The sequence below is a fragment of the Loxodonta africana genome, chromosome 21, assembly GCF_030014295.1.
Source record: "Loxodonta africana isolate mLoxAfr1 chromosome 21, mLoxAfr1.hap2, whole genome shotgun sequence".
NCBI lineage: Eukaryota > Metazoa > Chordata > Mammalia > Proboscidea > Elephantidae > Loxodonta > Loxodonta africana.
Window position 1 is genome coordinate 48015890 of NC_087362.1, and position 225014 is coordinate 48240903.

At 38.0% G+C, this 225014-nt stretch overlaps 2 protein-coding genes across 16 annotated transcripts; one reads left to right on the top strand and one right to left on the bottom strand.

Annotated features, from left to right (window-relative positions):
* Positions 1-292: 292 nt before the first annotated feature.
* NQO1 (NAD(P)H quinone dehydrogenase 1) lies at positions 293-32699 on the top strand. 3 transcript variants are annotated; one of them, XM_064273846.1, is made up of 7 exons: positions 293-488; positions 15642-15806; positions 15915-16045; positions 18434-18547; positions 19130-19231; positions 20457-20802; positions 27554-32699. In XM_064273846.1, exons 1-6 carry the CDS (start codon positions 482-484, stop codon positions 20760-20762), a joined length of 825 nt encoding a protein of 274 aa, XP_064129916.1. In that variant the 5' UTR covers positions 293-481; the 3' UTR covers positions 20763-20802; positions 27554-32699. The 3 variants fall into 3 exon arrangements, with proteins under 3 accessions (XP_064129916.1, XP_010595079.1, XP_010595080.1); XM_010596777.3 differs by having other exon boundaries at positions 294-488; positions 20457-32699; XM_010596778.3 differs by having other exon boundaries at positions 295-488; positions 15597-15806; positions 20457-32699.
* NFAT5 (nuclear factor of activated T cells 5) lies at positions 26417-168469 on the bottom strand. Of its 13 annotated transcripts, none has more exons than XM_064273844.1 (16): positions 168052-168468; positions 133391-133513; positions 130157-130239; positions 98392-98517; positions 86218-86776; positions 81240-81432; positions 78702-78892; positions 77069-77241; positions 67581-67715; positions 67402-67454; positions 62755-62887; positions 60762-60845; positions 38505-38653; positions 35300-37787; positions 33826-34071; positions 26417-33178 (listed from the first exon to the last, which is right to left on the bottom strand). In XM_064273844.1, the coding sequence occupies exons 4-15, from the start codon at positions 98447-98449 to the stop codon at positions 33836-33838; spliced, it is 4452 nt and encodes a 1483-aa protein (XP_064129914.1). In that variant the 5' UTR covers positions 98450-98517; positions 130157-130239; positions 133391-133513; positions 168052-168468; the 3' UTR covers positions 26417-33178; positions 33826-33835. The 13 variants fall into 13 exon arrangements, with proteins under 13 accessions (XP_064129914.1, XP_064129915.1, XP_064129910.1 ...); XM_064273845.1 differs by having other exon boundaries at positions 130157-130242; XM_064273840.1 differs by having other exon boundaries at positions 130157-132501.
* Between the last annotated feature and the right edge of the window lie 56545 nt (positions 168470-225014).

The following is a 225014-nucleotide window of genomic DNA, read 5'->3' on the forward strand; positions in this document are numbered from 1 at the left end:
CGAGGCGACTTCCGGGGCGGGGGAGAGGCACGAAGGGCGCGCCCAGAAAACCCCGGTCTCCATGGAAAATTTTCTTCTTGCAGCCCCGGCTGTTCCCAGGGCAGGGTCCAGAGGGGCATTCCTCCCACCCCTACGCAGAACCCCCGAGTCTCCGCTCACCACCCCCCCGGGAACTTTCTTGAGTACCACGTACCCTACTCCACCCCCCCCCCCCCGACCCGCCACGACTGCTGAAGTCAAGGCCCCGCGACTCAGGGCCTGACCACCTGGTCCCGCCCTTTCTGGCAGCCCAGCACGACTTGGCCGGGCCGGGTCGGGCAGGGTATAAAATAGCGGGCGCTCAGGCGGCAACGCCAGCCACGCGTTCCCAGCAGCAGCCTGTGCCGCAGCGCTTGGACTTAGCCCCGCCAGGTCGCCCCGGCAACCAGCAGCTCGGTCAGTCAGCGCTCGGGGACTGGGCCTCCGCCGCGCGCCAAGAGCCATGGCTGGTGAGTGCAGGGTCCTGTTGCAGTCAGTCCACGCGCACGGTGCACGGCTTCTGCCAGCCTTGGAGGATGCCAGCGCCAGGCCCTTTTTCGTCTGAAGAAGTGCTCCCTTAAGAGAGGCTGTACCTGTAGGAAAGGAGGCTGAACCTGTAGGAAAGGAGACCTGGCGGCGCAGCAGTTAAGCGCTCGGTCGCGAATCTGGTGGTTTGAGCCCACCGTCTTTCCTGGGTAGAAAGGGGGCAATCATCTTCGGTAAAGATTTACAGCCTTGGAAACTTTATAGGGCGGTCTATTCTAGTCTATATGTAGGCTCACTATCGGGTGGAATCGATTGGAGGGCAGTGGGTTTGATTTTTTTTTGGCACCTGTAGGGTCGCTATGAGTCGGAATCGACTCGACGGCACTGGGTACTGGGTAGGCGCTTGGCCCTGGTTTTTGTTCGTAGATTTAAAGTGGAAAAAGTGAAGGGATTAGGGCCCTGGAATGAGCCCTGACCACACTCCGGGAGAGGGGACGCTTCTGTTTCCACCCCAGAGTCACGGATCCGCCACCACCGCACACGCATAAATCCTGGAAGGGGGTTTAGGAGAGATATGAAACCTCTGAAGCAAAAATCCCGCCCTAAACATAGGTCGGAAATTGACCTCAAAGGCCAAATCTGGCCCACCGTCACGTCTTGTTTGGTCTCATAGTATTTAAAAACTTTTCCAAGTAAGTTGCTGGTATTTAAAATAAATTTTGGTAATTTCACTTAAAAACGTGCATTCCAAGCTTCTGGGGGAAAATTGGAAGATCTGGCGTTTGGTGGGCTGAAGCTACAGAGGCTGCCCCCTTTGGTTTGATAGAGACCCACCCCCAGGTTGCCTGGCCCAGGAGGTATTCCAGTTGGTGAATCTGATCTGGTATAGGGTCCATTTCTTCTCTAAGGAGGGACTGAGGCTCCCATACATCATCCTGCAGGAAGCTTAGTGGTCCCCACAACGTTATCTGATGCATAAGCATCCTTGCAGTTTCAACACCTGCAAGGGCAGGGAGCTCCGTTTCTGGGAGGGCCTCACTTTCGAGTTTGGATAGCAATAGGGTTTAGAAAACTATTTCTTCAACTGAGGTAGAACTCTCCTTCCATAATTTCCTTCCCTCTAATCCTAATTCTGACTTTTGGAAACATATACACAGTCTGATCTTGCTAAAATTGGGGGAAGAGATTGCTGTTGCACTTGACAAGTTACAGTTGTTAGAATGTCTGAGAAAAGGGCTGAGCTGGGGATTGCTTGGCCTAGAACAGAAGCATCTGGGAGAGACTGCAGTGAAGGAGGTTTTGACAGCTGATAAGGCTTCCCCAATGCATGCTAGCTGTTCTCTCTGCTTGCTTTGTTGTTCAGCTGCCTTGAGAGGCACCAGCAGCCCCTACTCCAGAAACTATTTCCTGATTCTCCAGTCCTACAGAAGTTTCTCTAAGTGTAACTTAAGGTGTAGAGTTAATGAGGGAGAGTGGGTAGATTTGGAGTTTTTTTTTTTTATACCTAGTTTTAGCTCTACCCAGCTAAACAAATCTAGAGGTTAACTGAAACGTTCAGAGCATTTTTTTGCAACACATAGATGTATCTGGCTCTCACGAATACTCCCTTGAAGATTCAAATGAGACCAGAGGGCAGAGGCAGAATGCATGAAACTGATTTGACGGTCCGGCTTTATTACATTTCTTACAGGTTTTCCTTTATTGTTGCTCTTCCTGCCAAAAAGATTGCATGATTACTGCTAAAGATATCTAAGCATACTTTCCAGTAAAATGATGTACTACATGCTACAGTTTTATCTTCTTTTGTCACTAGGTTCTACTCTGTTTGCCATCAATGAAACTATGCAGCTTGACCCAAGTACAGTTTAATTTAGAAGGTTGTTTGGTTTTAGATTGGCCTGTGGTTGAAGATTGAGAATAGTAGGAATGTTGGAGCAATAGATGAGGGCAGAGGTCAGCTCCCAGGAAACTGTTAGGATGCTTGGGCCATCAGAATTTACATTCCACAAAGACAGAGATTTGTGTCTCTTTCGTATACTGATGTAGCCAAGAACGGTGTCTGGCATATAGCAGGTGCTCAGTAAACAGTATGGGATGAATGGCAGAAAGACTAAAGCTGGAGCAAAAGGAGTAAGCCAAGACTAGCATTTCAGTAGGTTAAAGAAGAGTTGAATGATGTAGACATAGAATGGTGGGGGAAGGAAGGCAAGCGGGCACAGAGAAGTGAGGATGAACTGGGAGCATATTTCATAGAGCCTAAGATCGGTTTATATGTCCCTAAGTGGTGCAAACAGTTGGTACTCAACTGATAACCTTAAAGCTGGCAGTCTGAACCCACCCAGCAGTACCATGGAAGAAGAGTCCTGGTGATCTGCTTCCATTAAGAAGATTATAGCCAAGAAAACTCTGTGGAGGAGTTCTGCTCTGTAACATACAGGGTCGCCACAAAGTGAAATTGACTCGATAGCAGGAAAAAGGAAGATCTGACAGCAAACCAGTGCTGGAGAGAGATGCATTAACAAAGATGTGCTGAGCCTCTGTGAGCAGCAGCAGTGCACTCAGCTGTAAAGAAGACAAAGCTATGTTAAATATGGTAGCTTCCAATAGACAGGTCAGTGACATAAAGCAGAAATGAAAAACTAGTGGTACTTTAATAATCCCATTTGTTTTTCAAGACGCAGCTCAAATAGCAGCTCCTTCTGAAGTCATTCCCTAAGCTGTCTGCCGTGAAGCCAGCCATTTCCCTGTGAATTCTGTTCCCTTACCTATTAATTTAATATCATTCCACTCTGGGTAGTTAGCTGGGTATGTGCCTTATCTCCAATCTTAGTGTAAGTTCTCTGAAAATCTAACTTGTCCCAGGTCATGTAGCTGGTCAAATAGTAGGGCAGGGAACCCAGGCCTATTTGGCTCCAAGTCCAGAAAACTCAGGTTTGTCATGAAAAATGATCTCAACTAGTGACACAGGATTATTAAGTTTGAGTAGTAGAATTTCTCCTGATTTACCCTTTACCTCAGGCAAATAAGCTTGAATGTTGTTAATTGTCTGTCCATAGCCTTTCCTCATTTTTCTATTGGGTGGTTTTCAGGAATCTGTTTTGGAGGAGTACCTGAGTGGTGCAAATGGTTAATGCCCTTGCACTGCAGAAGAAAGGCCTGGCAGTCCACTTCCAATAAATCAGCTATTGAAAATATATGGAGCACAGTTCTAGTCTGACACAGATGAGGTTACCATGATTTGGAATCAACTCACTAGCAACTTTTTTTTTATTCCAGATATGGCAGTTTCTTGGTTATATTCATTGCAAATATATTCTTCCCGTTTGTCCCTTGCCTTACTTTTTTTGTTTTTAATGTTAATAGGCATGCCTATAGTTAACTCAGATGGTAAGCTTGTTGAAAGCAGGGGACGGGTTTCCTGTCTTTCTAATTTTCTGAAGTGCCTTTATGGTTTTACTACTTAAGAAATACTTACTGAGTAAATCAAGAGAATAAAAAATGACAAAGCAGTAGTCAGCAACCACTAACATGAATAATGTAAAGGAAAGTCACAAAGAAAATGCATGTCACTCCTCTGTCTCTCAAAAGTGTTAAACCCATGAGTTAGTAAGAAAGGGGGCAGGAATTTGTTGAGGCAGCCTCAGGAGTCTCTTTCCGTTTTCCCAGGCCCTCCAAAGCAGATAAATCACTTCCATAGCATTTATAACTTTGTCAAACTCATATTCCACTGAATCTTAGTTTTAAGAGTCCTGTATCCCAGAACAAGGAGCCCTGGTGGTGCAGTGGTTAAAGCACTCGGCTGCTAACCAGAAGGCTGGCAGTTTGAACCCGTTAGCCGTTCTGCTGGAGAAAGATGAGACAGTTTGTTTCTGTAAAGATTTACAGCCTTGGAAAACTTCAGGGGCAGTGCTACTCTGACCTTATTAGAGGGTTGCTGTGAGTTGGAACTGATGATGGCAATGTGGTTTTTTTTCTGATAGCCCAGAACCAAGCTTGGAAATTCCTGACACTGTTTTTTGGTGTGCTGGGCTGAAGTTTTATACTTCACTTAACCCAAGAGGAGGTACCTAAGCCAGGCGTGGTTAAGAACAAAAGCAGAAAGAGAACTAAAGGCTTAAATGTGCCTTTCTAGCTGTTTTACTTCAAGCCGTACAAAAAAGTTGCAGGTGCTTTCTGTCCAAGATCTGCCCATAGTCATCACTGTTAATAGTCAGAGGGATGACATAGTGGGATAAATTATTAGGAGAAACTCCCCTTGCTACCTCTTTCACCCACATTGCTGCATGTTTATTTCTATGTCTATATATTTTAAATTATTCCAGCTCCACCACTTACTGTGTAAACTTGGGCAAGCTGTTTAACTTTTCTGTGCCTCAGTTTTTTCATTCATAATATAGGGATAATAATTGCATCTACCTTACAGGGTTGTGACAACTGAGAATAAATGCAAAGCACTTAGAAAAATCTAGAACACAGTAAGCACTCATTAAATACTATTATAGCAGAAGTAAAGGATGGGGTGGGGCCAAGATGGCGGACTAGGTGGACGCTACCGCGGATCCCTCTTGCAACAAAGACTCGGAAAAACAAGGGAATCGATTACATACATAACAATCTACGAACTCTGAACAACAAGCACAGACTTAGAGACGGAAAACGAACAAATACGGGCAGACAGCGACCGTTTTCAGAACCAGGAGCCAGCGTACCAGGCAGGCGGCCCCATTAACATCCGAATACCCGGAGCCAGAGGGAGAATTCAGATAGGGATCTGACTGCATTTTCTTTTAGCCGACTACCTGGAAAATCTAGTTTCCCAGTGATGGCTCGGAGACAGCAGTCCATATCAAACCACGTAAAGAAACAGACCATGACAGCTTTTCCAACCCCCCAAACAAAAGAATCAAAATCTTTCCCAAATGAAGATACAATCCTGGAATTATCAGATACAGAATATAAAAAACTAATTTACAGAATGCTTAAAGATATCACAAATGAAATTAGGATAAATGCAGAAAAAGCCAAGGAACACACTGATAAAACTGTTGAAGAACTCAAAAAGATTATTCAAGAACATAGTGGAAAAATTAACAAGTTGCAAGAATCCATAGAGAGACAGCATGTACAAATCCAAAAGATTAACAATAAAATTACAGAATTTGACAACGCAGTAGAAAGTCAGAGGAGCAGACTCGAGCAATTAGAATGTAGACTGGGACTTCTGGAGGACCAGAGAAACAACACCAATATAGCTGAAAAAAAATCAGATAAAAGAATTTAAAAAAATGAAGAAACCCTAAGAATCATGTGGGACTCTATCAAGAAGGATAACTTGCGAGTGATTGGAGTCCCAGAACAGGGAGGGAGGACAGAAAACACAGAGAAAATAGTTGAAGAAATCCTGACACAAAACTTCCCTGACATGAAAGACGAAAGGATATCTATCCAAGATGCTTATCGAACCCCATTTAAGATTGATCCAAAAAGAAAAACACCAAGACATATTATCATCAAACTTGCCAAAACCAAAGACAAACAGAAAATTTTAAAAGCAGCCAGGGAGAAAAGAAAGGTTTCCTTCAAGGGAGAATCAATAAGAATAAGTTCAGACTACTCAGCAGAAACCATGCAGGCAAGAAGGGAATGGGACGACGTATACAGAGCACTGAACGAGAAAAACTGCCAACCAAGGATCATATATCCAGCAAAACTCTCTCTGAAATATGAAGGAGAAATTAAGATATTTACAGATAAACACAAGTTTAGAGAATTTGCAAAAACTAAACCAAGACTGCAAGAAATGCTAAAGGAGATTGTTTGGCCGGATGACCAATAATATCAGGTACGAGCACAATACAAGGTCACAAAACAGAACGTCCTGATATCAACGCAACTCAAATAGGGAAAGCACAAAAACAAACAAATTGACTAATTCTAAAAAATAAATAAATAAACAAAATAATACACACAACAGGAAATCATGGAAATCAATAGATAAACGATCACAATAATCAAAAAGAGGGACTAAATATAGGAGGCATTGAACTGCCAGATGGAGAGTGATACAAGGCGATATAGAAGGATACAAGTTAGGTTTTTACTTAGAAAAATAGGGGTAAATAAAAAGGTAACCACAAAAAGGAATATCAATTCCATAACTCAAGAAAAAAGCCAAGAAAAACGTAACGACTCAATAAACACAAAGTTAAACATTATGAAAACGAGGATCTCACAAGCTACTAAGAAAAACGTCTCAGCACAAAAAAGCATGTGGAAAAATGAAATGGCCAACAACACACATGAAAAGGCATCAAAATGACAGCACTAAAAACTTACTTATCTATAATTACGCTGAATGTAAATGGACTAAATGCACCAATAAAGAGACAGAGAGTCACGGACTGGATAAAAAAACACGATCCATCTATATGCTGCCTACAAGAGACACACCTTAGACTTAGAGACACAAACAAACGAAAACTCAAAGGATGGAAAAAATATATCAAGCAAACAATAAGCAAAAAAGAAGAGTAGCAATATTAATTTCTGACAAAATAGACTTTAGACTTAAATCCGCCACAAAGGATAAAGAAGGACACTATATAATGATAAAAGGGGCAATTGATCAGGAAGACATAACCACATTAAATATTTACGCACCTAATGACAGGGCTGCAAGATACGTAAATCAAATTTTAACAGAATTGAAAAGTGAGATAGACACCTCCACATGTATAGTAGGAGACTTCAACACACCACTTTCGGAGAAGGACAGGACATCCAGTAAGAAGCTCAATAGAGACACGGAAGACCTACTTACAACAATCAACCAACTTGACCTCATTGACTTATACAGAACTCTCCACCCAACTGCTGCAAAATATACTTTTTTTTCTAGTGCACATGGAACATTCTCTAGAATAGACCACATATTAGGTCATAAAACAAATCTTTCCAGAATCCAAAACATCGAAATATTACAAAGCATCTTCTCAGACCACAAGGCAATGAAGCTAGAAATCAATAACAGAAAAACTTGGGAAAAGAAATCAAATACTTGGAAAATGAACAATACCCTCCTGAAAAAAGACTGGGTTATAGAAGACATCAAGGAGGGAATAAGGAAATTCTTAGAAAGCAACGAGAATGAAAATACTTCCTATCAAAACCTCTGGGACACAGCAAAAGCAGTGCTCAGAGGCCAATTTATATCGATAAATGCACACATACAAAAAGAAGAAAGAGCCAAAATCAGAGAACTGTCCCGACAACTTGAACAAATAGAAAATGAGCAACAAAAGAACCCATCAGCCACCAGAAGAAAACAAGTAATAAAAATTAGAGCTGAACTAAATGAATTAGAGAACAGAAAAACAATTGAAAGAATTAACAAAGCCAAAAGCTGGTTCTTTGAAAAAATTAACAAAATTGATAAACCACTGGCCAGACTGACTAAAGAAAAACAGGAAAGGAAACAAATAACCCGAATAAGAAACGAGAAGGACCACATCACAACAGAACCAAATGAAATCAAAAGAATCATATCAGATTACTACATAAAATTGTACTCTAACAAATTTGAAAACCTAGAAGAAATGGATAAATTCTTGGAACAATACTACCTACCTAAACTAACACATTCAGAAGTAGAACAACTAAATAGACCCATAACAAAAAAAGAGGTTGAAACGGTAATCAAAAAACTTCCAACAAAAAAAAGTCCTGGCCCAGATGGCTTCACTGCAGAGTTCTACCAAACCTTCAGAGAAGACTTAACACCATTACTATTGAAGGTATTTCAAAGTATAGAAAAAGACGGAATACTACCCAACTCATTCTATGAAGCTACCATCTCCCTGATACCAAAACCAGGTAAAGACATTACAAAAAAAGAAAATTTTAGACCTATATCCCTCATGAACATAGATGCAAAAATCCTCAACAAAATTCTAGCCAATAGAATCCAACAACACATCAAAAAAATAATACACCCTGATCAAGTGGGATTTATACCAGGTATGCAAGGCTGGTTTAATATCAGAAAAACCATTAATGTAATCCATCACATAAATAAAACAAAAGATAAAAACCACATGATCTTATCAATAGATGCAGAAAAGGCATTTGACAAAGTTCAACACCCATTTATGATAAAAACTCTAACCAAAATAGGAATTGAAGGAAAATTCCTCAACATAATAAAGGGCATATATGCAAAGCCCACGGCCAATATCACTCTAAATGGAGAGAACCTGAAAGCATTTCCCTTGAGAACGGGAACCAGACAAGGATGCCCTTTATCACCGCTCTCATTCAACATCGTACTTGAAGTCCTAGCCAGGGCAATTAGGCTAGACAAAGAAATAAAGGGTATCCAGATTGGTAAGGAGGAAGTAAAGCTATCACTGTTTGCAGATGACATGATCGTATACATGGAAAACCCAAAGGAATCCTCCAGAAAACTACTGAAACTAATAGAAGAGTTTGGAAGAGTCTCAGGATATAAAATAAACATACAAAAATCACTTGGATTCCTCTACATCAACAAAAAGAACACCGAAGAGGAAATAACCAAATCAATACCATTCACAGTAGCCCCCAAGAAGATAAAATACTTAGGAATAAATCTTACCAAGGATGTAAAAGACCTATACAAAGAAAACTATAAAACTCTGCTACAAGAAATTCAAAAGGACATACTTAAGTGGAAAAACATACCCTGCTCATGGATAGGAAGACTTAACATAGTAAAAATGTCTATTCTACCAAAAGCCATTTATACATATAACGCACTTCCAATCCAAATACCAATGTCATACTTTAAGGGGATAGAGAAACAAATCACTAATTTCATATGGAAAGGAAAGAACCCCCGGATAAGCAAAACAATACTGAAAAAGAAGAAGAAAGTGGGAGGCCTCACCTTACCTGATTTCAGAACCTATTATATAGCTACAGTAGTCAAAACAGCCTGGTACTGGTACAACAACAGGCACATAGACCAATGGAACAGAATTGAGAACCCAGATATAAATCCATCCACGTATGAGCAGCTGATATTTGACAAAGGACCAGTGTCAGTCAATTGGGGAAATAATAGTCTTTTTAACAAATGGTGCTGGCATACCTGGATATCCATTTGCAAAAGAATGAAACAAGACCCATACCTCACACCATGCACAAAAACTAACTCCAAGTGGATCAAAGACCTAAACATAAAGACTAAAACGATAAAAATCATGGAAGAAAAAATAGGATCTACCCTAGGAGCCCTAATACAGGGCATAAACAGAATACAAAACATTACCAAAAATGATGAAGAGAAACCAGATAACTGGGAGCTCCTAAAAATCAAACACCTATGCTCATCTAAAGACTTCACCAAAAGAGTAAAAAGACCACCTACAGACTGGGAAAGAATATTCAGCTATGACATCTCAGACCAGCACCTGATCTCTAAAATCTACATGATTCTGTCAAAACTCAACCACAAAAAGACAAACAACCCAATCAAGAAGTGGGCAAAGGATATGAACACACATTTCACTAAGGAAGATATTCAGGCAGCCAACAGATACATGAGAAAATGCTCTCGATCATTAGCCATTAGAGAAATGCAAATTAAAACTACGATGAGATTCCATCTCACACCAACTAGACTGGCATTAATTCAAAAAACACAAAATAATAAATGTTGGAGAGGCTACGGAGAGACTGGAACTCTCATACACTGCTGGTGGGATTGTAAAATGGTACAACCACTTTGGAAATCCATCTGGCGTTATCTTAAACAGCTAGAAATAGAACTACCATACAACCTAGAAATCCCACTCCTCGGAATATACCCTAAAAATACAAGAGCCTTCACACAAACAGATATATGCACACCCATGTTTATTGCAGCTCTGTTTACAATAGCAAAAAGCTGGAAGCAACCAAGATGTCCATCAACGGACGAATGGGTAAATAAATTGTGGTATATTCACACAATGGAATACTACGCATCGATAAAGAACAGTGACGAATCTCTGAAACATTTCATAACATGGAGGAATCTGGAAGGCATTATGCTGAGCGAAATGAGTCAGTTGCAAAAGGACAAATATTGTATAAGACCACTATTATAAGATCTTGAGAAATAGAAAAAACGGAGAAGAACACAGACTTATGTGGTTACAAAGCGGGGAGGGAGGGAGGGAGGGAGGGAGAGGGCTTTTTATTGATCAGTCTGTAGATAAGAACTGCTTTGGGTGAAGGGAAAGACAACACTCAATACAAGGAAGGTCAGCCTAATTGGACTGGATTAAAAGTAAAGAGGTTTCCGGGATAAAATGAAAGCTTCAAAGGTCAGCGAAGCAGGGGCTGGGGTCTGGGGAACTTGGTTTGAGGGGACTTCTAAGTCAATGGGCAAAACAATTCTATTATGAAAACACTCTGCATCCCACTTTGAATTGTGGCGCCTGGGGTCCTAAATGCCAACAAGCGGCCATCTAAAATACATTAATTGGTCTCAACCCACCTGGAGCAAAGGCAAAGGAAGAACACCAAGGTCACACGACAACTAAGAACCCAAGAGACAGAAAGGGCCACATGAACCAGAGACCTACATTATCCTGAGACCAGAAGAACTAGTTGGTGCCCAGCCACAATCGATGTCTGTCCTGTCAGGGAGCACAACAGACAACTCCTGAGGGAGCAGGAGACCAATGGGATACAGACCCCAAATTCTCATTAAAAGACCACACCTAATGGTATGATTGCGACTAGAGGAATCCCAGAGACAATGCTCCCCAGAACCTCTGATGGCACAGGACAGGAACCATCCCCGAAGACAAACCATCAGGCATGAAAAGGACTGGTCAGTGGGGGGGAGAGAGATGCTGATGAAGAGTGAGCTAATTAAATCAGGTGGACACGGGGGAAAAAAAAAAAAGTTTTCCTGTACCAATATGGCATGAGACCATGGTGATAATTGGGACATTTTTAATTGAGATAAAATATTATTAACCAAGGAGGCAAAATGCAAGAGGCCCAGTGGCAGCTCCTATAAATGGTAGGGTGTGAATGACTCTTTATGCTATTATTACTAATCACCCAGGCACAGCAGCACCAAGTTCTTACAGTCAGCAGAACAAGAAAGGTTGCTGAGCATAGGGCAGTGGTTAGGAGCAGAGGTGAAATAAGAGGAAGTGCTACCATGGAAGTAAAAATATAGCCCAGTGTCCTTAGACAAGTCATTTAAAATGTATGGACCTCAATTACTTAAAAGCTTAGGCTTAAAATTTACCAGTATCTTTTGCCACTTTAACAGTAAATTAGCCTGGCTAGTGACTCAATAAGACTACTTCTATAAATCTGTGTTAAGTAGGTAATTAGAAATGAAGAAATTATGTGTGAAATAAAATATTTAGTGCTAGCATTATTTATAAAAGAATAAATATTCAAACAGTGGAAATGTGCAACAGCAGAATGATTCAATTATAATAAATTCCTCTTATTTCATCATAATGAAAAAAAAAAAAAGTAAAGGATGTCTGTTCTCACAATTTTATTAACACAGAAGAGGACCTATACCCCCTTGCCACCCCTTATAATGTAATCAAATATTTCTCCCTCATAACAACATACTGTGTATATATATAGATATATATACACACACCAAACCAAACCTGTCATGTCACCGTCAAGTCAATTCTGATTCATAGCGACCCTATAGGACAGAGTAGAACTGCCCTATAGAATTTCCAAGGAGCGCCTGGTAGATCTGAACTGCTGACCTTTTGGTTAGCAGCTGTACCATTAACTACTACGCCACCAGGGTTTCCGTATGTATATATAAAGAGAGAGAGATTTTTTCCATTTTTAAATAAAAATGGATTCGCATTCACTTGTTTATCAGTTAACAATATATTGTGGATATCTTTCTGGGTCACTATATATATTTACCATTCTTGTTAACAGCATAATATTCTATAGTGTGGATGTAATTTTATTCAAATGCTCCCCGTTAACAATCAGGTCATGCCTAATTTTTGCCAATAAAGAGCATGCATCCTTGCCAATATATCTTTATGTCCTGATGCTTTTAGTCTGTAGAAAAGATTACCCAAGGTTGGAGTGGTATAGCAAAAATACATGTGCCTTTAAAATTTTAACAGATTCAGCCTGGTTACTTTCCCAGAAGTTTGAAGCAATTCATAATCCCACCAGCAATGTGCCAGTTTTCTTGTTATCTAAATAGCCTGCAGTGTTACTGATCATAAAATTCGTGACTAATCTGATGGGCAAATGATATTTCTATTTGCTTTTCTTGAGAGGCCAGGCAGAGCATTTGTTTATTGTCATTTACATTTCTTCCTCAGTGAATTGTGTTTATATCCTGGACCCATTTTTCTACTGCATTGCCTGTCTTTTCTAATGATTTTAGGCATTCTTTTATTCTTTGAGAGATTTTAACTCTGTGGATAAGAATTACAGGTATCTTCTCCTAGTTAACTGTCCTCCAACTTTATTATGGTGCTATAAGTGAAAGTTTATAGTTCAAGTTAGTTTCTCATACAAAAATTTATACATTTTATAATGTGACCGTAGGTGCTCTCCCTGTAACGTGACAGCACACTCATCCTTTCCACCCTGGATTTTCCGTGTCCATTCAGGCAGCTCCTGTCCCTTTCTGCCTTTTCATCTAGCCTCTGGACAGGAGCTGCCCATTTAATCTCATGGATCTATTTGAGCTAAGAAGTGTGCTCTTCACAAGTATCATTTTATGTCTTATAGTCCAGTTAACCTTTGTCTGAAGAGTTAGCTTTGGGAATGGTTTCAGTTTTGGGCTAACACAGAGCCTGAGGGCCGTGCTTTCCGGGGTCCCTCCAGTCTCAGTCAAACCATTAAGTCTAGTCTTTCTACTAGAATTTGAGTTCTGCACCCTACTTTTCTCCTGTTCCATGAGGGACTCTCTGTTGTGTTCCCTGTCAGGGAGACCTTTGACTGTTTATATGGTGCTGTTAACAAAAATTCTTGTGTTTATGTGGCTTTATCTGTCAGGCTTTTCCTTCATTACTTCAGAATCTCTCATCTTTCTTAAAAGGTCTTCTCCACCCTGAGGTTTACAAATTCTCCCTTGACTCCTCTACTATTTAAATAGTTTCATTTCTAAAAATGTAGATATTTTATCTACCTGCAAATTATTGGCGTTTATGTGGTGTGTTAGTGGGATAATTAAAGACAAAAACTTTTTTATTGAATAGACACACAGAAAAGTGCGCAAGTTCTAAAGTGTAGCACTCAATGAAATGGCACAAACTGAAGCAGCACCCAATGTAATCAGCACCCAGATGAAGAAATAGAACATTGTCAGCACCTCCAAAAGGCCCTTTTTGTGTCCTTCTAGTCACTATCCCTGAGAGAGCAGAGTGCCTTTGCATAGGGAGGCTTCCTGGAGGAGTGGTGGGTCTCCAGGCACTTAGCAGTGGAGCTAGGCTTGCCAAGTCACAGAGCAAGAGGGCTGAGTGCTTTCTGGCTGAAGTTTACTGGCGGAATGGGGTGCCTCCAGGCACCTATTGGTGGAGCTAAAGAGCTTTGGAACACTTGCCCCAGCAGGGCAGACGTGGGGCAGCAAAGCCCAAGGGGCCAAGAGGCCAAGGAACCAGGAAGCAGAAGCTGAAGAGACAACGCAGGAAGCAGCAGAGCTGCCTCAGTCTCAAAGGTCAGGGCCGTGACCTCTGGGGTCTGAAAGGCTGGAGCCACAGCCTCCCAGGTTTCAAAGAGTCAGATCTTCACCAACTCGGTTGTGGAGTGCAGGGCTGCCATTCAAGAGTGCCAGCAGGATATGGCTGGATTCGCTGCCCAAAGCTGAGGGGGCAGGGCTGCCAGGCCCAAGGAGCAGAAAAACGGGGCCTGCTGACTTGGATGAACTAGGAGAATGTGGTTGCCAGAGCCGAGGGCGTAGAGTTGCCATTCCATAGGGCTGGAGGGCAAAGCTGGAGCCCAGGCCCAGGGGCCTCTACCCAGAATCGAGGGCAGGGCCATTGTCTAAATGATCTCAGAGAACAAGATTATTTTCAAGCCTTTAGAGGTAATATAATGTGTTCTGCTGACTTGCTTGGTGCCTGTTATTCCTTCTTTTCCTCTAGTTTCTCCTATTTGTAATGGAAATGTCTAGCTTGTGCCTGTTTCACCATCGTACTTTGGAAGCGAGTAATTCACACTCTGGATTTCACAGATGAAGAGGAATTTTTGCCCCAGGATGGAATTTGGACTTAGAGTTGATTGAAAGATTTTTGAAATGATATGATGGGGTGAAAGTGTTTTATATGGCAAGGGCATGAGTTTTGGGGGGCCAAAGGATAGAATGTTATAGATTGAATTGGGTCCTTCCAAAATGTGTGTCAACTTGGCTAGGCCATGATTCCCAGTGCTGTGTAGTTGTCCTCCATTTTGTGATTTGATGTATTTTTCCTATGTGTTGTAAATCCTAACCTCTATGATGACAATGAGGCAGGATCAGAGGCAGTTATGTTAATGAGGCATGACTCAAGCTACAGGATTAGGTTACATCTTCAGTCAGTCACTTTTGAAATATAAAAGAGAGACGCCAGCAGAGAGGAGAGGAACCTACCACCAAGAATGAAGAACCATGAGGGGAGTGTGTCCTTTGGATCCAGGGTCCCTGTGCTGAGAAGCTCCCAGACCAGGAGAATACTGCAGACAAGGATCTGCCCCCCAGAGCTGACAAAGCAAGCCTTTCCTTGGAGCTGGCACCCTGAATTCAGACTTCTAGCTTCCTAGACTGTGAGAGAATAAATTTCTCTTTGTTATGGACTTCCAGTTGTGGTATTTCTGTTATGGTAGCACCAGTTAACCAAGACAAGGGACAATTTTATTTCTATGGAGATGGCTAATTAAGTATGTCACCACCATTTATTTAATTAGCCATTGTTTTCCCACTGAATCAAAATGCCTACTTTCTGCGTTGGTACCTTTCAGGAGAAAACAGATTTTTGTCTGCAGGGGACAGATTGCATAACCTAATGTCTAACCACATTACCTCTTCCATTATGGATCCTGACTGCCCTGTATCTGAAATTTTGCAGACAGGTAACTGATTTTCTCCATATGCCCTGTGTGTGTCTAAATAGTCAGAAAAGCACTGATCGTACTGGCTCACTCAGAGAGGACGTCCTTCAACTATGCCATGAAGGAGGCTGCTGTAGAGACTTTGAAGAGGAAAGGATGGGAGGTCACTGAGTCAGACCTCTATGCCATGAAGTTCAACCCCATCATTTCCAAAAACGACATCAAGGGTAAGACTGGCTCTTCTCTTAAATTAGGGTTTTGTGAAACTTCTTGGCTGGAAGTTCTCTGGCTCAGCCTCAACCCCCCTGGCCTCAGCCTCTTTTTCTTCTCTGCAGGTAAACTAAAGGACCCAGAGAACTTTCAGTATCCTGCTGAGTCTGTTCTAGCTTACAAAGAAGGCCGTTTGAGCCAGGATATTGTGGCTGAACAAAAGAAGCTGGAGGCTGCAGACCTTGTGATATTTCAAGTATGGTAGGGGGTGTTGGGACATCTGAGTTCGTATTGTCCTAGACCTATTACTCTTACGGTATGTGATCTCAGAAAAGTCATTTAGTCATTTTACCACATTCTGTATAAATCAGGGTGAGTACTTCAAAGGTGCAGTATTACACCGATCTATAGATGTGTTCTGGCTCTGTTACTCTTTGGGTACATGAATGTGACTGCAAAGATGACATATATACCTTGAGCTTTTTTTCCCCCTTGTGCCTGATCTTCCCTTCACTTGGTCATTCCTGGTTTATTTTTTCTGAGTTTGCAGTTTTCTCTCTTTCTTCTTAAGGATCCTGAATAGTTTCTAGAGTGATGCGTGAGAGATTGATCTGTTTGCCATTGTATCTTCCCAGTCAGAGTATGCATTGCTCTGCTTAATGTGTTCCAGCAGCACATCATGGCCTTTCTTTTCCCTGAAGCTGCCTCTCCCCTGAACAGCCAATACTGGAACTTTCTGGGCGTTTGCCAGTCAGTCTTCCTTAAAGCATCTGGCTGTATTCAACAACGTCCCTTGTATTAATTCCAGTTAGCCTTTTGATAGTGTAGGACAGAAGCCTCACAAGGAGGGCGATGTTCTCTGTGGCTCTTGTAGTTATTCAGGCAGTTGCAGAGAATGCAGCCTTTGAAGTCCTTTATTCCACCCCCGCCCCAAGCTTGTTGATATGAGTCAATGCCACATGCCCCAAAAGGTGCCTTCTAGATCGAGGCTTCCTACCTCATCTTAGCCTAGTGCAGTTAAGGCAGTGGCAGTAGCAGCTTTCAGTTCTGTGTCTCCGAATCAGTGTACTTTAGAATTGGAAAGGACCTTGGTGGTCTTTGCATTTAGCTTCTATCTGATGCATAAATTTTGTTCATTATCAATACAGTTGTGCAGGTTATACACTGTAAAATAGCATCACATCTAAGGCAATGTAAACACTGTAGATTGGAATATTTATTATATCAGTTTTCCAACAGATGACAGGAAAATATCTTATTCTAGCAAAATGAGGTGTACTAAGGCAGACTTTCAACATAAAGTATGCCTAGGAAGGAATGCCTTAATTCATGTCAAGGTGCCACCTAGACTAGAACTCGGCTCAGTTTTCTTACTTCTCTAAGAACAGCTTGAGGGAGACTGAATTTTTTTTTTTTTGGCTTAAAACAACAGAAATTTATTCTCCCACAGTTCTGGAGGCCAGAAGTTCAAAATGAAGGTCTCAGCTGGGCCACACTCCCTCTGAAAGTTATAGAGAAGAACCTTTCTTGCCTCTCCCAGCACTTGGTGACTCCAGGTGTTTCTTGGCTTGTGGCAGCATAATTCCAGTCTCTACCTTCATCTTCACATGTGTGTCTTTTCCCTCTGCCTTTTTAAAAAAAAATTTTTATTGTGCTTTAAGTGAAAGTTTACAAATCAGTTCAGTCTCTTATACAAAAATTTATACACATCTTGCTCTGCACTCCTAATTGCTCTTCGCCTAATTAAAAAGCACACTCCTTCCCTCCACTCTCTCTCCTCGTGTCCATTCGGGCAGCTTCTGGCCCCCTCTGCCCTCTCATCTCCCCTCCAGACAGAAGATGCCAACATAGTCTTGTGCGTCTACTTGATCCAAGAAGCTCGTTCTTCACCAGTATCATTTTCCATCCCATATTCCAGTCTAATCCCTGTCTGAAGAGTTGGCTTTGGGAATGGTTCCTGTCTTGGGCTAACAGAAGGTCTGGGGACCATGGCCTCTGGGGTCCTTCTAGTCTCAGTCTGACCATTAAGTCTGGTCTTTTTATGAGAATTTGAGGTCTGCATGCTACTGCTCTCCTGCTCCCTCAGGGGCTCTTTATTGTGTTCCCTGTTAGGACAGTCATCAGTTGTGGCAGGGCACCATCTAGTTCTTCTGGTCTCAGGCTGATGTAGTCTCTGATTTATGTGGTCCTTTCTGTCTCTTAGGCTCATAATTACCTTGTGTCTTTGGTGTTCTTCATTCTTCCTTGATCCAGGTGGGTTGAGATTAGTTGATATATCTTAGATGGCCGCTTGCTAGTGTTTTAAGACCCCAGGTGCCATGGCGAGTGAACTTTTAATAACCCCAAGGCAACCAATTCCATTTTCAGCTCTGACTGTGGCTGTATTTATTATTTATTATCCGACTTGCATGTGGCTTTATTCAGACCTAGTCAGTATTTGTAGACAGAAGCAGGAGTGTCAAGTTGGACTGACCAAGGATAATACTTTACTCTTTATGTATTAACTCCTACAGAAGGAATGAAAAGGGCCTGAAGAAGGGCACATCCCTACAGTGACATGATAGGCAGCAGCTGAGCACCCTGAGCTGCCCTCTGTGCTGGGGGTGTCCCTGACCTGACCTTTTTGGTGTCTTCTGTCCCACAGTTCCCACTGCAGTGGTTTGGAGTCCCTGCCATTCTGAAAGGCTGGTTTGAGCGAGTGCTCATAGGGGAGTTTGCTTACACATATGCTGCCATGTATGACAAGGGACCTTTCCGGGTAGGTGGATGGTTCTAATTTTTCTAACAGCTGGATTCTGTCCTGAGGCAACTTTTGAGCACGATTAGATATTACGATTAGGATCTAGGTCTTTCGGAAGAGATGCATAACCAAGTTTTTATAGCTAAAATGACATGTTAAAGATTTGCTTTAAAATACTTTTCCATAATAATAAAAAGTCTGTCTTAGTTTTTTGGAGACCCAAATACTGTACAAGAAACACTTTGAGACCTTCTGTGTTAAAGCTCCTATTGTACAACATGCCTAGCACCGTGGGGAGACTGAGATAAAAATGACAAGTAACTCTACCAAGGTAGCCAGCACTGATTTTAAATAATTGTGACAGCCTTGCCACACTCAGGAGTATGGGATCCTTTGGCTTGCCCCTGGCTACCTGTCCGTGTGCAACCTTCTAGGCTGGTACTTCTGCAGAGTCAGACTGGGTGGCTCAGAGGAGTCAAAGTGTGAAATAATATAAGCAGCAAGTAGGGCGGACTTGTGTGTTCTTTTCCCTGGGGTTGTTTCATTAACTTCCTGTCACCAAGGAGATGTGGAGAGTAATTTTTTTTTTCCCTTTTACAGAATAAGAAGACAGTGCTTTCCATCACCACTGGTGGCAGTGGCTCCATGTACTCTCTGGAGGGTGTCCATGGGGACATGAATATCATTCTCTGGCCAATTCAGGTACCTTGTTTTCAGTGAACCTTTAGGGGCATTAGTTAATTGAGGGTCCAAACTCTCAAGACAGCAACTGAAAACAGATCTGGGTTGGGAGGATGAAAGAACAGTAATGATTCAGAACTACAGGAGGCCCCCGTGGTTACTGAATACACCCATGTGCGCACATACTCAAACATCATTGTCTCCCAACCAAGGACTAGAAAGCAGGTGGCCCTTGATTTCTATAACCATGTGCCCTGATTCTCTTCAGATGACTGACATCCCTCTCCAATCTTCCTGTCCTCCTCCAAACTGCTGCTATAGTCTCAGACTGTTAGAGTCCATGAACATATAAGAAATGATCTGGTCCAGCCAGTTTTAGAAATGAGTCAAACTGAAGTCTGAGGTAGGCTTTTTGGTGGTCATGGGGTTCTCAAATAATCTCTCACAAGGAAAGGGGCTGGAAAGAACAGCAAATGAGGTGGCCACCCAGAAGAATCATTTGTTAAGAATCATCTAGTTATCTGGAGCAAGAGGCAGAGAAATGCACATCTGTGTGCTTGGCAAGAGTCAGCTGCCAAGAAGCTGAAACTCTCCCTTATGTAATAGAATTTCCGGCAGTTTTGGCAGACGATCCCAGGCTGGCATGGTTTCAAGGTTTTATTCATTTAAAGAAGAGTACAGCTGAATAGGCTTAAAATAGGTAGCAGGTAGGTATAGAGAAGGTGAGAGAATATATTTTTGAACTGATTCTCCAGGTTACCTCAGACCTCCCTACTGAGGTGCAGGCCGTCCCAGGGTTCTGAATGTCTGACTTACGTACAACCTGTAGTTACAAACCAACCCCATAAAGCCTATTATATTAAAAAGTCGAGGCATATACAATGGTTTGTAATAACAAACGGGTACTACTTGGCGACAGGCATCAAAACATTATTATTACTGTATTATGTTAAAGATGTTTTAGTGTACCTGGAAGTGTTTCTTGAATGTTCTTTATGCATAGAAAGGTACACTGTATACTAAGACAAACATTTGACTGACATTAGGTACTAATTAGATACTAGACTAACTGTTCCTGTTTTAGTATAAATTCAACTTAAAGACAGATTTAGGAACCCAGCACTTGATAATCCAGGGACTGCCTGTATCTTATTGAGAAGCCCAGACCAACTTCTGTTGTTTGTATTCAATACAAACAATATGGGGTTTGTTCTGTCACTCACCTCTGTGCTTTGTGTATCCCCAGAGTGGTACTCTGCATTTCTGTGGTTTCCAAGTCTTGGAACCTCAGCTGACGTATAGCATTGGGCACACTCCACCGGATGTCCGGATCCAGATCCTCGAAGGATGGAAGAAACGCCTGGAGAATATTTGGGATGAGACTCCACTGTATTTTGCTCCAAGCAGCCTCTTTGACCTAAACTTTGAGGCAGGGTTCTTAATGAAAAAAGAGGTACAGGATGAACAGAAAAAGAAGAAATTTGGCCTTTCTGTGGGCCATCACTTGGGCAAATCCATCCCAAATGACAACCAGATCAAAGCCAGAAAATGAGATGCACAAGACTTAGATTTCCTTCTAAATATAGCCAAATGTAGGTATCCTTTTCAGGATTCTTTGACTTGCTTTGGTTTTCAAGGTTAAACCTTTTGTTTTTCATAAGGAATGAATAGAAGGGAGAGAATAGACTATACTCATATATTCTTGGATAGTTTTATTCTTAAATTTAACTGATTCTTTTGATTGTTACCATGGCATATGACCAAAATCTGATTAGAGTTAAGATGCCACTTAGGTTATAAAGCAGGGAAGGACACAGAAAGATGATAGAGAATATTCCTTAAGGTCATCTACACAATTTAATCTCTTTTTTATAGCTAAATTTTTGTGGATGCTGTTGACTAAACAGCATCTAGGAGCCCTGGTGGTGCAGTGATTCAGAGCTGTGGCTACTAACCAAAAGGTCGGCAGTTCGAGTCCACCAGTTGCTCCTTGAAAACTCTATGGGGGTGGTTCTACTCTGTCCTGTAGGGTCGCTATGAGTTGGAATCGACTCACTGGCAATGGGGTTTTGTCTTTTTTAATGGGTAAACAGCACCTAACTCTTCAGTTATCTGTTTTTCTTTTAATCATCTCTCTGTGGTTTATGTCAGAGGGGAATTGCTCAGAGAAAGAAATGACTGAATCTGTCTGACCTAAGGGACTTAATTTGTTTAGGAATTAGTAATCTAATGCTTGTTGATGATACCTTTTGGTTTTAATGACTACACAGTGACTTACATGCCTAACGTGAGTGTGATTCTTCAGCCTTTGTTGTTTGTATACAGTGCACACAGATACCTTGAAATGAAAAGCTAATATAAGTTTCTTCTTTACCTCAATCTTCCAATTTAATATTTGCAGAAATAAACCAACACATGTACGTCCTAGGTCTGCTACACTGAATGAAATCAAGAAAGGAAAGAGTACCTCCAATACTTAAAAATTTTTTATAGTGCTTAGGATATACAGCTTGGAAAAGGAAGATGAAAAGAAAATGATAAAATTCTTATCAATAATCCATAATTGCCTTACAACAATTTCTCTTAAACTTGAAATTATATTGGAGTTGTGAAGGACCATAGAAATCATTTCATTTACTAGCACCCCTCTTCCCACCACTAAATAACAACTTTACAAACAAGTGAGTGCTTGTAGTCAGCCTTGTGATCTAAAATCCTGGAAGGTTACCCTCTATCTTCTGTACCACTGCTAAATTGACAACCGACCTTTTAATGTTTTGGTTCCATGACTTTTGGAGTAAAATTGCATGCCTAGATGTTTGTTAACTTTGGTGAACAATTTTAGCATAATATTCTAATTTCCCATTTAAATTGTTGAAGTTTATCTTTTCCCACTATTGGTGTAATTCAAGTAGAATATGATAAAAGATCGCCCTCTTGTGGTACACTGAAAGAAAATGAGAGAAATGAAGCCAACTTACCTGCCAAGGAAATGATGACTATAGGCTGGAGAACCTCCTTTACCGGATACTGACTAGTGTTGGATATTTTTTCCCTCTACAGTACACACAATGGCAGAAGGATGGGTGTTTCATTTTGAAAGTATTTTTTGTTGCCTTCAGTGTCACTGCAATTTTGTGTAAACTTTAGAAAATTTCAAATCAAATAAAATTAATTTCTGTAAAACACCCACATTCATTGGTTTCAGTGAATTTAGTGGTAAGAGGCATTCAGGCAAAAGTGGATTCTACTGTGGAAGACAGGATCAGAGATTTGAATAATAAATCATGGTGACTTTGCGTGAAAGCCCACCCAACAAGGCTGCTTCATACTGAATGGAAATGGAATAATGGACTCTGACCCTCTCATGGAATTTGAAAGAGAAAAGTTACTTTGGCCTAAGCAATAGAGAACTGATATGATGGAGCTTTGAAAACTGAGCTGAACCTGTTATTGTTGAGTCACTTCCTACTCACAACGACCCAAGAAAATGAGAGTGAAAGGAGTGGCTAGTGAAGCAGAAGAGCCAAGAAAGTGTGGTGTCCCGAAAGCCAAGTGAAGAAAGTGCTTCAAGTGGGGAGTGATTAAGTATATTAAGTACTGATAAGCTGAGTAAGATGAGGACTGAGAACTGACCATTGGACTTGGCAGTGTGGAGGCCATTGGTGACTTTGACAGGAGCCACTTCAGTTGAGTGATTCGATGAAAGCCTGATTGGAATGGGTTCAAGAGAGAGTGGGAAGAGAGGAAGTGGAGGGGGATGTGTGGTCAAAGTTTTTTTTTTTTTTTTTAAAGAAGAGACACTGCAGCAAATTTGTATGGCAGTGGGAATGACTCTTAGAGAAAAAGTTTTGATGCTGGAGAGTAAAAACAATAAAAAGAACATGTCCTTGAAAAAGCAAAAAGATATGGGGATACAGTGTACAAGAGACAAGCAGAGACAATTACTATCAGGAGAACTAATATTAATACAAAGTAACATTTATTAGGTACTTACCTTTGCCTCAGGAACTAAGTAATTTTACATGAATTAATACCATTTAACTCTTACAAGAACCCCATTGAATTCTATGGTTCCACTATAAAAACCAAACTGGTTGCCGTTGATTCCAACTCGTAGCGACCCTATGGGACAGAGTAGAACTGCCCCATAGGGTTTCCAAGGAGCACCTGGTGGATTTGAACTGCTGACCTTTTGGTTAGCAGCCACAGCTCTTAACCAGTATGCCACCAGGGTTTCTGTCTCCATCGTATGGATAAGGAAATTGAGAAATGGAAGGTTAAATAGTAAGTGCTGGAGCCAGAACTCACCCAGGCAGGTGACCTCCAAAGTCCATGTTTTTAACTGTTATATTGTCTTCGTAGAAGCTGAGATGATGGCATCATGAAGTGTAGAGTACTAGGGTGGCAATACCTATTTCTGAAAGTAAGACTATTAGTGTTGCTGGTGAGAAACTATAGCTGCTTTTTTATTTCTAGAGCCCTTGTATCCTGAGCAGGGATAAATGATGTTCCAGTTCTCTGCTAGGTCTGATTTGAGAATTTGTTCCTTTAAAAGATGACAGAGTAGTGTTCTTACCAGCTTGAAATAAATCAGGGCAATTACATTTCTTGTTCTGGACATAGATACTGTACTTAAAATTATGTAACTCAACATTGCATCAGTTTTTCTGGCAGCCACTTCCCATTGTCCCATCTTCACAGCAGACTTTTGTCCACATATGCTGTTTTTTGGACTAAATGAAAATTTGATGTTTATACTAAATTTCATTTGATTATTGCTCCTTTTCAGTGCTGATGAAGTCCATAAATGCTAAAAGAGAACAATGGCAGCATTGTTGAAATAAATACATGACTTCTCAAAATGACAACTCATTAAGATGTATACATTTGGATATGTTAACTACACTCTGGTAACCACTCATTTACATATGTAGAAGTAACTACCAAGAATAAAAAGATTATGTCTAGGTGTGGGACTGCGGGATGGGAAGACTTGGTTTTCATGCAAAGCATCTGCGTGCTACGTGATCTGGTACCATGTGTATGTGTTACTTTACTAAAAATGAAACATTTAAGTAAAACAAAAATTCTCTCATGCCATCTCATCTGTACTATGCCTGAAAAAATAGTAGAAACAAAGTACTCAGAAATATTTCCATATTTCATACCTCTTTCATAATGATTTTATAATTTCATGTTGGTCAAAACTGACATACAAAAATGCAAATTCATTCACAAAGTGAAGAGAAAAGACAGCTACTCACTGCAAAATAAAAACTTTCAATGTTTTATTTTTGACTGCAGCTGTTTACAGAAATATAGTTGCGAGTATACAAATGTTCCAATAGAAGCAAAATATCTTTTTAATATTTAACAAGTTATCACGGATAGCTAAAAACATAGATAGATGCAAATAAAATTCCCCCAGAGAACAAACTGAAAACATCTGGTATCAGTGCTCTGAAATCCCAACTATGAAAGCCATATACACGAAAATGTAATTCTTACATCATTGTAGGACAATGGAGGAAGGTAGTTCAGTGGTTGATCAATGTGCCCAAGCAAATAAAATTAAAAAACTTTAATGGCAGAATTGTAGCTAAACCACTTGAGGAAAGGTTAATGAAATATCTGTAGTATACTTATTAAATGACTGAGTGAAAGAAAGTGGATGAAGTGCAGTAAAAGCCGTCAAAAGAGTAGCAACTACTTGGAGCTTATCGGCTAGGATTAAGGGAATAAGGTGAACAGATACATTCATTAGATGAAAGGAAATTACTCAAGTTCATTGAAATCAGTCTGTAGCTACTAAAGTCACAAATACTTTAGTGCAGGACAGTTCTTTGTTAGACACAGAAATCTGATTCCAAACCTACTCTCAAACATCTGAGATTATGTGCGTGTGTGTGTACATGTCTGTGTATGTTGTCCTGAGGTTCATTAGCTAAAATCATAAGAAGCAGTCCTTAGAAAATATTTCCAACCAGGCAAGTGACTTCTGGAAAAGAAATGAGAGTGCTGGGATGATGAAGATTTATGGTTAAACATTGGGTTTTTAAAGGTGGTGGCATTACAAGTTAGAGTTGAATAAAGTGGTTGGATGCTGTGGGTACAGGAATACATTATGCAGTAAAGTGGGTAAGGGGAGAAATGGGATAAGAAAGGAGGAATGTAACCAGAGCATCTCCCAACAGTTTGTCTATGTATTTGCCAGCACCAAAGGTTGTAGAGTAAGCCACTTACATTTCTACTGCTACTAGTAAGTAAAGACAGCAGTGATTTTTATAAAGTGAGTATATATTTAAGATAACCTCCATTCTGAAATGTGAATTTTTTTTTTTTTTTTTTATGAGTTAACTGGTGATTTGTAAACAGTGGAAGATTAGAACAACGATGGAGGTATTGTGATCACACAGGGAGACTAAAATGATTGAACAAATTGACTTGTGGTTTACATTTATTGTGATGCGTACAATTGAGAAGGGAGAAATGCCCAAATTATATAATGCATTATCTCGTTTATCGTTTAATTTAGTAAAAAATTTTGTCTGAAGCTCCCAAGGATAGCTATATCTCTACTGCATCAGTTCATAAACAAAGCAAGCTACCTTTAAAGAAGTTTTATGTATTAAAAAAAATTTTTTAAAAGGTGCTATGATGACCTGGCCAGCCATCTTGCTACCTCAGATACAAACATAAATATGGGAAATGACAAAGAATTTTGTTCTGAGAGTTGGTCTAGCCAGAGCAAAACTGTCTGCTGGTAAAGTAAGGGGCAATGAAATGAAAGCCCACAATGTACTCATTTTATGGATAAACAGGAGACTTTAGCACCCACCAATTACATTAGCTACTTAAATGTCGGAAGAAAAGAAATACAGAACATTGCACCTATATATTTAAATCAGTCATTTAATGTAAACTTTTTAGTAAGTGGTAGGAAAATGCCAAACTGAGTTAACCAAATATCAATAGACTAATTGTCCATGTACATAAACTATACTGTATTTCTACAGGCAGTACGGAGAATAAATTATCATTGCCAATAAATGATAATAGAAAGTGTATCTATCTGAGTGGAAAAAAAAAAAAACCTTCTACATCTTACTATATATAGTTTACACCAGTGGCTCGCAAACTTTAGCATGCAGCAGAATCACCTGGAGGGTTTGTTAAAACAGATTTCTTGGGCCCCACCCCAGAATTTCTGATTCAGTATGACTAGGATAAGGCCAAACATCTACAATTCTGACTAGTTCCTGGGTGATACTGATGCTGGCTGGTGGGCTGAGAACCATACTCTGAGAACCACTGGTTTATATATATGTAGAAAACTATACACTATAATGTTCTTATATACATGACACAGAAAATATATAGGAAGAGGGCTGGTTTTAATTAATTAACTCAAACATATAGATGAGCAAGCTGACATTTTAATTTTTCTAAAATGATTTGCTGAAATGTAATAATTTTTTTTTATATAGTCATTACATGGGATTGCCATGAGTTGGAATCCACTCGACAGCAACGAAAAACGTTCTAAAGGCTTAGGTCCTACTATACAGTCATTTTAGAAAACATCTACATAATACTTATACCAAGTTGACTATCCAAAATAAAAATGGACATAAGTATTCTAAGTAATTAAGATGTATTCATTAAGAAGGAATCATCACTATATAGCATTCTTGGCTTCTTTGGAATGATTAAAGTGCATGTCAATAGAGTACTAAGAATATTGCATAAAGGTTTGCTAACTTCAGTGCCACTACAGTCATGGAAATACATGGGAAAAGCTGCTCTATCCCAAAGGTACTACCATCCTGACCTGTTCTGATGGCCTTTTCTTCAGGCACTACCACAACAACAACAACAACAAAAAACCAGAGGGACACTCAATACAACTGCATCTGGTAGAAAGAAATTATTAATTCTGGAGGGCTTCAGATAAAGCTCCTTTCTCATTTCCTTTAACATTATTTTTCCTAGGCAGATTAACTGAGGTTCTGGTGGGCAAAGATACACTATCATGAATTACCTGGCCCTGTCTTGTTAGAAAAATTGATTTTACCAGGCTTTTTACCTAAACTATGTTTTAGTGATTTATTTCATCCATCTAAGATCAGAGCAGATGGTTTAAACACTTTATTGCTGAAATTTCACTATACACATTTTTTTTATACGGAGTCTCACAATTTCATTAGCACTAACATAGATCTATCATTAGTGAAGCTAAAGGAAAAATTTATAGTTAATTTATATAAAGCCTAAACAGTATAATCCTATAATTTTTTACTTACCCTCCTTCTAACACTGCATCTTTTCTGCTATTCTTAGGTCAAAGGGGGTTAGACTTAATGATGTTGTTTCCTATTGTGATTAAGAAATGGAGGAAAATATGTTCTACATCCTACTTTGGTGAGTAGCATCTGGGCTCTTAAAAGCTTGCAAGTGGCCATCTAAGATACATCTATTGGTCCCATCCTGTCCAGAGCAAAGGGGAATGAAGAAAACCAAAGAAACAAGGAAAATATTAGTCCAAGGGACTAAGGGACCACATGAACCACAGCCTCCACCAGCCTGAGCCCAGAAGAACTAGATGGTGCACGGCTAATACCACCAACAGCTCTGACTGGGATCACAACTGAGGATCCCGGACAGAGCAGGAGAAAAATGTAGAACAAAGTTCAAATGCACAAAAAAGATCAGACTTACTGGTCTGACAGAGACTGGAGGAACCCCTGAGACTATGGCCCCTGGACACCCTTCTAACTCAGAACTGAAACCACTCCCGAAGTTCACCTTTCAGCCAAGGATCAGACAGGCCTATAAAACAAATAATAATGCACATGAGGAACGTGCTTCTTAGACAAATCAAGTACATGAGACCAAATGGGCAACACTCGCCCGAAAGCAAAGATGAAACGGCAGGAAGGGACAGGAAAACTGGACGAATAGACACAAGGGAACCTGGGGTGGAAAGTGGGAAAGTGATGACACACTGCAGGGATTGCAACCAATGTCAGGAAACAATTTGTATATAAATTTTTGAATGAGAAAACTAATTTACTCTGTAAACTTTCACCTAACGCATAATTTAAAAAAAAAAAAAAATGGAGGAAAGAATGGCTAAATGGAAAAATTTAGAGTTGGGACCTATTAAAACCTTTTGTTCATGTGTTTTGGCAATAGTGAAAAATGAAATTATAAGAAGGGGGCACTATCAAGGTAAAAAGACACTTTTCCATAAGTATTTAATGTATATATGAAATATTAAAAAAATTTCCAGAAAAAGTGGAATAAAAACAGAATTTTATTAATAAGGCTAGTATGATGTTAAAATAAATGGTGATTAAAGATGTAGAGCACTGGGACAATTGACAAGTGATATTTTAGCTATTATTCTGATATTTACTCCATTATGAACATTATCTCCACCATTTAGCTCTAGTGATACAAATAGGCAGAGGAGAAAATCTGTTCTAAGTACATGTTATAAGACTCTACTCACCCACATGACTAGGGTATACCCTTGTACCACTTCTCTAGGACATCTACTGAACTATCCAGTCTCTCTTTTTCCATTAAGTCCCTCCAGGTAACCAAAGGTATGCAGGTTAGGGATGAAGCTTCTGGTCACAAAGCAGAGTAAAGCTAAAAGGACTCATATAATTTTCAATTAAATAGACAAAAATCAATTAAGAAAGAGACACTAGAACAGAAATTTTCACCAGGAAAATGAAAAAAATTCTCATGTTTCTCATTGTGAGTATTTATAAACCACGTTGATGGACTGGACTGGACAATGGGTTGGAGAGGGATGCTGGTGAGGAGTGAGCTTCTTGGATCAGGTGGATACTTGAGACTATGTTGGCATCTCCTGCCTGAAGGGGAGATGAGAGGGTAGAGGGGGTTAGACGCTGGCGAAATGGACATGAAGAGAGAGAGAGAGTGGAGGGAGGGAGCAGGCTGTCTTATTAGGGGGAGAGCAACTGGGAGTATGTAGCAAGGTATATTTAAGTTCCTGTGTGAGAGATTGACTTGATTTGTAAACTTTCACTTAAAGCACGAAAAAAAAAAAAAAAACATGTTGAATTTGAGACTTTAACTATTAAAGCAGTTTTTTCTGGTCTTTATTTGTTGATGCTTTTCAGATTTCACTTTTCCAAAACAAATATTTATAATGGCTTAAATGTTCCGAACTACATCATACACAAGATTATAAGAGAGGGAGTAAGGAAGGGAGGAAGAAAGGAAAGAAAACCCTTCATTTATACTGTTTCTATAATAAACAAAGCCCTTTAAAAAACCTGTTCTAGGGAGACTGGCTGCAACAGATTTGCACTGGCTAAATAACAACATGATACTCTAATTACACAGGTAAGATGATAAAGCTCAAAAGCAAAATCTGACTTCTAGTTATCTTCTACCACGTTGGTGTGGATACATAATGGAATGACAATAAGGAATAAAACACACTCTCTCACACACACAGATAAGCTCCAAGCATTAATGTAAGTTGCTGAAAGTAAGAACTGAATATAACAATTTAAAGAAATAAAATGTGGTTCACAGTTTATTTAGGTCCTTCTGCCATAAAATAAATCTAATAAACTGTGTCTCTCCCATACGTAGCTATAACTTGTGACAGTAATCTGGATATTGTATTTTTAGCACAAGTATCAACCACTGAGCTAAATCTTCAATAAGGAGACAAATACTTTTTGTGACCAAATCATATACTCAGAATTCTGTACTTAACATTGACCTTTGGGGTAAGGAACAATTAACAATGTTAAAAAAAAAAAAAAAAAAAAATCTGTCTTATTGAATAAGAATATGGTAGCATAGCACAGCCCTTGTATAAATAACCACAAAATTTGTGAAAATAAAACCTGGTTTTTCTGCCTTCATCCAACCAAACCACTACAGTTCAGGTGTATGTTCTGTTCTAAACTTAGATATCATAAAACAGAAAATTGGTCCCTGGTGACTTGGTATTGGCAATCAACATTTCACCGCAATAAACTTCTTGCTAAACAACAGGATAGAAGTCAGCACACAAGCCAGTCTTCTTGCCACCACTTCATCCATAGCACAGTGTTAACATTCTAAGTGGAAGTTGGTGAACAAATAGACTTTCTGAGTCTCCTATGTAATCTGTTAAAAAAAATTCAGAAAACTCAGAAATAACCTTATGGCATTTTATTTCTTATTTATATACCTGCTGGGAAGGCTTTCTCCGACATTACAGTCAACCCTCTAAAGTCAGAATTTTGTATTTTAAAACTGAAGTACTGGATTATGTGGCTGATCCTTCTCATAACCTGAACTATATTGGGTAATTTTCTTCAGATGGGGTGGGGGAAGAAGAAATGTATTGAGGAAAATGCTTTTGGTTCAGAGAATTTATATAAAATAGCTCTGGATATTACAAGATGGGAAAGATGTTATTAAAATTACAAACATGGCTTTTTTTTAGTGTCTTTATAAATAAAAGGCATAGAATACAGAAAGCCAATTAATAATAACAATAACAACAATAATAAAATATTAAATATATAGTGAGCAAAGACTGAATGGCTCATTCTTGTGAAACACCATTTGACAAAACTGCTTACATGGGTTTCCTTACGCTAACATTTTGCTGAGTGAAGACCCAGCAAACATACAGTAAGCTGCCTTTAACCCACTAATAACACCAAGGTACTGCCTGATGGAATGGCCACAGATGAACAGGTCATTTGTTTCAAAAGATACTTAAATACTCAATAAAGACATAATAACCCCCCCACCCCCATCACTGTTATCAGACGCCACGTTGTGGTAGAACATCAGACAAACTCACAAATTTACCACAAAAATGTGTGGCAAAAAAAGAATAGTTTATATATATGTGTATATATATATATATAAATTTCTATATTTATGCCAATGTACTCACTCAGTACAAATAGCAAAATAGTATACCATTTCCTAAATACAAAATATAGCTTTCCAAAAAAATGAAACACACAGATATAAACCATCCAAAACTTGAACGATTGAAAACTGTATTCAAAATTAAATGACCCAGAGTAGGTCTCTTTCTGAAAAGTTCCCTTCATATCGGCAAGAAGCCTGTACTACTGAAAACGTAATTCAATGCCTCTCAATCAGAGAGAGAAAGGAAGAAAGGGTTGGGGAGGAGGAAGAATATATGAGAATAAAGATAAAAAAACAAATTAGAAGAAGAGCTCAAAGAACCAAGGAAGGCCATCACAAAAAGGGGGGAAAAATCTGGCTGTATATAAACAAAACCAACACCACAATTTCACACAGTTCAACTAAACAGAAAAAAACAGAAAAGTAGCCTTCAACGAACAATTAACAGGCTATTTTTTGTACACTTAAAAAAAATTAAATGGACAAGGATACCAAAAACATTTTATCAACATATAGAAGCCATACACAGTTTGGCCTTAAACTGTATTAACAGCTTTCTACACACCAAAAGGAAAATAAGAAATAAGCACATGTCCAGACAACAGGTTGTAGTGAGAAGCAGGCATCCCATGGGTGGCAAGAACACCCCAAACTGTATAACTAGTGCTGCAACTGCAGGTTCTGGAGTGTGTTATTTTCCTCTTTATAGATGTAACAAAAGTTAATTCTTCATTTTAAGTCAACTGATATGACCCTGTAAAAGCCTAAGGCTTGTGGGAACCATCACAGAAGTGACCACTTCAAACTATAAAGCACTGAGGTGACAAGTGAAGTTACACTCACTGCAGCTCAGGGAGAAGTGATATTTCAAGAAATTTTAGTTTTTGTTTTGTTTTTAATTAAATTTTACACTGTTTCCTGTTAGAGGGGAAAATCTGAAGATTTTAGAACAGCACCGTTCATGGGGGGAAAAAATGCATTTTTTTCTCAGGAATCAACTCCCAATCAATTCCTGAAAGGGTACTCACTCCCCTGCCCTGTACTGCAGGAGCTGGGTCATCCTAGATGAAAGCGGCCTTTTTTCTTTAAGTTGCTACAGGGTCATAAAGCCAGTAAGTATATGAATAATTATCTAAAATGAGAATGAGAGGAAGAATAATATGGATGAATATAAAAGGAACGCCGGTCTTAGACTGAGTTAAGAGGAAAACAGACTCAAATTACTGTCGGTTTAAACTACTGTAGAAGATATCAAAACAGAATTTGCCATATGTTATCCCCTTCATTTTTTATACAGCATGATAGGTACTTTTCTATGCACAGTTATGGCTAAACCTCTTAGTAGAAACACAGAGAATTAACAACTCTCTGAAAAATAAAACCAAGAGCATTCCAGCTGTCCCCAGTTTTGTAACTGTATTGTCTGCCTTTGTGTTAAATAAAGAGTTCTCTCATCTGTGTAGAGTTCTTAATACAGCTTACTTATCAGAATGTTACCCCTTCAGTTTCCCCATAAAAACTGAAAAAAAAAAAAAAAAAATTCCTTCACTTTGGCCCACAGCTGTGCTTTTTTATACTGAAAATCACAGCTTCAGTTATTATTTGAACATTACTTTTTCAAAAGCCATTAATTGACTAAAACAATACAGGAAAGAAAATAACAAAGAACAAAAGTAAACATGGTATATGAATTATTTTCTAATAGCAATAATGACTGATGGTCCAGCCTTAAATTTAAACTGCACTTTCACAGAAATAGTGCCTAGGAAAATAGCAACAATGAATTCTGCCAGCTGGAAACTCAAATAGATTTTCAGTCACCACTGTTATTAGGAATATAAAATATGAAGATGTTAACATTGGTGGCTAATCACTGCAACAGGCTGCAGATGTGTGCTCTTTTGCAGTCAGAGTAAAATCTATTCATTTACTCAAACACAGTTTTTCATATTTTGTTTTGAAAGTAACAGTTCAGTAATCCTCATCAAACCGCAAAATCTCAGGACATCTTGGAATCAGGTTTTCTTCATGGAATTTCTAAAAAAGAAAAAAATTAACACAATTCACTAGGGAGGAAAAGCATTTATAAAGTCTCTATCACCCTGAATAATCCCAAAGTATATTACAGTTCTATAAATGATACCTTATCATATTTACTCTTCCATAGACTTTTCTAAGTATTTGTTTCTTGAGGAAGGGAAAAATGAGACATAATCATACCCAATACAGAGGACAAGGGAAACCTATTTTGCACATTCATCATAAGCTCTGTCATTCCAAAGCAGAGTCTTAGAGCCAGAGGAATCCCAGTATTAACAAAGAAACCATAGCTATCACTCAGAGTAATTTGTAAAAAAGTGTTTTTAGAGAAAGCCATATTTTAAGGCATCGGAGTCTAAAGAGTGCTTTTAACCCACTGCTGTCGAGTCCATTCCGACTCACAGCAACTCTGTAAGAACAGAACTACTGCCCAAAGGGTTTCCAAGGCTGTAACCTTTACAGAAACAGGCTGCTACATCTTTCTCTCTCAGAGCAGCTGCTGGGTTTGAACTAGCAACCTTTCAGTTAGCAGCTGAGTGCTTAACCAAGGTTCCTAAATAATGCTAACTTAACCCAAATATGTTAAGAAGAATAAAAGTTGTCAATGCCTTTCAATAAAAAAGAAGGCAAAATGCAACACTTACATATATCCAGTTAAAAGGAGCCAGTCAAATTGTTCCCTTGATTTTGCAATGAAACGAGCAAATCCATCTTTTCCATGTTCTGGTTGGTGTTTATAGAAGATGCCAGTGGAGAGTTCTCTGCCATTTGCTGAGACAGAAGTGTTGTTACAGGTGGCTGGCCCTCATTTTGTGGCTGCCCTGCCTGGCTTATAGCCATCAATTGATCCGGCAAAGCAGCTGGTCCAGAGGTTAAAAGCTGACTACAGTCTGCAGAGACATTTAAAATAGAGAAGCACCCAATTACTTTCTGCTAAAATTCATGAAAAAAACATTTATTAGTTGCTGAGGGACATTCGTTACTGTGTTCACCCAGTATATGACGAAAAACAAGGCACCTAAAGCCCAAGAAAAAGATTTTCACAGAACAGTACAGGAATTCATTGAGAGCTTCCTCTAAGCAGTATAAAAACACAACTTTGCTTAGTTATCATCATCAGTCCTATATCATTTCTTTGGCATATACATATTAAAGACACGTTTCTATCTATATAAACTGCTTACTTTAACTGGCAGAGATAGTTTCTTACTTCATTTCTCTTTGAAGCTTATAGCTTAAAATGGCAAATACATATATTTGTATATATGACAACATTTGTTGTTATTGTTGTGTACCATCAAGTTGGTTCTGACTTATAGTGACTCTGTATGACAGAGTAGAACCTCCCCGTAAGCACTCGGCTACAAGCCAAAAGGGTCCGTGACTCAAACACACCAGCCGCTCTGCATGAGAAAGATGTGGCAATCTCCTTCTGTAAAGATTAAACCTAAAAAGCCAAACCCATTGCCACTGAGTTGATTCCAACTCATAGCAACCCTATAGGGCAGTCAGAGAAGAACTGTCTCATAGGGTTTCCAAGGCTATACATTTTTATGGAAACAGACTGACACATCTTTCTCCTGTGAAGTGGATGGTGGGTTTGAACCAATAACCTTTTGGTTAACAGCTGAGTGCTTAACCACTGCACCACCAGGGTTCCTTCCTGTAAAGATGACAGCATTGGAAACCCTATGGGGCAGCTCTACTCTGTCCTATGGGATCACTATGAGTCAGAATCGACTCAACGGCGATAGATAATTACAGGAGCAGATCACCAGGCTTTTTTCTCCTGAAGAGCCCACTAGTGGGTTCAAACTGGTGACCTTTCAGTTAGCAGCCTAGCAGCACTTAACTATTGCTCTACCAGGGCTCCACATTTAATTTTCCCAATACCCTTGTCAAGTATATACTATTATCAACATTTGAGACATGGAAATTGAGGCTCTTGAGGATCAAAAACTTGTCCTGCATCTTTCACTGTTTCTAAGGGGTAGAGCTGAGATTTTAAACCCAGTTCTAACTCCCATCTGTGCTCTTAAAACCACTGTGTTTTGCTTCCTTTTAATAACCACCTGACCATTTCGACCAAGTAATGAAAAGTTAAGAAAATTTTCTTACTATTCTGAATGCCAAATAAGAACATTCCTGATGTCTGCTGAGATGAACCAGGAGAATTTTGTAGTTGGTTCATTGTGCCTCCTGCAGTGTTGTGAAATAACGTAGCCTGTGGTTGAGGTGAAGATGTGGCTCCTTGTATTCCAGGCATGCTGTTCTGAGGGGAATAAAGAGGAGACTGTTGCATGTCTTGTTGGTTTATACTGGTCTGCAATGCAGACATGGATGCTGGAGAGAGGAAGAGTGTTACTTGCTGCTCTTGAGAACTAGGTGACCCTTGGACCAACTGAATCTGAGGAGAGGTGTGGAATAGGGAGGTCTGTGGTGATTCAGACTGGGTAGAACCTGGGTTTTGAAGTGAGGAAACTGTGGGCTGATTCTGAAATTGCATGGGCTGCTGCTCTTGATTCATTGGTGCCATATTATTTTGTTGGTGAAAAATTGACTGGTTCTGTTGCTCCTGATTAGCCATTGGATTTTGATTTGGGTTGAATATCATGTTAGGTGGTGGTTGCTTCTGAGATGCCATTGTAGCCATGGTATTCTGATTACTGAATAAAAGGCTCTGCTGCTGTTGCTGCTGCTGTTGCTGCTGCTGTTGCTGCTGCTGCTGCTCCTGGGATGGAGAGCTACTCTGGATGGCAACCATTGAGTGCTGTGACTGGAAGATTGTTCCTTGTTGGTTTTGAGGCATTGGATTAGGTGGAAGGGAACCCAGGGACACCTGAGGCTGAAATAAACCTTGCTGAGATGGTTGTGCCTGTTCTTGGGAAAGCATAGGGGTCTGGATGTGTGATATTGAAGCTTGCTGTGAGAAAGCAGCTTGTTGCTCAGTGCTTGATGTTGACTGAAGTGGAGAAATTGAGTTCTGTGCGGCAAAAAATGAAATCTGTTCTTCTTGAGCCACTGTGTTAGTTTGGAGATTATTCAGAGGACTCTGGGAAAGAAATATGTTGGTTGGTTGCTGGTCTTGAGAAGAGCCCTGTAGCACAGTGATGGTGCTTTGAGAGTGAAACATTGGAGGCTGCATTTGTTCAGAGGAGGTTGTAGAAGTCTGACTGCGGACAATAGGGCTTGGACTATGAAAAAGAGAACCTTGAGTTTCCTGGGAAAGGTTCTGGGCATCAGCAATTGGATTTTGAGGATGAAAAAGTTGAGCCTGAGAATGAGCAGACTGCTGCAAAAAACTCCCAGATTGAAGTGACATCATCTCATTACCTTGCTGGAATAAACCATTGCCTTGTTGCTGGGTACCACTATTCTGAACACTCATCATACTTTTTGTAGATGAAAAAAGGGTAACTTGAGGTTGACTGTCCCCACTATGTTGCATTTGGACCATGGTCTGAAAGACACTGTTCTGAATCTGTTTTGCTTGTGCTCCAGTTTCTTCTCCATCGCCTGAACTTGATGTCTGAAACATGGTAGTGCCAGGGGTTGCAACCTGCTGAGTGGTGGTTGCAGAAGTTTCCTTTCCAGAAACTGCCGGAGGAGAAGAAAACAATTCACATTGTATTTGCATGTCCTCATTGGTAGATAACGCACTCATCATGTGAGAAGTCTGTTGGTAAACTGGAGATTGTTGAAGGTTTCCATTTGCTGAAGCAGTTGAAGGAAATAACTCTGACTGAATTTGGGCAGCTGCCTGGCAGATACTCTGCTGCATCTCCATCACCATTGCTGCTGATGATTCCATCACTTGCTGTTGCTGTTGCTGCTGCTGCTGATTAGATAGTGTGTTTTCAGACTGTGGATGAACGTTTTCAGCTCTTCCAGGCATTAAATTATCTGGCCTGGTATGGACGGCTGGCTCTGTTGAGGAAAACATCCCTGGGCTTACGCTATTTTGAATTTGACTGACTTGTTGAAAAATGTCTGCACTAAGCTGTTCTTGAACATTCTCATTACCATCTGGAGCAGAAAATAAAACTGAAGATAACTGTTGTTGTGCCTCTAAAACTTGTTGGACCAAGTCAACATTTCCACCGCTGCCACTAGTAGTACTGCCTGTAAAGCTTCCTGCTTGCAACTGCTGAATAGTATTCTGTAGCTGACTCACACTGTTTGGTGATGGAAAAATATTTGATGACATCTGCCGCTGTAAAGTCTGTGCTTGTTCTTGTAGTGGTGACTGCTGTTGTTGCTGTGATGCCTCAGTCAGTTGTGACAAATTAACCACTGTACCATCGGACTGTAATACCTCTCTAGATTGAGTTTCTCTTGTCTGAAACTGTGTAGCTTGCTGTAGTAGTGCATCACTATTAGGCAGCTGACTAGAAGCAGAAACTGCTGGGAAGGTACCAGGCTGGGAAATGTCCTGTGTTTGGATAGTTGTTAGGGTCTCTGGGTTGTATGCCTTGGGCTGAATCTGTTGCTGCTTTTCATTTTCAGACGGTAAGTGGGAAGATGATGATGATGAAAAAGACCCATTTCCTGCTATGTTAGAGATAGTTTCTAATGTTTGCTGAGTTGATCCAACTGGCTTTGTATTCTAAAAAGAAAAAAAATCCCCAAATGATATGTATATATAAATATGCTCATATAGATATTTCAAAAGTCATTATTGTTATAACATCACATGCAGGACCAGTTTTCCACTTGATATTATTTGGAAAATAGGTGCAAGACCATGATTCTCGGTGATAATAAGATGTCTGACTGTCATCAGGGTATTTTTAAAAGACAGTATAAGCAAAGATAAATAAGTAGAATAATCAGCTACTAATATGCTTTTTTTTTTTTTAAGGGTAATAAGAATATATTACTTCCATGGTTCATGAATTAATAAAAAATTTCAAAATATCTCCATTTTGTGGATCATCAATAACATCATGGAGGGGGGCACATGAAAAAGGGAGGGGAGTTCACAGGAAAAGACTAGGGGAAAAAAGTAATAAAAATGTCCCCAACTTTGAAAATGCTAAACCAGTATTTTTATCAATACCCTACATCCCACAGGTCTAGCTAACATATTAATTTCTCCCTTGTCAAAAATGTATATTGGAAGTCACTTTCTGGGCAATTTTGTCGGAGTATAAGGCATTCACCCTGAATAGCAAAATTCATTAAGTGCATCCAAAGCAAAACAAATGTGAAAAATTAGTAAAAGTAAAAAGTATAAACACAGGGAAAACAAATCAAACCATTCGAGATAGAGCAATTTTTATACTTGAGGGTAAGATTTGGGGCACTAGTCATTGTGGCTCACCTTAAAAATAGGGGAAGATCTTTTTTCTGCTGTTACTTCCATTGGAGTAACATCTTCACTCTTAATCATGCTGCTTGATATGAGCGGAGGGATCAGAGCATTAGGAAGAATATTTACCTTATCCAAGTTACATCCAGTAGTTTTCATTGCTGCACACAAAAACATAAACGTTTAAAATCACAAAAGTAACCAACTACTGCATTCTATAGTGTGTTGACTATTAGTCATGATTTAAATGTCTATTTTCTGACGCTATGATGGTAGGACAAGATACACAATTGGTGCATCAAAATATGCCCTCCCTTTCTTGGAAGCAGCAATGCCCTGAGGACTCCTGGTATAGGCCAGAGAGTGCAGGTTAAATATTAACAAGCTTAAGCCATTCAATTATCAAGCTATTGGGTTTTTTTTTTTTACCCTTCAGGACCCTCCCGAGGCTCCTTAAATTATACTGGTCATCATGACCAGGGTATATTATAGGATACAGTTTAGAAATCTTCAGGAGGTTAAAGTTACTTAGTTAAAACTGTTACACTCTCCTCTTACCATATGGCTGCCCGGAAAATACAAAGTCTCAAAACCTCTTAAGGGGCATGGGATTGCCTGAGTATTTCCGTTCTCAACAATACTCAAGCCTCCTTTAGAAAATGCGCCAAGTATTCAAATAAACTTTGGTTTTCTAAATTGACATCTTAGAAAACTTGAATTTCCCAAGTTAATGCATAAACATATTTCTTTTTTAGACAGGACTTAAAATTTTTCCTTTTCAGAAATTTAAGGACCATTTTAGGCTTACCAATTAAATTTCTAAAAGAAAACAGCCAAGTGTTTCCTACCCACTTCCACTAGAGAGTAGTTATGGATTTTCATCAAGGAGGGGCATCATATAGCATATAAGGCAGATCCTACTACTCTACTACATATACTCCCCTCCCTCCTCACAGATTCCTTTTCTTTTTGTCTCCTTGAGTCTGCCATTGGCAGTTCGTAGAGCCTACTTATATCGCTAATGACAGTCTTCTGAATTGAACACATAGCTAAATACTCATCTAAAAGTTTACCACTACTTTGAGACTCTGTGGAGAAAAATACAATCTGATACGAAGAAGAAATTCTGGCTATAAAGAGGATTTTCAAATGGCACATAGTATATGAGTAGGATGGCTACCTTTGTAAATATTTTGGTCTAAAAATATTTGAAACTTGCCTTACAGCCAACTGTAGAAACTATTTTTGAGGATATACTGATGGAGGGAAAGTACTCACTCAACTTTTTTTTTATTACTCTACCTGAATAATTTGAGAAAGAAATCATTTACCCACGAGTTCTCTGGATGTGTTTTCACCTAGATTCCACCAACATTAGTACCATTCAACCGACAATCCAATTTTGGCTGAAACAAAACTTTAGCTCATGCATGGGCAGGCGTTTAAAAGGTTCGTATCACAGGACACTCTGAAAGACCATTAATGTTGGTTCTTTTACATGAAATACAGTTGATTTCAGTGTTTCAATTGCTATTCTTTTGAATTCTATTTGAATGTGAGCTCCATGAAGGCAGAAATTTTGTTGTTTCTATTATTTACTTCAGAGCCCCTGGTGACACAGTGGTTAATAGCTTAGCTGCTAACCAAAAGGCTGGCTGTTGGAATCCACCAGCTGCTCCCTGGAAACCCTACGGGGCAGTTCTACTGTCTTATATGGTCACTATGAGTAGGAATTGACTCAATAGCAACAGGTTTGGTTTTGGTTTATTATTTACTTCATGTTGTATATTTTTTGTAGGTGATCAACAAATATTTGTTAACTGAAGAAATGAATGAATTAATCTTACTTTAGCTTTATCAGTAAATTTAGTTTGTTCTGTATTGGTTAATTCTATTGTGCAATGCTGCATATTTTCAATAATAGTATTTCTGAGGTAAAATTTTGTTATCTAAAGATATGTTTATATTATAGTTCAATTAAAAACTGCAGATAAATATCTATTGACTAAATAAATGCATCATTTATAGTTACTGCTTCACAGATCTATATACCATTTCCCCCAAAATGTATTTACAGAGTAATGTTTATTATCATAGCTTTTTTTCCTATTCTGGAAAGAGAATAGGTTGAACATGAGTCTTATACCCATCCTAAGTAGAACACTGACAAATAAGTATACGTCTATCAGAGTGGATGAATAGGTAAAGGACATTTTGTCTAATACACACTCATAGTGACGCCATAAGACAGGGTAGAACTGCCTTACAGAATTTCCAAGGAGTGGATGGTGGACTCAAACTGTCGACCTTTTGGTTACCAGCCAAGCTCTTAACCACTACACCATCAGGGCTCCCCGCTAGGAAACCCTATGGGGCAGTTCTGCTCTGTCCTATGGGGTCACCAAGTCAGAACTGACTTGACGGCACGCGCATGCACACACACACACACACACACACACACATACAAAACAAAGATATGAGTCTTTCTAAGGCCGTATGCCCACGGGTTCATTTTCTTATATTCCAATCCTAAATCTAGTCCCACCACCAAAAATACAAAGTATCTCTAGGTCAGACTGTACGTTTGTCAAATGTGCTCCATTTTCTTAATTTTTGTAATAATCCTCCAGCAGATTTCAATTTAGTAGTATTTTATAAATGAAAATATATTTTTCTCCTTTTTTAAAATTATGCTTTAAGTGAAAGTTTATAATTCAAATCAGTTTCTCATATAAAAACTTTTACACATATTGTTACGTGACCGTAGTTACTCTCCCTATAATGTGACAGCACACTCTTCCTCTCCACCTTCTATTTCCCATGTCCATTCAACTAGCTCCTGTCCTCCTTTGCCTTCTCATCTCGCCTCTGGACAGGAGCTGCCCACTTAGTCTTAGGTATCTACCTGAGCTAAGAAGCACACTCCTCACCAGGATCAATTTATGTCTTATAGTCCAGTCTAATCTCTGTCTGAAGAGTTGGCTTCGGAAATGGCTTTAGTTTTGGGCTCACAGAGAATCCGGGGGCGATGTCCTCTGGGGTCCCTCCAGTCTCAGTCAAACCACTGAGTCTGGTCTTTTGACCAGAATTTGAGTTCTGCGCCCCGCTTTTCTCCTGCTCTATCAGGAACTCTGTTGCGTTCACTTGTCCAGGTCTTTATTAAAAGTAACAACATCAAGGAGCTGTCACTGCACTACAATCCAAGGCATATTTTTTTCTCAAATTACCTCTATTTATCAGACTATTTCTTTTATGTGATTTTTTTTTGAAAATTAAGTATAACAAACCCCCAAAGGCAACCCTAAAAAATTCTCACTTAACCACATTCTTTATTTCTAAATAGTAACTTTGTATAGCTATAAAAACACCTAAAATGAAGAAAAGAAAACTGTTGAACTTGAAAGATTACTAGAAAATTTAATTATTAATCTAATCCAGAGCTTTAAATACTGGTAAAATGAGAATATTATAGCAGACAAAAAAGAATTCTTCCTATGGACTAATTTGCATACACAATTTTGAAAAGTATGATGCTTTCTTGTAATATCTTAGGTAACTATGACATGCATCCCAATGTATGGCCTAAATGTTTCTGGTTACTTTGGATGGCATTTCCCCCAACCAATAAACAGAAAATGACACTTGGAACATGATCATTCTTCATAAGTATTATGGATTGAACTGTTTCCCTCAAAAATGTATATCAATCTGGCTAGGCCATGATTTCCAGTACTGTGTGATTGTCCATCATTTTGTCATCTGATGTGATCTTCCTATGTGTTGTAAATCCTACCTCTATGATGTTAATGAGGCAGGATTAGAGGCAGTTATGTAAATGAGGGAGGACTTAATCTGCAAGATTAGGGTGTGTCTTAAATCAATCCTTTTGAGATATAAAAGAGAGAAATAAGGGGAGGGTAGTGACAGGGACAGACCTCATACCACAAAGAAAGCAGCATTGGGTGCAGAATGCATCCTCTGGAACTGGGGTCCATGCGCAGACAAGCTCCTAGTCCAGGGAAAGACTGATGACAAGGATCTTCCTCCAGAATCGACAGAGAGAGAAAGCCTTTCCCCAGGGCTGAGACCCTGAATTCGGACTTCTAGCCTACTACACTGAGTGAATAAACTTCTCTTTGTTAAAGCCACTACTTGTGGTATTTCTGTTACAGCAGCTATGATGACTAAGACAATATGTAACTATAATTTTTACTGTTTTATTTTAAATTTTAGAAAATTTAACCCTTTTATTTTCAGATTATTTTACATTCATATGCAGTTGTAAGAAATACAGAGAACTAAATGTGGTGCATTATACTGGTGGCACAATGGATAAGCATTCAGCCGCTAACCAAAAGGTTGGTGGTTCAAAACCACCAGCCGCTGCTCAGGAGAAAAGACCTGGCCATCTGCTCCCATAGATTATAGCCTAGGAAACCCTATGGGGCAATTCTACTCTGCCTATAGGGCTTCTAGGAGTCAGAATTGTTGGCACACAACAACATACAATGGAATATTACTTGATGATCCAAAGAAGAGGAAGTACTGATATGTTATAACATGGATGAGCCTTAAAAACATTATGCTAAGTGAAAGAAGACAATAACAAAGGACCAGATATTGTATGATTCCAGTTATATGAAATATCCAGAATAGGAAAATCTATAGAAACTAAGTAGACTGGCTATGGCTGGGGTGGATAGGGAGGTTGAGGGGTGAAAGCTAAGGGGTACAGGGTTTCTTTTTTCGTGTAATGCAAATGTTCTAAGATTGTAGTGATGAATGCACAGATTCTGTAAATACACTAAAAGCCATCGAATTGTATGCTTTAAATGGGTGAGCTGTATGGTATGTGAATTATACCTCAATAAAACTGTTAAAAATAAAAAGAGGGGGCCATACTTACTGTAAAACATTTGGAGAATACAGAAAAGTAAAAAAAAAAATTATCTACACTACACAAGACAGCCAATATGTTAACATTTCATTATATTTCTTTTCTCCATGACTTTTTAAAATACTCTTAACATATATATAGTCTACACACAATTTTAGAGGCCGTTTTGTTCCCAGTACGTAATAACATGACCTTTTCCTAGTTTATTAAAAACTCATTGCAAATATCATTTTGAAGCTGCATAATTTTCTATGATGAAGATGTACCCTTGGACTCTAAATTGTTTACTTTTGATACTACAGATGATTATTAACATAAACATCTTTTGAGAATAAAATAATTTTCACATTAAAGGTTACTTTTTTTATGATAGTTACCAAGAAGCAGGATTGGTTCTAGGTATGTTCATTTTAAGGCTTTTGATGTATTTTTGCCCAACTGCTAGTTTATTTCTTTGTATTTCCTGTTTTATCAAATCTTCATAAACACTGAATATTAACATTTAAAAAAACTTTCCAAATTTGATAAATGAAAACCCGTATATCAAAAATCTTTGCAAAAAAAATAAACAATACAGAGGTCCAATATACCCTTTACCCAGTTTCCCTCAATGATAATATCTAGCAAAACTATAGTATAACATCACAATTAGGATATTCATTTATACAATCCACCTATCTTGTTCTGATTTTCCTAATTTTACTGTACTCAGGTGTGTCTGTGTTTTTAGTTCCATGCCATTTTAATATATGTAGGCTTGTGTATCCATCACCACAAGGATCCCTTATGCTGCCCTTTTATAACCACATCCACTTAACTCCCCACCCCTCTGTTCACGTCCTAACCCCTGGCAACAACTAATCTGATCTACATTTGTATAATCCTGTCATTTCAAGAATGTTATATAAATGAAGTCATATAGAGTGCAACTTTTTGGCATTGACTTTTATCACTCAGCATAATTCTCTGGAGATTCATTCAAGCTGCTCCAAGTATCAATAGTTCAATCCTTTTTAGCACTGAACAGTATTCCACAGTGTTGACATACCACAATTTGTTTAACCATTCACCCAATGAAGAACATTGGAACTATTTACAGTTATTGGCTATTAAAAATAAAGCTACTATGTACATTCATGTACAGGATTTTTGTGAACATAAATTTCCATTTATCTGGGATAAAACACCAAGAGTACAATTACTGGGGTCATATGGTAGTCATATGCTTAGTTTTACAACAAACTGCCCAACTGTTGACCAATATACCTGTACCATTTTACATTCCTACCAGAAATGTATGAGTGAGTGAGTTTCTTTACATCCTCACTTACATTTGGTACTGTCACTATTTTTCATTTTAATGACATTTCATTTAGCGACATTTAGTGATGGTCATTTAATTTGCATTTCCCTAGTGGTTAATGAAGTTGAATATCTTTTGATGTGCTTATTGCCATCTGTATATCTCCTTTGTGAAATATTTCTCATTTTGCTAATTTTCTAATTGGATCAGTTGTTGCTTTTTTGTTTTTACTGTTGAATTTTGAGAGTTCTTTATATATTCTAGATACTTGCCTTTTGTTGGCTATGGGTTGCAAATATTTTCTCCTAGTCTGTACCTTGTCTTTTCATCCTCTTCAAAGGGTCTTTCAAGTGGCAAAAGTTTTTTTTTTTTTTTTGATGAGGTTAAATTTATCAATTTTCCCTCTTATGGACTAGGCGTTTGGTATCAAGTCTAAGCTTAAGTACTGTTTGCCTAGCTCTAGATCCCAAAGATTTCCTCCTTTCTGACGTTCCAAGCTTTCTGTTATTATACTCTTTCTGTTTGGAACGCTTCCTCTAGCCATTCTTTAAGGGTAGGTGTGCCAGCAATAGTTCTTTTAGTTTTTCTTCATCTGAAAATGTCTTTACTGAAAGATAATTTTTGCAAGATATACAATTTGTGGTTGACAGTTATTTTTTTTCAACAGAACTTTCTTCTGTCTTTAGTTTTTATAAGTTTAATTGTGAATGCCTTGATGTGGATTTCTTTGGTTTTATCCTATTTGGGGCTTGTTCACCTTCTTGAATCTGTAGGTTTATGTCTTTCACCAAATTTGGGAAGTTTTTGGCCATTATTTCTCAGAATACTTTTTCAACCTCTTGCCTCTCTTCTGGGACTTTTATGACATAATTGTCACACAGATCCCTGAGGCTCTGTTCTTATTTTTTCTTTTCTTTTTAATCTGTTTTTCTTTGTTGTTCAGATAGAGTAAATTCTCTTAATCTGCCTTCAAGTTCACTGATTTTATCCTCAGTCATCTCCACTGTACTACTGAGTCTTTACTACACTAAGTCTCCCCACCACGCCCCAGTTAGTATATTTTTCAGTTTTTTAACATCCATTTGGTTCTTTAACTTCTATTTCTTTGCTGACGTTTTCTGCTTTTTCATTTGTTTCAAGGGAAATCACAATCACTTATGGAAGAAATTTTATGGCGGCTTCTTTAAAACTTCTGTCAGGTAGTTCCAACATATGATTCATCTCAGTGCTGACATCGGTTGTCTTTTCTCATTCATGTTGTTATTTTCCTGGTTCTTGTTATGATAAGTCGTTTTCAGGTGTATCCTGGATATTTGGCATATTTTGTTAGATGACTCTTGATCCTATTTTAGTACTCTGTTTAATCTATGCAGGTTCTATTCTACCTTTTTTGCAGGGTGGGAGGGGACATTTTATTGTGCTTTAGGTGAAACTTTACACACCAAATGAGTTTCCTGTTCAATAATTCATATACAAATTGATCTGTGATATTGGTCGCAATCCCCATAATGTGTCAGCACTCTCCCCATTTCCACCCTAGGTTCCTCTTTTTCATTTGTCCGGTTTCCCCATCCCTCCCTGCCCTCTCAACTTTGCTTTTGGACAAATATTGCACTTTTGGTCTCATATAGTTGACTGTTCTAAGGCACACATGCTTCAAGGGTGTTAATGTTTATTTTATAGGTCAGTCTACTCTTATGTGCTGTGGTTGCAATGGCAATTTAATTTTCTGAGCCCTTGCAATGTTATTCTGGTCTGCTTCATTGTTCTGGCTCTGCTTCAACTCCAGCTGGATCCCTTCTGGTGTAGCCTGCAGAAGTAAAAGGCATTTCTCTGGGCTGCCTAGTGTCATTAGGTAGGGTTCAAGGATGCCAGACCTGTAGGACAGAAGTTTCTCCTGACACGTTCTCTCGTTTCCTGGTGCCAGTGGGCTTCCTACTCTAACTCTGCCAGTACTGTTGAGGAAGAAGGGTCGGGAGATCCCAAGCCTGATTTACCTTCCGCCATTGGGTAGAGGGCTGCAAGACACTTGGCCTGAATCTTCTGTTCCTGGATGCACAATCATGAGCTGCCAGGTCTGGATCTCTCTCTGCTGTTGGTGGACAGGGCCTCCTGGCACCACCAATGCAGGTAGAAGGGCCTGACTACTGCTGTCTAGTGTGGGGCACAGGATCGCTGCCCTCCTGGCTTTCTGCTGTTGCCACTCCTACAGACTGACCAACTGCTGTTGCTGGCATAAGTAGGGCCTAGTGTGCTGGCCCTCACAGGTACCACTGTGGATAGATTGGGCTCAATACTGCTGGCAGATATGGGGCATAGGGTGGGCTGGCCTGCCTAGGTTCTAACTGTTGCTGCTGTGGGCAGACTGAGCTTGCTGTTACTGGCAGGTGTGGTGCGGGGGGGTGGGGGGGTGGGTAGGTTGGCCCCCAAAGTCTGCTGGCAGGCCACCTGCTGCCACTAGGTATGAGTCTTCTCACTAAGTCTCTATTGGGCTTTCCCTTTCCCACTACTTTGGCCAAAGTGAACAGGCTTCTCTTGTTTATTTATTGATTTATTTTTTTGTCTATGCCTTTTTGGTAGTTCCGGGTTGCAGGCCTCTCTGGCACCCAGTTCAAGATAAATGGAAGATAAAAAAGAAAACTCAGGAAACTCACTGTGCTGTTCTTCAAGTTCTAAGATCCCCAGACAATCCATGTTCTTCTTTCCATATTTCAAAGTCCTTTTATGATTATCTGCTGAACTATTTCCAAAGTATTTAGTTGTATTTAGAGAGGAAGAACTGGGAAAACTGAGTCTACACCATCTTGTCCCAGAATCCACAACTGTATTTTAATGGACCTTTAAACAGTATTAAATGGCTTGAGACATATCACTGTATCTTTCCCCCCTACGTTTTCAAGTATGTATTTACTGAGCTCTTACAATGTAAAGACACTAATCTAGGCTCTGGGGATCCAGTGATGAATAAGATGGGTAACACCTGGAAATTATATTTCATTGAGGGAGGAAATAATTACAAATGAGTAAAGTCTACGTATTGCCTAGAGGTTGTGGGGGATCTTTTAAGCCAGTTAAGGAAATCCAGGAGTTAAATAAGAAAAGACAGGCTTATTTAATCAACCCAATATCTACTAGAATTTGTGAAAAATATTGGTATTGATAGCTTATGGCACAAAACTTTAAAACAGTCATTTCTTCTACCCATGCCAAATAATGACTTTTGAAACTAAGATAACAATAAACTTTATTAAAACTTTGTTGTCAGCCAAGTAGCATTTAGGCCAAAAATAATTATGTACGGTCATATAAACATAAAATAGAATTTATAAGGGAAGAAACAGAATGGTAAGAATATGGACTTTTGAGGGAAAACCAGGCTGCAACCACTATCGTTTACTAGCTGTGTGACCTTGAAAAACTCACTTAACCTCTCTAAGCCTTGGTCTATTTACCTATAAAATGAGACTGAACTAGATTATCTCTACGGTTCCTTCAAATCCTAAACCTTTCTACACAGCTGCAACCAATTTGAGAAAAGAATATGTTCTCAACTATTTTTCATGCTCATCCAATTAACCACTCCTTACAGAAGCTGACACCCTGGGTGGTACAACGGCTAAGCACTCAACTACTAACCAAAAGGCTGGTGTTTGAACCCACCCAGAGGCATCTTGGAAGAAACACCTGGCAATTTGCTTCCAAAAGGTCACAGCCTCGAAAACCCTATGCAGTGCAGTTCTACTCTACACACATGGGGTCGCCATGATTTGGATTCGACTTAATGACAACAGTATTTTTCCCCCTCTGAAACCAGAGAAGAACGCCGCTCTCGGCAAAAGCTAAGTACTTGTGTATATTTTACCATGCCCTCCCACCCCCAAGCCTGCTTCAGTGGCTGAATTCCCTGGGCCTGAGATAGGCACTGTTGGTGCATAGAGCCATCCTGCCGGCCTTGGAGAAGGAAAAAATTTGCATTTGGGGGAAACGATAATTTGCCTGCTCCACTGACCAGGGGAGCTCAGGACAGAAGCGGCTCCTGTCCAGGCATAAACAGTCTGTGGACTTTGAGCACCTTTCCCCTCTGCATGGACCTGTGTGAGGCTATTTTAGGAGAAAAGGTCCTTGTTGACAGACTCCAACTGCTTCAGCTGTGCGGTGAAGAGGTGGGTGTTTGATGTTTGACATTGCTTTGCCTGTTAAACAGGGTCTTCACCTACCCACATCTGGGGCCTAAGGACTGGTAGCTCCACTCAGCCTCCTGTGACAGGGTCCAAAGATAACTAGTACCTCCCAGTCCTTACAGCCAAAAACACTGGGTGCCCATGGTCCGTCTGCAGAACCCACCCACCTGCACACTCTAGGGAACTGGGGCGCTCTTTCCTCAGAGACACTCGGGGGTCAGTTCTCAATGCCCTGCCTTGTTCATAGCGTGATCCCCTGCTGCAACCAGATACTGGTACCTACACCAATCACCCCTGCCCCTCTAAGACTATAGGGTAGAGCCTGTGCCACATACTTGATGATCAGCTACCTGGACACCTGAGCTGAATTCATACAAGAAAAGTGAATGGACTCCTAGACTGATATAGCTGATAACAGCTCTAGCCATCTGGGCATAGGACATCAGAGCTCCAAAGGTGAAAATAATCAAGCTGGGTCACTCAAACAACCCACTTGGGCATATCAAAACAAAACAAAGCAAGCAGCTACAACATAGTAAGCAAACACAAACTAATACAATAACTTACAGATGGCTCGGAGACAACAGTCAATATCAAGTCACATAAAGAAACAGACCATGATCACCTCAACAACCTCTCAAAACAAAGAATCCAGGGATCTTCTAGATGAAAGTGCATTGCTGGAATTACCAGAGGCAGAACACAAAAGTTTAATATACAGAACCCTTCAAGAGATCATGAAGGAAATGAGGTAATATGCAGAACAAGCCAAGGAACACGAAGATTAAGCAACTGACGAAATTAGATTATTCAGGAACATAATGAAAAGTTTAATAACCTGGAAAAATCCATAGACAGACAGCAATCAGAAATTCAGAAGATTAACAATAAAATTACAGAATTAGACAACTCAATAGAAAGTCAGAGGAGCAGAATTGAGCAAGTACAAGCCAGAATTTCTGAACATGAAGATAAATCACTTGGCACTAGTATATTTGAAGAAAAATCAGATAAAAGAATTTAAAAAAATGAAGAAATCCTTAAGAATCATGTGGGACTCTATCAAGAGAAATAACCTACGAGTGACTGGAGTACCAGAACAGGGAGGGATAACAGAAAATACAGAGAGAATTCTTGAAGATTTGTTGGCAGAAAACTTCCCTGATATTGTGAAAGATGAGAAGATGTCTAACCAAGATGCTCATCAAACTCCACATAAGGTAGATATTAAAAGATTATAATCAAACTTGCCAAAACCAAAGGTAAAGAGAGAATTTTAAGAGCAGCTAGGGATAAATGAAAAGTCACCTACAAAAGAGAGCCAATAAGAATAAGCTTGGACTACTTGCCATAAACCATGGAGGCAAGAAGGCAATGGGATGACTTATTTAAAAAATTGAAGGAAAAAGACGGCCAGCCAAGAATCATATATACAGGAAAACTGTTTCTTAAATATGAAAGTAAAATTAGGACATTTCCAGATAAATAGAAGTTTAGGGAATTCGTAAAAACCAAACCAAAACTACAAGAACTGTTAAAGGGAGTTCTTTGGTTGGAAAATCAATAATATCAGGTATCAACCCAAGACTAGAACACTGACCAGAGCAATCAGAAGTCAACCCACACAGGGAAATCAAACAAAGCAAGATTAGAAAAAAAAAAGCTCAAAATAGGGTAATAGTGATGTTATTATATAAAAGAAGACAACATTAAAACAACAAAGAAGGCTTAAGAAATGTAATCACAGACTTCCATACGGAGAGGAAGATACGGCCATACAAAGAAATAAAAGTTAAGTTTAAATTTAGAAACATAGGGGTAAATCATAAGGTAATCACAAAGGAGACAAGCTATCCTACTCATCAAAATAAAATACAAGAAAAAAATAGAGACTCAGTAGAAACAAAATCAATAACAACCAATATGAGGAAAGGACAATATATAAAGATAATCTACTCAGCACATAAAATTAAGCAGGAAAAAGAAACTGTCAACACACACAAAAAGACATCAAAATGATAGCACTAAATTCATACCTATCCATAATTACCCTGAATGTAAATGGACTAAATGCACCAATAAAGAGATGGAGAGTGGCAGAATGGATTAAAACACACAACCCATCTATATGCTGCCTATAAGACACACCTTAGACTTAAACAAACAGACAAACTAAAACTCAAAGGATGGAAAAAAATATATCAAGCAAACAACAATCAAAAAGAGCAGGAGTGGCAATATTAATTTCTGACAAAATAGACTTTAAAGTTAAATCTATCATAAAGGATAAGGAAGGGCACTATGTAATGATTAAAGGAACAATATACCAAGAAGATTTAACCATATTAAGTGTTTATGCACTCAGTGAGAGGGCTGCAATATAGCTGAAAAAAAAAAACAGATAAAAGAATTTAAAAAAATGAAGAAACCCTAAGAATCATGTGGGACTCTATCAAGAATAACTTGCATGTGACTGGAGTCCCAGAACAGGGAGGGATAACAGAAAACACAGAGAGAATAGTTGAAGATCTTCAGACAGAAAACTTCCCTGACATCATGAAAGACGAAAGGATATCTATCCAAGATGCTCATCAAACCCCATTTAAGATTGACCCAAAAAGAAAATCACCAAGACATATTATCATCAAACTTGCCAAAACCAAAGATAAAGAGAAAATTTTAAAAGCAGCCAGGGATAAAAGAAAGGTCTCCTACAAGGGAGAATCAATAAGTTCAGACTACTCAGCAGAAACCATGCAGTCAAGAAGGCAATGGGATGACATATATAGAGCACTGAAGGAGAAAAGGATCACATATCCAGCAAAACTCTCTCTCAAATATGAAGGCAAAATTAAAACATTTACCGATACACAAGCTGAGAGAATTTGCAAAAACCAAACCAAAGCTACAAGAAATACTAAAGGAAACTGGTCAGAAAACCAATCATATCAGATACCAGCACAACACAAGGTCACAAAACAGAACATCCTGGTATCAACCCAAATAGGGAAATCACAAAAACAAATTAAGATTAATTTTAAAAACAAAAAAACGCTCAAAACAGGGAATCATTGAAGTCAATATGTAAAAGATCACAATAATCAAAAAGAGGGACTAAATACAGGGGGCATAGAACTGCCATATGGAGAGGGATACAAGGCGATATAGGACAATACAAGTTAGGTTTTTACTCAGAAAAATAGGGGTAAATATTAAGGTAACCACAAAGAGGTGTAACAACTCCATAACTCAAAATAAAAACCAAGAAAAACATAACGACTCAGCAAACATAAAGTCAAATACTATGAAAATGAGGAACACACAATTTACAAAGGAAAACGTCTCAGCACAAAAAAGTGGAAAAATGAAATTGTCAGAACACACATAAAAAGGCATCAAAATGACAGCACTAAACACATACTTATCTATAGTTACGCTGAATGTAAATGGACTAAATGCACCAATAAAGAGACAGAGAGTCTCAGACTGGATAAACACGATCCGTCTATATGCTGCCTACAAGAGACACACCTTACACTTAGAGACACAAACAAACTAAAATTCAAAGGATGGAAAAAAATATATCAAGCAAACAATAAGCAAAAAAGAACACGAGTAGCAATATTAATTTCTGACAAAAGAGACTTTAAAGTTAAATCCACAACAAAATTCTAGCCAATAGAATTCAACAACATATCAAAAAAATAATCCACCACAACCAAGTGGGATTTATACCAGGTATGCAAGGCTGGTTTAATATTAGAAAAACCATTAATGTAATCCACCATATAAATAAAACAAAAGACAAAAACCACATGCTCTTATCAATTGATGCAAAAAGGCATTTGACAAAGTCCGACACCCATTCATGATAAAAACTCTCAGCAAAATAGGAATTGAAGGAAAATTCCTCAACATAATAAAGGGCATTTATACAAAGCCAACAGCCAACATCACTCTAAATGCAGAGAGCCTGAAAGCATTTCCCTTGAGAATGGGAACCAGACAAGGATGCCCTTTATCACCGCTCTTATTCAACATTGTGCTAGAGGTCCTAGCCAGAGAAATTAGGCTAGACAAAGAAATAAAAGGCATCCGGATTGGCAAGGAGGAAGTAAAATTATCTCTATTTGCAGATGACATGATCTTATACACAGAAAACCCTAAGGCATCCTCCAGAAAACTACTGAAACTAATAGAAGAGTTTGGCAGAGTCTCAGGTTATAAGATAAACATACAAAAATCACTTGGATTCCTCTACATCAACAAAAAGAACATCCAAGAGGAAATCACCAAATCAATACCATTCACAGTAGCCCCCAAGAAGATAAAATACTTAGTAATAAATCTTACCAAAGATGTAAAAGACCTATACAAAGAAATACTGCAAGAAACTAAAAAGGACCTACTTAAGTGGAAAAACATACCTTGCACATGGATAGGAAGACTTTAACATAGTAAAAATGTCTATTCTACCAAAAGCCACCTATACATACAATGCACTTCCGATCCAAATTCCAATGACATTTTTTGATGTGATGGAGAAACAAATCATCAACTTCATATGGAAGGGAAAGAAGCCTCGGATAAGTAAAGCATTACTAAAAAAGAAGAAGAAAGTGGGAGGCCTCACTCTACCTGATTTTAGAACCTATTATACAGCCACAGTAGTCAAAACAGCCTGGTACTCGTACAACAACAGGCACATAGACCAATGGAACAGAATTGAGAACCCAGATATAAATCTATCCATATATGAGCAGCTGATATTTGACAAAGGCCCAGGGTCAGTTAATTAGGGAAAAGATAGTCTTTTTAACAAATGGTGCTGGCATAACTGGATATCCATTTGCAAAAAATGAAACAGGACCCATACCTCACACCATGCACAAAAACTAACTCCAAGTGGATCAAAGACCTAAACATAAAGACTAAAACGATAAAGATCATTGAAGAAAAAATAGGGACAACGTTAGGAGCCCTAATACAAGGCATAAACAGAATACAAAACATTACCAAAAATGACGAAGAGAAACCAGATAACTGGGAGCTCCTAAAAATCAAACACCTATGCTCATCTAAAGACTTCACCAAAAGAGTAAAAAGACCACCTACAGACTGGGAAAGAATTTTCAGCTATGACATCTCTGACCAGTGCCTGATCTCTAAAATCTATATGATTCTGTTAACACTCAACCACAAAAAGACAAACAACCCAATCAAAAAGTGGGTAAAAGATATGAACGCACTTCACTAAACAAGATAGTCAGGCAGCTAACAGATACGTGAGGAAATGCTCTCGATCATTAGCCATTAGAGAAATGCAAATTAAAACTACAATGAGATTCCATCTCACTCCAACAAGGCTGGCATTAATCCAAAAAACACAAAATAATAAATGTTGGAGAGGCTGTGGAGAGATTGGAACTCTTATACACTGCTGGTGGGAATGTAAAATGGTACAACCACTTTGGAAATCTATCTGGCGTTATCTTAAAAAGTTAGAAATAGAACTACCATGCAACCCAGAAATTCCACTCCTCGGAATATACCCTAGAGAAATAAGAGCCTTCACACGAACAGATATATGCACACCCATGTTTACTGCAGCTCTGTTTACAATAGCATAAAGCTGGAAGCAACCAAGGTGTCCATCAACGGATGAATGGTTAAATAAATTGTGGTATATTCACACAATGGAATACTATGCATCGATAAAGAACAGTGACGAATCTGTGAAACATTTCATAACATGGAGGAACCTGGAAGGCATTATGCTGAGCGAAATTAGTCAGAGGCAAAAGGACAAATATTGTATAAGACAACTATTATAAGATCTTGAGAAATAGTACAAACTGAGAAGAACACCACATACTTTTGTGGTTACGAGGAGGGGAGGGAGGGAGGGTGGGAGAGGGTTTTTTACTGATTAGTTAGTAGATAAGAACTACTTTAAGTGAAGGGAAGGACAATACTCAATACATGGAAGGTCAGCTCAACTGGACTGGACCAAAAGCAAAGAAGTTTCCGGGATAAACTGAATGCTTCAAAGGTCAGTGGAGCAAGGGCGGGGGTTTGGGGACCATGGTTTAAGGGGACTTCTAAGTCAATTGGCAAAATAATTCTATTATGAAAACATTCTGCATCCCACTTTGAAATGTGGCGTCTGGGGTCTTAAATGCTAATAAGCGGCCATCTAAGATGCATCAATTGGTCTCAACCCACCTGGATCAAAGGAGAATGAAGAACACCAAGGTCACACGATAACTAAGAGCCCAAGAGACAGAAAGGGCCACATGAACCAGAGACCTACATCATCCTGAGACCAGAAGAACTAGTTGGTGCCCGGCCACAATCGATGACTGCCCTGACAGGGAGCACAACAGAGAACCCCTGAGGGAGCAGGAGATCAGTGGGATGCAGACCCCAAATTCTCATAAAAAGACCAGACTTAATGGTCTGACTGAGATTAGAGGAATCCCGGCGGTCATGGTTCCCAAACCTTCTGTTGGCCCAGGACAGGAACCATTCCTGAAGACAACTCATCAGACATGAAAGGGACTGGACCATGGGTTGGAGAGAGATGCTGATGAAGAGTGAGCTACTTGTATCAGGTGGACACTTGAGACTGTGTTGGCATCTCCTGTCTGGAGGAGAGATAGGAGGGTAGAGAGGGTTGGAAGCTGGCAAAATTGTCACGAAAGGAGAGACTGGAAGGGCTGACTCATTAGAGGGAGAGTAAGTGGGAGTATGCAGTAAGGTGTATATAAGCTTATATGTGACAGACTGACTTGATTTGTAAACGTTCACTCAGAGCTCAATAAAAATTATTATAAATAAATAAATAAAGGGCACCTGGATTGGCAAGGAAGAAGTTAAATTATCTCTATTTGCAGAGGACATGATCTTATACACAGAAAACCCTAAGGAATCCTCCAGAAAACTACCGAAACTAATAGGAGAGTTCAGCGGAATATCGGGATACAAGATAAACATGGAAAAATCAGTTGGATTCCTCTACACCAACAAAGAGAACATCGAGGAGTAAATCACCAAATCAATACCATTTACAGTTGCCCCCAAGAAGATAAAATACTTAGGAATAAATCTTACCAGAGATGTAAAAGACTTTTACAAAGAAAACTACAATATACTTCTGCAAGAAACCAAAAGAGACCTACGTAAGTGGAAAAACATACCTTGCACATGGATAGGAAGACATAACATTATAAAAATGTCTATTTTACCAAAACCGATCTATACATTTAATGCAACTCCAATCCAAATTCCAACGACATTCTTTAATGAGATGGAGAAACAAATCACCAACTTCACATGGCAGGGAAAGAGGCCCCAGATAAGTAAAGCATTACTGAAAAAGAAGAACAAAGCGGGAGGCCTTACTCTACCTGATTTTAGAACCTATTATACTGCTACAGTAGTCAAAGCAGCCTGGTATGGTACAACAACAGATACATAGACCAATGGAACAGAACTGAGAATCCGGACATAAATCCATCCACATATGCACAGTTGATATTTGACAAATGGGGAAAAGATGGTCTTTTTAACAAATGGTGCTGGCATAACTGGATATCCATCTGCAAAAAAATGAAACAAGACCCATATCTCAGTCTATGCACAAAAACGAGCTCAAAATGGATCAAAGACCTAAATATAAAATCTAAAATGATAAAGATCATGGAAGAATAAATAGGGACAACATTAGCAGCCCTAATACATGGCATAAACAGAATACAAAACATTACTAACAATACAGAAAAGAATCTAGGTAACTGGGAGCTCCTATAAAATGAAACACCTATGCTGATCCAAAAGACTTCACCAAAGGAGTAAAAAGACTACCTACAGACTGTGAAAAAGTTCTTAGCTATGACATTTCTGATCAGCGCCTGATCTCTAAAATCTACATGATTCTGCAAAAACGCAACTACAAAAAGACAAAGAACCCAATTAAAAAATGGGCAAAAGATATGAACAGACACTTCACTAAAGAAGACATTCAGGTAGCTAACAGATACATTAGGAAATGCGCACGATCATTAGCCGTTAGAGAAATGCAAATCAAAACTACAATAAGATTCCACCTCACTCCAACAAGGCTTGCATTAATCCAAAAAACAAAACAATAAATGTTGGAGAGGCTGTGGTGAGACTGGAACACTTATACACTGCTGGTGGGAATGTAAAATGGTACAACCACTTTGGAAATCGATTTGGCGCTTCCTTAAAAAGCTAGAAATAGAACTACCATACGATCCAGCAGTCCCACTCCTTGGAATATATGTATAATATATTCTAGAGAAATAAGAGCCTTTACATGAATGGATATATGCACACCCATGTTCACTGCAGCAGTGTTTACAATAGCAAAAAGATGGAAGCAACCAAGGTGCCCATCAATGGATGAATGCATAAATAAATTATGGTATATTCACACAATGGAATACTATGCATCGATAAAAAAGTGAGGAATCTGTGAAACATTTCACAACGTGGAGGAACCTGGACAGTATTATGCTGAGTATAATTAGTCAGTTGCAAAAGGACAAATATTGTATAAGACCACTATTATAAGAACTCAAAAAATAGTTTAAACAGAGAAGAAAATATTCTTTGATGGTTACGAGAGAGGGGAGGGAAGGAGAGTGGGAGAATGCTATTCACTAATTAGACAGTAGATAAGAACTACTTTAGGTGATGGGAAAGACAACACACAATACAGGCGAGGTCAGCAAAACTGGGCTAAACGAAAAGCAAAGAAGTTTACGGAATAAACTGAATGCTTCGAAGGCCAGTGTAGCAGGGGTGGGGGTTTGGGGACCATGGTTTCAGGGGACATCTAAGTCAACTGGCATAACAAAATCTATTAAGAAAACATTCTGCATCCCACCTCGGAGAGAGGCGTCTGGGGTCTTAAACGCTAGCAAGCGGCCATCTAAGATGCATCAATTGGTCTCAACATACCTGGATCAAAGGAGAACACCACCAAGGACACAAGGTAATTACGAGCCCAAGAGACAGAAAGGGCCACATGAACCAGAGACTACACCAGCCTGAGACCAGAAGAGGTAGATGGTGCCTGGCTACAACTGATGACAGCCCTGACAGGGAATGCAACAGAGAATCCCTGAGGGAGCAGGAGAGCAGTGGGATGCAGAGCCCAAATTCTTGTAAAAAGACCAGACTTAATGGTCTGACTTAGACTAGAAGGACCCCCGTGGTCATGGTCCCCAGACCTTCTGTTGGCGCAGTACGGAAACCATTTCCAAAGCCAACTCTTCAGACAGAGATTGGCATGGACAATGGGCTGGAGAGGGATGCTGGTGAGGAGCGAGCTTCTTGGGTCAGGTGGACACTTGAGATTGTGTTGGCACCTCCTCCCTGGAGGAGAGATGAGAGGGTAGAGGGGCTTAGAAGCTGGCGAAATGGACATGAAAAGAGAGTGGAGGGAGGCAGCAGGCTGTCTCATTAGGGAGAGAGCAATTGGGAGTGTGTAGCTCAGTCTTCGTCATTAAAGTACATCTGATTAAATCTCCCACAGAATACCCTGGCATTATACTAAAGTTCTGATTTTCAGAAATCATAAAAATAAGCTATTTGTCAAGGAGAATTTCTAGTTGTAAAAGCTACTGCTTTTTTTAATCAACCAGGAATCCCCAATATTATGTATAAAATGACCAAAAAAAAAAAAAAATTAAACTAGTAAGATAGTTTAGCATTCAAATTAATTTTATTTTATATCTTCAGAAAAATATTTTTACCATATTTTTAGTTATAAAGTAACTGTCAGTTCAAAATAACAAAGTCTGAATTGTGAAAAAGAGTAACATGTCTGGATGTATTTTTTTTACTTCTTATCCATTTCTTAGGCTAGTCAGATTTTGATCAAAAGACAATCTTCTTCTTATCAAAAATCAAACACAGCATTTAATTTTAAATTTAAAACTTTCTAACCTTGAATTTATAATTTTGTATGAGAAATTTCACATCGATTAGATTCTACCCAGCGTAATGTTCTATGAAAGCAGCATCAAGAGATTTTTGAAGGAAAGCATGGATGCCCCGACATTGAAAGGACAGGCCACAAACATCCCTTTCTTTAAAAATGAATTATAAAATTATTCATCTTATAAACATGATTTGAATTATTTTTGCTTAGAGGTATTACCTTACATACTGAAACTCAACCGATCCTTTTTAAATCCTAGCTAAGTGACATTCGGCCAATTATTTAACCTCTCTGGAGCCTCAGCTTCCTCATCTATGAAATGAGAATTATAGAATCAGGAAGATTAAATGAGATAATACCTATAAGGGCTTGGCATATTGTCTAGCACTTAGTGTATGTTCGATAAACGTCAGTTGTGACTAAACATTTGTAAATTTTCCTGCAGTTCAACCTGATAATGTTGGCAGTTTATTTACACCCATAATTCCTTCCTGGGAGTAGTGGTGATTCAGAATTCTCATTCCTTCAAGGGACCTGGGTTTGATCCCCCAGCCAATGCACTTCATGCACAGCTACCATAATCAGTGGAGGCTTGTGTGCTGCTATCATGCTGAACAGGTTTTCAGTGGAGCTTCCAGACTAAAACAGACTAGGAAGAAAGGCCTGGTGATCTATTTCCAAAAATCAGCCAATGAAAACCCTATGGATCACACAGTCTGATCTGAAATCAGTCATGGGGACGGCACAGTACTGGCAGCATTTAGTTCCATTGTGCATGCAGTTGTCAGGAGTCAGGGGCTGACTAGATGGCAGCTAAACAAATTCCTCCCTAATCTACTCTGGAAAGTGTTCACGGTCAGAAATTATAATGGCAAACTACACTGAATATGTTTATATGTGAATGCTGAATTTTACTACTGATAATAAAAAAATTTCTAACTGTATTTGATAAAGTTTACTAAGCATGTTATGTCCTTTGAAAACATAAATGAGTATTTTTTTAAAAACTATTAACTCATGGATTTCAGGGCAGAAAAATATAAACATCAGAAGTATAGGCATAAATCACTGATTATCATGTAAGCAGAATCTTCATATAACAAAGGTGCAAAAGCATCATCACCGTATGCCACAGTAATATTAGAAATCTGGTAACAAGAGTCTACTACGCCACATTATAACATCCTGAGGATACGAGTATACTATCTTCACTGTCTTTTGGGACTGGCAGGGAAGTAAAAAGAATGTCAATAAAAACAATGACAATGAAAGAACCTAAAGTAAGTTTTTCAAATGTCTGCAGTTCATTTTTTGGTCTCTTTAGTCTCAGTGTCAAGTACTAATCTTATTTGTAGCAAGAACCTTTATAAACGCTATCTTATATATGTTATTGTACTTTATATATTCTTTTAAGATTTTTTAATGCATGAGGAATTTTAAAATAAATAAGAGTTCCTCTACTCCAACATATATTATGAAAAAATATGTTTATATGGTGAACATCAATCTGGAAAAACAAGTCTCTGCGTTCAGCAAACTTAAAGAAATATTTATTTTATAATATGATAATCTGCTAACTGTTGTGAGTACACAAGAGTAAACAAAAAGCTAAGGTTTGTTAGACAGAACACATCCAAGAAAAAAAAAAAAAAAAACCCCAAACCTGTTGCCGTCAAGTCGACTGCAACTCATAGTGACCCTTTAGGACAGAGTACGATGGTCCCATAGGGTTTCCAAGGCTGTAAATCGTTACAGAAGCAGACTGCCTTGTCTTTCTCCTGTGGAGCAGCTGGTGGGTTTGAACCAATAACCTTTTGGTTAATAGCTGAGTGCTTAACCATTATACCATCAGTCCTCCTTTAAAAAACATATAGGATCACATATTTATAATGTTTGAGAAGAATCAATTTGTTACCTTTCATAGCCTCTTCGAAAGAACAAGGTCTTGCCGGACTGGATATTTCCTTCTTCACATTTACATTCAAAGCACTAGCTGTTGCTATTAAAAAAGAATAAAGATAAATTGTATTTATTTTAACTTATTCATCCTAACAAATTCTAAAAATTAGAATATTTTCTCATAAAACATCATTAAATTATTTGTTTAGCAGAAATTCTAGGCTGAGATGAGTTTTTGTAAGCAGCAGTCTACCCTCCAGTGGCCAAGTGGGCAGAAGCATATGCTCACTTACAAAAAAGCCAAAAACCAACTTAGAAAAATCATTCTTGCAACAGTACACATGTTAATGGTATCAGGTAAATAGAAGATTGATATTAAACATTTATAACTTATTGAACATAGTGGAATATTAGCAAAAAAAAAATCATCATTCACCTATATAAATGATTTATGAAAAGATACCTATTCAGAAACATTAGTCAATGTTCAAACCGAATTAAAATAACTGTGATGAATACATTGAATGTATAAAATTATGATTACTCCTTTGGTAAAGTTTTAAACAAAACTTTGCCAATATTAATGGAAAATTGCTAGGCTACTATATATAATCATATCAACTACATCTATAATGACAACTTTAAATTTGATGAGCCTAAGAATAGAGATCAGCTCTAAATGAAAAAATTAAATAAATTCCAATTAAGCAGGTCCTTGCTTAAAATATTATTTTTATTTAAATAAATTTTAATTTATATTTCTGAATGTATGTATTTTTTATTCTGTAGCTTAGTTCAAAATGGGATTTGAGTCAGCTTACTTTCAATGTCTTATTCTCGACATGACAATGTCAAATGAGTTAAACCTCACTGAGTAAACAAATAAAATTGTACACAAGTCCTGAGAATTAAGTTAAATAATTTATCTTAGTAAGCACAGTGGGTCTAACAAATGATTTACAGGGAACTAAATGGAAAACAAATCCATACACGATTTAAGTATAACAACATTAATTCTAATAATTACAGATTATAGAATCTAATCCTTGAGAAAATTTTAAATTTCTACTTTTAAATCAAGTTATTAGCAGTTTGTTTTTAGAGTAGCAAAAAATGATAAAAATATACATCCCTATTTCTTACAATTACCACTGTGGAGTCACTGAAAATAATGTTTAACATTATTTCTGCATCTTAATATGGTAGAGTGCTGGTGGCACAGTGGTTAAGTGCTTGGCTGCTAACCAAAATGCCAACAGTTCAAATCCACCAGCGGCTCCCTGGACACCTTACAGGGCAGCTCTAGTCTATCGTATAGGGTCGCTATGAGTTGGAATCAAATGGATGGGTCGGGTTTTGATTTCTTAATATGGTAAAGTAAAAAAATTAAAGGTGCTTTAATAGTTTAAAGCTTCAGGGACCAACTGGCAAGGAAACAAAGGTTTTAACAGTCTGCAAGAACTAAGAGCCTCTGAGCATGCACATAATATGCATGGGTTTTGGTGGTACAGGCCTAGAGTGGCTTGTGTCTGGCAGAGCATGCTCAGGATATGTTCACTTGAGCCCTCCCCCTCCCCTACCTTTAGACCATGTATCAAGTACTCCGTATCCCAGAATTCCCTGTACAAATACCCAGGTTGTGTGTGCACTCTTAGGCCTATAAAAAAAAAAAAAAAAAACAGGGTAGACAAAATTTGGAAGCACGGTCTGAGGCATCAAGGCCCTTTAGGTTCAGAATGGAGCCAGGAGTGGAAGAAGAAGGGTGGCAGGCCGAGGGTCCCCCGTTCCCATGATGCCAACTTTCAGCTTGGAAATGATTCCCCTAACATAAGAGTAAGAGCAGTATTTGGCGGCTGTCTTGTTAGGAAATAATGCCTTATCCAAAACAAACTAATATGGACTCATTTTTGGTGAATAAATTTTTCTTTTGGTTGGCTAGTCTTCATATCCTTTCAAAGAACTAGAAATTAATTATTCATTCTAGTTCACAACTTTTTATTTTGACATACCTGGGTCTGGAGTGTAGGTAAATGGCTGAACATCATGAGATCTCCCAGCATTGGTCACTACATATATTCCCACTGATACAGGCAAAGTTATATGTTGGTCATGATATGGGGGAACCTTCACAATAAGATGATTCTAATTTAAAGAAAAGTACAAGAGTCAAAAAAAGAAGCAATATTTAAGTTAAATTTCTGAAACAAAACAATTTTTATTTAAGTACTCTTCCTATTAGTTACAAAGTTTAAAAAATCTAAGAAAAAAACATGTATTTTAAAGCTCAGGTTCACAGAAATCAGAACATTCATTGTATGGCCACTTTTAAGGTAAAATTCAACTGATTTTTTTAATGGTCTACAAAGCCCCCTGCCCTGTCATCTCCAACTCATTACCCACTCTATTCCTTATTCACTCTATTCCTCTCTAGCCATACTGACCTTTTCAGTCCATTCTTAACAAACTAAATTCATTTTCACCTAAGAGCCTTTATACTTGTTCTGACTGGAATATCCTTCTTCACCTTTTCAAAAGGCTTCTTCCTTTACGCATTTTCAGGTCTAATTCAAACGTCACCTCCTCAGAGTAGCACCCCTCCCTGACCTTATCATACAAATCTTGTTTATTTCCATAATAGCACTTATTACCACCTGAAATTACTAGGACTATCTGCTTGTTTTTTTGTCTCTCTCCAACTGCAAGAATGTAAACTCCCTGAGGACACTTATATTTAAAATTCCAACTTCCCCTAAGCTATTCTTTTTTGTTACTTTTTATAATATATAAAACATCCAAAATTTTTTTTCTATTTGCCCACAAATAACTACGAATTCCTTATTTTTTATTCTTATAACTCTAAGAAGTACCAGAGAACTCAGAAGACTAAAGAATGAGAAATGATAATCTATACAATTCTCTATTTTTGAAACACTAATGCCTGTTTCCTGTTTTCAAAAACAAGTTTTTGTCAAATCAAATTGTATAGTTCTTCCTAGCTTCTTATATACCTGTTTCTAGCTTCTAATTTCTTTTAAGCTACCTTCACATTTCAAGCTGCTACACTCTTGCCTTCTTAAAGATACATACACACACACACACACACACACACACACACACATATATATTTTGTACTTTTGGTTTACAGAACTAGTTTCTATAACTTATCTTAAAGACATATGTATATATATATATATTTTATACTTTAGGTTTACAGAACTAGTTTCTCATTAAACAGTTAGTGTACATACTATTTTATGACATTGGAAGATACATATTTTAATACACAATTAGGCCATACAGAACTCATCTAAAGTTGTTAAAACGAGAGTAGATATAATGACCATGTGCCCATCACATTTGGTATACATGAGCATGGGATATATTTGGCCTTGACTAGAGGAGCCAGATATTAAACAAAGAACTTTTTTCCTAGACTTCATTAATCTCAACTGTTATATAACAGAAAAAGTTTAATACCTGATGAGCTGATTTAGAGGTTGCAAATAAATGACTACTACAATTATTCACACCTGCAATTTACAGTTATCTTTAAATGGTCTTTTCCACTTACACCATCTTCTGGGGATTTTTAAAAATATTCTAGATGCCCTTTCAACTTTCATGTGTAGGCCTGATATTTCTTATCGACCACACCCAAAGACTCTTTTCTTTCAAAATATGTTCTCATCACCTTTCCCTCTAAATGTCTGTTTCATTTCCTTAATATCTAGAATTGATTCTTTATATGGCAGTTCTGATTTCACTCTAAGAAAATACTTCCCAGAAAACCCCTTAGGAAAAAATAAAAGAAAAAGCCCTCTATGAAAAAGATAAAAAATTTAAAATGAAAAGCAGAATCACAGAATTAATGAAAGATCCTATTATGATTTAGGTTTTTTTTTTTAATTTTATTCTTGGCTTGTAAAAACCCTAGGACCTCTAAATGTAGTCATCAAATAAGGACATGATTCCTCTCTACTGCACCATGGCTTATTTTTATGATTATTCACCTTTAATAGTTGGTGTCATAACTGCCCTGAAAAAGTGTTTTTAAAAATGCAACTAGCCCATGCCTCAAAGGTAAAGTAAGTAAAGGAGAAAAGGGAAGGAGGTAATGAGTTCTTAATATTAAGTTCTAAATGAAACAGCAAGTTAAGACTATAATTCGTTGGGGCTATTTCATTACTACTTTGTATAATTTATAAGATTAAGTCTCTCAGTCTCCAGCACTAGTTTTTTTAAAAACTGCAGCATAAGATAAAGTAAGAAATACCAATTTTAATGGAATACAGGCAGTCCCTGGGGTTATGAATGAGATCCATTTCTAAGCCTGTCTTTAAGTTGAATTTGCAGGTAGGTCGGGAGAGGTACATATGGTTCTTATTCAGTGTCAGTCAAATGTTTGTCTTAGTATATAGTATATATTTTACCTTTCTAAGCATACAGAACACTTAGAAAACACTTCCAATCATGCAATGTTTTCATAAACATCAAAAAGTAGTGTGTGTGTTCATTACTATGAATCACTGTATTTAAATCAAAATTTTAATATAATAGGTATCATGGCAGTGAGTTCTTAAGTACGAGTTGTCCCTTAGTTGGACGTTCGTATCACAATTAATGCATCAAAAAAGAAAATTTTTTCATGCCAAACAAAAGTATTGCATAGATAAATTAAGCTTCAGTCAGGATCAAACTATAGGCATATAAAATCTGGATGAAACTAGGGTTTGGAAGTACCCTCAGAAAGAAGAACAAAGGACCTTAGGCCATAGAGAAATCTTTTCTTCAGTGATGAATAAAATGAACTAACAAGCTTTTCATGAGTATATATTATGTGCTTGGTATTATGAGAAACACAGAGAGGTACCATACATTGTCCCTAACCTTCAGGAGTCCTCCAGAGGAAGCCACTGTTGATCTCTGGGGAACGGAATGGTCTGACGAATAAGTCATATGTGAAATCATAAAACGTCAGGGTTAGAAGGTGTCTCACACCATCTAGTGAAAGAGCTTATTTTAAACATTAGAAAACTGAGGCACAAAAGTGACTTGTCTTACACAGATAACACAGATTATTAAAGACAAAACAGGCACTAGAACTTCAGTTAAGACTAGTCTGGCAATGAACCCTAGCAGAGGCTGTCCAACAGTGTATGTAATAAAGGAATGACTTGACTCCCACTATCTCTTTTCCACAGCATGTAGTAACATGAGGCTAGAGGAAAATTTTCTACACAGCATTTGTCTAGGTATACATGAAGTTCCATTTTATATTATTGTTTTTAAATTTTTATTAGTTTTTTTAATATACAAGGGAATAAAGAAATAAATTTAAAAACAAATTACAAAGTTTTTTACAAATTGGCTATAGATTCTTCCAATTTTTACTTCTTCTACCTCTCCACTTGCTTTCATATGATCTTTTCTATCATCCTCTGGTCTTTACCTAAATTTTTAAAATTTTTTATTGTGCTTTAAGTGAAAGTTTACAAATCAAGTCAGTCTCTCACACAAAAACTTACATACACCTTGCTACATACCCCCAATTGCTCTCCCCCTAATGAGACAGCCCGCTCCCTCCCTCCACTCTCTCTTTTCGTATCCACTTCACCAGCTTCTAACCCCCTCTCTATCCTTTCATCTCCCGTCCAGGGAGGAGATGCCAACATAGTCTCAAGTGTCCACCTGATCCAAGAAGCTCACTCCTCACCAGCATCCCTCTCCAAGCCATTGTCCAGTCCAATCCCTGTCTGAAGAGTTGGCTTTGGGAACGGTTCCTGTCCTGAGCCAAAATAAGGTCTGGGGGCCATGACCACAGGGCTCCTTCTAGTCTCAGTCAGACCATTTGGGGTCTGCATCCTATTGCTCTCCTGCTCTCTCAGGGGTTCTCTGTTACGTTCCCTGTCAGGGCTAACCTAAATTTTTGCTTTGGATATTTTATACATTAGCTTGTCCGGCTTTTCTAGTCTCTCTCTACCTCTGTGATCTACACTTGTACACATTATTCTTCTGCATGTGCAATTCAACCTTGCCTTCTATTTGCACTGGCTCATAAATTTGGCCATCTTGTCTGTTAGTCTTAACCTCTATGAATTCGGTCCTATCTGTTCTACATCCACATTCTTAATTAAGTCAGGCCTTCATCCTTGTTTTCAAGCTCTTTTTCCTTGAACATATGATGCAGTCCTACAAATACAGAATTTTTTAATGTAAGTGTAACAAATAGTGCTTCTGAATGCAAAAAAGTTTAACTATAACAGAGATAAAGCACCTGGCACATAGCAGGTACTCAATAACTATTAGTTTCTGTTTGATTTAACTAAATAGTATGGTTAAATAATCTAAATTCGCAGAGCAAATAAATATTAGGAAAAAATGTTTCATTTATAAACAATGATAACTGTTCTTTGTGGCAGGATTAAAAGTTGATAAAATTTATGTTCTTAAAATTTTCAAGCAAAGGATTGGTCACATTTCTAGCATCAGTGGAATAATTCTATTTCAGTTTAAGAAATTGAAGAAAGAAACTTTAAATGATTCACATCAGTCTTGTATAAAAAGGAAATTTAATCTGTCGGTTCAGGAAAAATTCAGAACAAAATCGAATTTCTCAGAGAGTAAACAACCAAATCATAAAATAGCTTAAATTATACCTGATGAAATAATTCCATGTCGATTTCAGCTTCTGATTTCCAAGAGTTTTCATCTGATTGAAATAAAAACAGTGACTTACAAAAGTTCTGAAAAATGTTTTTACTCTGTTACTATGACTGTACCTTTATTACAAAGTGAAACATGCAACAATCCCTATACCAATATTATGCCTACTTACCAGAAACATTTTCTTGGAAAATAACCTTAGTTCCTTTCAGAAAGTTCTTGCCAATTAAAAACACTTCTTCTTCTCCTTTCACTGAACAGCTATGCAAGCTTTTCTTTAAGATTTCTGGCACTCCTGCTGGCTGAGCTGTGGGTATATAAAAGCATTCAATAAAAAGAAAACCACTAACACTTACTTCTTATAAAATCAACTTTCAATTATCCAGAACTATGAGCTGTCTTTGTTGACCACTGCATTTAACTTCCCTTATTCTGCAACTTAACTTTTATCTTAACAAAGAAAACACCAAAAACCAAACCTAGTGCCATCGAGTCGATTCCAACTGATAGCGATCCTACAGGACAGAGTAGCACTGCCCCATAGAGTTTCCAAGGAGCGCCTGATGGATTTGAACTGCTGACCTTTGGTCAGCAGCCGTAGCACTTAGCCACTATGACACCAGGGTTTCCTCTTAACAAAAGGGCAGAGAAAAAAAGGGCACAGAAAAAAACAGGAAAGTCTACATTAATTTTTAAATAGCCCTTTGAAGATCATATATAGAAAAACTAAGATTAGGTTTCAATTTAATATATATCATCTTTGTTTTCTGATTAGATGAATCATAAAAAAAAAAAAAACCAAACAAACAAAACCCATTGCCACAGAGTCGATTCTGACTCATAGCGATCCTATAAAACATAGTAAAAGGGCCCCATAGCATTCCCAAGGAGTGCCTGGTGGATTTGAACTGCCGACCCTTTGGTTAGCAGCCATAGCTCTTAACTACTATGCCACCAGGGTTTCCAGATGAATCATAATAAGGTTAAAAAATATGAATTTGGTCATATTTTTGTCTTAACAATATTTTTTAAAAATTAAAAAACAAGCTTGTTCCACACACCTAATCTTTTTTATTTTTTATTGTGCTTTAAGTGAAAGTTTACAGCTCAAGTTAGTTTCTCATACAAAATTTATATATACATTGTTGTGTGACCCTAGTTGCTCTCTCTATAATGTGATGGGCACACTCATGCTTTCCACCCTGGACTTCCCGTGTCCATTCAACCGGCTCCTGTCCCTTTCTGCCTTCTCATCTTTTAGCCTTGGCTGATTGATACAAACAAATATCCTATCCTTGTTAAATATTTAAATAACACGACATTTGCAACAATTCCTGGGAGTTAAAAAGAAATTTTGACTACTGTTTATACATATACTCTGTCTTGAACCTACAGGGTTATGAACCAAGTAGAAAGAATTATTGGCCATATTACATACCGTTTTAAACTAAGAAGTAATTAACAACCAATTTATTTAATTGTAAGGTAAATTTTGGGGGAAACATAGGAACTAGATATTTGTGTCTAAAAGACATTCAAGAAAAATATGGTAAATATCATTTTGATTAGAAAACAACAGGAAGTGCCAAACTGTATGAACACTGCATCAAACAAAATGGAATGGAAAGTCTATAACCTTTCCTCCATTTTCAAATACTATGTGGAAACTGCACTTTACTGACGACGATTAAAACTTTTTTTCTATGTTATTTTTTCCTTTTATGTATTTAAGACGTAAGACTGCCAAATGAGGCCCTCTGGAGGTACACTGTGTATTTATCTCCTACATATTTGTATTTATACTATACAAAGAACTAGTCTGTTACTATTCAAGATAACTTTTAACTTTTGTCCTTTTAAAAGGTCTTTTCTATTAAAAAGTTTAATGGTTACCTAACAGGACTAATTCCACACTAAACGGAACTAAACTCAGGATTATTTAAGCATTAACTGCTTTATTTTTATCCTTAAGTAATTTGTAAGCTGACTCTTGAAATCGATCATATTACTTAAAAAAATTATCACACGCCAAAAAAGCAGCCAGCTTTCTGCTATAAAAGGAATGCGTTTTTATACGCTTTTCATATAACCCACCCATCACCTTTGAGTAGATTTCGACTTATAGTGACCCTACAGGACAGAGTAGAATTGTCCCACAGGGTTTCCAAGGCTGTAATTTTTACGGAAGCAGACTGTCAGATGTTTCAGTTAGCAACCAAGCGCTTTAACCACTGCCCAAGGCTGTGATCTTTAAGGAAGCAGACTGCCACATCTTTCTCCCTTAGAGCAGACGGTGGGTTCAAACTGCCAACCTTTCGGTTAGCAGCCGAGCAATTAACCACTAATGGCACCAAAACCAAAACTAAACCCACTGCTGTCAGGTCGATTCCGACTCATAGCGACCCTACAGGGCAGAACAGAACTGCCCCACAGAGTTTTCACGGAGCGCCTGGCAGATTCGAACTGCTGACCTTTTTGTTAGCAGCCGTAGCACTTAACCACTACACCACCAGGGTTTCCTATGGCACCAGGGTTCCTTAAATCATTAAATTACTAATTGTGCCCAAAATTTTAAGAGAAGGGAAGTTCAATTTCTGTTATTATCCTTTTTCCAAAGTTGTGGGGTAGACAGAAATAAGAGGGAAAAAAAATGTTAAATTCAGTCATCATCAAAAATTTTAAGATAAAATCAGGTAATATCTAAGAAAGCTATGATTAATTAATTTTGCCCTACTAAACAAAATTATTATTATAGTAGGGGGGATACTGAAAAATTATGAAAATTGATATTCTTTATTTAATATAGTAGAATCACAGAATATATACACCTATACTGTCTGGAGAGCTATGAAGTTGTCAATAGTGTACCAAACGATGATTCTTCCATGCCCTTAAAATCGAACAAACAAAAAGACAGCCAATGGGTTCAATGGCCATTTTTAAACCAACATTAATTTGAAGAGAAGTAGGATTTTTTTGTAAGGCCACAAGCATGAATTCTGCAATTCATGCCTTCTTTCCACTGAGCATCTCCAGATGAAAGATCACGTTGTTTCCTCTCCTCCCTTCCACCTTTATCACCTTTTGGACCCTCTTCTTTTTCTACCTCCCTCTCATCATCCGGTTTCCTTCTATCTCCCATTCTAATTCCAACTCTTCTTAGTGACTTCCTTTCCACCTCTCATTATACTCCAACTGCTCAAACCTGCCAAAAAGGTTATATTCACGGAAATAAGCACAAACCAGAAGCTCACGGTGGAACATTCTTATTTTTAATACTTTAAATGAAAACATCTTTTGGGTCTTTGCTTCACAGTGTATTATTTATATGTTTATTCTTCCTCTCCTTCTCACCCCTCAGGACTAAATTCAATCCTCTAGCTCCTTAAAATAGCCAGGATAAAATTCAAATTCCCTAGCCCAACACAAAAGTCTCTTTATAAAAGAAATCTTGCCTAGCTCTTTAGCCTCAAGTCTTACCTCTTCTTTATGTATACCTTTTTGCTCTAATCACATTAAGCTATTTTTAATTCCCCCTAAATAATCATGCCCTTTCAAGAAGTATATTTATACAATGTTCCCTCTGTCCAGAATAATCTTCTAAATCCTACTTTGCCTGGCTTACTCTATTTGTCCTTTAGGACATAACACAAGTTATACCATCTCCAACCTGTCTAAATTAGAAGTTCTTCTCTCCTATGTTTGTACTGCAACCTATTTATGCATCTACTGTAGCCCTTACATCGTATTACAATTATATGTTTACTGATTTGTTTCTCCCCCTAGCCTGCTAGACTGTAAGGTCCTTAAAATTCCAGCTATTTATTTCCACAGCATGGCACACTGTAACTACTCATTAACTATGAGCTTTCTAAAACAAACATGCCTAAAACCTACCTTTAGAGATATAAAACGGCGTGTCTTTTCTTAAGCATCACAGATAACTCTAACATACAGGCAGGATTGAGAACCATTGCATGTTACATTGAATAAATGACTGAATAAATGGGCAATGACATACTATTTTGTCATTAGAATACACAACTGTTTTTCTGAAGTGTTGTAGCCCCCAATAACACCAACTGTTAAAAAGAAATCACCTGAACAATTTTACCACCTGCCAAAATACTTTGACTGATCCCAAGAATATGAAAATTTTAGTAGTATATTTCATTTTTTTTATATAGATAGATTTAGAAAAGAACAACTAAAGAACGGACACAAAACAATGATCAAGTTGAGGAAAGAACTCATTTGCTTTCAATATTTTTAGGAAATAATATTAAAGTATGGAGAAATGTTAAAAAAAAAAAAAACTGTCATCTGTAGGTCAGAAGATGGAAATTCAGAGAAATGTTAAACAAGAAATTATCTACCATATGATCCAGCAATTCTACTCTTTTGATATATACCCAAGAGAAATGAAAACATGTCCACACAAAAATTTGTCAATGTTTAAAACAATATTATTCATAATAGCAAAAAATGGAAACAACCCAAAGGTCCATCAACTGATGAATGGATAAACAAAATATGGTATATTCATATTATGGAATATATTCAGCCATTAAAAAAAAAGTGAAGTACTGATAACATTTCGAAAGCATTTTGTTACATGAAAGAAAGCAGGCACAAAAGGCCATATTGCATCATTCCATTATACAGAATGTCCAAAATAGGAAAATCCATAGAGACAGAAAGTAGATTAGAGGCTACCAGGAACTGGAGTGACACGGAAATGGAGAGTGACTGCTAATGGGCGTGTGGTTTCTTTTTGGGATGATGAGGAAAATCGTCTAACATTATGTAATGTTGACAGTTACACAGCTCTGCAAATATACCAAAAACCAAAGATTAGTAACTTTAAAAGGGTGAATATGTGAATTATATTTCAATAAACTTGTTATAAAAGAAACTATCTTCCATGGGACAGCAAATATGAGTCTGATTGTATCTAAATTTAAAATAAGCAATTAAATGCCTATATGCCAATACTCTGTCAGGGATTAAACTGTGTCCCCCCAAAGTATGTGTCAACTTGGTTAGGCCATCATTCCTAGTATTGCGTGGTTGTCTTCCATTTTGTGATTGATACACTTTTTCTATGCGTTGTAAATCCTATCACTATGATGTTAATGAGACGGATTATCGGCAGTTATACTGATGAGATCTACGAGATCAGATTGTCTCTCAAGCCACTCTCTTTTGAGATATAAAAGACAGAAGCGAGCAGAGACACATGGGGACCTCATGCCAGCAAGAAAGCAGGGCCAGGAGCAGAGCACGTCCTTTGGACCCCGGATCCCTGTGCCTTGAGACGCTCCTAGATCAGGGGAAGGTTGATGACAAGGACCTTCCTCCAGAGCTGGCAGAGAGAAAGCCTTCCCCTGGAGCTGAAGCCCTTAATTTGGACTTCTAGCCTACTAGACCGTGAGGGAATAAGTTGCTGTTTGTTGAGCCCATCCACTTCTGGTATTTCTGTTAGAGTAGCACTAGATGATTGAGATACTCTCCTAATAAATTGTAAGCTGTATGACTTATGAGGTATACCCTATTATGTTTCATTCGATCAAAATAAAATCCTTCCTATATTCTACAGTAGACACCAGCTCAAAACAATGGACAAATAAAAGCAGGGATCTTTTTATTTTTTTTTAATTGTGCTTTAAGTGAAAGTTTACAAATCAAGTCAGTCTCTTATACAAAAATTTGTATGTACCTTGCTATGTACTCCTAGTTGCTCTCTCACTAATGAGACAGCACACTCCTTCTCTCCACCCTGTATTCCCTATATCCATTCAGCCAGCTTCTATCCCCCTCTGCCTTCTCATCTCCCCTCCAGATAGGAACTGCCCACATACTCTCTTGTGTCTACGTGAGCCAAGAAGCTCGTCGTCACTAGTATCATTACCTATATTATAGTCCAGTCCAATCCCTCTCTGAAGAGTTGGCTTTGGGAATGGTTCCAGTCTTGGGCTAACAGAAGGTCTGGGGACCATGACCTCTGGAGTCCTTCTAGTCTCATTCAGACCATTAAGTCTGGTCTTTTTACAAGATTTTGAGGTCTGCAACCCACTGCTCTCCTGCTCCATCAGGGATTCTCTGTTGCATTCCCTGTTAGGGCAGTCATCGGCTGTAGCTGGGCACCATCCAGTTCTGGTCTCAGGCTGATGTAGTCTCTGGTTTATGTGGCCCTTTCTGTCTCTTGGGCTCATAATTACCTTGTGTCTTTGGTGTTCTTCATTCTCCTTTGCTCCAGGCAGGTTGAGACCAATTGATGCATCTTAGATGGCTGCTTGCTAGCATTTAAGACCCCAAACACCACTCACCAAAGTGGGATGCAGAATATTTTCTTAATAGATTTTATTATGCCAATTGACCTAGATGTCCCCTGAAACCATGGTCCCCAGGCCCCTGCCCGTAAAAGCAGGTATCTTGAATAAAAACGGTTTCTTCCCTCTCCCACTATATAAACAGTGAAAATAATCATCTCTATTCTACTAACATTACATAGTTGTCGGGACCAAATGGGATAATTTTTGCATTATTAGTGGGAAACTCCATTACAGCAATATTCACTAGACAGAAGGAGGAACATATATAATGTGGAGTTGGGAGGAAGGCCAGGACATGATTAGTCTAGCATTCTTTCCCACCTCCCACCCCCATACAGGTTTTCATTCAGGTGGTAAGATCAACAGGTGCATCTAGTTCAGGACTGAAGAAGTCAGCCCTATTCTCTAACAATTTTATTAGTAGTAAAGTTGGTATTTTCATCTCAATTTCTCTAATTCCTATGTGTCTAACTCCAATTTCAAGGGGAACATTTATTTATTAACTTTCTAAACCCTCAACAAATATGAAAACACCTCATAAACTACAGAGTATAATATAAAGCATTACTATTAAGCTAATATTAAAATTAACATATTTTCCTGTTCATCTAGTTGAACATTTAAGGAAAAAAAATTTTAATGTACAAAAAACACTTCAAAATTTTTCATTTGTTTGTTGCCAGTTAAGCAATAAATAAAATTATCTGAACAAGCTACAGATCTCTGAACAGTACACACCCATTCTTCACTTATCAGCATGGTTAAATTACAAAGACCAGATCATTATGTGAAAATCAGTCTTATGTAAAAATGGAAGACCACATCAGATCACAAACAGAGCATGACTATACATCATTACATAAGTGCCAAATTACATCATCACATAACTGCCAATTACATCATCACATAACTGCCAAATTACATCATTACATAACTGCCAAACCACTGGGAATCATGACCCAGACAAGCTGACACAAAATCTTAACCATCACAGCCAGCGTTACTCTCACATCTCATACCTCAACATTTATTACTGCTAAACATACATTGGCAATGTGCAAAATAGATAACAGATTTTTTACTATTGTTATAAATGCAAAATGTCAGATAATGAGAGTAGATAAGTGAGGATTAGGTGTATTTACTGAAAACTCATGAAGATCAAGTATAATTACATTTCAAATATGGAATGATGGATTTAAAAAAATCAAATCACTAACCCATTAGGAGTGTGCAGATCAAGAGGCTCAGACTCCTTTCTAAATGAAGGATTAGATCTAACTGATATTCATGGAAATTACTATTAAAAAATACTTTAAGCTAGTTATACAGTATGTTAAGAAAAATTCATTTTACATGAAAATAAGTAACAATAAGACACAAATATGAAAATTCTTTACCATATAAACTTATTTACAAATTAATTCTTACTCTAGCATTTTCTCTTCTAAAAGAGGCCTAGGAACCATCACTGCAAAGGTGTCCCTTTCTTTAAAAGCAGGTACTGTCCATGTGTATTTGATCCAGTTTCTCTAAGCAAATGGCAAGGTAAATGTCAACTAGTCAAATAAAGGAGTAAAAATATACACACCTCCAAGATAAATAGCCTATACATAAGAAAATGCAAGGGACGACCTAGGTATTCAGTAAAATCCCCTAATACAAATTAAGAGCTACTTTTTAAATTTATGAAAAGTTTAAATTACAGAAAATAAATCTCCTGGGTAAATCTCTAAATATGACTTCTGCTGCTTCGTAGGGCTACCACATCCATCCCAGGTAATCTTTTGCAGTGTAGACATATATTATCGATAATGATAATAATTAACAAATTATAATTATTACAGATGAAAATTTTCAGAAAATCATACTTTCTATTTCTTTTGTATTTTCCACCATTCTCAGTTCCGTATATGCATACTTTAACAATACATCAACGAAATAGGAAAGGAAGAAACGGATGAACAAACTAATGAAGGAAGAAACAAACCATTAAATAAAGTTGGTAACTATTTCCCAGTCCCTGGCTCTGGCCTTCAGCAAGTGGCTGTGGTTATGCTTTAAGTATTAGATTATGTAAAAGAAGAACTGTATATGCTCCACTAAAGCTATATCTATCCTAATAATATTCAAGTTGGGCATATCATGAGTTACAGCAAATTTAGAAATAGTGTACCCCAATTCAAAAAGCTTTACAATTCAGTAAACTACTTACGGATTATTTATTCTGTCCCTATCTGAATGCAAATAGAATGGACTCTACAGACTTTAAGAATAGCCTATTTATAATTAAATATGACCAGGAAGTATAGCAAGGAAATACCAGCATTGAGACATACTTCACACAATAATTAAAAAGTAAGAAATTCAATCGAGGTCTCCTAAGATTGGAAAGATATTTCTAATACTTTCTTTTTAAAATTAAGGTGTTTGCTGAGCTAAAGTATGGTTGTGGTAATTTCTGAACTGCATCAAAAGAAAGGGAAAAATAAGACTTAAAAAGGATGAATACTCCGACAAAATACAATTCTTTGACAAGTGAGTAACAAAAGGCTCTGTAACTATCCTAGAGGTAGAAAGGTCATAAAACCCGTAGCAACCCAACAGAAAATTCAACTGAGTGAGTATTTCTCTTTTGCTTGTTTGAATTAGGCATAAAATTACAAAGAAGCAATGCCAAAGAAAATAATCCTTAATGAAAATTTTCTTAAGTGATATATAAAAGAAAACTTTTCCCTATTTATTACTTGTAATAATAATCATTAGAAGCTAGACTATATGGTGAAGCACATATAACATGACTGAATTAAAAAAAGAAAGCTAGTTATTTTCGTTCTATGACAAAGTTAGCAATGAAAATTTCATTTCTGACTTTGCAACTATACTATAATACCATAATTTATAAACAGAACTCCAACTTCTAACATACTATGTATTTACAAAGTTCTGCTTACCTTATTCTATCTCTACGTCCTAGACAACAAAGAGGATGACAGCAACTTACCACTTGATGCAGATGTTGGGAAAATTCTTTGGCTTTGCAATTTACTTCTGTAATCTATTCAAATTATCTTTTAAGTAAATATTTGATGGTAATAGGAAACACAAAATGTTATACATCTTCTGCATTTTATGCCAATTACCCACCTCTAATTTTTTTTTTTTAATTAGTATAGAAAATCTGACCCCAGCTTTTAAAATACTTCAAATTTTGTATGATCAGATCTGGAGAATGTAAAACATATGAAATTTAAAATTTCTAAAAGATTAATAGAAAATTTTTAAAATACCCATATATTTAATATCTTCCTATTTTCTTACTTACTACACAAAATCGGAGAAGAGGGAGTTTGCAGTGTCAAAGTGGAGCCATCTTTCCTTGTGATATTAACTCGGAAAACCAGTCTGGCACGAGTACTTTTTTTCTTGGAACCAGCAATTCCTATTCGAGCTTCAACATCAGCATTCCTCAATTTCAATATCCCTACACAGTCCACCCTAACAAAGAAATGAATGTATTTATTAACTGATATTTTGTGTTGTATGAATAATATAACATTCCCAAATTTATTTTTTAATTTGCTTATTTATTAATTTTTTAAATATGTAATATGGTCATAAGGTTCTAAATTCAAAAGGTACAAAAGGATAAATTCTTGTCAACTTCTCCTTATAATAATGGGAGAAATAGTAAAGAAGTAAAACTATTATTTTAAAATCTGAACATAAGTAACAGCTTACAGAAGATACTTTTTCCCAGTTAAAAAAAAAATTTAGACTCTGTTTACAGCTAATTCAAATACTAAAATAGAGGGAATGAATTTCGCTTTGTAAAAAAATTAGCAACTGTTCGAAAAGGATGGACTACTAGTCATTAAAAAGTATAATATTTAATGATATGGGAAAATGCTCATGATATGTTAAGTTAAAAGCAGGTTACAGTGCATACAGTACTATCTTAATTTTGATAGAAAAAAGGTTTGAAAGATAAACATCAAAATAATGGTTATTTCTGGGAAGTTGGATTTTGAGGGATGTATTTTATTTTTTATTATTCTGTATTTTCAAATTTCTTACAATAGATAAGGTACTATTTGTACCCGGGGCAGCAATCCAGGGTTTTTACCTGTTGGAATCTATTCAATCGAACAGTTTTGTTTGGTTTTCATGCTCCTCTTCCAACATATACATTTATTTTTACAACTTTCAAAAGTTACAAGCTAAGTCTAAAAAAAAAAAACTTTTACTAAATAGTTTTCAAAATTTCTCTTTTCCAATTACCCTTTTACCAATATATTCAAAAAGGTTTTCAAAAGGAAACTGAAAATCGAGTAGGGAAAAGTTTTTTAGCAGCTATCCACTATAAATAATTACAACATAGGTCTACCCTGTATCAGTATATTTGCTGTTATTACAGTACAACTTTAGAATTAAAGATCTTTCCAAAAGACTTAAGAGAAATAATTTTAAAAGTTTAAATCATTAACACTTCTAATATCTTTTAGGCAGTGAAAATGCATAAGATGGAAAATACATAGTCCCAGGATATATTTTTTTAAATGTAGGAAAATAAAAACAGGAGGTGAATTTAGACCAGCAACATGCTTTTCACGTCAGCATAAGACAAACCACTTCATGGTCTCTGCTGAGAAAGAGGAATTCAGGAAAGCAAATCTCATTGGTCATAATTTTTAGTTTCAACGTTAATGCAAATCTTGATAAATGAGTATATAATTTTCCATAAAGCTAGCATTCCATCCTACAGAAATTCCCTAACAAAAGGCTATAAGAGATAATTTTAACCCATTACTATTCTTCAGAAAAATTTTTTTTATTTGTAATGTTTAAAACATTTTAATAGAATGCTCAAAACCTTCTTTCATATACTAGAAACAAATTTTTTTCTGCCTACTGCAAAAGTGTAATATATAATGAAAAAAACCTCACTAAATACTTACGCCAGTGTCATGTTGTTGCTAGGATCAAGGCCAACTTCTATAACAGTAGTGCCTTCAATGTCCACTTCTTTGCAGGGAGTTGTATTTCGTCCAGTTACCCTGCAGGCCTGATAAAACCCATGTGGTTTCACTCGACCAGAGTCATTACCCACAAATACTTGCAACACTACTGGTTCATTATGGCCTTCCAACTGTAACCAGATAACATGTGGCAGAAATACTAATTAGTCTTTCAAATAATCTACTTGTAAAAGAAGATATTTAAGACCAAGTTATATATTTGTAACTAGCATTACAATACTAAAATAATTTTAAATTTTCAAGAAAAATAGAGGTAAAACAGTTTCATAAAGGAGAGTTAAGTTTCTACAGAAAACTCTAAGTTTTAATTCTGTAATAATCATATTTTAATTAAAAATTTAGGTGTTAGATGACAAATACCATTTGTAATTTATTTGTACAACCAGATTAGAATGAGTACAGTGTCCTTTAGGTATTTATAAATTTATGACACCAAACATGCTTGCTCTAATCCATGTATATGTATTTACTATGATGCTAAGGATAATGAGTAGTCTTGATTTCCATGATGCATTTCTAATCCTGATCATTATGAAATGTGCAAACTACTGGGCCACGTGAAGGAGCATATGAGTGACTCCAGATCTACTGCCACCACTAATGGGAAAACTCACTGAACTGTGTTAGTGGCATCTTCTTCATCAAATCAGAGTACAAATACTAAATTTGCACTCTATTAAAACTAAGTAGAAAAGTGTTTGAGGTGCAGTTATTAAATAATGGGGAAATGGAGCTCACTTTCACAGACTAGACACATATATAGAACATCATGAAATCCTGGGCCAACCATTATGGTCTGAAAACCTGCTAGTGCAAACCAGGATTTATGAATCATTACAGATCTCTAACAATTCTTCATAAACTAAATTATAATTTATATGCTGTAGAATAAATAAATATTTAAATAGCATTTGGGGAAAAATGTTTCCAATGCTTACTTTTGATAAGGATTATAGTTAAAACAAACATTGAAGCTGCTAATGCAGAATGCAGAAAGTCACAAAATAACTTGTACAAAGAACACCAAAGTGCTTGAAAAAACTCACACACCTTTTATATCCCAGTATAACTGTATCTGTGTGAAATGAGATCATAATGAGGAAAAGAGGCCCAGAAAAATTAGCCAACTACCCAGAGGATAGCTCTTTTAACAACTGTAAACCAGCAATACCTAGAACAGTGCCTGGCCCACAGAAGGGTGCAGTATTTGTTGAATGAATGAATAAAAAACTTTTAAGGTCAGTCAGTTCATCCTCTATCATAGTTAGGCAATTAATCTAAAAATATTTCTGACCAGGCAGGTACAAAGCACAGCTTAAAGGCAGGGCAATCAGTTAAAAATACTGACCAAACTATTAAAATGTTTGGCCAGATAAATATTTATGCGAAGTAGAAATTAAATTTCTCACTTGCTTGTTACTTATCCTGGGTTTGGAGGATTGGGGATGGGTAGGGATGATGGGTAGTAAAGTGGGGGTAAGAATGGTATGGTATACGTGACTCTCAACCAATCTTATAAACGGTCATGGGCAAGTTTCTTGATTCCAAGTTTGAACCATTCTTTCATTCAAGCATAAAATGAAAGGCAATCCAACTCTAAATTTAAAATACTGTTCAACTAAAACATTGACAGGAACTTAATCACATTTAATAAGAATCTACCATGCGGCTAGCCAAAATTCTTCTCTGTTTAGTGTTTTGTAAAAGGCAGGGAAACTTGTTAAATATCCCATTCCCTCATTTTTTTTTTTATATTGAAAAAAAATTTTTTATAACAACATATCCTAGGTGTTGAAACTTAAGACCCTTTTTCTTTTAGTCTGAGTTCTGAAAAGATAAAAACTAAATATCCTATTTCTTAAACTAAAGACTTAAGTTATCTGAATTGAATAATTCTGATTACTTTAAACCAAGCCAAACCAAACTCATTGCCATGGAGTCGACTGATTATTTTAGTCATCTCAAAAACCTTATCTTCCAAGTCCTTAATAAATTCTACTATATTTCTTTGAATTCATTTTAAATTTCTTCTTAAATATAAAGTTTGAGAAGAATCTAGTATGGTCGCCACAAATGTCAAATAAAGGAGAAGACAATTCATTATTTCCAGATATTTTACTTAACACAACACATTTTCATCTCTCCTTCCATTTAAACTAAAATTTTAATGATATAAAAGCAACAGTATTTGGCTTATGGTCCATTCTGACTTTTACTTTACTTTCTGACATATATTGTTGTTAGGTGCCACCGAGTCAGTTTAGACTCATAGCGACCCTATTGTACAACAGAACAAAACACTGCCTGGTCCTGTGCCATCCTCACCATCGCTGTCCTGATATATAGTTAGTAATTATATCCTCCTGTTTTAGGCAGCTTCTGCTGATTAAAGACAAAATAACTAATAAGTAAAACTGGAGAAAACTCTCCATATACTGCTAAATACGTAAGTCTTACCTTTACTGTAGGAAAACCTTGCTGTGTTCTATCTTTTACAGAGCCACGGCTACCCTCAGTTAGGTACCGGGCTCGGTGCTGGGTCTCAGGCTGTACAACTATTTTCAGCTCCTTTCCCTCGCTTTTAACAGGATATTGTCCACACAACATAGGGCTCTTCTTTACTCCAGCTCCTTTTTGGTTTTCTAATGTTCTGAGAAGCCAAAGTACAACATGGAAAAAGTTATCAAAAAGTTTTCTGCAAAAGTCATCTAAGAAAAAAAGAAACAGAATAGGCAATAACATTAAGAATAACTGCTTAGCTTCTGACATAATAAAATACAGTCTGAGAAAAAACACATTCTAAGCAAAGCATCTTTTAAAATTTTGTAACAAAATTTATATGATGTAAAAATAAAAGAAAGTTGGATAGGGAAGTGAAGGGATGCATATCTGTAGGTGGAGGAAGAGAGGAAGACTGAGTACAACAAACTGGGAATAACAGGAAAGAGAATAGCTAATGTTACTATAACTTTTCATATCGTACCTCAGTCAAAATAAACTTTAAAAATCCCATGTATATTTAAGTCTTATACAAAGTTACAGGATTAATTACTACTATTTTCTAACTAGACTGACAAAGCAAAAGAAAAGCCGGAATAACAAAAACAAACAAAAAAGCCTATTTAACAAAACTATCTAAAGGTGTATATAGCATGTTCTTTTGGACATCAGTCTATTTAGTAAATCAAACTAAGAAAATTATGATAAAAATCATTCACTCATTTTTATTGGGAAGTTAGCTTTAAACAATCTTTCACAGAAGTGTTATTTTTTTCAGAGTATTTTTATTTGTGATTAAATAATTCTGAACTAAAGAAGCAATTATACTTAAGTTCTCAGCATATAAAAATTCTAAAATATGGGCTTTACAGTATAGGCAATCTAACTTATTTTTTAAAACTGTGTTTGTAAAGTTGATTTATCATGTGTTTGCTATGTGGAATGCATGTTCAAAGAAAAGCAATATTTCAAATGGTGGTTAGGACTTTAGGTCAGTACGTCTAACCTGTAAATAGCTGAAACATTGAAAATATGTGATAAAATAAGTAGAAAACAACACTGTCAATTATTTTTTTTCATTTGAACAACATGAAATAGGTTTAAAACTATTTATGTAAATTTAAAAACAGAGTCAGGATCAATGACGCTTTCTGTATGACTATCCTGGTCCCATGTTTTGACCCACACTGAAGACCCAGGAGCCAAGAGATGACTATGGACAAAATCTTCAAAAGCAACCAGGTATCAAGAGGAATATTATGAATCAAACACAGAGGAGCAATGGTGGCTATGCAGCCTTAAACCTGGCTCCAATGTTTACTTCTCCACCTCTAACCAAGTTATTGCCTCAATCATCAAGAACAAAGAGAGGGAAGGCAGCGTCCTCAGTGGAACTAAGGACTTGGGCTGAACTCCGTGGCTAGATACATAGCCAGCCAGAAAAATCTAGATTCCCTAGGATAATAACTCAGGAAAGGGGCAGAAGAGGAAAGAGGGGATGGAACTAGCACTGGACTATTGTTAAGACTGACCAGATTAGAGGACGTGTTCTAGGGGCAAATAATATGTTTAATCATTTTCATGTTCCTGAACCTTATACAGTTACTAAAACATAACAGGTGCTGAAAAAACGTTTGTTGATAAAGGCAAATAAGAGGAACAAAGACAGAAGGAAAATCAGAGGTAAGAAAGAAAAAAGGAGCTTCTACAATATTAAGATGAGAGAGACCTGGTCCTTACTCAGCAAGAAATGCCATTTATGTAAAATGGACATAATTAAGTCAAGGATTACCTGTGTAAATCATTTAAAAGGCCCTGGAAGAATAAATTCTACAAACAAAAGTATCATGTTGAAGCTGGAACACTGGGCAATAAGCCCTATATTTATTTTCGTCAATCTGGGTGGGAATTCATACATTTGGACTGAATACAGTGTCAGTTCCTACAGATGAGATTCTATAACAATATCGATTGATGCTCATTTTAAAATCAAAACAAAAATACTTGTTTTTTGAAACTATGTAAAAGCATCCCACAAACATGCACAGAAAGAGACTAAAATATAGCAAAAAACTAATAGCAGTTGTACTGAATGACTAAATTATGAGTTTTTATTTTCCTCTATTTCTATATTTTCCACATCTGTAATTAATATGTATTAATTTTATAATTGGAAGGGAAAACTTTAGTTTGAAATATAAGGAAAATTTCTACAGCGTATCAATTAAATTGGCAAGATATGGTTTTTATATTTATGAGGGTAAATAAATGAAAATGAGTTTTACTTATTCTGGTAAAATATCTCACTTGGGATGAAGACTGAATTCACAAAGTATAGGCTAATATTATGGCTTAAAGAAGAACAGTACATAATACTAATGGTATTTTCAAAAGCCCTTAAGATTATTTTTATTCTCCAAGTTTAGGTGTAAAAATGGAATACACACAGATTTAGGTATACAGACATGTAAAACAATGAAAACATCAACAAATTCTCTGAAAAGCTGTCATTCAAATGACTAATTTTTAAGGCATGATGGCTCACAAAAAACAAGAAAGTTGCAGTAATTGTACGGGATTATACTTTGAATGCCACCTAAAAAGAAAACTCTACTATCTTTTGGCATATTCAGAAGTCTAAAAAGGACATTCTAATTCCTTTGTGTTGCATAATTCCTTTGGTTGTGTATGTCACAAAATAATTCTCACTATAAAATGCCTATAATAGGTTTCACATCCAGATGACATATCCTTGCTTCTAGGATTCTGTAGAAGACACGGAACTGCTGATTCCCAGGACATTTAGTTGAAAAATTTAAGAATGATATGTCTAGGAATGTTTAAATACTGAGCAATTTTTTAAAAAAATAGCTTTATTTTCTTAATAAACTCTAACATTCTGGTCACATAAAAATGCTATGCCACCCACGGGCTGGCTTAATTTCTACATGGTATCTTTAATATCAATAAACTACTATACACCATATTTGAAAATACAACTTCTAAATAATTAGTATTATATAAATGATAAATTTATGGAACATCAGACCCAAGGCTATATACTTTATCTCTCAAAGTATATTTAAATTTCTTTCATGTTTCTAACATCTTTCTCATTGTTGAAGAGTATAGGATTTTAGCTTGAGATGCTCTGAATAATTGTTTTCAAGATCTGTTCTTCTGTATGTTTACATATGGTTTCACCCTTTCCTTGATATATATACTTCTTATAAAATTAAAAATTTAAACCTCTTCCACGATTTTCATATACTAGTGTCAAATATTTTTCTATTACCTAAAAAGTTAGGCTTTTTTCCTGCTCCTTAATGGAATTTTTGCTCCGTGAATTCTTCCAAGAGAGATTTTACCTTCATAAATGTCATTATACTTTCCCCAAGTAATCTCACATATTTCTTATATATTTGTGTGTGTATGACATATGTCATGCAAAAGCAGAAGCAGAAATCTCTAATTAGTAACTCTAGATATCTCATATCCTTAAGCAAAATTTCATTTGCTCTTCATTTGACCCTTTAACACCTACTTCAATACAAAAACAAAAATCTCTCTTCTGAAACGTTATAAAAGACTTTGCTCTTCTACTGAAGTTCAAGTAAACACATACATGTATTTAATGACATATCAAAAACTGAGCCTTTTTAATCGGTTCTACTAGTCACAATTACTTGAGTATTCACCTTATGTTTTCCCTGTGGTGTTCATTACATTTCAGAACCTTATTCTAGTGCATTTGTATTTAATTACATCACCCTAAAGGCATTTTAAATGACAGTATGTAAGAAAGTACTATGGAATAAGTATTGCTTACACAGTTGATACTACTTTCAAAATGTAATGAGAGAATATTTAGAAACAAATTTAATCTATATTAAGAATATTCTCCAAGATTACTCAACCAGATTTTTAATTTAAAAAGATATCAATGATGTCATCAAGTAGTAAACCAGTATGAAGCTTCTCAATCACCTTTCACGACAACCTGAAATTGTAGGAGATCCTGGGATCAACCAAAGGACCATACCCTGCTTCCCAAAAAAGTAATCTCTCAAAATCTAGTGAGTTAAATTTTACTAAACTATGTTGAATATACTGTAGGAAGAATCTAACCAAAAAAAAAGTCTAACAATTAAATATTAAAAGCACTAATGGAATTACAAGTTAAAAATAAGCCATATTATACTATAATATAGCAGTAAATATTCTCTAATACAGCTATTGAGATATGTTTAGTGAGTAGTGTGGCAAAGATAAAATACTCAAATGTGTTATTTGATTCTGTTCCATTACCCTCTAAATAAGTAATTCAGGATCACAGAAGGAAAAAAAATAGCAATATATTTGTTATTTTTTTTAAACCCTAATTCAGCACAATCAATATATCAGGAAAAAAAAGCTAAAAACATGTGAATTCATAAAGACCAAACCACCAAATTAGTTTTCTCTTGTTGTTATCAAATAAAGAGAAAAAATAAAGTCTAAAATCCTCACTAAAATGAAAATAAACTGAGCAAGACAGTGACACAAATAATATGAAAGAACACAATCTAGCTCTGTATGAACATTTTGAGTGTTTTAACTGGAACTATATACACTGCTAGTTATTTCTATGAGTAAAAATATTTTTAAATTCTTTTAAAATAGAAATCCATTTGAAATTAAAAATTATTTCAAAACAGATTTTCATTTTCTACTACCTAACCATACTCATAAGATACCTATTGCTAAAATCTATTGATAGTTTTTCTCTAATAAAATGTGTTAATCTTAAGTCAAAATTTTTCAGGTATTCTCATTGAAAATTAGCAGCTTTGCTTTATATTGAAAACTTGAGCTGAGCAATTAAGAAAAGTTGGGAATGATTTATTTTTTTGCTTTGCATACTGGTGATAGAACTTCAAAAAATGTGAATACCAACCCATTTCCTGCTTTTGAGTTGCCTTTGCTGTCCGTGGTAAGTTGAGAAAGCACATAGTGAGGTGCTTTGGCACTGTCGGCATCAAATATATCCATATTAGATTCTTCACAATCTCGTCGTTTGACCCCCGGCCTCTGCTTTGGATTTCGTTTTCGTGATTTACGAGGTACCTCAGTGTTATCATTGTAGGAACTGGTGCTCATATTACTGAAGTTGGAGGGGGACTCCTCCATCCACATACTGCAGCTCTGCTCAGATTCCAATCCACACCCCTCATCCTGGCAGGACATCCGACTGTTATCCAACAAGTCCTCGGGTGGTGGTGAGATGTACAAGACTGTGTGCCTCTTCGGTGTTGAAGGATGCTGCTGGACTGTGTTACTGGTTAACTGCTTTTCACTTACCCCTCTGTTACTTACCCCCACAGCTGAGGAGCAGCTCTCTACTTGCATAGCCTTGCTGTCGGTGACTGAGGTAGAATAAATGGTAGGGCTGGAAGAGGTGGTAAAGGAGCTGCAAGCACCGCCCATGGAGGAAGAGGAGGGAGCTGAAGAAGCATCTGCAGTGTATAATTCGAGAGTAAATACACTATACATGTTTTTACCTATGCTGGCTAGCAGTCCCATTGAAAATGTGATTTGTGAACTGATTGTTTTTCCCCAAAATGAATAGTTGGAATTTGGTTAAGTTTTAGAATATAAATGCTTTAAGTAATAAATACAAGGCCTAAGAAATGCAATTTTTTAAATGCCCAAATAGCATTATTTTATTTGCGTTATAATTGATGGATTTTAAAAAATCTAATTTAATGTCTTAAGTTGTAAAGCAAGAATAAAGCTTTTATTGCCTCAGCTGGATGATCTGTTGAATTTTAATCACTTAAAATAATACAGAAAACCCCAATATGAAATATACGCTTGTGGTCCACATCCAATGCCAATTAAACAATTCATTACATAGAATTTGAAAAAGTGGGACTGTGCTTAGCCACAAAATATTAAAATAAGTTTCTAACCTATGAAGCAGAGAACTACAGGTCATTTTTAATGCAGACACTCCCTGCTTCAGAGGCAAATCCTGGAATAAAAATATGAGAAAATAAATGAGAAAAGAGCTGCTGATTATTCCAGATATCAATTATAAAATGAAAAATAAGTAGAAAAAAATATAATCAACTGAATTGGAGGCAAAATGGAACTGGTACCATCACTATGATTGGCTGTAAAATCTAGGAAACTAAGGTGAAAAAGATTCATTTTGGAACATGCTGGGCTATAGAAGATAAGCAAGTTAACCACTGAGGGTCTCCAGAAGTTGGAAGTGACAGTTTAAAGCCATGAGCTCTGAAATAAATAAATCCATCTTTTATGGGAGAGTAAAGGGCTAATTCCTGGATGGACTTCTCTTTAAAAAATACTTGATTACATACTCATCAATTGGTAACCACTGTCTACTTCCTCTCTCTTTAAAGGGCCTACTTGATTTTGACTATTAAGGAAATTTCCTAATAAAGAATAACAGTAAAATTTATTAGCTGAAATCAAACAAAAATAAGTAAGGAAATCTCTGGAGAGCACCAGAACTAGTTCCTATAAAATGGATTTTTATAAAACAATTTATCAAATCTATTATGCCTAGCAAAAAGACATAAGTAGATCTTTTCAAAATGTGTGGCAACTGGCAGAATAGAGCATTGAAAATACTACTACTTTGGATCTTAACAGCATAACTTCAGAGGCACACTACTCTTGCTATGGCTGGAAGTTGCTGTTCCTAAAATTTTAGAAATACCATTATATCTTGTATATAAGAGATGGAAAGGTTTATAATCACACACACACAAAATAAAAATAAGTAACATGACAGACTAAAAGATCTGAAACTAAATTTTATCCATAGCCAAGTATGCCACTGTTTTAAGGTAGTATGAAAAAAACTTTAAATTGATTTGCAATTACTGGAATTAAAACATTCAAATCAATAATAATGTAAAGAGTAAAATGTTAGAATGTCAATATTTACATAATCAAAAGGCAAGTGCCAAAGATCTGTTTTTTAATAGAAAAAAATGTATCAAAACATTAAAATTATTTGAAAGAATTACATCCACTCATAATTTTTAGTTGCTGTCATGGTTGAAGAGGACAGTAATTAACACTAGGCATCACTAAGGTGACCGACATAACGCCACATGAAGATTTTTCCAACTACTGTAAGTCAAAGAACCTAGAGCAATTAGATGATACCAGTTCCATTTTCCAGTTTGGATCCTTCTCAAATGCAGTAGCTGAAATTGGAAAATTCAGTCACTTTAAACTGCATTCCAATTTAAAGAAAAATTTATCAATTTTGTGTCATGCATTAATGCAATGTTTTCTTAGTAAATAATATTTTAAAAGATTTATAAAAACTATAAAATCTATATGCTAACGTCAGTGACAGTTTAGGAGCTGATTTGTAGCCACTTTGGGTTTAAACATAAAGTTTTTTCCTTGTTTTTTAAAAAATACTACAGAATTTTAGGAAAAAATAGGTATTATGTCTAACATTTCTCCATCTGTTCCAACTATTGGAAAAAATAAAAGTAAATTTTTGTGTGTATGAGTCTATGGTCTTCATTTTCAGAGAAATGCAAGTATGCAGCACGCAATATTTGCAGTGTAACACACAAGGCATGCGGCATGAATGCTGTCAACTTGTATTTCTACAAAGCAATTTCCTCCCACTTGAATCTAAGTATCATGCACATGAGAATGCAGAATATGAACATCTCAGGTATCCCTGTCCATGACAGATGAAAAATACAAGTGGAAAGCAACCACAAACTCAAAAGCAAGTTATGTGGTATTTATAAATTTAATATGGAAGATACAACCTAGCATTGCTCGTTGAAGTAAATATAAATTTTACCTTGCAAATCTTATCAAAAACATTCATATTATAAAACCCGATTGATACAATCATCATAAATAAATGTCTGTTCTGGGACAGGTATGCCAAACTGTGATATCATACCCTACATAAATTAAGATACTCTATATACATTCTTTTTGGACACCTAACATAAAATTATTGTATTTTACCTGCAGTTTCCTGGATATAATTATTAAATAAAAAAGTTCATTAGCATAATACTATGAAACTGAAACACAAACTGTCAGAAGACAGCAGTAAGCATCCTTTAACTGAGACATAATATTTTTTAAGACTATCTCCATTTGTCCTTAAGTTACAAAGACTCTACTCATTTTAAAACTGAAACAACTGAGACAATCTTTTTTAAACTATAAAATTCTTTACAATGGCATCATTGTTGCTCTGATGATAATGGTGTATAAAATCTTTCACATAAAGATGCTACATTCTGGTTAGCAAGAGCTCACCTAAGTGCATTAATAATGCCAGGTGAGGTGTGGAGTGGCACATAAAAACTGTGGGCCCCTTGAGAACATAGACTGTACATCTTTGTCATCTTGGGCCCTTCCAGCACCTACCATAGTGCCTTGTATGTACTAAAAATTCAATTTTTTAAATTAAATTGATTTATGAGAAGCCAAAATTTGATATGCATATTAAAATTATATTGACAAATAAATGTATTAATGTGACCATAATGGACATATCAGTTTAAAAAAAACAAAACAATTTACTATTCAAAATGCTTAAAATATATATTACCATGATAGCATATTCTACTATGGAAAAATTACGAAGGGTTTAGATATAACTATTTGGTATTTCTACAAAGAGTGCTCTAATAACTTTCTTTCTTGAAATTATAAATAAGTCAAATTACTTGTACATTAAAATCCATAAGTGTATTGAGAATAAAAAATCTTAATATTTTTCCATTAAACTATGTAAAAATAATATCAAGAACATTTTAGATTTCTGAATACTAATTTGTCATTTCCAAGCATTCCTACAAAAGCACTAAAGGGTATTTTTGGGAATAATTTAAATGTATTTAATATATCTACAAACACCTTTCAGTCACTATATCATTAAATAAAATATCATGAAACAACTTAACTGACATTCTATAGAAGTGCTAATACAATTCTGCCCCACCTATACTTTTTATTTGTATGTACTTAAAAACAAAGTGTTAACAACCTCCCCTTTTTCTTTGGTTCTGAGTTTCCATTTTTATTTGTTAGAAATGTAGGGACTATAATTGCTGCATGTTAAAAATAAATAAACTCCAACACAAAAATTTTAATAACTGCTTTTATTTTCTCACTGGCAGAATAGTTATAATGTATTTATATAATTTTATTTATTCCTTAAATCCCTCACCAATCCTTTATAAAGTTGAAAGTTAATCATTTTTCTTAAAATTATCCCCTTATCTAAGTAACATGCAAATAAATATTTTTCTTATCTTTGAAATGAGTCAAATTTGCATGAAGACTTTTATTTTTCCATAGCATATTCTCTGACTACAGAGAACAGAACGATCCAAAGTGAAAATTGACAGAGAATTCTACAATTCACTAATGGAAATGTATAATCTCAAAAGAATGAATTCTAAAATTGATAAGTAAAGGGAAGCATCATCATCTATAGTGTCCTATATCCAAATCTAATAATTCCGCTATTGGCAGTAGCCAATTACTGAACCAAATGCTAACAGTGGTTGAGAACTTGAATTGCATACATGACTTCTTCTAAAAACTGATCAAATTACTAATGTCTACAATAAATATCCAAAGTAGTTGGGATAAAATGAGTGGCAAATAATATCTACATGGAGTATGTGGATATGCCAGAATTTGCAAGTATTATTCATTTGATGAAAAGGTTGAAAATGGATTTTATATGATATTACATATAAAACCATTTTATATACCCCTTGTTTAAACTATATTTTAAAGAACTACTAGTTCCAGACTTGTCAACTAGAAATTATTTTAACTACCATAACATTTTAGTATGTAAAATGTCACTAAAAAGGAACCTACTATGTATGGAACTAACTAAGCTTTTTATAGAAAGCTTCCTTTAAAGTCCTCAAAATAAACAAGTACCTTTCACTGATTTAAAATTTATGACAGAAATGACATTTACTAGGCTTCCAAAATCAAAATCTAATCGCTCGCATTTAAATATGCACATATAATTTATAATTTTTCAACATCAGTGCAAGATTAGCTGTTTCCTAAAAACTCCATTAAAACAAAAACCATAAAATTTTGCAAGTGTGCTAAGTGAACCAATAGTGGAACGGACACGGAGTAAACTACTGACTATTCAGAAAATAATCATAAAAAAACACAAGATGTTTGGAAACACTTTCTGGTCTAAAACACATATTGTTCAACTTTAATGATTCTTTTTATGTATTACTTTTTTTTTTATTGGCAATGATGACTTCAAATCTAAACATCTTGTCTGATAAAAGTCACCAGATACAAGGACATATTTCAGATCAAAGAGGAAAGATATTCAAAGAAAAAAATTATAAGGCCAACATTCATGTTGCCAAGGGATTGAAATATCTAGGACACACAAAGTGGCTGCAAACCTGCTTTGTCAACACCTTACATGCCAACCTTGGTTTTCTACTTCTCTTCTTTTTCTTCTTATAATATTAACGTAAAGTATAAAACTTTACAAAAGGGTTTACTTTCAATCAGTATCATTCCACTATTTAGAAACAAAAAAAAAAAAAAAAAGGAAAGAAAGATAAAGAATGAAAGAAAGAGATTTATGAAGAAGTCTGAAAACGAGACCGACCTATACCCTGGGTGAGATTGGATGGGTTAAGTGTCTCTGGCACTATTTGTCTTCACTATTGACAGACACTGTCACACAACCCACCACACGATGCCTGTCTCTGAATGGCGAAGCTAGAATGCAAGTTAAGTGTATTAATAGAAAAAACAACTAGCATCCCAGCATATAAAATAAGCATTCCAGATTACTTTACAAAAAACAAAACAAAACAAAACAAAAATTGTAGGGTTGATCATTGAATTTACATGTTTAAAACAATTTCAATTTCCCATTTGTACTTTCCCCACCCAATATAAGTTTACATGCTACAATAGGCAATGTTTCAAAATAAACTTTAAAAACTTAAATTAATATCCAAATAAATGCATACAGGGAAATTTCTTATTCAAAGTTTTTGTTACCTCATATTCACCAATTTGTTCTCCTGTTTACTAATGCAATCTAACCCATAAACCAGAATGATCTTCTTCCTCAGGTGTCTTTAGGCTCTGCCCTTACCAAACTCCCTTACAGAGCAGAACAGGACATGTCCTGACCAACACACTCAAGCTGTAAGAAAAATCTACATTTCAGCAGCAAAAGAATCTTTTCAATTCTCAGGCCAACTCCCCTATACTTCCTCGTTCCACCCTTAACAAGTTACCAGCTTATACTTTTAAACTAGACATGCTATTGTATACAAACATGTCTGATCCTGAAGTCTCTTCTTAAAAAGCGATGAGCACTAATTGCTGAAGCTGAAAGGTTTATTATTGATCTATTGGAGGCCATTTTTTTCTTCCATAGCCCATCAAATTGCCATTTGGGGTTCTAATACTATAAAATTAATTGCTCTCCAGTTTTTAATCTGAAATTTCCTAAAATAATTATTCTTACCTTGTCAGAGTATCATTAACATACTCCCAGAATAATTAAATATTTCCTGAAAAATAAAATGCTTATAAAACTTATGTGTTCTGACACATACAGCAATGTCTTAAATATGTCTCTTTCCTATTCAACCCTAAGCTTCTAAGTACATATACTAGCTATATGTTAAATAATTTGGTTTTTAAATTCCTTCCTATTAGAATAGAAAGATGCTTTGTATCATCCAGCTATTTAAGTATCACTGAATTAGCAGTTGTTTCTACGATGACATTTATAGACTAAGTTTGACTCTACTTTTTATTCTAATAATACAGACTTCAGCATAAACAAACACTATACGTTTGGAAACCCTGGTGGCGTGGTGGTTAAGTGCTACAGCTGCTAACCAAGAGGTCAGGAGTTTGAATCCTCCAGGCGCTCCTTGGAAACTCTACGGGGCAATTCTACTCTGTCCTATAGGGTTGCTATGAGTTGGAATCGACTCGATGGCAGTGGGTTTTGGGTTTTCATACATATGGATACGTGTATGTATTTAGATTTACTACACAATTTCAGTATAAAAGACCAAAGGAGTAGTAGAGATTTTTAAACCCATTTGTAACATGTCTGGAAGTAGAATTTGACTTCCTTCTAAAAGTAGTCCAATTTTCTAGGAAAAGTGGGAATGGCCATATGGAATAACTGAGATCAACTCACTACTATCACTCAGAAGTGCCTCGGAAGAAAGGCCAGGCAATCTACTTCTGAGAAATCAGTCACTAAAGACCCTATGGAGCACAGTTCTACTCTGACATATGTGGGGTTGCCATGAGTTAGAATCAACTCCATGGCAACTGGTTTAGGCCCTGGGTGGGGCAAATGGTTAACATGCTTGGCCTCTAACTAAAAGGTTGGCAGTTCAAGTCCACCTAGAGGCACCACAAAAGAAAGGTCTGGCAATCTACTTCTAAAAAATCAGTCATTAAAAACAGCAACTGGTTTTTTTTCTATCTATACATGATAAAAATTGCTATATAAACTATTAGTGTGCTGAGAATATATTCGTTCTAAAAAGCTTTGTTGTTACTGTTAGGTGCCATCAAGCCGATTTTTAATCACAGCAATGCCATGTGACAGCGCAGAACTGCCCCATAGGGATTTCTTGGCTGTAATCGTTATGGAAGCAGATCGCCAGGACTTTCAACCTCAAAGCTGCCGGGTGAATCTGAATTATCTGCCTTTTGGTTACCAGCCAAGCACTTAACCACTGCACTACCGCGGCTCCTTTTTATAAGTGTACTAATGTATAATTGGAAGGAGCCCTCGTGGCAAAATAGTTAAGTGCTCGTAGGTGCTAACTGAAAGGTCAGTGGTTTGAAACTACCAGCCACTCCATGAAAGAAAAGACCTGATGATCTGCTCCCATAAAGATTACGGCCTAGGAAATCCTATGGGGCAGGTCTACCCTGTAATATAGGGTTGCTATGAGTCAGAATCGACTGGATGGCACACAACAACAACCATGTATAATTACTGAAAGTAATATAACAATTTTATGAAAATAAGAAAAGGAATTACTAACTAGCTATTCTTAAAAGGGAGTCCCTGGGTGGTGTGAACTATTGAGCACTTGGCTACTTATGAAAGGTTGGCGGTTCAAATTCACCGAGAGGTGCCTCCTAAGACAGGACTGGAGATCTTCTTCTGAAAGGTCACAGTCATCAAAAATTCTATGGAGCGCGGTTTGAGTCTGAAATACGTGGGGTTGCCATGAGTCAGAATCAACTTGATGGCAACTGCTTTGGTTTCTTTTTAGAAGCGTTAAGATTCTCTGGCTGAATTATAAAATCAATAGTTTCATCAATTCATTGTTTAGCTCAAAAATGAGAATAAAAAATTTCAAGAAACTATTGAGGTGACTTTTGCTTGAAATAGTCCCCTTACTGAAATATATTTTTATATAAGTTAATAAACATAATGCCATATTCTGAAATGAAGAAAAAAAAGTCTAGGATGAACTGAGACAATAATTTGATTTTTTTTTTAAATGAAGATTAAAGTCTATTGTTCACTTCTGTGATAAACTTCCTATTTTAAATACATTAAGTGAATCTAAAGATAAAAACTATAAACATATTACTGTTGTTGTTGGTTGCTCTGGAGTTGATTCCGACTCATGGTAACCCCATGTGTGCACAGTAGAACTGCTCCATAGAGTTCCCAAGACTGTGATCTTGAAGAAGCATATTGCTGGGCCTATCTTCCAAGGCATCTCTGAGTGAGTTCGAACCGCCAACCTTTTGGCTAATACTTGAATGCTTAACCATTTGTGATATAAACAGATTAAAAAGAATACCTGATCGTTTTTCATGTGATAATATCTCAATAAAGTTGTTCTAAAAAACATCTGCCATACCTCTTTTCGAAAGCTCCAAATTCTGGTAATGCTTGGTTTTAGTTCTCTAAATAATACCTACATTTTAGTTCTTTGTAATCTATACTATGGATTCACCAAAAAACAAACAAAAAGAAACTTTACATGATTTGCATTTCATCTTGATCAATTCCTTATTTTGCTAAAAAATACCAATTTGTTTGGATAGCTTTTTTTGTTTTAGGAAACGGCCTTTGTATTACCTACTAGTGAGAACCTACAATACTGTTTAGACAATGTACTTCCAAAGTCTTTATTCATTTGCAGATTGAACCTCAAACTATAAGTACCTTTACACTGGGACAAGAACAGAAGTCTTGAAAATGGGCAGGAATACAAACTTCAAGCTGCAGATTCTCAACAATACCTCTTCCCAGACTCTGACACCTGGCCCCATGGAGAGTGGAGAAGTTGTGTCAGAGAAGTAAGCCCTCCTTACCCCATCTCCTACCCCAGGCTCAGGATAAAAAGAAGCCATTGATGGGAATGTGTTAAAAGGGTGAACAGTGCTGCTGCTGTTAGCTGTCACTGAGTCATAGCAATGGGTACAACAAAGGTTGAAAAGACACTCTTTTACCTAATATTCTGGATTGTGGATTAGCAGCATCATATTTACTCATTCCTCAGTAACACATAAGAGAAAAAAATGTAGATTGGTGAATCTGAGAACACATTTTTAATAATGAAATAACAAAGAATGTCCATGAACACCCATATGACCAGCCTCTAGATTTTAAATTGATTTAGAACTTGTGAAACACAAACCTTTATGGCAGAACTAGAAGTCTGTTCCCACCAGGCCCTCATACCTGATAGCAGCCAATCCGGCTCCTTCAAAATTCTGAAGAATTAACTACATCAAGAGTCATCATTTTTATGCATTCCATATTTAAACAGCAAATGTTATAGATTAAAAAACACAGAAGTCTAAATTAATGTGACATGTGACTTTTCCTACTAGACATCTAGTCTTTTGGCCATGAAAACACTGAGAAACTGGTAATATAATCCGAATCTCTCTTATGTCACCAAAGATATTAATATGCCAAATAAAAAATTTGACTGTAATGATATATACTAACTAATCTCCCTATAAAAATTAGTCTGTAATTTAAACTCTTTTATCTATAATGGTTTACAATAAAGCCTCTATTCTAACAATAAGACATTAGAATCCCAGAATAAAGTTTGCTGGTTACTAAAAGCAAATTTATGTTAAAAAAAAAAAAAAAAAAAAGACTACAGAAGACTTGGTTTTAGATCATAGGACTGTTCCATGTGTGAATATAAGAAAATTGTCAAAGTCACCTTTCTACTCTATCATCTTTACAATGTCAATAATTTCAAGATCTAAAAAGAATTTATTACTTTTATGTTTGCCATTTAGAATGCTTCCTTTAGTCAAGTCTCTTATTTTCACGATTTTTCAACTCATAGCTTTTCATCTAATTTATCTGGAGAAGGTTTTCTCAAATAAATGAGAAGACGGATAAATTCACATTTCATTAGTAACCCAAATTCAACAACTTTCAATATTTATAAATAAGAACTTCTGAAATTTAGTTTATTATTATTTAAAAGGAAGTATTGTTCTTTTTCCAAACCTAGCTACCATTCCTTCAGCTTTTAAAAGGAACTGGAGCTACTGTGAACAGATGCTAAAAAAGCACAGAAGAAACAGACTTTTAGTTCTATACAGATTCAACATGTCTTTAAAAAACAACCTCAAAAGATACTAAAGAAATCAGTTAGTCAATTTCTTCCTGTGGATTTAAAGTGAAATTTTTCATTAAAAATATTTTATTACTTTCATATTTTACTATGTGACATAATTTTTAAACTAGATTTAAAAATTTTAAATTCCAGAAAAAAATTCAGGGCCATTTTAGAACCCAGTGGCTATGAAGTAAAATCAGGTCATCTTATAAATTTGATTACTAAATAGTTCACAAATTCACAATTAAATCCACAGAATCTGTTAGAAAATGTCTGGCAACACATGAACAGTGAGAGGGCTGATAAGTTTCTTTGCCATGTTTGAAGTTTTCCTGCCCTCAACCAGGAAGGCTGTGTACTGCAGTATACATACAGCTCAAGGGAAAGATTGGTGCACAAGGTTAATGGTACACAGGTTAAAGTATACAAGAAAATATTCCAGATTCTGCTATAGTACCAATATTCTCATTTGAATCACAACCTTCCACTTCACTGTTCTGTTTTTAAACTGAAAGAATTTACTAAAAGCAATGTTTCAATGGACTTTAAGTACCATTTTAAAAGATAGGAGGTTTCATATTAGGCAGAAACCTCTAAGGCAGATAAAACTTCAGAATGTACACTATTTTGTTTCCTTTTATAAAGCAAACACCTTTAGCAGTCTATAAACCCAATCAAAAAATAAATAAACAACTGTTGGGCAAACCACTATGGAAGTATTCATATTAATTTATCGCTAATCAAGACTTTTTTCTATTAGGGTATCTGTCAATCTTTTAATTCAAAATAAAAATTTGAACCAATGTTATGCAATTATAAAATGTATCATTTGGGAGCCAAGTAAAAACAAGCCAGTAAATTTCAAACATTACTTCCATAGCTTTTTACTGGTATTAGAAAATGTTTTTATATAAATATTAAATTCAAATTTTCCATTATTTTCAACTGAATTTAAAATATGTATGAAGTTGTATGTATTTTTAAATGTAGGGAAAAGGTTATTTTAACATGCCACAGACAGAAAAGAGATTTGAGTCCTTTTTTAGATAATACAAAATAAAGTTTTTTTTTTCCTTTGAGCAAGTTTAAAAAAGAAAATTGCAAAACAGAGACTCAAATATGATTTTTCTATCCATAGCTTGGTATTTAACCTTTTAATGTGCAGTCAACAAAAACAGCTTTAAACTGGTTCCCATATTTGAAGACAAGGTCCATTTTAGGAGACGGCACTTATCTGTGCCAATGGAAATTTCAAGAAATAATAATTATATCAACAAAATTATAATGAGAAATTTTAATGTTAAAAGTATATATTTTAAAACCTCCTAAAACAAACCCTCGAATTATACTCTTTTTGATATGAACTTTGCCAGCACTGTTCATGTTGGCCAGATAATAACCTAGTTTTCTTTAATAAAGTAAAATGAAATGCATACCAGCAGCAACTACAGCTGGAGGAGGCGAGCCTGCCTCACCGCCACTTGTCTGACTCATTGATGCTACAGATGTTTCTCTAGGTGGAGGTAACTGTAACTCCTTTGGGAGAAGATCATAGACGGATTCTGTCGGGGAGGGGGGGGAAATTTTAAAAAGAGCGTCAGTCAACAACCTAAACATATGTGCACAAAATGACAATATACGTCTTTTCGCTCACAAAGAGAACTTTGTTATTCATAAAAAATTAATCCCATATAATTAATATTATAGTTATTAGCATATATTTTTCCTCCATTGTATAATTTTACTGAACTGAAGAATGAATTTTCCATTACTTCTGCCCCGTTTCTTCCTTGGCTTTATTCCTTTTAATCACAGACACTTTCCAGAGTTATTAAATATTAAATTTTAAAACTAGAGAAAACTAGACAGAATAAAAGAAATGTCAAATAACCTAAAATGGTTCAGTATCTTTCTGAAATAATAAGACCGCAACTTACCATCCATTATACCCACCCACTCACCAAACCCACTGCCGTCGAGTCGATTCCAACTCATAGCGACCCTACAGGACAGAGCAGAACTGCCCCATAGAGTTTCCAAGGATCACCTGGCAGATTTGAACTGCCGATCTCTTGGTTAGCAGCTGTAGCATTTAACCACTACGCCACCAAGGTTTCCATCCATTATACAGGTGAAAGCATATACTAGTTATATCAGCTTGAAACTGGCTTCTACAATTAGTCCATTAGTTTAGTCCTGTTCTTTCACCAAGCACCCTGTGGGAAATATTTTAATGCAACACTATCTTAATTTGTTTTTCCCTCCCAAAGAAGCTACAAAGGAATGTCATGGCTCAAGGAAATATTTCTTACTCTCTGAGGCATTTCCAAGCTTGCAAAGGCACAGGTATAGGATACTCTTAAATCAGAAGACATAAATACCTATATTAGATTATGATCACCTATTTATCCAGATTAAAGAACACCATACCTTTTAAAAGTATTTTATAATACTTTAATTGCCCATAAAATTCAATTTATATCTATACTTAAAACAATTCTATTACAGGCATTATTTATGGTTTTTAAACAAATAATTCTCAAGATATCCTCTAAAGGTAGTAGAATCAATCTTGAAAGGAATGTCAAACGACCAATTAGAAGCTTATGCCCACTTTCAAAAAGAACTGAGGGACAGAGTTTAAGGGACTTGACTAGTACTCTAAAAAAACCAATATTCTAACAATTAAAGATTATTAATTATCTGCATGAGTGATTAAAAACACAGACAGCACTATAAGACACTTTATCCTTGGTAGTAGATAATACTTTTAGATAACAGATTACTGAATTCATACTTTGATTCTTCCAGTTAATCACTGAAGTATGTATCCTAACTCTGATGTGGATAGGGATAGGGGAAAAGGTCATGACGAAAAGCTAAAATTAGAAATTGTCTTCTTAAATTATCTTCATTCACAGTAAAGAATCAGCTTAAAAATTTCTTTTGAAAAACTAGAAACCCTGGTGGTGTAGTGGTTAAGAGCTACAGCTGCTAACCGAAAGGTTGGCAGGTTGAATCCACCAGGTGCCCACTGGAAACCTTATGGGGCAGTTCTATTCTGTCTTACAGGATCACTATGAGTTGGAATTGACTCGACGCCAACGGGTTTGGCTTTTTGAAAAACCCTATTACCTAATGCCTGAAATTTTCATCTTCAAAGCATATGGCAAATTCATCATCTGTTGAATATACCCTGACTGAAAATTTTCAGCTTGTTAAAAACTTGCAAAAAGCTTTAAGTAAATTACTTCTATCTTTCAAATAAGATGTGTGTGTATGTGGGGGTGGTGGTGGTAAGGAAAGCCTAATTAAACAGAAATGCTACATCACCAAATACTCATTTTAATATAATTTTTTCTCAGACCATGTTGAAGAGTTCCTTAGACATAAAAGAGAAGCATACTCAACTCTTTTTTTTTTTTTTTTTAGGACAAACAAAACAGAAACTTGGAAATAAAAATAGCTTGGATGAAAAGAGAAAAGGATCTACCAAAATACATTTATGTCAAGAAAAAAAAAAAATGTGTCCTTACTATAGCCCAATCAATAACAGCATTTCACTGGTGAGGACTGTTTCTCCACTTCCCCAATTATAAAAATCAATCAATCTAATCAAATTCTTAAAACCCACTATGGACTGAAACATTCTACCTTTCCCAAAGAAAGGTATAAACCAAAAACCAAACCCGTTACCATCAGGTCGATTCCAACTCATAGTAACCCTACAGGGCAGAGCAAAACTGCCCCATAGAGTTTCCAAGCAGTGCCTGGTAGATTGGAACTGCCAGCCCTTTGGTTAGCAGCAGTAGCACTTAACCACTACACCACCAGGGTTTCCAAAGAAGGGTATAAAGTTGAGTCTGTATTAGTAGTATAAAAGCAATGCTAATAAAAGTACACTGGATAACAAAGGAGGAAAAACCCTGAAAAGGAGGGTGGGAATGGTTGCATAACTCAAAGAATATAATCGATGTCACTAATCTATATACATGTAGAAACTGGTATATGTTCTGCGGTGTATATTCTGAACAACAAAAAAGAAAGTTGTTAAAAAAAATACACTGAAAAGTAGCTAAACACAGAACTTGTTACATCCCAGCCCAGAAAGCCCTCCCTCCTAAAGAAAAGCCACCACCCACCCCCAAAAAATGCTAAGTAAGGTGAAGTGCAAGATCATGTGGAAGGTGTAAGAAACATGGATTCATTCATCATAGGCTTTTTTTTTTTTCTGATTCACTGACTTAAATGTTGAAAAATTAAAGAAGTCCATCTTGCCAGAAGTTTTATCATATCTGTTCAAGGGAAGCAGCAGTTAATAGTTGTTACCAGTATATGCTCTGATTTCAGATAGAACTGGGTTGGCTCTGCCACTTTAAACAACTTACTTAACCCTTTAACACTTAAATTCTCATTTAAACTCTTCTTTTACCCCAATACCTCAAAGGTATTCCCCCCAAACCACAATTGTACAACCTGACCACATACACTGAGCTTTCCTTAAATCTGCTTCCCATTAGACATCAAAAGATTAAAAGGTATACAAATTATACTATTAATACTATTGTTATTTACTCCTAAATTCAATCTAAAGTAAACACTTTTACAGTCTCCACTAGCCAACAAAAGAATGCCTGAACAAGAGTATGTTTTTGTTGTTGTTGTTGTTAGGTGCTGCTGAGTGGGTTCCGACTCCTTGCAACCCTATGCACTAAAGAACACAACACTGCCCCGTCGGTCCTGTGCCATCCTCACAATCATTGTTATGCTTTAGCCCACTGTTGCAGCCACTGTGTCAATCCATCTCATTGAAGGTCTTCCTCTTTTTCACTGACCCTCTACGTAGCAAGCATGATGTCCTCCAGGGACTGATCCCTCCTGATAAAATGTCCAAAGTATGTGAGACATAGTTTCGCCATCCTTGCTTCTAAGGAGCATTCTGGTTGTGCTTCTTCCAAGGCAGATTTGTTCATTTTATTTGGTAGTCCATGGTATATTCAATAGTCTTTGCCAACACCACAATTCAAAGGCATCAATTCTTCTTTGGTATTCCTTATTCATTGTCCAGCTTTTGCACAGGAGATGACTGAAAACGCCATGGTTTGGGTCAGGTGCACTTTAGTCTTTGAGGTGACATCTTTGCTTTTTAACACTTTAAAGAGGTCTTTTGCAGCACATTTACCCAATGCAACATGTTTGATTTCTTGACTGCTGCTTCTCTATGGGTGTCGACTGTAGAGCCAAGTAAAATGAAATCCTTGACAACTTCAATCTTTTCTCTGTTTATCATGACATTGCTTACTGGGGTCCAGTTGTGAGGATTTTTGTTTTCTTTATGTTGAGATGTAATCCATACCCAACAAGAATATAGGTACTTTAAACTCAAGAAAGTTACAAATAGTCCTAAGTGTTATGTTGAGTTATAAAATCTATTTTTCTTTTGTTATCTTTTAAATGGTACAGATAAGGGAGGAATGAAATTCTAGGTTTATAAACACAGAATATGAAGAAAAAAAAAAAAAGAAAAGAAAGGGGAGTAGAAAATCCACAATGGAAAGGCAGCTTCCTGACAAACGCTTCCTTGGAAAACTAATTCTAGATTTTACGAAAAGAAAGAATAGGTATAAGGTTCATTTTTGTGGTGACAAAAATATTCCAAAAGTAGATTGTGGTGATGGTTACACAACTGTGTAAATATACTAACCATCACTGAATTGCAAACTTTGAACAGGTGAACTTTATGGTATAAATTACATATCAATAAAGCTGTTTTAAAAAGGAGGGAAAGGAGAGAGAAAAAGACCAAGCAAAAGCGAAAACTGCACAAGAGCCAGGAAGGTCTCTATCAATGTTCCTAATAAACTTGATGGACAAAAATACCTCTTCACATAGTTTTGTGAAAAGTGAAATCATAAAGAAGGTCAAGCTACAGGCAAACTAATCTAATTTGCTTTTTTAAGGCTCTTCTACCAAAGGATCAGGAATATGCTGCAGGCATAAAAAAAAAAAAATAGTTATCCTAAATTCAATAAAATACCTGGTAAAAATCTATAAAAGTTCTCGCGTTGAAGATGAAGAAATGCTGACTTAATAAAACAGATGATTTCTAAGCAACAGTACCCAAAAACTTATAGGTTCAAGCTAGAAGGTGTTTGTTAGTACTACTACATTCAGTTTTTTCCTATTCTTCATCTTATTTTATATCAACAACTTGAAAAAATATAAAGAATTTGCTAACAACATACTTAAAAGGGGTATATGTCATAATTTATTGCAGATCATGAAAGACTGGAACATCTGCTCAAATGAATAAGGTAAAATTTAATAAGGATTAATCTAACAGCGGGTAAAACTGCTCTTATGCAATTTTTTTTAAATCTAGAAGTGATTTTCCACTTGTTTTCTAAGGAATCTTTCCTCAATCTGGCAGAATTGGGGTGACTGTTTTCTTATACTTTTTTTCTATTAATGTTGCTAATAATTTGTGCAATAATGTTTAATAAGCTCACTTAATGATTTATTATGAATTTTACTTCACCAAAATCTCAACGTAAGTGCACTGCTAAAGTATCCATGTAGTAGAATTATGGCACGTGAGATATAACAAAAAACTCTTAACATATGTTGTTAATATAAATGTATTAAGAAATTAGGGAGAAAGGGGAGCAGGTTCTGAATATCAAGAATTGCCTCATGTTGTAGCAATAGCAAGGAGCCTAACGCATTTAGAGGGTACAAGGAAATGGAGAAACGAAGCCACCATTTTCAGACACTGAAAATAAATTAATGCTTCTCATTGCTGGGTAGGAAAGTGAACGATACAGAAACGAGCTGACTGGCTGGCTTGTTTGCTTGGTCATTCAGCAAACTCTGATTCGTCCATTTATGTCACTGATTATTTCTGGGCCAATTCAGTCCTTTATTCTTCAACTCTGAATGTGAGGGAGTGGACGAATTTCACTATACTGTGTCAAAGTCAAAACAAACAAAAAAACCCACTGTCATCGAGTCGATTCGACTCACAGTGACCCTACATGACAGAGCAGAACTGTCCCATAGAGTTTTCAAGGAGCGCCTGGTAGATTCAAACTGCCAACCTTTTGGTTAGCAGCCATAGCTCTTAACCACTATGCCACCACGGTTTCCTGTCAAGATCAAAGCAGACAGAAATCCTATCCTGAGGGCACAGGGCAGTGATAGAGAAGGGAAAAGTTAAGAGTGTAGTTTAATTTTTTTTGTCAACTAGGCACTCTGTGCTCTAACTACTGATTGCCCGAATCCCAGTCTCTAATGCTTCATTCTATTATTGCTCAGTTTCAGGAAAAGATAAAAAGACCACAAATTCCCATATTCCCTCACTTTCCCCCAGAAGAGTCATGGGAGATAAACCAAAAGAAACAGCTGAGAAAAGACATGCTTTTCTTGATTTTGTTTCTCAGCAAAATAACAATAATAAATACAATTACTGTTACCATTTATTATTTGGGGAGGCAGGGGCAGGCACTGTGCAAAGCTCTTATATACACTTTCTTTCTCATGTAATCTCAAAACAATCCTAAGAATTTGAGGTTTGTGTAATAGTAAAAAATGAAAAATACATGTGATAAAAAAGGAGACAGTAATGATAAGTACAAAGTTTAGACAGCAGTTTCCTCTGATGGGGAGACAAGGAGATAGGACTAAAGAGAAGCAGAAATAAGCTGGGTTGAACAGTGAGTTCATGGGTTTTCTTTTTACTATAAATATACATAACCAAGTAAAATAAATAACACAATAAAACTAGGGCTATACATGCATAGTGTATATTATGATTAATGAAATTCTTTCCACCTAAGGTCACACCTGAGGTCCATTTAAAACAAAACAAAAAGATTGTGAAGCCAAGCCCAGGAAGTGCAGGAGCTATCATTCGAACACAGACATTATCGGTCTAATTTCAAAGCTAACGTTCTTAATCATTATGCCGTACTGTCTATCTAATATATGCACACAAGCACATACATGGGCACATACATTCACACACCCACAGTATGGTACAGTGCGAAGAAAACTAAATTTGGAGTCAGAAGGCCAATATTTGACTCCCTATTTTGCCAATAATTAGCTTAAATTTTTGGATAAATAACTTAAATTTTTGAAATCTCAGTTTATTTCTAAATAGGAATTAAGATGTCTACACTGTCAAAAGAATTGCAGTGGGGCTTAAATAAGATGATCTATGTTAAAAAAAAAGACTCTGCAAAATTATTATTCCTTTTTGGAAATTTTACTCCCACCTTACTTTTGTTAACCTGAGAACTAACATTTATTTCAATTGCTTTGGGGTCAAAGCATAAAGACCAAAATTGTTAGAGAGTCCACCTACTTTATGACTTTTCTCAAAACTGCCTTATTTACTCTCGAGTAATAAAATAAGAGTTGTATGCCACAAATATAATTGACTTAATTCTACACAGAGACGAAAAATAAAAGGGAAAAAAAGTTCTGTAAATAAGGTATTTCTGTTCGATTGTCAAACAAGTAGCTAAATGGAACTATATGTGGTTTTAAAAAAAAGTATTAATATTCTGTGTTAGGAACTCTTAAGAAATTTAAGAAAAAGTGAACTAATACTCATCACGGATATCAGTTATTCAGATAATGAATGCTCCCTAATACCTTGTAGAAACCAAATACTATAATGCTGAAAAATGCATTTTTAAATTTTTTTTTAATTTTTATTGTACTTTAAGTGAAAGTTTACAAATCAAGTCAGTCTCTCACACAAAAACTTACATACTCCCAACTGCTCTCCCCCTAATGAGACAACCTGCTCCCTCCCTCCACTCTCTCTTTTTATATCCATTTTGCCAGCTTCTAACCCCTGAAAAATCCATTTTTATCTTGTTTAAAAAATGGGACTTGTAATTAATGTCACTGAATTGTACACTAAAGAGTGGCTAAAATGTCAAATTCATGTTATGTATTTTATCACAATAAATTTTTTTTTAATGAGATTTTACTTTTTTTTTTTTTTTTAACTCTAAATACAAAGTTAGCCTAGGCACCTGAAAGAGTTAAAAGACATTCTTCCACATCTCCATTAACTGTCTCAATAAGCTGGTAAATCCCAAAGCTATAGCTTCATGTTAGACATTTTTAAAATAGAGTACCTGGCACCTCTATTGTGCTAACACAGACAGCTCTCCATTGAAGACAGACAGCATGCATTCTGTTAAAAACACTTCAGGCTTGACAGTTATCATACTGGGCATCTCCACTGGAAAAATATACTGGCTGCAGGTCTACTGGATATTTGGTTTCAGAAAGATTATGGAGTCCAAGAATAACCAGTAGGTAATACTTTTGTTTCAATAAATTTTTCTCGTTTAAGTTTATTTACTAGTCTGCTGTCACATATTTACTTATTCATACCACTCCTTCCACATTATATTTTATTATTGTTTTCCTGAAACAATCTTGTATTCTAAATATTTTAAAATAATATACCACCAGTTGTTGTCAGGTTGATTATAACTCCTGTTGACCCCATGTGTGTCAGAGTAGACCTGGGCTTCATATAAATGGTATCAATTTGGGGAGCAAGAAAACTAACTTGAGATACATGGCTGTTTTAATACAGCACATCGTATATTGTTCTAAAAGGTATTATTTTTCACTTAAAAGAAAACTTCACCCTCAAAGTTTAAAAACTTAGGTGATCTGCAAAAGATGGTTCAGCTCTTCACTGCTGTTCTGTTCTATACTCTTCAGGAAAAAAAAAAAAATTAACTAGCAATACTTAAAGAGGTGTTTAATTGTCTGTCTTGTTTGGGCTGAATTTCATACTTTAAAATGACTCCCAACCAGAATCACCACAGCTTTATAGAAATATACATTCTGTGATACTACCTTCTGTGAACTCTTTTCAATAGGTCTGCAATGGAACTCCAGACATCTTCATTCAGGAAAAACATATTTCCATGTGCAATTTTGATATTCCCTGTTAATAACCACTATCTTAAATTAAAAGGCAGAAGTAATGAACTCGGTTATTTGTTCAGTGCCACTCATGGCAGACATATGTTTGATCACTGTAAAAGATCAGCTTATCTCTCAAAGTATGAGGTTTACACATTCCTCCTGTTTCCTGTTGATAATTCTTGTGTAGAGTAGAAAAGACAAAGCAAACCTGTTGATTTCTACAGTACTGAAGGAGGAAAAAAATTCATGCTATATAAATAAAAGAAAACTGATAGGAAACAACTTGCTTAAGGTTTTAAAAAAATCACCAAAAATAAAGATGGTAAGAACTGAAAATAATTATTTGTTCATTAGAAAATGGTAGTTTAGATGATGATGGGGCAAAAGTTCAGGAGGTAGGTAGGACATTCTGGTAATGACAAGAAGAAAAATAAAGTGGTTTTTAAACTTTTTGTTTGTTTAGTTTTTGTTTTCTGTACCTCAGTTTATGGGTATAACAACAGGGAATAATGTTTTAGAATTGTTTGGGTAGAATCAATCAAGGTAGATAATTTGCTCATTCATTCATATACTCATTTATTTGATGCATTACTGAAATACCTATCACCTGCAGGCATATTATATATTCTAGATACAAATCCTATGTCAAATACACAGATTGCAAATATCTTTCTCCCATATGTAGCTTGCCTATCCACTCTTTTAATGGTGACTTTGACAAACAGGAGTCTTTAATTTTATTGAAGCCCAATCAATCAATCTTTACCGTTATGGTCAGTGATTTCTGGGTCCTGTTTAAGAAATCTTTGCATACCTGAAGGACTATGTTTTCTTCTTATTGCTTTACCTTTTATACTTATACCTATAATTCATCTGGAATTTGTTTTATGTTTTGTAAGGCTGAAGTCAAAGTTCGTTGTTTTTTATATGGATATCAATTAATCCAGCAAGCAATGTTTGTTTTTACTCGAAAAACATGAGCTTCAGAGACATTTGTTTTTAGAAAGATCGAATAGACACACTTCTCCCTATTTCTCCCACTAAGGACAGATAAAACCCCGGGGGCATTACGTATCCAAAAAAAAAAAAAAACACACAACAACTGAAAGGTGTATAAAAGAAGGCAGGCCAGCTAGGGATCACAAGAACCAGGAATGAATGGCAGTGAGCCCCCTGGTTTTTCTTTTTGCCAGGTGCTAGAGAAGCCAGCAAACTGGAAATGCCAATGGGCACAAACAAAAAAAAGGCACATGACTGGAATATGGGATGGAAAATGATACTGGTGAAGAACGAGCTTCTTGGATCAAGGAGACACATGAGACTATGTTGGCATCTCCTGTCTGGAGGAGAGATGAGGGGGCAGAGGGGGCCAGAAGCTGCCCAAATGGACACAAGGAGAGAGAGTGGAGGGAAGGACTATGGTGTCTCATTAGGGGGAGAGCAATTAGGAGTGTATAGCAAGGTGTATGTCAATTTTTGTATGAGAAACTGAACTGATTTGTGAACTTTCACTTAAAGCCCCCCCCCACCAAAAGCCACAAATTATTTCTGGGTAAGTTTTGATTTACTGCTTTTTCTCATTATGGGTTATAATTTTCTGATTCTTTCCTTGACTGGTGATTTTCAATTAGGATGCCAGACATTGTGAATTTTACCATGTTGGGTGATGGATATTTTTGTATTCTTATAACTATTCTTGAGCTGTGTTTGGGGACATGGTTAAGTTACTTGGAAACAGTTTGATCCTATCGGTTCTTGTTTTTAAGCTTGGTTAGGAACAAACAGAGCGTGTTTAGTCTATGGTTAATTATTCCCTACTACAGAGACATTTTTTTTACAGAGACAAGGGAAACCCTGGTAGTGTAATGGTTAACAGCTACAGCTGCTAACCAAAAGGCACCAAAGGCACCAGGCACTCCTTGGAAACCCTATGGGGCAGTTCTACTCTGTCCTATATAGGGTCACTATGAGTTGGAATCGTCTCGACGGCAATGGATTTTTTTTTCTTCTGGTTTTACAGAGACAAGACCTTTCTTAACCCTCTACCAAATGCCCCCTGAATTAAAAGATTTTCTATTCTTGCTGGTGTAAACAGGCATCATTCCCAGCCCTATATGAGCTCTGATCCCTGCTCCCTTTATTCCTTTTAAGTATTTCTCTCCCCCGCCCCCCACCAACTTGGGTAGTTTACTCACAAGCTTGCAATGATCACCATTCAACTGAATATTCAAATGAGACCCTCTGTAGCTCTCTAGAGTTCTCTCTATATACACTGCTTTCCTCTCCATTACTCTTCCTTGAGAACTCTAGCCATCCTGGCCTCCCTGGAATCCTAGCTCTACTTCCTCAACTAAGAGAGACCACTAGGGTCTACTTGGATTTCCCCTTCCCTGCACCACGGCCTGGCAGTAAGCCAGGGCAATTGTAGGGCTCATCTCATTTGTTTTCTCTATAAGGGATCATTGTCCTTCATTGCCTGATGTTCAATGTAAAGAGAACCATTGTTTTATATATTTTCGTCTGTTGTTTTAATTATTTGAGTCAGGAGGGTAAATCTAGTCCCTGTTAATCTATCTTGGCTGGAAGTAGTTCTTGTTGTTGGCTGCCACGGAGTCAGCCTCCAACTCATGGCAACCCCGTGCACAACAGAAAGTGGACTGTTACAATCCATAGAGTTTTCAATCGCTGATTCTTTTTGGAAGTAGATTACTAGGCCTTTCCTTCCTAGTCTGTATTAGCCTGGAAGCTCTGCTGAAACCTGTTCAGCACCAAAGCAACATGCAAGCCTCCACCGAGAGATGGGTGGTGGCTGCCCATGAGGTGCACTGGCCGGGTATTGAACCTGGGTCTCCTGTGTGAAGGTGAGAATTCTACCATTCAGCCACAAAAGCAGAAGTTACTCTACTGTAATTTTAACATGTATCAATATGTTCTCAAATCAGAGAGGATGAAGAACTAATATCACCATATTCTACTTGGCAATCTTTAATAAATTTGAAGATTTTTCAGGTTACATAAAAATTCAGCAACTAATATATGTGCCCCATACTGGGGTAAGCCTTTTGAGGTTTAAAAAAGTGAAGAGTCTTAATCTTCTCAAAAAGTACAAAAACACTCTGTACATATACACATATGTATGCTTTGTACTCTAGGCACAAAGGAAGATGTAAATAAATTAAAAATATAGCAGTCCCTGCCCTCAAAGAACTGAAAAATCTAGTTGGAATAAAAAGGCAGCAAATATGAGGCATTTAGAGAAGACCAGAGACAAGAGGATATGGTCTTAAGTAATCAATAAAGGGTTCTTTGAAAATAGATCTAATAATATTACTAGTACAAGCCTATCATAACACCAATCAACAGCAATAAGCAATCATGATAGACTCAGACACCTTCTAAAACGTACTTTGGATTGTTCATAGCAGCACTAGCTACAACAGCAAAAACTAGGCTATTAAAATTTATAATTATGTGGCCTTATAACTATGAAATAAAACAGCATGAATTAACTAAATAAGAGAGCACTAATACCTGTTGAATGAATATTTACACAAATATCTATTTTATGACAGGTAGTGAGGTTATACTACCTAAAATTCAAGGTTCTACTCTAATAGAGTTTAATTTTCTTTAGAATTATGAGTATAGAAATGAGAGGAATCTGTAGTACAAATGCAGGTTTAGGAGCCAACTATACAATCTGTTCAATTCTCTCCAATGGTTAAAAACAAACAAAAAAGTTCTTCAACTCACATCCCCCTTTAAACACTCCCTCTTTCCTACTCTTCACAGCCAAACATCTTCCAAGATTATCTGTATTCACTAACTCATGTCTTTACTCTGACTTGCTCTTTAACCTATTGCAATCCAGTTTCCAACACTAGTATATTAAACTTGCTCTTGCAAACTGCTAATTGTTAATGGATATTTAACACTCTCTACCCATTCAACCAACCAAGTCAGAAACCTGAATGTCATACTTGAGTTCTATATGGGAAACTGCCTACCCATCCTTTCTCCCATTCTGTTTTACTGCAGGAGCTACTAGGTTCTGATATAAACTCCTCTCACCTCTTTACTTCAGGTAATAGTTGGGTGACTCAGGAACAATTAATTAGATGCAATCCCTAGGATTTCTTGAATATTCTTTGATATTCAGAGAATATCAAAGCAGTCCCTCTTCAAAGGTTAAAGCCACATAGCTAAGATCAGTCAAGACTAGCAGTTGTCTTTCCCATCATACAGAGAAAGCACTGATAGAAAATAAAGTTGAAATTCAGAGAAAACCTACCCAGAAGAGCACCTGTGTGTCCACCAGCCACCCGTCCACCAGTCCCCAGCCACGCCGCCCCACCATAGAGAACGCCTGTGCAACCCCCAGTCTCCAGCCCCACCCCTCCCCACCAGAGAGAGCGTTTATGCCCCCCCAATCACCCACTCCACCCCTCTCCTTAAAACAACCCCTTAATGCCTCAGAGATGGTAGACAATACCAAATCATATAAAGAAACAAAATGACTCAAACAAATGACAAAAATAAAGGGGCAGAAACCTTCCTGAGGAAGAGGTGGCAATGGAACTGCCTGATAAGGAATTCAGAAGGCTTATCTAGAGTCCTTGGAAAGATCAAGGAAAACACAGACAGAATCCGAGAAGAATTCAGGAAAACAATACAAGAACAAATGACAAATCAAACAGGCAATTAGAAATCATACAAAAACAGCAGCTAGAAATCCAGAAGATTGACAATAAAATATCAGAAACACATAACTCAATGGAAGGACACAGAAATAGAAATGAAACAAGGGAAGAAAGAATTAGCAAAATAGAGTGCAAATCCCTTGACCCCAATTTGTTTGAGGAACAATTGGAAAAAAGAATGAAAAAAAAAATGAAGAAAGCCTAAGAGTTATGTGGGACGCCATGAAGAGAATAATTTACACATGATGGGAATCCCAGAACAGGAAGGGACAAAAAAAAAAAAAAAAAAAGCACAGAGAATTTTTCAAGATTTGCTGGTAGAAAATGTCCACAATATGATGAAAGGTGACAAGATTTCCTTCTAAGTTCAACAAACCCTATGCAGGATAGACTCCACAAGAAAGTCACCAAGACATATCATAACCAAACTTTCCAAGTACAAAGATAAAGAAAGGATTCTGAGAGCAGCTTGGGGAAAATGAAATACTAGCTATAAAGGGACTCCAACAAGACAAAGTTTTGATTTCTCAGCAGAGACCAAGCAGGCAAGAAAGCAACGGGATGGTATATATAAAACCCTGTAAGAAAAAAATTACCAAAGAAGAATCATATAGCCAGGACAACTGTCTGTCAAATACAATGGCAACATTAGGACATTCCCAGATAAACAGATGTTAAAGGGATTTGTAAAAACCAGACCATCTTTAAAAGAAATATTAAAGGGAGTCTGTCAGATAAACAACCAATGACAGCAGACAACAACCTGAGTATAGGTCACACAATGGCATCACCAAGATAGAGAAATCTCAAAAGTAAAATAGGGCTACAGAACTGAAAATGGGGAACCATGATGTCAATCTGAAACTGACAACTTCAAAATAAAAAGAGGGAATGAATGGTGTAGTTACAGCAGTTCCATATGGAGAGGAAGTCAAGGCAATATCTAAAAATAACAGACTGTTTTAAACATAGGATGATAAAGGTAAACCACACAGTAACCACTAATTAACAAACCTACCCACCAAAATAAAAAATACCCAGTAAACTGACAAAAAAGAAGGAAATGAAAAGACAATCCATGGGCAAAAATAACTTAGCACAGAAAATCAATCAGAACAAAGACACGGTAAATATCTCCAAAAAAAAAAAGCATAACAAAATGACAGCAGTAAATTCATATTTATCGATAATCACACTGAACATAAATGGGTTAAATGCACCAGTCAAGAGACAAAGTGGCAGAATGGATTAAAAAAAAAAGTTCCATCAATATGCTGCCTACAAGGGACACATCTTAGACACAAAGACATAATGAGGCTAAAAATCAAAGGATAGAAAAAAACACTAAGCAAACAGTAACCAAAAGAGAATATGAGTGGCAACACTAACCCCTGATAAAGCCAACATTAAAACGAACCCCATCATAAAAGACAAGGAAGGACATCATATAATGATTAAGGGATCAATTCACCACAAAGACATAACCATGATAAATACCTATGTACCCAGTGACACAGCTCCAAAATACATAACAAACCCTAAGAGAAATGAAAGAGACATAGATATTTCTATAATAATAGTAGGAGACTTTAATACACCACTTTTGACATTGGACAGCAGACTAGAAAGAAACTCAACAAAGATACAGAAGACATAAATAATACAGAGACATATACAGAGTACTCCACCCAACGGCAGTGCAGTAAACATTCTTCTCCAGCGCACATGGATCATTCTCTAGAATAGACCATATTCTAGGTCTATTAAACCTATTGCTGTCAAGTCGATTCCCACTCATGAGGACAGAGCAGAGCTGCCTCGTAGGGTTTCCAAGAAGCAGCTGGTGGATTTGAACTACTGACCTTTAGATTAGCAGCTGAGCTCTTAAGCACTGCACCATCAGGGCTCCAGGTCTATTAAAGCTAGGCCTCAACAGATTAAAATATATTGAAATAATACAAAGCATATTCTCAGATTGTGACGCTATAAAATTGAAAATCAATAACAGGAAGAACAAGGTGAAAAACCAAATACTTAGAAACTGAACAACGTTACGCTTAAAAATCACTGGGCAACAGAAGAAACTAAAAATGAAATTTAAAAAAATGCCTAGAACCATATGAGAATGAAAATACAACACTGTTGAAACCTTTGGGAAGCAGCAAAAGCAGTTCTCAGAGGCCAATTTATAGCAATAAATGCATACATCAAAAAAAGAAGCACCAAAATCAATACCTTAACACTACAAGAACAAATAGAAAAAGAGCAGCAAAAGAAGCCCACAGCTGCCAGAAGAAAGGAATAATAAAGATTAGAGCAGAAATAAATGAAACAGAAAAACTGAAACAATCAACAAGACTAGAAGCTGATTCTTTGAAAGGATCAATAAAAGCAACAAACCACTGGCCAAATTGACAAAAGAAAAAAAAAAGAGAGAAGATGCATATAACCCAAAAAGAAATGAGATGGGCGACATCAGAACAGAACCAACGGAAGTAAAAAGGATCATAACAGAATACTACAAAAAATTAGACTAAGACAAATTTGAAAACACAGAGAAAATTCCTAGGCACACATTACCTACCTAAGCTAACATAAACTGAGGAAGAACACCTGAACAAACTCACCACAAAAGAAATCGCAGAGATCATTAAAAAACTACCAACCAAAAAAAAAAAAAAAGCCCTGGCCCGGACGGTCTCACTGGAGAATTCTACCAAACATTCAGAGAACAGTTGACACCTATACTACTCAAACTATCCCAGAACACAGAAAAGGAAAGAATAATCCCAAATTCATTCTATGAAGCCAACATAACCCTGATATCAAAACCAGGCAAAGATACCACGAAAAAAGAAAATGGTGGACCAACATCCCTCACGAACACTGATGCAGATATTTTCAACAAAATTCAAGCCAATAGAATCAAACAGCCTATCCCCACCTCAAAAAAAGAAAAAATACATTAAGACCAAGTGGGAGTGGGGCCAAGATGACAGAGCAGTTAGACACTTCTTGCAGTCCCTCTTACAAAAGACTGGAAAAAACAAGTCAATCAATTATATATGGACAATCTAGGAGCTCTGAACATCAAAGACAAAGTTGAGGAGTCAGACTGACAGGCAGGGGGAGGAAGAGACGGTTCAGAAGCAGTGATGATTTGCCAGACCTGACCTGGCTGGCACCTTGCAGGTTGGATTGGCCGGTGCGCACAGACTGAGGCAAATAGTAGCCCTTTGGGCATATTTTCCACACTGGGAGAAACTGAGTGGCAGACGGTCTGCACAAGCCTCCAGAACCAGGGAGAAGCAGAGCTGAATCTGTGAAAGTTAAGTACAAGTGTCTAACATACCACACAGGACCAAAAACACCCTTACCCTCTCTGGGAAGTACCTCTCTCCCATTTACCCGCCCACTCCCTGCTCTGCTCTGGTCCCAGTCTGGCTTCAGTGGTTGCTGTGCTCCCTCGGCCAGAAGTGAGACCTGTTTCAAGCCCTGAGCCGTTCTCCCAGCTTTGGAGAGGGAACAAATTAGCAAACAAGAAAAAATACTCTGTCAGTTGCCCTAAACTGGGAACTCCGGGCAGGCACAGCCCTTTTTGCCTAGGTACAGGCATCAGGGGTCCACAAACTTTGCATGTCTTTCAACCCTACCTAGACCAGTGTGGGCCATTTCAACAGCACAGGCCCTCATCAGCACAGTACAACGGGGTATATATCTGAAGCCTATTTCAACTGCAACTGCTAAGGGGGAGTGGCAGACTCGTGACATTTGACACCACCCTGCCCACTAAGCAAGGTCCTTACCTACCTACATCAGGGGCTTGAGGACTGGTGGCTCCACCTACTCCACCTAGCCACCCGCAACAGGGGTCTGAGAATAAGTGGTGCCTCCCAGTCCGTACAGCCATAAGCACTGGGTGCCCCAAGTCTGGCTGCAAAACCTGCCCACCTATGTGCACTAGGGAACAGGGACATGCCTTCTGCACAAGCACACGGGGCAGGCATCAGCCCCCTGCCTTACTCAGCACATGACCCCCTACTACAGCCAGATACCTGTGCCTGCTCCAATCACTCCTAAGTAGCCCTTCCCACTAGGACTATAGGTGAGCTCCTATACCACACACTTGGTGACTGATGACCTGAACTCCTGAGCTGAATCCACATAATAAAAGTAAACAGGCTCCTGGACTCGCATGCCTAGTAGTAGTTCTAAGCACCAGGTGACAGGGCGTGAGAACTTCAAAGACACCAATAATCAAAGTAGTTCACACCACCAGCCTATATGGGCATATCAAAACAAAACAAGAAGCTAGGCCACATTAAAGTAAACATAAAATAAATAAATATAATAACTTATTGATGGCTCGGAGACAACAGTCAATATCAAATCACATAAAAAGGCAGAACATGATGGCTTCAGCAAGTGACCAAAACAAAGAATCAAGAAACCTTCCAGAGGAAGATAATTTCTTGAAGTTACAGAGGTAGAGTTCAAAAGATTAATATACACAGCTTTTCAAGAGATCAGAAGAAGAGCAGGCAAAATGCAGACCAAGCCAAGGAACACAAAGACAAAGCAACAAAGGAACTTAAGAAGGTTATACAAGAACATAATGACAAATTTAACAGACTGCAAGAATCCATAGACAGAAAGCAAACAGAAATCCAAAAGATTAACAATAAAATTTCAGAATGAGAAAGTCAATAAATACAATGTCATAGGAGCAGAACTGAGGCAACGGAAGTCAGAAATAGTGAGACTGAAAATAAAGCACTTGACACCAACTTATTTGAGGCAAAATCAGAAAAAAGAATTAAAAAAAATGAAGAAACCCTAAGAATTATGTGGGATTCCATCAAGAGGAATAACATCCAAGTGATTGGAAAGAAGAGAAAACAGAGAATTGTTGAAGATTTGTTGGCAAAAAACTTCCCTGATATTGTGAAAGATGAGAAGATATCTACCCAAGAAGCTCATCGAACCCCACACATGGTAGGGCCCAAAAGAAAGTCACCAAGTGTCTTAGTTATCTAGCGCTGCTATAACAGAAATACCACAAGCAGATGGCTTTAACAAAGAGAAATTTATTTCCTCAGAGTAAAGTAGGCTAAAAGTCCAAATTTGAGGCATTAGCCCCAGGGGAAGGCTTTCTCTCTCTGTCGGCTCTGGAAAAAGGTCCTTGTCTTCAATGTTCTCACAGTCAAGGAGTTTCTAAGGTGCAGGGATCCCGGGTCCAAAGGATGTGCTCTGCTCCTGGTGCTGCTTTCTTTGTGGTATGAGGTCCTCATCTTTCTGCTTGCTTTCCTTTCCTTTTTATCTCTTGAGAGATAAAAGGTGGTACAGGCCACATACCAGGGAAACTCCCTTTATGCTGGATCAGGGATGTGACCTGGGTAAGGGTAAGGGTGGTGTTACAATCCCACCCTAATCCTTTTAACACAAAATTACAATCACAAAATGGAGGACAACCAAAGAATAGTGGGAATCATGGCCTAACCAAGTTGACACATATTTTTTGGGGGGATCCAATTCAGTCCATGACACCAAAACATATTATAATCAAACTTGCCAAAACCAAAGCTAAAGAGAGAATTTTAAGAGCGGCTAGAAATAAATGAAAAGTCATCTACAAAGAAGTCAGTAAGACTAAGGACTAAGCTCTGACTACTCAGCAGAAACCACACAGGCAAAAAGACAATGGGATGACATACATGAAGTCTCGAAGAAAAATAGTTGCCAGTGAAGAATTATGTAACCAGCAAACCTGTCTATCAATTATAACAGTGAAATGAGGCATTTCCAGATAAACAGAAGTTAAGGTAATTTGTCAGAACCAAAATTACAAGTAATACTAAATGGAGTGCTCCAGTTAGAAAATCAATAACATCAGATAACAATACAAGACTAGAACACAGGACAGAATGACTTGATATCAACCCAGAGAGAGAAGTCACAAAAATAAATGAAAGCTAAAACACTGAAAATAGGGGAACATCAATACGTATATACAGACATCAATATGTGAAAGATGACAATATTAAAACAAAAAAGAAGGGCTAAATGATGCAGTTATAGAACTTTTATATGGAGAGGAAGTCAAGATGATATAAAGAAATAACAGATTGGTTTAAACCAGGAAAAACAGAGGTAAATATTAAGGTAACCACAAAGGACACCAAAATAAAAAGAAGAAAAACATAAAGACTCAGCAAATACAAAATCAACAACAAAGAAGATGAAAAGACAATACACAAAGAAAAACAACTCAGCACAGAAAATTAAGTGGAAAGCAGAAACTGTCCACACACGCACACAAAAATACATCAAAATGACAACACTAAACTCATACCTAGCAATAATTATGCAGAATGTAAATGGACTAAATGCACTGACAAAGAGATTGAGAGTGGCAGAATGGATAAAAAACCACGATACATCTATATGCTGCCTACAAGAGACACACCTTAGACTCAAAGACACAAACTCAACAGATGGAAAAAAACATATCAAGCAAACAACAATCAAAAAAGAGCAGGAGTAGTAATATTAAACTCTTACAAAATAGACTTTAAAACAAAATTCACCACAAAGGATAAGGAAGGACACTATGTAATGATTAAAGGGTCAATACACCAGAGGAAATAACCATAATAAATATTTACACACCCAAAAACAGGGCTCCAAATAGAGAAACAGACAGCTCCACAATAATAGGAGAAGACTTCAAAACAACACTTTGGGTTACAGACAGAACATCCAGAGAGAAGCTCAATAAAGACATTGAAGGTCTAAATGCCACAATCAACTAACTTGACCTCATAGACATATACAGAACCCTCCACCCAACGGCAGCCAAGTACACTTTCTTTTCCAAAGCACATGGAGCATTCTCCAGAAAAGACCACATATTAGGCCATAAAGCAAGCCTTAACAGAATTCAAAGTATCAAAATATTACAGAACATCTTTTCTGACTGTAATGCCATAAAAATCAAAATCAGTAACAGAAAAAGCAAGGAAAAAAAGTCAGACACGGAAATTGAACACCTTGCTCCAAAACTTTATCGCCACTCTTATTCAACATTGTACTGGAAGTCCTAGCTGGAGTAATAAGACAAGAAAGGGAAATAAAGGGCATCCGAATTGGACAGGAAGAAGTAAAACTACCCCCATCCGTAGACAATATGATCCGATACACAGAAAATCCCAAAGAATGCACAAGAAAGCTACTGGAACTAATAAAAGGCTTCAGCAAAATGGCAAGGTACAACAAGATCAAGATGCAAAAATTAGTCGGATTTCTCTACATTAACAAAGAGAATTGTGAAAAGAAAATCAGGAATACAATACCATTTACAATAGTGCCCCTCCCTAAAAAAGGTAAATACTTAGGAATACCTAGGAATAAACACCTACATGGCCAACTGACTGGAAGAGATCCATATCTATGCCTATTCCAAAGAAAGGAAATCCAGCCAAATGCAGAAATTATCGAACAATATCATTAATATCACACGCAAGTAAAATTTTGCTGAAGATCATTCAAAAGCGGCTGCAGCAGTACATCGACAGAAAACAGCCATAAATTCAAGCCAGGTTCAGAAAATGACATGGAACCAGGGATATCCTTGCTGATGTCAGATGAATCCTGGCTGAAAGCAGAGAATACCAGAAGGATGTTTACTTGTGTTTATTGACTATGCAAAGGCATTTGACTGTGTGGATCATGACAAATTACACAACATTGGAAAGAATGGGAATTTCAGAACACTTAGCTGTGCTCATGAGGAACATGCACTTAGACCAAGAGGCAGTCGTTCAAACAGAACAAGGAGATACTGAGTGGTTTCAAGTCAGGAAGGGTGTGTGTCAGGGTTGTATCCTTTCACCATACTTATTCAACCTGTATGCAGAGCAAATATGTGAGAAGCTGGACTATATGAAGAACGGGACACAGGGATTGAAGGAAGACTATCAACAACCTGTGTTATGCAGATGACACAACCTTGCTGGCTGAAAGGGAAGAGGACTTGGAACACTTACTGATGAAGATCAAAGACCACAGCCTTCAGCAGAGATTATACCTCGACATAAAGAAAACAAAAATCCTCAAAACTGACCCAATGAGCAACATCATGATAAACGGAGAAAAGACTGAAGTTGTCAAGGATTTCATTTTACTTGGATCCACAATCAACACTCATGGAAGCAGCAGTCGAGAAATCAAACAACACATTGCATTGGGCAAACGTGCTGCAAAAGACCTCTTTAAAGTGTTAAAAAGCAAAGATGTCCCCTTGAAGACTAAAGGTGCACCTGACCCAAGCCATGGCGTTTTCAATCACCTCATACGCATGGGAAAGCTGAACAATGAATAAGGAAGACCGAAGAAGAACTGACGTCTTTGAATTGTACTGCTGGCGAAGAATACAGAATACACCACAGACTGCCAAAAGAACGAATATGTCTTGAAAGTACAGCCAGAATGCTTCTTAGAAGCAAGGATGACAAAACTATGTCTCACATACTTTGGACATATTATCAGGAGGGATCAGTCCCTGGAGAAGGACATCATGCTTGTTAAAGTACGGGGTCAATGAAAAAGAGGAAGACCCTCAACAGAATGGACTGACAAAGTGGCTGCAAGAATGGGCTCAAGCATAACAACGATCATGAGGATGGCGCAGGACTGGGCAGTCTTTCGTTCCGTTGTACGACTTGACGGCACCTAACAACACCAACGGGAATGTAAAGGACTTACACACAGACAACTACAAAACACTACTGCAAGAAACCAGAAGAGACCTGCAAAAGGAAAAACATACCACATTCATGGACAGGAAGACTTAACATGGTGAGAATGCCAGTAATACCCAAAGCAATCTATAGACACAATACAATCCTGATCCAAATTCCAACAACATTGTTTAACGAGATGGAAAAACTAATCGCCAACTTTATATGGAAAGGAAAGAGCCCCTGGATAAATAAAACATTATTGAAGAAGAAGAGCAAAGTGGGAGGCCTCAAACTACCCAATCTCTGAAGCTGCTACACAGCTACAGAAGTCAAAACAGCCTGGTACTGGTACAACAACATAGATCGATGGGACAGAATTGAGAACCCAGAAATAAATCCAACCACCTACAGACAGTTAATCTACATCAAAGGGTTGAAGACCATTAAATGGGGAAGAGACAGTCTTCACCCAATGGTGCTGGCAAAACTGGATATTCATTTGCAGAAAACTGAAAGAAGACCCATACCTCATCCCATACACAAAATCTAACTGAAAATGGTTCAAAGACCTAAATGTAAAACCTAAAACTAAAAAGCTCATGAAAGAAAATGTAGGGGCAACGCTAGGCATCCTAATTTTGGCATAAATAGAATATCAAACATAAGTAAAAATGGACAAACTCTAGAAGATAAACGAGATAACTGAGACCTCCTAAAAATTAAATCCTTATGCTCATCAAAGGCTTTTCCAAGAGTGTAAAAAGAGAACCTACAGGCTGGGAAAAAATCTTCAGCAACAACGTATCTGATAAAGTTTTTATCTCTAAAATATACAGAAAATTGCAATAATGCAACAATAAAAAGAAAAGCAACCCAATCACAAAATGGACAAAGGACACGAACAGAAACTTCACCAAAGAGGACACTCAGGTAACCAACAAATACATGAAAAGATGCTCATGATCATTAGCAATGAGAGAAATGCAAATCAAAACCATGATGACATATCATCTCACCCTTGCAAGAATGGCACTGATGAAAAATTCAGAAAACAACACAAATAGACACAGGAACACCCATGTTCACGGCAGCATTACTCACAATAGCACTAAGATGGAAACAACCTAAGTGCCCATCAACAGCTGAACGGATAAAAGAAATTATGGTACACACACAATGGAATACTACTCAACAATAAAGAACAAAGATGAATCCATGAAACATCTCACGACATGGATGAATCTGGAGGGCATTATGCTAAGTGAAATAAGTCAATCACAAAAAGACAAATATTGTATGAGACCACTACTACAAAAACTCAAGGAAACATTTAAATATCTTTGATGGTTACTAGGGAGGGGAAGGGTGGGTAGGGGAAATCACTAACTGGATGGCAGATAAGTGTTAACTTTGGTGAAGGGAAAGACAACAGGCAATATAGGGGAAGTTGGCACAACTTGACCAAGGCAAAGCCATAGAAGCTTCCTAGACATATCTTAACACCTTGAGGGAGGGAACTACTGGGACTGAGGGCTGGGGACCATGGTCTCAGGGGACGTCTAGGTCGATTGGCATTACAGTTCATAAAGAAAATGTTCTACAACCTACTTTGGTGAGCAGCGTCTGGGGTCTTAAAAGCTTGTGAGCAGCTATCTAAGATTCTTCTATTGGTCCCATCCCGTCTGGAGCAAAGAAGAATTAAGAAAACCAAAGATACAAGGAAAAATATTAGTCCAAAGGACTAACGGACCACATGAACCACAGCCTCTACCAGCCTGAGCCCAGAAGAATTAGAGAAAGTGCATGGCTACCACCACTGACTGCTCTGAAAGGGATCATAATACAGGGTCCTGGACAGAGCAGAAATAAAATCTAGAACAAAATTCAAATTCACAAAAACGACCAGACTTATCGCTCTGACAGTGACTGGAGAAACCACTGGGACTACAGCCCCCAGACACCCTTCTAACTCAAAAGACAAAACTGTGGAAGTTCACCTTTCAGCCAAGATTAGACAGGCCTACAAAACAAACAATAACACATGTGAGGAACACGCTTCTTAGATCAATCAAGTATATGAGACTAAATGTGCAACTCCTGCCCAAAAGCAAAAATGAGGAGGCAGGAAGGGACAGGGAAACTGGATGAATCAATGCAGGGCACCCGAACTGAAAACAAGGAGAGTGCTGATATGTTTCGGGGATTGCAACCAATGTCACGAAACAATCAGTGTATATATTTTTGAATGAGAAACTAATTTGCTCTGTAAACTTTCACCTAAAGCACAATTGAAAAAAAAAAAATTTTTTTTTTTCCCAGAAAGAAGCTGAACCAAAAAGTGCAAAAATGTCCTGGTAGCATGAATTTCTGGTTCCAGTTGTTCCTAATGCTGAGCAGTAGCTCTGTCCTTTCCATGGCTCAGTGGATTCTGTGGACCTACGTAAACACCCTTTTTTAACTAGTTAGAATTAAGTTTCTATCATTTACAACCAAAACTAACACTACTCCTTTCTCTCCCTCTGTTTCTATATAAAATCAACTTTCAAGTCCCCCAGAGTCTACTTAAGGCTCAAATGTTTCCACTTCTTCTAAGATTGATTTGTTCATTCTTTTGACAGTCCACAGTATATTCAATATTTTTTGCCAACACCTCAGTTCAAATGCATCAATTCTTCTCCTTTTTTCACTACCCAACTTTCAAAAGCATATGAGGTGACTCAAAAGACCATGGCTTCAGTCAGACACACCTTAGTCATTTTTCAAGGTGAAAGAACTGAAGAGAAAATTCAAGTCTCGAGATGGCATTACTGAAGGATTCTATGGGCAATAAATTAAATGATGCAGGAAGCATCAAAAGAAGATGGAAGGAATACACAGAGTCACTTTACCAAAAACAACTGGTTGATGTCTAACCATTTCGCAGTTAGCATATGATCAAGGGTCCAGGAATTGACAAAATATCAGTCGAGACGCTTCAACAAAAGAATGCAACGCTGGAAACACTTACTTGTCTATGTCAAAAAATTTGGAAGACAGCTATCTGGCCAACTAACTGGAAGAGATCCAAATCTGTGCCCACTCTAAAGAATTGTGATTAAGTGAAATGTGGAAATTATCGAACAATTATCATTAATATCACACGACACTGTCTAACTCTTTAACATGGTTTATAAGGACTTATATGATTCTACAGCCTTATTCCTCTCTATTCTCTTTCCCTCCACGCATCAAGATACAATGATTTTCCATTCTTCAGTCATGCTCTGCCTTCTCTTTGTCTTTGCAAATGCCATTGCTTCTGCCTGAAACATTGCCCTTCCCACAGTCCCTTTCAGCTGTAATTTCTTCCCAAGGAGCTTTCCCTGACCCCTCCAGGCTTAGTTAGGTATTCGTCCTATGCATTTCCCCTACCAGAATACTTATCACACTGTTCCATGATTGCCAGTTTATTTATCTGTATTTCCTATTAGATTATACATGTCATGAGAACAGTGGATGTATCAGTCTCACTCCCACTGACTCCTAACAATATTGCATAGTGCCTGGCACCAAGAGGAACTCATTCAATGATTGCATGAATGAGAAGGAGAGTAGAAGGTGTGAGAATACATAAAGTTGCTCACAGACCATATAAAGAATAAAGAAGAAGAGTCAGAAAGAGAAAAGAAGCTAAAGAAGGAGTCAGGACAGCCTGGAGAGTACAATGTCAAAAAGAATAGTCTTGGGAGTGGATGACCAAAAGTAAAAATGTGCATCTAGTTCAAGTAAGAAGGAACTTGAAAGAATGCATTTATTTGATGTGGCAAAAAGGTATCTTTTTATATCTTTACCAAAGAAGTATCACGGAAGTAATGGGGATAAAAGTCAGAAGGCAGAGTTGAAGGCCAAAGGGAAGCAAGGAATTAAAATCAGTATAAGCACTCCTTGGAAACTCCATGGGGCAGTTCTACTCTGTCCTATAGGGTCGCTATGAGTCGGAATCGACTCAATGGCACTGGGTATAAGCCGAAATATAGAGTACTATTTCAAAAAGTCAATCCAAGGGGAAGGAAAAACGAAACTTAAGGAAACAGGGTCAAATATATTTCATTGTCTTTTCGTGTGGAAGAAGAAATTGTGTATGCCTGACAGTATAAGAGAAACTACCAGCAATGGGGGAAAGTTTGACAAGTTCCAAGAGAGAACATAAAGAAGTTTAATTAAGAAAACACCATCAGATTTTAAAACTGTTAAATCATAAGTGAATTTCCCATAAAGTGTTTGCATGCCAACAAAAGGTTAAGGAAAGCTGGATGGTGAAGAAGTTGAGACTAGTATAAAGCTAAAAACTAAACCCACTGCCATGAAGTCAATTCAGACTCACAGGGACCCTGTAACAACCCTATAGTAATGAACATAATAAAAGTATTTTTGGGCATTATTTTAGGATTATACTAGTTTTCTAGTTTTCTTTTTAAGCATCAGGGCCCTTTTTGAAATTGAATTTCCAAGGAGTGCCTGGCGGATTTGAACTGCTGACCCTTTGGTTAGCAGCCGTAGCACTTAACCATTACACCACCAGGGTTTCCATCTTTTTTTGGGGGGGGCATTATTTTAGGATTATACTAGTTTTCTAGTTTTCTTTTGCAGCATCAGGGCCCTTTTTGAAATTGAATTACATGAAGAGGTACCACCACAAAAATATTAGTAAAAAGCAGTTTGACAACAACTGCTGTAAAAAATAAACCTAAAATTCAAAAAAGAATAATGAAAAAAGAGAGATGGAAGATATAAAAAGAGAAGGAAAATATGTCACACAGTCAAATCCAGGAGATTGAGGTGCCTTAGAAAAGAGATTGGGCATTTCTTCCACTGACATAAAAGAAAAAAGACAAGAAAATATGAGAAGACTCAAATTTTTGAGTTGAAGAGGTAGAAAGCTGAAGAACTTCAGTGGGATGGCTTGGATGTGCTCTAGAAGAGAGTTCAATAATTTCTATTTGCTAGTGGCTGTGCTCTAGAAGCAGCTGCTTAAGAAGCATGTAAGAAATCCTTCTATACCTATTAATTTTTAAAAAAAGATTTTATCATATTTTTAGAGCAGTTTTAGGTTTATAGAAAATTGTACAGAAAGTACAGAGCTTCCCCATATAAACCCTCTTCCCCCTGCACAAGGTTTCTCTATTACTAATATCTTGCATTCATGTGGTACATTTGTTACATGTGATAAACCAATATTGATACATTATTATTAAAGTATATAGTTTACATTAGGGTTCGCTGTTTGTACAGTTCTATGGACTCTGACAAACGCATAACATCATGTGTCCACCATTACAGTATCATACAGAATAGGTTCATTGCCTCAAAAATGCCCTGTGCTCCACCTATTCATCCCTCTTCCCCTCTGGCAACTGCTGACAGATTTTTTTAACCAGTTGTTGATGAGTTGATTTTGACTCATGTTGATCCATGTGTGTCAAGTGTAGAACTGTGTTCCATAGGGTTTTCAGTGGCTAATTTTTCAGAAGTAGATTGCCAGGCCTTTCTTCCAAGGTACCTCTGGATGGCCTCAAACGGCCAACCTTCCAGTTAGCCAAACATTTAGCAGCACCACCCAGGGATTCTGGCTTTTTTTTTTTTTTTTTTTTTGAACTTATCCTTGTATTGTCTCTATAGTTTTACCTTTTTCAGAATGTCTTGTGGTTCGAATCATACAGAAAGTGGCTTTTTCAGACTGGCTTCCTTCACTTAGCAATATGCATTTAAGGTTTCTCTCCTATGTCTTTTAATGGCTAGCTAGTGCATTTCTTTTTATTGCTGAATAATACTCCACTGTTGTTTATCCACTCACCTATTGAAAGGCATCTTGGTTGCTTCCAATTTTTGGCAATTATGAATAAAGCTGCTATAAACACTAGTGTGCAGATTTTCATGTGGATGTACATTTTCAACTCATTTGGGCATAAATACCTAGAGGTACAATTGCTGGATCATATGGTAAGCCTGTGTTTTGTTTTGTAAGAAACTGCCAGACTGTCTTCCAAAGCAACTCTACCATTTTATATTTCCACCAGCAATGAATGAGAGCTCCTATCCCTCCATATCTTTTCCAGAATTTGGTGTTGTCAGTGTTTTGAATTTCAGCCATTCTATTAAGTGTGTAGTGGAATCTCACTGTTGTTTTAATATGCACATTTTTAATGATATATGATACTAACCATCTTTTCATACGCTTACTTGCCATCTGTGTATATTCTTTGGTGAGGTGTCTGTTCAGGTCTTTTGCCCATTTTGAAATAGGGTTGTTTTTTTATTGCTCATTTTTTTTTTTAATTGTACTTTTTAAGTGAAAGTTTACAAATCAAGTCAGTCTCTCACACAAAAACTTATAGCCACCTTGCTATATACTGCTAGCCGCTCTCCCCCTAACGAGACAGCCCACTCCGCTTCTCCATTCTGTATTCCCAGCTCCTGTCCACCTCTGCCTTCTCATCTCGCCTCCCGACAGGAGCTGCCCACATAGTCTCCTGTCTCTACTTGAGCCAAGAAGTTCACTCCTAACCAATACCATTTTCTGTCTTATAGTCCAGTCCAATGCCTGTGTGAAGAGTTGGCTTTGGGAATGGTTCCAGCCTTGAGCTAACAAAGGGTCTGGGGACCACGACCTCCAGAGTCCTTCTAGTCTCTGTAAGACCATTAAGTCTGGTCTTTTTATGAGAATTTGAGGTCTGCATCCCACTGCTCTCCTGCTCCATCAGGGATTCTCTGTTGTATTCCCTGTTAGGGCAGTCATTGCTGGTAGCCAGGCACCATCTAGTTCTTCAAGAATCAGGCTGATATAGTCTCTGGTTTACGTGGCCCTTTCTGTCTCCTGGGCTAATATTTACCTTGTATCTTTGGTATTCTTCATTCTCCTTTGCTCCAGGTGGGTTGAGGCCAATTGATGCATCTTAGATGGCTGTGTGCTAGCGTTTAAGACCCCAGGCTCTACTCACCAAAGTGGGATGTGGAATATTTTCTTAATATGTTTTGTTACACCAGTTGACGTGGATGTCCCCTGAAACTATGGTCTCCAGACCCCCATCCCTGCTACTCCGGCATTTGGTTGTATTCGGGAAACTGCTTTTGGTTTAGTCCAGTTGTGCTGACCTCACCTGTATTTTGTGTTGTCTTTCCCTTCAACTAAAATAGTTCTTGTCTACTACCGAATTAGTGAATACCCCTCTCCCTTCCTCCTCACCCTTGCAACCATGAAAGAATATTTTCTCCTGTGTTTAAACTTTTTCTTGAGTTCTTATAATAGTGGTCTCATAAAATATTTGTCCTTTTGCAGCTGACTAATTTCACTCAGCATAATGCCTTCCAGATTCCTCTATGCTATGAGAAGTTTCACAGATTCATCATTGTTCTTAATCATTGGGTAGTATTCCATTATGTGAATATACCATAATTTATTTATCCATCTGTTGATGGATTCATCTGTTGGTTGCTTCCATCTTTTTGCTATTGTGAACAGTGCTGCAATGAACATGGGTGGGCATATATCTGTTTGTGTGAGGGCTCTTATTTCTCTAGGATATATTCCAAGGAGTGCAATTGCTGGATTGTATGGTAGTTCTATTTCTAGCTTTTTAAGGAAACGCCAAATCAATTTCCAAAGTGGTTGTACCATTTTACACTCCCACCAGCAGTGTATAAGTGTTCCAGTCTCTCCACAACCTCTCCAATAGTATTTTGTGTTTCTTGGATTAATGCCAGCCTTGTTGGAGTGAGATGGAATCTCATCGTAGTTTTGATTTGCATTTCTCTAATGGCTAATGAACGTGAACATTTCCTCAGGTATCTGTTAGCTACCTGAATGTCTTCTTTAGTAAACTGCCTGTTCATATCCTTTGCCCTTTTTTTTAATTGGGTTACTTGTCTTTTTGTTGTTGAGTTTTTGCAGTATCATGTAGATTTTAGAGATCAGGCACTGATAAGAAATTTCATAGCTAAGAACTTCTTCCCAGTCTGTAGGTAATCTTTTCACTATTTTGGTGAAGCCTTTGGATGAGCATAGGTGTTTGATTTTTAGGAGCTCCCAGTTATCTAGTTTCTCTCCTGGTGTTTGTGCATTGTTAGTAATGTTTTGTATACTGTTTATGCCATGTATTAGGGCTCCTAATGTTGTCCCTATTTTTTCTATCATGATCTTTACCATTTTAGACTTTATATTTAGGTCTTTGATCCATTTTGAGTTAGTTTTTGTGCATGGTGTGAGGTATGGGTCTTGTTTCATTTTTTTGCAGATGGATATCCAGTTAAGCCAGCACCATTTGTTAAAGAGGCTGTCTTTTTTCCCATTTAACTGACTTTGGGCCTTTGTCAAATATCAGCTGCTCATATGTGGATGGATTTATGTCTGGATTTTCTATTCTGTTCCATTGGTCTATGTTCTATTGTTGTACCAGTACCAGGCGGTATAATAGGTTCTAAAATCAGGTAGTGTGAGGCCTCCCATTTTGTTCCTCTTTTTCAGTGATGCATTACTTATCTGGGGCCTCTTTCCCTTCCATATGAAGTTGCTGATTTGTTTCTCCATCTCATTAAAAAAAAAATGTCGTTGGAATTTGGATCAGAATTGCATTGTATCTACAGATCGCTTTTGGTAATAGACATTTTTACAATGTTGAGTCTTTCCACCCATGAGCAAGGTGTGTTTTTCCACTTATGTAGGTCTCTTTTGGTTTCTTGCAGTAGTGTCTTGTAATTTTCTTTGTATAGGTCTTTTACATCTCTGGTAAGATTTATTCCTAAGTATTTTATTTCCAAATATTTCTTGGGGGCTACCGTAAATGGTATTGATTTGGTGATTTCCTCTTCGATGTTCTTTTTGTTGGCTGTCCTAATTATCTAGTGCCGCCATAACAGAAATACCACAAATGGATGACTTTAACAAAGAAAAATTTATTTTCTCACAGTCTAGTAGGTTATAAGCTGTTAGCCCCAGGGGAAGGCTTTCTCTCTCTGTCAGCTCTGGAGGAAGATCCTTGTCCTCAATCTTCCCCTGGTCGAGGAGTTTCTCAGGCACAGGGACCCCATGTCCAAAGGATGCACTCTGCTCCTGGTGCTGCTTTTTTGGTGATATGAGGTCCCCCACTCTCTGCTTGCTTCCCTTTCCTTTTATCGCTTGAGAGATAAAAGGTGGTACAGGCCACACCCCAGGGAAACTCTCTTTACCTTGGATTAAGGAGATGACCTGAGTAAGAGTGTTGTTACAATCCTACCCTAATCCTTTCAACATAAAATTACAATCACAAAAGGGAGGACAACCACACAATACTGGGAATCACGGCCTAACCAAGTTAACACACATTTTTGGGGGGACACAATTCAATCCATGACATACTCCAAATAGGGCTGTCAGATAAACATAGGATGCCTCATTAAATTTGAGTTTCAGATAAACAAAATATTGTATGGGACATACTTATTCTAAAATATTATTGGTTGTTAACTGACATTCAAATTTAACTGGACATCCTGTATTTTTACTTGCTAAACCTGGGAACTCTAACTCCCTTCTAGCTTGCTTTTCTGTCCTTCAGAATCTACTGATACGATGGTGAGCAAATGACACTCTCTCTACCCTTATGAAATTTACAATCTAATGGAAGAAGCACGGCTCCTTGCAGTTTTCCTTCCTGGCCCTTACCATGACTCAAAATTATATATTTGTGTTGTTATATGGCTAATAACTGAACCTGTAATAGTCTCTACCATAAGTCTATAAGCTCTTTTATGGATAGGTCCATATCTGCTTAAATTATACATACCCACTGCCCACTGCTGTCGAGTCCATTCTATATTCGCTGACGGGCTACCAGGAACCACTGAACCATGGAGATATTAACCGGAGCTACTAACAAAAATGAAAGTCATAATTACTGTCCTCAAAGGGGTATACGATGAGGAGGTGTTATTGAAATATCCCATGGAAATAATTTCTTTTATTCCAGAGGCAATCAGGTGAATATCTCATGCCCATTTCAAGATGACTCTAATTTCACTTCAAAATACACATTTTCCCAAAGAAGAAACCAGTCTAAATGACAGTCTACATGAACTACATGTAGTCCTCACCTGCACTGGGACCAGACGAACTAGATGGTGCCTGGCTACCAACCGTTCTAATCAGGGCCACAACAGATGGATCCTGATAGAATGGGAGAAAAATGTGGAAAAGAACCTCAAACTCCTTAAAAAAACAAACAATCCTACCCACTGGGCTGGTTGAGACTGAAAGACTTCCTGAGATGACTGACCTGAGATACTCTTCAAACCTTGAACTGAAACTAACCCCTGAGGTAACCTTGTTGCTAAATAATAAAATGGCTCAAAAAATATTACCTATGATTACTGTGCTCCTTTAAAAAATTACCTATATGAGACCAATCAACAATTACTCTAAAACAAAGATGAGAATGTAAAGGGGCAGGGAAACTAGATTAATTGAAACAGAACAACCGGAATGGAAGTAATGAGCATGTTCACCCATCGTGAAGAATGTAATCAATGTCACTGAACAACTTGTGTACAAACAGTTGAATGGGAACCTAAACTGCTACGTAAACCTTCACCGAAAACATAATAAAATATTACTTTCAAAAAATGCACATCAAGGATGGTGCAGTGTTTCATTCTGTTGTACGTGGGGTCACTATGAGTCAGAATTGACTCAACAGCACCTAACAACAGCAACAGGTACCAACTACAGTGCTAGATGCTTTAAATATACATTATCTCAGCAAACCTCACAAAACAACTGAGAGAGATAAATTTATCAAAGTCACAAGAGGGGAGAGAAGGGCAGATTCTGATAGCAAACTGTCTCAATTTGAATCCCAGCTCCGCTGCTTGCTACTATGTGCCTCTGGACAAGTTATTTTTTTTTTAGTTCCAATTCCAGCTCTTAGCAATTTCAACTAACAAGTAAACAGATTTTCCTAAACATATTAAAGCCGCCAAATGCTAACAGGTTAATGAATAACCAGAAAGACAGGTAAATTTACAGCTACAGCTAAAAACTGCATCTAGGGAAAAAATGGTTCTAACATGAAAACGGGTTAAAACACAAATATTTATATTTAAAAATTCTGATTAGCTTAGGCTCTTGTACCCTACACACAGACACACACACACACACACAAAATGGCATCTTTCCTTCCAATTTATCATTTTCCTCCTTCAATTTCACTTGCTTCTTTTTCCCCCACACCACTTTGTACACTAACCAGTTTCAGAATCACATCCCTTTTACCTGTATTCTCAAAACTACTTTGTTAAAAATAAAAATGTAACTTTGCTGCAATACCGAAAGTGAATTAAAATTATTCATATAGCAAATGTCACTTCAGTTTCCTTCTTAGATATTCCACTATAACATCTTCTGGAAAGACAGATATAGTAACTTAGCAAAAGTCACATTTTAAAAAGTTTACCAATCAAAAATTAAAATTCTGACTAAGATTTGTTAATTCATTTATTCATTTTTTGTAAGAGTATTATGTAAAATATTCAAAGTACACTGGAAGCCTAAAACTAGTTTATTCATTTTGGGCACCAATATAACCAAATAAATACACACATATATACATATATGGAGCCCTGGTTCACAGTGGTTAAGAGCTCAGCTGTTACCAAAACGCTGGCAGTTCAAACCCACCAGATGCTCCTTGGAAACCCTATGGGGGCAGTTCTACCCTGTCCTGTAAGGGTTGCTCTGAGTTGGAATCAACTTGATGACAAAGGGTTTGCTTTTGGTTTTTACACATATATACACACACACATACACAGATATACATGTATATACATACACATATATCGACTCAACGGCAGTGGGTTTGGTGGTTTTATATGTACATGTACTTAAATAATAGTGCTCTCACACAGTACATGTCCTTTTGTATGCTTAAATCTGGCATTTTCATGATTCCTCACAGAAAATTGCCATTAACTTTGAATTTTAAAAAGGATTACCTTCCTAGATTCTGTAGATTAGAAATACATATGAATCCATTCTTTCATCCATGCCTTTCTGCCCAACTTCAAACTGCCAAGCATAAACTGTACTATATACTTCAAAAGCAAATTATCCCACTCAAATTTTTCAGAGGCTAACCTAAAAGAACATTTAAAAGAAATCAACAATTGGACAGTATACTTAAAAAAATTACCACAATTACTTCAGCTTTAGAATTTACATCAATCCATCACGTTACAGTGAAATTATGACAGTGTATTATTTAGGGGACATAGCATACAAATTTAACACAAGTACATGAGTATATCTCAGAAATAGCAAGCGCCAATTTTTTTTTTTTTTTTTTTTAATACTGAGGCTGACAAATAAGTAATCTATCACAAATTATGAAATTCTTCATAGCTGGAAAAAATTTATTTAGATCAATGATATACTCCTTAGAAAAGACAGAAACACAGAATTTAAAAACTTTTAAGTTACATTAAATTTTAACATTTCAATAGCTGAAGACTTTCAGATTATATAATATCCTGATCAAACACATTACTTGTATTTAAAGAGTATAACACTTAAATCCCTTAGTTCTATATAAAACAAAGTTATCAATATATTTTATTATTAATAAAAATGTTTATCTTTTAACTAGAAGTATCTTTTTAAGAAGGATGAATTGAGGAGAGCGATTAAAAGATAAAACTGACGATTTCATAAATATTAATGCTCTTTAAATCTTTTAGTAACATTACGCAGGAACAAAACAACTTCATTTTAATCTAAATTCTAAGAAGCACTGTAAAAATGGCGTGGTCGCAGTGTCTTACCCTCCTCTAACTTCACAAGGGAGGAAGGAGAATCAAGGTCAACAGCCCAAGGCTGATTCCTATCAGGCAGAAGTCAGACAAGCCTCCTCTCTCAGCCATCTTTACCAATTCTGACAACAATCCTCCTTCCCACAGCACTCTCTACTTCTCTGCTGGGTTTGATAATTCATTACAATGGCCACACAGATTTCACAGACAATACTCACGATTATGGGGGTTATTAGGGAAGTAACAAGTTACAATTCAGGCTCGGAATACAGTTCTTTCATCAGGACAGCCTCTTCTCAGCTGTGCACACAGGCATGCCTCTCTGGCCTTCGGCTTCTGCCCTGCAAGTGTTAGGAAGCTTTTAGCTCTGCTGATAAGTGCCCCGAGGCACCCTGTTGTTGCTGTCGTTATTAGGTGCCATCAAGTCGACTCCAACTCATAGCAACCCAGTGTAAGACAGAACGGAACACTGCCCAGTCCTGTGACATCCTCACAAATCATTATGCTTGAGCCCGCTGTTGAAGCTACTGTATCAATCCATCTCCTTGAGGGTCTTCCTCTTTATTGTGGGCCCTCTACTCTACCAAGCATGATGTCTTTCTCCATGGACTGGGTCCTCCTGACAACATGTCCCAAGTATATGAGACAAAGTTTCAACATCTTCGCTTCTAATAAGAATTCTGGCTACATTTCTTCCAAGACAGCTTTGCTCATTCTACTGGCAGTCCATGGTATATTCAATATTTTTTGCCAATGCCACAGTTCAAAGGCCTCAATTCTTTTCTGGTCTTCCTTATTCACTGCCAGTTTTCACATGCATATGAGGTGGTTGAAAACATCATGGCTTGGATCAGGCGCACCTTAGTCCTTAAAGTGACATCTTTGATTTTAACACTTTAAAGAAGTCTTTTGCAGCAAATTTGCCCAAATGCAATGCATTGTTTGATTTCTTGATTGCTGCTTCCATGAGTGTTGACTGTGGATTCAAGTAAAATGAAATCCTTGACAACTTCAATATTTTCTCCATTTATCATGATGTTGCTGACTGGTCCAGTTGTGAGGACTTTTGTTTTCTTTATGTTGAGGTGTAATCCATACTGAAGGCTGTGGTCTTTGATCATCATCAGTGCTTCAAGTCCTCTTCACTTCCAGCAAGCAAGGTTGTGTCATCTGCCTATCCCAGGTTGTTAATGAGTTTTCTCCAATCCTGTTGCACCATTCTCCTTCATATAGTCCAGCTTTTTGGATTATCTGCTCCACGTATAGGTTGAAGAGGACTTGAACCACTTAACAGATGAAGATCAAAGACCACAGCATTCAGTACGGATTACACCTCAACATAAAGAAAACAAAAATCCTCACAACTGGACCAATAAGCAACATCATGGTGAACTGAGAAAATAACTGAAGTTGTCAAGGATTTCATTTCACTTGGGTCCACAGTCAACACTCATGGAAGCAGTAGTCAAGAAGTTAAACAACGCATTGTATTGGGCAAATCTGCTGCAAAAGACCTCTTTAAAGTGTTGAAAAGCAAAGATATCACCTTGAAGACTAAGGTGTGCCTGACCCAAGCCATGGTATTTTCAACTGCATCATATGGATGTGAAAGCTGGACAATAAATAAGGAAGACAGAAGAACTGACGCCTCTGAACTGTGCTGTTGGCGAAGAGTATTGACTATACCATGGATTAGCAAAAGAACAAACAAATTTGTGCTGCAAGGATGGCGAGACTACGTCTTACGTACTTCGGACATGTCAGAAGATATCAGTCCCTGGAGAAGGAGATCACGCTTGGTAAAGTACAGGTCAGCGAAAAAGAGGAAGACCTTCAAGGAGATGGCTGCAACAATGGGCTCAAGCATAACAGTGACAGTGGGCATGGCCCAGGACCAGGCAGTGTTTCGTTCTGTTGTACATACAGTCGCTATGAATTAGAACAGGCTCGTGGGCACCTAACAACAACTTACAGGCTGAATACGTATGGTGAAAAGAGACAACCTTGGTGCACACCTTTCCTGATTTTAAACCACACAGTATTCCCTCGTTCTGTTCGAATGACTGCCTCTTGGTCTAAGTACAGGCTCCTCATGAGCACAATGAAGTGCTCTGAAATTCCTGTTTTTCACTATGTTATCCATAATATGTTATGATCCGCACAGTCAAATGCCTTTGCATAGTCAATAAAACACAAGTAAACATCTTTCTGGTATTCTCTGCTTTCAGCCAGGATCCATCTGACGTCAGCAAAGATATCCCTTGTTTCATGTCCTCTTCTCAACCTGGCTTGAATTTCTGGCAGTTCCCTGTCAATGCCCTGCTGCAACTGCTTTTGAATGATCTTCAACAAAATTTTACTTGTGTGTGATATTAATAATACTGTTTGATAATTTCCGCATTTGGTGGGATCACCTTTCTTTGGAATGGACACAAATATGGATCTCTTCCACTCAGTTGGCCAGGGAGCTGTCTTCCAAATTTCCCGGCTTAGACGAGTGAGCACTTCCCGTGCTGCATTCGTTTGTTGAAACATCTCAATTGGTATTCCGTCAATTCTTGAAGCCTTGTTTTTCACCAAGGCTTTCAGTGCAGCTTAGAACCCTTCCTTCAGTACCATTGGTTCCTGCTCATATGGTACCTCCTGAAATGGCTGAACATCAACCAATTCTTTTTGGTATAGTGACTCCGTGTATTCTTTCCAACTTCTTTTGATGCTTCCTGAGTCGTTTCATATTTTCCCCGTAGAATCCTTCAGTACTGTAACTCGAGGCTTGAATTTTTTCTTCAGTTCTTTCAGCTTAAGAAATGCCTAGTATGTTCTTCCCTGTTGGTTTTCTATCTCCAGGTCTTTGCACATGTTATTATAATACTTTGTTTTCTCAAGCTGCCCTTTGAAATCTTCTGTTCAGCTCTTTTACTTCATCATTTCTTCCTTTTGCTTTAGCTACTCTACCTTCAAGAGCAACTTTCGGAGTCTCTTCTGACATCCATTTTGTTTTTTTCTTTCTTTCCTATTGGCACCCTACTCCTCCAGTAAGCCTCGTCCAAAAGGCACTAAGCTCTAGTTCTGTGGGTGGGCAAACCTAGCTTCACCAAGTGCCCGGAGGGACTCTATTACTCCAGCAAGAATCCTGCCCAACAACACTCAGCTTTCTCACTCTGTGGGCCAGGAAGCCCACTGTACCATCTCCTGCTGGTCTCTCCTGCCGTTGTTTCTCTGCCACTGCTTTTCGTCTCTTCTGTGTTATAGCTCTCTGCCTCTTGGTTGCCCTTTTCCAGGAGCTTCTCTGTACAGCGATCCTGGTTTCAAAAGACACACTGGCTCTTCTTTCCTGGAGGGTGGTGGGAATCTCTCTCTGCTCTGGAATTGGCTCTCTCTTCATTTTTAAGCCTAGCAGGATGGCAAAACTGACCAATTCCCTTGGTAGGCCATGATTACCCTATCTGCACAGTCCCACTCAATTACTTAGGTGGGAGTTACAAGACCACAGTGAGAAAGGCCACTCAAAAGTGATCCATCGCACTGCAAGCACAGGCATACTATTCAAGATCTGTGATCTTTGGAGTCCAAAATAAGTACAATCTTATAGGTACAAATAATAACTTTTTGCAGGTGAAAGCTTACAGAGCAAATTAAGTTCCCAATCAACAATTTATACACAGCTTGTTTTGTGACATTGGTTGCAAACCCCTGAATATATGAGTACTCTCCCCCTGTCCTCTCCGGGTTCCCTGTGTCCATATGCCTAGTTTTCCTGCTCCACCCTTCCTTCTGAACTTGGGTTTTGGGCAAATGCTGCCCTTTAGATCTGGTATAGTTGATTGTTCCAAAGCGTACATTTCTCACTGGTGTTACTGCTCATTTTATAGGCCTGTGTATTGTATGGAAAACCTGGTGGCGTGGTGGTTAAGTGCTACAGCGTTAACCAAAGGGTCAGCAGTTCGAATTCGCCAGGTGCTCCTTGGAAACTCTACAGGCCAGTTCTACTCTGTTCAATAGGGTCACTATGAGTCAGAATCGACTCAACAGCAACGGGTTTGGTTTGGGTTTTATTGTATTATATGGCTATAACGTCATCTCCAGGAGTGACTTCAGTTCCACGTTTGAAGGGTTTCTAAGTGGCCCAGTCTCGGGGGTTCTACCAGTCTCTATCAGACCAGCAAGTCTGGTCTTATTTATGAATATGAATTTTGTTCTACATTTCTCTCCCACTCTGTCCATGACCTACTATTGTGGTCCTGGTCAGAGTGGCAGTAGCAGTAACCAGGCACTATCTAGTTTTCTTCTGGTCTCAGGCTAGTTGAGGCTTTGGTTCACATAGTCCATTAGTCCTCTGGACTGTTTCCTTACGACTTTGGTTTTCTTCACTCTTCTTTGCTCTGGACAGGAAGACAACCAATTGTTGTATCTTAGATAGGTGCTCACAAGCTTTTGAGACCCCACTCACTACTCACCCAAGGTAGGATGTAGAACATTTGTCTATATGGGTTATAATATGCCAATTGACTTAGATATTCCCTGAGATTATGGTCCCTAGCCCTCAAGCCCAGTATCTTAGTCCTAGGAGGTGTATGGTTATGGTTTAGAAGTTTTCATGACTGTGTCGCCTGTGTGCACTACTGCATACATGGTTATATTTGCATCATGTACACGTATATATGTATGTGGGTGTACTCCCATACACCTTCTCACCCGTTTAGCTTACATATCTACCTATGTATCCATTGCTTGCTATTACTGTTGTTGCAGGATTGTACTTACTGTTGTTTCCTTTTACTCTTTCATACCTTTCAGTGTCTTCCTTCACCTGGATTATGTTGTACTGACCTCACCTATATTGTGTATTATCTCTCCCTTAGGCAAAGTTAGTACGTGTCTACTATCTAGTTAGTGGTTTTCCATTCTTCTCTCTCCCATCCCCAGCAACCATCAAAGAATGTTTGTGTGAAAACCTTTTCTTGACTTTTTGTAATAGTGGTTTCATATAATATTTGTCCTTTTGTGAATGACTTACTTCGCTCAGCCTAATGTCCTCCAGGTTCATCCAAGTTGTGAGATGTTTCATGGATTCGTCGTTATCCTTTAATGTTGCATAGTATTATTCCATTGCATGTATGTACCACAGTTTGTTTATCCAGTCATCTGTTGATGAACACTTAGGCTGTTTCCAACTTTTTGCTATTGTAGATAATGCTACAGTGAACATGGACATACATATGTCTATTTACTTCACGGCTCTTTTTTTTCTAGGATATATACCTAGAAGTGGTATTGCTGAATCATATGGTACTTCTATTTCTAGATTTTTGAGGTAGCATCATATCATTTTCCATAGTGGTTGTACCATTTTACATTCCCACCAGCAGTGTGTGAAAGTTCCAATCTCCCCATAGCCTCTCCAGCATTTGTTATTATTTTTTTTAATCACTGCCATTATTGCTCGTATAAGAAGGCATCTCATTGTACTTTTGATTTGTATCCCACTAATGGCTAATGGGAGTCCTGGTGTCACAGAGGTTAAGAGCACAGCTGCTAACCAAAAGGTCAGCAGTTCAAATCTACTAGCTGCTCCTTAGAAACCCTATGGGGCAGTTCTACTCAATCCTATAGGGTCGCTATGAGTCGGAATCAACAAGACGGTAGTGGGTTTAATGCCTAATGATCGCCATCTCTTTATGTATTTGTTGAGTGCCTGGATGTCTTCTTTAAGGAAGTGTCTGTTTGCGTCCTTTGCTCCTTTTTAATTGGGTTGTCTTTTTGTTGTTGAGTTGTTAAAAGTTTTCTATAAATTTTAGAGATTAGACCCCTGTCAGATATGTCATAGCCAAAAAATTTTTACCAGTCTCTGGGTTCTCTTTTTATTCTCTTGGAAAAGTCTTTTGTTGAGCATAAGTATTTGATTTTCAGGAGTTCCCAATTGTCTAGTTTATCTTCTGCTGTTTGTGCTTTTTTAGTTATGTTTGATAGTCTATTTATGACATAAACTAGGGCTCCTAAGTTTGCCCCTATTTTTTCTTCTATGATCTTTATGGTTTTAGGTTTTACACTTAGGTCTGTGATCCATTTTGAGTCAGTTTTTGTATATGGTATGAGGTATGGACCCTGTCTCATTTTTCTGTACCACTTGTTGAAGAGACTATCTCTTCCCATTTAATGGACTTCTACCCTTTGTCAAAGATTAAGTGTCCATAGGTGGATGGATTTATTTCTGGATTCTCAATTCTGTTCCATTGATCTATGTGTCTACTGTTGTACCAGTATCAGGATGTTTTGACTACCACGGCTATATAGTAGGTTCTGAAATCGGGGAGTGTGAGGCCTCCTACTTTGTTCTTCTTCTTCAGTAATGCTTTACTTATCCGGGGCCTCTGCCCTTTCCATGTAAAGTTGGTGATTAGTTTTTCCATCTCTTTAAAGAATACTGTTGGAATTTGGATTGGGATTGCACTGTATCAGGAGATCTCTTCGGGTAGTTGTCTTAGTCATCTAGTGCTGCTATAAGAAAAATACCACAAGTGGATGGCTTTAAGGAAGAGAAATTTATTCTCTCACAGTCTTGTAGGTTACAAGTCCAAATTCAGGGCGTCAACTCCAGGGAACGGCTTTCCCTCCCTGTTGGGAAAGATTCCTCGTCATCAATCAATAACACACACAAAAAATATACGTATATGAATAGACTAATACACCAGTAAGAGATTCTGAAACAGCCACTTGGCTGAATTAAAAAAAAAAAAAAAAACTCACAAACCAGGAAAGTGTTTATTTGCAACATATGACAAAGGATAAATACTCTCAATATATGTGCAACTCTTAAATCAATTAGAAAATGCATACTCCAATAGAAAACTTAGCAAGGGATATGAATAGACAATTCAGAAAGAAATATAAGGAAGGGGTAGAAAATCAGGACAACAGGGAACGGGAAACCTAGGATGGAAATGGGGAGAGTGCTGATACGTGGTGGGGAATAAAGCCAATGTCACAGAACACTTTATGCACAAACTATCAAATGAGAAATTAATTTGCTCTGTAAGCTCTCACTTAATGCCAATAAAAAAATACCAATCGTACTATATACAGTAAAAATATTCCATTCAATACAACTGTGATCAAAATTCCAACAGCTTTTTTTACAGAAAGAGAAAAACCAATCCTCAACTTTACATGGAATGGCAAGACGCCCCCAGTAGCTAAAACAATGTTGAAAATGATGAACAAAGTAAGAGGACTCACACTTCTTCATTTTAAAACATACTATACAGCTACAGTAATCAAAACAACCTGTACCAGTATAACAATAGACACACAGACCAATGGAATAGAATTGAGAGTTTAGAAATAAACCCACACATCTACGGTCAACTGATTTTTGACAAGGGTGCAAAGCCCATTTGATGGAGAAAGAAGAGTCTCTTCAATAAATGATGCTGGAAAAATTGTATTTTCACATGCAGAAAAATGAGATAGGACCCATGCCTCACACCATACACAAAAACAAATTCAAAATGGATTAAGGACTTAAACGTGCAAACTAAAACCATAAAGTTCTTAGAATTTTTACGCTATCAGGCCTAGCTTTTAACAATGAATTATCTAATATAATAACAAAAGTACAAAGAGCAAAAGACAAAATAAATAAATGGGACCTCATAAGAAGTAAAAACTTTTGCTCATCAAAAGACTTTACCAAAAAAGTGAAAAGACAAGCTATTGACTGGGAGAATATCTTCAGAAACCATATATCAGACAAGAATCTAATACTCAAAACATATGTAAAACTTTAACAACAACAAAAAGACAACCCAATCATAAAATAAGCAACAGACTTGAGCAGGCATTTCACTAAAAAGAACATTCAAAAGGCCATCAAACACATGAAAAGATGCTTAACGTCATTAGCCATCAGAGAGATGCAAATCAAAACCACAATGAAATACCATTTCCTTCCATTAGGATGGTTAAGATATTAAATAAATAAATAAATAAAACTGTTGGCAAGAATGTAGAGAAATTGGAAATGTTACCCGTGGCTGGTGGGAATGCGAAATGGTACAGCCACTGCAGAAAACAGAGTGGCGGTTCCTCAAAAAACTAAAAATAGAACTACCACATGACCAGCAATTCCACTTTTAGGTGTATACCCAAAGGACCTGAAAGCAGAGACCTGTACACCAATGTTCATTTCAGCACTATTCACAATAGCCAAAAGGTAGAAACAACCTAAATGCTTATGAACAGGTGAAAAGATAAACAAAATGTGGTATACACATGCAATGGAATACTACTCAGCCAGTAGGAAAAAATGAAATCTTGACACATGCTACAACATGAATGGTGCTGGAAGACGCTATGCTAAGTGAAATAAGTCAATCACAAAAGGACAAATATCGCATGACCTCACTTACATAAAAACGACAAGAGAAGGCAAATGTATAGAGAACAAAGTTTATTAGTAGTTACCAGGGGCAGGAGGGAGGAAGGAGTGGTTAATGGTGATGCAAATACCATGTTGATGAAAGGGTAGAGTTGCACAGCCAATTACTGTAATTGCTGTCAATAAGATGTACACCTGTAAAAAGCTGAATTGGCAAAAGTTGCGTGAGAGATACATTTACAACAACAACAGAGTAGCTGCTGAGGATGCTTATGTATAACCAAACACCTCATAAGATTTGGTTTCCTGGTTTGGGGTTTAAGGTCATAGTTGCCTGGGATCTCCCAGTTAATTGACCTAATAACATGTTTAGTGTTTCTGTTCTATCTCCTACTTCAATATGTAGTGCCTGGGGTCTTAAAAACTTTCAAGCAGCCGTCGAAGGCACTAATTGGTCTCTATTTGCCTGGAGCAGAGCAGAAGAATAAGAGTCAGGAACTGGAGGAGAATATGGAATATGTGGCTAATTGTCTCCATGAACAATTGCCTCCTTTGCCATGTGACCAAGAAGAACTGGATGGTTCCTGGCTACCATTACTGAACATTCTGATCAAAGATTCCATAGAAGAATCCTCATCAAAAGGGGGAAAATACAAAACGTAATTTCAAATTCTCATGGACTCCAGACTTCCCTGGGGCCATGAAGGTTGGATGAACCCTTGAAATCACTGCCCTGAGATAATCTTTAAACCTTAAACCAAAAACATCCCCTGAAGTCTTCTTAAAACCAAACAATAGTTTAGCTTAACTAATAAAAAATATCTGCCTTGAGCATTATGCTTTTTTAAGAACTATCTAAATATAGTGTACATGGGATCAAATTGACAACAGCTACTCGAAGGATTAGATAGTAACCTAAGGGGGGAGTGAATTTATGTTAATGGGGGAGAAACAGCTCAGAATAGGGGGGTGAGAATGGTTACACAACTCTAAGAATGTAATCAATATCATTGAATTGTACATGTAGAAACTGTTCAATCAGTATATGTTTTGCCGTGTACATCCTCAACAACAACAAAATACATATTACATTTTAATGGCTAATTAAAACAACAATATAACAGAGCATATGAAATTGTAATAATTTTCAAAAAGTATTAAACTCTATTGGCAAAGGTACAGGGAAATGGTTACTGCTAGTGGATATAAATTGGTACAAACTTTTTGGAGACAATCAGGCAACAGGTATCAAAATTCTTTAAAACGTGCATATGCTCTATCCCAGTAATTACGCTTCCATAAATCTATATTAAAAAAAACTAAGTATGCAAAGATATAAATACCTACAGCATTGTCTATAATAGCAAAATTGGAAACATACTAAATGTCGTTAATAGAGTGGTTAAATAAATAATGGCAATTATGGTACATCTGTATATATATATGCACAGAAACATAATAATGGTTATATCTATGAGAGATGGGATTTTTTGTGATTTTTGCTTCATTATGTTTTTTATATTAAGTTTTAAAAATAAGCATGTACTCTTTTATAATAAACAATAAAGCTAAGTTATGCTCCATTGATTAATTGGCTGACATTCAAAATATACTAACAGAAAAAAGCAGGTTATAAAATTTACAGTATAAGCCTATTTTAGAAAAAAATATATATAAACTCTATATATATAAAAAGAAATGTTAACAGTGGTTACCTCTACTACATATTATTTTAATTTTTTGCTGTATATGCTTTATATTTCTTATAATCATCTAACATTTTATAATAAACCTGTATAATTTATCACCTGAAAATTTTTAAGTTTTCAATTTAAAAAATTTCTATTAAAAATATTTTAAACACCCCAAAATAACTGACTTATCCTGAAAAACTTTCTTTTCTTCATAAAAAGATTCAACTTTTTCTCAAAACAGCACAGTAAGTTAGAGACATACATTCAAATAATGTTTAAAAGCACTGTTGTTGTGTGCCATCGTGTCAATTCCAACTTACAGCGACCCCATGTGACAGAGCAGAATTGCCCCATAAAGTTTTCTAGGCTGTAATCTTTACAGGAGCAGGTCTTTGTCTCTGCTTCCGAAGAGAGGCTAGTGGGTTCGAACTGCTGACCTTCCGCCTGGCAGCCAAGTGCTTAGCCACTGCATCATTAGGGCTCCTTTTAAAAGCACCAGCATAATGTAGAACATTATTTGATATAAACCTCATAATAACCCTGCTAGACAAAGAGGAAATGAGGATAAAGAATATAAAGAAATACAACTGTTAAAATGTAAAACTGATATTTAAATATATGATTCCTCACTACAAATCTTGTAGTTTCTCCCACTACCACGTAACTACCTCTAGATTAACTGAATTGCAAATCAGAGACAACAGGAAGTAATTTTTCCAAGATGGGCAGCCTGGAGTCAACTATCTAAGGTTTTTTCCCTTCATCTTCATCCCCAGAATAAAAAAACTGAACCTCGTAAAACCAGATACCCTGGCCAATACAATCATCAGTAAAGAAGAGATGGCTGGAGGCATTTCTTTTTCTTGCATAGGCATGAATTCTTGTTTTCAGACCCAAAGAAACTTTGGCACTGTTATTCGCCCTACAATCAGATAAATCAAGAAAACACCCAAAAGAAAATGGCCACACAAACACAGAATAACAAAAAGACCAATACTTGATACTTATCCTGTCTTATTTAAGATGTGATGTTTTCCACTTTTTCTTTAGCACTAATGAAAAAGGAAAACAGAAGAATTGATGCATTTGCATTGTGATATTGGTGAAGAATACTGAATATACTGTAGACCGTCAGAAGAATGAACAAATCATCTTGGAAGAAATACAATATTGCTCCTCAGAAGCGAGGATAGCGAGACTTTTGCTTGCTTACTTTGGACACATCATCAGGGAAGACCATTCACAAATAAAAGACATCCTGTTTGGTAAAGTAAGAGGGTCAGTGAAAATGAGGGAATCCTCAATGAGATGGACTGACACAATAACCACAACAAGGGATTCAAATATACCAACCATCACGCAGATGGCACAGTACTGGCCAACGAAAGGTTCAGTTATACATACGATCATCATGAGCGAAGCCAGCTCAACGGCAACTAACAACAATAATGGAATAAAATTTTTCTTTAATCTCTTTCTGAAAAAAGAATACTTAGAAACTATATTCCAATAATAATAATAGCAACTTATTTAGCTTATACGAGGCATCATTCTAAGCACATTACCTGTATTAATTTATTTAATCCTCATAACCATACGCTGCAGGCTCTGTTACCAACAGAGAGGATGGTTAACTTACCCAGGCTGCCACACACCTACTGGGCACTAGAGCTAGGATCTGAACCCAGGCCCACATCATTAAGTACTACACACACTGCCCCCTCCATGTGAATAATATATTATCACGGAAATATAATGGTAAAGAGACATGAAGGAAATTTTTTCAAATTCTATATGACCACATACAAGAGTACTGGCCCCACACAGCAGGGTATTAAATGTTCCTATGTAGATGGGCATTAGACCCTGGAATTGGGTCTGCTCTAAAGCAAAGAACAGAGACCCACAACATAACTTCTGTGTGACCCTTAAAGTTGAGTGGGGCAATAAAAAGTCATTACCTAAGAGAGTTGTTAGAAAACTTTACTTTTGAGACAATGAGAGACTCAATGTCTTTTTACCCTTGGCCGAAAGGTAGCCATTTCAAAAATGTTTAGCAAAGTTGAATAACTAAATGGGACAAACCTTAACTGAACAACTAAACTGTCAGGGCAAGGGGGGGCAGTGGCTAGAAAAAGATATAGAACACAACTTGTAATTTGTACAATACTAAATTTAAAACATGATTTGGTTTAAACTACTTCAGGATTAATTTTCTCCTCATAATTTGCTAGCCTGAGACAAAGTAACTGAATGACAATTTTACAGTGTGTATTTAAAACCTGAAATTCAACTGAGTAAGTTTTGTCTTAATACAAAGAAGAAATAATACTGCACTGGACTGTGAAATGCCTCTTCCTGAAAAATCCTGACCTTTGACTAATAAAGGTTTTTAAATACAATCTTATAAATGCTAAAACCTAAAATTAGTAGGAAACCACTTCATTGCACAGCAGACTAAGTGCCTGAAACAAGATTTGTCAATTTATTGGTTCATTCAGAATACTAGTTTTAGTCACCTGGTGTTTAGCACTCATCAGAATCTGTACTGAGAAAATTTACAAATAGCCAAAATAAGGAACTCTTTAAATGTCATGGTGTCAGAGACACTTATGATGGAAAACAAAATATAAAGAGGAGAGATCATAGGAAACAAAGTTACAAAGTATCAAGGAAAATAACCTCTTGCTGTTTAGCAACAAAGTAATTAGGACTTCTCTTTTAATTTCTGGCTTTGCAATCTTACCCTGCAGTCTTACCCTGAAGACTCAAAGGAGCCATTTGAATCATCCTGAGGTACAGACTGTGCACACGGAAGATTTTATTCAACCTTAGATAAATATCAAAATTAAGGAAAAAATTTTTAATTCTGTCTACTCCTAGCTCTTTGAATTTCTGGGTTGAGGTTTTATCTACGTTTAATTCTGCTTTGAGTTTTTAAAATACTTTTTTTTTTTAGGTTTAGATGTTTTATTTACACTGAAATAATTTTTTAAAAATACTTTTTCTTCTAATTAAGTGCTTTAATACTACTTTTTCCTTTAACTCTTTTACTTTTTGTTTTATAATGGTAAGCAAAAAATACAGAGAGTCACAGTTGTAGAAAAAAGTCTTTTCCATCAACAGGAGAAGCTGGATGCTTGTTTCCCCTTAACTGTCCCTACAGCTCTTCATCTGGTCTTCCCTTTTCATGTTGGTTCTCAAAAACCTGAGTAACTTGAGACACAGTGGCCAAAAATCCTTCCTAGTACATTATCACGAGAAACACATACACATTTGGATTGCTAAAATGGTATTTTTCTCACAGGACATACCATCCAGCCCCTTTACGGAGATCTATGTTTACTAAGGAGTCCCTGGGTGATACAAATGGTTAATTTACCCATTGGAGGTTCAAGCTCACCCAGAGGCAGCTAGGAAAAAAACCGTGGTGGTTTACTTCCAAAAAATCACCCACTGAAAACCTTATGGAGCACAATTCTACTCTGACACACAGAGTCACCATGAGTTGGAATCAACTCTGTAGCAAATGGTTTCTGTTGTTATTAGGTGCCGTCACGTTGGTTCCAACTCAACGTGACCCTATGTACAACAGAATGAAACACTGCCCACTCCTGCACCATCCTCATGATTGTTGTTATCCTTGGGCCCACGGTTGCAGCCACTGTGTCAATCCATCTCATTGAGGGTCTTCCTCTTTTTCACTGCCCCTCCACTTTACCATGCATGATGTCCTTCTCCAGGAACTGGACCCTCCTGATAACATGTTCAAAGTATGTGAGATGAAGTCTCGTCATCCTCTTGCAATATACAAGCCCCCACAGTATGACAAACTGATAAATGTGTGGGAGAACTGGTTTTTACATCCACTGAAATCCGTGATTTTTGAAATATGCAATTAATGAACAAATTAGACGAATAATGTGCTACTAAAAAAACAGGTAGGAAAGGGGAGGGTCCAACACAGACAAGAACTTTGCAATGTAATGCCCTGGTCTATCTTTGTTCAAAAAGTAAAACATTTTGAGTATTTTAATAGTCCTTCATGGAAGAAGGTATAAAACTTTTTTTTTTCCACCAACTTTCCTCTGATTTTGCATTCCCAATGGATCAGTTCTTTCTTCTAGGCTCTGATTATAGGCTGTGACCTAAAATAATTTTTCCAAGAGCTTACTTCTCACAGTTCACTTTTTCCAATTCATTTCCAATAAAGGACTGTTAAATTTCGCTTCTAAATTTATTTGATTTGGGAGACTTCAAAACACAATCTGCTTCTATGCTAGTTGACAGGTGGATGTTTCTGATAAATGGGCCTAGTAAATTGAAGAAGTACCTTCTAGAATAAGAAGACACATCTAAATTTGAGGGGAAATGTACACACACATAAATAAACAAGTGTGGGAAGAACACAATTATTCAGCAGCTCTCTTTGCTAGCTCTAGGTTACCTTTCTATTTTTTGGACTAACCAGCATTTCACTTCTAATGCTTGTCACCCCCAATAGCCCATTTTAATTCTACCAAACGAGTATAGGCAACCCTGATTATAGATGTAATCTTAAATATTCTGAAGAATAAGTTGGTTTCTATAATTATGAGAAATATTAAGCTTATAAGGCAGTCAGGGTATCCATCAGGAAATTACTACTTGAACACTGGCCATTTTACAAGAATTACTGTAAATTACCAAAGTGCCTAATTTACACCTGAAAAGTGGTTTATCCATAAAATCTAGCATGCATAGCTTAATATGCACTTTACCAGTAATTAAACAAGTATTGGTCAAAATTTAACTTTTACTAAACTGAATCATATTCATATTCTCTCATTTATTCTTAAATAAACTAAAATTTGAGCTGTAGTAATAATCTACATACATATTATCCTTTTAAATAAAGCTTTTTAGTAGTTGAGGGCAATAAGAAGTCAAATTAAAGAAAAATAAATTAAGCACATTAGTGTGCACACAAAACAAATACTAAACCACCCAACAATGCTTCTTAACCAGACCCTTTCATGAATACAATTACAACCAGATTTAATCTAGCAGTTATCCAGGGTTCTCATTAACCTCTACCAATGTCTAATTAATACCCTAAGTACAAACAATATCTTTTTGAGATTTAGTAGGGTTTATGGTTTCCATAGCTACAGAAGTCTTTCTCACTTCACTAATGCAGCTTTTCTTCTCCCTGGCTCACTGCCACTATTCTGTGACATTTATCAGAAAACTGCAAACCTCTTTCCAGTATTAAACATTTACTTTCTAGAAACAACAAAATGAATCAACCATGCATATTAATAGTAAAAAAAACTCCAATCTAAATGAGGCTAATGTGTCTGCTTCATAAATTTTTTTCAAAAAGTAATCTGTAGTCCAGTCTAACTCATCACAATTTTCTTTTAGGTTATCCAAGATATGTCACCCTCGGTGATACTTAGTTCATCTCATTTATATTTAAGGTTAAAGATTTGGGGTTCCATATACAAAGTAACAAATTCTATTCTATGAAAACAAAACTATAAAAGACAATTAAAATATACTGTTAAATGAACAAAAATCATCTCCTTTCCACATGGCACCACACAATCACTTCTGTCTCATAAAATTTACCAAAAAAGTACATATCAGACTTTCAAAATTACTTTTGTTAGAACAGTCCTACACAATAAAAAAATCAAGTACATAAATTCTATTCTGTTTTCACAGCCCTCACTACCTGTTTAAACTCCTATACATTATATATTATACATACATATATTTTGTAACAGCTTTATTAAAAAAACAATTCACATATCATACAATTCACCCACTTAAAGTATGCAATTGTTTTTAGTATACTCACAGAGCTGTGCAACCATCACCCCAATTAATTTTAGACATTTTTATTACCCCAAAAGAAACCCCACATTCCTTAGCCATCACCCTAGGTAGTCTAGGTAACCTCTAATCTATTATCGTCACTATAGAGTTGTCTGTTCTGAACATTTCATATAAATGGGAATCATACAATATAGTGTCTTTTGTGACAGATTTCTTTCACTTAGCATAATGTCTTCAAGGTTCATGTTGTAGCATGTATCAGTATTTCATTCTTTTTTATCACTGAGTATTATTTCATTATATGGATATAAAAAATTTTTTTTGTTTATCTATAATCGACTCGACGGCAGTAGGTTAGGTAGGTATTTGCCAGTTGATGAACACGTGGGTTGTTTCCACCTTTTCACTATTATGAATAATGCTACTATGAAGAGTTGGATACAAGTTTTTGTGTAAACGTAAGTTTTTGTTTCTCTTGGCTATACACCTAGACAGGGCATTGCCAGGTCTCATGGTAACTCTATGTTTAACTTTTTGAGGAACTGACAGACTGTTTTCCAAAGTGACTACACTGTTTTATATCCCACCAGCAATGTATCAGGGTTCCGATTTCTCCACATCCTCATCACTTATTATTGTCTGTCTTACTATAGCCATCCTAGTGAGTGTGAAGTGGTATCTCATTGTGGTTTTCATTTGCATTTCCCTAGTGACTAATGGTGCTGATCACCTTTTCATGTGTTTACTGATATTTTATGTATTTTTACTTTATCAATGCTTTTATATTAAAACATTTAAATACTGAACATTTCTGGAAAAGATATTAAAGTCAGTATGTCTATAATATGACTTAAATGTTTAAAAGCACAAACAGCATTTTGCTGCCATTAAAATAAATATACAAAAAGTTGTTCTAATCAATAAAATGAAGTAGTCATACTCTATCCATACTGTTTATAGCCAGTCACCTAAACGCTTCTCTCATTTAGCTCATATATTTTTATAAAATACCATCAATTCCGTGCTCAAGAATGTCAATCACAGGACTAAAATGATACACACACACACACGCACACAAACTGTTCTGAACTTCGGTATCTCATAATTCAAAGATTAATTCTAACAGAAAAAAATTTTTTTAAGGTATTCATAACACAATTACTCCAAAAGTAGTAGTATTATTACTAATAAAATCAATAACACAAGTCTACTAGTCCCAAAGAACCCTGGTAGCACAGTGGTTGAGAGCGTGGCTGTTAATGAAAGGTCGATAGTTTGAATCCATCAGCTGCTCCTTGGAAACCCTATGGGGCAGTTCTGTTCTGTCCTATAGAGTCGCTATGAGTTGAGTCGGAATTGACTAGACAGCAATGGATTTTTAGTAATCCCAAATCAGTGTTTCAGATGTAATCTTTCTCCTAGACCTGCAGAAATCAAAGGGTTTGATTTCTATGCAGTATTTCTGTACATGAAAGATATATACTTTTTTTTAAATCTATCTATAAATAATACCACTAAGTCCTATTTCCCATTGACTTATATTTTAAAGGTAAAACTAACTCCTGAAATATGACAGAGTTAAAAATTACATAATTCCTTTATTATTCATTGGGGAGGGGAGGGAAGAGAAGAGGTATGAGCCACACACACACTCCATTCTACTAAAGTCCCAGGCAAAGCATATCAAGTAAAAAACTTAAGAAAACTAGGTTATATCAAGTTAGTGCTGGGTAAAAGCTCTACTTACAGTTCTACAACCATCTCATACTAACTAGTTACATTCTGTTCTGTGGGGCATAGATTTTTCAAAGCTCTTTTTTATTACGACCTACCACCTCCCCCAAAACATCCTAACATGAGGAAAAAAATGTCCTGCTGAGAGAACTCCTGGTGGAGCAGGAGAGCAGTGGGATGCAGACCTCAAATTCTCGTAAAAAGACCAGACTTAATGGTCTGACTGAGACTAGAGGCAGCCTGGTGGTCATGGTCCCCAGACCTTCTGTTAGCCCAAGACAGGAACCATTCCCAAAGCCAACTCTTCAGACAGGGATTGGACTGGACAATAGGATAGAAAATGATACTGGTGAAGGGTGAGCTTCTTGGATCAAGTGAACACATGAGACTATGTTGGCATCTCCTCTCTGGAGGGGAGATGAGAGGGCAGAGGGGGTCAGAGGCTGGCCAAATGGACACGAGGAGAGAAAGTAGAGGGAAGGAGTGTGCTGTCTCATTACGGGAAGAGCAATTAGGAGTATACAGCAAGGTGTATATGGGTTTTTGTATGAGAGACTGACTTGATTTGTAAACTTTCACTTGAAGCACACACCCAAAAAAAGTTAAAATAAAAAAAGTCCTGCTGAGAAAAATTATATTTTCTGATATCCTCAGATACCTTCTATGCCATAACCTAAGGTTACATCTCTAGTTTTCTCAATTATCCATAATGGTGTTATTATCTATTTGGATTCTATTTTTTCTGTCTGTAACATGTTGGAGATGCAAAGTACCCTAAGAGAGCTTTTGCTCACTATATTACTTAAAACCAAAAACCAAACTCATATTACATAGTAGACCTAAATAAATGGGAAGATATACAGTGTTCATGGGTTCAATACTTAATATCAAGATGGCAATACTCCCCAAATTGATCTACAGACTCAGTGCAATCCCTGTGTCAAAATTCCAGCTGCCTGTTTTTGCAGAAATGGACATACAGAATTTCAAGTACCCAGAAGAGCCAAAACAATCTTGGAAAAGAACTAGTAGGATTCACACTTCTCAATTTCAAAACTTATTACAAAGCAAGAGTCCCTGGGTGGTGCTAATAGTTCAGCATTTGACTACTAGCCAAAAGGTTGGCAGTTCAAACCCACCCAGAGGCAGCTTAGAAGACAGGCCTGGTGATTTGTTTCCAAAAGATCACTGCCTCGAAAACCCTATGGAGCAGTTCTACTCTGCACACATGGGGTTGCCAGGAGTTGGAATCAACTTGACAACAACTAAAAACAACAACAAGAAACATGTTAAGGTAAAATAGTCCTGAACTGCAAAACTTACCACAAAGCTACAGTAATCAAAACACTGTGGTACCGGCATAAGAATAAACACATAGGTTAATGGAATAGAACTGAGAGGCCAGAAATAAACTCATACATCTATGGTCAACTGATTCTTGACAAGGGTGCCAAGGCTACTCAATGGGGAAAGAATAGTCTTTTCAATAAATGGTGCTGGGACAAATGGATATCCACATGCAAAAGAATGAATATGGACCCAACATTACACTATACATAAAAATGAACTCAAAATGGACTACAGACCTAAATGTAAGAACTAACACTTATAAACTCTTAGCACAAATCTTCATGACCTTGAAGTAGGCAATGTTTTCTTAGAAATGACACCAAAAGCATGAGGAAAAAAAAAGAAAAGAAAAAACTGGACATCATCAAAATTAAAACCTTGTGTTCAAAGGACACTATCAAACGATACTATTCCTGAAAAAGTGAAAAGAGAACCCAAAGAATGGGAGAAAATATTTAAAAATCATGTATCTGATAAGGGACTGCTATCCAGAATACATAAAGATCTCTCCTAACTAAACAATAAAACAAATAGCCCAATTAAAAAATAGGCAAAGGACTTGAATACACATTTCTTCAAAGATACACATATGGCCAATAAGCATATGAAAAGATGCTCATCATTAGTCTTTACAGAAATGCAAATAAAAACCATAATGAGACACCACTTCATACCTACTAAGCCAGTTGTCATCGAGTCAATTCCAACTCATGGTGACCCCGTGTGTATCAGAGTAGAACTGTGCATCACAGGATTTTTTTTTTTTTTTTTTGAACATTTTATTGTGGTTTATGTGAAAGTTTACAGGGTAAACCTGTTTCCCATTCAAAAACTTATACACATTTTGTTTCACGACATTAGTTGCAATCCCCTCAATATGACAGCACTCTACCCACTTCCTTCCTCGGTTCCCCATTTCCACTTGCCCACCTTTCCTGTCCCTTTCTCCCTCAACTTTGTTTTTGGGCAAATGCTTCCCGTTTGATCTGGTATGGTTCACTGTTCTTCAAAGCATGTTCCTCACAAGTGTTACTGTTCACTATACAGGCCTGTCTATTGTTTGGCTGAAAGGTGATCTCAGGGAGTGGGTTCAGTTCCAGGTTTGAAGGATGTCTAAAGGCCAGAGTCTTGGGGATTCTACCAGTCTCTATCAGACCAGTTACTTTGTTTTGTTTTTTTTTATGAATTTGAAATTTGTTCTACATTTTGTTGAGGACCTTCTACTGTGATCCCGATCAAAGTGGTTAGTAGTGGTAGATAGGCACCATCTAGTTCTTTTAGTGTCAAGCTAGTGGAAGCTATGGTTCACATGATCCGTTAGTCCTTTGGACTAATTTTTTCCTTGAGGCTCTGATTTTCTTGACTCTTCTCCGATATGGACAGGAAGAGACTAATAGTTGTATTTTAGATGGCTGCTCAAAAGCTTTTAAGACCCCAGTTGCTACCTACCAAAGGAGGATGTAGAACATTGTCTTTATGGACTGTATTATGCCAATTGACTTAGCTGTCCCCTGAGACTTTGGTCCTAAGCCTTCATGTCCAGTGAGACTCAGTCCCTCAAGGTGTTTGGTTATGGCTAAGAAGTTTTCAAAACTGTGACCCCTGTGTGCTCTACTATATACACGGATATATCTGCAGCACATACAGATGCATATGTAGAAATACCCTCTGCCATACCTATAGGTGCTTGTGGGCGTACTCCCATACCTGTTCAGCTTACATATCTACCTATGCATCCACTCATAAATTGTTTATTACTGTTACTGCAGTATTGTATATGTAACAGTATTTACTGTTGTTGCCTTTTACTCCACAGGGTGTTCAGTGGCTGATTTTTCAGAGGTAGATCACTATGTCTTTCTTCTGAGGCAACTCTAGAGGGTGGACTTGAACCTTTCAGTTAGCAGCCAAACGCTTAACTGTTTGCACCACCTAGGGACTCCTCATACCTACTAAACCTGCTACGATGGACATAATTAAAAAAATAAATAAATAATGTGTTGGACAGGATATAGACAAATTGGAACCCTCATATATTGCCGTTAGAAATATAAAATGGTGCAGCCACTGTGGAAGACAGTTTGGCAATCCTTGAAAAGTTAAACACAGAGTTACCATATCATTTAGCAATTCCATTCCTTGATATAAAAAAAAAAAAAAATTTTTTTTTATATACACCCCCCAAAAATGAAAACTTATGTCCACACAAAAAGCTGTACATAAATGTTCATACCAGCATTGTTTCTAACAGCCAAAATGTGGAAATGATCCAAACATCCACCAGCTGATGAATGCATGTTTAAGCCAAATGTTATCCATACAGTATATTATTCAGTCATAAAAAGGAATGAAGTATTAATACACGCTATAACACAGAAGGAAACCCTGGTGGTGCAGTGGTTAAGAACTACAGCTGCTAATCAAAAGGTCGGCAGTTTGAATTCACCAGGCACTAACACAGAAGAATCTTGATAACATTATGTATACTAAGTGAAAAACGCCAGAACAAAAAGGCACATATTGTATAATTCCATTTATATGAAATGTCCAGAATAGGCAAATCCATAGAGACAGAAAGCAGATTAGTGGTTGTCAGGGGCTGGGGGGAGGAGTGAATGGAGAATCACTGCTTAATGGGTATGGAGTTTCTCTCTGGAGTGATGAAAACGTCCCAGAATTAGAGAGTGCTGATGGCTGAATAACACTGCGAATATACTAGAAACCACTGAACTGTACACTTTAAAATGGTTTAAATGATGATCATTGCTGTGTGAATTTTTTTCAATAAAAAAATAAATAAAAATAAACTTAAAAAGATAATCAGGAACCACGTCTTTATAAAAAGAATTTGGATTTCATTTTAAAGCCCACAGATGCTACTAGAGGATTTTTAAGCAACTGGTAGGATTACATTTGTATTTTAAGAAGGTAAATACTGCAGCAACACAGTGTTGTGAATGCCTAAACCTTGGTATGTAAATTTAGCAATATCTGATTTGGATGTTCTGAACCTTAAAATCAAAACCAAACCCACTGTCGTAGTCTATTCCAGCTCATAGCAACCCTGTAGGACAGAGTAGAACTGCTCCTTAGGGTTTCCAAGGTTGTAAATCTTTATGGAAGCAGACTATCAATCCTTCTCCTGCAGAGAAGCTGGTATGTTCAAACTGCCGATCTTTTGGTTAGGAGCCAAGAGCTTTAACCACACCACCACCAGGGCTCCTTTTCTGAACCTTATGCTACTAAAATTCTGGTTCCTGGCTACATTCTAGGTACATTCATTTGCCAAATAATTTTTCTCTGGGTAAGTGTTTTATTTTATTTGTTTATTTAACAAACGCATGTTGTTATTGTTAACTGCCATCGAGTGGCTTCTGACTCATAGCAACCCTATGCACAACAGAACGAAACACTACCTGGGCCTGTGCCATCACCACAATTGTTACTGTTGTAGCCACTGTGTTAACCAATCTCGTTAAGAGTCTTACTCTTTTTTGCTGACCCTCCACTTTACCAAGCATGATGTCCTTCTCCAGGGACTGATCCCTCCTGATAACATCTCCACAGTATGTGAGACATAGTCTTGCCATCCCTGCTTCTAAGGAGCATTCTGGTTGTACTACCTCCAAGACAGATTTGTTCATTCTTTTGGCAGTCCGCGGTATCTTCAATATTCTTCACCAATACTATAAGTCAAAGGCATCAATTCTTCTTCAGTTTTTCTTATTCATTGTCCAGCTTTTGTATGAGGCAACTGAAAACACCATGACTTGGGTCAGGCGCACCTTAGTCTTCAAGGTGACATCTTTGCTTTTTAACATTTTAAAGAAGTCTTTTGCAGCAAATTTGCCCAATGCAATGCATCATCTGATTTCTTGACTGCCGCTTCCATGGGTGTTGACTGTGGGCCCAAGTGAAATGAAATCCTTGACAACTTCAATCTTTTCTGTTTATCTGATATTGCTTATTGGTCCAGTTGTAAGGATTTTTGTTTTCTTTGTGTTGATGTATAATTCATACTGAAGGCTGTGGTCTTTGATCGTCATCAGTAAGTGTTTCAAGTCCTCTTCACTTTCAGCAAGTAAGGCTGTGTCATCTGCATAAAGCAGGTTGTTAAGGAGTCTTCCTCCAACTCTGACGCCATGTTTCTTTGGCACAGTAGTTAAAAGCGTGGCTGCTAACCAAGAGGTTGGCAGTTCAAATCCACCAGCCACTCTTTGGAAACCGTAGGCGGTGGTTCTACCCTGTCCTACAGAGTCGCTATGAGTTGGAATCGACTCGACAGCAACAGCTAATACTTACATAGTGCCTACTATACACCAGGCACTATTCCAAGTACTTTAGAATTATTTAGAATTACATTAACTTACTGAATCTTCATAGCAATTCTATCAGTCTATTTTCCCCGCATTACAGAAAAGAAAACTGGAGTCACAAAAAGGTTAAGCAACTTACATAAAATCACACAACTAGAAAGTAATGAACGCTTTCGAAATTGGGTTTTAATTCACAAGCCTGAAAATTACATGGGGCTTTGATTTGCTTATTATCACCTTTACCATTTTTAGTTTATAAGAACTTCTGTAAATCTGTTGTCAATTTGGTATTGTTATGTGCCACTGGGTTGATTTCCACTCACAGTGACCCCATGCGACAGAGCAGAACTCCCCCACGGTGTTTTCTAGGCTGTAATCTTTCCAGGAGCACATCACCAGGTCTTTCTCCTGCAGAGCCACTGACTGGGTTTGAACCGCCAACCTTCAGTTAGCAGCCAAGCACTTCACCATTGAGCCACCATTGAATAAGTTTCCTTGTTTTCAATTTAGTATGCATTAATATTTTTCTGTGCAGAATTCATTGTGTTAATTTTATCCACTCTTGTGAAGTTTGGTTGAAAACATTTTTTCAAGAAAGTTATTTTTTAGGTTTTATTTACCGTGCTTTACATGGTGAATGTATTCTTTGTGTTTACTGTAGTAGTGTGGTAGTTTACGTAACTAATGACATTCTGTCCTTGAACTATTTCCTTACCCAGTTTAAAAAAAAAGCAATAACGGAGTTTAAAGAATTAGGTACTCATCTTACCCAACCCACCCAAAGCATCTGTTATTCAAATGTTATACATAAATCTTCATGTTGTACTCTGGCAAAAATAAACTAAGAAAATGAAAACTTCCTTAAAATTCAAGCTATGTTTATATTTCACACTCATTTACTTTACATATGATTGAACAACAAAAACAAAAAAAGAATATAGAAAAGAGTCTTGGAGTTCACAATATAGTTTTACAAAAACTTACTCAAGTAAACTTAATATATGGTGTTTTTAAAGTCCTTATAACTGCCTGTTTTTTATCTAGGTGTTGGTAAATTGAACATTCCACATGGGAACATTAAATTATTACCATTAATTCCGTTTTACAGTAATATTTTTTCAAGGGAAATACAAGTTCTGGAATGAAGACTGAACAAGCAAGCTGGTACTTAAAAACTGGGAAAAAAGAAATTAACAAATTCTTGTGACTTCAAATTACAATTCCACTGTGAGGAACAGCTATTTGTTAGCTTAACCTATGTTTGGGTGTTTCATTGCCATAAAACATGCTTTCAACCACAATGTGACCCAATGATTTACACAGACGATTGCAATGAAAACTTGAATTCAAATAAATACACTTGTATAACCAGGCCCCCATCAACAAGCATTTAAATGTTCCATTACATTGCTAACAAGAGTACTTTAATGTCTAATGTCTGAACCAGCAATATAGCATATAGTATGTTTAACTACTGCTCAAATTTGAATTTTATTTAAAAAGAGTATTTACAATACTCAGTTAAGCTCAAGATACTACTCACTATAAGGGACAATAAATTATGTTCAGTTTTTACCTTTATGCTTAATCTACAGAAACTATCAGAGCAAATAAATACATCCCTCCTACATATTCAACTCTATACCCCTCTAAAGACTTAAGTTATTCTAAAATGGAATTTTAAACTTCTAAACTTCAGTTTACAATCATAAAATATAAGAGGAAACTTTATCCTCTGGTACTCTTTGCACAAAACTATTTTCATATTAACCAATAAAAGTGAACCATATTACTAACTTCCTTCTCCAATCTAGATGGAATTACTAAACTCTTTAACACCCTATTAACTGAAGCAGTTTACATGCTCAGCTACGAATCAAAAGGCTGCAAATTCGAGTTCACCCAGAGGCACCTCGGAAGAAACACCTGGCGATCTCCTTCTGAAAATGAACTACAAAAAACCCTATGGAGTACAGTTCTACTCTGACACATATGGAATTGCCTGAGTCAGAACTGACTCAACGGCAACTGGTTTTTTAAAAAACTGGAACATATACTTAGAAATAAACATCAAAAATCAATCACTGAAAAATCTACACTTGGATATATTATAGAATGATATAGACATATATAATAGAATTTAAAATTTCTTATTACCTTTATGCCCATTTTTTTTATATTGCTTTCCCTTTTGAATGATGATGGTGGATGAACAACAAATTCCTAAGAAATTCTAAAAAGGCAAAACAAATCTAAAATAACAAAAATCAGATCAGTAGTTACCTGGGGGCTGGAATGGTCAGAATTAACTGCAAAAGATCAAGTGGGAGCTTTATATAGTGACTGAAATCTTTTGTATCCTGATTGTGACAACTACACAAATGTATACACTTGTTAAAAACTTATCCAACATTTAAAATGGGTGCACTTCTATACTTCTATAAAGGTGGTTTATATTTAAAAAGAAGGGAAAGATACAAGATGAAAGGTAAAGGATATAAGAAATAATAGCAGAACCAACAGGCAAACTGTAGAGTACCATAAGAAAATGGAGATATGGGTAGAAGGGAGCAGATAAAAAAAAAAAGGGACAGCGAAAAGAAGAATCAAAGTAAGTTAACAGAGCCCTAACTGTCAGATTGTGATGAGTCGGAATCGACTGGATGGCAACGGAAGTGGGAGCCCTGGTGGCACAGTGGCTAAGAGCTTGGCTGCTAACCAAAAGGTCGGCAGATTGAATTCACCAGCCACTCCTTGGAAGTCCTATGGGGCAGTTCTACTCTGTCCTATAGGTTCACTATGAGTCATAATCAACTAAACAGCAACAGGTTTTTTGGGGCTGTCAGTGGAGGCCTGCATGTTGGTATGATGTTGTGAGCTTCCAGACCAAGACAGAGGGGAAGAAATGCCTGGTGATCTACTTTTGAAAATCAACCAATGAAAACCCTATGGATCACACCAATCTGACTGACAACTGATCTTGGGGTTAGCACAGAACCGGGCAGCATTTCACTGGGCATGAGGCTGCCCTGAGTCGGGGGTCAACTCAACAGCAGGTAATAAAAACACACAAAACTCATATAGCACTGCACAATTTTCAAAGCCCTGTAACATTACTTTAGTTGTTCTTTCTCATAGTTCTCTAGTAGGCTCATAATAATGTCTCTGCTGAAGAAAAGGAGTTTTTACGTGATTTTATACAAGGTCTCACGGCCAAACTAGAACTAATTCACCCAGATCTTCTAATTCCTAACACAGAAGTTTCCGGGAAGTTCAGGAAACAAAAACCACTCAGTGAGAAACAACTCCTGAGGCTCCTTTTAGTACTGCTTCTGTCGCTCATCTCTTCTCAAATATAGTTTGGCTCTGAAACATACCAGCAGAAATAAGGGACAATTAACTTCAGCGCTTCCATAAAACTACTGCCACAGAAATCCAAAGGCCCATCGTATCTCCAATTCTAAAGTAATTCTCCTTAGGTGGTGGCTTCTACTTATCTTTCCCCTACTTTTTGCTTCTGAGTCCCATTATCAGCCAACACAGAAATGGTTTGGTCAGCCATTTGCTTCACCTAAATCTTAAAAACATACACCAAAAACACACACCAAATTAAGGCAATGATTGTTAATTTCAAGTTTAAAATCTTCCGCAAAAGGCTCATCATCATACTCTTTACTGATTTTACATGTGGCTCATAGAATTTCTCTCACTTATAGAATTTGTTTAGCTAAAGAATCCTAGGAAACCCTGGTAGCATAGTGGTTAAGTGCTACGGCTGCTAACCAAGAGGTCAGCAGTTCTAATCCACCAGGCGCTCCTTAGAAACTCTATCGGGCAGTTCTACTCTGTCCTATAGGGTCACTACGAGTCGGAATCGACTTGATGGCGGTGGGGTTGGTTTTTGGGTTTTAAAGAATCCTACACAAAGTACTCTTTTTACACCACCTGAACGGTGGGTGTCTAATGTTACTAGAGCCCAAAATATAAATATCATTTATCAAATGTTTATACTGTAAAAGAGTATAAACTCACAACTGTGAGGTCAAATGGGGAGGTTCAAACTCCAGCCTCTTCCACTAGCTGTGCAACCTCAAGAAAATTAGTGAATACCTCTGTGCCTCAGTTTGCTCAATTATGAAATATGGATAATGGTACAACATCATGGGTTTTTTTTTGAGGATTAAATTTGAAAAACATCTGTAAAATGCACATAAATTATTTGACACATGTGCCTGACACATAAATTAATAAGAAAATGTTTTTGGTTATTACTAACATTGGCTTTATTATTCTTTTTTCTCTTCAACTACCAACACCTTCTTTTGATGAACATCTCCTACAAACATTGCTTTAAGTAGATTTTTTAAAATAAGAGAAATTAACAACTTAGCTCTATTAGAAACTTTTCTGTCCTTGTCACCTTCAAAACCAAGTACTACCAAATTTAGTAAAGGATTAATCACAGTATTTTCTGAATAGGAAAAAAAAAAAAAGAAGGGATAAATCCTCATGGCAGGGTAGCAGTAATGATTATCACCTACTTCTCAAGTAAATATTAAAAATAAAAGCAAAAGAAAAAAATCTGTTTTTCAAAAGTTAAGAATAAAAGTAACTGAAATTATTACATAACACATCTTTAGCTCAAATCATCTAAAACAGAGAACCTTTACCACAACATCAGATTTTATTTACATTTGAAAGCTGAACCCATTATTTGTAGTTAACCTATAAATAAAATTTCTACTTTTTCATTCAAGTACATGTTTATAATTACTTTTTAGTTTTTTATATCTTTTTTAAGACAACACAACAAACAGAAGATACATGAATCTCTTTTAGTAACTTAAAATCTTAGCAACAGCAAAAAAGACAGTAACATAAGTTAATAAGGAACATTTCCATTCAATAATGGCTTTTACCTCTATAACGTTAACAGGACTATCCTCTGTCACCATATAATCAGGCCCAACTGATCTCTCAAATATTAATTTGATCTTTTGTTTTTTAAAATCACCTGTTACTCTTAATAGAAAATATAACCTGAGGGGACATTTTCTAATAAAGTTTGGCTATTTGCTACATTCAGTATTATTTTTCTGTACTATCACTTTCAAGTTTTAGGGGGGAGCTCCTGAAATAATTACAGCGGAGTTAGGAGTGAAGTTCAGGTTAAAAAACACCTTAGAATATGAATTTCTATCCTCTAATGGTAATAAACCACAGAATTCTAGTACTGAATTTTAAAAAATTTTTTAAAACCCCAGTGCCATCCAGTCGATTCTGAATCATGATAGCCCTATAGGACAGAGTAGAACTGCCTCATAGGGTTTCCAAGGAGCGCCTGGTAGAGTCAAACTGCCCACCTTTTGATTAGCTGCCGTAGTTCTTAACCACCAGGGTTTCCATAGCATTGAATAAAAATAATGAAAGCAGAGTTTAGGAAGAGATATGACACCAGTTGGCAGCTCACAGAGAAATGGATCCTAGAAGCAAGAGGCTGGGATGGCTTTTAATATATGTTTGAACTTCATTATTTCCATAATGATATTGTTAGGTTACTAGATATGGCTCAATAGAGATTCATAGATACTAAACAAGAAAATACTTTGACAGATTTTTAACATTTACATATTTTAAGAAAATTCTTTCCAGTAAGATATCTTCTTACATTTCATTGAAGTTAAAGGTCTAACTTTACTAACATGGATCCTAGGAAGAGAAATAAAGTCACGCCTAATCGCCATTTGGAAATATTTCAGAAAGTCAATAAGACACTGCTATTATTTTTATTATTGTTAGGGTTTTCATGGTCAACTATCTAGTTACGCACGGTAACATATTAAACAGATTGGCAGTAGTTAAAAAAATCTATTTCCTTCTAAGGCACTATAATATTTCATGTTTTCTTTTAAAAATGTTCCAGTTGTAAACGTTTAATTCATACCAGAATTGCCACCATATTGATGTGTAGCTCTTATTTAACCACTTCTTTAACATGATCCATCGTGTAATCTAACTCATGCTTTTAAAAAATCATTAAAAATTTTAATCTAGTATGTTTTTCTCTATCTTCCAACTTTTTAATATTCTTATTTTTATCTGATTTCCTACCATTTTATGCTATGCCTCTATATTTCTATAATGACCTCTTATTTAAGCCTATCTGTTAATTTTCACTTAGTTTCATTTTTATCTTTATTTTTTTATGAGGCAAACAAAAATTAAAGGCCAAAACGAATATTTTTCAGTTAAGAAATGGTGCCTTTTTTCTCCGTAGTTGTATTTTTTTTCCCCAGATCCTCAAAGAACCCTAGCCTTCAAGTTTGAATCCTGGAAGCACAGTGGTTAAGAGCTCAGCTGCTAACCAAAAGGTTGGCAGTTCAAACTTACCAGGCACTACCTGGAAACCCTATGGGGCAATTCTACTGTGTCCTATCGGGTAGCTATGAATCAGAAATTGATTTGAAGGCAACTTTTTTTTTTTATTCCAACTGTAAACCATTTTATTTTCTTAACATATACAAACCATGTTCTTTCAAGAAGGTAGGGAAAATAAAAAAAGAGAATTAAAAATAAAAACCTGTAGTATATAGCTCGTCCAGGATATTTTTTAATGCAAATTATTTTTAATATCAGTGCAACAGTATCATTTTTACTTATTTATCTTACTAAGAGTTTCACATGTCTTCAGAAATATCACTTTAATGGCTATATATTGTTGCATTAAATAGCTGAACATCTTTTCCCATTGTCAAGCAATCACGAAATTAAATATAAAGGTAGCAGCAGGAAGGATGAGCGCTGACTAAGTAAAAGTAAATAAATGTAAACTTAGTTGAATGGTAAAGATATTTTGACTCTCTCTCTAAAGCTTAATGATACCCAACTGCAGGTTTTCCAACCTTGCTTCCCTAAATGAAGAACTTAAATTTGGAAAATATATACTCTATAAAAAAAAAAAAACTAGCAGACTATATGATAGTAATTACTCAAATTCTCCTCACTCTGGGCTTAGTTTTTAATTATTAGTTGGAGATCGAGACTACTGATGCAAAGCATGTATATATACATGTCACTAATAATACTTTATATTATATAACATAGGGAGGATTATAGCACAGTGGTTAAGAGCATAGAGTCTAAAGTGAGACTACGTAGGTTTGGGGTCTTGGCTCTACAACTAGCTGCGTGATTCTCAGTAAGTTATTCAGAGTTACTACGCCTTAGTTTCCTCATCTGTAAAACGGGGTAATAACAGTATCTCAAAGAGTTGTTATGAGAATTTGTAAGATCATATTTGTACAGTTTCTGACATAGAGTAAGCATTATATACATGTTTGCTGTTTACTTTTTTATATTTAACTAACATTTATTGAACATTTATTATGTGCTGGGTTAAATGCTTTATATGAATTTGCCTCAGTCTTTAGAACAATCTATGATGAAAACAGTATTACTGTCCCCATTTAAAGATGAGAAAAATGAACCACAAAAAATTAAATGATAAGGCCAAGGCCACACACAAGTAAATGCCAGAATAAGGATTTGAACCCAAGTCTGACCTCATGAACTGTAAGCTAAACAAAGATTACAGGGTACAGTATACACTAGAAGCAGTAGCCTCTTGCTGAACTCTATCTTGAAAGAGGGCAGGGGAGACGTAAGAGAGTCTCCTGAAATAAACTAGAGTACACATTTCCTGGAATAAAATAAGTATTTTAAAAATTAATGTAAGAAATAAGACAGTACAACAGAGAAGTATTTATGTATGAAATGATATAATGTCTGGTATTTGTTTTAAAATTATCCAGTTTAGGGTAGGGAAAAAAAAAGAGAGAGGATAAAAGAAAGAATACCAGACATAAACTGGTAACTGTTAGAGCCTGGTGATGGGTAAGCACATGGTGGTTCATTATTCCATCTACTTCTGTGTATTCATTAAAACGTCCATAATAAAAGGTTAAAAAATAGAAATACGTTGGTATATAGTAAATGCTTCATTATACAAGCAAACAAGTTTCTTATAACACCCTGTATCAAAAACAAAAAGGACATGACACATTTGGTAAATACACATTTTGTATATAATAAGTCTTACTTAATAAAACTATTTAGACACAACCATGTAAGTATATATATTAAATAACTATCTTTGCATTTCCAGCAACTCAAAAATACTTGCTTAAATACTTAACATTCTTTTTTTTTTTTTCCTTCCATTATTTTCCTCCTGCCTGATAATATCTAAGATTATGATCCTCTTTGGTCTGTTGCCCAGGAAGTGGATGCACTTGTACAAATACGACTCCACGACATGATCACCAATTGAACAATATGAATAAAAGCAAAAATCTGTTTCACTAAGAAATACCTTTAAAAATTTCTCACTTCAAAGTACAGTCTTCAAAATATTTGATTTTCATACAAATATATATTGATGGGCTTCTTTCAAGAACAAATACAATCAATAACAAATTACAGAACCTTTATACACTTGAAAGTATACTGTTAAAACAAGTTAGCTAACATCAAAGAAAAAAACTAACATGTAATAAGTCAGATACTAAACTGTGCACTTCATACATATTAGCTCACTAAACTTAGAGATCATCTACTTTTTATAGGAAGAATATTAAAGTTTAGAGAGGTAAACATCAGTTGCTAATAAGTAACTATAATAAACTGGCATTCAAACTCAAGCTCAATTTAAAAGCCCACTCTCCCCCGATACCAGACTGCCTGCAAGAGAGGCAAAAGTCTAAATTAAAGTCAAACTTAAATATTTAGGGCCTTTTTAAAAAGGATCACAAAATATTTAAGTTACTAGTTACATGTACCTTATAGTGTCAGCTTGACTTTGTGTAAAGAGCATTAATTAAAACACAAAAGGCATGGTTTCTGCTACTGTGTGACTTTTTTCAAGTCCCTAATTTCAATCACAGTTTACTCATCTGTAATGGGGAAAATAATATCCTTGCTGTCTAATTCCTGGATTATAAGATTCAAAGATGATATAGAAATTACCTCAAAACCTACCAAAAAAAAAAAAAACCCCACAAATAGAGTATTTTGTCTTAAAATGGTAAAAACTGCTGGGGGCAGTGGGTGCAGAGGGGCCGCCCTTGCAGCCTGGCTCCCAGCATTTGGGAGCCAGGCTGCAAGGGCGGCCCCTCTGCACCCACTGCCCCCAGCAAAAAACAACACAAAATAGAATTTTCTAAAGTAATTGTTGGCAGTTTAAACTATTTTACAGATTCTATTAACATTTCCAGGGCTTTTGAAAGCCCTTTATTGTAAGCATAGCTCAACCATTAACTCAATCATCATCCCACTACTTGGCTTTCTTTATTCTTAAAAAACAATGCAAATAATGACATTAATGCTTTTGTAATAATTAATACACCATTTAGACATGCTCAGCATATAATAGCCCTAAATTCTGAATTTTCAAACTAAATATGTATTTGGTGTTACTCTTTCAGTTACATTCGTGAACTTAAAATTTGTGCCTTTTCATACACAAAAGCTAGACTTAAAATCTAGAATTCTAAGTTGAACACCCAACACATAATTTTAAATGATTTTTGTTTTTTTTCCAAGGCTTCTCAAAGCAGATATAACAGCCAACAAGCACCTAATCCAGCAATGAAATCGACAGAAAGATTCAGCTGCTCTAAGAGAAGGATCAGGCTCTTTAGGAGAAAACTACATTGTGTGAGTTAGCAAAGTTTCACACTTTCTCATTTAAACCGCATTTCAGAGAAAGCCTTTGCATACTGACACAATATGCTTTTAAATGGCACTTCGCTGACCTTCCAATAGTCCAGCTCTATGAAAATTCTGTGATGGGTGTAACTTCAGAGAATCTGAAAAACACAAAAAGCATCAAGTACTTTTTATGTTGAATGGTTTTTAAAAAGTGCCAAGAATAGCATACATCTCTTACATAACTGGTATGTATTTAAAAGAGATAAAGCCCATATTTGTAAATATATTACCTGCAAAAGGAAGGTTGAATTGTCTCTAAATGGGTCTCTACACTAAGGCTTTCATAAAGCACTTGTTTCGTGGAAAATTATTACTGCCCAAAAGGTGTTAATGTCTTGACTATTTTTAGCACACAATTGTACCACATTAGTCCTCCTCTAAGAATCATCTCTTGATAATTGCCTCTTTCTTTTGACTCTCAAAACTACATTACCAAACTACTTCAGGTACTGTTGCCCCCCCACCAAAAAAACCCAAAAGGTGGTTACTGCCAACCAAAGTCATCAGAGCAACAGACAATGGCTACAGTTACTAAGTAGGACTCTGTGTACAAACTCAATAGTCAGTTCAGTTTTGTAAAGTCCAGTACCTTCCAGAGTAAACCATTTCACTCGGATCTACTTAATTTAAATACATTAATGTGCAGCTGAAGTCCTTTTTGTGGGGGGGAGGGGGAAGCAGTGGGAATCAGCGGATGGATACATCCGAAATTGAATACTAAATTTCTCAGGAAGGGAGCTCATAATGCCACATAATTTTTTTTTTAATGGTGAAATAAGCAGTTAACAATGCAGTTATATCTATTGCCCTCAGTGGTTTCAAAGGTGGTGGAGTGCAGTGGGAGTATTTTGATTTGATGCCCCCTGCACAGAGAACCTGTTCTGACACATTCTTGTGGTGTCCAGTATAGGAATTTAACCTCAGTATTTTTTAGAGATAGATCAGCTCAAGTGTTAATATTTTAGATGCTGGGAATCCCCTGCAGGCCTTAGCCAACATAGTTTTAAGTCGGGAATCTCTGACCCATGCCCCCTCGCCGCAAGGAACTCTAGAATGGCAAAGGAGAGAAAATCTCAAAGGACAGTATCTGTGCCTGAACTAGTACCCCCAGGAGAAGAGAGGAATAAAACTAATCCAGAGAGAGCACCCTTATCTTTGTAAAAGAGAAGGAGAAGTAAGTAACTAGAATACCACTGAGGTGGGAAGATACAAAGAATATTCGGGCCCTTTCCAGCAATAAGATGACGAGGAAAGGAAGAACGCCTGATCGAAGGGGCCGTCCCAACAAGGGGAGGGAGTGGACTAGGCCGAAAGGAGAGGGTAAAACGACGGCGCACAAACAACCTGGAGGGGGAGGAAAATGGTGACCCTGTACCCAGAACGGGCCCCAGGCCACGCCGTCCGTCTTCGGGCAACTTTGCTGGGGAGGAGGGTCCTGGTAAGAGCAGCCGCCGCGCGCTGGTCGCAGCGCCCCAACGCGGGGCCCAGTGCGCGGTGATCCCCGGGCCGGGAGGCCGAGCCGGCCGCCCGAGGAGTGCGGCGCGGCCCCGCGGGCTGGGAGACACGCAGCGCCCCCGGCGCGGCAGAGACCCGGGGGCCGACGGAATCCGGGCCCCGCGCGGCCGGCGGCTCTGCGGGGGAGGGGCCGCCGCTCCTCCCGCCGCCCCTTCCACCGCCGCCCAGCCCCCTCGGTCCCCTCGCCCCAAGAGACGCCGCCCGGCCGGGCTTCAGCCGCCCCGCGCCCGCGACAGGGAGCCGTCTCGCTGCCCTGGGCCCGGCCTCCCTACCCCCACGCCCCAGCCCCCAGCCTGACTCACCTCGCGAGTACAGGGACTTGGGCGACTCCAGGTCTAGGTCCGCGCTGAGCAATGAGATGAAGTCCGAGGGCATCGCAGCTCGACCCAGCCCGGCCCGAGGGCAGCGGGAGGGGGGGAGCGGCGGTGGCGGCGGCACCTCCTCTCCGGGACCGCGGGCACCGAACCGGGGGCGGCGAGGCGAGGGCGGCTGCCGTGCCGCTGCCTCCTCCTCCTCCTCGAGGGCAGTGACTTCCACCGGGCCGAGGACCGAAGAAGCGGCGGCGAGGTGAAGGTGAAACTCCACGGAGACTAATTCCTGGCGAGCCAGGAGGGGGGTTCAGGGCGGGGAATGGGATGGGGGAGAGCCAACGGGTCCGTTTCGTGCTTCTCCTCAGCGAAAACTGACGGTCGCCGCTACCGCTGCCGCCGCTGACAGGCATCTGAGCCCCGCCCCCCGCGGGGCACTGCGCAAGCGCGCGGAGGGGGTCGCCACAGACCAGGGAAGAGCCGGGGCGGCCGCCGGAGGGCGGGGAGGCGCGCCATGGCACAGCATCAACAAGGGCTTCGCTTCCTGCCGCCGCGGCCGGGGCTTCAGTTCCCTAGCCGGGAAAGGGCCCCGCCGGCAGGGAGGGAGGGAGGGAGGCAGGCTGGGAGGTGTCCGCCTGCTGGGGGCCCGGGGAGGGAAGAGGTATTTGCTCCGACCTGGTGGCGGCGAGCTAGGGGCGACCGGGCCAGCGCTCAGCTGAGCCCTGGAGGAGACAGACCTGGGGGAGCCGAGGTGTCCGCGCGAAGAGGGCAAAGACCCCAGAGACGAGCGGCGGCTGGGGCGGGCTGGCTCGGGGTCTCGTGGGGAATGGAGTTTCTCATCGCTCGGACAGCACCAACCCTTCCACTTTTTCTTCGCAGTGTCTATCTACACTGAACTGGCCAAAGGGCTATCAAACTCATTTCTTAATTAGGAAATGGCAGACCATCTCCTAAAAACCTCGAATTACTGGTTATTTTTAACAAAGTCTCTACCCCCGCCCCCCCTCCACCCACTCCCGCCTTTGGAGGCAGAAATTAAAAAAAACTCTCTGATTGCTGGGGCGGCCAGGTTTATTCAGAGTGGGAGTTTTAAGACAGTTTAAAATTTGGATCGTATGAAGTCCACCTGGCTAAAAAAGAAAAAAGCAAACCTAAACACCACTCCTCAAAAGTTTTCGTTTTTTACCTTGGGACTAGGCAAGAATGGAGGAAGAACATGTTTAATTTTTTTTCTATTCTGCTCCTGAGGCCGCAAGTTTACGTTTTAAAATCTCCAAATCCTCACACCGCAGACCGTTTCTTAACTCTTAATAGGCTTCTGAGAAATTTTTAATCAAGTTGTTAATATATCAATTGAAGCTCAGGGTGTGCATCTTGGGAAATAATTTTAATCTTGAGTGGAATATTGATGCCACAGGCACTTCAGCAAGGTTTTTTAAGCTATTTAGCTTTGTTTAGTTTTCATTATCTTATCTACAAAGATACCAAAAACCAAAAAACCAAGCCCAGTGCTGTGGAGTTGATTCCGACTCATAGCGACCCTATAGGAAAGAGTAGAACTGCCCCATAGAGTTTCCAAGGAGCGCTTGGAGGATTTGAACTGCCGACCCTTTGGTTAGCAGCCGTAGCACTTAACCACTAGGCCACCAGGGTTTCCAACAAAGATACAAATCATAAAAATCAGCCTGTTATATCCTTTAACTATAGATGTGTATTTAAATTTATGCATATATATATTCATGGAAACCTTGGTGGTGTAGTGGTTAAGAGCTATGGCTGCTAACCAAAAGGTCGCTAACCAAAAGGTTGGCAGTTCGAATACACCAGGAGCTACTTGGAAACCCTGTGGGAATTCTACTCTGTTCTGTACGGTCTCTCTGAATCGGAGTCGACTAGATGGCAACGGGATTGGTTTTTTTGGTTTATACATATTCATATATATTTTGTGGTTGTGTTAAAGCTTTTCTCCCATGAATTTGGTCAAGTCCATGTGGACTTGGATTGCTGTGGGTAGGGGGAGAAGTTCTCAGCAGAGGAGGCCACAGTGAAGGTGTCTGGGCAGGGGCTGATTAACCAGTAAACAAGGCACGCACGGGTTTACTTGTGCTTACTAATCTGTAGTGCACAATTTCGCCTGTTTTAAACAGGCGAAATTGTGCACTACAGATTAGTAAGTATGGGTTTTACCACATCTTTGATGTAGTGAAAAACAGGTGAAATTGTGCACTACTGATTAGTAAATTAACCACAAGTAAACCACTGCGTACCTTGCTTATTGTGTAAACCGTCCTTGGGTGAGGCCCTCTGCAAAGTTTTACCTGCAGACCCAGAATGTAAACTTGTGTCGTCGGAACTTTTACCTATCTTTTTATCTGAACATCTGATTCAAGCTGCCCAGTTATCATTACTGAATTCTGTGTAGTAATTAATCAGTCCTGGGAACATCTTCTTCCCCCTCAAAGGTAAAACAGCTTTTCAGAGCCACCCCAAGACTGCAACACAGAGCAGAAAACTACCCTCAAATTTCCATATGCTGTTGTAACAAGTCCCAAAAGAAATTCCTTCATAACTGGCAAGAAGGAGCCCTTCTCATTTGAGAGGAAGAGTCAAACTCCACACTACCCAACAGGCAGAGATTTATTGAACTCTTAACAGCTTTTGAACCGGAGTAAACACCTGTTGGAGACCTCTACCTCCATTACTCAATGCATAATGTGAGGAGAGGAAATTGTAGTGGTCCTGGGCAGAGCCCCAATATTTACAAAGTTGCATGAATCACTCTGAGCATATCCTTTTTTCCCAGACCTATGTAATCACTCAACAAACAGGGTGTAGGAAATCCCCAATAATGTTCTGACCCTAATTAACAAGTCAAGAATTGGCAAGGCCTCTTCCTCTTTCCCTCAACACTTCTCTGCCCTTTTGTGACTTTTTTTTTTTTTTTTGTAAGAGCCCGTTGTTGCTTATGTTAATCAGATTTCCCCTGATTAGGCCATAGGAAAGTGAAGAGGGGTCCCCCAAAGTGTGACTTGAGCTAGACTGACTTCCCTAGACTGGAATTCCATGAATTTAGCCCCCTACCTCCCAGTCAGGCCCTGCATTAAACAGTGATTGTGTCTGAATAAAAAAAAAAAAAAACCCAGTGCCGTTGAAAATTTAATTCCTCCCCCCTCCATTTCTCCTTTTAAAGAGCTACATTTTTTTTAAAAATTTACTTAGATGGACAGTTTTCATGGCCATGGTTAGCAACAGCACAGAGACCAAGATTTTCATTTTGTCCTTAAAATTTAAGTTACTAAATTCATTAGTAAACAGTGTTTGCTCTGCTGATCACAAAATATGATATGGCCTGCATGATATTCAAGGTTGCCAGAAGTGACTATCTGATCATTTTGTCTTTAGTAAATAACATGTTATCCCTATTTCCAATAATATTTCCATCTGTGGTCATTTATGTTTCTGTTGCTTCCCCTTTTATTTGATATGAGAAATAGTCTAATTTTATATTTTAAAAACCAGACGCCTCCCCCCCACTGCAACATATATACCTTCATAAGACTTCCTGTGTGACAAGTAAAATGTTAAGCATATAAAGAGTGGAAATTTCCTCTCATTGAAGATTATAATAGGATCATGAACAAAACATATAGTAGATTTAGTAGCCTTTTTAGGATGCCTATGTATTACTTCCCAATTATATATCACATTCCCAAGTCACTTGATTAAAATTTCACAAGAACCCAGATTTAACTACAAGATTGTGTAGATTATGAAGTAGAGTGGCAGTTTTTATATCGGTGGTGTGTTCATTAACCCCTCTTGAACCTGTTCAGGCACTTTGTGAATTACGTACCTGAATCTACTCTAAATGAAAGAGGTTCAAATATCAACCACTGAAAAGGAATTAAATAAACTCATACAGGACAGAGGAATGTGTTGTCACAAGATCTACAGAAGTTCTGTCATTGTAATACAATTAAGGCTGTTAAAATAATTTTAGTCGCACATATATTGTAATGAACTTGCTAAACAAATAAAACCCGAAAGGAAAATTTCCAGAATGATTCAAGTAAAAGACTAAAAAAAAGTTTAAACCACCAATTATTTTTGCCCCACCTTGGAAGCACCTCCTTAGTAATGATGGAGAATTGATAGTGGTGGGAAACAACAGTGACTGCATTTGTGCCAAAATCATAACCAAACCCTTATTTGATTGTGTGTCAACTTTCACCCTTAGAACATGTTCTAGCGAATGTATCTGAAGGAGAAATTAGTTCCTATACTATTTGCCATCAGATTTAGGACATTCTCACTCCTGACATCTTTCAAAGTGCCTAGATCTTATAATCAAGTATCTAATTCATGTCGGTGAAGTATTTCTGTACTTTATGCGTTGGTGTGAGTCAGAGCTTTCATCTAGAATCTTGCAGAAACCAGTGAAGTCTCTCAAGATCTAGAATCATTACAAGTCCTGGGATACAGTGCTGTCAGCTTGAATCTGGAGCATTTAGTGAGCAGTGAGAAAGGAGGTGAATGCTAGAGGAATTCAGAAGGTAGGTTACCAAACCAAAACTGTCATCCAGTCAATTCTAACTCATAGCAACCCTATAGGACAGAGTAGAACTGCCCCATGGAGCTTCCAAGGCTGTAATCTTTACACAAGCAGCCTGCCATATCTTTCTCCTGAGAAGTGGCCATTGGTTTTGAACCACTGTCATTTCGGTTAGCCGCTAAGCGCTTTAACTATTGTGCCACCAGGGCTCCTTAGAAGTTAGGTTAGGAGGAGAAATTTCAAAGGAAAAGAATTTTTTTAATTTTTAACATAAACAAAGCACTCTTATGGAAAAAAGAAAATTTTAAAGAAACTCCTGGACCCATTAAAATAAGAAAGGAAGGAAGATAATGTCTCTAGGTCATCCCAACACCAGGCAGGTTAGACTTAACACAAACTGCAAGCAAGTCTTTATTCCTGCTGACCTGACAGCACTGCAAGTTTGCTAAGATGCTCTTTCCACATCTAATCATAGTATTTAGTGAGTCTAATAGTCCCGCCTCAACTGTGATGTTAGTTTGACCAAGAGTAGGAACTGGTACTGGTTTTAAAATTTCCTATCACCCTGTCTTCTAATTCAGGAATTTTTAACTTAAGGTCCATGGATTTGCTCCAAGGCATGTGTGATCTCCCTGAACTTGTATGCATCTCTTTCCTTGGGATTTAGCCTTCATAAGATTTTTTTTTAAGATTTTTGAAAGATCTATAACCCAGAAAAGATGAAAATGAATTCCTTCATGCGAATCAAATCCATCGTTCCCTCATTCCACAAATGGGCACCAGGCGCTATGCTAGGTGCAGGAGATACAAAGATTTTACAAAGATGCATATAAGAAGTAAACTGATGGGGGTGATGGCCTGTAAATAATACATATATAGTGACAGGTGCGATGCTGAAGGTCTGCACAGGTATCTAGAAAGAAATTATCCTTTTGCTCTCTTAATGAGCTAACAGAGCTGAAAAGGAAGAATTGCCATCGAACACACGTTACTATTTCTTTCCTCTCCACTCATTATCCGCCACAGCTGATATCCCTTCACTCCAACCCCAGTTTCTTACAGTCCCTGGGGATTAAAGAGGCTGCAGGGCAAAGACCTGACATACAAACATTTATATTGTGACTCATCACAGCCATTATGTGTTGATGCAAATATTCCAAGAAATACCTGGGCTTCACTGGACTTTGTCATGGATGGCTAAAGAAACACTTTTTTTTTTTTTTTTTCTGCTTTGCTGAGGATTATGGCTAATACTTAGGTTAAGGACGCTATGATAAAATAGTTGAATTGGTCATCCACAACTAAGCCCCAAAATTAAGACGGCTAAATTGAAGTTATTGGATAGAGTGACTGTAGAAATAACATTTCCTACCTGTAAAGCATTTATTTCAGCTAAATAAGAAAATGTGGACACCCCAAACATGAGAAATGATGTGCACCAGACCTGCCCACAGGCCTTAGAATCTAATAATAAAATATGAGAACTAGAACAGGGAGAATATTTATTCATTCAGTTTCTCCATGTTCAAAAAATCCTACTTCTCCTTCCAAGTGCAGCTCAGATTATCACTTCCTCTGGGAATTCATCCTGAACCCTCCCAAGCAATATTCAATATTCCTCCTCTGGGCTCATACAGCATTTTGCTCAAATTATTAGTATAGCAATTATCTTAGTTTTCTAGTGCTGCTATAACAGAAATACCCCAGGTGGGTGGTTTTAACCGACAGAAATTTATTTTCTCAGTTTAGGAAGCTAGAAATCCGAATTCAGGGCAGCGGTTCTAGGGAAGGCTTTCTCTCTCTGTCAGCTCTGGGGGAAGGTCCTCATCTCTTCAGCTTCTGTTCCTTGGCTCCATGGTGATCTTCATGTGGCATGGCATCGTCCTTTCCCCATCTCTGCTTGCTTCTTTATACCTAATCTGCTCTTTTTATACCTCCAAGGGAACTGGTTTAAAACATACCCTATACTGATATGGTCTTTTAATATAACAAAGAAAACTCATTCCTAAATGGGATTATAAACACAGGTCTAGGGGTTAGGATTTACAACACATATTTTTAGGGGACATAATCTAATCCATAACAGTAATCCTCATATAGTTCATAGTTCTCTCTCTCTCTCTGATATATTGTGAGAACACTTGGTTGTATAGTACCTGAGAAGGTTGAAATAAAACTCTTGCCCTAAATTACTTACAACTATGAGCATATAGCTTTAGTGCCCAGATAGAATGAAATAAGCTCTCCAATAGCCATCTTTTGATATTTTAATTGGAATTTCACATGGGGTACAGATATTAACAGTATGGAGGAGGAAACTGGAAAGATAAGAGAAGGGCAGAGAGTGAAAGGCCTTGAACGTTATGTCAAACTATCGAACTCTTTAAAGGATGAAAATAACCTGACCAGAGTTGTATTTTACGAAGGTAATAGAGGTAGCAATGTGGGGGGTAAACTGGGAGCTGAGAGCCTGAAAAGAAAGCCCAGCCAAGAGCCAATGAGGTCTTGATGAGCAGAGCAGGAAAAGTGAAAAGAAGGAATTGTATACATAAGACATTGTGGAATTGTGGAAGTAGAATCAAAAGAAGTCAGAAACAGCTTAAATGTCAAGAGTGAGGGAAAGAGAAAAAGATGAGAATATTCAAGAAAAGGAGATAGTAGAACAAAGGTTTGAAACATCCGCCAACAGACTCTTCACCACTAGAATCCAATAGTTTAACCCACCAAACAAATATTTAACGGAGAAGCAAATATGAGACATGAATCACCCAATAGACTTTATACTGATAATTTGTTATCTGGAACTGCAAAGACACTAACCCGAAAAGAAATTATCCTGGACTTACTTTTTTCCAGTAGAAAATCCAAGTAAACTTAACCTGCTGAAATTCAGTGAAAGAGTAAGCTGATAAGATACAAACTGACATGAGCATGCATTCCCAGGTTTGCACTCCAGACATACCTGAGCATTAACATTTAAGCCTTTAAATGTTCACTTTCATAATAACTAAATGTGAAAGAAATTCAAGAATCCTAAAGACCAAAACTCTAGCGGAAAAAAATAAAACCTTGTAGAAATAAAAAGCCACCCTAATGTCTTTAAAAAGGATCAATTTGCAAACCTTCCATTCATGGAAGACTTAGGTAATAATGGACCTAAGGTTTACTCCATAAGGCCTGGACCAAGGACCAAGGCCTTTAAAAATCAGGCACAAAACAGGCTGACGGGTATCAGAACTGAGCCCTGAAAACTGAACTGAAATCATAAGGAATAAGAAGATCATCTGGACTTTGTAGCTATTAAATAAATACTTTTTGGGTGCAAGAGGAATATGAAAGAGAAGGAAATTAGAAACATTCAAAAAGAGAAAAATATGAGAGATAAATTCTACTGACAGTTGCTCCAGTAAGTTTCCCCCCCAGAGGCAAAGAGGAATGTATAATCTGTACTATTGCTCATGAGCAGATCAACCCCAAACCCCAAATTAGACATGGTCTTCAGTGTTGGGGGCCACCTTTAGATATGTTGTCCAAATGGATTCTAATTTCTTCTAGATACCCAGTGCTGTCAAGTCTATCTATTCTGCTAGATAGACTTGGTATTTTCTCTTCGGTACTCACACACCTCAAATGGCCAAAAGCTACCATGTAATCACTCATGATCCAAGGGAATATCTGATAGGTATGAATTTCTCATAGATGTCACATATACCTATCAGAGGCCAAAACCAAAACCAAACCTGTTGCCATCATGTCAATTCCGACTCATAGCTATCAGAGGCATTTTGATGAAATAGAAAGGGAATGAACTTAGAAGTTCTAGTTCTAGTGTGGCACCTACTAAGCAGAGGTTATCCACTTTTGGGAAGTCCAGCAGGCATTCACAGTTCTCCTGATAACAGTATGGTGATTTTGCTCCAGAGGGGAGTTTTTTCTTTCCCTCTGGATATAAGCCTAAGCAGGGTAAGACTGGAGCTACTGGTATCACCTTGCCACAAAGAGGAAAGAGTCTGTCTGAAATAGACTCATCACAAGGAAGTAGAGGCATGAAATGGGGAGAGAGAAAACAGAGCCTGAAAAAATAACATTTCAGTCTCTGGAAGCAGCCACACCTGAAGCTAAATCTTCTACTATGCAATTATCTATACCGATAAATTCCTTTTTTTTTTTTTTCTTGAAAGGTTGGGTGGGGTTGGGTTTTCTGTCACTTCAAAGTAAGAAATTCATAACTTGATACAATCTGCTGAGATTTATGGAACTTCCTTGGGCCTCTTTCTCCTCTCTGTGAAATAACTGGGTGAGATTATCAAGCAGGGATTGCATTTGGATGCGAGTAACAAACCCCAGAGCTGATTTAGAGTTTTTATTTTTCTCATGCAAGAAGTGTGGAGTTAGGCAATCCAGAGCTAGTCTTACAGCCCCGCGACGCCATCAGGCACACAGGCTTTCCCCTCTGCCAGCTTTAGAGGGAGGCCGTTGTTCTCATGCTTATCATATGGCTGCATCACCTCTGGGCATCACGTCTGCATTCTAGGCCAGAGGAGAAAGGAAGAATAAAAGGCAAAATGGACAAGTTTGTTCTCTGAAAGACTCATACAGTGACTTCTACTTAATCTCATTGGTTGGTACTGTGTCACATGGTCATTCCATCTGAAAGGGAAGCTGGAAATGTGTAGGTTTTTTTTTAGATGTGTACATTGATGCCCTGAAGAAAACTGAAAGTCATTGACAAAGAAGTGGGAAAGAATAGATGTTGGGTAGATCATTAGTAGTATCTTTGACAGCAAAAATGCAATCCTAAACATAAGCTTGTAAGGATTTAAGAGCACAGATAACATAATAGCAAAAGTTCCTTCCCCTCTCTGAAATTTGGTAATTTTAGGCTTCTTTCTAGTTTGTTTTACCTAATTATTTTTTAATGGAAAAAGAGCTATTTAGTGGAAAGGGAGCATATTTTAAAATCTAAAATTTTGGAGAGGTAGAGGTACATCTCACAAATAAAATAATGATAGGTATGTGTATGATATTAGATTACTAGCAAAAATCTCTTCACATATTCCTCTTCTTACTGAAACTTTCTTAAATTTTTAAATTCAAATCTCCTTCAGGAAGCCTATACTCACTAATTAATCCCAACCTATTCTGATCCCTTCTTTAATTGAACGAATACCTGTTTTTTTTTTTTTTTCTTCTCACTTCTAGCCATTCTCAAAAAATTTCGTATCATCATGTTTTATCTCTCTAACTAAATTGTAAACTTGTCAGGAACAGAGCCCAACGCTTAGCACCATTCTGGATTTGTAGTGAACAATTGATAAAGTTTGAGCAATGAGTGAATGAATGAATAATTGAAATCCAAACTTCTATTTCTTTTCTCTCCTCAGAACTCTGTCCTTGTTAACTAACTGCATCTCAGACTCATACCAAAGCAATGTGTATCCTAGGAAGCCAGCTTTAGAAAGTCTTTTATTTTCTACCCTCAAAACTTTTTCACCATTGTACATTCATCCAGCTCCAGAAGTCAACACCATGACCATGTCCCTTTACTTAATTGTTTCATCTAGGCTCCTTCCCATTTTAAGAGATTACAGACTTCACCTTCAGAAAATTCTCTTTATATCTAAATTAAATTGTGTCACAGCCGTTCTTCTTCCTTTGCTAAGTTGATGGAACACAGCAGGTAACATGTTTAACAATGCTTTATAAAGCCCAGAGCTTTTTTTTTTTTTCACTCAAAAATAAGTTATGTGGGGTTTTTGTGCTGCAAAACAATATGCATATATGTTCATTGTAAAAGGTAAAAACAATGGGTGAAAATATAAACAAGAATTAATAAGAATTCTTTAAAAAGCCCATAAACCACCACGCGGAGATACATATCTTTCTGGAATTTTTCTATATATGTTTCTTTTCATGTTACCAAAAAAGGCTCAATTGTGTATGTGATTATCTTGCTTTCTTCATATAGCTGCGAACATCAGTCCACATCAATAATAATGTGTGATGGCAGAACTGTATTCTACTATAGGATGTACCTTAATTTATTTAGCCAATCCCTACTTTTGACGTTTAGTTTACTTCCTATTTTGAAAACTTTTGTAAATACCACTGAGACGAACATCCTTGTAACTTAAATATGTGCTTATAACCTTTCCTTAATTATGTATTTCCTTTGGATGCACTCTGTAATAAGATTTATTTTGATGAGCAGTAAGGAGAAATAATGTGTGAAGTGGGAGCAAGCCCACGGTAGCTCTTTAACTTCATTTTGGGACCTAAAATGTGTTTGGCTTGCAGGTTCCAGGGCTTACTCAGCATAATTTAGTGCAATGGTTTTTAAAATATAGTCCTGTGCCACAGCACCTGGAAATCCGAGCTCTCTGCAGAACTCTGTAGAAATGATGATAGGAAAATTTTAAATCACAAAATATACAACTTCATGCTAAATCAGATACCATTCTATTCCAGCATCTAGTACAGACAAGCATGAAAGACCCATTTAAGAAAAACGTATAATTGAGAAACTTTGGCCCATTAATTGTTTTCCTACTCTAAGAAAAGACTGGCATTATCTGATTTGGTGGAGCTAAAAAAAGAAAACAAAAAGAAAAAAACCCACAGGTGGAAAAAGCAGAATATTTCATTTTTTAATCTCTGCCCTGCCACTTATTAAGTGCATAAATCTCTTAATCACTGTGAAACTTCAGTCTCCTCTTCTGCAAAATGGGGTTACTAACAGCACCATGGAAACCCTGCTGGCATAGTGGTTAAGAGCTACGGCTGCTAACCAAAAAGTCAGCAGTTCGAATCCACCAGGCGCACCTTGGAAACTCTATCGGGCAGTTCTACTCTGTCCTATGGGTCACTATGAGTTGGAATCGACTCAATAGCGATGGGTTTGGTTTTTGGTTTTAACAGCACCATTTTAATTCACGGACTTATCATAGGAAGAAAATCAGCTAAACTGTGGGAAAGTGCTTCATAAAATGCAATATTATAATACAAATGTTACCAGTAGTTGCTATTGTAATTGATAAAGCATTGAAAAAAATCAGGCTTTCCTAGAACTGAGTTTATCACAAAGATCTGAGAGCAAAAATGCAATCCTAAATATAAGAATTTAATGATTTGAGAGCATTCTCTCAAACCTATTGTCAAACAATCATACAAACAGATACTTTGATCAGTCTTCAAAAAGTGGGATTAAAAAATTCTCCCCAGTTCTAAAAGGTCTTTTATTCTGTTACTCAAATGGGAGGGGACAAACCCTCATTTTAAGTGTTTTTTGGTAGTTGCTCAGTAGTTTAACTTTTTCTCACATGGAGATTTAAAGCTGCCTAAAGTTTAAAAATAACCAATTTTTCAAAATGCAAGAAGTATACATACATTAGGATCATAAATGTGTAAAAAACAAAAGTATATGAACAAAGTCTGGAAAGTCACAGGCAAAAATAATATTTGCATTCAAGTGGCAGCTTTATGGATTTTTTTGTTTTCAAAATTTTCTTTATTAATTGTAACAGAATTTCAATTAAACTTTTAGATGTATAAAGAATAAATAGGTTTCCCTCTATGTTTTACTTTTTCCTTTTATTTCTTTAAAGTCCATTTAACGTTGGCAAATCAATTTAAAGAAATTCAGCCCAAGTTGGGAATTCTTAGAATTCTGTCTCTCTTAATCACTTTATTCTCACCTAACTTTCAAAATAATTCTAATTTGGCAGTTAACTTTCCCTGTCTGTATGTCATTCTAATTTATGTTTTAGAATAATAAAATCAATCTTTCTATCCTGGTTAGAAACAAAGCATAGGATAAATGAATCTTATAGGTGAGGTGGAAAGAATGTAGCAAAGGAGACAAAAGTTATGTTCATCTCAATCAATGCAGAAAAAAGCATTGCATAATAATATTCATTATTCAGTTATGATTTTTTAAAAACTCTAAGAAACTAGGAATAAAAGGGAACATCTTTAACCTCTTAATAAAAAAAAAAAAAAAATCAGTGCCGTCAGGTCAAATCCACCTCACAGTAGACCTGCCCCATAGAGTTTGCAAGGAGCACCTGGTAGATTCGAACTGCTGACCTTTTAGTTAGCACCCATAGCTCTTGACCACAACGCCACCAGGGCTTCCCTCTTAATAAAGGTTTAATTAAGACAAGGTTAGCTGCAAATTATCAAAAAACAAAAAACAGTGGCTCAAGCAAGATAAAAACTTCCTTCTCACTTGTATGAATACGAGCAATCCCTGGCCAGTATGGCAGCTCCAGAACCGTCAAAAACCAAGGTCCTCCCGTTTTTATTTCCTGCCATCTTCCCATTTTCTGGTTCATTCAAGATGACTATTCTACCTCAGTTGTCTAGAATGCACACCAGCCAATGGAAAGGAGGGAAGGAAAGGGCATTCCCCATTCCTTTAAGAATGTATACCACTTCTAATTACTATATGGTGGTGCAGTGGTTAAGAGCTTGGCTGCTAACCAAGTGGTCAGCAGTTCCAATCGACCAGGCATTCCTTGGAAACTGTAGGGGGCAGTTCTCCTCTGTCCTATAGGGTCGCTATGAGTCGGAATCAAAGACAATGGGTTTGGCTTTTTTTGGTTTGTTGGCCAGTGCTTAGATATATAGCCACATCTACTAGCTGCAAGAGAGGCTCAAAAATGTAGTATTCATTTCAAGCAAGCTATATGACCAGCTAGATCTGGGGTCCTATTATTGTAAGAAAAATAGGAGACCAGATAATGAGACAACTACCTACCAAAAACCTACAGCAAACTTACAGCAAATATCACAGCAGATGGTGAAATTTTAATGAAATGGAGAATTTCATCAAAATAAGAAATAGGATAAGGTGCTTTTCTTTCTCTGCTACAATTAAACTTTGTCCTAAAGGTCCAGGCCAATGCAGTAAGAAGAATAAAGATGGGAAAGTAAGAAAGAAAAAATCTTTGTCATTTGCAGTTGAAATAATTGTCTACAGAAGAAGGCCAAGAAAAACATTAAAAATAGGTCCGCAACTTGCTGGTAAAGACAACACCCAAAAATCAATAGTGTTCTTAAAGATAAAAAATATAATTATAAGAACAACAAAAATGATGAGATACCCATGAATAAATATGCAAAAGATGCATAAGACTTTTAAAGAGAAAGTTATAAAATAGAATTGAATGACATAAGAAGACTTAAATGAAGAGAGACTATACTATGTTCATGAACAGGACTCAATATTGTAATGTTAGCCTATAAATTCATTGTAATACCATCAAAATTCTGAGAGAATTTTTTTTATAGCTCTTGATAAACTGTCCCTAAATTTCATATGAAAGAGCAAACAGGCCAAAAATACCCAAGATAATTCTGAAGGAAAAAAAAGAGGGAACTTGACCTACCAGATAAGAAAATTTATCATAAAGCTATATTTTTTAAACAATGTGACATTTGTCTGGGAATAAACAAATATTAAAGGAACAGACAGTACAGAAACAGCTTAAATACATATGGAAACTTGGCATAAAACAGAAATGGCATTGTAAGTCACTAGGAAAAGGTGAAAAACTCAGTAAATGACTATTTGTACAGAACTAAAATAAATAAGTTACCTACCTTACACCAGATGAAAATAAGTTCCAAGTGAATTAAAATTTTTAAAGTTAAAGGCAACATTTAAAAAATTTTAGAAGAAAACAGAATATCTTTATGACGTCAGAATAGGGAAAGATTTTCTAAACAAGACTAAAAAGTACAAAGCATAGAGAAAAATGTTTGACTACGTTAAAATTAAAAATAACTGTTTGACAAAAGATATGATAGAAAATGTCAAAGGATATAAGCTACAGACTAAAAATATTTGCAACTCATTTACTCAATGTAAGATTACTACACTGGATATATACAAATTTCAGCAAATCATTTTTATAAAAATCAGTTTTAAAAATGGACAAAGGCTATTACCAAAAAAATTCACCAAAGAGTGTCTTGAATGGCCAGTAAATATTTGAGATGTTTAACTTTGCCAATAATTAAGGAAATGAAAATTAAAGCAATGAGACACCACTTCACACCTACTAACCAAAACCAAACCCATTGCCGTTGAATGGATTCTGACTCATAACAACCCTGCAGGACAGGGTAGCACTACCTGATAGGGTTTCCAAGGCTGCAAATCTTTACGGAAGCAGACTGCCACATCTTTCTCCCTCTGAGAGGCTGGTGGGTTTCACCTGCCAGTTAGCAGCTCAGCACTTTAACCACTGCACCATCAGGGTTCCTTCACACCTACTAGAGCAGGGGAATTTTTTAAAATAGACTTTATTTTTTAGAACAGTTTTAGATTTACAGAAAAAATTGGGATAAACCATATAGAAAGCTCTCCTATATAAAACCTTCTGTCAGTGTCCCTTATTATTAACATCATACATTAGTATGATACATTTGTTACAATTTATGAACTAATACCAATACATCATTATTAGCTAAAGTTCATAGGTTATTCAGATTTCCTTGGTTTACCTAATGTCTTCTTTTGGTTCCAGGATACCATCCAGAATACCACATTATATTTAGTCACCATGCCTCCTAGGCTGCTCTTGGTTATGGCAATTTCTCAGACTTTCCTCATTTTTGATGACCTTGACAGTTTTGAGAGGGATCGGTTAGGTATTTTGTAGGATGCCCCTCTAGTGAAATTTCTCTGATGTTTTTCTCATTAGACTGGGGTTATGGTTTTTTTGAGAGGAAGACCACAGAGATAAAATGCCATTTTTATCACATCATATCAAGGATATGTACTATCAACAAGATTTTTGACTGTTGATGACCTTCATCACCTAGCTAAAGAGTAGAAAAATTTAAAGGTCTTAAAATTCTATGTATAATAAGGATAAAGGAAAGCATAAATTTCATTCACTGTTGATGGAAATATAAATTGGCAAAAAACAAAACACACTTTGGCTAGAAATTTGGCAATATTTGGTAAAGTAGGAAATGTCTGTGCTCTTGACCCAGCAATACCACTGCTAGGTCTGAGAAACTGTCACTCACGTGTATCAGATGATATGCTCTAACATTGTTCCTAACACTGAAAAAACTAGAGAGTGAGACTTGATGTCATTATTTCAGACCCTGGACCCATTGGTAGCTGTTTTTTTCTTTTGGGTGGTTTGTCCTTTTTTTTCTTCCTAATTTGTTAGAGTCTTTTATATATTGTGGATACAAATCCTTTGCTGGTTACAACCAAAAACCAAACCAAACCCTTTGCCGTTGAGTCGATTCTGACTCATAGCGGCCCTATAGGACAAAGTAAAACTGCTCCATAAGATTTCCAAGGCTGTAAATCTTTACGGGAGCAGACTGCCCCACCTTTCTCCCGTGGAACAGCTGGTAGCTTTGAACAACCACCACGCCACCAGGGTTCCTCTTTGTTGGTTGTATATTTTAAATACCTTCTCTTTCTCTGTGGCTTGTCTTCACCTTGGTTTATCATGTTCTTTGTCATACAGAACTGTCAAGGACATTTGAAAGACCTAGGATATTAAAGCCAGGCCTTGAGTAAAATCCGTTGCTCCATTCTGACTCATAGCGATCCTAAAGGGCAGAGTAGAACTGTCCCATAGGTTTTCCAAGGGGCCGCTGGTGAATTCCAGCTGCCAGACTTTGATTAGCAGCTGAGCTCTTAACCACTGTGCCAGTCTTATCCCATAGTACAGAGTCAAATGAGGGTTAAAGGTTTTAAGAGATTTGCTCCAGGGTTCACAAAGTTCCATTCAACATATAAATGGACTACTGCCTCCAGAATAACTAAAGAAAGCTTTATGCTGCAGGACCAATAATCTGTAGGGTACTTAAGACTGTCTGAGAATCTGAGAACAAGTATACAGTTACCATCACATATACTAATTTATGCTGATATTCTCACATTGGAGAATTTGGAGGGGCTAGCTAAGTTTCTTTTGTAGGTCGTGACACATAAGACCACCATTTCAAGTGTATGTGTATAATCTGAGGAGATCAAACAACTAATATTACCCAAAATATTTTCCACATAGAATATTACTTCTTTGGGATGTTTATAGATGTTAGTGCAACAAAAGGGTTTTGTGGTCATATAAATCTGGGAAATGTTGGCTTAACACTTTCTTTTTTACCTTGGACTGTTTTGCTTTTGAGTTGTTATTATGCACTGTGAATCAGGGGCTGACTAGAATATATGGAGTTTCCCAAACTCATTTGACTATGGAACATTTTTTCAATAGATTCATTTCCAGCCATGAAGATCTATTGAGCAGGATAAAGTTTAAGGGTCCAAGGGAGGTGAGAAGCTAGGGATTAAAAAAAAAAAAGAGTAATAATTGCAGTCAGTTCATTGTTGTTGTTTTGTGCCTCATAGGAACCCTACTGGCCAGAGTAGAACTGCCCCATAGGGTTTCCTAAAATGTAATCTTTACAGAAGCAGACCACCAGGTCTTTTCTCTCACGGAGCCTGTGGTAGGTTCCAAACACCTACCTTTCCCAAAGCGGCCTAGCGCTTAACCATTGTGCTTCTAGGGCTCCTTGGCAGTTCGTTAGTGGTTACAATATGCCAGGCCCTGTACGAGGCACTTTATTATCTATCTTTACTGTCACAACAACCTAGAGATATATACTGTTATTATCTGCATTGTAAATACGAGAAAAAAGAGGTTCAAAGAAGTCAGGTATATGGCCAGAGGTCACATTGTTGTTGTGTGCCATAGAGTAGATTCTGACTCAGCCACCCTATAGGACAGAGTAGAACTGCCCCGTAGGGTTTCCTAGGCTGTAGTCTTTATGGGATCAGATCGCCAGGTATTTTCTCCTGGGGAGCTGCTGGTGAATTCAAACCACAAACCTTTCCTTTAACAGTAGGTCGCTTAACCATTGCACTCTATGGGGCAGTTCTATTCTATCCTATAGGGTCGCTATGAGTGTGAATCGACTCAACGGCAACCGTTTTGGTTTTGTTAGAGAGAGAGAAACATACACATAACATGTATAGAAAGATATTGTTAGTGTTAGTTGCCCTCCAGTCGCAACATTTACGTAATAACCAGATCTCTAATGCGGGGGACCACCAAATCATTTTGTTTTGTTTTAAAGGGTTGTTTCATAACAAACTTAATCAAAATACCTGGGGGCAGTTAATGCCAGTACAGAATCAATACTGAGGTAGCTTATATATTTTATATACACTTTTATTAATATACTCCCCAGTACAAGTATCTTACAATTAAATAGATCATGGAAAAGTCTGTGTTGTCCTAGCAATATTTCCTCCACCCAGATAAGTGGGCTAAAGCCTTCTCATGAGTTTGGGATTATGTGGACATGAGTCATAGACAAAATGTCAAGGTCTATTGTATCTTTAATTTCTAAGAAATAGAATATATGTTTGCCTGTGCATGTGCACATTCTGATATCCTGAATTGTGGTTACTTCTCAAAGACAACCCACACATTCAAAGTGAATAGGAATGAGGTATTTACTGGAATTAGATAGGGTTCCTCTTACAATGTGTTTTATCATTCATTGCACTGATTTTAACAGTTGGGTAACAGCAGGTGTGAGTGGGTAAAATGACTCTAAATCACAATCACGTGGGGGAAGTTAGAAAAATTGTGCATAGCATGGAAACCATTTTACTTTTGTAGCTATCTGAGCAAGCAAAGCTTAGGTTTCCAAGTCTAGTGACAGATTTAATTGAATAATTGGAGTTTTCCACTGTCAGAAACTTTTATCCACTTCATTTACTTACAGGATTAAAAGAAAATTTGATCTGGTGTTTTATGGAGCTTTCTCTTCCCAGGGACCCAGAGAGGGAACAACTGGGACACATGACCCCGGATATTATCTGTTTCCACTGCATCTGACTGAGCACTTATATACTAGATCATTGTCAAAGATTTAAAGTCTGCTTCTCACCTCTATTGTCCCAGAATGACTCAGTTTTAGAGCTGGGGGGAAAAGCCTTAGGAATCACTGGATCCCTCTTATTTTATAGGTGAAAAAATTAGGGCACAACTTCAGCAGTTTCTGATGAAACTAAACATGTACACACAGCATAGCCCAGAAATTCATGAGCGTTGCCAAGAAGGAGGAGACCTACAAAGATGTTAGTTGCAGCATTGTTCATAATAGCATAAAAATTAGAAACAACCAGAATGTCCATCAGTAGGAGAATGGCTAACAAAATATAAAATAATTATACTCTGAAGTACTATGCAATAGGTAAAAGTAATGAGCTAGATCTAAGTAGAAAGATGTCAAAAACAGAATTAGTGAAAGAGCCAGGTTGCAGGAACCCGTGAAAAAGTATGATACAGGCAGTCCCCAACTTACGATGTATTCAAGTTATGAAGAACTGCACTCAAGATGTCTTTTTTTTGTACACCTGATTGCTAGTAATTTACATACATTACATTGTACTACATACAGTGTTGCAGTGCAAAATTTGTTATGTGATCATTGTCCGATGTTCACTTGCAAGGTGTTCAAAGATAGGATTTATAAAGATACTGATAATAAAAGGCAATAATAATGAAAACTAAGACAAAAAAAAGAGGAATTTGTCTTACGTCAAAACCGACTTATGACAGTCCTGTGAATGAAACCCGTTCGTAAATCAGGGATTACCTGTATATGTTATGCCTTGAATTGTTTCCCCCAAATATATGTTGGAATCCTAACCCCTGTACCTGTGGATATAATCCCATCTGGGAATAGGGTTTTCTTTGTTATGTTAATGAGTCCTTGTCAGTATAGGGTGTGTCTCAAGTCTAATGACTTTTGAGATATAAAAAGAGCATTTTAGACACAGAGGGAAGACCAACACTACCTTTGTTTTAGGGAGCTGTCCTGTTTAGTAGCATCCCTGGCCTCTACCCATCAGACACCAGTAGTACACCCCTCTTCCTCAGTTGTGGCAACCAAAAAATGTCTTCAGCCACTGCCAAATGTTCCCTGGGAGGCAAAATCACTCCTGTTAGGAACTATAGGGAAAAACAGACATTAATCAAATTATAGCAAATTATTTAAACAATGAGAAGTGTGCTGGCTGCTGTGATGGGTATGTGTGGGGTACTCTGAAATCATTTACCAGGGACTTTACTTAATCTTTAAGGGGAAGATGAGGAAGGTTTCTCTGAGGCTGTGACAATATTGCCTCCCCTTTTAGCCAAAAATGGGTAGTACTTGCCTGCCATAGACACATTGCTGAATTAACAAGTCCCTACTGATGGCTCAGGGGAAAGGAAGTCAGACGTGAAAGTAGAGGCATCTGGTTCCTTTAAGAGAGGTAAAACAAGCTGGGTTTTAATGCATAATTATCCGTTTCAGATCATACTGTCTAAAGCTTGCTCAACTGGCACAGCTTGGGCAGGCTGCCATGAACTTGAGACTAAACCAGCTGGTAAAAGTGGAGACCAGCTACAGGTCCTGTCTTCCTCAACAGAGATCTGTGGGCGGAAGTAGAACAAAATGAGAATCAAGATTGAGTATATTTTTCATTTCTCAAAGAATTTGGACAAAATCTCTCTCTGCCCCACTTGGGGCCTTTAAAACAAAAATAAATCCTAGTTAAGAGAAACGGAAAAGACCTGTTAGATCACCAAATGCCTCCATCCCCAGTGGCCATGGTAGTTGGAAGTCCCCAGTTGGAAGATGTGATCAGATCTTTAGCTGTTCCTTTCTTTAATGAGGCCAAAAGGGACTCCTTGGAGCTACAGCACCTATTTTAATATTTTGAGGATTGTGTTTTAAAAGTGCTTTTGTATCCTATGTTAGTTAGCTTCCTCATTTTTTTTCTCCCCTGATACACAGTGGGCCTGGACTGTGAAAGGGGGAGCTTAGCGATCTCTTGCCCTACCCACTTTTTTATAGATGAGGAAACTGAGGTCCAGAGAGAGGAAGTGTCTGGCTTAAGGTCACACAGCTGTTTATGGCAGAGTCATTCTCAAACCTCTTGATCTTCTCTTTCCCCTACATTTTGGAATATCCAAAGCCTACTGTGAGGGTATAGAAAAAATGGAACCCTGTTCATTGCTGGTGGGAATATAAAATGGTATAGCTGTTTGGAAAACAGTTTGGCAATTCCTCAAAAAGTTAAATATAGAATTCCCATAATACCCAGTAATTCCACTCTTAGGTAGATATCCAAAAGATTTGGAAATAGGGACTTAAACAAATACTTGCACATTAATATTAATTGCAGCATTATTCACAATAGCCAAAAGGTAGAAACAACCCAAGTGTCTATCAACAGATGAATGGATACATAAAATGTGGCATATATGTAAAACGGAATATTATTCAGCCACAAAAAGGAATTAACTTCTGATACATGCTAGGACGTGGATGAACCTTGAAAACATTACGCTGAGTGAAATAAATCAGACCCGAAAAGGACAAATATTGTATGCTCTCACTTATATGTATATTTAGAATAGGCAAATGCATAAAGACCAAAGCTTATTAGTGGTTACCAGGGGCTGGGGGGAAGGGGAATGGGAAAGACTTTCCTTTCTTTGGGGTGATAAAAGAGTTCTGAAAATAGATAGTAGTGATAATTGCACAACATGGTGAAAGTAATTAATATCACTGAATTGTACACTTAAAATGGTTAAAACAGTAAAATTTTTTGTTATATGTATTTTAACCACAATAAAAAATTTTTTTTAAGTAATGGGAAAAAATGTAAGCTGACCTCGAAGATAGAATAAGAATATATTTGGAGCTGAAATAAAATTTTTATCTGTGTTAAAATGACATTAATATTAATGTATTGTTAAACTTCATTAAAATAAAATTTCTTACAGTAAAAAAGCCTACTGTATGCCAAGCACTTTATGTATGCACTCTCAGTTTTAAATTATATATAAATAAATTATATGTGTAATACTTCAATTATATATAATATAAAAAATGTTGTTGCTGGTGCCAGGGAGTCAGTTCCCACTCATGGTGGCCCCACATACAACAGAACAAAACACTGCCCAGTTCTGTGCCATCCTCATGATCATTGGTATGCTTGAGCCCATTGTTGTAACCACTGTGTCAATCCATCTTATTGAGGGTTCTTCCTCTTTTTCACTGACCCTCCATTTTACCAAGTATGATGTCTTTCTCCAGGGACTGAGCCCTCCTGATAACATGTCCAAAGTGTGTGAGACATAGTCTCGCCATCCTTGCTTCTAAGGAGCATTCTGGTTGTACTTCTTCCAACACAGATTTGTTTGTTCTTTTGGCAGTCCATGGTATATTCAATATTCTTTGCCAACACTGCAGTTCAAAGGCTCCAGTTCTTAATAACAATAATGATAAAAACCAAATCTGTTGCCATTGAGTCAATTCCGACTCATTGCAACCCTATAGGACAGGGTAGAACTGCCCCACTGGGTTTCCAAGGCTATAATCTTTACAGATGCAAACAACCACATCTTTCTCCCGTGGAGCAGATGTATATATACATATGAACTCATAAGTGATACAGCTAAACACAACGTGGCATCCTACAACAGAAAAAGGACGTTAGTGAAATCTGAATGAAGTCTGGAGTTTAGTTAGTAGCAATGTATGAATGCTGGTTTGTTACTGTTGACAAACGTACCACAGTTATATAAGATGTTACCAGTGGGAAAAACTAGGTAAGGAGTATACAGAACCTTTATATCATTTTTGCATGTCTTCTATAAATCTAAAATTATTTTATTCTAAAATAAAAAGATAATCTAAAACAAGTAATACAGGCTCGTTAAAACAAATTCAAGCAAGCAAAACGAATGTTTAAAGAAAAAAAAAAAAAAAAAACAAGAAACAAAAAAGAATGTCCTTCCTTTCTGCCTTGTAATTCCACCCCTAAATTCCAACTACTTTTAACAGATTGGTGTATCTCTTTCCAGGCCTTTTCTTTTATGTTTATTCAGATACACACACACAGTTTTAAAATATTCTACCTCATATAAGTCTTCAAACAGTCGTATGAAAATAGCATTACAATCAAATGAGGAAACTGAGGCTCAGCGAGGTTAAGTAACCAGCTGATAGTCACAGAGCTAGCAAATATCTGAGACTAGCATTCAAAGCAGACTCCACCTAACTTCAAACTCCATGCCGTTCCCAGGGTTCACCAGACTGTGCCCTGCACAAGGGTATCCAGTTGAGGGGATGAGTGGGGGCCACTCTCTGTTCCCTAAGTCATGGGTTCTTCTCAAGTCTGGTGCATCTGCTTGGAGAAAGGGAACCCTCCTGCACTTGGCACAAAGATACCATACGGTCTATCACCAGTTTTCTTCCTTCCATGTCTCCTATGCCAAGAGGATGGTGATGCTGGCCATGGCCGTGGTTGTGGTAAAACATAATGAGTGTGCTTTTGAATGTGTTACGTGTTGCCAGTGGTAGAGGATGGGGAGAGCGATGTATTCTATAAATATCAGGAAACACAGGGGCGTGAAATTTCATATGTTACAGCAAGCCCATGTTCTATGGATGATGGGTGCACATTTTGGGTCCTCCAATGTTGGCCAGTTAATACAGGATTCAGAAAAAAAGTGTGTCCAGCTCTCTTTCCCAAAGCAATGTGCTGCACTTGCCAGGAGTGGAATTTTCACACATTTAAGGTCAAAGAGAAATTTCTGGGAGTGATCTCAGTGAATCATAAAGCCAGTCACCACGTGCAGGGCCTCTGAATAGCAGGAAATCGGAACAACAATATGTTGAGTTTTTTAACACCGGTATGTGGGCAGTTCAGGATACCTTTTTTGTTTTTTCAAAGTTAGTTTGTGTAACCTTCCCAACAGAAAAATCGCCCTCAGTTACATTAGCAGAACAGCTTTTTGAATAATTCACTGGCAAAACAAACCGTAAGTGCGGCCCCTTAGAAAGAAGGAAAACTGCACTGTGCATTCAGCCCTTGCTCTGTGCCAAGCCCTCCATGCAGCGCTTTTATGTGCTCTCACCTAATCCTCACATCACTCTGTGAGGAAGGTATTCTTATCAACCAGTACAAACGAGGTAACTTAGGTTCCAGGAGGAGAGGTGACTCGCCCAGATGTTACACAACCAATAAGCAGCTGAGAAAGGATTCTAAGCCTGGTACACCTGACTCCAAAGCACATGTTTTGTCTGAATGTATCAAACTAGCTTTGCATATAAACTATGTATATATATACTTTAATTTCATAAACTTAAGGAAAAAAAAGAAAGAAAGAAAATCACTTCCCGAACATATGCTACCCCTACACTGTGGTTTACATTCTGAGACCAGATGGCAAAACAAACCCAAGAGTCTTTGCTAGCACTCACACAAGTTCTGGTCACACTTTTCTACACTCAAGGAAATCTAAATAAATTCCATCAGGTACCTGAGGTGCAGGGTCTACATTTCAAGCTTGATATAATGTGTTTCCCTTGCACCGGACTTTCTCTAATACTTATCCTATTCACTTGTTAGTCAATAATAGTGATATGAACTAAGATAATATTTATTACATTTTCTTTTCCCAACATTTTATTATGCAAAATTTCAAAATATAGGCAATTTGAAAGAATTTTACAGGGGACACTCATGCATCTAACACCTAGATGCTACCTTAAACATTTTACTATACTTGATTTATTTTTTATTGTTTTGAATATGTGCCAGGTACTTTGCATACATTATCTCACTTAACCCTTGGAAAAAAAACAAAGAAAAACTCTTTGAAGCTGGCGCTATAATTATTCCCATTTAACAGATGAGGAAATAGAGGAGTGGCAGTCTGTTACAAAGTTAGTCTCTTCAAAACCACTACCTTAGTTAACATTCACAAAGATGGAGGCCAACTTCAGCTGAATTTAATGGAATTGGCAGTTCGAATCTGCCAGGCGCTCCTTGGAAACTCTATGGGGCAGTTCTACCCTGTCCTATAGGGTCGCCATGAGTCAGAATCAACTCGACTGCACTGGGTTTTTTTTATTAGTTCAGCATGTCACCTTGAGGGCTAAGGTGCTCCTGACCCAAGCCATAGTGTTTTCAATCACCTCATATGCATGCAAAAGCTGGACAATGAATAAGGAAGACAGAAGAAGAACTGACCTTTTGAATAGTGGTGCTGGCGAAGAATATTGGATACACCATGGACTGCCAAAAGAAAGAGCAAATCTGCTTTGGAAGAAGGACAACCAGAATGCTCCTTAGAAGCAAGGATGGCGAGACTATGTCTCACACACTTTGGACATGTTATCAGGAGGGCTCAGTCCCTGGAGAAAGACATCATACTTGGTAAAATGGAGGGTCAGCGAAACAGAGGAAGATCCTCAATGAGATGGATTGACACAGTGGCTGAACAATGGGCTCAAGCATAGCAACCCTTGTGAAGATGATGCAGGACCAGGCAGAGTTTTGTTCTGATGTGCATGGAGTCGCTATGAGCTGAAACTGACTCGACAGCACCTGACAACAACAATAACATTAATTCAATTAATGCTGGAAATTTGTTTTATGAATCAGAGAAAGAGTTCCCAGGTGTAAAATCCAGCAAAAGTTTCTGTGTACTGGGTTGGATGGGGTTTGTTTTTGGATTCCATAAATGGGAAATCGGTTTCCTTAAAAAAAAAAAGTTCAGCAGAGATATATGCACAAAGATGTCCACTGCAGTATTATTTAAAATGAGAAAAAATGGGAAGCAATCTAAATGCTCAAAATTAGAAAAGTGCTTAACTAGGCATATGATGCAAGTATGAAAAACCACCTTCCTTTTGTCTCATAGAAATATTTGTTCAGTCTAGCATAGGACATATGTGCACTATCCAAATGTAACAGGAATGTAGTTGGTAAGATTGCATATCATTTTCTTTGGTTTAGGAAACAACAGATTAAACATCAGAATCTGAAAGGCATAGAACTCCAGGGGAAAAGGATATGATCTTTAAAGGGCACCATCATTTGGGACATGTCTTGTGTACATTTAGCTTGGGCTTGAAAAGGCTAATATAAGGTGAAAAACAAACAAAAACACCAACATCCTTCATTGTGCACACATTTATTGAGTACTTACTATATGCAGATACTATGCTAAAGTTCCAGAGATTCAATGGTGGAGAGAAAAGGTTCCTATCATAGGAACTGAATTCTGTGTAAGAATTAATTGCTCTATTTTGTCCAGGGTAACATCAAATGACTGGTTTAGGAAATGGCTCTTCCATCTGTTAACACTTAGAGTAGCTCTCAACCACAGACAATTCCCCCACCCCCACCCCAGCAAGAACATTTGGCAATGTCTGCAGACATTTTTGGTGGTCACAACTAAGGGGGTGCTGCTGGCATCTAGTGGGTAGAGGCCAGGAATGCTGCTAGACATCCTACATGCCACACGATTGTCCTCCATAATGAAGAATTATTTGACCCAGATGTCAATAGTGCCAAGATTGAGAAGATCTTAGAGACTCTCAGGATTCTTTCTTAGAAGTTACGAGGAGAAATCTGGAGGAGAAGGATGTCCCACAAAGACAAAATGGCAGCCCTTGAGGGATATGCGTGGAGGGGGTAGAGGATTTATCTGGGTGATTACAGAGGTTGACACATTTGAAATATGGGGTTGGTGAAGAAAATTGAATGTACTGTGGACTACCAGAAGAACAAACAAATCTGTCTTGGAAGAACTACAGCCAGAATGCTCCTCAGAAGCGAGGATGGAGAGACTTACTTTGGGCATGTTATCAGGAGAGACCAGTCCCTGGAGAAGCGCATCATGCTTGATCAAGCAGAGGGTCGGTGAAAAAGAGGAAGACCCTCTACAAGATGGATTGACTCAGTGGCTGCAACAATGGGCTCAAACATTAACAATTGTGAGGCTGGCACAGGACCAGGCAGTGTTTCGCTGTTCTACAGAGTGTCGTTATAAGTCGGAAGCAACTCCATGGTACCTAACAAAAATGGGTAAACAGCCCCAATTTATTGAGAATCCTACTCCAAAAATTCATTTGTAAATTGCTTCTTTGGCATGTTTTGGATTCTCTGTCTGCCTGTGTCCAAAAGGAGAACATATGGTGGAAACAAAAGGCTCTGGGTTCAAGATCTGGGTTGAATCTCAACCTTGCCATAACGGAAATTACTTTGCTTTTCTGAGCCCCAGCTTCCGCTTTTGAAAAATGGGGGTGGAAATGCTGCCCCTCCCATTGCTGAGGCAAGGACAGATGTTTGAAGGTGTCTGGCTCTTAGCAGAGGCTCAAACGTAATGTTGTCATTGTTATTGTTGTTTGTGTGTTTATGACATATCATTGCACAAAAAGAGTGGTTTAAAACAGTGCATCTTGTATGCATCTAATTTTTGTTCAATATGGATATCTGCTGAGAAAATAGTTTAGAAATAATTGCATCAAACGGCTAAGACAAATTATCTCTCATTGGGAAGTTTCCAGTTTTTACCCCAAGACAAAATATATTACCTTAAGAATTAGACAGTAAATACATGCTATTTGAATTTTTTCAAGGCTTTTTTCAAAAGATGCTTTATAATATGAGGAAATATTTAAGGTACAATGTTTAAAAATTGTATTTATTTTTTATTGTGCTTAAAGTGAAAGTTTACAGTTCAAGTTAGTTTCTCATACAAAAACTTACATACACATTGTAATGTGACCCTAGTTGCTCTCTTTATAAAGTGACAGCACACTCCTTTCCACCCTGTATTTCCCGTGTCCATTCAACCAGCCCCTGTCCCTTTCTGCCTTCTTATCTCGCCTCCAGACAGGAGCTGCCCATTAATCTCATGTATCTTCCTGAGCTAAGAAGCACACTCTTCACCAGTATCATTTTATGTCTTGTAGTTTAGGGTGTAATTTAAGCAAAAATAAAAGCAAGATAGAAACTGTATAGACCTGTACCGTATGATATAGAAGCCGTTGCTATTGAGCACTTAAAATGTGGCTAGTCCAAATTGAAATGTGCTGTGAATGCAAAAGGAAAAAAAAAAAAAAAAACAGATTTCAAAGACTTAAAAATAATGTACAATCAATTTTCATATTGATTACATGTTGAAATGATAGTATTTTAGCTATACTAGGTTAAATAAAATACATGATTAAAAATTAATTTCACCTGTTTCCTTTTATTTTTCTTTAATGAGGTTACTAAAACATTTAAAATTACATATGTGGCTCACATTTTTGGTTTGCATAATATTTCTACTGGGTGGTGCTGATATATACAATATAACTTGACCACATAATGAAAAAAGGCAGAGAAAAAAGAAAGTGAATGGAAAAATACCAGACTCTTCACTGTGATTGACTCTAAATGATAGGATTATGGGTGATTTTTTTCAGCTTCTTTACACTTTCCTGTCCTTTCTAAATGTTCTATGGGTGCAGACATCCCTGCGATCATCTAGAAAAGGGCAAAAGGAGTCTAGAATTGCTCTTGTATTCCAGGGCAAAAACTGTTCAGTCTTAGAATGACTGCATTGCTCAGGGACTGTTATTTTGGAAATTAAAAAGCATTGTTCTAGCTAGGTGGTCCTGGGTAGGGAGGGGTCTGAAATTCTGCTCCCTGCTCTCTGTGGGGGCAGGGGAATCTTCCTTGCCTCCTCCTCCCCCTGAAAAAAGGGAACAGAGGGTAGGAGAAGTGTGAGAAGCAGCTCCGTGGATGCTCAGAACATCCCTGGGCAAGGAAGTGAGTCATCCAGTGAGTCAGCCCCGCCGCCCTGCTTTCATTCTTGGTATTGTTCCATGTCACTGCTCCTCTGTCTGTCACCCTTTTCCCCTGAACCACATGCATGGCCTTGATCTCTTTGAGAAGGGCTCCTGGGTGCTGAGCACCTAAGGTGGGTTGTTCATGGTTGCGTGCATATTACCCGCCTGATCTAATTTCATCCTCATGTCAACCCTCGAGATACAGGTGCTATTAACATTCTTATTTTACAGATGAGGAAACTAAAGCACGAAGGAAACAAAGGCTCACAGCTAGGAAGAAGATAAGGAGAGGTTCAAATTCAGACTTGACTGCAAAACCTGTGCTCCCAATCATGGCAGGACTCTGCTGCTCTGTCTTTTTTAGCACTTTCAACTAGGTCTACCCCAGGCAAGCCAGGGAAGTAATTAACTTGCGTGTTCTGAGTTTCCAAGGCCTTATATTTTAGGTAGCGGAAGCCCTGGTGGCTTAGTGGTTAAGTACTACGGCTGCTAACCAAAAGGTCAGCAGTTCGAATCCACCAGGCGCTCCTTGGAAACTCTATGAGGCAGTTCTACTGTGTCCTGTAGGGTCGCTATGAGTCAGTATCGACTCGACGGCAACAGGTTTGGTTTTTTTTGGTATATTTTAGGTACCCAGTGCTTCCTGCGGAGCCCTGATGGGGCAGTGGTTTAAGAGCTCAGCTGCTAACCAAAAGGTTGGCAGTTTGAATTTACCAGCCGCTCCTTGGAAACCCTATGGGACAGTTCTACCCTGTCCTATAGGGTCACTCTGAGTCAGAACTGACTCGATAGCAACAGGTTTTAGTGCTTCCTACAGGCAGTGAGCTGGGCTATTTTCCTTTGTCTTCTCATTTTTTAAGTCAGATTTAATGAAGCCAAACTTACATACAGTAAAATTCATTCTGCTGTTGTGGGCAGTTCTGTGAGTCTGGACAGACGCATACAGTCCTGTAGCCACTACTATAATCGAGATATTGAACAGGTCTATCAACTCAAAAAACTCCTTCATGACCCTTTGCAGTCATCCTCCCCACCTCCACTCCCAGCCACTGGCAATCACTGATCCATTCTCTGTCCCTATAGTTTTGCCTTTTCCAGAATGTCATATAAATGGAATCATATAATCTGTAGTATTTTGTGTCTGGCTTCTTTCACTTAGCCATGCAATGTAGATTCATTCCCATTGTCTTGTGTATCAACAGCTTGTTCCTCTTTATTGCTGAGCAGTACTCCATTGTATGGGTGTACCACAGCTTGCTTATCCATTCACTAGTGGAAGGTCATTTGGATTGTTTGCACTTTGGGTCAATTATGAATAGAACTATAAACATTCCATACAAGTTTTTGTGTGAAGGTATATTTTCACTTTCTGTGGGTAAATATGTAAGAGCAGGATTGTTGGGTCATATGAAGAGCATATGTCTTCTTATTTTTAATCCTTGAATGGCCCCATGACTTGTCTTTTTAGCCTCATCCCTAGAGGGGAAATTGAGGGCCAGGGAGGTTCAGAAGCCTGCCCTCCCACATCACCCAGCTGTTAAGAGGCTAAGATGGGATTCAAACTCAGATCTGACAGAAAAAAACTCCTGCTGATAACCATGATGTGGTTGATATTGTCTTTCTGTCTCTATGTTAAAAGGGGTCAAAGACACCTAAGGTATAAGGGCTAAAGGTGTTAAAACACAAACCTCACTTTCTTTCCAATTTTGGCTCCCTTACAAGAATTCAGGCTTCTGGTTGGTTGGGAGGAAATCCTAGCGGGGGCCCCCTCTAGCCTGGCAGTGTGTTCTGTTGCCTAGAGAATACCAGCTTTCCCAAAGGGAATGATTCCTAATGTTTATGAGTGGGTATGGAATGTGCTCTTAAAAGTTTATAGTTCGCTTAACATGCATCATCTCATCAGAGAATGATCTCATGAGGGGGTGGACCTGTCTTTCCCTGTAACCCACCCACAGAGCCAACGACAGACACCTGGCAAGCTGCCTGCGGAGCAAGCCTACTTGTGACCCTTATTATTTCACTCTATTCTGAGCTGCATGCCCCTCCCTTTGTGCAATGACAACCTGGCAATTCCAAACACCCTCCTGGCACGCCTGGATTGGCAGGGAGGTGGACTGGAAAGGGCACAGGCCTGGGCCTCCAGTCCTTCCCTGGGAAGTCTGTTGGCCACTGGGACGGCTATGTGAGAGCCCAGCAGCGGACCTGGTACCCAAGAGGCAAACACCAAACACTGGTCCCCTTCCCTATCCCTAACAGAAGAGACTGGTGCGAAGCCAGCGAACAAGACACTAAAGGTTAGAATCAATTACCAACGTGCTGTGTGCTTCAAGCAAGTCATCTTTCCTCTCTGTACCTTCGCTTTCCACATTCATAAAATTGGACCAGCTCCAAGTTCACTATATGGAATGTAATTATAAATACAAACTTTCTTTGAGCGTGAAGAGCAGGGATTAAGCGGAAAACTTATCTAAGGCAACCACTTAGAATCACTCCTGGTTGCCCAGCAGACAGACTCTGTTCTTCCCAAGCGGGAATGAGAGCTTACAGCCATGGAGAAGCCATTGGAAGCAGCTGGAAGAGGCCTGAGTGTTATTTATCAAACAGGCCAGGCCCATTAGGGAGGTGGAGTGAATGTTTCATTGGGTTGTGGAATAAATGGATTCTCTGCCTCACATTCGCTGTAGAAGCTTCTGGGTCTCTGTGCCACAGGTTCTTCCTCTGTGAAGTGGGAACAGGGGCGGATTAGCCAGTAAGCAAGGTACGTATAGGCTTACAGCAAGCAAGGTAAGCACGAACTTACTTGTGCTTACTTACTAATCTGTAATGGACAATTTCACCACATCAGAGAAAAACAGGTGAAGCTGTGTATACAGATTAGTAAGTAAGCACAAGTAAGCCTATGTGTACCTTACTTATTGAGTAATCCATCCTTAAGTGGGGAAAACAATGACACCTGCCTCCTGGGACTATGAGAAGGGGCCCCTGAGAGAATATGTGTACCATGCTTAGCTACCTCACTGGATTGTTCCCAGGTGAAATGAGACCAGGTGTGTAAGCCAGAGGTCTTAGATGAATTTCGTTTGGCCTACACATACAGTGACTAACTCATCCCAGTTTGTAGTGAAAGGCCTGCATCCCCAGAAACTCCTTAGTCCTGTGCAAACTGGGATGGGTGGTCATGCTGCCTACACAGTCGTTTTTTATAAAATTGATCTCACAGCCACTGTTTAAAATTTAGATTTCATATTAAACATTCCAAATGTCCAGCACCTCTTAAAAACTGGAGGATCTGGCAACTTTGATCCTCCTTGGAAACGATAGGCTGGGGCTGACTGGTGGCATCTTCTCTTACATGGATCAAACACTTGCCACTTTGCCACAGTCTGCACCACTCCCTCTTGCATAACACCCACCCATCCATTTCACTCACTGCTATTACCTGTCTGGCCCTTTGTAGCATCTGAGTTTGCAAACCTTGAGGTAAATGTACCCTAACCTTTGAAGCATTTAAAATTCTAAGAGATGAAATTTTAAAAGATCACCTTTAGGTTGCTCCTCTTCAAATGGCCCAAGATAGGAACATTTTAGTGGCTACAAAGCACCATCAACTTTCTAATCAGTATTCAATTAAAAAACCACCAAAAAAACCCATTGCTATCGAGTCAATTCCAACTCATACCAACCTTATAGGACAGGGTAGAATTGCCCCATAGAGTTTCCAAAGCTGTAATCTCTATGGAAGCGGACTACCACATCTTTCTCCCACAGAGAGGCCTGTGGGTTCAAACTGCAGACCTTTCAGTTAGCAGCTGAGCACTTTAACCACTGTGCCATGAGGGCTCCTTGAACAGCCCAAAGTGCATATCATGTTGCATATCATCCGCAGAGTGGTAGTTTTATAGAGAATTGGAATGAGCAATTGAAATAATTGTCTGAAATGGGAGGATATAAAGGCATGAAGGGTTGGCTTACAAATCTTAATGCATGTGCACTCTCACTCAACCAAAAGGGGAGAAAAGGAGGGTTCTACAAGATAGACTCTTCTACTTTTCTGGGGGATCTGGGCGAGATGGAGTTGGGAAGAATGCTGCTACAACTATAGAATTCTTCCCCACAAATAATAAAATAGTACAGCTGCTGTGGAAAATAGTTTAGCAATTCCTCAAAAAGTTGAATATAGAACTACCATATGACCCAGCAATCCCAATCCTAGATATATCCGGAAGAAGTAAAAACGGAAACATAAACAGAAACCTGTATGCCAATGTTCATTGCAACACTTTTCACAATAGCCAAAAAAGTAGAAACAACCCAAGTGTCCATCAACAGATGAATGGATAAAAACATGGTATATACACACAATGGAATACTACTTAGTCATAAAGAGAAATGAAGTCCTGACACATGGCACAACATGGATGGATCTTGAAAACATCATGCTGAGGGAAATAAGTCAGTTACAAAAGGACAAATATTTATGATCTCACTTACATGAAATAAGCAAATACATAGAAATCAAAGATTTTCAGTGGTTACCAGGGGTGGGAGAAGGGAGATTTTGCTTAGGAGGCATTGAGTTTATGTTGATGGTGGTGGACTGATTTGGAAAAGGATAACAAGAATGGTTGCACAACTTGAAGAATATAATCAATGTTACTGAATTGTACATACAGAAATTGTTGAGATGCCATATATTTTATGTATATTTCCACTATGATAAAATTAAAAACAATTTTTTAAACCCCGAAGAAATATAAACTGTAAGAATCTACATTGTTTGCCACAGAAGTCAAAGTATCGTCATTTTTTAATGTAAAAATATGTAAACTCAGCTTTTTCTCCCGAACTGAGCCTCAAGCACAAATTCTAGTTGTAAGTTACAGAAACATAATCTGAGCTAGTTTAATGAGGAAGAGAGATATTCAGATTGATTTAATGGCTTCTGTAGCCTTGTAGCCAAACTGTAGATAGGGTGGGAGGTGGACACTCAAACTTTATGTCCTATGCTTAACATCTTATCTCAATAACTTAAAAAAAAAAAAAATGAGTTTATGACTCAGTGTCCAAACAGGCAATTCAGAGAGGAAGGATTGTTGATATTCAGAGGATAGAGAGGGCAAGAGCTGCTATATTTATTTTGTTAATTGGATTCAGGGGTTTGGAGCTCTACCCCAAGCCAGGACTCTCATTCCAGCTTTTCTCTGCAAATCAGCTTCATCCTTTTAGGCCAGCTTCTCCACATGAAGTAAGAAAAAAAAAAATCAAAGGTTATAGACTCATGTCTGGACTATTTGCAATACAAAAAGGGAAAAAAAGGCTCTCTTTTCTACCAGTTTTGCAGGACACAGTTGCAAAATCCTAGGGAAGAATTCTGATAGGCTTGGCTTAGTTTCTCTGCCAGTTCCTGCACCAATCAGGGGTCTGTTCCCAGAAGAAAGGAGAGATGGGTGGTAGGCAAGCCCAATCATAGCCATCCACAGGTTGCTTTCTGTGGATTTAAAATGATCTCTCTGGCCCTGCAGATTAGAAATCCTATGATTTTTAGGTCTTCTCTGCAGTTTAGTCTTTTGGTACCAGTTATAAAAAACATGATATAAAACCTAAGATCAGTTGAGTGCTTACAGGCCCTGTTTTAAATGCTTTCCACATCTCATTTAATCCTCTCAATGACCCTAGAAGAGACTTTATTAACTCTATTTTATGGATGAGGAAACTGAGACACAAAGTAGTTAAATAACTTGCCCAAGTGGCAGAACTGGGCTGTGAACCCAGGTATTCTGGCCAAAGATCACACAAACAGTCATACCGCAGCTGCCTGTCTGGAGAGAGCTATATACTAGACCGTTAAAGATTTGTCACAAATGCCTGTGCATTGGCAGTGCTCAAAGGTGTGACCACTAATGGTGTGGCTTTCCATTTGTGAGCATGGGTGGGGGATTGGGTGAGAGGTCCCCAGATTCCTGATATGCTTGCTGCCTGTGCCATGGAAGCCGGCTTTGATCTGTCCCTGGAGCCACTGGGCACAGTGCTATCTGTTTATCTAGCCGTCCGCCAGGCACCTTGGCTCATACTCCCCTTCTGCCTTCTTTTTGCTTCTCACCAAGTCTGCATCCAGTGACCCGAGCACTGGACCAGGAATCAAAAAAACATGTTTTGATTTTTTATTTTGAGTTCCTGGTCCTGGCTCTGTCCCTAACAGAGTACAAATAGCAATATGTCCTTTGATTGTCCAGGTTTTAGGAGAGTTCAATTCAATTGCACAAATGTGTAATGTGCTTCTACTCTGAGCCTATGTGGCTGGGGTTATAGCAATAAAGGAGAAGCAGACCCTGTCCTGAAGGAATGTGGGCTGCAATTTTTTAAAAATCCTTTTCTCTAAATGCTCTGTTCTGGGTTAGGCAAAGGTTTTCTTGATAGTCTGTGTCCCTTCAGTTTTCAGCTTTGCTAATTCCTCTCACACTCCTACTCATGGCAACTCCATGTATGTCAGAATAGGACTTTTCAATGGCTGATTTTTCTAAAGCAGATCACCAGGCCTTTCTCCTGAAGTGTCTCTGGATGAACTCGAATTTCTAACCTTTCAGTGAGCAGCTAAGTGCATTAACTGTACCACCCAGGGACTCCATGGGCCACAGCCAATCTAATTGCTCTAAATTGCTGCTTTCATGGACAGTTAGAATGTCTTTTTTCCCCTAGGGCTAAATCAGGCCTTTTAATCAGGCCCAAGTCAAATTTCACCATGAAGCTTTCTCCTTTTAGTACCCCACCCCTGGTGAATTGGTTTGCTCCCTGCATGGTTAACCTGTGGGAATTAGACTTGTCTGTTACTGCCTCCCATCCGTGCCCCTTCTTTGAAATTATCCTTTATCCACAGTTCTTAGTAAAACTGAGTAAGTGCGGGCAGCCATGTTTTATCACATGATTTGCCTCCTTAGCACAGCTGATTGGTTCTGAATGATCACCTACCCAAGGGAATCATGATAGGCTGAACTGAGACAATCAGATTGTTTTTCCTCAAGATTCTGACCTAAAAGGCTCAGAGAGCAAAGGAGGTTGGCTGGCCCTGGGGCAGGAGGGTTTTGTGGTGTTAAGGTGTTAAGACTGGACCAAGTAAAATCCAAGTAGGAGAGAGGTGCCCGAGAATGGAGTCCACCTAGAGAAGGGGGCAGAGGGGAAAGACCACCCACGAGACATTGCCCAGAGAGAGGGAGGGAGGAGAGCTGGTGCTTGATTTATCAGGTCAGGCCCCGTCATGTCTCTTTTGAACCTCACTTTCTGTCCCAGGAATGTCTGGTATACCTTTTAATAAACTCCCAATTCACTTGAGCAAGTTCATGTGGCCTAAGTTTCTTGAAACCAAACAGTGACAAGAACATCAAAACATTCCGTCCACACTGTCATTATTACAGTGATTAGAATAAAGTTCAGATACTTTGTCTATCCCCAGTAGATGGTGATGCCTTTATTCATCTCTATATCCCACCACTTTCCCTTGCCTCTGTGCCTTGCATATGGTCGGGATTCAGTAAAAGCTTGATGAAAGAATGAAGGAATGTTCAGCCCTCTAAATTTCTCTGCTTAGCTTTCCAGCCTTTTCCCCATCTGGCCCCGTATCTAACCTCATTTCCCACTACTCCTCATTACACACCCTTCACTGTGGTTAAACCAGTCTCACCAAGACATCCGACTCATTTCTCTGGGCCTCTCCTCATGCTGGAATGGCCTCCTCCCTCTTCTTCACCTATTTATTCTTGTAATATCAGCCCCCTCCTTCTTCATTCATTCTTCAGATATTTCCTGAATGCCCACTATGTGCCAGGCATTATGCTAAATGCCAGGCTACAGTGCAGGACAAAACAGACAATTTTTCTGTCACCATGCTTATTATCTTATGAACTTTCTCTGTGAAGCCTTCCCCAAGACCACCCCAACTCCCACTCATCTTCCTCCTCCGTTCCCTCTCGTAAGATTCATTCTTAGTGCCTCACAGCACTGTTTGTTAACAAGTTCTCCTGAGTTTGTTTTGCCCACCAAGCCTCCTCCTGCTAACTGGATTTTATGTACCTTGAGGGCTGGAGCCTGAGTTTTGTACTTTTTCTATTTATATTTATGTTGCTCAGCACTGGGGACACAGTGGGCACCTAAAAAATAACTCTTCACTGACTGCCTGCTTGACTGAAAGTATCTCATGCCTCCTGGCCTGGAAAGTGGAAGGACAGAGAGGTATTTGTCTGTCTTTGCAACCCCAGGAATAAACATCAGCCTGAGTTTCAGCTGATCTCCATAACCATGGCCATAAAGCACCATCTAAATCCAGGGGGGAGATGAACAAAGAGAGGTTTTATTTGTTCTGTTTAGACCTAGGTACTCTAGGGGAGGACTGCACAGACCTCCTCACCACAAATCCACGCTAACAAACAAAAAGCCACTTCTCTGGCAGCCTCCTGTACTGTGTCCTTTTACCTAGGAGTCACCTCCCTTGTCTCCAGCCCTTCTGAAAGACCCTTTCAGCTCTGGGTCATTACTGGGTGGGAGGAGAAAAAATAGGGATGCTAGATTTCATTCTCTCCCCAGATATAAGCAAAGTGGTTCATCCCAAACCGAGCCCAGCAAAACCTCACCACAGAATTTCTCTGCATAAAGAAAGTGCTTTTTGAAACACAAAGTTACTCTTTCAACTCAGGAAGGGAAAAAATAATCAACCAACCAACCTCAAACCTGCACTTGGCCAAGATCCTGGGTCGGTGGCAGGATCGAATTGAATCATTTCTCTTTGCTCTGATTGCATCAGCGGCAGCTGGCTGGGAGCGATTTGGTCTCCAGCAGAGGCCTCACATCATATTTGTGCCTAATTCTGGTTCCCTTTTTGCTTGTAAGCCAGGCCATCTTTTTTTTTTTTTTTTAATATAATTTTATTTATTTTGTTGTTGCTGAGAATATACACAGCAAAACATACAGCAATTCAATAGTTTCTACATTTAGCGACAATGATTACATTCTTTGAATTGTGCAACCATTCTCACCTATATTTTCCGAGTTGCTCCTCATCCATTAACATAAATCTACTGCTCCCTAAGGGTCCTTTCTAATTTTTTCAGTTGTTATCAGTTTTGATCCCACATAGATAGTTCTTAAAAGAGCATAATGCTCAAGGCAGACATTTTTTACTAGTTAAGCTAAACTATCATTTGGTTTTAAGAAGATTTCAGGGGATATTTTTGGTTAAAGGTTTAAAGATTATCTCAGGCCAATAGTTTCAGGGGTTCATCCAAACTTCTTGGCTCCAGGAAGTCTGGAGTCCATGAGAATTTGAAATTTTGTTTTATATTTTCCCGCTTTTGATGAGGATTCTTCTATGGAATCTTTGATCAAAAGGTTCAGTAATAGTACCCAGGCACCATCCAGTTCTTCCAGTCTCATGGCAGAGGAGGTAGTTGTTCATGGAGGCAATTAGCCACACATTTCATATCTTCCTCTTGTTCTTGACTTGTCTTCCTCTGTTGTTCCAGGTGAATAGAAACCAGTTGTTACGCCTATGGCTCCTTGTAAGCTTAAAGACCTCAGGCACTACACATTGAACTAGGAGATAGAACGGAAGCAGTAAAAAACTAAGAAAACAAATCTCATGAGGTGTTTGGTTGTACATAAGCATCCTCAGCAGCTCCTTTGTTGTTGTTGTAGATATATCTATCACACTTTTGCCAATTCAACTTTTTTCTGGTGTACCACTTATTGACTGCAATCACAATAAGCAGCTGTGCAACTCCACCCTTAATCAACGTGATATTTCCATCACTATTAATCTCCACTTTTCCCCCTCCCTTCTGCCCCTGGTAAGGCCAGGCCATCTTAACTAATGGAGGATGGGAGTTAGGTTCAACACTGCTTGCTGGCTGAGTCCAGGGGCTGATAGTTCTGAAACAGGAGTCATTATTATACCTATTAGGAGCTGTTCCTCTGGAGTCTAAAGCTCAAACCCTACTAGCTCCATCTCTGTACCCTGTTTGAAGGGCTCCATGATGCCTTCCACTTGTAGGTATTCTGAGCTCTCCCCAGTGATAACAACTACCACTTTTTGAGCAAAGTCTTCCTAAGGACCCTGCCCTGGCTAAACTCAATTTATATATTATTTCATTGGATCTTCAAAACAACCTTATGAGGTAGGTGCTATGATTATCTCTATTTTATAGATATGAGGCCCAGAGACATTACGTAGTTTACCCATAGCAGTATGTGGCTGAGCCAAGCCAGCTGACCCCAAAGCTCACAATCTTAATCACTATGCTAAAAGGATCTCTCTTTCTTCTCACCTTTCTAAGGCCTCCCTATTCTCCAAAAACCCAAAGCAAATTCCACCCCCTCCCAGGTATCCATAGCCCATTTTGAGCCTCCCATATCTTACTTGGAAACCCTCATGGCATAGTGGTTAAGTACTATGTCTGCTAACCAAAAGATTGGCAGTTCAAATCCACCAGGTGCTCCTTGGAAACTCTATGGGGCAGCTCTGCTCTGTCCTATAGGATCGCTCTGACTCAGAATCGACTCGACAGCAACGGGTTTGGTTTTTGGTTTTATATCTTACTTAATTCCTCTTGCCTGTTAGCACCTTTCAGATCATTCCGAAATATTCATTCATGCAATAAATATATGCCAGGCACTGTTCTAGGGGACTTGGCAGTGAACAGAGTAGGCCAAAATCCCTGGTCTCATGAACTTTACATTCTAGTAGAGGAAGACATGTACTAGACAGTATAAATAAAAAAATACATATAATAGATATCAATAAATGCTGAACAGAGAAAGGAGATAGGGAATGTGTGAGAGAAGGTACAATTTTAGACACAGTAGCCAGGGCAGGCCTTACTGAGCAGTGATACTGGACTTAAGACCTGATCAAGATAAGTGTAAGCCAGGTGTATAAAGGAGAAAGGCCATTTGAAAAAGATGGAAGGGCAAATGCAAAGGCATGGAGGCAGGAGCAATGTGTTCAAGGAATGGCAAGGAGGCAGTGGAATAGAGTGAGGGTAAGAGAAGTCAGAGATGAGGTGGGAGGGTAAGGAAAGGGGTCCAGACTGGGTGGAGGCTTGCAGGCCATTATAAGGATGTTGGCCTTTATTCTGAGAGAAATGGGAAGCCATTATGGAATCTGCGGCAGACTTGTTTTTTTACAGTATTACTGTGGATGCTGTGTTGAGAGTAGACTAAAAGGGGATGAGATTGAGAGTTAATAATGGATTATTTAATTAGGACTTGAACCAGGTTGGAGGGAGTGAAGGTGGTGAGAGTGGTCAGATTCTGGACGTATTTTGAAGTTAAGTCAATAGGATTTCCTGACAGATTGGTTGTGGAATGTGAGAGAAAGAGAGGAGCCAGGAATGACACTCAAGTTTTTGGCCCAAGGGTCTTCCGGGATGGAGTCATTATTTACTAAGATAACTGTGGGAGGAATAGGTTTGGAGGAGGAATATCTGTGTTAGCCATGGCAAATTTGAGATGCCTATTAGTTCTGGTGGGACCCTGGTGGCCCAGTGGTTAAGAGCTGAGGCTGCTGACCCAAAAGTTGGCAGTTCGAATCCATCAGCTGCTCCTTAGAAACTGTATGGGTCAGTTCTACTTTGTCCTATAGGGTTGCTATGAGTCAGAATTGACTCAAAGGCAATGGGTTTGGGTATTAGCCCTGGTAGTATAACGATTAAGTTCTCTGCTGATAACCTAAAGGTTGGCAGTTCAGAACTGCTCAGCAGCTCCACAGGAAAAAGACCTCGCAATCTGCTTCCATAAAGAGTACAGCCAAGATAATCCTATGAGGCAGATTTACTCTGTCACATGAGTCCCTGTGAGTCAAAATTGATTTGACTCGCCTAACAACATTAGGCAATTATGTGGAGATGTTGAGTAGGTGGTTCTGGAGTTCAGGGGAGAGATCTGGCTAGAAACATAAATGTGGTTGTCATTAGGGTATAGATGGTATTTTTTAAGCCACAAAATTAGAGGAGATTATCAAGGGAGTGAGTGTAGCTAGAGAAGAGCAGAGGTCTCCCAAGTGTCCTGGGGCACTCCAACATTTAGAGGCCAAAGAGAAGAGAAGGAACAAGCAAAAAAGACCAAGAAAGAATAGACAGAGAGGTAAGAAGTAACCCAGAAGAGCGTTTCAAGAAGAGAGAAGTATTAATTACGTCAAATGCTTCTGAAAATTGACCATTGGATAAAAATAAGAAATGCTTAGTTAAATAGTAGTTCTCTTGTTTAGATGTGCATTCATCTGTTCAGGAAGGGTAGGGACCGTGTTCCTGAGTTCTGCACCATGCTTCCCCTCTCCCATGCTTTGCTGGGATCTGACAGTTGAAATACCAGGCAAGAGGCTCTTGGACCCAAGATGAAGCACTGAACAATCTCTTAGACAAGTCATTGCTTCCTAGATTTGGCCATGGGAGTAAGCTGGTGCCGCCACACAGGTGGAAGGGATAAACTGATGGTGGTAACTAAGAGAAGGTGCAGACACCTATGTAAATTTTGCTTTTCAAAAATGGCTGCAGCAGTTACGTTTTGTTATAAAGAAGCAGAGAAATTTATCTTGGGGCTGAACGGCTCTTTGATTTAGGCAAGGTTATTAACGAGCCTTTCTAGTTGGACACATCCTGGAGCCTGGACTAGGGTAAGGGTTGAGAACTAAATTCCTCTGCACTGAGTTTCTCCCTGGCAGGTGAGGGAGACAGGCGTGTCCAAGTCTGGGAACTGGGAGAAGACTGAGGGGAGAAAGGCAGCTGGCAAAGAATTCCCAGGGGTGGGGCTGGGCTAAGGAACCTGATTTAAGAGCAGTGATGTCTAACATTCATTTCTTCTTAACTTTTTAATTTAAGTATAGTGGATATAGACAGAAATGTGCCTCTTCATGTTCTATTCCAATCACCGCTCCACCCTAGAGCAACCATTACCTTAACTTCCAACAGCATGGACTAGTTTTGCCTGTTTTTTACCTTTAGTCTCTGACTTCTTTCACTCAACATTATATTTATGAGATCCCTCTATACCGATGCAAAGCTTAGACCTGTTATTTTCATTTCTGTAGAGTATTCCGTTATAGAGGAGCTCTGGTGGGACAGTGGTTAAAGTGCTCGGCTGCTAAGCAAAAAGTTGGTCGTTCGAACTCGCCAGCTGCTCCGTGGGAGAAAGACGTGACAGTTGGCTTCCATAAAGATTTACAGACTTGGAAACCCTATGGGGCAGTTCTACACTGTCCTCTAGGGCCACCATGAGTCCAAATCAACTCGACGGCAGAGTCAGTTGGGTTGGATTATCCCATCATATGATTATACCACACTTTATTTATCCCTTGTACTATTGATGGACATATAGGTCATTTCCATTTTGAGGCCATTCCAAACACTGCTGCCATGAACATATTTGGTTGTGTCTAGTGTTCATTTTTCCTCCCAAGAGTTTATTTTGAAAAAATTCAAATATACAGAAAAGTTGAAAGAATTGTGCAGTGAACATCTGTTTACTCACCACCTAGACTCTAAATCAACATTTTACTGTATTTGCTTCATCACTTATCTATCCCACTAGCAATCCATCAAGCCATCTTATTTTTGGATGCATTTCAAATTAAGTTGCACGCATCAGTACACTTGACCCCAAAACACTACAGCATGCATATCATTAACCAGGGTTCAATATTTGTTTATGGATTTTTCTTTGAGGGAAAATTTACACAAAATAAAATGAACGAATGTTAGGAGAACAATTCAGTGAGTTTAAGAAATGCATGAACCTTTGTAGCCCAAACCTCTATCAAAATATCACCCCAGGAAGTTCCCTCGTGCTACTTCTCAATTTCTTCTGAACCCTCCCCAAGACCATTGATCTGATTTTTTTAAATCAGAGATTACTTATGCCTGATCAAGAACTTCATATGAATGTGATCATACAGTATGTACTCTTTTGTCTAAGGATTCTTTCACTCAGCATAATATTTATGAAATTCCTTCATAACATGATGTGAATAAATAATTTTTTTCCTTTTTATTCCTGAGTGGTATTTCATTGTATGAATATGCCACAATTTGTTTTTCCAGCCTCCTGTTGACAGATATCTGGGATGTTTCCAGTTTTGGCTTTATGAAAAAAGGATGTTATTAATATTCTCGTACTAGCCTTTTTACGGACATATGCTTCCATTTCTCGTGGGTAAATATCTACGGCTGAAATTGCTGCATCATAGGGTAGGTATGTTTAGTTTTATACGAAACTGTCAGAACTTTATTCTGAAGTGAGTGTATGATTTTATACTCTCACCAACAATATATGAAAGTTTACGTTGTTCAGCCTCCTTGCTAACATCTGGTGTTATCAGACTTTTTAATTTAAGCTCTTCTGGTGGGTGTGTAGTATTACCACATTGTAGTTTTAATTTCCATTTCTCTGATAAATCATGATGTTGAACATTTTTTCAAGTGCTTATTGGCTTACTGATCTTCTTTTGTGAAGTGTCTGTTCAAATTTTGACCATTTTTTACTGAGTCTTTTGTAATTTTTTTTTATTGAGGTGTGGGAATTCTTTCTAAGTCTCAAATACCAATCCTTTTTCAGATTAATACTTTACAAATAATGTCTATCGGTCTATGGCTGGCCTATTGGTTCTCTTGAATGTTTAGAAAAATCTTTGCTTACCACCAAGTCGTGAAGGTATTCTCCTAAGTTTTATAAGGAAGCTTTATAATTCTAATTTTTACATTTAGGTCTGTGATCCATCTCAAGTTACTTTTTGCGTACAGTGTTAGGTAAAGGTTGAGGTTCATTTTTTTCCTCATATGGCTATTCAGTTGTTCCAGCACCATTTGTTGAAAACACTTTCCTTTCCCTTTTGGATTGCTTTGGCACCTTTGTCAAAAATTAGATGACCACGTAAGTGTATTTATAAATTCTCTATTCCATTCCATTAATCTATTTGTTGATTCTTATGATAGAAGCTTGCTGTCTTGATTATTGCAGCTTTGCAGTAAGTCTTGAAGTTGGACAATGGGAGTCCTCTAAATTTCTTCTTTTTTTCCCATATTTTTTTGGATATTCTAGGTCCTCCACATAAATTTTAGAATCAGCTAGTCATTTTCAGAAGAAGTCTCCTAGGATTACGAAGAGGATTTTGGTGAACCTCCCTAAAAAAAAAAAAAAAAAAAAAACCCCACACATCTGTCAGTCTGTACTACTGGGGTGCCTCGCATGTTGCTGTGATACTGGAAACTATGCCAGTGGTATTTCAAATACCAGCAGGATCACCCTTGGTAGACAGGTTTCAGCTGAGCTTCTAGACTAAGACAGACTAGGAAGAAGGACCTAGCAGTCTATTTCTGAAAAATTAGCCAGTGAAAACCTTATGAATAGCAATGGAACATTGTCTGATATAGTGCCAGAAGCTGAGCCTCCCAGGTTGGAAGGCACTCAAAAAATGACTGGGGAAGAGCAGCCTCCTCAAAGTAAAGCCAACCTTAATGACATGGATGGAATCAAGCTTTTGGGACCTTCATTTGCTGAGGTGGTGTGACTCAAAATGAGAAGAAACAGCTGCAAACATCCATTAAAAAAGGGTACGTGGAATGTACAAAGCATGAATATAGGAAAATTGAAAGTCATCAAAAATGAAACGGAACACATAAACATCGATATCCTAGGCATTAGTGAGCTGAAATGGACAGGTATTGGCCATTTTAAACCGGACAATCATATGGTATACTATGCCAGCAATAACAAATTGAAGAAGAATGGCATTGCATTCATCTTCAGATAGAACATTTCAAGATCTATCCTGAAGTACAATGCTGTCAGTCATAGGAAAATATCCATACACCTACAAGGAAGATGAGTTAATATGACAATTATTCAAATTTACACACCAGCCACTAATGCCAAAGATGAGGAAATTGAAGACTTTTACCAACTTCTGCAGTCTGAAATTGATCCAACATGCAATCAAGATGCATTGATAATTACCAGTGATTGGAATGCAAAAGTTGGAAACAAAGAAGAAACAGTAGTTGGAAAATATGGCCTTAGTGATAGAAATGACACCAGAGATTGCATGATAGAATTTTGCAAGACCAATGACTTCATTGCAAATACATTTTTTTCACCAACATAAATGGCAACTATAAATGTGGACCTTGCCAGATGGAATACACAGGGATCAAATCAACTACATCTGTGGAAAGAAACGATGGAGAAACTCAACTCCGTTAGTCAGAATAAGACTAGAGGCTGACTGTGGAACAGACCATCAATTCCTCATAAGTAAGTTCAAGCTGAAGTTGAAAATTAGACCAAGTCCATGAAAGGAATGAGTATATTCCACCTGAATTTAAAGACTATCTAAATCAAGAATAGATTTGACTCATTAAACACTAATGACCAAAGACTAGATGAGTTGTGGAATGACATCAAGGACATCATACATGAAGAAAGCAAAAGGTCATTAAAAAGACAGGAAAGAAAGAAAAGACCAAAATGGACATCAGAAGAAACTCTGAAACTTGCTCTTGAATGTACAGTAGCTTACGCAAATGGAAGAATTAATGAAGTAAAAGAGCTGAACAGAAGATTTCAAAGAGCAGCTCTGAGAAGACAAGGTATTATAATGAAATGTGCAAAGACCTGGAGATAGAAAACCAAAAGGGAAGAACATGCTCAGCATTTCTCAAGCTGAGAGAACTGAAGAAAAAATGCAAGCCTCACGTTGCAATACTGAAGGATTCTACAGGAAAAATATTAAATGATGTAAGAAGCATAAAAGATGATGGAAGGAATACACAGAGTCACTATATCAAAAAGAGTTGATTGACATTCAACCATTTCAGGAGGTAGCATATGATCAAGAACTGATGGTACTGAAGAAAGAAGTCCAAGTTGTACTGAAGGCATTGGCAAAAAACAAGGCTCCAGGAATTGACCGAATACCAACTGAGATGTTTTAACAAACGGATGCAGCACTGGAAGCGTTCACTTGTAAGTGCCAAGAAATTTGGAAGACAACTACCTGTGTAGCCGACTGAAAGAGATTCGTATTTGTGCCCATTCCAAAGAAAGGCAATTCAACAGAATGCGGAAATTATCGAACAATACCATTAATATTATAAAATAACTGAAACCCATTGCTGTGGAGCCAATTCTGATTCATAGCAATCCTACAGCATGTAGTAGAACTGCCCCACAGGGTTTCCAAGGAGTGGCTGGTGGATTTGAACTGCCGACCTTTTGGTTAACAGCCACAGCTCTTAACCACGGTGCCACCAGGCTCCTCATTAATATCCTACACAAGTAAAATTTTGCTGAAGATCATTCAAAAGTGATTGCAGCAGTACACCGACAGGGAACTGCCAGAAATTCAACCCGGATTCAGAAGAGGACATAGAACCAGGGATATCATTGCTGATGTCAGATGGATCTTGGCTGAAAGCAGAGAATATCAGAAAGATGTTTACCTGTGTTTTATTGACTATGCAATGGCATTCGACCGTGTGGATCATAATAAATTCTGGATAACATTATGAAGAATGGGAATTCCAGAATACTTAATTGTGCTCATGAGGGGCCCATACAGAGACCAAGAAGCAGTCATTCAAACAGAACAAGGGTCTCTGCTGCTGGTCTCTGCTGCAGGTCTCTCCTTCTTTGGTGGTGGCGGGTTCTCCTCTCTCCTTTAGATTTGGCTCTCTTTTAAGGTAAAACTGACCAATCCCCTCAGTGGGCCACAATTATCTTATTTGCACAGCCCCACCCAAATCACATGGGTAGGAGTCACAAGACCATGGCTAGAAAGGCCACACGCAAAAGTATTTAATTGCACCACTCCATACCAATTTGAGCAAGTCACTAAATGTCCTTAGGTCTCACTTCCTTCATCTATAAAATGGGGCTGCAGTTTACCTGAAATAACATGTCATAAAAAAAAAAAAAAAAAGGAAAAACTCCTAATCCCTCCTTTATGTACGTTATATAACTACAGGCCATCTTGATTATCCTTGGGCTCTAAAATTATGAGTTAATTTTAAAAGGTGTTTTAGGCTGGGCTCTCTAGAGAAGCAAAACCAGTAAAGCGTATAAATCTATGTAGAGAGATTTATATCAAGGAAACAGCTCACGTGATTATAGGGGTTGGAACATCCCAAGTCCTTTGATCAGGATAGAAGCCTTTCCCAATTCACGGAGCCACAAAATCTGGTGAACCCAAGATGAGCAGGCCGGAGACCAGGGCTCCTGGTCACAGGCTATGACAGTCAAGGAATTGCCAAGGTCGGCAGGCAAGACTGCAAAGTTTCTCCTGAGTCATGTAGCTGCAGGGGCTGGCAAACTCAAGATAGGCAGGTCATGGAGCTGGACTCTTGCTCGCAGGCCGTGAAGATCACCAGATCCCAAGATGGACAGGTAAACTGCTAGCTCAAGTCCCAAGAACCAGAGGTCAGACAAGAGACAGCTTCTGGATCCAGAGCAAGCCAACAACTTTTGCGAGGTGAGCAGAAATGAAGCAGGTGGCAGAGGGCAGAGAGATGAAGGCTGAGAGAGTGGTGAGCCACCACAGGCCCCACCCCTGCCAGTACCACTCAGCAGACCCCATCAAGGGGGTGATCACATATCAAATTTCAACAGGGAAGTGATCACAACTGCCAAAACACTGAGAATCATGGCCCAGCCAAGTTGACACACAGTCTTAACCATCACGGTCCACCCCTTGTCAACTTGCCATCTGTTCACATCTCCCCAAGCCATACATAATCTCTGAATAAACACAACTACAAAGTTATGCTTGTGCCTAACATGATACAACTAACACATGACACCAAAAACTCATTAGCCCCGTTTACATCTTGTATCTTATAAGTGAAGAAAACAAAAATATCTGATTGTTCTTGTTGCTGTTAGGTGCCATCGAGTCGGTTCCGACTCATAGCAACCCTACGCACAACAGACCGAAATACGGCCCAGTCCAGAGCCATCCTTACAATCGTTGTTATTCTTGAGCTCATTGTTGCAGCCAATGTGTCAATCCACCTCGTTCAGGGTCTTCCTCTTTTCTGCTGACCCCGTACTCTGCCAAGCATGATGTCCTTCTCCAGGGACTGATCCCCCCTGACAACATGTCCAAAGTATGTAAGACGCAGTCTGGCCATCCTTGCCTCCAAGGAGCATTCCGGCTGTACTTCTTCCAAGACAGATTTGTTCATTCTTTTGGCAGTCCATGGTATATTCAATATTCTTCGCCAACGCCAAAATTCAATGGTGTCAATTCTTCTTCGGTCTTCCTTATTCATTGTCCAGCTTTCACATGCATATGATGCGATTGAAAATACCATGGCTTGAGTAAGGCGGACCTTAGTCTTCAAGGTGATATCTTTGCTCTTCAACACTTTAAACAGGTCCTTTGCAGCAGATTTACCCAATGCAATGCATCGTTTGGTTTCTCGACTGCTGCTTCCATGGCTGTTAATTGTGGATCCAAGTAAAATGAAATCCTTGACAACTTCAATCTTTTCTCCATTTATCATGATGTTGCTCATTGGTCCAGTCATGAGGATTTTTGTTTTCTTTATGTTGAGGTGCAATCCATACTGAAGGCTGTGGTCTTTGATCTTCATTAGTAAGTGCTTCAAGTCCTCTTCACTTCCAGCAAGCAAGGTTGTGTCATCTGCATAATGCAGGTTGTTAATAAGTTTTCCTCCAATCCTGATGCCCCGTTCTTCTTCATATAGTCCAGCTTCTTGTATTATTTGCTCAGCATACAGATCGAATAGGTATGGTGAAAGAATACAACCCTGACGCACACCTTTCCTGACTTTAAACCAATCAGTATCCCCTTGTTCTGTCCGAACAACTGCCTCTTGATCTATGTAAAGGTTCCTCATGAGCACAATGAAGTCTTCTGGAATTCCCATTCTTTGCAATGTTATCCATAATTTGTTATGATCCACGCAGTCGAATGCCTTTACGTAGTCAATAAAACACAGGTAAACATCCTTCTGGTATTCTCTGCTTTCGGCCAGGCTCCATCTGACATCAGCAATGATATCCCTGGTTCCATGTCCTCTTCTGAGTCCAGCCTGAATTTCTGGCAGTTCCCTGTCGATATACTGCTGAAGCTGTTTTTGAATGATCTTCAGCAAAATTTTGCTTGCGTGTGATATTAATGATATTGTTCTATAATTTCCACATTCATTTGGATCCCTTTCTTGGGAGTAGGCATAAATATGGATCTCTTCTAGTCAGTTGGCCAGGAAGCTGTCTTCCATATTTCTTGGCATAGACGAGTCAGCACCTCCAGCGCTGCATCTGTTTGCTGAAACATCTCAATTGATATTCCATCAATTCCCGGAGCCTTGTTTTTCGCCAATGCCTTCAGAGCAGCTTGGACTTCTTCCTTCAATACCATCAGTTCCTGATCATATGCTACCTCTTGAAATGGTTGAACATCGACTAATTCTTTTTGGTATAATGACTCTATGTATTCGTTCCATCTTAAAATATTTGATGCACACATACAAATCAGAAATACTCATAATAATTACAGTCCTTGTTTCTGCAACTGGTCAAATGGCCGTAACTGGTATTTAGAACTACCTTCTTCCACCACCCATTCTGTATTCCCTTTGCTCTCAGCAAGCATCTCAGCTGGTCATGGTTCTTTGCCTGGTGGGGTGACCCAAACCTTCATTCCTGAAGGGTCTAGGCCATTAGGAGTCATGTCGGAATTGGGTTGCTGTAGTTTTCCATTAATTTTAATCAGAGGACATGGTAGTACTAGAGATGCTCTAAGGGATCCCCTGCATTCCAGACATCCTCTTCTTTACCTCCATTATGTAACATCAATCCGATTTCCTCTTGGTAGCCTGAATCAATCACACCAGCCAGTATGGTGACTCCCTTCTTTGTCTGTTGATCCACAAGCATAAAGAGCCCAAAGTCAGGAGGCGTTCTTAGCTTCCAGTTCAATGCAATCAGTGATGTGTCCCCAGGTGGGAGCATTTCTCCCTTTGGAACTATGGCCTCTAGGCCTGCAGAGCATACGGTCTCAGGGACAGGAGGCAAAAATTTTGCAAGTGGGTCACTAGGGGTAAGGTAGTGAGTGGTGGCACTCCCATTTCCACCCCTTGATTGAATTCTGTCTTAGCCATCTAGAGCTGCTATAACAGAAATACCACAAGTAGATGGCTTTAACAAAGAGAAATTTATTCAAGTCCAAATTCAGGGTGTCAGCTCCAGGGGTTGACTTTCTGTCTCTGTTGGCTCTGGAGGAAGATTCCTTGCCATTAATCTTCCCCTGGTCGAGGAGCTTCTCAGGCACAGGGACCCAGCTCCGAAGGACGCACTCTGCTCCGGTGCTGCTTTCTTGATGGTATGAGGTCCCCAAATCTCTGCTTGCCTCCCTTTGTTTTTTATCTCTTGAGAGATAAAAGGTGGTGCAGGTCATACCCCAAGGAAGCTCCCTTTACATTGGATCCAGAATGTGACCTGGGTAAACCAAAAACCAAACCCAGCGCCATCGTGGAGTCGATTCTGACGCATAGCAACCCTACAGGACAGAGTAGAACTGCCCCATAGAGTATCCAAGGAGCGCCTGATGGATTCAAACTGCCGACCCTTTGGTTAGCAGCCGTGGCACCTAACCACTATGCCACCAGGATTTTCTGGGTAAGGGTGTTAAAATCCCACCCTAATCCTCTTTAAGATAAAATTACAATCACAAAATGGAGGACAACCACACAATACTGGGAATCATGGCCCAGCCAAACTGATACACATATTTTTGGGGGGACATAATTCAATCCATGACAGTAAGGAATTGTTTCCATGGAACATTTTTAAAAAGGCAAAACAAAGAAGTTACAGCCAGATTTTAAATTTTATTTATTTATTTTGCGTGTGTGTTGTGCAACTATCACCACTATTTATTTCTAAAACCTTTTCATCACTCCAAACAGAAACTCTGTACCCACTACAGATTTTATTTTAAAATAAAAATTACCAGGCTTTTTTGGCACCGAACATATAGGTCTGCATATTGCTAAAGGAAGGCAGCTACCACTTCTAATCTGTAACTCCAGAGAGTTCAGAATAGACACCACTCTGAGCTAAAGCATCAGCTTTAGTGCAGGTGTAGGAGGCAAGACTACTTTTAATTGTTATTCTTAGAGATTGGAAACATCAAAATCTCACCAGGAATTAATTAGGAATTTGCGTTCTATTATTGATTTCCTACCCAAAATCTAATCTTGTAGGGATTATGATTTGTGATTCTCATTGTACAGCATTTAGTGTCTTAGAACTTTTCTTTAATCATTTTAGCAGAAAAGCATTTCCCTTTGCTCCTGACTTTCAATTACAGCAGCTCCTTTCCACCTTACAGCCAGGTAAGTTTCTTAGGACCTTCAAGCACCCGCCAAAAGAGATACTAGATTATTTTAATCAAAAAGAATAGGAAGGAAACTTCTGTGTGGTCCCCCAGATAGCCTTGCCTCTTTATGCTTTTTGTTTTGATAACAGCCATGTTGTAGCATGTATCAGTACTTCATTCCTTTTTATGGCTGAGTAATATTTCTTTGTATGGATATATGCCATGTTTTATTTATTCATTCATCAGTTGGTTACTTCTACTTTTTGGCTATTGGGAATAAAGCTGTAATGAACATTCATGTACAAGTTTTTGTGTGAACATATATTTTTGTTTCTCCTGGGTATATATCTAGGAGTAAACGGAATAATGTGTCAATTACCGCTTACTCCAAAATTTCATGTCTTAAAATAACAATAATCATTTATTATCGCTCACAGTTTCTGTGGGTCAGGAATTTGGGAGCACCTTGAATTGAATAGAAAGTTCTGTCTCTGGGTCTCTCATGAGGTTGCAGACAGGTGCTGATAAATGTGGCAGTATTCCGAAGGCTTGACTGGAGCCGGAGGATCCATTTCCAAGATGGCTCACTTACATGGTTGGCAAGTTGGTACTATTGGCTGGGTTCCTCTCTATATGGGTTTTCCACAAGGATGCCTGAATGTCCTCAAAGTACCTGGCTTCTGCCAGAATAAACAAGTCAAGAGATCAAGGTGTAAGCTGAATTATCTTGCATAACGTAGCCTTGGAAGTCACACACACTGTCACTTTTGCCATATTCTACTGATAACCTACACCACGGTGTAGATACTGAAGGTGAGGATCATTAGGGACCATCTTGGAGGATGACTACCACAAATAGGTTGCCTTCAAAGGTATGTCCTCTATTTTTCCTGAGGACATGATCCAAACGTACAGACCCCAGACAAGAGGTAAAAAAGTATGTGCCAAATGTTTGTAGGATCCTGACAGTACAGTGGTTTGCTTTCTCCCCTTGGTGTATTTAACAAACTGGAGTGGAGTTTTCTGACTCTTCTGCTGGGGAATTTGAGGAGAAAGAAAGCCTTAGTGTACTATGTAATAAAAATAAGATAAAGAACTCTAGGCCTGCATGTTGCCCTTGGATTAACACCCCGTAGTACTGACCTCTGGAAGGGCCAACGCTTTGTCTCTCTACCTACATCAGCAAAGCCTTCCTGGAATGTCATTTGGGTTATTTAATCCTGTAGTCAAATCCACTCTCTCTCCTGGCACATCAACAAGGACTTATTAAGCATCTACTGTGTACCCAAGAGCAAATCCCAGGATCATTTGAGACTAGTGTAGATGGATCAGCCCAAAATGCCCAGGCATAACTAAAATAGACTATTGTCAAACCCATCTGTCCTGAGGCTTCAAAGGAAGGAACTAAAAAGGATTTCTGTTTTTTGTTTTTTTTAAGTGAGCATTTAGAGAAGTCATAGCCTCAAGAATGCTTTCAGATTTATTTTCATTCAGAAAACTCCTAAGGACGTGAAAGATAAAGTAAGGCTGAGGAACAGCTCTAGGTTAAACAGACTAAAGGCAGCTGACAACAAAATGTAATGCTTGTCTGGATTAGATCCTGGACTGAAAAAAAATTTTTTATAAAAAGACATTATTGGAAATTGATGAATTAGAATACGAATTTAGTATTCGAATTAATATTGGGTCAATGTTAAATTTTCTGAATTTTATAATTATACTGTAATTACATAACAAAATGTATTTGTTCTTGGGAAATACACACTGAAGTATTAAGCATAAATGTAGTTTATGTCTATAACTCACTTTCGAATAGTTCAGGTAAAAATTATGTGTGTGTGTGTATACCACACATATACTAATTATTATTTATAATAATAATAATTATTATTTATAATTAATATATGTGTGGTCGCTATGAGTCGGAATCGACTTGACAGCACTGGGTGGGTTTATACGTGTGGTATATACATAAACATAGAGTGAGAAAGAGAGGAAAAATGCAGCAAAATATTAAAAATTGGTAAATCTACATGAAGGGATTATGGGAATTCTTTACACTATGCATCTTTTCTTTAAGTTCGAAATTACTTAAAAATAAAATGTTTAAAAAAAGAAAAGGAGGCTCCTGAGAGTCTCTGTCACAGAATATAGGATGGCAAATAGAAGGAGTAAATGTCATGACCAAGCTGCCACTGTATCTAAGGTGACAATTGTCTGAGTTGATGACAATCTCCCAGTAGCTGATAGGAACCTCTGCATTACCAAAACATTGGTGTCATCTCCGTGACTTCATAGTCAGCCCCTGAAAGTGGCGATCTCAACTTGGAAGACATCTCAAAATCTCCTCCATGAGGTCTGAGAAATGGTACCAGTAACTCTTTTGTCCCCCAAGACAGAGTTGGGCCGTGGGCCAAAAGTCAAAAACCGTAATTTACGCTGTAAAATTTTACCTAACGCACAATTAAAAAAAAGGCAGAAACCAATCTCATTCCATCCAGCTCAGAGCAGTCTGGCCATGGTGCAAAATCCTACAAATTTCTAAGAGCATCTCAGAACCACAGAGTTAGCCAAATGTCTTTGAACTGGCCTAAAGTAAAGGATGCCCTCTCCACTGCGCTGCTTAGTCTCAGATGTCAGGATACAGGCCCTGTTCCTATTCTACTGGATAGGTAGGAGGCAAGTGGCAGCAACACTGACTTACAAGAAACAGACCCGATCAAGGCTCAGAGGATGCTCAAGTTAAACACATTGGCCCTTTGACCTTCAGAACTCACTAAATATGAACGCTACAAAAGAGTTTCAATGCCAGCCAAACCTGGGTATCACCATCTGCCTACCAGAGCCAACCCACTGACTTCCAATTAGCAGTGAGAAGTGGAAAGGGCACCAGCCCTTGAGGTTTCAAAGAGGAGGAGGTCAGAGAGGTCCCTGACAAGAGAATCAATCATAGAACTCCTGCTGAGAAAAGCAGGAGAAGAAGGCCTTTCCAGTTCCCATGAAAGTAGTTACTAGACTGTGATGGCCCCAGGCAAGCCCACAGCCTGGCCTCCTACTGGTGACAAAAACTTCTTTCCTCTAGCCCTGACTTGCTCTGTCATGTCTGTGTGTGGAAGACCAGCCTCCCATCCATTACAATTTGCAGATGATCACTGGCGGCCTTCCTGATTACATGAGATCATGCAAAGGAATCACAGGCCCAGCACACAGCAGGTTCTGAAGAATAGCAAACACTTTCTCATAGTGTTACCAAGTGCCAGGAACTGTTCTAAGCACTTTACAGACAGCAGTTCGTGGAATGCCCCCAAGTAACCTTATGAGCATGGTGCTATCATTACCTCCATTTGGTAGATGTGGAAACAGAGGCACAGAGAGATTAAGTAGCATGCCCAAAGTCACTCACCTACTAAATAATGAAATGAGGACTTGAACCCAGACATCTGCCTTAAACTTGTGCTTTTAATCACTTCCTTATGCTAGGCCTCCTAGGTTGCTCTGTGCACTGCTTCTACTAAAGAACTGATGAATGAGGAAAGAAACCCTCAAATTTCAAAAATCATATGTAGAGAAGAAGAGATGGATAAGGGGGTCTGTCTGCAGAGCAGGCTGACAGATATGAAAAAGGAGTGGGTCTCACTGTTACTTGGGGAATTATAATCTATACCATACCATTCATTCATCCATCATTCATTCAGGAACAGCTAGGGGTTAGAATGGGAGGAAACAAGAAGAGTACAAGAGTACAATCTAGTTAATGAGATGAAACCTGAGCACAAAATTGTGGAATAATCAGAAGAGGAAGATTTTAGACCAAGTGAATGGTGCTGGCTTCAAGACCAGAGTGGAATCAGTGAGTGAGATTTGGGCAAGTGGAGGGAGAGAGGTGCACAGCTCCAAAAAGCCTTCCTTGACCACTGCCCCCACCACAGACTGGGGGCCCTTCTCTGGTCCTCCCATATCCATTCCAAGCCCAACATCATTATCTCAGAATTTCCCACACTGGGTTGATTTCCCATTTGCTTCTCTGTCTGTTGTTAATTCCTGTATTCCCAATGCTTGGCATGGACTAGTTATTCAGTGTTTGTTGACTGACTTTCCGAATGAAAGGGTTCCCAGTGAAAAATGTTACGGCGTACTGGGGGAGGGGGAGACTGAGCAGGGCAGGCTCATGTAAGCTGGAGGAACTAAAGCTGGGCTTCTCAACCTGTAACATGGACATGAATCATCTGGGAATCTGATGCAAATGCAAATTCTAATTCATTAGGTCCGGGGTGGGCCCAGAGATTCTTCATTTCCAACAAGCTTGCTGGTGTTGCCAATAATCCTGGTCCCCGGTCCCCACTTTGAGTAGCAAGGCTCTAGATTATTCCTGGCCCTTTCCCAGCCCCAGGAAAGCTTCATTCCATTCTATGACTCCATTCCTTTGTCACTCTGTTTCTCCTAATTTCCTTCATGAAGGCCAGGCCAAGTCATTGAGATCTCATTTCTCCTCCCCCTTCCTAAACCCAGAATATTGTATCTTATCAGGTATAAACTCCCTATTTGGCTTAAGCAAAAGCAATGAAGCTCTAATCATAGAATTTGGGGCTAAAAGAAGGCCAGAGAGAGAAGGTATTTTTGAAGTAGGAGGTATGTGGAGGTGTTTCTCAGTGCCTTGAAATCTGACCATATAGTTTGTCAATAATTTCATTCTCTTCAACCTCCATGTGCTGGGAAGCTGCTGTGTTCCAGACATGGTCTCAGTATTGTGGGAACCAAGGACAATGAAGATCAAGCCCCGCATCCCAGAGACTCACACTCAGGGGCAGTGGGACCAGGGAAGAATGAATGCCCTGAAATGGAATTGAATGTGACAGGCAGCCAAGCAGGGCAAAGCCAGACCCTTTGACCTAATCAGAGTTCAGACAGAGAACAGTGGGACAACAGCAGACGAAAAGCTTTGTGCCAGCTCTGGGGACCTGGGAGGACCTGACGGGATTGGGGAGGAGGTCACATCGGACCTTGGAGGACTGTGAAGCAGGCCCAGCAGTACCCATAGCCCAGAAGCTAGAGCAGTCCCCTTTCGGTGGCCTCCCCTGGAAAGCCTTCCTGGACTCCTAAGCAGTTTTATTTCAACCTCCCCTGGATTCTCGTTGCATACCTACTGGGCTTCTACAGTCCCCACATATCAGGTATTTTACATACATAAGCTCATTTAATCCTCCCAACCACCCTTGAGGGTAGGTGTTACTCATTCCATTTTATAGCTAAGGAAACCAAGACTCAGCAGCTCCAAGTGGCTTGTCCAGAATTTTATAAATAGATGCTGGAAGAACTAGGATTTGGATTCTAGACTACCTGGCTCCAAAATGCACGCTCGCAACACTATAAAATGCTGAGCACGTTGTATGGAGTATCTCATTTAATGCAGCACCTCCGTGAGGCAGGTACTAGTATTTTCCCCACTTTACAGACAGGAAATTGACTTGCCAACAGGTAACATAACTCTCTCAAGGCCCCACAGCCAGTTAGTGGTGGAGCTAGGATTAGAACTCAGGAGACTCCAGAGTTCACGCCCCCAACCACTCCATTCCTTGAGGGTTGGGCCTAGAATTTTTAAAAATCAGCTCTATTTTGTAGAATGGTTTTAGATTAATAGAAGAATTGAGAAGAGCGTACAGAGTTTCCATATACCCCATGCAAAGTCTCCTCTCTTATTAACATGTTAGTTTTATGGTACATACAATTAGTGTACCAACCTGGCTACATCGTTCTACTCTGTCCTGCAGGGTTGCTATGAGTTGGAATCGACTCAACAGCAATGGGTTTGGTTTGGTTTTTTTTTTAAGTTTGTTCAGATTGCCTTAATTTACCAAGTCCATTTTGTTTTCCAGGAAACCATCTAGGATATATTATATTTAGTCATCTTGTCTCCTTTAGCTCCGCCCAGCTGTGACAGTTTCTCAGACTTTCCTTGTTTTTGATGACCCTGACAGTTTTGAGGAGTATTGGTCAGGTATATTGTAGGATGCCCCTCTACTGGAATTTGTCTAACGTTTTTCTCATGATTAGACTGGGGTTGTGGGTTTCTGAGAGGGAGACCAAAGAGGTAAAATGCCATTTTCATCACATCATGTCATCATGATTCATGACTGTTGGTGTTGATCTTGATCATCTGGCTGAGGTGTTTTCTTTTTTTTCCCCTCCTTCCCATACTGTACTCTGTTGTTGGGTGCCGCCGAGTCTATTCAGACTCATAGTGACCCTATCAGACAGAGTAGAACTGCCCCATAGAGCCTTCCAGGCTGTAATCTTTACTGAAGCAGACTGCAACATCTTTCTCCTGCAGAGCAGCTGGTAGGTTTCAAC

Coding starts and splice junctions, on each gene's coding strand:
- NFAT5 (XM_064273836.1), bottom strand. CDS start 168,124: ATGCCCTCGGACTTCATCTCATTGCTCAGCGCGGACCTAGACCTGGAG. Junction 98,518..166,278: donor TAGAGCTGGACTATTGGAAG/GTCAGCGAAGTG, acceptor CCTCCCCGACAG/AATCCGTCTATGATCTTCTC. Junction 77,242..78,701: donor AGCAACAACATGACACTGGC/GTAAGTATTTAG, acceptor TTTCTTTGTTAG/GGTGGACTGTGTAGGGATAT.
- NQO1 (XM_064273846.1), top strand. Junction 18,548..19,129: donor ATGACAAGGGACCTTTCCGG/GTAGGTGGATGG, acceptor TCCCTTTTACAG/AATAAGAAGACAGTGCTTTC. Junction 19,232..20,456: donor TCATTCTCTGGCCAATTCAG/GTACCTTGTTTT, acceptor GTGTATCCCCAG/AGTGGTACTCTGCATTTCTG.